Below are 288,358 nucleotides of genomic sequence, written 5' to 3'. Positions count from 1 at the left end.
TGAGCAACATTTGGACCCCTCTTAAAGGGAAATAGCACGTGGATCCCTATTGTTGGGTTAAGTTGTTTCTATAGTAATGTTCCGTTCCAGTATAAAACGCCATTGTAACTCCATGGCTCCTAGACATTGATTCATAGAAACAAATGTACAAATCAAAAATAAACCACGAAACCAACAAAATTGAAATTTTAGTTAACACAGCTGTAGATAATTGCCTGCAAAAGCAAAATGGCTGCTCTCCTTGGGAATGTAGCACCGATGGCCATGGCAGTGGCTTGTTTCCTCGTTCAGCTTTCATTATGACACACCATCTTCCTGGGGGGCCACAGAATCACTCACTGATTGCCTCCCCTTTTCTCTGTTCAACTACTATAAAGTCTTTGTGGACAGTCTCACAGGTTAAAGTCCCTGGTGATGTCACCAGGTGGTGTCACTGGGCTTCACCTGGTGAGGACCCTCCTTACAGATCCTACTGGTATATCAATAGCCCACATCACTTGGAATAAGAAGATTCCGTCAGACTCAAGAGCTGAACTTGCTCATTTGGGCCTTTGGACATTCTGATATGCAGCATTTTGAATTTTTTCATCCTTTACTAGTTGTTTTTTTCACTTTTAAATGACCAGATTTTACTTTTCAAATTTTTAAGAAATTTATTTGTTTTGAGAGCTAGAGAGCAAACAGGGGAGGGGCAGAGAGAGAGGGGGAGAGAGGATCCCAAGCAGGCTCCAAGCTGTTAGCGCAGAGCCCAACACGGGGCTTGGATCCCTCGAACTGTGAGATTGTGACCTGAGCCGAAACCAAGAGTCAGACGCTTAACCGACTGAGCCGCCCAGGCGCCCCAACCACATTTTACTTTTCAAGTACGGAACTTCCGAAAGACTCTGAATTGAAATCTACAAAGCGGATTGAACATAAAAGAACACTGAAGAAGCAGCCGTGACTTCCAGCTTAAACATTGCACAACCCGGTTGTATGGTCTTGGGTAACCCACCCCCCTCTGAACCTTAGTTTCCTCTTTTATCAGATGAGAGAATAGATTCCATGAAATCCAGGGTCCTAAGCTGCCATCATTCTAAAAGTGACAGGCAAAATCAAATCCCAAGGATAAAAGAATTCAAATGTTGATAGGGCTCCACAGTTTTCAAAGCACCATCTCAATTGGTTCCTATAACAACTAAAGGTGCTATGAGGTATTACTCTTATTCCCATTTTATGCATAAGTCTTGTGCAGTATTGAGAGATGAAGTGACAACTAAAGTTACTGAACTAAGGAGAGATCTGGGAACTCTCTGTGTGGGATGTTGGATTTCTAAATTTTCTCTAAACTTGTTGCCATTTGATTAGAGGAGAAATTTCTTTACACTTGACATTCAGAAAATGTTCTTTATCCTCACGGGTCATGGCCTGTTCACATGGCTGTGGATTGTACGGGTTAGATCATTCATTCCTTCATTCATTCACTCACTCGTGTGACCAGGATTTATTTACTGGTCATGTCAGCACAGCATTATTCAAAGTGCTATGTGTGGATATAAGAGAACCCATGAGCATGTTCATGGGCAGCTGGGGAAAACAGCATGCAGCATCTAGGTCTCCCTTTTTTTTTTTTTAATGTTTTTAATGTTTGTTTATTTTAGAGAGAGACAGAGTGTGAGCAGGGCAGGGGCAGAGAGAGAGACAGAGAGACAGAGAGACAGAGAGACAGAATCCAAAGCAGGCTCCAGGCTCTGAGCTGTCAGCACAGAGCCCAATGTAGGGCTCAAACTCATGAACTGTGAGATCAGGACCTGAGGCGAAGTCAAAGTTGGATGCTTAACCGATTGAGCCACCCAGGTGCCCCCCACCTCTCTCTTTTAATGTTCACTTATTTTTGAGAGAGAGAGTGCAAGCCAGGGAGGGGCAGACAGAGGGGGACAGAGGATCCAAAGCAGGCTTTGCGCTGACAGCAGCGAGCCCCACGTGGGGCTTGAACTCACGAAACATGAGGTCATGACCTGAACCAAAGTCAGACCCTCAACCGACAGAGGCACCCAAGTGCGCCACATCTCGGTCTCTTATTCACTGATACAGACGCAGAGAACAGTGCCTGGAGAACAGTGGATCAATGAGTGAATGAAACAGGCATTCAGTTCTGGGATCACATAATTGTGCCCAACTTCTAGGAAAGTTTTCCCGCCGACGCACCCCTCAAGGCTCTGCAGTTCCTCTCCACTCTGCCTCGTAGCACTTACCACCCTGTGCTTGTTCTCCTTTAGTTTAAAATTTGTGATCAAAGTTCATACATACGTAGAGTTAAAAATGAAAACTTCCCAAAGGCTGGTAATAAATCACGGCAATCCTTAACCCCTTCTTGCACACTCGAGTTCTGACACCTGGAGGCAGCCACTTTGAACTCTTGGAGCTGTTGCCTCTGGCAACTGATTCACAATGCTGTGTAATATGCACACACGGCTTGTTCTTGATGTATGCATCTTAGATGATATCTGGTATCTGTTATGATGGATCACTGTGTTAAATTAAGTCACAGGATTATGACCATGTGGGTACTACTCATTTTGGTTCAAACACTCCATCAATCCGGTCACCCGTCTGCCTTTTATCTTGCCCTAGTGACCGACCGCCTCGGGTACCCTGGGGAGCCCCCTTTCTCAGTCTTCTCTCCCCACATTCTCTATCCTCCTGTTCCAGGTTGGCCATGCTGCTCTTCTGTCTGTTAGAAATTCCTCCGCACCCGTCTCCGGGGTTATATCCACTCCTTCCTGGATCCCCTTCTTTGTCTTTCTTGGTTTACTCCTTCATCTTTCCAGAGCATAAAGCCCACTCACTTCCTAAGACAGAAGAAATGCGGGGGGAGAGATGCTGAGTCCTGTCACATGTCTGGAAACCTGTTTTGTCTCACATCTGAGTGAGGTTAGTGGAGAACTAACTTCTAGATCGAATCCATTTCTCTCAGGATTTAGAAGGCATGACTCACCCCCACCCCTCATCCCCATCTTCTGCACCCAATGTTGAGAAGCCTGATCCCAAGCTATTTTTTTTTTCTCCTTGGAGAATTTTTGGGAACATTCCTTTATCTCTGTTGTCAATAGCAACATGCCTTTGGTGTGGATCTTTTCCCTTTGTTGTGCTGGTTGCTCGATCAGCTGTTTCAATCTGTGTCCCAGTTCTAGAAAATGCTCAATAATTATTTTCCTGTCCGTTTTCTCTGTTCTCTCATTCTGAAACTCCTCTTAGTCTGTTGTTAGACCTTCTGGAATAACCTTCTGTGCTTCTTATCTTTTCTCTCATATTTTCCATCTGTTTAGCATTTGTATTAATTTATTCAACATTACCTACCAAGACCTGTGTTAAACATTTTCATTTTGGCTGTGGTCTGTGTTTTAAATCTCCAAGGGCTTATTCTTTAAAGATTTTTTTTTAATTTTTATTTATTTTTGGGAGAGAGAGGATCCAAAGCAGGCTCTGTACTGTCAGCACAGAGCCTGACGCAGGGCTTGAACTCACAAACTGTGAGATCGTGATCTGAGCCGGAGTCAGACACTTAACTGACTGAGCCACTCAAGCACCCCTCCAAGAGCTTATTCTTAACCCCTAACTGTTACCATTGTATAGTGCTTTACCCTTGCTTCAAAGCTGTAGTGTTTTCTTCTAAAAATATTATTTGGGGCTATTTGTCAATGTTCCCTCTTCCCTGATTAGTTCCATTTCCTCTGGTTTCATTTTTGCAGTTGTTTACTTCAGCCTTCTTCACATTAGAGGTTCTCCTCATGTGTTTGAGGATCCTTGGTTGTTCAGTATTCAAAGCCCTAAAAGGCTGATTGGAAGCACTAGGATTTGGTGATAGTTCCTCACAAGAAACTAACCCTGCAGACACCTTGATCCTGAACTTCTAGCCACAAGGACTGTGAGAGAGTAAATTTCTGTTGTTTAAGCCCCCTGGTTTGTGGTACTTTGTTGTGTCATCCCTAGGAAACAGATAAAACGGCCGTGAATTACAATGCCTGTGTTACGTTAAATGCATGCACTACAATATGTTTTTTCACACGAAAAGGGGAAGATTTCACATGTAGGCATTCTACCACCTTAACCAGAAGTCTGTTGCATGACCTGGCTTACTTGTCTGTGTGCCTATTATGTAGTCTTTGGGCCCAGGGCTTTTGTTAAATTCCCCTTCATAACTGAAACGCCTGGTCTCTAGAAATTGTTCAATAAATGGGGTTTTTTTTTTTGTTGTTTTTTTCTTAATGTTTATTTTTGAGAGAGAGAGAGAGTGAGAACGCAAGTGGGGGAGGGGCAGAGAGAGAGGGAGAAAGAGAATTCCAAGCAGGTTCTGTGCTGTCAGCACAGAGCCTGACTTGGGACTTGAACCCACAAACCATGAGATCACGACCTGAGCCAAAGTCGGCTGCTTAATTGACTGAGCCATCCAGGTGCCCCGCAAATGTTTTGTGAATAAATAACTGAGAGATAGATAGGGTGAGAATAAATAATTAAATAGGCAAGGAAAGTGAGGGACTGACCAATAACATGTATGGTTATTCAGGGAAGGCTTCTAGAAAGAGGTAAAAAAATACTGAACAATTGGCTCCGATACATAGTTTCGTAGTTTTGTTTTCTAATTTAATACACTGGTAAACAATCTCTTACCCAAAAACTTACCAACCATATTAACTAGGCTATCCCTTTTCTCCCACAGTGGGCGGTCCTAGACTAGGCTTATGTCATAATTCAGATCTTTTGGATGACCTCAGAGGGGACCTTTCTGTTCTTCCACAAACTCTTGTTTATTCACACAATAATGATTTCTTTCAACAGGTGGTTGTGAAACAATGAATCAATCACAGTTATTTGCTTAGCACAAACTATGTGCCAGTAACTGTCTGGTCACAGGATTTGGCTGTGAAGGAGAGAGATGGGTTCTCCCCTCTCAGGTACCTTGAAAAGAGTTACAAATGATTATGTTTAAAAGGCTTCAGTGTGGGAATGCAAGCTGGTGCAGCCACTCTGGAAAACAGTATGGAGGCTCCTCAAAAAACTAAACATAGAACTACCTTATGACCCAGCAGTTCACTACTAGGCATTTATCCACGGGATACAGGTGTGCTGTTTCGAAGGGGCGCATGCACCCCCATGTTTATAGCGGCACTATCAACGATAGCCAAAGTATGGAAAGAGCCCAAACGTCCATCGATGGAATGAATGGATAAAGAAGATGTGGTGTGTATATATATATCATATATATATTATATATCCATATATATATAATATATATATGATATATATGGATATATATATCCATACAAACAAGGGAGTATTACTCAGCAATCAAAAAGAATGAAATCTTGCCATTTGCAACTACGTGGATGGAACTGGAGGGTATTATGCTAAGTGAAATTAGTCAGAGAAAGAGAAAAATCATATGACTTCACACATAGGATGACTTTAAGAGACAAAACAGATGAACATAAGGGAAGGGAAACAAAAAGAATATAAAAACAGGGAAGGGGACAAAACAGAAGAGACTCATAAATATGGAGAACAAACTGAGGGTTACCAGAGGGGTTGCAGGAGGGGGGATGGGCTACATGGGGAAGGGGCACTAAGGAATCTACTCCTGAAATCATTGTTGCACTATATGCTAACTAATTAGGATGTAAATTTTAAAAAATAAAAAATAAAAATAAAATAAAAGGCTTTAGTGACTAGATTATTTAACACATAAAGACCGTACCTCTGGGGAAGAACAGATTTATTCCCTAGGTGTGATGAGAAAGTGTGATTTTGTGACTTTCATCCAGTTTCCTGGCACTTGTAAGGGACAGATCCATCTCTGAGTTGCGGTGTTACATACTGCAAGATGGGCAACATAGTGCAGCAGACAGTTCATGAGTTCTGGAATCTGAAAAACTCGGGATGAATGGAAGGGCTGACCCAATCCCGGGTCTGGGTGTCAAGGTGCTCACCTGTACAAGGGTGGGAGCAATCCTACCTCATGGATAGTTAGGAGAATCTCACGAGGGAAGACCTTTGCATGACCATTTTTCTAGGTTACCATTCTTTTTTTTTTTTTAAGTGTTTATTTATTTTGAGAGAGCAGGGGAGGGGCAGAAATAGAAGGAGAGAGAATCCCAAGCAGTCTCCCCACTGTCAGTGCAGAGCCCAACACGGGGCTCAAACTCATAAACCATGAGATCACGACCTGAGCTGAAATCAAGAGTTGGATGCTTAACTGAGCCACCCAAGCACCCTTGGGTTACAATTCTTAAACCTGACATGTAAAAAGTCTCTGTTACTAGACATTAGATTAACTTCCTTGGGAAAGCTTATTGAGAAGCCTAAAAACTGTACTAGGTTTTTGAAAACACAGCCTTGAGAAATGTTTTGTCTGTTTACACGGAAGGCAGTTCCCCACTTACCTTGTATCCAACCAGGCCTTCATCACAAATGTCTCTGCTAGGGTTCCATGACCAAGGAGGAGGTCACCACAAAATTGTACTCTCAGTGGCTAGGGGCTTTGTGGACTAGGCCCTGGGTCTTTCACTCAGATTATCTAGTTTTGGTGTCTTAGAATCATGTATAACTTATTTACCCTGGGTGCTTGAAATTTGTAAATGGCCTACTTGGGTCTAGAGCGAGTTTTGTTTTGAGGCGCAGCTAATTAGAACAGGGCCGAAGATGGCATGAATACTGGACCCTCCTGCAAGCCTGTTACTTGTTAACACTCCAGAGATAGTCCTGACCTCTATCAAATATCTTCTCCCACCCATTCAGCCCTGGCCTATGGCTGCAATGAGGACATTGTGGAAAGTACCAGCAGCAGCAAGAACAGGGTCACCCAGGGTGAGGGTCACACGAGTGACAAAGGCATGCTTTATTAAAAAGCTTATACATTTTCGGGGATAGCCAGAGCAACCTGTTTTGTTTTTCTGCTTGGTTCCAGATATTTGGGAACAGATGAGTAATATTTGCCAGGTTGCACGTACATGTGCATAAATATCTTTTCCCCTCCAGCCTTGAACTTAAATATTAAAGATGACAACCCTTATTATTGTTAGAAACTGCAAGTAAAAGAAAATTCTTATTGTGTGTACTCAAGCAAAATGACTTCATCCATTTCTCCTTGACTTACACAAAGGGAATCTCAAGTTAAAGTTCATGCTTTAGAAAGCATTATGTAGGAGACTTTTTTTTTCCTCCCACACTGCACATCAAACTGACTTTATTCAACTGCGAATGATATTGGGATAATTAAGATAAGCCTCTGAAACATTGTACGAAGACAAACAGAAATTCCACTTACATAATTAAAAGAGAATTTTTCACAGGGTTTATTGCCAACGAATGCATTATACAGACCTGAGTCATTACAAGTAAATTATTGGCGCGCATTATGGCTGCATAGCACTTTTGATTCATCCATTTCCCATAATACAGAGTAAATTGGTTCATCTAAACAGAACAAAACAAAAAAACAAAAGAAAAAAGAGGGCTTAATTGCAGGTGTCCTCTTTTAGGAATGCTGTCCTTTTAGTTGCAACTTGTAGTAAAATTAGAGGGTATGGGCTTGCTTTATGGGTTTTTTTTTTTTTCCTGCTTCTCTAAGGTTATTTAAGGTTTCAGCTGATGAATCTTAGCCTTACTATATCTGGGTGGCATGGGAAGGCTTTGGGAGTTTGGGAGTGAGTGTTGAAAAACGGCAGCACAGAATGCAGGATAGAATTTGTCAAAAAAGACCGTAAGACCAGGGTACAGGGTGATAATGCCTTAAGGCCTCCCTACTCAAATATGGACCAGCACATCTACATCACTTAGGGAGTTTACTAGAAATGCAGATTCTCAGACCTATTGAATCAGAATCTGCATTTTAACAAAATTCCTATTAACTTGTGAGAAGCACTGCTTTACAGAATATTTGACATCAGCTAATTCAGACATTTTGTTTAGAAAGGAATGGACTGGGGTGCTTGGCTGGCTCATTCAGTGGAGCACGTGACTCTTCATCTCGGGGTTGTGAGTTCAAGCTCCACCTTGGGTGTGGAGATTACTTAAAAATTGATCTTAAAAAAAAAATCACAGAAAATCTCCTTGAAAAAAAGAGGAATAGGGGCGCCTGGGTGGCGCAGTCGGTTAAGCGTCCGACTTCAGCCAGGTCACGATCTCGCCGTCCGGGAGTTCGAGCCCCACGTCGGGCTCTGGGCTGATGGCTTGGAGCCTGGAGCCTGTTTCCGATTCTGTGTCTCCCTCTCTCTCTGCCCCTCCCCCGTTCATGCTCTGTCTCTCTCTGTCCCAAAAATAAATAAACGTTGAATAAAAAAATTTAAAAAAAAAAAGAAAGAAAAAAAGAGGAATGGACTTTACCAAGGTGACTAATTGGCCACATGACCACTCATTATCATTTGTAATATCCTCCAGGTATCTGATTAATGTCTGCAGCACCTTTGAAATTCCTATTATTGTTATAATCCTTTTAAAATTTCTATTACTATTTGTGCTTTTCCCCCCTTGGTTAATATTGCTGTATTTTTCCCCCAGAAAACAACTTTTGGTTTTGTTGATCCTCTCTAAAATATATTTTCTGTTTCACTAACTTCCGTTTTTCCCTGTATTATCGTTCTTCTTTCTTTGGGCTTATGCTTTTTTTTTTTTTTCCTCATTCTTAAGTTGGCTGGCTCTTTGCTTTATTAAGTTTTAGATCTTGTTCTTTTCTAATATAAACATCAAAGGCTATAAACTCTTCTCTAAGTACCACTTTAGCTTCATTGGACACATTTTGATACATTATTTTAAGTTGCTGTGTAGTTCTGAGTATTTTCTAATTTCAATTATAATTTCGTTTTCAGTACATGAACAGATTTTAAACGTTTTATGCATGCTTCCAAACCCATGGGGCTTTTTTAGTTATATTTTTTATTTCTAATTTGTATTTAAGATTATCGCCTATATGTCAGCGCTTTGAAATACTTACCAAATAGGTGTTAAAATTTCTAAGTGAGATGGTGAGTTTGGTAATGTCTCTCATGGAGCTATCAATTTTGTTTTATACATATTTGAGGTTTTGTTATTAGTTGCATTCAAATTTGTAAATGTTAAATTGGACTTTTTGTCATTCGTTATGTTATGACCTTTTTCTCCAGTAATGCTTTTCATATTAAAGTTTACTTAGTCTGATGTTAATATTACTACTTGATTTCTCTTTTGGTCAGTTATTTTTCTTGGTTTGTGATTTTTTCACCCTTTGACTTTTTAGTCTACTCTAACATTTAAGAAGTATCTCTGTTTTTAAAGTTTATTTATTTTTGAGAGAGAGACAGAATGAGCAGAGGAAGGGCAGAGAGAGAGAAGGGGACAGATCCAAAGCCAGCTCTGTGCTACCCAGGCACCTCTATTTTTTTTTTTTAATGTTTATTTATTTTTGAGAGAGAAAGACAAAGCATGAGTTGGGAAAGGGCAGAGAGAGAAACAGAATCTGAAGCAGGCTCTAGACTTGAGAGTTGTCAGCACAGAGCCTGACTCCGGGCTCCAACTCACCAACAGTGAGATCATGACCTGAGCCGAAGTCGGAAACTTAACCAACTGAGCCCCGACACCCCCCCCCCCCGTGCCCCAAGAAAGTAGCCCTTTTAAACAGCCTATATCTGGATTTTGTTTTTTGTCCAGTCTGACAGTCTTTGTCTTTTCATTGGAGTGTTTAGTCCTTTTACATGTATAGTGATTACTGATATATTTGGATCTCGGTCTTATTTGTTCTACTATTTTATTGGTTTTGGTCTTTTTAAGAATTTATTTGGAAATGGTGTGCAATAGGTCTTTCTTTGGTGGTTACTGTAGTGTTAGCATGCATACTTAAAAAAAACTTAGTAACTCCGAGGTACTATTGAGAAATGTAGAAAGCTTAAACTCCAGTCGTGCTCCTCCCCATTTGCACGCTATTATTGCCTATTATTTAATCCTAGCCTTTCCCCCACAAATCAGAGGTTAATGTTGTTATCAATCAACTGGAGTCATTTGTCTGTGGATGGACAGAATGTGGAGAAGGATACAGAAACAATGAAGAAACGGTAAATATTAGGAATGGGGACCAGTTGAGATTTATTAAGGGCTTTGAACTCTATCTTAAAACTAGGAAAGCCCTGAAGGGTCGTCATCGTCCACATGGTCACATTTGAATTTGAGAAAGCTTACTCCAGCTGGAATATGAATGGAAAATGAAGACCCGAAGAAGGAAACCAATAGGTGCTGTAATCCCTGGGACGAATTGGCAAGGTGACGTCAGGATGGAGAGTGTGACGACGTGCAGAAACCCCTGGCTGCCCAATGGACTGGATCTGATGAGTGGCTGGATCCGGTGGGCGAACGGGAAGCGGAAGCCAAGGATTTCACGAGATTTCGCATTCGGGTGGAAATCATGAAATATGGTGAGAAGCTGAAGAGTTGACTAGATACGTATCTCCTTAGGCTTGTGATGAAAGCTAGAAGATGTATGGGTCTCTGTAGAGACTCATACGAAGCCCTTTCAAAAATGGTAGCTCCGTGTAGAGGGCCTGTATCTTCAGAACCCTAGGCGTCAAAGCAAAACCCTCTGCTCACAGACCGGCTTGGCCGCAGGGCAGAGGTCGGGCAAGGGCGGGAGAGCGGTTTCCGCGCCCGCTCCGCGCCTCAGCTTCGGCGCACCCGGGCCTTTGCCCCTTCTTCTGGGACCACCCGCTTTCGGGGGCGGGGCCGGCCTCACGGGGGCGGGCGCTGGCGTGCGCCGCGTCTGCGCAGAGCGCGGGCGGGGGCTCCAGGCGGCGGCGGCGCGGGCCGAGCGCCGTGGACGCGCCCCCTGCGCGCCCCCGTGCGCGCGCGCGGGCGCCTGCGCCCTGCCCACCCCCCACGTAGCCCCGGCTGCCGCCGCGCCTTCCCCAAGCGCAGGCTTTGTGGGTCTTTGCGAAAATGCGCGTCCAGGAAGGCGGGGAGAGGCGGCAGAAATGAGTTCTGTTAGACGCAGTCATCGGAGGGTTTGCAGTGCACTGAGAGCTGTGAGTACCCGGGTATTCACTCCAGTGGCACCGGCGTCCTGGAAAGGCTCAGTTCTCGGTGTCGGAGAGGGGAATGTGGGCCTGCGGGAAACTACCCCTGATGACGTACCTGAGTGGGTTTCAACTTTGTCAGGCCCGACACCACTTTCAAAAATAAGCCTTTGTCGGCTTCATTGAGGTATAATTGACAAAAAAAAAAAAAAAATGTGTATTTAAGGAGTACCATGTGATGGCTTAATATGCTACGCATTGCGAAATGATTCCCACCTGAAGCTAAGTTACCAGGCTTTGGGTGGGGTGAGAACACCGGAAACCACTGTCTCAGCGAATTTAAAATACACCATACGGTGTCACTAGTTAGAGTCGCCAGCTCTACATTAGAGTCCCTGGAACTCATTCATCTCATATCCCAACAGGCGGTGACCCGGGGACCCACTTCTCCCCGCTCCCCAACCCCCCCCCCCCCCCGCTCCCTGGCTCCCCCCATTCCTCCCTCAGCATCTCTGAATTCTAATTTTTAGGGCTGAATAATACTCCATTATGGGTAGAGAGATCATGTTTTCTTTATTCATTCATCTCCTGGTGGACATAAGCATTACTGTTTCTTGACTACTCGGTGTAAGGCTGCAGCGAACCCAGAGTGCCACGATCTCTTGGATACTGACTTCATTTCCTTTAGAGAAATAGCCGGAAGTAGGATGGCTGAAGCGTAGAGTAGATCGGTTTTTAATTTTGCGGGGGACTTCATGCTGTTTTTCCTAAAGGCTGTACCCATTTACACTTCCACCCACAAAAGCTCACCAGCAAACGTGTCCGTATTCTCGCCAACACTCTCAACACCGCTTTATTATAGTAATCAATATTTCGCAACACCCCCCTTTGTTAACCCCAAATTAAATTCATAGGTAATATACTTATCCAAGTGCGTATTTTTTTAAATTGAAGGATAATTGACATATTAGTTTTAGGTGTACCCCAAAATGATTCAGTACCTGTGTCCGTTGCAAAATGGTGACCATGATGACTACTGACATTCATTGCCTTGCCTACTTTCAAAACAAATTTTTTCCCTTGTGATGAGAACTTTACAGATCTACTTTCTCAGCAACCTTCACCTTCCAATATGTAATAGAGTATTATTAACTACAGTCATGGTGCACACCTCCCCGTGACTGACTTCCTCTCTCTCTCTCTCTTTCTTTCTTTCTTTCTTTCTCTTTCTTTCTTTCCTTCCTTCCTTCCTTCCTTCCTTCCTTCCTTCTCTTTATTATGACTTATTTTATAGCTGGAAGTTTGTGCCCTTTCACCCTGCAAGTGCGTAATTTTTTAAAGAAAAAGGATATGATGGCCTAATATAAACAAGTTAAATAGAGTAAAATCCTAAGTGTCTTTTATCCTTTCTGTGTCCAGTCAGAAAACAGACCACTCTAAGTATTTCAAAAGAAGCAAGTTAATCTAGGGAACGGGTTATAAAGGTTTGGGCAGGGCTGGATGAGCATATGGGGGAAGGTAGGGTTATCCAGGATTAGTAACTACAGGAACTCACTACCCCCTGGAGCTGGAGAAGCAAAGGGGAAAATGATGTCCCCCAGAGCCTCCGAATGCAAGGCCACCGTGTCTGCCCCCCTGCACACCACACCGGGCACACCACACGACCCAAAAGACAGGGGGAAAAGGGATCTTCCTGATCTCTTCCATTCCCCAGTGCCTCCCATTGGCAGACCCTCAGAGAAGCCAGATGGGAAGGAATCTGGAAGCTGTAACTTGGAGGTTTCTGGCCCTAGAGGTGGAGAGCAGGGCTCACAAGGGATGTACAGAGCCAACAGATAATAGTTTCAATTTGCAAATTTTTAGGCACAACTACATTTGAAGATATAATGAAGATTCCAGATGCTTGAATCTGCATTTAAATAAGTTAGGATTTAATAGAAGTAAAACAAAGTTCCACGAAATGTTACAGACACTGTCTGTATCTGACTTTCGGAAAGAAAAGGTGGAATAGTGGATTCCCATATATGTATAATCACTATGAATGCAATGACTACAACAGAGATCCAGGTGGCTGTAGTGGTGACTCAAAGGTTATGGGCGGCTTTGCCATTCCTGATGAGATTTCGAAACAGTTGAGTTGACAATTTATAGTAAAAAGTGTAAATAAAACAGAACTCATTAGTTGCATTGTTACAAAATTCAGTGTATACTTAAATCATGCCAAAAAGCCTTGTGTTTATATGTCAAGTGGAGTTAGGTCTGGAGCTGAAATCATTAGGAATAGGTTTTTTTCCCACCTTCATGAATATCCATCAGGACATTCAAAATTTGAGCAGGACTAAGGATTATAGAACATCCAGTTTCCTGGTCTCTTCCCTTCTAAGTGCCCTTTGCATATCCACCCCCCATCCCCCCCGCTTCACCCCCGTTGTTGTAACAACTAAAAATGCCTCCACAGATTTTTGGTCCTCTCTTGAGCAGCAGTACAGCTGTTAAGAGCACAGATGTAGTCGTGCCGTCTTGATACAGAAGTATTATGAGATATCAAATAGAAATTAGGTTATAGAATGTTGCCTTTCATTATTTTAGGAAGTATTTGTCCATGCATATGAGAAAAGGCTTGGCATTTATAAACCGAAATGTTAACAGTGGTTATTCCTTTTGTTGGAATTTGAGGAATAGTTTTTTTGTTTTTTTCTGTTTTTAAATTTTTTTTTCTACTTGAGAAATTTTAGAACGCATTCAAGGGAGGGGAGAAAAAGGTTAGGTCAGGCAGGCGTATCAGTGAGGATCCTTCTGGGCTCATAGGAACAGTCAGACCCTAAATCTGTCCATGGGGACTGACCCAAGTACCTGATACGAGCACTTGCTCAGACAAACTTTGGTTCTACCAGAAATGCCACCTCCTTCCTGCACACAAACCACTCTCTGCTGCTCACTGTTCCTTCGGGATGGTGAACAGAGCGTGTCCTTCCTGATGTGGGTCCAAATGGGGTCATACTAGTTTTTTGGCTTCATAGCACAGCAGTTTCTTTAAGAATAAGAGCCCGCTGAACTCACCCTCATGCCCGCCCCGTGAATCTCAGGTATGAATCACCAAACTGGGAGACTGAGTCCCAAGCTTGGACATTTTCCATCCTTGGGCCAAAATGGGGGGCATCAGCAAGATGTAGCACGTTCAGTGGGTTGCGTGCTGGAAGCTTGTGGCGGGCCTGATACTGTGGGCCCTACCAAGAAGACCGAAGAAGGATGATAGGATGGGGCGCCCATGTGTTGGCAGGTCCCAGCATTTTCCAACTGACTTCTCATTGGGATTTAACCCAACACACTGTCTCCAGTCCAAGCTGCCAGCCTCCAAAACCTCTGTCCTGCACAGGACCTTGTGCGGGGATCTCCAGGCAGGGCGTGGGCGTGCCCGACACTCACACATCTCCCAGACCTGAACGCCTGGGCCGAGACAAGGGATAGTTTCCAGATGTGGGCTTCACATCTGGGCCAGCCATCAGAAGGCTGCTTATTTGAACAAAGACTGGAAGTACTCAAAGAGCCCCGAGGTCCAGAGAAGGCTGCCAAGAGCTGGCGAGCAGATGAGTGGAGAACAGACCTCAATTTCTGGTTCCAGGAGAGGAAGAAAGCCGTGCTTTGTGGTCCCGCACGGATACGTGTGAAGCAAGGCATCCTGCTCCTTCAGGATGGGCAGTGGCTCTGTTCGTAGGATTAAAATCGGGCTTCGATTCTAGGATGAGCAGAATTCTGAACTGAGGGTGCACTCCCATGTCCAGCGTGGCACCTCGACCTTCCCCCCCTTTCCACACCACCTCATAACTGGTGTTCTGTGGAAATACTGTGGAAATAGAAAATCTTACAATTTTATGGCTTGGTGGGCCCTTTCAATCCATCATCCCCACCAGACACACACTTCCTTTTTGAAAATTTTTTCTAAATGTTTATTTTTGAGAGAGAGAGCGACAGAGAGTGAGTGGGGGAGGGGCAGAGAGAGAGAGGGAGACACAGAATCTGAAGCAGGCCCCAGGCTCTGAGCTGTCAGCACAGAGCCTGACACGGGGCTCGAACTCACGAGCTGTGAGATCATGACCTGAGCTAAAAGCCGGGTACTTAACTGACTGAGTCACCCAGGCACCCCATTTCCTTTTATAGGTAACCCTGTGACTTGGGCAAATTCCCCACTTGACTGGAGGAGCTGAGAAGAATAGATCTGTTAGTAGTCCTCTTTGGAGGACGTCAGTGAGATCGGCACAACTTGGAGCGGATTCTTAGGTTCCTACAAAGTGCAGAAGCGTACTCTTTGGGCTGAGTCCTGTTGGGCTGAATTGTCTGCCCCCTCCCCCCGCCCCCGTACCTGTGTTGAAGTCCTAACCCCTCGGTACCTCGGAATGTGACCGTATATGGAAATAGGGGCTTTAAAGAGATCATTAAGTTAAAGTGAGGTCAGTTGGACGGGTTCTCGTCCAATCTGAGTGCTGTCCTCGTGAAGAGATTGTGCACAGACACACGCAGAGGGAAGGCTATGTGAGGACACAGGGAGAAGGTGGCCATCTGCGAGCCCCGGAGAAAGTCCTCAGATGAAACCAACCCTGATGCTACCTTGATCTCAGACTTTCAGCCTCCAGGAATGTGAGAGAATCAATTTCTGTTAAGCTGCCACCCAGTCTGCAGTGCTTTCTTATGGCGGCCAGAACGAACTAACATGGAGGTTGGGGGACACCCGGACCACAGTGGTGGCCCCGGCTGCCTGGCTCTGTGGGGAACCAGGGACTAGGCCGGTAGCGAGAATGGGCAGGACGATGACGAGCCCTGGGTGCAGGTGTGAGCCTGAGGGTGTTGCCAATTTATTTTCCGGTTGGTGCTTTCATTATCCTCACACCGTCAGGAAAGTTCTATGACCTGTCACTGCCTGGCTTCTGCTTTGTGTGGGGCATTAAGAAGGTCCTCGCTGAGGGGTCGGAAGACAGTCATGCCGCAGGTCTTCAAGTCCAGACTCAGGAAGGGGCAGGAGCATGCCCACTGGCAGGGGCGGCATCCTTAGGGCCTCAAGAATAGCTTGTGGGTCGTTTGAAGAGAACTGGTTTCCTTCAGTGACGCTGGCACACGCTTGTGCGGTTATCACTTGGATTACAGGTAGAATGTAAATTTTACTAGCCATGTAACCTTAGGGAAGTTATTCAAACTCTCCCGTCCTGTTTTTTGGCCCTAGGGATAAGTGGGGTTCGCAGAGTGTTATAAGGGTTCAATGAGACCACGAATAGAAAGGCTATGGAAGCACACGGCACTTTGTCTTCGGTGCCAAGTATTTCCTGAGTTCCTCCTATGTTCCAGGTTCCATCTTAGGCTTTGAGGATATAACAGAAGGTAAGAGGAAAAAAATGTCCCTGCTCCACAGAGCTTACACGGTATACAGGGAGCAACTATAAAGGAAACAGACGTGCAGAAGGAAGTGGGGTCCGCTGGGTCAGAGGCTGGTGCAGAGTCAAGGTGAGGAGAGGAAAGGACCCACAAACAGGTGCTTGCACTCCATTCACTGGGCCCCTGGGGGCGGAAGGTAGAGCTGAGCCCTGAGCTAACGAGACATTGGAAGGGCTGCTGCTTCCTGGAGAAGGGGCTGGAAAACTCTGCTTGTTGGCCCCGGGAAATAATTAGGAAGCCTATTTATGTCCAGGATCCTAAATGGGGGTGGGGGTGGGGGGAATCTCCTGTTTAAAAATAAAATGAGTTTGGCGGCTCCTCAAAAACGTTAAACATAGACTTGCCATGTGACCCAGCAATTCCACTGTGAGGTGTAGATGCCGAAACATCGAAAGCAGGGTCTCAGGCTGATCCGTGTAGAATGACGTTCGTGGCGGCTCTGTTCCCAACAGCCGAGAGGTGGAAACAACCCACCCACAGATGGCTGAATAAGCGAAGCGTGGTATATGCACACAGTGTTCCTGAACTTGAATAAGGAGTGAAATCCTGATCCGTGCTCAGCGTGGAGGAGCCCTGAAAACATTATGCTCAACAAGATAAGCGAGACCCAAAAGGGCAAATGACCGCGTGATTCCACTTACATGAGGTGCGTAGGGTAGTCCGCAGGTAGCCATAGGTAGCCGTAGGTAGCCATAGAAAGTGGAACAGGTGTTCCCAAGGGCCAGGGGGGTGGGGTGGGGAGTCACTGTTTACCGGGTACAGAGTTTCTATTTGGGGTGATGAAAAGTTCTGGAAATGGACCATGGCTATGGTTACACAACATTGTGAATGCTCTTACCACTGCTAAATTGTGCACTTTGTTTATTTTTTTAATTTTTTTTAACATTTATTTATTTTTGAGACAGAGAGAGAGAGCATGAACAGGGGAGGGTCAGAGAAAGAGGGAGACACAGAATCTGAAACAGGCTCCAGGCTCTGAGCTGTCAGCACAGAGCCCAACGCGGGGCTCGAACCCACAGACCGTGAGATCATGACCTGAGCCGAAGTCAGACGCTTAACCAACTGAGCCACCCAGGTGCCCCTAAATTGTGCACTTTAAAACAAACAAACAGGGGCGCCTGGGTGGCGCAGTCGGTTAAGCGTCCGACTTCAGCCAGGTCACGATCTCGCGGTCCGTGAGTTCGAGCCCCGCGTCGGGCTCTGGGCTGATGGCTCAGAGCCTGGACCCTGTTTCCGATTCTGTGTCTCCCTCTCTCTGCCCCTCCCCCGTTCATGCTCTGTCTCTCTCTGTCCCAAAAATAAATAAACATTGAAAAAAAAATTTAAAAACAAACAAACAAAAATAGTAAATGTTGTGTTAGGTATATTTTACCACTATAAGAAAAAAAAAAAAAAAAAAGGAAGAAAAAGAAAGTTATTTGCCCCAGGTCGCTGAGCTAGGGGAGCCAAATGCTGAGCCTGGCATCCGGGGGTCCCTTTTTCGCAGCCCCGCTTGCTCCCCAGCACAAAGCGGGGTGCTCACAGTGGCCGGGGATTTACAGCAGCAGCAGTACCCCCCGGATGGGAAGGCAGCGGCCTTCCTCGCCTGTTTCTTGCACCTGTGTTTCTTTGTGACTGTCTTTCCCGTCTTCCCTTGAAGTCATATTTTCTCTGGTTTTGTGTTGTAATTAATGGAGGCCGCTCTGCGTGCTGACATGTACCCGGGAGCAGGCTGCACCGGCTTCAGATCTCAGCTCTGCCGCTCACTAGGGGGGATTCTGGGGCAAGTTTCTTAAACTCTCTGTCCCTCGTTTTCCCACCTGTGGGAGGCGGTAATAGCAGGGGGTGGTTGTGGAAATAAAGTGAAGTCACCTGCGTGAGGTGCTTGGAGCAGTGGCTGGCACCCCAAGTGCTTTCATTGTTGGGTGTTCTCATTGGTAGCACACGACCGGGCTGAGGGAGCTGAGCGTCTATGGCCAGCGTGCAAGCTTCTTGGACTTAGAATCCGTTTGCAGGATTCTTAAACCCCCCAGGACTCTCCTAGAACGCTGCATCAGAGCCGGGAAGAAAGGCAAAGATACACAGGAAATGTTGCCCATGCACATCCTTACTTACTCGGCGATGTGGAATGATCTCTGCATTTCTGTAGGACGTGGTTTATAAATCCATGGGTTGGGATCAGGGCAGTCTAAAATCCCTTGAAGTGTGCTCACACGCTTCCACACAATCTGAGCGTGTCGTGTCTGCTTTCATTCAGCAGTGCTGCCCCCTGTGGGCGGTCCGCGCACTGCAGCCCAAGTCACTCCAGCCAGCTGGGGGCGGGGAGGACTGCAGAGGCCTGATGGTGTTATGTTTCCTCTGACCTAAGCCCACTCCTGATTCTGTTCCCTCTGTTCTCTCTAAATGGATTTGTGAGATACTTACAGCGTTCCTGTTCCCATGAAATGAGGCTTAACAAAAAGAAAAGAAAAAGGCAGCCAGCCTCTGATAACCCAAGGAGATACAGCCCCCGTGTGTGATTTGGGGCAGGTTGTGGGTCTCAGCCAGCAAATGGGCTCCTAGACGCCTACGATGTACTCTCTCCTGAAGAACATCCCACTTTCACATTTCAAGACTCAAAATCCAGGGACACAGTGAGACTAATATGTTGTATATTAAAAAAAATTTTTTTTAATGTTTGTTTACTTTTGAGAGAGAGAGAGAGACAGGGCATGAGCAGGGGAGGGGCAGAGAGAGAGGGAGACACAGAATCTGAAACAGGCTCCAGGCTCTGAGCTGTCAGCACAGAGCCGATGCAGGGCTCGAACTCACCAACCGTGAGATCATGACCTGAACCGAAGTTGGACACTTAACCCACTGAGCCACCCAGGTGCCCTGAGACTAATATGTTCTATATTTTTAAAACTTTTGCACAGAAAGGAAAAAAACGACCATACGCTAAATTTTAGAAAATGAAAAATGGAAAGAACAGTTTTGTAATTCATGACAAAAAAAGGCCTACTCTTCTTCCTAATACATAAAGAACTCCTAGAAATCGAAGGGAGGGAGGGACGAAGGGAGGAAGGAAAGTAGGAAGGAAGGAAAGGGAGAGGAGGATGAGCAAATGTGGGCCACATTCACAGAAAGCAACCCCGAAATACCATCTTCACCCACTGAATTGGCCAAAATCCTCATGTTTAATACCACACCCTGTGGGCCAGTCTGTGCAAGGGCAGGCACCTTGGAACATTGCTAGTGGGGATGGGACTCGACATATCCATTATGAAGGGGGATGTGGCCTGTCAGCAATTGCAAATACATGATTCCACTTCTATAGCTGCACGTGTGCACAGAGAACATACAATGCATTGAGATTGTTCATTGCAACATTGTTTGTGATAGAAAACAATGGAAGCGACAGGTGGCTCTTACCACATTTACTGCCTCCCTGGGATGAACTCTATGCAGGGAGAAAAGAGGAGATGTGCTATCACTATTGACATGGAAAGAACTCTACAGTATTCCATTAATAAAAATAAGCAAGGTTCAGGGCAGTGTATTTAATCTACGTTTTTATCTAAAGGGTTGGAAGATACGAATTTATGTTTGTATTTCCTTGGTTTTGCCTTCACAGGATTACCCGTGGAGCACCTAGACTGATGGGGATAAGGCTTGGAGTTATCCACTCTCCTTGGGGATAAGGCTTGGAGTTATCCACTCTCCTTTCCGCTCCTTCTAGACTTTCCAAACTTCTCTTTCTGTATATTGATTGTTGAAAGCATGAAGGTGTTACCAGTTTACACTTAAATAAATATATTCTTATTCTCGGGGGGTAGTGAGGATTCTCCTATGCTACAATAAGAGAATAATTAGTCCAACCTTTCTGAGATGCAATTTGGCAATATGGATGGGCACAGAGATTTCACTGTTAGGGTCTTGATTACATACTGTTTAAAGCGAAACATTCCCAACTTTTGGAAGACGCACCTGTTAAATGTCCCAACATCAGGGGATGATGACATACCCGTAAGACAGTGGTATATCCATAGGACAGAATACTCAAAGCTAATTCAAATACCACAAAGTATATGTACTGACATGGAAAGTTGGCCATTTGTTATAGAATGGAAAAGCAAGTAACATAGTTGCATATATGGTTTGGTACATTTGTAAAATATAGAAATATAAAAGTAAGTAAACTCTGTAAGGGTAATATGCCAACATATCATCAGTGACCATAGCTAGATAGTAGGTCGGGATCAGTTTTTGTCTTTTATTCATCTGACTTTTCTGATATTATGTATTAGCATTACAAGTAAAGATAATTAAAAATAACCTTACAGGGGCACCTGGGTGGCTCAGTTGGTCAAGCGTCCAACTTCAGCTCAGGTCATGATCTCACACTCCATGAGTTTGAGCCCCGCGTTGGGCTCTGGGCTGATAGCTCAGAGCCTAGAGCCTGCTTGGGATTCTGTGTTTCCCTCTCTCTCTACCCCTCCCCTGCTCATGCTCTCTCTCTGTCTCAAAAATAAATAAAAACATTAAAAAATAAAAAAATAACCTTCCAGCTATATGTATATATACAAAAATATAGTCTTTAATAACAGGACCAGTAGCATATATCCTGTTACAGCACCTGGTTTTTCATCTTGAACACTTATCGTCCATATCTTTCCCAGTCAACAAACACATCTCAGGGAAATCGAGTGGTCAGACTACAATGGTTTTATGATTGTTTGTTTTAGTTTTTTTCCTCAGATCTCCTGATCTTTCTACTGTCAACCCTTATTATTTATGTAATTCAGAAATAATAAGCACTTTTAAAAAGAAATACTTTTGTTCTAATAGTTGGCGGTTTTGAAAGCCCTTTTTACAGACTGCGCACAATATGTGCAAAACCCAGCAGAGCCATGATAACTCAATATGGAGAAACAGAGACTGGGGAAGTTAGGAGGTTTTCTGGCAGTTGCCAAGCCAATAAAGTGAAGCTGGGCCACGTTGATTAACACATGGCCCAAAAGTGCTCATTCTACCTGCCGTGCACATTCCCAGAGCCCTCCTAGACATCTGGAAGGCTTGGACTCAATTCCTACTCCACCAGAGAAGTGAACAGGGTCATCTACGATATCCAATAAAAGTCCTCAAAAGGAGGGGCTAACCAACAAGAGAAAGCATTCCTGGAAAGACAGTTGCTTGAGGGCCCCATACTGAACTGCAGTGAAAGCCTCAAGAATTCTCTTTCCACTTTCCTGTGAACATGCTTACCACTGAATGTGGGAAGATTCACGAATATTTCTAGATAAAAGGATTTCCGTTAAAATAAAAAGAAGAAAAATAGATTATCCCCATTTATAGCTTGTTTGAAAGTGTTATTAAAGGATAAACTTACTGAGGGTAAGATTATTTTTTATCTCCATATTTCAGTGCTTAGTTATCCCAGAGATACTCAGTAGGTATTAGATGGTTGTGATAAATGGATGGATGGATAGATGGGTGGGTGATTGTTTGAGATGCATTAAATGAAAGATGGAAGGAAGGAAGGAACAAAGGAAGGAAGGAAGGAAGGAAGGAAGGAAGGAAGGAAGGAAGGAAGGAAGGAAGGAAGGAAAAGGGAGGGAGGGAGGAATGGAATCTAGAAAGAAGGAAGGGAGGCTGCTGGGGTTGGTTGGATAGATGAATGGAAGGTTGGTTAGGGTGGAAGAAAAGATGGCTGACTGGCTGGCTGGTGTGATGGAATAATGGGTGGGTGGGTGGATGAAAAGATGGACTGATGAATGGAATGGATGGATAAAGCTGCAGTTGATGTTAAAGTCTAACAAACACTCAAGTACTGTGGGCTGTTTCAGCTCAGGTACAGAGATATTGCTACATAATTTTCTTCTCTTTTAGGAAGGATGGAACTATCTCCGCTTTTTATGCCAGTCTCATTAACAGCCGCCAAGACAGATGTGGGGCCCTCAACAACAGTCCTTCCTCTTCACATCCAAAGAATGGCAGAGAAAGTTAAGAGGCCGAAATGAGGAGGCACAAAAGTTAGCATCTTTATTTTATAGGTGAGGTAACCAACCTGCAAATAATGAATGTCCAAGCTGTTAGAGACCTTATAAAATGCCAGGCATTTAAAAATAAAATTGTAAACCATAGAAACGAACAAAAGAAGAGGAAGGGCAGGGTCATTAAAGTCATTCAGTGGGACGGGACAGGTCTTCCCACTGTGGTTACTGCCAGGGCTAAATTGCAGTGGGTAAGGCCATCTGCCCTGGTATTCTTCCTGTCACTCCCGAGAGCTTTTTATTCCACTTTATTTTAGGAGTGCCAAAAGGTGGGTTTCTAATTCTATTCCTCTCTAGTTCTTTTTATAGTACTCAGATCTGGGCAAATACCAGTAATATGAAATGTGTCCTCTTTTTTTTGTACTTTAAATCAGCCAGAAGTTTAATATCTTGAATTTCCTGCTTCTTTGGCATTCCTCACCTGCTGTGTGCATGCCAGCTGCACCTGCATGGTTTTCTGAGCACGTGTCTACCTGCCGGACTGCCTGCCAGGCCATTAGCGAGGCCAGTGGACGAATCACACACTTGGGTGTTTTTAGATTCTGTCACTTTAATGATAGTGAAAAGCTCCAGACTGCCTGCAGCCCCTCCCAGTGTTTGCCAGACAACTCAGAGCTGGAGGCAGGCGTTCATTTAGAAACTGCCAGCAAGCAACGGAAAGTTCTCAGACACCTTTTATCTCTGAGGACTATAGCGAGTCATGGCCCTGAGTTTGTTGGGGTCTTTTATTTCTGCCTGTAAAAAAAAAAAGTGCATTCTCCTGAAGGCATTGACTTAAAGTGCTATAGCAGGTGCTGCCTGAACCCCACCCACACACTTGTCTTTCCCCTTCAGTGCTAACAGGCTGGAATTCCAACTGCTGACACCTCATTTTGTGTCCTGAGGACTTTCTCTTGACCTGGAGCCCCCTTTTCCACCTGTGCAGCAGGCCAGAGTGCTGGGAAATTGATGCCCCCGGGAACAGACTCCCAACAATGGTGAATAGGAGTTGGTGTATAAATGCCCCAGCTCCCTTGCCCCTCAGGTGGGATTGCTCTGAGGTGTATGTTTCTCACTGACTTCCAGAGTTTTCTGAGCAGATTTAAGCTTCAGTCACCCCCAGAGGTAGCTGGTTAGATACCACATGCTTTCTTGGCTGCCTCTTCTCTGTCTTATGTCCCTCTGCCCCTGCCAGCATCTCCTGGGATTGTCTTCCAGATAAACTACTCCATCTGGAATTTCTGTCTTAGAGTCAGATTCAGAGACCCCCCAAAAAGGCCCACCTCGACCAATGGGATGCTGTTGCAGGAGTTGGAGGAACACATACTGGACATCTAGGAGATTCCCTCACAAAATCAGAAAGTGCAGCCCCTTCTATAAGCCTCAGCTGTAGTATACAATTTGGGGGCCCTCTGATGCACTGTGGGGCTCCTCTGGCTGTCACCTCCTGTCCCAGGAGTGGTGAGCTGGTAGAGAACCCCAGCCGGAGGCACTCAGAATGCATGTGTAGGTGGACAGAGGTGATGTAATCTGTGGGCATCCTCTCCAGTCTCCCACCTGGGAGGAAGGAGGCCTAAGAGGCAATAGAGGAAGTGGGATTCAGGGAGAAGAATGAGAGGGAAAAACAGATGGCCTTTCTGCATCCTTCCCATTTCGCTTAGATTCAGCTTATTTTTTTTTCTCCGAAGTATATTCTTTAGTGTTTCATTCAGGGAGGATCTGTTAGGGGCGAACCTTCCATTTTTATTGGGTAAAGAGGTCTCTGTTTTGTCCTTGCTCTTGAACAGCAGCTTGGCTAGACTTTGAAGTCTACATTTTCTGTCCGCACGTGCGTTGTCTTCTGGCTTCCATAGCTGATACTGAGAAGGCTGTTTTCAATTGGACTGTTGTTGTTTTGCAGGTAAGCCTGTTTCTTTGTGATTTGATTTCTGGTTTCTTAATCCAGAGAGATTAAATCCTTTATTCCCTTGCTAACTTCTGCAGTTTCATTCTCATCTGTCTGGGCATGCCTTTATTTTTATTTATATTGCTCAGGATTCCCTATTCTGAAAAACCTTAAAAAAGAATCTCAGCCAGTTTCTCCTTGACTTTTGCCGCTCTCTCAATCTTTCTAGCCTCGCCTGAAATTTCTATTAAGGGTAAGATAGCTCTGGTTATTTTATCCTCCATGTTTCTTAAGCTTTCTTTAGTATTTTCTATCTCCTGTTGGCTCCTTCTTCCAATTTACAGACTCTTTCTTTAGCTGTGTCCCAAGCTGCTGCTTAGCCCCATCCACCAAGTGCTTCATTGAAACGATCCCATTTTTCATTTCTAGAAGTTCTGTTTGGCTCTTCTTCAAACCCATTGGTCATACTTATCCTCATTAGTTAGTCTCTCGTCTGCGGTTTTAATTTTAAACATTACTTCATGCACTCTATCTGAACATTGTATTATCTGAAAGCTATTTTTAGTGTGGACATTCACTTTTACTCATGGTGACTGTGTCCTCTAGTGCTTTGTAATTTTTTATTTTTATTGTAAGCTTGCCTTCCACAGGGAAAATGTTGTTTTGTTCTGTCTTGTTCTCTGTGGGAATCCTGTGCAATTTGGAACACAGAAGTGTCCCTCCATGGTCGTTTTATTTTTGCTATTGCCAGTTGTCTTGGGGATAGTCAAATCAGCTAAGAACATCACCACCTCTACATAGCCTCCTTGGGCCCCTTTCTCTCAGCTGAGCCTTGGAACCTCTCCTCTCTGCTCACGTAGCTCCTTGTACATATCTCTATGGCATCTCAAATAGCACTCTGTTTGGAGACTGTGTGTCTGTGTCCTCAGTTACTCTAGAAGCCCCTCAGGCACTCATCAGGTCTAGCACAGAGCTCATAAATGTTTGCTGAATGAATGAACTTGGAGAAATAAGTCTTCAGTGCCTCGCCTTCTTTGAATGGGATGTTATCTTTTGCCCTGACCTCATGGGATTTGGAGACATCATAGGCCCTCTATGATAGATCATGGATCTATCCCATAGACCTCATGGGATTTGGGGAGATGCTTTAATTCACCCTTAAGATCACTGCATCAAATCCTTAATTCCCTGCCTAAGATAATTAACTAAGGGGCTCTCACAAGCTGTGAAACACTAACACAGGTACCTCCCGGTGCTATTCCACTGTGCCTGGTGACTGGTTTCCCACTCATTATTATCTGCTTCCTTTGTGCTTTGTGAGACAGGAATGGTTGCAGTGGAGAAGATGTGTCATGTACTAACAACTTCAAACTTTTCTGAGACTAAAACAAGGCTGTACCTGAGGCTGATATACTTGGACATATGCTGGACTTAGAATCCCTCAAAATCAAATGGCAGCAGCCAAGCAAACAGCCGTATCAACCCTAAATGGCAACTGTGTGTGTTCCTCCTTTTCCCAGCTTGACTGAGCGCTCTTTGAGAGCATGGACCATGACATACATCTGCTGGGGTGTCCTCATGGCAAGGTCAGAAGCACGGCGCTGAATCGTAGGTATGGTTGAATTTTGACCGGTTGAGTTGTAGTTAAAAGGAGAGTCAGCATTCTATATACGAAGTAGAAGCCACCTCAGAATACTGGCAGTTCTTAATAATAGCAAAGCCATTTTTGGTTTGTACTATACTTTTTCTTTTCTGCTCAAGCATTTTGTGGTGGGGAAAAAAGGATTGGGATTGCAGTGTTTTTTAGTGGCTCCAAATAGCTATCTTCCTCTGCCCCCTAGTGGCCTCATGACAAATTGTAAGAACCTTCATGGTTCTCAATTTCTCTGGTTGCTTCTATTCTTACTGTTTTTGTTATTGGTTATGAAAAAAAGATTTCCTTAAACTTGCCACAACCTCAAAGTGCCCTGTGTTAAAAATTAAATGAATGAAATATAATTTTACTAGAAAATATACGTGCAGTGAGGGGCATCGAGAATCTAGAATTTAGGAAGTGATTCTCTCTCATTCTCCAACAGGCTCCATCCGTGGCCGTCCATCTTTGGTGTTAATGCTTTCTGGGACAGTTGTTTGCCACTCTGGGGCCCCTTATGTGACAGCTCCATTTGAACCAGCATGAAATGTCCCTCCCCGGCTGCATTCTAGAACCTGGAACCTCCCAAGTAAGACCTAAGCCTGCCTTCACCTGGTGGGGTTATCTGCTTCCCTGCCTGGACTCCTGTCCAGACCAAGAACGGCACCTTCCTCATATGCCTTGGCTCCTGGCACCGAGTTCCTCCTGCCTGTGCTCTCAACATAACACTAGTGTGGGGGAGCCCCAAGAGAATCGGGTTCTCAACACCAAGCATGGTTATTTCTGGTGAGGTACAGACCACGCAAACCATGTCTTTATTTATGCCCCTGAGCCTGCATTAGCTCCCTTACCAAACCCGGAATCCGACTGGCTCCTCTTGAGCAACTTGCCTCCCAACAGCCCCCGGTCACCTTCACATGGATAGTGGCCAAGGAAGGCTTTTCTCATTCTGCCGTCATAATGGTGGCTTCTTTGTTCAGTGTAGCTGTGGGAAATTTATTTTCGTCTCTGTTTTTTTGCCAGGAGACTGGATCATCATCTGACAATAAAGAGAAATTCCAACCTGAAGGATTTTGACCACAGAGGAAAGAACTTCCTGAAAGTTCTCTTTCAGGAAGAATGATGGGATGTCCCTGGGGCCAAGAATCAAAAGTTGTGTTCTTGGCCTCAACCCTGTCTGGCTGCCATGCTCCTTGTCAGTAGCATGGAATTTACCTCAGCGCAATCTTGTAAGGATTATAGGAGGGGGAAAGGCTTTCTAGAGGAGAGAAAGCCTCCTCTCCTTATAATCTTGAATGGACAGCTGAAAGATACTGTACAGTTTTAGGAACTTTTCCCATAAAACCACACTGACTTTCAGAAAATTAGCACTCCTGTCACTAGCTAGTGGGAACCTCAGTTCACAAACTCACTGGGGTGTAAGAAATGCTATGTTTTTAATTTCTCCTAAATCCAATTCTGAATCTCTGTTAGTTTCCTAGGCCTGACGTAATGAAGTACCTCAAGCTAAGTGGCTTATACAAGAGGAATGTCTCACAGTTCTGGAGTTTGTGGTGTTCTCCCTGTGCCCCTGTTTCTGTGTCCACATTTCCATTCTTTTAAGGATACAGTCATATTGGCTTAGGGCCCACCCTAGTGATCTCATTTTAACTTGTAACTTAATTTTTTCTTCTAAGAGAACCGATGAGCTGGGGGGAGGCACAGAGGGAGGGAGAGAGATAAGCAGGCTCCATGCTCAGTGCAGAGCCTGATGGGGGGCTTGATCCCACGACCTTGGGATCATGACCTGAGTTGAAATCAAGAGTTGGATACTCAACCAACTTAGCCACCCAGGTACCTCTGTAACTTAACTTAAAAAAAAATTAATGTTTTATTTTTGAGAGATAGAGAGAGAGAGGGAGAGAGACTGCAGTGGGGGGGGGGGGCAGAGAGAGGGAGGGAGACAGAGAATCTGAAGCAGGCTGCACGCTGCCAGCAAAAAGCCTGACCTGGGGCTTGAACCCAGGAATCGTGAGATCATGACCTGATCAGAAGTCAGACGCTGAACCAACTGAACCCCCCAGGTGTTCCACCTCACTTTGTAACTTAACTTTGTAAAGGCCCTATTTCCAAATAGGGTCACATTCTGAAGTACTAGAGGTTAGGACTTCAAAATATCTTTTTTGAAGGGACACAATTCAACCCATAACAGTCTCCATCCCGCCAAGCTAGTGGGAAACCGTTAGCTCCCTCTTCACCACACCCACATATCCTCCAGCCTGGGACTGAGCTGCTGATGTTTTTGGCCAAACCCGAGGACCTGGGAGAGCCCTTTGTCTTAAGTCTTATTTGCTGCATGGTGCCCAAGCTTGCATGGTGTCTCCAAGTCAGCAGCCAGCCAGCCATGCTTTGCCTGAAAGCCCCAAACCCCTTGCCTCACCGGCAACTCCAGTGTCCAGAGAGTTGGCTGGGTAATATGGCACCCTACATAAGTATCCTTTCTGAATATTGCCACTTCACCAGGGACCTGAGGGCTTGCTAGTCTTGACCCTATTCGCCTTTTTCCTTTCCCTTCTCGAAGCCCGTAAAGGGATCCCCTCAAGCAGTTCCAAAAGAAACAGAGCCACTGACATTAAATAGATTGATCACCAAACCTTCCCTGAGGAGAGGCCACTCAGAGCCTGCTTACTTCCATAAAATGGAGGGAGAGAAAAAGATGAATAACAAAGCTCGTATATCAGTGCCTTGTCCTGCCATGCTTCTAACAGTGTGCCCAACAGATAAGCCACAGGCCAGTTCACCAAGAGAGGCCACGCTGGCTGGAACCTCAGACCTGAACATGGCCTCCTTCTCCTCCACACTCAGTTCCAAGGCACTTGCCCACCTGAGCAGGTGTTGCTGGGACCTGCGGGTGACTCGGTGTGAATGAGTTTTGCTGGGATTGAGAGGACATTGGGAATGAGATCACAAAGTCAGAGTCATCTACTGGGAATTGGACACAGAGCCCAGAGCAAGAACCAGAAGGGCACAGTTTGAGAAGAAATTGAGGGGTCCATAGTCTCTCCTGAAGGAGAAAAGAAGTGACCACATGCTTGGGCAGAGGCTCTGTGGTGTAAGAAATGTATTTGGCCTTTGTCTTCATTCCTGACACAGAACTCCTAAAATCCTGGAATTTCCTGAGTGGTAGGGATGTCTTTTGTTATCCCTGAAGAGCTCTTTCTGACCACACCTTGGTTTATGCTACTAGGGTGACTTGGAATGCAGTTCCTAGATTGCCAAGGGATGTTTTGGGTCCTAGAAAGGCCCAGGATGGGGCTGGTCACTAGAAAACCAAGTGGTTAGAGAGTCGGAACTCCCAGCCCCACCTAGCAGCCACCATGAAGAGTAGTAGGGGCTGGAGATTAAGCTCTGTAAAAACTCTTGATGTGAGAGATTTGGTGAACTTCTGGATTGGGGCGCGTGTGCGCACACACACACACACACACACACACAAAGTGCTGGGGTAGTGTCATGCACAGAGGAGCCACGGAAGCCCCACACCCCAGCCCCCGCACTTTGCTCTGTGTGTCTCCTCCACCTGGCTGTTCCTGGCTGTTCCTTTATAATAAACCTGGTAAACAGAAGTGTTAACCTGAGATCTGTGAGCAGTTCTAGCAAACCATCCAACCTGAGGAGGGGGGCTGTAGGAACCCCTGATTCATAGCCGGTTGGCCAGAAGTATGGGTAGTCTAGGACTTTTGACTGGTGTCTGAAGTGGGGCAGTCTTGGGACTGAGCCCTTAAATGTGTAGAATCTGCCACGGACTTCAGGTAGTCAGTGTCAGACTTGAATTCAACATTAGGGCACTCACTTGATGTCCAGAGATTTGGGGACATCGTTGGTATGGAAAAAAAACTCCACAGGTGTTGTCATAGTTCTGAGTAAAAACAGTCCAGAGTCATCCTGACCCCAGAAGGCCAAGAGGAGCAGACTGGTGGATTGAGGTGTCCCTGTGCTTGAGATAGAGAACAGAGGACAGAGAAGGTCCCCCTGGGGCTCCCAGGGCCCTGAGGGGCCTTGTCACTTAGGTCCACAGGGCCAGAGACTCCTTTGTCTTTCACCACCTGTGAGATTTCCTGTCACTAAGGAGACTCGCCAGTGACACCCACAGAGAATGGTAGGTCCACATGAGGCCACCCGGCGGGGACAGAATGGAAAGCAGAACCATGGGGACACTTGTGCAGAGTCACACAATGGCTGCAGGAGACCAAAGAGTGCCTGATAAGAGTAAGTGGGACATGCACATACAGCACGGTTGTGCACACGCACACATACGTACACGCACACTGATGGAGCTTAGCTAACATGCATCTCAAAATTTTAAAACGCAGTAGATGAATTAAAAGAAATTGTAGTCATTGTGAGATTTGAGTTAGTGCCCTGGGAGATCAGGCACGAGACCTATGTCATTAACTAAGCTGCTGGATTCCAAATGCCCAAAACCTATTGTCTTTCTCTGTACCGGCAGAAGTAACTAGAAAAAATATATTTTTTAATGGCGGCTTTTAAAACCAGGTCAAGAAAACATTGGATACCTGGGAAGAAGTCTAAGGACGTTCAAACCCTCCACACTGAAAACTATAAAACATCACTGGAAAAAAATAAGTCAAAGGAGACCTAAGCAAATGGACAGATATACAAAGTTCATGAAGAGGAAACCTAAATATTGTTAAAATGTCATTTATTCAAAACTGGTTTATAGATTTAAAGTAATCTCAATTAAGATGCCAGTATTTTTTGGGGCGCCTGGGTGGCGCAGTCGGTTAAGCGTCCGACTTCAGCCAGGTCACGATCTCGCGGTCCGTGGGTTCGAGCCCCGCGTCGGGCTCTGGGCTGATGGCTCAGAGCCTGGAGCCTGTTTCCGATTCTGTGTCTCCCTCTCTCTCTGCCCCTCGCCCGTTCATGCTCTGTCTCTCTCTGTCCCAAAAATAAATTAAAAAACGTTGAAAAAAAAATTAAAAAAAAAAAGATGCCAGTATTTTTTTTTTTAACTGGCACGCTGATTCTAAAAATTCATTGGGAAATGCTCCCATTACCAATACTTGAGAATTTTAATTGTTCCAAAATCTCATCAAATGTTGGTATTGTCTTTTTATTTTATTTTGCTTTATTTAAAAAAAATTTAATATTTATTTGAGAGAGAGAGAGAGAGAGAGAGAGAATGAGTGGGGGAGGGGCAGAGAGAGAGGGAGACCCATGTCCTTCATTTCCAGGGGGCTCTTCTGCTGAGAGACGCCACCATGCACTCAAAGATCTCAAACCCAGAAAATACGACAGACGTTTCCTTCAGTGATTCTCAGCTGGGTGAGCGCTGGAGTGCCAAGGGTTGAAGCATGTCTTTCTTCCCCCCGACTCTCAAGATGCCTGGGCAGCCCCTTGGGATCATCACCCTTTCTTAGAGCTCCCTGGTGCCTGGTGGGAGAGCCATGCCTCTCAGGCGTGTTGGGACGGCACAATGATTGAGAACCGAGGCACAAGTGGATGATCTCAGCGACTTCCAAAATGGACGGGTGGATGGCTTTCCCAAGGCTCCAGGAGAATTAGAATCCCAGGAAACCTACCTGTGGGGGTACAAGTATTCGGAGCCAAGGTCTCTGTTTGGTGTGAGTCTTCTGAAACAACCTGAGACTATTGCATGTTCCAAGATACTAAGTTTAAGGCCACTTAAAAAAAACCTGTAGGTTGCCAGAGTTTTCATTGTCCTGCATGTGTTTTACAGAATATTTTCTCTCTTCTTAATGACACCTTTTTGTACTAACGTCTGGGAAGATAACTCCGAGGTGCTATAAGCAGCGCTGCTCAGATTTCCACGTGCGTGGGAATCACCCGAGGATCCTGTTAAAATGCAGATTCTGATTCAGAAGGTGCAGGCAAGATTTTGCATTTTTAAGACGTTCCTGGGCAGGACTGGTTACAGAATTTGCAGGGCCCTGTGCAAAATAAAGAGGCAAGAGCCCTTGTTTAAAAATTACGAAAAAAAATTCAAGGTCGGGGTGCCTGGGTGGCTCAGTTGGTTAAGCGTCCACCTCTTGATTTCGGCTCAGGTCAAGATCTCACAGCGTGTGGGTTCGAGCCCCGCATCAGGCTCTGGGCTAAGAATGCAGAACCTATTTGGGATTCTCCGTTTCCCTCTCTCTGCCCCTCCTGTTCTCTCTCTCTCTCAAAAGTAAATAATAAATATTTTAAAAATCTTTTCAAGGTGAAGGGAGAACATTCAACCAGTGCGTGATCCTTCTAACCTCAGAGTCCTCCTGAACGTGGGGCCCCATAGCACCGTCCGGTCACACACCCACGAGGCCGGCACTTTTCCCAGGTGATGCCAAAATGAGCCAGTCTGTAACACCGGACTCTTCCTTAGACTCCGAGTTCTCAATATGGCAGCTCTGACCTGAATTCCATCAAGAGAAGTTAGTTCCTCCCACACCCAAAATCTCTCACTGTAAGGTGGTCTGGAGATGAGCGGCCTCAGGTATCCAACAGTACGCGGACGGTACAAGGTCCACATCTACTTACACCTGTCTTCAGAATTTACTGATTTGGCGAGACGATAAACAAGTGATTCATAAACCACAGGGCGCTGTATAAATATTGGCCCCTCTATTGTAAGACGCCCTCAACTTGCAACTCGGGGAAAGAAACTGACGCGAGGCCCTCTGGTGCCTTCCTATGTGTCAGTCCCCAAGTTCAAGCCAGCTCGGCTATTGTAGATCCCTGAAATTCCGTTTAAGTGAAAACCAGAGAGAGAGGATCCAGGGCGGGCGAAGAAACCGTGATGAGGATCTTCAGTGCTTCCGGGAGGCACTGAAATGTGAAATAATTAACCTTTGGAAAGCCTGCGTGGTGACTTGGTATTTTTCCACCCCACTGAGGCTAAAAGGTTAATTAATTTTCCCTGTGTGTAAGAACCAGCCCTACAATTTAGTAGTGATGGCCGGATGGCCCTACCTCCTGAGCAGCAGTGGGATGGGGGTATTCTCTTTGTGGGGGTCACCCACCCACAGGGCCGGAGCTCCGGGAGAGGCTCCCATTCCCTCTCACCCTTTACCTTTGGCCCCCACGGGTGCCTCTGTGGTGTTCTGCCAGAGGTGCCTTCGGGGACCTGCTCCGGGCCCCATCTGTCTTCCTGCTGGTGACCTCTGTGGGTGCCCCTCCGGGGCTGGTGTTGTTTTCCGGTTTGGCCTCGTCAGCGTCACCACCCACCCTCACAGACGTGGAATTTCGGAGAAGTGCCCATTTACCAGGGATGTGGCCTCGCCCTCCGGGCCAGCTGGCTCAGTGCCAGGACAGCCCTGCCAGGATGGTCCTCTCTGTTCCGAAAGGAGGCCCCAGAGGTGGATGCATCTGTCAGAACTTGTTCTTTTACGAATAATTAGTGCTCTGGTTTTCAGTTTACTGTGAAATGTGGTGCTGGAGTCCGTTCCTCACCCGGAGTTGATAAAAGAACTCTCCATCTTCTTCTCTTGTCCCTCGATAACTGTGATTGTCCGCCCGACTGCACAACAGAATCACCCAGGGTGCTTTAGAAGATACTCATGTGTGGGGCGCCTGGGGGGCTCACTCAGCGAAGCATCTGACTTCAGCTTAGGTCCTGATCGCATGGTTTTGTGGGTTCGAGCCCTGCATCGGGCTCTGCGTTGACAGTGTGGACCCTGCTTGGGATTCTCTCTCTTCCCTCTCTCTGCTCTTCCCCTGCTCACGCTTTCTCTCTCTCTCAAAATAAATAAATAAATAAACTTTAACAATACATAAATAATAAACAACAAAATACTCATGTGAGTCCTACCCCGAGGCCAATTAAATCAGCATCTCTGAAGGTGGGATTCTGGCATATGGCTATTTTTTAATACTCCGCGAGCAGCTCTCACATGGAGCCAGTGCTGAGGGCCGCTGCCCGGGAAATACACCGACGGTTCTGGTAGCACAGAGCCCCCCCGGAAATGCTGTTCCAGTCTCAGCTGTCTCCAAAGTGCTGTTGGGGATGTGTTACAGTCACCCTTCATTCCCCAGAGCAGCTATTCTCAGCCCCTGTCACTTCGTCGTGGCCCCTAATCCGCCCTGACTTCTGACCTTCCCAGCTCATGATCCAGCCCCCCCCCCTCCCCGTGCAGAGTCCAACTCCACGTGCCCACGCTGGTCCCAGCCCCTGCCTCTTGTCCCAACGCCGTACTTGGGTCTGTGGAGCCTCAGTAGACGCACTGAGGGCTGGCGACAGAGCCAACCCTACGTATCCCCCATCATGCCCTTCGCCTCACCCTTCTGGGAGGGGGTCTCGGGCCTCAATACACCTTTCCCCTCACTCCCTGCCAGTGTGGACATACCCAGCCCAGGGTTCTCATCCGCCCCCCCTACCCCCCGCCCCCGCTGTCTGCAGGAATGCTGAAGCTGTGTTGGCTTGAAGGGCACGGAGGACTTCCAGGCTTTGGCCATGTCCTCCTTTCCTGTCGCCTGCTGGAACGCTTTCGCAGACGTGGGCATGTGCACATCCTAGTTGTCTCGGGGTGGCAGCTGTCATTAGGGCACTTTGTTTCCAACCTCTGCCGACAGCCCCTGGCCCCGGGGCGTCTCCTGGTAGTCTAGCTCGCCCCCGAGCTCCGCAGCTCGTGCATCACTGCAGGTGACACTGGCATGAATCAGAGCAGGTTCTAGTCTCGGTAGTTCATGGTACAGTCTCATTAAAGATGGGACTAACTAACATGTAACTCATCAACTCAGAAATCACCGATCCAAGTACGCAAGGAGGGCACCACCACGGCTCGACCTCTCGACTGCCCGCGGAGTTTGCCCAGGTTGTTTCTGAGAGCAAGCAGGGTGTCGTTACAGGAGTTCCTGGGAAAGACCCTGTTGTGAGTGGAATTGTGCCCCTCCCCAAATTCATACGTTCAAGTCCTAACCCTCAGTACTTCAGAATGTGACGTTGCTTGGAAATAGGGACTTTGCAGATGTCATTAGTTAGGATGAAATTGTTACTGGATTAGAATGGACTTCAATCCAGTCTAGCTAGTGTCCTTAAAAGGAGGGAAATTTGGACACAGAGACACGGACACACAGGGAGAAGGCCATGTGACAAAGGCAGAGACCAGAGCGCTGTGGCCATAAACCAAGGAACACCGAGGATCGCGAATAACCACCGGGAACCAGAAGAGGCAAGGAAAGGTCTTCCCCTACGTGTTTCGGAGGTAGCATGGGCCGTGCTGACTCCTGATTTCAGCTTTCTAGACTCCAGAGCCACGAGAGGATAAGTGTTTGCTGCTTTAAGCCACCTGGGTTGTGGCACTTTGTCACGGCAGCCCCGGGAAACCAAGACAAGGGGTAACCCCCACCCCAGCTGTCAGTCTGAGTGAATTTCTGTGGGTTTAACATGCTTCACATCTCAACAACCAAAATCCCATCTAATTGGCTTGAGCGATGAGGGGATTGTTTTCTGTGTCTCAAATTACTTGCTAGGAAGAGACACCCCTGGAGATAGTTCCCATCAGATGAGTGTGTGAGCATGGGGAATCATACACGGGGCACATGTGTTGCTGGGGCAGGTGGGGGTTGGCCTTATACTCCTAGAGGGAAGGCTCTGTTTTTCATCTAAACGTGTGCATTCAGTGCATTTCCTAGTTTTCCTAGAACAAAATGGTTCTTTACATTTATGTACTGGAAGTAGATTTCATATCAGAGTCAGCCTCAACAGTGACGTACCAGGTTTAGCTTCTTGAGGCAAAAAGCCTCCCAGCAGTTTTTAAAATCTAGTATATTCTATCGAGATTTCAAAATTCTTAGTGCTGAGTTGTAGCCAGGGCATCCTGTGTGTGGGGCTGTGGGGTGTGTGGGGGGGGAGGGTAGCTGTGGGTATATGACAGTTTAATGGAGCCTTCATAAAATAGTCTGGAATCTTGTTCTCAGCGATTTTCCAATTCCTTTTCCAATGTACTTCTTGAGCATTGTCACTGAGATCTATCCAGGTGGAAAAGCAGCTGGAACCAGAGCATTCCTCAGCATTGGCTCGTCACAGAGCCATAAAAATGACAAATTCCTGTGAGTCCAAGTTCCAGATACCCCAGCCTGGCACACACCGGTGCTGTTGGGGAGAGAACCACAGACTCTTGCTTGGGTTTCTCCCTCTAGGGAAAAAAGCCACAAAGAGTCTTGGATGCTCAGCTCAGTCCATTTCAGCGGGCATGTGTTCCCTACTAATCGATACTGAATTTTGCCACCCGGGAGGGTGCTGTTTTGAGCAGCTGTGTGTCTATAGGAAATAATAAAGTGATTTATTTTTATGTTGAAAACTTCAATATTTGGTATACATTCTAGCAATGTTGCCTCCCGCCCACCACGCTTCTGCCTCTAATGTTTAATCGTAATGGGTTGTAGTTGCAACAGATTAAATCAATTGAGATTGAAAATGAGATGTAAAAAAAAAAAAAAGGTAGGAAAGCACATCCTTTGTGATCAAGGTTAATCTTGCAAAGGATTTTTTTTCTGTAAGGAAGTCTGCCAAGAGCAAAGAAGACAATGAAGATAGAAAGTGACTCACTGAATCAGCAGCTTCAGAGAGGTAGGAAAGAGCTGGAATTAGCTTGTGTTTTGGCAAAGAGAAGAGAATCAAGAGGCTGGTTGGGGCCCCCCAGAAATGCATCCTGTGAGATGTGAAGGAGGAGTGTGTGTGACCGAGGGGGTCAGGAGGATGGGGGACCATGCTGCTTCAGAGGGAGGGTCATCCGGGCCTCCAACAATGTGGCCTCCACCCTCTCACACCTTAGCTCCCGGCAGGGCTCCTTCCTTTTTCCTGGATTAGCTTCCTATTCCGGACTCAACATTCAATGCTCCCTTTAAGTCAATAAACTCTCCAAGATGTGACTGTTCTCTCTACCCACTTCACTTCTGCTTGGGTTGTCACAGATATGGACTGTCAGAGCCTGGAAGACCACGTGGAACCTGCTTGATAAGAAAATTGGATTGGTGGGGGTCACTCCCTTGGGACCCCAGCACTTAGTTCACCAGACTAAGAAAGCTGAGGCTATAGGATGCTGTCAAAACAAAGTCTCCCTAGGGGTGCCCGGGTGGCTCAGTAGGTTGAGCGTCCTACTTTGGCTCAGGTCATGATCTCGCGGTCTGTGGGTTCGAGCCCCACGTCGGGCTCTGTGCTGAGAGCTCGGAGCCTGGAGCCTGCTTCCAGTTCTGTGTCTCCCTCTCTCTCTGCCTCTCCCCCGCTCATGCTCTGTCTCTCTCTCTCTCTCTCTCTCTCTCTCTCTCTGTCAAAAATAAATAAACATTTTTAAAAAATTAAAAAACAAAACAAAACAAAGTCTCCCCAGACTTTCTCAAATAATCATGGCCTGGAATTATCCCAAGCATTTTGCAACCCCCTTCTGCCATCACTCTTTGACTGTCAAAAAAGCTCCCAGTAATGAAGAAGGAAGTCATTTGTGTGTCCATTTGATAATTGTCACATACCTGCGATATGTCTGGTACTGGTGGTCATATTCAGGATTCTTCATGAAGATGGACGAGTGTCTACTCTCATGAAACTATAGCCCAATGAGACAATGGTGAACAAATAAGCTGGATCATTTCATGTGTTAATAAAGGATATGGAGAAATTCAAATGCAGTGATGTAGTACAGGGTGACTTTGGAGGGCCCACCTCAGTCTGATTGGTCAAGAAGACCCTTCTGCAGAGATGACATCTAAACTGAGGTCAGAACAGAGAAGGAGGCAGACATGACAATGCCTAAGCAAGAGTGAGGTGGTGGGGGGGGAGCCTTAATAAGGGGCCTAAATGGGGAGATGTATGGCTTGTTCAGTGGGATGTGACTAGTGATTCCCAACAGGACTGATTCCCACCCTGGGTGATTGGCAGTGTCTGGAGACATTTTTGTTGCCACAGTGTGGGAGGGTGCTGCTAGCAGCTCATGGAGAGGGCCAGAGATGGCTCTAAACGTCCCACAACATCCTCCACAAACAAAGATATATTGGGACCAAAACGTCACTGGTGCTGAAATTGAGAAACCCTGAACTAGAGGCTGTGCATGAAGGCGCGGGTGGACAAGCTATGGTGGGGAGGTCGCAGGGTCATATCAGACCCTTGGGCACTCATGACGAGTTTGGGCTTCATTCCAGGGTGATGGAAGGCCCCTGGATACTCCTCCTTAGGAGCCCCGTGTGGTCTCCACATCTTTTTTTTCTTTTAGTTAGGCAAATACTACCTTTGGAAAGTGATAGTTGAGGTGGGAAGGAAGTGGTACATAATTTACAGTTGTGGTAGTTGAGAGTATTTACTGTGATCGCGCTCATAAACTTACGCTTGTTAAAATCAGAGACATCATCAAGGAGTTGACTGCTTTCAGATGAAGTGTGTCTGTTGCTCACATAGGGATGTTGGAAGGATCATTTAAGCTTTGCATGGGAACTGTACCCTGTGTATGAGACGTTAAAGTCTAGTATAATAAATGCATTGCATGATTTAAGAGAAAATATTATGCATATCTTTTTAAATAGACCGTGATTGATGCCTAAGTTGTTCTCTGCAGACTGTGTGTGTTGGGGGCTCCTTTATTTCTGCAGGCTCGAAACAGGCATTCGTGTACATTCTCATTCAAAACGCAAAGTCGAAGGCACAGATTTTTTGAGGAAAGCTCTCAGCTCGATGCCAAAAAAAAGGGGGGGGCATAGTTGAAAAAATTGAGGGCCATCGAGTTAACAGCTACAGCAAAGGAAGACAGACATGCTGAGCAGTGACTGAAAGACAGCGGTGAAGCAGCACATGGCAGAGACCCTCGGTAGAAAGCGCTGCCTACAGGGCTCCCTAGTTTCCCTCCATACTTGATTCCTTTCTCTTTTTTTCCCCTTGGCATGCTGGTGTCACAGTTACCTTCTCCTCTGTGGCATCCTGTCTGACCCCTACATCTCTCTTCCCCAAAGTGCCTGTCATGTTTCCCATTTCCTCATGATCTCTAGTGTAAATTGCAAGCCACTTGAATAAACAATAAAGTGACGACAAGCTAATGTAATCAGTTGTTGTTAATTCATAACGATTGCCATTATCTTCCACGATCACACTTCCATTCATTAAAACGCGCCCAGTGCCTGAGCTGCAGGCCACACCCAGTAGGCGTGGACTTCCGGGAAAGGCTGCGGCGGGCGCCATTTTGACTTCCGGTTTCTGGTCGCCGCGTGCTCACTAGGTCACGGACGCGCCTGCAGGGGTCAGGCAGAGGATGCAAGTTAGTGGCGCAGACCGCGTGTAAGACAGCCGTGAAAGAAATGGTGCTGAACTGGAGAATCAAGGGCCATATAAACGCAGCACCTGCCGCTCAGTGTCTACTGTGGGCCTCTTCCAGTGCGGCCAGAGCCTCCAGTTGATCTACAGCAGTTTCCAATAGAAACTTCCTTGTGTAAAATCCCCTCCGCTTTAAAATTCAATGCAGGCCACCTGTAGGACTCCCGAGATTCCCTGGAGATCTGGCTTCTTCCAAGTGAAGACTGGCGGCAGCTCTGGAGGCGGTGATGTTCAGGAAATCCCACCTGTCCTCTCCCTGCTCATCCGTCGGGACCCCCACTTACTGCCCCCCACGCCCCAGCCACGTGTGTGCACCCCACAGGCTGTATCTGCACTGTTTGCCTTCTGAGGAGCCCAGCACCAGGACCCAGCCCGTGGGCATCCCCCCCATGGTGTTCAAAAGAGGGAGTATTTCCTGCTGGTGGGGCTCAGCTGGAGGGGCCGGGTCCCCTACAGCAGGGCGCTGGGCGTCGGGCTGGATCAGGGGAGAGAGCTACGTGCTGAGGCTGCTCTTCAGGGGAAGCCCGGAGAAACCAGCAGTGTGGGTCTCCTGGGACTCAACTCGCAGCTGTCGGGGAAAGACTGGCCTGGAGGAAGCAAGTAAGTGCCTGCATTTTGTTCTATGTGTGAACACGTGTGTGCGGTCGGTGGGTTGTGTTGCCTTGTTGCTTACCCGCTCTGGGCGCCTATTGTGCCAAGCACGCTAAAGTCTAGATCTTTCTGGGGGAGTGGAGTCCAGGATGGGAAACCCAGGAGGCTGAGAGGACTAGCTAGAGCCTAGGTGCCGTTAGTCCCCCTGGGCTTCCAGGGGTCGGAGCGGGATTGTCCCGTGGGCCCAAGTTGGGCCGGGAAGGCACTTCTTTCGGTGGGAGAGCTGCTAGATCTAGTGTGAGACTGTCTCCTGTGCTGTGGCGGGGGGGTGGTGACAGCGTGCTGTCTGGGAAGTCGGTGTGTGCCTGCGAGCTGTGGACTGGTCTCCTGCCAACACCCCATGAGTCTAGATCTGGGTGTGGCTGGATGACCGTAGAGCCCTCGCCGAGGTGCCCTCACCTTTAACTATAGGGCCGGTGGGGGTGCGATGGGGGGAGCTGCTCAGGCGAGGTTGACCCGGTCTGTGCTTTCAACGGCTATAGGGACGACTAGTGCTGGGTGAGCTCTGAACTCAGGTCTGGAGGAGGAGGAGAACGGAGGATGGCTGCAGTAGGGGGTTGAGGGTGGCCAGAGCTGACAGCAAAAAGGCATATCAGGTGGGCACCCCAACTGGTCCCTTGCTCACCTGATGCACCTGATTTTCTGATTAAAAAAAAAAATACAGGGGCGCCTGGGTGGCTCAGTCGGTTGGGCGTCCTGCTTCGGCTGAGGTCATGATCTCGCGGTGCATGAGTTCGAGCCCCGCGTGGGGCTCTGTGCTGACAGCTCTGAGCCTGGAGCCTGCTTAAAATTCTGCATCTCCCTGTCTCTGCCCTTCCCCTGCTTGTGCTCTGTCTCTCTCTCAAAAATAAAGAAACATTACAAATTAAAAAAAAATACAGTCCAAAAGAAATTGCATGTGGGTGGCAGCGTCTTCTACATTTTTAAATGATGGTTCTGCGGGAAGATGGATGGGGGGGGGGGCGGGATGTCGATTCACAACCCTCTCAGGAGCTTCCCAGGTATAACCTGACATCAGCCCCCATCGGCAGAGGGCAGGGAGGGACAGAGGAAAGAAGCAGGCCTCTCCATGTTGGTAGGCGGTGATCTTAACAATAGCAAAGGACGGGGGCGCCTGGGGGGCTCAGTAGGTTAAACGTCTGACTTCGGCTCAGATCATGACCTTGCGGTTCGTGAGTTCAAGCCCGGAGTCTGGTTCTGTGCTGACCGTTCAGAGCCTGGAGCCTGCTTCGGATTCTGTATGTGTGTGTCTCTCTCTCTCTCTAACCCTCCCCCGCTTGCACTCTGTGTGTCTCTCTCTGTCAAAAATATTATTAAAAAGAACAATAGCAAAGGAAACTTGCATCTGAGTCTTGTCTTGGGCAACAGCAAGATGAGCAGATCCCACACCGCCCTGCAAACCTTGTTTATAAAAGGCCCTAACTGGGCTCAGTCACATGTACTGTGCAGGTGTTTCCATCATCACCATTTCAAGGCTATGTCCTTGGAGCAGCCTGTGGGAGCGGAAAGGCAAGTGGAACCCACACTCCCAAGGGGAGGGGAGGAGCCTCCACGTGGCCGGGTCCAGCTCAGGGGTCAGTCAGTGGCCAGGTGTTTTTGATCACTTTCCCCAACAGGGTGGGAGTATGATGGAGCCTCTTTGGAAGCTCAGATGAGTCCGGAGGAGCAGAGGCGAGGGACAGGATGGTTTGGGATGTGTTTTCTAGATGAAGCAGAACGGTTGAATGGGCTGGGTGGAGTGGTGAGGGAAAGAGAATTCCAGACGATCCCTGGGTGTTTGGCTAGAGCAACCGCATGGATGCTTTTGACATTTTCGTGATAAAAACTAAGAAAAGACTCCTTTGGAGTAGAAGACCAGAAGTTCTGTATTGCCAGGATGGGTTTCTGATACTTATTAAATACCCACATGCAGAGATACAAGGAAGATGCTTAAAACACAATGAAAAAAGGGCTATGGAATATAGCATGATTACAGTCGCATTGAAAGATAGTGCTTAGGAAAAAACCTGGAAGGGAATAAAACAATGTTAATGTGTTAATGAGATCAGGGCCATCTCCTCATTAACGTTCCTATCTTTTCCAACTTTTGTGTGCGTTATTTTATAGTCAGGGGGAAAAATCATTATCGGTTACATTTTAAAATGTGTCCATGGCTTCTGGGACAAGAGGAAGCTTTATTCCACTTCCAGGACCTTTGTAAAGATGTGCTAAATAAGAACATCAGTTAAAAAGCCAACAAGGTTATGGTGTTTGCAAGGTTGGCTCATCCTTTTATACATAAAGGTAATTTGGAAGCTTATAACGTGCCAGGTGCCCGGCAAGCCCCTGAGATACAAATACTGGGAAGTCAAGGTCTCTTCAAGGAACTTACAAGATGAGAGGTGCCCATTTGAAATCTTGGAATTAGGGGCGCCTGGGTGGCTCAGTCAGTTAAGCCTCTGACTTCGGCTTAGGTCATGATCTGATGGTTTCAGGAGTTCGAGCCCTGCATCAGGCTCTGTGCACTGACTGTGCGGAGGCTGCTTGGGATTCTCTCTCTCTCTCTCTCTCTCTCTCTCTTTCTCTTTCTCTCTGCCCTTCCCCCTGCTCATACGCTGCCTGTAAAGATGTGCTAAATAAGAATGAATGAATAAATAAATAAATAAAATCTTGGAATTAGAAAAGAATGTTGTAAACAAGAGTGGACCCCACATCCCTAAAGGTGAATACTTTGCTCTTATCACCACTTTAAACCTTTTTCAGGATTAAACAATCCACCAAATGGAAAAGCTGTTCCTAAGTGGGGTCCCAAATATTTTTTTTTGCAAACCTGTCCTATACCTAAAAATTTTTTTTAAATTTTTATTCAAGTATAATTAACATAATATTAGTTTCAGGTGTATACTATTCAACACTTCTATACATTACTCAGTGCTTATTATGTGTATGTACTTTTAATGCTCTTCACCTATTTCACACCCCACCCCCCACCTGCCACCACTCTGGTAACCATCGGTTTGTTCTTTATATTTGAGAGTCTTTTTTGTTCTCTTTTTATTTTTTTTTTGCTTTTTTTCCTTAAATTCCACATATGAGGGAAATCATATGGTGTTGGTCTTTCTCCGATTTATTTCACGTGCATTATGCCCTCCAGATCCATCCGCGTTGTTGCAAATGGCAGGCTTTCATTCTGTCCCCTACCTTCTGAAGGTCTGGCTGCATCCCTTTCTGTCTCCAGTATGCTCTACAAGATGGTAATGGAAGGCACCAGAACTTACCTGGAAATGGTTTGTGCTAAAGCCTTACCTCAGTTCTGTTTCTCCCTTCTGTATAAGAGCTGCTCTCAATCCATAGATTGCATGGTACTTGACAGACCTTTTCTTCCAGAGAGGAGACCTCTTCAATGCTCTGTAATCTGTTTTGTGATCTCCTGAATCTTCCCCTAGTACACCCCACCCCCACCCCATACTCCACTTGTTCTCCTGAGGAGGGAGCCTCCCTTCCCCTGGGTTTCACTAGGGCAGTGAGGCCACGATTGTGTCACTAAGGAGAGACCCCCACCCCCCAACACTCCAAACCTTCTTCCTGTTCTTTTAAGCTTAATTTTGCAAATCGTATCCCTCTAATATGAAAAGGTCCCAAATTATGGATTTAATCCCCGAAGCACTTCCAGTGAGGCCGCTAAGCTCGATGGAAAACTGCTACTTACCCTCACTGAAGCTCTTTTTTCTTTTTTTCTTTTTTTTTTTAAGTTTTGTTTATTTTGAGAGAGAGCATGAGCAGGGAAGGGACAGAGAGAGAGAATCTCAGGCAGGCTCTGCACCATCAACACAGAGCCCAATGTGGGGCTCGAACCCATGAACCATGAGATCATGGTTTGAAACCAAGAGTCAGATGCTTAACTGACTGAGCCACCTACGCTGCCCCTCACTGAAGCTCTTGTTTGACCAGTGATTCATCACGGGGATTAATCCACTGCCACAGTGCTGTCCTGGGAATGGTGACAGCTAGAGATGACCCAAGATCACTGTGTCCACAGCCTTCTGTGACAAACTGAAGTCCAGGGGTACCTGGGTGGTTAAACTCTTGGTTTCAGCTCAGGTCATGATCTCATGGTTCGTGAGATTGAGCCCCAAAGTTGGGCTCCGTACTGACGGTGCAGAGCCTGCTTGTGATTCTTTCTCTCTCTCTGCCCCTCTCTCTCTCTCTCTCTCTCTCTCTCTCTCTCTCACACACATACACACACACACACACACACACACACACAAAGTAAATAAAATAAATATTTAAAAAATTAAAAAAAAAACAACTGAGGTCCACAGGGCCCATGGGACTTGCCCAGATTCCCACTGTGGGTCAGAACTCACGGGGGACCCCGGCCTCCTGTTCACATGGAAGGTTCTAAGCCAAGCATTACAAACCTTTACCTCCTAGTAAAAAAACCAAAACAACCAAGCTGGAGCCGGTTGTGGTGCGTGCGTGCGTGCGTGTGTGTGTGTGTGTGTGTGTGCGTGGACCACATGGTGAAGATTGCCTCCTCTGTGAAATGGTTAAGACCATTGGATCCCCCTGAGCCTCAGCTGCTTCTTGCATGTATGACAGTCCTCACCTCCGAGTGCCATCGTCAAGATGATGTGAATTGCTGTACGTTAAACATTTGGGGCCGTGTCTGACGCTTATTTAAAACCGTGTATGAGTGTGAACCCTTACGGCTTCCACACGATGCAAACAAACAATGGGAAGTTCTGATTGTTCCACACCCAGTCGTTCCTCCGGTGTGTCCCGTGGACTGAACACACGTGCTGGGGAGACCACAGCCGTCTCCAGATGTCCTCCTCAGCCAGCAGAGGCCAGAAAGGGACCCCTTCACGAGGCTGTGTGTTGGTGGCACAGGGAGCCCCTCTGGTGCCAGCTGTCTCCACTCGCCTCCCCCTGGGCCCTGCCATAGGTCCTGGTGGAGCCTGTTACGATCAGGCCACATCAGTTTCATCTGCCCAGAAGATGCCTGCTCATCGGGCGAACTCCTGAAGGGTGCTGTTCCGGTTTGTCTTTGGCTCTGTGAGAAACGAGATGGCAGCGGTGAGCTCCTGGGTGCCTGCCCACCGTGGGGACAGTGACATAGGTTCATTAAAGGCATAAATCAGCTAATCATCCAGATTGCAGTTTCCACTCGTTTTTCGATGATTTACTTGATATTTATTGATCTTGGAGTATGGGAAATGGCCTGTGCTGGACACAATAAGCAAATCAAAAAATACAGGGAAACGCCTAACCAGAGTCACTCATAGGCGCTTCATAAACATACCCTGGAGCACAGGGTGAAGCCAGAAGCGTGGGGGCGGTGAGCTAGCCCCGCAGGACATTGTCCACAGCTCTGAAGGACTATATGTACTAAGTTGAACCATTGGAAATGGTGAATATGCAACCAATTTTTACTCTACCAAAACAACAACTGAAAATGGTTCAACCTGATACCTGTACCAGTGCTGTCTGAGGTCCCAAAGGCAGGAGAAAACTTTAAGCACCTGCCTCATGCCCATCTCTCTGCCAGCCACCTGGAAAAGAGCTGACCTTCTCTGACACCCCCTGACCTTGCCTACATCTGTGGGCTCACGTCACACCCTCTTGCCCTGGGTCCCTGAGCTCTAACCATTGAACTCTATCTCCCTGGCTTGAAGCCAGTAGGAACCTTCTTCCAGCTGTGGCACTCTGTCCCCTTGTACTGAGCTCTCCCCTTCCCCTGGGGAGCCCCAGTTCTCAGCTGCGTCCACCAGGGGGCACCCTCTACGTCAGAGCAAGGAGAAGGTCTAGTTCAGCTGTGCCCACCAGGGGGCGCCCTCTGCCCCAGAGCAAGGAGAAGGTCTAGTTCAGCTGTCCCCACCAGGGGGCGCCCTCTGCGCTAGAGTAAGGAGGAGATCTACCTCAGCTGTGCCCTGCAGAGGGCGCTCTCTGCACCAGAGGAGGTCTACCTCCATCAAGCGCTACTGGGGGGCAGTCATCTGGCTGATGATGGGGCTCAATCATCAGAAGCCACAGTGAAATAAACCACATTCTCCTTTACCTGTTTCAGTAAAAATGATCCTTTTTCCTTTTCTGCGTCTTTTTTCTTATTTCACCATTGGTTCAGACAGAACAGGGAGGGAGGCAAAGAAGAGGGATGCTATTGATGCCCACGCCCCCTGAATATCCCACCTGTGCCCCTCCCTTCAGGTCTTCGCTTGTGCAGTTTCCTGTCCTTGAAATTCTCTTCCTCTGGAGAAGAGAAGACTAACTTGTCTTCATTTTTATTTTTCATTGAAGTGTAGTTGAAACACAGTGTTACATTTGTTTCAGGAGTACAGCAGTGATTCAAACACTAGCTATGCTGTGCTCACCCCAAGTATCGCTTTACAATGCTAAAACGATACCATTAACTATATTTGCTATGCTGTACCTTTCATCCCTACAATGGATTCCACACTGGAAGCCTGTGTCTCTAACTCCCCTTCCCTCATTTTGCCCAACGCTCTCCCCTCTGGCAACCACCAGTTCTCCGTAGTTGTAGGTCTGTTGTTACTTTTTCTTGTGTCTGTTTAATTTTTAGATTCCACGTATAAGTGAGATCATATGGAAGTTGTCTTTCTCGGAGTTATTTCACTTAACATTATACTCTTTGGATCCATCCACGTTGTCACATGGCAAGATCTCATTCTTTATTATGGCTGAGTAATATTCTATCGTGTGTACCACATCTTCTGTATCCATGCATCTATCACCAACACTTAGGTAGCTTCCATATCTTGGTTATATAAATAATGCTGCAGTAAACCTAGAGATGCATATATCTTTTCAAATTAGTGTTTTCATTTTCTAAGGGTAAATAGTAGTGGAATTACTGGACTTGTAGTATTGCTACTTTAATCTGGGCGGGAACCTCCATAGTGTTTTCCATAGTGGCTGCGCTGTTTTACGTTTCCACCAGCAGTGCAGGAGGGTTCCCTTTTCTCCGCAGCCTCGCCAAAATATATTTCTTGTCTTTTTGATACTAGCCATCTTGACAAGTGTTAGGTGGTATCTCATTGTAGTTTAGATTTGCATTTCCCTGATAATTAATGGTGTTGAGCATCTTTTCATGTGCCTGTGGGTCATTTGTATATTGTCTTTGGGAAAAGTCTGCTCAGGTCCTTTGCCCATGTTTAATTGGATTATTTAGGGTTTGGGGTGTTCGGTTATAAAAGGTTTTTTTATATATATATTTGGATATTAATCCCTTATCAAATATGTCATTTGAAAATCTTCCATTCTGTAGGTTGCCTTTTTGTTTTGTTGATGGTTTCCTTTGATGTGAAAAAGCTTTATATTTTGTTAGTCCAATTAGTTTATTTTTGCTTTTGTTTTTTTGTTTTGTTTAACCCTAACCCTAACGTATCTAGAAAAATGTCACTAAGGCTGATGTCAAAGAGATTATTGCCTCTGTTTTCTTCACAAGTTTTATGGTTTCATGCCAAGATTTAGGTCTTTAATCCATTTCGAGTTTATTTCTGTGCATGGTAAGAGAAAGTGGTCTGGTTTCATTCTTTTGCATGTAGCTGTCCAGTTTTCCCAGCAGCATCTATTGAAGAGACTTGTCTTTTCCTCCTTGTATATCCTTACCTCCTTTGTCATAGATGAATTAGCCACAGAAGCGTGGGTTTATTTCTGGACTCTACTCTGTTCCATTGTTTCTTTTTTTTTTTTTTAATTTTTTTTTCAACGTTTATTTACTTTTGGGACAGAGAGACAGAGCATGAACAGGGGAGGGGCAGAGAGAGAGGGAGACACAGAATCGGAGACAGGCTCCAGGCTCCGAGCCATCAGCCCAGAGCCCGACGTGGGGCTCGAACTCACGGACCGCGAGATCGTGACCTGGCTGAAGTCGGACGCTTAACCGACTGCGCCACCCAGGTGCCCCTGTTCCATTGTTTCTTATGTCTGTTTTTGTGCCAGTACCATTCTGGTTTGGTTATTATCGCTTTGTAGTACATCTTGAAATCTGGAATGGTGATATCTCCAGCTTTATTCTTTCTCAAGATTTCTTTGGCTTTTTGAAGTCTTCCATTGTTCTAAACAAATTTCAGAATTATTTGTTCTAGTTCTGTGGAAAATGTTATTGGTATATTACAGGGATTGCATTGAATCCATAGATAGCTTTGGGTAGTATGGACATTTCAACAATATGCTTCCAGCCTACGAACATGGAATATCTTTCCATTTGTTTGTGCTGTCATCAGTTTTTCTCGTCAATGTTTATAGTTTTCCAAGTACAGGTCTTTCACCTCCTTGGTTAAGTTGATACTGAGGTGTTTTATTCTTTTTGGTGCAATTGTAAATGGACTTGTAAATTGTAAATGGAATTGTTTTCTTCATTTTTACTCCTGCTACTTTGTTATTAGCTTATAGGAATGCAACAGATTTTTGCATATTAATTTTACATCCTACAACTTTACTGAATTCATTTTTTACCTCTAATATTTTTTTTGGTAAAGCTTTTAGAATTAAGAATTTTTTTTTAATGTTTATTTATTCATGCAGAGCATGAACAAGGGAGGGTCAGAGAGAAGGGGAGACACAGAATCTGAAGCAGGCTCCAGGTTTTGAGCTGTCAGCACAGAGACTGATGCAGGGCTCGAACTCACAGACCATGAGATCATGACCTGAGCTGAAGTCGGACACTCTCCCTGTCCTCGCCGCCCTCCTCTCCGTCCTCCTCCTCGTCCTCCTCCCCGTCCTCCTCACTGTCCTCCTCCTCGTCCTCCCCCCATCCTCGTCTGCCTCCTTGTCCTCCTCCTCATCCTCTCCGTCCTCCTCCCTATCCTCCTCCTTGTCCTCCTCATCGTCCGTCCATCTCCTCGTCATCCTCCTCGTCGTCCATCCATCTCCTTCTCATCCGTCCTCTCCCTCCTCCTCCTCCTCCTCCTCGTCCTCCTCATTCTCCTCCTCCTCGTCCTCATCCTCCTCGTCCTCATCCTCATCCTCATCCTCCTCCTCATCCTCATCCTCCTCCTCGTCCTCCTCATCATTCGTCTGTCTCCTCCTCATTGTCCATCCGTCTCTTCCTCATCTGTCGTCTTCTCCTCCTCCTCCTCTTCCTCCTCCTCCTCCATGTCTTTGCCTGATTTTGGTATTAGGGTAATGCTTGTCTCGTAGAATATATGTGGAAGCTTTCCTTCCTCTTCTAATTTTTGGAACAGTCTGATGAGACTAGCAATTAACTCTTCTTTAAATTCACTTGTGAATCTATCTGGTCCTGGACTTTAGTTTGTTGGGAGTTTTTCAGTTACCAATTCATTTTTGTGACTAGTTATTGTTCTGTTCAGATTTCCTGCTTCAGATTTTTTTCTTGCTTCAGTTTTGTAAGATTGTATGTTTCTAGGAATGTATCCATTTCTTCTAGGTTGTCCAGTTTGTTGGCATATCATTTTTCATAGGAGTCTCTCATATTTCCTTGCACTTCTGTGGTCTTGTTATTTCCTCTCTCTTTTCTATTGTTATTGTTTGTTTTTAATCTCTCTGCTCTGATATTCATTATAGCCTTCCTTACACTAAACTTAGGCTTTTGCTCTTCTTTTTCTAGTCCTTTAGGTGTAAGGTGAGATTCTTTGAGACTTTTCTTATTTCTTAAGGTAGCCTGTATTGCTATAAATTTTCCTCTTAGGACTGCTTTTGCTGTTTCCCAAACATTTTGGGTTTTTGTGTTTTCATTTGTTTCCATGGTTTTCCTTTTTTAAAATTTCCTCTTAGATTTCTTCTTTGACCCACTGTGGGTTTTTTTTAAATGTTTGTTTGTTTGTTTGCTTTGAGAGAAGGGAGGGGACAGAGGATCTGAAGTGGGCTCTGCACGAACAGAAGAGAGCCCAACATGGGGCTTGAACCCACAAACTGCAAGATCATGACCTGAGCTGAAGCTGGACATGTAACTGATGGAGCCCCCCAGGCGCTCCTGACCCTCTGGTTTTTAGTATCATTGTTGTTTAGCTTCCGTGTGTTTGTGCTTTTTCCAGTTTTTTTCTTGTAATTGGTTTCCAGTTTTATACTAGTTGTGGTTAGAAAACATGCTTGATATGGTTTTAATCTTCCTAAATTTATTAGAATTTGTTTTGTGGCCTAACATGTGGTACATCCTGGAAAATGTTCCTTGTGCACTTGAAAGGAATGTGTATTCTGTTCTCGGGTAGAATGTTTTATATATCTGTTAGTCCATCTGGTCTAATATATCCTTCAAGGACACTGTTTCCTCATTGGTTTTCTGCCTGAATGATCTAGCCACAGATATAGGTGTGGTATTAAAGTCCCCTAATCATTGTATTACTGTCAATTTCTCCCTTTATGTCTGTTAATGTTTGTTTTACGTTTAGGTGCTCCAGTGTTGTGTGCATAGATATTTACAGTTATTAAATCCTCAGTCCCCTTGTTGGATTGACTCCTTTATCATTATGTAATGCCCTTCTTTGTCTCTTGTTACAGTTTTGTTTTGCTTTTTTAAGCCTGTCATTTTCTCTGATCTAAGTATTGCTCGCCTGGTCATCTTTGATTCCAAATACATGGAGTATCTTTTTCATCTCTTCACTTACAGTCTGTATGTGTCTTTAGGTTTGAAGTGAGTCTTTTCTAGACAGTCTATAGATGGGTCTTCCTTTTTTATCCATTCAGATTCCTCATGTCTTTTATTGGAGCTTTTAGACCTTCTAAATCTAACCTAATCATAATTTTAAAACTTTTTTTTTTAATTTGAGAGGGAGGGGGGGAGAGAGAGAGAGAGAGAGAGAGAGAGAGAGAGAGAGAACTTGCATACGAATAGGGGAGAGGAGCAGGTAGGGGGAGAGAGAGAGAGAACTTGCATATGAGTAGGGCAGAGGGGGGAGAGAGAGAGAGAGAGAGAACTTGCATATGAGTAGGGCAGAGGGACAGGGGGAGAGAGAGAGAGAGAACTTGCATATGAGTAAGGGAGGGGGAAGAGAGGGGAGAGAGAATCTTAAGCAGGCTCCATGCTCACTGTCTGGCTCAATCACATGACCCGAGGATCATAACGTGAGCCGACATCAAAAGTCAAACACTCGGGGCGCTGAGGTGGCTCAGTCGGTTGAGCGTCTGACTTTGGCTCAGGTCATGAACTTGTGGTTTGTGAGTTTGAGTCCTGAGTCAGGACTGCTGACAGCTTAGAGCCTGGAGCCTGCTTCGGATTCTGTGTCTCCCTCTGTTCCTCCCCTGCTCGCACTCTGTCTCTCAAAAATAAATAAAAGTTAAAAAAAAATTTAAAAAAAAAAAGAGTCAAACAATCAGCTGAGCCACCTAGGTGTCCCTAACCTCGTTATTAAGAGGTATGTACTTTTTTTTTTTTTTTTTGCCATTTTGTTCATTGTTTTTTGGTTGTTTCTGTAGTTCTCTGTTTTGTTTTTCTCTTGCCCTCCTTATGATTGATGACTTCCTGTAGTGGTATACTGGGCTTTTTTTCCTTTATTTTTCTTGAAGTTATTATGTTTTTTGGTTTGTGGTTGCCTTGAGGTTTATGTGTAATATTCTAAATATATAGCAGTCTATATCAAGCTGATAGTCGCTTAAGTTTGGAGACTTTAATTTTTGCTCCCACCCTCCATGTTTTAAGTATGTTTTAATATTTTCCATACTTTTAGTGATTTTCCTTAATTTTTTTTAGATAGTGGCTTTTACCACTTTTGTCTTTTAATCTTCATAAGTGATTGCACTACTCCTTAATGTTGGTCTGAGTTCACTCATGAAATGTTTTCTTCTTATAATGTTCTAATTATGGCCTTTTCTTTTCCACTTAAAGAACTGTCTTGAACATTCCTTGTAAAGCTGGTTTAGTGGTGATGAATTCTTCTAACATGTGTTTGTCTGGGAAACTCTCTCTCCTTCAAGTCTAATGATAACCTTGCCGAGTAGAGCATTTTTGGTCGTAGGTTTTTTTCCTCTCAGCACTTTACAGGCCAGAAAGGACAAGCATGATCTAGTCAAAGTTTCTGCTGAAAAAATCAGCTGATCACCTCATGGGATTTTCCTTGTGTGTACCAGTTATTTCTCTCTTGCTGCTTTAAAAATTCTCTTTATCTTTAATCTTTAACGTTTTTATTTTTATGTGTTGGGGGTTGTACCCCCTCTGGTTCATCTTGTTTGAAAGTCTGTTTCCTGAACCTGATGTCTATTTCTTTCCCCAGGTTAGCGAAATTTTCAGGCTCTTATGTCTGCAAATAATTTTCCTGTCCCTTTCTCCACATCTCTTCTTCTGGGGCCCCTATAATGCAAATGTCTGTTTGCTTGATGTTGTTCAAGGGATCTCTTAACCTAGTCTCCTTTTTGAAATTCTTTTTTTGTTGTTGTTATTCAGCTTGGATGCTTTCCATCACCGTGTCTTCCAGATCACTGATCCGTTCTTCTGTATCCTCTAATAATGTTGATTCCCTGTAGCATATTTTTCACTTTAGTTATTTTGTTCTTTAATTCTGGCTATTTTTTTTAATAGTTTCCATCTTTTTGTTGAAGTTCGTACTGAGTTCCTGCACTCTTCTCTCCATCCTGTGAGCATCCACACACACATTAATTTGAATTCTTTGCCAAGTACATTGCTGATCCCCATTTCAGTTAGCTTTTTTTTTTTTCCTTTCCCTGAGGTTTGTCTCGGTGTCTCAATTGGAGCACATTCCTCTGTCTCCTCATTTTGTTTAACTATGTATTTTTCTATGAATTAGGCAGAATAGCTATCTCTAAGCTTGAAGGAATGACTTGTATATCAATGTCCCCTGTGTAGACGGTGTGCTTGGCGACTTTGGCCGGCTAGAGCTGTGGCTGTCATGGGCTACGTGTCCTCGGGCACTCCATGCAGGGGCTGCCAGAGTGGGATGGGCAGGAGCTGGTGTGGACACGGGCCGGGGTGTTCCTGTGGCTCTCCTCTCAAAGGGCGCCCTGGTCAGACAGCTGAGGCTGAAGTGGGTGCAAGCCAAGGGCTGCCTTGGCGTGGCACCTGGAGTCAAAGCGATGCAGGCCTGGAATGTTCTGGGGTTCTCTGAACCTGTGTCACTTCGGTAAGATCACTGGTGCCGTAGCGCTTGCTGACCGGTGGTGTTCCTATGTGAGCCATGCTGGGGTTGCCGGGGCTGAACCGCTGTGGCTGGTGTGGGCTAGGATCTCAGGGTTTACTGACGTGCTAGACCGGCTGGGGTGCACAACCCTCGCTCCTGTCTGCCCTATCAAGGTAGAGGGGGGAGCGTAAACCGTGTCACTTGCCAGCCCCTGGGACCCGGGGAGAGTCCCAGCGGCTCCCCTGCCATTTGGCGGAGTTGTAGTACTGCGTTCTTTTACCTTTTAGTTGCTCTTTTGAACCACACGTGCTTTTCTGTGCCCCGGGATGCGGGGCGTGGGTTAGGGGCTGGGGGCTCCCAGGGGCATGCGCTACATGTGGCACCCGGACCCGCTCTTGTCTGTGCTGTCAGGGCGGTCGCCATGCTGCTTGCCAGCTTCTCTGACCGGGAGAGGGGTCCAGTAACCCCCCCAGTGTTTTGGCGGGGTTATGGGCACGTGCTTTTAAAATGCGCCTCTTTTTCTGTGCCCCACAGCAGGCGAATGTGCCCTCAGACCCTCAGTGGTGTCCCCTCCCGCTGCAGCTCACAGAATAGGAGGCGGAGGTTCCCTCCATTAGGGTGTCTTGGTCCCACCCCCGTACTGTACACGTCTGTTTGTCGCTCGCGGAACCTGCTGGCCTCCCACTCTCCAGGGGGAGTCGCTCTGCAAATAGCGGCGGCGGGTATGCTGTGTCTGCAGGGGAGGGCAGGTCGGGGCCTTCCCGGGTCGCCGCCGTTGGATCAGAACTCCTTGTCTCCCTTTAATCCAGTCTTAGGTCAAATATTCTTTACCCTTTTACCCTCTTCTATTTCCTTTGCGTTCCTTTTGTTAGTATGAAGTAATTGTCTTCATTAAAAAAAAAATGTATCTAGTATCTGTCTGCTCAGGAGGGTTTAGGAGAAAGGATCGACAGGACTTGGTGACCTGTGACAGGTTCCACTCCGGTCGGGCTTACAGGAGGTGCAGCTCTGGGGCAGCTTGGGCTCGTGGTGCCTGAGTCCTGGGAGCAGGCGTCCCCGAGGCAGAGAGGAGAGGCAGACACGGGGACGCGAGGCGAGTGCTCAGGGCCAGGTCGCAGTGCGAGCAAGAGGGGAAGGGACCAGCGAGCGCCGAATGTTTGGGTCACGCAGGGCGTGCTGCGTAACGTGGAGCGGCAACCGTCCGAAGCCCGTCCAAAGGCAAAGCGCGAGCGGTGGGGGACGGGACAGTTGGATCCGAGGAATGGTCAGCTGGGGGCTGTAACACGCCACTGTCCCTGGAAGCCAGACCCAAGGCCACCGGCGACCCTGCTGAGCAGCCTCCAGGCTCGGGGGAGGGACGGCAGGCAGGACGTAGGGGAAGGAGAGAGGAGAGCGGACCACGGAAGCAGGACCGGGGACGGTCGTCCATTTTCACGTTGCTCAATGCGAGAGGCTGCGCGCGCTTCCGGGGGAGGGAGCAGTGCCAGGGCAGAGCCCGAGAAGAGGACCTTGAACTTGCAGCAGCGGCAGGGTGGGGGCGGCAGGGGGGCCCGGAGGCTGGGAGCAGAGAAGGAAGAGGCCGGAGATGGCCGACCGTGGGTGGGTGACGTGCCGGGAACTGAGGCACTTAGGGTCGTGAGGAAGGTCTAAGATCAGTGCTGCCAGGGACGCAGCAAGGCCTAGGGGGTCTGGAGCTGCGCACCAGGTGGGGCCGTCGGCCTGAACCTGTACCGGTGCCTTTCTTGCTCCACAGCCCAGGAGGGTGCAAAACGGCGGAGGGCTCGGGGCGCGTGAGCGGCTGGCTTCGGCTCAGGCCATGATCTCACAGTCTGTGAGTTCGAGCCCCGCCTCGGGCTCTCTGCTCTCGGTGCGGAGCCCGCTTTGGATCCTCTGTCTCCTTCTCGCTCTGCCCCTCCCCTGCTCTCTCTGTCAAAAAATAAGCATTAAAAAAATATGTGCCCACATAGAGAAGAAATCTTAAATGAAAATAGACTCAAATTTTAACAATGCTGTTTCTAAGTTGTGGGATTCTACTGCGTGTCTAAAATGTTCTGTAAATGAGCACGTATTACCTTTTTCTTAAAAAACCATGAACGCCAGTTTTTAACCGGCAAGGTTTAGTCGTCTTTTATTGGTGTCGTGGTAATGATATTTCCGATGAAAGAATGCAGTATCCTTGCATTCTTGAAGCCTAGCTGAGGCACCGTATTATGTCGGTTTCAGGTGTGCAACATGGCGATTTGATGGCTCCGTGTTATGCTGTGCCCCCCACGAGTGCAGCTGCCATCTGTCACCACACAGCGCTATTAGAATACCCTGTAGTCCCCACGCTGGGCCTTTCATCCCTGTCACCTTCATTTGACAACCGGAAGGAAGCCTATGCTTCTCACTCCCTTTCCCCGTTTTCCAACGCCCACTCCAGTTGCCTCTGGAAACTGCCAGTTCTCTGCATTTGTGGCTGTGTTCCTGCTTTTTGTTTGTTTCTTCATTTGTTTTGTTTGTTAAGTTCCACACAGAAGTGAAATCATATGGTATTTATCTTTCTCTGACTTCTTTCTCTTAGCATCATGCCCTCTGTGTCCACCCATGTTGTCAGCAATGGTGAGATCTCATTCTTTTTTTATGCCTGAGTAATATTCCTCTGTGTGTGTGTGTGTGTGTGTGTGTGTGCGCGCACATCTTTAGCCATTCATCTATTAATCAACACTTAAGTTTTCATAACTTGGGCTGTTATAAATAATGCTGCAATAAAAATGGGGGTGCATATATCTTTTTGAATTCGTGGTTTCATTTTCTTTGGGTAAATAGCCAGTGCTAGAATTTTACTGGATCGTGTATTATTGCTATTTTAGGTTTTTGAGGAACCTCCGTACTATTTTCCGCAGTTGCTGCATCAGGTTACATTCCCAGCAGAACGACACGAGGGCTTGCTCTTCCTCCACATCCTCACCAACGCCTATTTCTTGTCTTTTTGATACCAGCCATTTTGACTGTGGGAAGGTGATACCTAATTGTGCTTTCGATCTGCATATCCTGATGGTTAGTGAGGTTGAGAGTCTTTTCCTGTGCCTCTGGGGCATCTGCATGTCTTCTCTGGAGAAATGTCTATTCAGGTCCTCTGCCCATTTTCTAGTTAGATTTTATTTTTTTTTTTAGTGTTGTATACGTTTTTATATTTTTTGGATATTAATCCCTTATCAGATATTTCATTTGCAAATATTTTCTTACATTCAGTAGGTTGCCTTTTTGTTTTTTGATGGTTTCCCTCACTGTGCACGGCTTTTTATTGGTGGTGTAGTCTCAACAGGTTATTTTTGCTTTTGCTTCCCTTGTCTGAGGACACCGATCTAGAACGTTGCTAAGGCTGAAGTCCGTGAGATTACTGTTTATGTTTTCTGCCACGAGTTTTCTGGTTTCAGGCCTCACATTAAGTCTTTAATCCATTTTTTTGTGTGTGTATGGTGGAAGAAAGTGATACACTTTGCATGTCGCTGTCCTGTTTTCCCAGCACTGTTTGTTGAAGAGATGGTCTTTTCCCCACCCGCTATTTTTGCCTCCTTGGTCATACCTGAATTGACCATAGAACCGTGGGTTTATTTCTGGGCTCTCACTGTATTCCATTGAGATGTTCATTTATGTGCCAGCACCATACTGTTTTGACTATTGTAGTAGATCTTGCAACTGGGACTGTGATACCTCCAGCTTTGTTTTTAAGATTACTTTGGCTATTCAAGGTCTTCTGTGGTTCCACACAAAATTTTGAATTATTTGTTCTAGTTCTGTGAAAAATGCTATTAGTGTTTTGATAGGGATTGCAATGAGCTTTGGGTAGTGTGGACATTTTAATAATAGTCTTCCAATCCAGGGCACCTGGGTGGCTCATTTGGTTGTGTGTCTGACTCTTGATTTCAGCTCAGATCATGATCTCACAGTTTGTGAGTTCGAGCCCCACATTGGGGTTCACACTGACGTTGTGGAGCCTGTTTGGGATTCTCTCTCATTCCCTCTTTCTGCTTCTCTCCTGTGTCCGCCCCCCACCCCCGCCTCACTCACTCAAAATAAATAAACTTAAAAAAATAATACTCTCCCAATCCATGAACATGGAATATCTTTCCATTTGTGTTGTCTTTAGTTTATCTCATCAGTGTTTATAGTTCTCAAAGTAAAGGTCTTTCACCTCCTTGGTTAAGTGTATTCCTAGGTAATTTATTCTTTTTGGTGTAGCTAGAAAGGGAATTGGTCTCTCTTTCTGCTACTTTGTTGTTTTTATATAAAAACACAGCAGATTTTTGTATGTTAATTCTGTATACTGCAAATTTACTCAATTCACATATTCTATTAGTTTCTTGGTGGAGTCTTTAGGGTTTTCTGCGTATAGAATCATGTGATAGTTTTACTTCTTCCTTACCAGCTTGGATACCTTTTGTTTCTTCTCATTGTCAGATGGCTGTGGCTAGGACTTCCAGTGCTATTTGAATAAAAGTGGCAAGAGTGGACATTGTTGTCTTGTTCCTGATCTTAGAGGGAAAGCTCTGTTTTTCTTCATAGAGTTACCTAGGGGTTTGTCACGTTTTTTGCCTTTATTATATTAAGGTATGTTCCCACTAAATCTACTTTTTGAGAGTTTTTATCATGAATGGATATTGAATTTTGTCAAATGCTTTTTCTGCATCTAATGAGACGGTCACATAATTTTTATCTTTCAGTTGTTAACGTGTATCACGTTGATTTTGTGGACATTGAATCATCCTTGCATCCTCAAAATAAATTGCACTGATTGTGGCGAATGATCTTTTTAATGTATTGGTGAATTGCTGTATTTTCTTAAGGATTTTTGAGTTGATGTTTGTCAGGGATATTGGCCTGTCATTTCCTTTTTTTTTTTTTTTGTAGTCTGGTTTTGGTATGAGGATAATGCTGGCCTTATAGAATGTATTTGGAAGCTTTCTTTCCTCTTCTAATTTTTGGAATAGTTTGACAGGAATAGGTATTAACTCTTCTTTAAATTCTTGGTAGAATTCACCTGTGAATGCTTTCATTTGTTGGGATTTGTTTTACTGATTCCATTTCATAACTGGTAATCATTCTGTTCAGATTTTCTATTTTTCCTCATTCTGTTTCGGAACATTCTATGTTTCTAGGAATGTGTCCATTTCTTCTGGGTTGTCCAGTTGTTGATAGGTAATTTTTCATAGTAGGTCTTTCATAGTTCTTTGTGTTTCTGCGGTGTTGGTTGGTTGTTACTTCTTTCCAGATTTTGTGTCATCCTTTTTTTTTCCTTGATGAGTCTGGCTATCAACTTTATGTATCTTTCCAAACAACCAGCTCTTGGGTCTGTTGAATGTTTCTATTGGTTTTTGTTTGTTTGTTTGTTTTTGTTTTGTTGTTTTTTTAGTCTCTTTAATTTTTGCTCTGATCTTTATTATTTTCTTCCTTCTAACTTTGGGCTTTATTCTTTTTCTAGTTTCTGTACGTGTAAGTTTAGATTGAGATTTTTCTTTTTTCTTCAGGCAGGCCTGTATTGGTATATATTTCCCTCTTAGAACCTTTTGCTGTGTCCCAAAGATTTTGGGTTGTGTTTTCATTTTCATTTATGTCTCCATGTACTTTTAAGTTTTCTGTTTGGTTTCTTCATTTTTCCTCTGGTTGTTTAGCAGCATGTTGTTAAGCTCCACATGTTTTCAAGTTTTTTCTTGTAATTGATTTCTAGTTTCATCCAGTGTGTTCAGAAAAGATGTTTAATAGGATTTAAAGCTTAAATTTATTGAAACTTGTTTTGTGGCCAACATGAGATATCCTAGAGAAGTTTCCATGTGCACTTGAATAGAAGATGTATTCTGTTGTTTTTGGATGGGGCGTGTTATATATATCTGTTCAGTATACCTGGTTTAATGTGCCATTTAAGGACACTGTTTTCTTATTGACTTTCTGCCTGGATGATCTGTGCATTGATGTCAGAGGGATGTTAAAGTCCTAAGTTATTATTGTATTATTGTCAGTGTCACCCTTTTTGTCTGTTAATATTTTTGTTTGTTTGAAGTGCTCCAGTGTTAGGTGCATGGATATTGTTATATCCTCTAGTTGGATTTATCCTTTTATTTATTTATTTTTTTCAACGTTTATTTTTGGGACAGAGAGAGACAGAGCATGAACGGGGGAGGGGCAGAGAGAGAGGGAGACACAGAATCGGAAACAGGCTCCAGGCTCTGAGCCATCAGCCCAGAGCCCGACGCGGGGCTCGAACTCACGGACCGCGAGATTGTGACCTGGCTGAAGTCGGACGCTTAACTGACTACGCCACCCAGGCGCCCCAAGGATTTATCCTTTTATTTTTAATGCCCTACTTTCTTGTTACATTCTTTGTTTTGAACTCTTTTTTTTGCCAAATGTGTATTGCTACCCCACCTTCCCCCCCCCCCCATTTGTGTGGAATATCTTTTTCCCTCTGTACTTCCAGTCTGTATGGTCTGAAGTGAGTCTCTTCTAAGTAGCCTATAGGTGGGCCTTCCTTTTTTATCCATTTAGACACCTCATGTCTTTTATTGGAGCATTTAGACCATTTACATCCTACCTAAGTATCGGTAGGGATGCATGTCTTACGGCTTTGTTAGTTGTTTTCTGGTTGTTTTTGTAGTTCTTCTCCGTTCCTCCTTCTTTTGCTCTTTCCTCGTGATTGATGAGTTTCTTTAGGTTTTGCTTGGCTATCTTTCCTATAATATTTGGGCATCTATTATAGGTTTTTGGTTTGTGGTTGCCATGAAATTCACATATAAAATATACATATAGGGGCGCCTGGGTGGCTCAGTTGGTTAAGCGTCCGACTTCGGCTCAGGTCATGATCTCACGGCTCGTGGGTTCAAGCCCCGCGTTGGGCTCTGTGCTGACAGCTTAGAGCCTGGAGCCTGCTTTAGATTGTGTGTGTGTGTGTCTCTCTCTCTGCCCCTCCGCTGCTCGTGCTCTGTCTCTCTCTCTCTCTCTCAAAAATAAACATTAAAAAATTTTTAAATGTACATATATAAATATATAGCGGTCTGTATTCATATATAAAAAAAATATATAAATATATAGCAGTCTGTATTAAGCTGATGGTCACTTAAGTTTGAACATATTCTAAAAGAACTTCACTTTTATTCCCCCGTCCATGTTTTATGTATATATGGTCACATTTTACATCTTTTTAGGTAGTGGGTCCTCTTATCTAATTTTTTAGATAGAGTTGATTTTTACTACTTTTGTCTTTTAACCTTCATACTAGCTTCATAAATGATTGCTACCTTTACTATTTATTTGATTTTGCTCATGAAATTTTTTCCTTTCATAATTTTCTTATAATTATGGCCTTTTCTTTTCCATTTAAGAAGTGCTTTAACATTTCTTGTAAGGCCAGTTCAGTGGTGATGAACTTTATTTTTTTTCCTCCCTCCCTGCCTTCCTTGGTATGGGCAACTCTTTACCTCTCCTCCAATTCTGAGGAGAGTTGCAGGTATTCTTGGTTGGGTTTTTTTTGTTTTTTTGTTTTTTTTTCTTTCAGCACTTTGAATTTATCATGCTGCTGCCTTCTGGCTGCAAACTTTCTGCTGAAAAATCAGCCGATAGCTTTGTGAGGTTTTACTTTGTATATAACTAGTTGCTTCTCTCATGCTGCTTTTGTTTATTTCGTTTTACCAGTTTTAAAATCCTTATTCACAAATCAGTATAGTATGGTGAGTTTGAATACCATATGTATGATAAAACATTATGAAAAGCTTCCTATTTACAACGAAGGTATTCTTTTATATAACTGAATCATCTGATATGCTACCTCCTACAATCACTTAATGGACCCAACTGTACCCTTTGAATGGGCCAACTTTATGATTTTCCTAGGAAGTTTTGAGTTGAGGATAGTTTCTTGCTGCTGCTTTCCATGATCCAAGGCTTAGGACGAAATTCATGGAAGCAAGCAATTAGAACCTGATCTCTCCAGGATCGAGAGACAGTAATGAATAAAAAGACATCTTGTCACTTTTTAAAGGCTCCCAATTGCTATGCTTTGCAGGATATAGAGGAGAGAGGTACACAGTCGAGGAGGAAAGAATCAGTCCCCAGAAGTATACTGAACATTTCTAAATTGTCAATATCAAGAATTAATTTCTAAAACACAAGTTTATAAAGAGAAGCCATCCAACTAGCTGTTAACTGAAACGCATATGCAATATAGTCAAGGAAATACTGTGCTTACAAAACCACATCTTATTTATCTCTGATTTTAAAATCATCCTTCCCCTTATGGGTGTGCAAGTGAGCAGTGGAGAAAGTGTGTATCGTCTGAAGGGCCAGTTGGTGCCAGGATCTCACCACTTCCAGAAGCCGCGGGCTGGAGAACTTTATTAGGCAACGGAGCGGTTCTTTTCTCTCAGCCAAGATGTCTCCAGTTCTTTTTTATTTTTAAATTTTTTAAAAGTTTATTTGTTTTGAAAGAGAGAGAGAGGTAACATGAGCAGGGGAGGGGCAGAGATGGAGAGAGAGAATCCCAAGCAAGCTCTGTGCTCCTCACTGACCCCAACACAGAGCCTCATCTCAAGACTGTGAGATCGTGACCTGAGCCGAAATCGGGAGTCGGAGTCTTAACCGACTGAGCCACCCGGGTGCTGCCAGATGTCTCCGTTTACGTCACTTTGGACTTTGTTTCAAGCTTATGTTGTGCAAATTCTGGTCTTGGTCTAGGATAGTCTCCCAAAGTGTCTCTTTTTCTAGTCTGTTGTCATGAATGATCCTTGAATCCATGTGTATCTCCAGCTCAAGGATTCTTGCTTGTAGGGGTGTAGTTGACTTGTGAGTTTCAAAGGTCTGATTACACTGTTTAAAAACAGTAGTAGCCTTCAGAGAACCCGGATACCGGCCTCTGAGGTCCATTTTCAGAGCCGTATGGTGATCGCCAGCACCTGTCCGTGCCTGGCCCAGAAGGGTTATGTTGTTCTTCAGCTGGAAGGAGGAGGGGAAGGCGCAGGGGGTCTGGGAATAGTTTACCACATAGGCAGGTATGAACTTTTCCTGGTTCCCCAGGCATTTCGGATCCATACCGCATTCTCCACAGCCTCTCTGAAGCGGACCGTCACATTTTCTAGCGCTGTCTGAAGAATCGTCCCATGTTGGTTCCGAACCAAAAAGGTCAGTGCCTTCACCCGGTCCTTTCCTCATCCGAAAAACATCTCAAACTTTCTGGTGCTCACAGGAGAGTATACGCGGCGTCTAACGGGGCCGCGTCGTGGGCACTTGCACGCTTCTCCTCACGGAGCAGAAGCAAGGGCCGAACAAGAGATTCCTTTCTCTGCTGGAAGTCTACGGTCTGTTGAGTTTCAGACAAAAAGATTCCCAGGTTGGAAGAGCGTCATCATTTCGGTCATTGGGATCATCGAGTCGGTCCTCACGATAAACTCGGCAACAGTTCCATCCGTCTCTGTGGCGCGGCTGTCCTCGCCGGCAGTCATCTCTCGTCTTGCTGCTCTTCAAATTCTCTTTTTCTGTTATCTTTGGCATTTTAACGATCATGTGTCGTAGTGTGGACTTCCTTGGGTTCATCTTGTTTGAAACTCTCTGTTTCTTGAACCCACGCGTCTGTTTGCTTCCCTTGGTAAGGGAAGTTTCCAGCTGGTATGTCTTCAGATGATGTTTCTGCCCCTTTGCCTCTCTCTCCTCCTTCTGGGTTTCCTATAATGTGAATGTTTGCTTGCTTTACATTGTCCAAGAGATCCCTTAACCTGTCGTCATTTACATTTTTCTTCTTTTTGTTCAGCTTTGCTGTTCTTCTTGCTGTTCCGTGGCCCCGTCTTCCAGATCGTTGGTCTGTTCTGCATTGTCTAATCTGTTGATTCTCTCTAATGTATTTTTCATTTCAGTTACCAACTTCTTCAATCCCAACTGGTGTTTCTTATGTTTTCTGTCACTTCGTTGAAGTTCTCACTGGGCACGTCCACTCCTCTCTCCATCCCGGCGAGCATTTTTGTGAACGTTACTTTGAATTCTTTGGAAGATTGTTTCTATCTGCATTTCATTCATTTCCTTTTTTCTGAGGTTTTGTCTTATTCTTTGGAGCATGTTTTTCGGTCCATTTTGCTTTTCTTTCTGTGTTCGTTTCTATGCGTTAGGTGGAACAGCTACTTTTCCTCAATTTTGAAAAAATTTTTTTAGAGAGAGAGCGTGTGCACAAGCAGGGGAGGGGCAGAGAGAGGGAGAGAGAGAATCCCAAGCGGGCTCCGCGCTCTCCGTGCACGGCCGGACCCGTGGGGCTCGAACTCACACGTCACGAGAGCGTGACCTGAGCCAAGATCAGGAGTCTGACCCTTCACTGACTGAGCCTCCCAGGCGCCCCTGCTTCTCCTAACCTTGGAGGAATGGTCTTGCGTATGGCGGTCCCCTGGGTGGACTGTGCCTGGTGACCTTGGCTGGCTGGCGGGAGCTGTCGCTGTCGTAGGCTGGGGGTCCTGGAGCACTCCGTTCTGGGGCTAACCCGGCGATGCGGCTCGAGCTGAGGCGGGCATCGGCCGGGGCTTCCGGTAGGTTCCGCAGACAGGACTCCAGGTGAGTCCTCTGTCGTCCAAGTGGCCCGGGACTGGAGCGTCGCAGTGTGCTCTGCACCCGTGTCGCCTTGGTGAGCCGCTCGGAGCTGTAGTGAGTGCTGCGCAGGGCTGTTCGGGGTGCGCCTCGGGTGGCCTCTTGCTGGGACAGCTGGGGCTGGTGGGGGCCAGGAGGAGCCTGCGACTCCCTGAGGCGACGGGTCAGCCAGGGCACCCAGCCCCTGCGCCCATCGGCACTAACGCAGGGGATGTGGACCGTCAGTCGCGGCCCTCGACAGCCTCTCTGCCCCGGCCGCCACTGCGTGGGGTTCCAGGCCTGCTTCCTTTATATTTTCATTGCCCTTTTCAACTGTGGCTTTTTTTTTTTTCTGTGCTTCACAGCAGACGAATCTGCTCATGGTCCCTCGGTAGTGTCCCCACTGCAGTTCCTGGTGTCGGGCTGGGGTTCCCTTCCCTACCGTGCCTCTCTCTCTCTCCTGCTGTTCTCTGCCTTTCGTGAAGCTGCTCAGTCGGCCCTCGGTTCGGCTCCAGGAGGAATTGCTCTATAAATAGCTGTAGATGTGATGCGTCAGCGCCAGAGGTGCGTTCAGGTTCTTCCTGCGTCGCTGTGTTGGACTGGAGATCTTAAAGAGCTATTTTTAACCTCCCGAAACGTTCTAGGGAGAGGAATATTCAAGCAGTTCTTAAAATGTGTCATAGACGATAAAACAAATAGAAGAGTGAACTTTGCGCGCAGGTTGTATCGCTGGCTTACGGCACGATTTCTAAATGGAAAGCTGCTGTTAATTATGGAGTTTTCTTTTTTCTTTTTTAAAAGACTTTTTTAATGTTTATTTATTTATTTATTTATTTTTAAATTTTTTTTTCAACGTTTTTATTTATTTTTGGGACAGAGAGAGACAGAGCATGAACGGGGGAGGGGCAGAGAGAGAGGGAGACACAGAATCGGAAACAGGCTCCAGGCTCCCAGCCATCAGCCCAGAGCCCGACGCGGGGCTCGAACTCACGGACCGCGAGATCGTGACCTGGCTGAAGTCGGACGCTCAACCGACTGCGCCACCCAGGCGCCCCTAATGTTTATTTTTGAGAGAGAGAGAGAGAGAGTATGAGCAGGGGAGGGACAGAGAGAGGGAGGGAGACACAGAATCCGAAGTGGGCTCCAGGCTCCAAGCTGTCAGCACAGAGCCCGACACGGGGCTCAAACTCACGAACTGTGAGATCGTGACCTGAGCCGAAGTCAGACACTCAACCTTCCGAGCCATCCAGGTGCCCCTATGGAGTTTTCTTAAAGACCCAGAAAAGCCAATGACCTATTAAATGAGCTCACAGAGTCAACATCAAGGCACAACATTTGGGAAAATGATCTTTGTTGACATTTCAACGTTTTTCAATAGAGAAGACTAGTAATTAGGGCAAAGTACAGTCTTTGGAATAAGACCCAAATAATGGTAATGACTAGAGCTTCCTTATAATTTCGGGTGAAAGCCAGTTTTAATTCCACCTCTTTCAGAAGAGGAATGACCATGACCGTAGTCTGGTTGGTCATAAGCAGATAACAGAAAATTGCCTGCTACTCCCCTTTTGAACAGGATAGAACACGCTTTCTGATTTGGATAATTTTTGCTTTAAGTTTATTTATTCTGAGAAAGAGCACGAGCGGGGGAAGAGCAGAGACAGACAGAATCCCAAGCAGGCTCCACGCGAACAGCATGGAACCCGACGCGGGGCTCGAGCCCACAAACCACAAGATCACGACCCAAGCTGATCGAGGGTCAGACACTTAACTGACTGAGCCACCCGGGCACCCCCATGTTTCTGATTTGGAATAAAATGAAGCGACTCATGAATCAGAGCCCAACAAGCAGGCAAGGGACAGCACGGCTTTCTACTCTAACCCACAGCCTAGAAAATGGAAGGTGGCCTCGGGGACCCCTTTGCCCATTTCCTCCTGTCAGATGTTCAACCTTAGTCTTCTACAAGGGAGGGGACAATATGCAGGGTCTTCGGTCCATCTTCCCTCTGGCTCAGACACTCAGGACCCCACGTGGTTGGCCCGGCCATCGCCACCCCCAAGCCCCACTGCGTCTGAGGTCCTGTGAGCGTATCCTGCGTCTGGACTGTTGAGTGAATGGGGGGTTGCGGTGACCGGGGACTTGCTTCCTGTTACCGGTCCAGAGCTCTGCCTGCCTCGCGTCGTTCGTGCTTTCACTCACTGATCAGGACAGCAGGTGTGCCCGAGTCAGCCTGAATTTGGTTGCAGTTGTGTTTTGGCGTGGGATGGGGACAGACTTTTACTGTCCTCTTTCACATATGCGGCGGTGAGAACCAGTTCACAAGAGACTAAAGTGACGAAAGTGACACTGAAAAGCTTGCACAGGTTAGTCTGCGGGAAATTTCTGTGGGAGGAACTAAAAGCAAAATGAGATTTAGTGGCAAGAAATGAGAAAAGCCGATTTTCTTTACTGTTCCCTCATCTCTGCCACCTGCGACCCCTCCAACAGACGTTTCTCTGAGAGCTTTTAATTTCAAAAGGTACTTCTGCTGTGCTCCCAGTTCTTACCGGTGACCGTCATTGGTTCATTCACAACCGCGACAATACTTCTGCTTGTATAAGGCTTTCCTCTCCACAAATTACTTTAAACACATTATCTGGTTCGATCCCTGAGAGGCGGGTGGGGCAGACGCCCCAACCCCACACTGAACGGAATTCTCTTTGTAGCGGGTGAACTCACGGTGCCGTCTGACCAGTGCTCACGTGGGAGTCCTCACAAACGAGAATGTTCCGTCGTTCCGTGCTGGGCCGTGCCAGCAGGGAGCGGAGTCTCGGATGTGGGCCCTGAAGACCTAACACACATCATGGATTTGTGTTTCTCTCATCCTGGGGAACGGGGAGCTCAGTGGGTGTTGGAGCCTGACTTCCTCTCTCCCAGGTTCATGCTGGGATTCTGGTTACACCTTTTGATCCGTCTGCGTCTCCTTTTCCCACCTTGCAAGGCCGACCTGCCCTGGTGCCATAGTAAGGTTTAATGCAGCTTCTCTGCCTATTGGGTGCTTGGGATTGCTTTCTGGCACGCTCCTAAGAAAATGATAAGTCACTTTGTTTCTTCTGGAAGAGCGGAGGAAGGATAAAGAACCGAGTTAAGTAAGCCCATTTCTACCCAGAGTCTGATCTCACCAGCAGGTGGCGCTGTGACAAAAGCAATCAAGAGAAACCAGGTCAGATCAGGTGGGTGTCCAGGCTCCAGAGACAGGCCCCGGCGGCGCCCCCTCTTCTGTAGCGAATAAGGCGCTCATGTGAAATCCCAGAGCTTTCCAAGTGTGCTCGGATCCCCCTGGGGCGGGGCAAAGCCTGAGGAAGGCAAGGCGTTGGTAGAAGGGTCTGGATTGGTAGATCCTGAGCTGGTTTTGCTTCCTGTCTAGAACGGAGAGCTCTGCCTGGGCTTGGGCAGTCTAGTCCCTTGATGCCTGGGTCCCTTATTGGGCTAAGATGGGCGCATCCTTCCACGGCCTTGGTGGTTTTCAAAGAGCATGTGTACATGCAGCCGGACGCAGAATGAAGCATGGACATCACCAAGACCAGCCTGGTTCAGTGATTTGGACCCCAGTGAAAGAACAGACTGCCCATCACCGAGTCTACAGGTTGAAAAATACTATCCTGTCCTGTCACGGAACCAGCCAGGTCCCACACAAGGGCAGACCTGAAAAGGAAGACAGGTGTGCCTGGGAAGCTGGTCCACGTGAGACCGAATGACCACCAGCACCTTCCACACACGGTGCACAAGACGCAGGGTGGGGGTGAAGGGAGGCGCTATAGTCTCTAAATGGGGCCAGTAAGTCAGCTGGCAATACTGGGTTTCTTAGTGGATCCCACGGTGCCAACGTTGTTTCTGCTAGCGATGGAGAGTGAGGCAACCACTTCCTGACTTTCCCCGTTCACACGAAGGTCTATTAACCTGTTCCTGTGGGTCAAGGGGCCCCTGGGAGAATTGGAAACGAACTCAGCTTTGGGGGAGGAGTTTTCCAGGGATCTCTGCATAGCCTCTGTCCACCCCCCTCTCTTAATGTCCACCCTAGGTGATAATAACAGGAAGTAGAAAGGCTTGAAGACCAGCTCTTTATATCATTAACCATAGGGCTGACTCCGGTAGCTCATTCAATGTAGGTTAACCTGCTGGGTGTTTTCCCTTCAAAAACAGCACCAGAAGTATCTGATAGCCCTGAAGTCACATCCATTCATTCCAAACCCAAGCTGGCCGTGATCTTCTAGACCCACCTGGCTCCTGGGACAAAAGCAGATGGGTCCAATACTTGTAAATTTCATATTTATTATAACAAAAATTATGACATGTTCATTTGTGCATTCTGCTTTAATAGAACTCTCGGTATGTAAATGATCTAGTTGAAGGCTCTACAGTCATGCTGATTGTGGCAGCAGTAAGGGACACACCAAGTGTCTGCGGAGGGCAAGGGGGTGGGGACGGGAGAGGAAGAAAAACGGCTCAGAGGCCCCTGTGTGCAGGTTAGTTTCCAGTGGCCTGAGATCCACCTGGTTGGAACAGAAGCCCCTTAGCTGCTCTCAGCCTCCACACCGAATGAGCCGGAGGCAGGTTAGGAGGGGGGCGAGGAAGAGAAAAGTCAGTCGTTCAGGCTTGTCCTTTCGCCAAAACTACAAAACGTCTGAAGCGTCACTATACAGCACTGAGCTATTTACAATAGAAATTTCTCAATCAACTGTTCTCTCAGAGAAAATTAGTGAATCCCAGTGACTTAAGTCACCTGACAGAGTAAAGCAACTCCTAGGAGTTAGTCTCCATATTCTACAAATGTCTATCATTTTCAAGACAAAAAAAAAAAAGCCTTTTTCCCCCAAAGAAATACAGAATTACAATATTATTAAATCATTTAGCACTGGCAACGCACCCTGCCCTCCAAACAAAACAAGAAAAAGCCATTTTAAAAAATATTACATTATCATTAACCGTTTCTCTGTAATATATTAAACCTTTTCTTTGTCTTTACACATCTGATACGTTAGGGGAAGAAGTTAAACGTAAAGCATCGCTAGAAGAAAAGTGGTGATTATTTAAAAAAAATGACCAACAGAGGGAGAGCCCAGGACTAGGTGTGGAGACAGGGTGGGAAAGCGGGAGAGGGCGTGGAGTGAACCCCTGGTTTAACGTGAGCCTGGGAGACTCTTGCAACTCAGTCTTTCTGGGTTAGTTTATTTGTTCAAGAGCGCCCGGGGGGGGGGGGGGGGGGGGGGGGGGGGGGGGGGTGTCATAGCGGCGTGTCACAGCAGTCTGGCAGCTGGTCCCCCGGGCCCGGCGGCTGCAGGGGTGGCGGCGGCGGCTGCTGCTGCTGCTTCATCATCTCCTTGACCTCCTCCTCCAGCTCCGGGGGGATGATGAACTGATCCTCGGGGTCCGGCTGGGCCGGCGCCGCGAAGTAGCCCCCGGGCTTGCGGAGAGGCGCGTCCGCGGCCACCTCGATCACATTGTGGCTCCTCTCCTGGGGCGCCACGGAGCCGTTGGCCCGGCGGCGCCCCACGGTCCCCGCGGCGGCGGAGTCCGCCCTCCTGGGCGGCCCCGGCTCCTCCTCGTTGGCGCTGATGACGATGCCCTCGTCGCTGGCCTCGGCCGGCCCCGGCGGCGGGCGCCGCCTCTCCTTCTCCCGCGCCCGGCCGCAGTGGATGTCCACCTCCACCTCCACGCGGCTGCCGTTGGTGAACACGCCCTCGATGGGCTCCTCGTCGTCGCTGTCCAGGCCGTTGTCGGAGAAGGCGCTGGAGAAGGTGGCGCTGGACAGCTGGCGCTGGAACGCGTGGGCCAGGCCCACCGGGTGCAGCGCGCAGCGCGGCTCGCTGGCGTAGGCGGGGCTGCTCTCGGCCGGGGCGCCGGGCGGCGGCTCGTCCGAGGCCGTGGAGCCCACCTCGCTGCTCATCTCGGAGGTGGACAGCTCGCTGCTCATCTCGGAGGCCATGCCGCTGCTGGACGACGGCACGCCCAGCGCGTCGGCCGGCCGGTCCCTGGTCGCCATGCTCGCGGCCGGCGGGAAGATGCCGGGGCTGGGCGGGGGCCCGGCCCCGCCGGCGCCCAGCTCGCAGCAGCAGAAGCCGTCCTCGGCGACGCTCAGCTGCACCACCACGGCGCTGAGGCTGTCGCGGCAGCCGTAGCTCTGCGCCAGGGTGCACAGCTTCTTGGCGGCCGCCAGGGCGTCGGGCACGTTGCGCACGGCCGCCACCGCCTCCTCTGCGGACAGGCTGTCCCACAGGCCCTTACTGCCCAGGATGAAGAACTCGTCCTGGGGGGTCAGGGGCACGGACTGCACGTGCGGGCGCGGCACCACGCTGGGGTGCAGGAAGGTGTACCCCAGGATGCGCGTGGACTCCGTCACTCCGTTCACCTTGCCGTCCTGGAAGAGGTGGGGGGGGGGTGCGAATCGACGTTAAGGAGACGGGGAGTATCCGCCGGCCCTACTCAAGGCCTCTCTGGGATGCGTCTCTTCCTCCGGAACGGCAAGCTTTCCCCACTGTCTACCGGGTTCTGGGGGTTTCAGCAATAACGGGGGAATGGACACGTCCTGTGGGCAGGCTGGCTTCTGCAGCCCCCGCACCGTTTTCCACACACGCAGTGTGCGCTCACCATCCTGGGGTGAGGGGGTGGGGGGAGCAGGACTCCCGGGGCCCAGATCCAGTGCCTCCCAGGGTGGAGACTCACGCCAGGGTGTCCTCTGTTACCACCGAGGCCGAATCATTCTGCGTTATGGGGCCGTCCCGGGCACTGGAGGCCGCGGGGCCCCCTGCCGGTACCTACTGCCTGCCAAAGGCATGAAAAGAACTCTCTTGGGACGCGACTAAATGTCCGGGGTGGGGGAGGTGCAGAGGAGCCCCTGGTTAGAAACCACTCAGAGGGAACAGGAGGTGTGAACCGAAATCACAATTAGCTACTTTTACGTTGGCACTCACATTGGCCTTGGAAGACGCACAGGTGCATTACTATTCCTCCTTTACTGATGAGAGGCTCAGGAGGCCTAGCCCACGAGCAGCAGAGCCGGGGACTGACTTCAGGGGCAGCGCCCTCACGCTCCCCTGCACAGGGGCACTTGCAGGAATCAGCGGAGGGAGGCAAGGGCCCCAAGCACTGTGCACAGCCTCTGATGCAGGCCGTGGAGAACTGCTCTGCCACCCTGTACCTTAGGCCTTCAGACCTACCCCACAAGAGAGTTGCTCTGTGACACCGTGGATTCGGAATGTTGCTGGTTTCTGCCCTGACCCTGGCCCCCTCCTCCCCGACATCCCGAGGAAAGCGGTGCCCTCCTCACCTCAGTGATAATGGCCTTGTGCCGCTTAATTCTCTTCAGTTCTTCTTCGCAACTCATGACATATGATCTGGACAGAGGCAACGGCTTCCCATTCCGACAGAGAACCGTTTGGCACTTCCCCACATTAGCAGAGGTCAAGGTGAAGGACCCTCCTGGGTCCATAGGGTCGTGCTTGATGTGACAGAGGACAGCGGCACCTCCAAGTTTCTGCCCAGCAGTTCCAAGCTTCCTGGAATGCAGAGAGAGGGAGTCAAACCCACGTACGACGTATCACACAGCAGTTCTGCTCCTTCAGCAGGGGCCGTGCGCCCCCGGCGGGGCCGGGAGGAAACCTAGAACCTGGGGGTTCCACTTAGCCTCTGCCCCCAAAGCAAGCACTGCTCCGCTTCTCCCACGAAAAGGGCTGTGGATTCGGACAACCCCTACCCCGAGGTGTCTGCTCACACCTGGGGGCGTGGGGAGGGGCTATCACTTTGCCACCAGAGGAACCCTTGTCCTGCCTGCTGCTCCCTTACTTACCACACCCCGAGGGACAGCAGGAAAAGGGCCTCTTTGTTCTCCGTCCACCTCTTTACATCCTCTCTGCTCCCAGCAGAGGAAACTGAAGAGACCACTAGACAGGTGTAACCATACGCCGACGCGTGTGCCCCAAAAGTCCTTGGACTTTACAAGGACGTCTCCGGGACAAGCCTTTAATTACTGGGCCGTTCACGTTCTTGTCTTACGTGGGCCAGTATTATCTATTCCAGAATATTCATAGGAAGGCCTTTCTAGTAATTAAGCTCCAAAGTGCTCGTGATAAACCCTTTTATTCACGCCCCCCCCCCCCTTTCACTCCACAGAGTGAGTCCACAAAGCACCTACAAGCTCCAACGAAGAGAGCCAAGAAATCCTACCACAAGCCCCGCAGAGGGCAAGGCCTCCTGGGCTCCTGACTTCTTGCTTCTGCACCAGCAAGAAGGTCCGGACAGACTCCTCTGTTTACGAGGGCAGACCCGCCTTCAGCCCACATGGAGCGGCCGTACCAGCGACGGAAACCAAACCGGGGCTGCCCACTCGAAGGCGTCAGGATGTCATGCGCAAAAACCCAGTTCCCCGAGGGTGGAAAAGATGACTGTGTGTGCCGTGTCCTATTAACAGGGAAAGGAAGCGGCATACAACTGACCCCGGAGATGGGCTGACAGTTTAGGTCTTTGAACTCCGGCCTGTGGACCCCCAGGACCAGCTGGGCTGCTTTCTCCCTTTCACAGGCACAGTGATCCCTCTTGGTAAAGCCAGAAACCCGATGGTACTTGTGAAAGGCACAGCTAGGAACCAGAGTTTAAGGTCCTTAGGTTCTTACTTCCTATTCAGCGCTTGCCTGGCTATAAAATTATAAGCAGGCCTCTTCTGGGTGGGGGTGCGAAGGGCGTTCGTTCACATGTGCATCTGTGTTTCTGATACACGCCTGCTTTTTTTTCCTGGGACACGATGGTAAAAACAGAGAAGGAGATAGATGTGCCTTGCGGTTGGAAACTTCTGTGGAGTCTTGCCGCCCCAGGTCAAATTCTGGCTGCCCCTCTAATAGCCCTTATGAGAAGCTGGCTTCACTTCTCTGTACCTCAGTTTCCCATCAGTCAATTAAGAACAGTCACACTAAGTGTCTCACTGGGTAAAGTGTATGTGATGCGAGGACTGGTACATATTAAGGGCTCGCTAGTTGTTAGCCACTACCAGTATTTAGCTGCTAATGCTACATGCCCACTAGAATCTGCAAGTGAGCCTAGGAGCAAAGACCCCTCGCTGGAGCTGCCTCTACCAAGCTCTTCGGGAGGCGCTGTTTATGATTTAGGGTGGCTTTAAAGGCTGCTCCACAGGGGCGCCTGGGTGGCTCCGTCGGTTAAGCGTCCGACTTCGGCTCAGGTCATGATCTCGCGGTTCGTGAGTTCAAGCCCCGCGTCGGGCTCTGTGCTGACCGCTCAGAGCCTGGAGCCCGCTTCGGATTCTGTGCCTCTCTCTCTCTCTCCTTCAAAAATAAGTAAACATTAAAAAGAATTTTTTTAAAGGTTGCTCCAAACCAGCGAGAGAAAAAGGAGAGGAAGAGAAAAGCTCATCCTTGGTTCTCCTGACCTTCACACACTGGTTCCCGGTCCCGCACGAGTGTTTGCAGGACAGAATTAATAGGCAATTCCTTCACAACCTACAAAGCCATTAAAGTGACCTAAGAAGGCACAGTTCTTTGAAGGAGGGGACGCCTGTAACATTCATCCCTACGAGTTATGAAAAACATTCCAGTTTCTACGGTGACCAAAAGCTCTAAACTACATTCCTGTCATTGACTCGGCCTCCTACAAAGTTGTCTGAACATCAGTATGTCTCAGACGGAACACGGTGTGTCCCCGATGCTTACGCAAAAGCAAATCACCTGAATGCATCTTGAATACCCACATGTGACAACAGTGCTTTGAGACTGTCGGGCAAACGCTCATGAGAAGGGCAAGAAAACACATGGCAGGAACTGTGTTTCACCTTTGCATAACAATGAACGTATTGACCATGTATTCTTCTTCATTTTTGGTTTTCTGCAGCTCTTCGGCCAAAATGTCACTCATCGTACACTGGAGAAGGTAGGGCACCTCCACGTTCCGGTCCCCGTCAAACACCCCGTACAGGGCCTCCCGGTTGTCACAGAAGTTGTTCACCGACAGGGCTGCGACACACAACCTGCAAAGCAAGAGTGATCGGTCCTAAGGCTAAGACGTCTTAAGTCATCTTTCCTTGCCCAGCCCCACGCTGTTAACAGCCTTGTCTCCTCCTCCAGGACCTCAGACAGGTTAAGAATAAGTTAAGGTAAAGTCACCCCAGCTGATTCATATCAACTAATTTTCTGTAAAGCAAAGAAGAATGATAAACATTGATACTTCACACCTGGCCCCCCCACCCCCTATCTTCTGATTTTAGCTTTAAGTTTATTTTGAGAGAGAGACTCGGGGAGGGTCAGAGGGGGAGACAGAAAGAGAAGCCCCGCACTGTTAGTGCAGAGCCCAACACGGGGTTCGATCTCATGGTTGGTGAGATCATGACCTGGGCTGAAATCAAGGGTCAGATGCTTAGTCGACTGAGCCACCCAGGTGCCCCTGATTTTATTTTTAAATGGCAGTGAAAGACCCAAGAAGAGGAAGTATGGGGGATAATACAAGATTCTGAATCCATGGGTTCACATTCATTCCTAAAACATTTATTAAAGAGAACTTTCACACTGGGCAAAATGGAGTAACAACTAAGATTCTGAATCCATGGGTTCACATCCATTCCTAAAACATTTATTAAAGAGAACTTTCACCCTGGGCAAAATGGAGTAACAACTAAAACAATGGGACCTTTTCTTACGCTTTTAATCTTTTTCCAAACAACTTAAAAAGACGGGGAAAAGAAAAACCTCTGAAACAACAGTATTGAGACACTGGATGATAAGAAGTGCAGGTCAGAGAGCGAGCTTGAAGCCTGCCCAGCTGATCGCCTGGAGGAAGATTTTGGAGGGGGGGGGGGTGGTTAGGGCCTCGGGCGGAGCCTGCTCTGGAGGCCTGCAGAGTCTCGCACCCAAATCCCATTGTTTCCAGGTAACTTAACTGTGGCCCACAGACTCTTCAAGATGAAACCCAGAGGGAAAAAGACTGGCGGACAAATAAAAATTCAGGGCATTAGTGAGTGCGGGGTAACCTCAAGCACAGGGAACCGAAGTCTTCAACAGAGCAGAGACAGGAAAAACTTTTGAAGAAGTTAATGGTTGAAAAGATTTCAAATCTGATGAAAACTGTAAACCTGTAGATACAAGAAACTCAACAAATAGCAAACAAAAGAAAATGAAAGGAAAGTGTAACAATTGCTGAAAATCAGGAATAAAGGCGGGCAAGCAGGGTGGAGGAACAAAGACCTTGATGACAGCAGACTTACAGAAACAACGCAAAGGCAGCAGAACAACATTTTTAAAGTACTGCTTGAAAAAAGCTGTCAACCCGGATTTCTAAACCAGTGAAAATTGCTTTCAAAAGTTAAGGTGCAAGAAAGACCTTTTCAGATGCACAATTTCCCACAAAAAAGACTGGCAGTATAAGAAATACAAAAGGAATACATGAAGCAGAAGGAAATACCAGATGGAAATCTGAATCTACATAAAAGAATGAAGTGTACAAGAAATGACAAATAGATGAGTAAATATAAAACTCATTTAAAGATCGTTTTAGAAGAGTGGTTCTCAATGGGGCAATTGCCCCCGGGGAGACATCTTTGATGGTCGCAGCTGGGAGCGACGGTGCTGTTGGCACTTAGTGGGTAGAGGCCAGGGGCGCTGCCAAACACCCTGTAATGTGCACAGAAACACCTCCCTCCCCTGCCCACCAACTATCAAGAATTATCTGGCTCAAAACGTCAACAGTACTGAAGTTGAGAAACACTGCTTTAAAAATGACTATTTACAAATTATAACCATGTATTTTGGGGTTTATAACAGAAGTAAAACATGACAACAGCACAAAGACCAGGAGAAGGGAAATGGAAGCACACACTGAAAGGTTCTTATATGTGAAGTATTACAGTTTACCTTCAAATAAGAAGTTAAAGGTTTTACTACAAACACTAAACAAAATGGAATCATAAATAGTCCAAAAGAATGAAGAGAGATAAAGAAGAACAGAAGAGACAAATAGAAAACAATGAACAAATTATAAAGATCATTTAAAATGATCTGTAAAACTGATATGATTTAACCGTATCAATTTCATTAAATATAAAAGTGGTCTAAACACTATCCCAAAAGAAAGTCAGACTGGATTTAAAAAAAAGCAAGACCTAACTGAATTTTATAAAAAGACAAATAGGTTGAAAAGGTAAAAGACCTACTATGCTAACACCAATCAAAAGAAAGCTGGAGTAGTTACATTAATATCAAAGTATAATTCAGAACAAAGATTACAGAAATAGTCATTTCATAATGAAAAGGATCAGTGCATTCATCACAAAGCTATGACATTTCAAATGTTTATGCACTTAATACAACTTTGAAATGCATGAAGCAAAACTGATAAAACTAGGAGACACAGACAAGCCCATAATTAGGGTCTCTCAGCCATTGACAGAACAAGTAGATAATCAGTATGGAGATTCAGGACCTCAACAACAGTGTCAACCAACTTGACCTAACGGACACCCTACCCCAACAACAGCAGAATACTCATTTTTTCAAATGCAGAGAATATTTACCAGTGTAGACCATATTCTAGGCCACTAACATGTCCCAGTAAATTTAAAGGATTCAAGTCATTCAAAGTGCATTCTCGGGGCACCTGGGTGGCTCAGTAGGTTAAGCATCTGACTTTGGCTCAGGTCATGATCTCACAGTCCGCGAGTTCAAGCCCTGCGTGGGGCTCTGTTCTGATAGCTTGGAGCCTGCCTCAGATTCTGTGTCTCCCTCTCTCTGTGCTCCTCCCCCGCTCATGCTCTGTCTCTCTCACTCTCAAAAATGAATAAATATTAAAACAACAACAAAACAAAGTGCATTCTTCAATCACATTGGACAATTGCTTAGAAGCAAATTTACAGCTCTAAATGTTTATATTAGATGTTCTAAGCTCAAATCAATGACCTAAGCTTCCACGTTAAGAAATTAGAAAAGTGAGAGCAAAACAAAAAGAAGAAGATAAAAACAAGAAGTCAATGAACTAGAACACAAAAGCAATAGAGACAAATCAATGAGGCCAAAATCTGTTTTTTTTTGAGAATATCAATAAAATTAATAAATCTTAAATCAAACTGATATATAAAAGGACAAATTACCAATATCAGGAGGAGAGAGCGAGCGCCATTACTACAGATCCTACAGATTTTAAAGGATAATATTAACAAGTTTATGACAATAAATTTGAAACCTAGATGAAAGAGATAAATTCCTCAAGAGACACAAATTACCAAAGTGCATTCGTGAAGAAATAGATAATCCCATAGCAAAGAAACAGAATGTGTAGTTAAAAACCAAAGAAAATTCCAAGCACAGATGGCTTTTATTGGTAAATTCTACCAAACATTTAAGGAAGAAATACTAATTCCGTACAAACTGTTCAAGAAAACTAAAGAAGAAGAAACACTCCTCAATTCATTCTATGAGGCCAGCATTACCCTGACACCAAAGTCAAAGACATCACAAGAAAACTACATGCTAATTAATATCCGTCATGAATATAGACATGAGCAACAAATTACCAGAAAATTGAATCCAGCACCATATAAAAAGGGTAATATGTCATGACCAAGTAGAATTTATCCTGGGAATGCAACGCTGATTCCACATTCAAAAATCAATGTAACTTACCGTATCAACAGATGAAGGAACAAAAATATGATAATCTCAACTGAATGCAGGAAAAGCCCATGACAAAATTTGATACCCATTATAAAAACTCTTAGCAAACTATGATTAGAAGAGAATTATCTTAACTTGATAAAGGGTGTCTACAGGAATACACTCAGCTCTATTTAATGTGAAAGAATACATTCTCACCAAAATGGATGGATGATAGACACATGGAAAGATGATTAATATCATTAGTCATCATGAAAGGCAAAATTAAACCACAACGAGATATCACTGTTAGAATGGCCAACACTGGCACCACCACCTGATACCAGGAAGCACCGGCGAGGATGTGCAACTAGAATTCTCACACATCGCAGCTGGGAATACAAAAGGGTACAGCCATTACCAAAAGGAATTGGGCAGTCTTACAAAATTAAATATATAATCCTACTTGTAGGTATTTACACAAGAGAAAACATAACGTTCACACGAAAACCTATATGGAACTCTTTCTAGCGTTTATACTTGTATTTGCTAAAAACCTGAGATATCCTAAATCTGTTTCGAATGGTGAATAAACTATGAATAAAAGGAGCATGGGGCATCACAGATGAATGAATATAAAATGCATTATGCTAGGTGAAAGAAACGAGACCGAGGGGGCTGTATTCTCTGTAATTCCATCTATACAACATTCTAGGAAAGACAAAACCAAGGCAACAAAAACAGGTCAAGAGGTGCCAAGGGCTGGGGTGAGCAGAAGGATGGCAACGCAGGGGCACAGGAGAATTCTGGGCGTGATGGACCGGCCCCGTACCCTGACTGTGGTGGTTACATAACGACGTTCATCAGCACCTGCAGAGCTATGCTCCTACCAGGGGGAAGTTCATTGAATATAGGTAACTTCTTACTCTCCAGATAACAAACATTTAAGCACCTGATACGAATGATGGCTAGACAGAGATCTGAACCTGAAAAGAGAATCCCAGCTCTCAAGGAGTTAGGAGATGAATAGCAGTAATAACCATTATCCTTAAGCATAGCTCACACTTAAATAGGGTTTACCATATGGCAGACATTGTTTCAAGTACTTCACACATGTGTGACCCGGGATCCTTACAATAACCCTATGAGTACAGGTAGGATTAAAAAAAAATTTTTTTTTTAAATGTTTGTTTATTTTTGGGGCGCCTGGGTGGCGCAGTCGGTTAAGCCTCCGACTTCAGCCAGGTCACGATCTCGCGGTCCGGGAGTTCGAGCCCCGCGTCGGGCTCTGGGCTGATGGCTCGGAGCCTGGAGCCTGTTTCCGATTCTGTGTCTCCCTCTCTCTCTGCCCCTCCCCCGTTCATGCTCTGTCTCTCTCTGTCCCAAAAATAAATAAACGTTGAAAAAACAAATTAAAAAAAAAAAGTTTGTTTATTTTTGAGAGAGACAGAGACAGAATGTGAGTGGGTTAGGGGCAGAGAGAGAGGGAGACACAGGATCCAAAGCAGGCTCCAGGCTCTGAGCTGTCAGCACAGAGCCTGACGCAGGGCTTGAATTCACAAGCTGTGAGATCATGACCTGAGCTGAAGTCGGACACTCAACTGACTGAGCCACCCAGGTGCCCTGGACAGGTAGGATTTCTAGTGCCACTTGATAGTTGAGGAAATTTAGCCGAAGAGGGTTGCATAACTGGCCAAGGTCACACAGCAGAAAAGTAGGAAGCCCAGGTTCAAAGCCAGGTAGCCTGGCTCTTAGCACTTTGTAATCCTTGCCTCCATTTGTTAATAAGTCATCCTAAGTTATATGGCTATTTGAAGCAAAGTAAAATTTAATACTCATTAATTCCATCTTCCTTCTGTAAGCCCCCCTTGCTACTCAGAATGGGGGTGCATAAAAAATCTTTCAAAAATAGGGTAGTGATTCTTTTCTACTGAGGTTTCCTGTTCTTTAGTCTGAGAAAGAATCTAAATTACCCAGTTGTAGCTCCTGCTTGGGTTTCCCCAAAGGATCTGAAATGACCTGATAGGGAGGCAACACTGCACCCCTTGGGGAGGGAGAAAAGAGAACAGACATCTGAGATTGGGAGGCAGGGACAGCTCCTCTCCTTCCTTCAAGACGGCAAGCAGCAAGCTCCTTGTTTACACGACCACTTTATCTTTTTTTTTTTTAAGTTTGAGAGACAGTGTGCGCATGTATGCACACACATGTGGAGGAGGGGCAGAGAGGGAGAGTGTTAGAGAGAGAATCCAAGCAGGCTCCCCAAGGCCAGTGCAGAGCCTGACACAGGGCTCAAACACAGGAAACCGTGAAATCATGACCTGAGCTGAAATCAAGAGTTGGACATTTAACCGACTGAGCCACCCTGGTGCCCCTACATGACCTCTTTACAATTAGAAAACAAAAACAAAAACAAAAACAAAAGGCTTGAGAGACTTCTGGCAAAACCAAAGGGTAAAAGAGCAAGGGCAAATGAAGGGAGGACCAGGGGTGACAAGGACTTCTGAGGTGCCGGTAACATTGTATTTTTTAATCTAGATGGTGGTCTGCAGATGTATTCACTTGAGGACCATTCCCAGAGTTGTATGCTTATTCACTTTTCTGCACCTATGTTATACTTCAATATAACAACATATTTAAAAGTAACATGGAAGGGGGAGTTATGCGGGAAAAAAAACCCTAGTTGGTTCCTTTCTTCATTATAACATATGAGTAGATAGTTTTAATATCCAGAGATGTTTCAAAACCAATCTTTGGTTTCACACAGCGGTCTAGAATTAGAACACTTGATTATAACCAAGACATAAGGTCTTCTAAGTTAAAAAGATCTCCAGAAAGGAACTCTGGGTGCTTTAAAAGAATATACTAATTTCTCCCCCCAATACAACGATAATACAGTGCAAAATACACAGAACGAATACGACAACCAAAGCTCGGGCACAACCTTTATCGGGCAAATGGAACAGAGGCGTCCAGATGGGGACTACCTATTCTCTGGACCGCACAAAGCCAGGGCACACCCTTAGGGAGAGAAGAAAGGATCAATGTGTCAGATCCAGAACTTGAATTGATTCTACTTTCTATCTCAAAAAAGAAGAAAGCAGTCCGCATGGCAACCACAATTGTACCTTTTTTTTTTTTTTAATTTTTTTTTTTTTTTCCAACGTTTTTATTTATTTTTGGTACAGAGAGAGACAGAGCATGAACGGGGAGGGGCAGAGAGAGAGGGAGACACAGAATCGGAAACAGGCTCCAGGCTCCGAGCCATCAGCCCAGAGCCTGATGCGGGGCTCGAACTCCCGGACCGCGAGATCGTGACCTGGCTGAAGTCGGACGCTTAACCGACTGCGCCACCCAGGCGCCCCTGTACCTTTTATTTTCCATGAAAGGTATTCAGCTAGTCAGTGGTTCCCATTCCTGGATGCACATTAAAATCACCTGGGGGAGATTTTAAAACATTCTGAAATACTGGGCTTCATTGAAGATTATTTTTTTAAAGTTCCTTACCTGATTCTGATGTGAACCCAGGGTTGAATACTAATTTAGGTAGTACTGAATCGTGTTCCACTTGGTTCTTTCCCTGTTCCCAATATTTTGTGTTCTGATACCTTAGCTAATTATGACTATTCTAATTTATAGGATTGTTTCCTTTTCTGGTACTAATTATTAATACCTCTTCATAAAAAGCGAGCAAGCCTGAAGGGCTTGATTACAATTCTCAGGAAAATCGATATTTGCATGTAGGACAAGGAAGGAAAAGAAGCTGAGACGGTGAGTCCCGGTGGCCAGACCAGCAGGTGATGTCACAGGGAATGAACATGAAACTCCTTCCAGGATAATTTAGATTGTAAAAACTAGCTTCTTAGAACCCTGACTAATCAATACCGGAAGTGACTGAATACGGACAATCAAGGCTACTTCTCCTTTAATACTAGCCCCTGTTTTGCTTGGCAAACAGGCTTCAGAGAAAGATAGAGAGGCTTTTCAAAAGGGCAGGGATGCATTTCAATACTCACGTCTTCTGCAAACACTGGAGTCTCACACAGACATGATGTGTCAGTTACGCCGTATCCTAGCAACATCTCACAAAGAGAAGAGTATGTGATGCCAAGCAAGGCTTAACCTAGTGTTCAAATGTAAGTCAGGAGGTGGCCTCGCTTTGGAGAATCCTGTTCAAGTAAACGTTACCCGAGGAAAGCGTGTGCTAGCACCGGGCATCTCCCCCCCTCTAAAGGAAGGAGGTGGGGGGAGGTGGTTCTCACTCCAGAGTTTCACCCACTTGTTTTTCACTCCTGAAGCTTCGGTGTAGCCGTGGCTCCATACAGCTGGGGCTCCAGATCCATCTCCTGCTGAAGGCTGATCAATCTTGAAACAGCGGATGTTACTAAGGAGAAAAGGAAGAGACGGAATCGTTAGAATCAAATAATGTGTGAATTGCTCCCTTTGTCTGCTAAGTGCCAGGTGCTTACCACTCCTGTGTTTAATGTGTCTGAAATCTCTTACCAGCCAGAAGAACTAGCTACTCAACAAAGCGAAAGCAAAGGAGCGTTATATAGACAGAGCCTGAAAACTCGTTTTCGTCAGCGTCCTGGGGTGGTTATTAGAGACCTTCACACATCGCCCTAGATGGCGGCTGTCTCCCAGGAGCGAGAAGGACCCCTCTCAACCTCGGCATGAGAAAAGAAAACATTACGTTGGGTGTATTCTTACAACATGAACACCAGATTTGAAAAGTATGGAATCTAAGCCACAGTTATACTGTTTTTGAATGCTGTGAGCAAATTCTGCAACATTCATCCTCAAATCCAGTTTCTGCCCATCTCGCCCCTTCAGAGGTTTCACAAATACTGAGGACTTGCCATCCCCGAAGCTTCCGGTTCTTTCCTCATCGCACGGCCATTCATGCTAAGACTAATAACCATAAAATGATGAAAGGGGTATTTCAACAAATCACACATGAACTATGTGAACTTAAACTGGGAGAGAAGTCATCTCACTTGCCACAACTGGCCCAACAGGACCCAAGACTGAAATACTAAAAGCGTAAACTCTTGAATGGGGTTTTTAAAATCCACCCTACTAGAAAGCATTCTGTGCCCCCCAAACAGGAAATTCTGCAGATGTGAAATAGGTTTTTAAAAAGGCTGGCTACCACATGGTGAACTTAATCCCACTTGTAAGTTGCTACTAGTTTTCTCCCTCTATTACTTAAGAGAAAAATCATGTGTGTCGTCTCTTAACACAAACACTTTTGTCATGACCCCAAGAATTTATCTGTTGGCATTCATTAACTCCAAAATACAACCCTTCAACTTTAAGAAGGAAATCTATATCTAATTGCATTCACTTTGATTTTAGAAATAGCTGGTGGCGGTTTCTTTGAAATTTAAAAATATTTCATGAAAGAAAAGTTTCTACTCTCAATTGGCAGCAAACATTCGCTCTTCCCTTTATCCTCAAAAGCCAAAAAAGCACCAGCAGAAAATCCTGAAATGAGATTAATACCTTATTTTACAGCAGGGCTATTTATCCTCTTTTCAGAAGTTGTCATTCCTACCAAGAAAAGAGGGGCATTGAGTGAGTCTGCCGTTATCTGCTCTTCATGGGACCCTGCTAGCAGATTTCATCCATGCACAACGGTAAGCACATGCAAAGGGTTTCTTAATAAGGCATAACTAAGGGTTTCACTGCATCTCTGCTGCCTTTCTGAACCCCAGAGAAAAAGTGAAGGCTCATTTCTAAAGACAGTTATGCTTTTTATTATAGAACACAGAGCCTTCAAAGAAATAATGCCACTTCCCGGCCTGAGTATGCTATTTTTTTCCCCTAGCCTGAGTATGAACGGAAAAAAAAAACAATCCTTGAACTACCCCCCGCCCCCCAAACGCTTCCCAGTGAAGCAGGGGTTTCTCGTTCTCTGCCCAGCTGATACAGTGTGGCTGAGCAGCTGTCCGAAACGACCTGAACGCTGACTCTTGCACAGCTTCCGAGGAGTCTGAGAGAACATGCGAGCCGGAGCTCAGTCACAGTCACGCAGAAGCGTCAGCCTGTGCCCTTACCCTGTCTCGCACAGAATAAACAGGCCATCCCTCCAACAGCACAAGAAATACAGTAGATACGGAAGCTCTTCCAAGTTATTAAGAAGCCACAGCCTCCCAGCTGTGAAACAGAAGGCATCATTTTTACATAAAAGTGTTATGTGGGCCCCTGGGTGGCTCAGGCGATTAAGTGTCCCACTCTTGATTTCGGCTCACGTCATGATCTCACAGTTCCTGGGGTGGAGCCCGTGTTAGGCTCTGCGCTGACAGCAGGGAGCCTGCTTGGGGTTTTCTCTCTCTCTGCCTCCCCCCCCCCCCCATGAGAACTCTCTCTCAAAATAATTCTTTAAAAGAAAAACTGTGATTTCATTGTCTGTTACTTTTTAAAATTTTTAAATTTTTTTAAATTTATTTTTTGTAGCTTATTTGAGAGTGAGCGAGCACGAGTGAGGAAGGGGCAGAGGGAGAGAGAGAGAATCCCAAGCAGACTCTGAGCTCTCAGCGCAAGGCCTGATGCGGGGCTTGATCCCACGAACTGCGAGGTCATGACCTAAGAAGCCGAAATTAAGAGTCTGACAACCGAGTCACCCAGGAGCCCATGTCTTTTTTTTTTTTTTTTTTTAAATCTTAGAACACACATCTGATGCTTTGTAGTAGCTCAGGCCAGTCTAGTAACATGTCCATTGCAGAGACTTTAACAAATAGATTTTTCTTACGGATAACAGTGGGGTAATCATAAATATGTGGTTTTGCATCTTTTTTCTAATTACGTCATGAACATTTTCCCATGTCACGTTATATTCATCTTAAATATAATTATATTGATGATCACCTCTGTGCCTAAAATGAATACCACATTTCTGATTATTTTTTAGAATGAATTTTGCCATAGAAAACCTTGATCTAAGTATATGAAGATTTTTAAAGGCTTGATACACAGAGTCCATAGCTTTTAAGAAAAGTTATGTTCAATTTACAGTACTCCAGCAGCACCAATTTGAGGGGGGGAGTATTAATATTTCCTTGATATACTAGTAAGTTTGAACGTGACATTTTCATGCAACTATCTGTACTTCTTTCGTGAAATTTTAACCTCCTTCACTTATTTGCTGTTCGAGTACTTTTCTTATAAGAACATTTTTAACAAGAATATTAATGCTTGTATTTTTCCTGTTTTTTTTTTTTTGCCACTGTTTCTTCTTAGTTTGTCATTTGCCTTTTAGATTTACTCTTGGTTTTTTTTTCTGGAAAGAGATTTCAAACTTTTGTGTATACAAAGTATTTTTAAATACTTAGAAATATCAACACCAGGGGCGCCTGGGTGGCGCAGTCGGTTAAGCGGCCGACTTCAGCCAGGTCACGATCTCGCGGCCCGTGAGTTCGAGCCCCGCGTCAGGCTCTGGGCTGATGGCTCAGAGCCTGGAGCCTGTTTCCGATTCTGTGTCTCCCTCTCTCTCTGCCCCTCCCCCGTTCATGCTCTGTCTCTCTCTGTCCCAAAAATAAATAAATGTTGAAAAAAAATTTAAAAAAAAAAAGAAATATCAACACCAATTATATATATTGATTTCTACTTTTGCGATCCCACCCTCCCACCCCCACCTCCCACTCTTGGACAGAAAAAGATGTTTTCTGGCTTGTGAATATATTCATGTGATTTTTTTCTTACTTTTAGAAATTATTTCATTTTATAGAGTTCTTTAATTTAGCTTTAATTTATTTTGGTGTGTAATACAAATTCAACTTAATTTTGATATAATTGTTTTATACAAAATTTCATATATTTATAAAAATACGCAAAAGCTAGCTGCGTTAAGATGAAAATATATTTTGATAATCCAGGTACTCTTAGTTCTAGAAGTCTCTTAGGACTTCCTCCTCATCATATGGAGGAGAAAGCTGAGGTCTGGACAGACTCAAGGATTTGGGCCAAGGCTCCACTAACTGAGAAAAAGTACAGAGCGCCTAGACCCCCTGCAGCTCTCCTAGGACACTCTGCTTAGGCAGTACTCCTCAATTATAGATTGAAATCAATTAAGTACCTGAAACAAACAGGCACTAACTAGGCCAATTCCATCCAGGAATCGCCTCGAGCGATATTCAGATTTTAGCTGGCAGTAAACACCTAGGATAATATTAATGACTGCTCTTTTAAAATTCTCCTCCTTTTCAGTTTTGTTCTAAGACAACGGAAGAGGACTTTTAGCAGGAGACAGCACAACAGGGCTTAAGCATAGAAGGCAAACACAATGACTAACGTGTGTCAGTGTCCAAGACTTAAGCTGGCTGCAAGAAAATTCAGAAAAGTTTAAAGGTAATGATGACCATCCATAATCCTATCATCCAGAGAATAACACTATTTTAACATTTTTATGTCCTTGCAGGCATTTTCTAGGTGTACACATGCACACAAATTTATTTTGGAAAAAGTGGGAACATACCATACAAATGTTTTGTAAATATTCTTCTCATTGAACTTCATACGTAGGGATCTTTAACTCTACATCATTTTAAGTGTATTATTTTGAGAGAAGAGAGGGTGTACATGCATGCATGGATGGGGGAGGGGCAGAGAGGGGAGACACAGAATCTGAAGGGAGCTCCAGGCTCTGAGGTGTCAGCAGAGTCTGACGTGGGGCTCGAACCCATGAAGCGTGAGATCATGACCTGAGCCAAAATCAAGAGTCAGACGCTCAACTGACTGAGCCACCCAGGGACCCCTACAGCATTGTTTTTAATGGCTATATAATATTCAATTATGAAGCACAATTCTCTTGACAGACATTGAGAGTTGTGTGAGAAGAAATTTTTAAAGACGGTTTTTTTCTAATGAGGTTTCCTCCTTCAATGTTTTACCCAGTGAACTTCAACCTGCAATTCTTTATCGACATCAAGAGTGACACCATATCAATGAATTCTTTCCCCAAACACGGTAACTTAGCAGGATCTAACTATCCCACACTCCCAGTTTTGTTTAAACCATCTGGATTTTACCAGATTGTTAGTTTTTCCCACATCATGCATCTCTTTCAATCCTTTCCTAACATTTGCATTAAGCATCACACCATATCCTCAGTAACTGAGGTGTAAGTTTATGTCTTAGTTATTCATGGCTCTCCTCCACGTTTTTCTTTATATCCACCTCCCCCCCCCCTTTGTATTCATTATTCTCATTCTCTTTTTGCCTGGATACTTCCTCAAAGACTTTCTGAAAGGACACTTGAGTATCCAACTATTTGAAATTGTTTTTGGCCCTCCATTCTGGTGAACTATGGACTCACAAATCGCTCCAAATGTGTGTAGATACAGCTAAGAAGCCACCGGGCACTTCATACTGTTTAATGTTTTCACTAAGTTACAAATCGCGTTGTCCGTGAACGTGGACAGGGCTGCAGGGCATCACGAAATACTTACTTCAGCAATTCCAGGGTTTTGTGATCAAGGGCAAGTCGGGGGTTCCCAGTCAGGTCTAGTTCTTGTAGTTTTGGAGGCAGGTTTTCTGGCAAAGTGACTTCGCTTAGCTCATTACAGCTCAGGTCCACGCACTGAAACAAGAAGGGGAAACAGGAAGTGATGGCCTGGACAAGTGGTTCAGGTGGCTCTACGTTCCCACCTGTTGCTTGAGAATCAGTCTGCCATTCACTAGACTATGCTGGCCAAGTGCAGAAAAATAAGATTGTCTGCTACCCTCCCATAAACATTTAAAACAGATTCTGCTATCTGCAGTTAAAATGTTCACTTTCTTTGGTTAACACAGAAAACCCGTGTTCTTTATTCTCCCTCTCGTTATCTTTTTAAGTTTCTCTCTACACGTAAAACAAGCATTAGCTGAAAATCCCAAGGATAGTTTTTCCGATGGCTCACAAAATCTCCACACCTGTTATGGCCATAAGGGGTACAGTCAACATCGAAATGGAACTTTGAAGGGGCTTCCTTAAATCAAAATACCTGCAAGATGAGGAAGGCAGGTACACCTTCAAAATGAGAAGATAATTCAAAAGAAGCTCAGTAAGAAACTGGTAAAAGACTAGCTGTTGGGCCTGCCTGCCGCCTGCAAGGAAAAAGGCAGGAGTCAAATAAGGATCCCACCCTCCAGGCATGCAGTACCTAGATCCTCCCCCAGCTCCTGCCTAAAATCACTCGAAAACAACGACAAAAAGGGTCAGCATGTTGATTAGGACAAAACTTGTGTTATCTGCGAACGGGGATAGTACCTCCTTTCTCACAAAACTGAGGTAAGCCCTAAAAGAGGTGCTGCGTTTGTGTTCTGAGAGCAGGGAACCGGAGGAGAAGGTGGCTCACCATCTACAAGAGGGAAAAGGAGTAGTTGGCAATTTTTCCGGGTAAAAGAACACGTAATCCACTATTTGGCAGAAAGGGGTAGGAAGAATTCAATTATCCGGCTTGAGGCTGCACCTTCTTATGATTTCAGAAAATGCCTCAAGAGCCTGTTAAAAATCTTAAGATGGTTTGAAAGGCAAATTGTATCCAAGAATTTCAGAATCTTTAAAGCAGACAAAATCATCTTTTTTGGAAAACATTTTAACTTAAATCTGTTGGATTGGGGAGGGACAGAGACCGAATGAACACCTATATTTTTGGAGAAAAATATTCTCAACTGACTTCAAATAATGCAATGTTTCCACACAAATTGTTTTATATCCTTGCTCTCAAGCAGTAGCAATGATATAAAATTATATTGTAATTTTAATTACTTTGTATCATGAGAGTGTTGTAACCACTTTATAAAAAGTTGGACAAGTGGAAAAGCTTAGAAAACTTGCCTTTATATGTAGCGCCCTAACATAACCAGTGTTAGTATCTAATTTTTCTTATTAATATAAACAAAAATTTTTAAAAAACACAAATGTAGATACAATTTCATCACTTATTCCATATCTGGACTCCTAGCACCTTTAATGGCAGAAGACATATATTCATTGAGCCTAAACATCAATAGGGAGGTGGTCATCTTTTTGTTTTGTTTTTCCGTTTATAAATAATGGTTGCATCAATAGTCAACTGGACTGTAATGAAAAACCGCTAATACTGAGAATACTAAAGACGGGCTGTTCCATCAGGATAGTCCGTGTACATCAGCACAGAGAAGGCAAATGCCGCCAGTGCGATGTGCTGGGCTGTGATGAAACACAAGCTTGAGGACTGGCCGGTGTGCGTAACTTAGAACGGGTGGTCGACAGAAACAAAAACAAGGTCAGAGCATGAACTATGGGGAAAGACTGTAGACATCTCAGAACATTATGGAATTTTATGAAATTGATAGGCATCGTTTTCTAATTTCACCTAATGATTTAAACACTCCTAGCTCTGCTGGTGTAAAATTGCTCATTCTTTAAATTACCAAATTATACAATGAGTTCAGTAGGGTGTTTATTTATGAAGACAATGCTGGCGTTGTCTTTATAAATAATCCTCTTAGAAGTGGTGCTTACCCCCATCACGTCCCTCTGTCTCTCCCCCTTCCCTCTCCCCCCAAGGCCCTTAATTCACTGCAGCCAGTTCCTGTGCCCTGTCCCACAGAGTTGTCGCCTCTACAGGGAGGTCTGGGGCCGCGGGGGTCCTGACTTTGCTCTTGTCTCATCCCCCTCCGGCCCACTCCCCACAGGGCTGTCAGGGGGACTGTGATGTGCTTAATCCCATCTGATCCCACTCGGGCTTGTCTTTCAGTCGCTCCCTACTGCCTTCCAATCTGCCACCAGACTCCTCCGCATGTCAAATAAGGCCCTTCATCTCCACCTTTCAGCACCTGCTTCCCTGCACTCTATATTCAGCGGTGTCACAGTTAATTCCAGCTCCCGCGTGTGTCATGTTCTCACTTGGGCTCTGCACATACTGCTCTCTGTGACCGGGGCTCTTCAGGCTTTCCTCGCCCCTCACCTGGCACAATCTGCCCCATTCTTGTCAGTCTCAACTCAACGCCAATTCCACTAGGACCCCTCGTTCAAAGTTTCCGCTTATTTATTCCTCCCATTAGACTACGAGCTCCTAGAGAACAGGGCCGGTGGCTTCTCCCCCATGTCCTTAGTGCAGCACAAAGAACAGATGCCAAATGCCTGGGAATTAGTAGACAATTATTTGTTGAACAAAGAAATGAACGAATCTTCCGAGAAGATCCTCCAGTAATTCAATCCGCTAGGATGGAAACGGAGATACGCGTGCTGAGATTAAGTTCAGTCGAGTAAATAGCATAATGGCAGGTAAGGAGAGAAATACCCTTTCATAGTTCTATACATTGGAGGAGGTTTGATCATGAAAATTACAGGGTGTTGGTTCCCAGCGCTGACCTACTGGCATTAACATAAACAGTCAGTGCTCTACTTACAAGCTCTATTCCTTATTCTTTTAATAGTCTTCAACAAACACTTGTTGACTGAGTGGTTGTAATGGCTACCACTAGGAAAACAGAAAATTTGGGGGTGAGACTGGAGAAAAAAAATAGTACTTGTGTATTCCATGACATTTAATGTATGTTTCTCTATTGTTTAATGCATTAAAATTTTCTTGAAAATACATTATTAAATAGAATGTTAAATCAGTCTACAAAGTTACCTTTCCCTCTTTCAGGCCTATTTTAGGACATAGCTTACAAAAACTACTTGGCTATAATACAAAATTCTGGTAAGAATACTCAAAACAGAATTATCCAACCCTTGGAAAAAGTGAGATAACTCATAGTTGGAGGAACTCAAGATTTAGAGGGGAAGGACCGCTAATACGTTTAGCTAAGAGCACAGGAAAATAATCAGTGCATCTTAAAGAGAACTGATCTGACACTTAAGTATAATTATCACCAAAGCTCTGATATCTTTATTATGTTTTCCTCACAAAACCTTACCAAAGACATGGGCGTATCACTTTTCACAGCAGCGTATTACCTATTACCCCCCCCCCGTAATCACCTGGACTGCCCGGAAACAGCAGAGTCACCTGCTAACCCTGAGCCATTCTGCAACCGCTTGCTTCAGTCTTCAGACCACAGCCAGGCCACCAGCGCAGCCACGCGGCCCTCCAGTGCGCAAAGGGGCACTCCCAATCACCTTTGCACCCCGTGCCCTCACGGCGGGAAAAGCTGCTGATGTAATTATTTCTGTAATTGTTCAGAAGTGTATATTGTTTAAACCGCCCCACCTTTTAGGGAGTTGCAGAAGAAGACCTTTCGTCTTTCATAAAGCCTTCCCTCTCTGTATTTACATACACTGTGATTTTCCTCCGAACAGGTTCACTGATTTTCATTACGAATTCCTAAGAAGCAAATAAATGCAAGTGTTCATCCAAAAGTGCCTTGATTTAGCACCTACCTGGTGGCAGACAATAAGCCAGACGTCAGGGATCTACAGAGCCGGCATCACAGTCCCCACCCTGGGGAATTCCCAGGCCAGAGTGGGAAGTGATTCTCCCTCGGGCTGCAAATCAGTAATAGGTACAAGTGTGCACGGGTGTGACAGGTTAAGGCTTCCGAGAGGGCCTTCCAGGAGGGGATTTTTGTGAAGAATCGAAGATAACGAGGCAGAGAAAACAGGAGGGCATCCAGGGAGAGAGAATAGCACACGGCTTACCAGGACACGAACCACGAGTGACTGGCGTGGCCGGGGATGGCGGAGAGGCAGGCAGGGACCAGATGGTAAGCTACAGACTGTGTTTCAGGTAGAAGTGGTCTGTACTACCTCCCTCTCTTACAGTGAGGAGACAGCCTTTTAGCTTAATAGTAAAATAAATATACACATGTATTGTTTCCCACTATGTAACTTGTAGCCAGATTCTCTTGCAACACTTAAACTATATTTATTCCTGATGTTGTATAGACTAAGTGGTCATTACTGTAGGATGTTCATATATCTAAGTAAACTTGTTAACTAAATGAGCCAGTCAGAACCTGTCAAAGATACTCAGACTCCAAACCCAAAGCTGGAGTTCTGTTTTTCTATATAGGGGCGCCTGGGTGGCTCAGTCGGTTGAGCGTCTGACTTTGGCTCAGGTCATGATCTTGCGGTTTGTGAGTCTGAGCCCCACACTGGGCTCGCTGCTGTCAGTGCAGCGCCCGCTTCAGATCCTCTGTCTCCCTTTCTCTGCCCTTCTTCGACTTGCGCTCTCCCCCAAAAATAAATAAAAAAAAAAAAAAAAAAAAAGAAAGAAAATGCATTCTTTATATAAACTGAGCAATTCCTTTCTATCACTACTTCTTAAAATTGGTTGTGTGTGCCTTTGGAAGAATTCAGTGGTAGGTATATCACAAAGTTACAGGGCACCTGGCCCATGCTTCTGTAGGCTTCAGTTTTACTCAAAGATTATGGACAGAAAGGGCTTTTATGTTTACACGAAAACTAACAGAAATGGTAAAAAGTAGAATGCAAAATGAGGGTGTGATTTTAGATTGCAGAGGTGAGACTTTAGAGAAATTTGCTTGTGATTTCAGGCCACACCCCAGACTTCTGGGCCTATCAGCTCACTTCTCTTCAGCCTTAGGGGCAGAAGACTTTGAAGAGCATGACGGTGACCACGTCACTGCCTACTTCCTGAGGACTCAGCCACGCGTGCTCCTTTCGTTCATCTGCATGTATCCATGCCCCACCGCATACGATGCACGCGGTGTTTTGTTGGAAAGGACATGGCTCTGAAGTTAAAAGGATCTGCCGAAATAATTGTTTCAACTAGAGTTTAAAAACCATCAAACAGGGGCGCCTGGGTGTCTCAGTCGGTTGAGCGTCTGACTGACATTCTCGGCTCAGGTCACAATCTCGCGGTCCGTGAGTTCGAGCCCCGCGTCAGGCTCTGGGCTGATGGCTCGGAGCCTGGAGCCTGCTTCCGATTCTGTGTCTCCCTCTCTCTCTGCCCCTCCCCCATCCATGCTCTGTCTCTCTCTGTCTCAAAAATAAATAAACATTAAAAAAAAAATTAAAAAAAAATAAAAATAAAAAATAAAAACCATCAAACAAACTAGTCTGACTTAATTCGTTACTCCAGTTTTGAAAGAGCATATGCAGTCCTGGCTTCCTGCTGTTCTGTCACGAGTGAGGCAGGGAGAAGAGTGGCATGAACAGCCACCCGTGGTCTATAGACGCTGCATCATTTCTTTCCTCTGCCCTTGTCAGGAGCCCTGCCCCACACAGAAATGGACACAAGATTCCTGGCACGTGAGAAGATCCCCTACATAATTATTACTGACCCAGATTCTAGAACCCTAGTGACGACTGCTCCCAGTTTCTGGTTTTTAGAGACACGGGACAAATGCCTCCATGACCTTTAAAGTCTGTGAGGTCAGCTACTCTACCCGGCTGACACCGAACTGGTCCCTGATCTGTCTTCATTTGCATTATCCTACTTTCCGAAGAATTAATCCCTTTTCTTTCCTCCATTTGACCCAACAGTTCCCCATGTTCTTTGTGTCTTTATCACAGAACCGGTTCTCTCTCTCTCACCTCACCTTACAAACAACAGCAAACAGAGTTTGATTCCCAGGGATATTCAGCTTCCTGTAATCAGTGTTCTCAAGAGTGTGGCATATTAAAGACACTTCATGCTGCATTTCCCCGTGAAAAGAACACAGATCCTAGAGATGAGTTCACTCAACTTATCGAAGTAGTTTATTACTGCAGAGTATAGCATGGAAATAATCTGCAGAAAATTTCAAACACTTTAAAAGACACTGTTCACCCAGTAATTAAAATCAAGCTGCCACAGGAACATGTCAAATTTAAAAAAGAAATCGCTGACGTCGTGGTTACACTACAAATTTCACTCACCATATGCATCACCTGTTTGTTTTATCTACTCAAACCACACTGCAAAAAGGGTTAGAATAAATCAACAACTGGAGGTTACTCCACTAAGAGCTTGGGGAACTGAGCGCTGTATTCATGGTCACTTTGGGTTTTTGGATTCATCAGCCACTAGTAGCCCAAGTGCAGACTTCGGCCTAGGACTAAGCAAGCAGAGTCTGGCTTACATGGTGACTCTGGGATCATGTTTTCCTGTCTAGCCCACGGAGAGCTGATCTACATCCAGACAAAGCCTGTCTATTTTAGAACCAGAATAGAACACAACCTGCTCCAAGAATACAGGACTGGAGGTAGGGAAGACTAATTTGAAAGAGATAAACAAAGGGGAAGACAATAAAACCAAGGAACAAAAGTGCTCTGGCACTGGGTCCACATGGGCTCACTGGAAAATTCTGAAAGGATACTTTTTCCTACTACCAACTTATATGACCTTCCTGCCCAAGTACAGAAGTTGATGCTGGAGGATGAGCAGATGTCACTGAATGTACCAGCATGAGAAGAGGCCAGACCTAAATTTTATCCAAGATAAAATAGAGGAGGGTGCATACAGCCTGTTTTAGGGGTACAAGAATAGTGGCTTAGTTCCTCAAGTTAAAAAAAATATATTTTAGCGTATATATTTTAGTAGGGGAACTTATTTACCCTTTTAAGTAGTAATTGGCTTTGAAGCTTCGGTAACAAAGCTGTGAATAAGCACTTTCCTTTAACGTCTTACAAGATGAGACTGTATGGAGAGAACAAGCTAGTTAAATATACCAGGGCCTGTCCCTCTTTAAATCATGTTACCTGCTCAGGTTTTATAACTGCAAGGATCTTCATTTATGATAAACTTTATAATTATGGCACTTTACTTTCAAGAAGCAATAGGAATATAATCTAGGGTTATTAACTCAACAATGAAATTTTAGTATAGGCCGAGTGTTTCAACTGAGGATAAAAATTATCTCTTTTACATTAAAAACATGCTAATTTAGAGCTCAGTTCGCGGTGAAGAGGCGCACAGGTGTTTTTTCACTTGAGATGCAGCAACCCTTTTTACCAAGAATTTTCTTGGTTTAAATGTGTGTACCTGCTTACACAGCAACTTAAAATATTCTCATGTGAGACAATGACATTTCAGCTCAGAGTTCTAAAACAACAGATCTACTACTTTTTCGACACTAGCTGCCCAGGGCTGCAAAACGGATACTTCTGTACATAAAGGATGCGAGATGGTGCCCACCGCCACTCCCATCCCAGAGCAAACCCCGACAACAAAACCGCTATCTGCTGGTAATGGAAGCGCTGCGCGGTAAAGACCGGATGTTGTTAACATACGGAGAACGCTAAGATATAGTAGCCGGGATAAAAAGAAAAATCAAGGAACAAAAGAAAGAAAACCATTAAAAAAGCAATACCAGAAGTAAAACCTTTAAAGGAGCGATAAAGTCAAACAGAGCGAAGGCAACAGGGGAAGGCGTTAAGCAGATTTACAAGGCGCCGACCGACTTTAGAATCCAGGAAGGCAAGCACGGGTCTTGGAGAGGATTCGGTTTCACAGAAGAAGAGTCAGATTTTGCAAAATCTAGCTAAAGCCTGAAAAGTTTAAATGTCTATCTGTATCTGTACTTTAAACCAGATACTTGGGGGAAAAAAAAAAACCCAATCTACAATTTCGAGTAAGAAAACACTACAAGACAGGTGCAGAAAGTGAGACCAGCAAACGGGAGGTTGTTCTTGCGACTCTTCCCTTCTCGAGCTGGTGCCCCACCGGGCACGGTGCACAGAGACCAGTTTAATAGGTCCCTGTCATAGCACAGCCCCCGTGTCCAGTAATGGGCAGGACAGGAGCCCCGGGAAGCTTAGCTGTCAACCTCGTGCCAGTGCTGGAGGCAAAGAAGTATTTGTTTACGTAACAAATTTCCAGATTTTGATGGTCATCAGGCAGAATAGCTGCTGCATATAATCACAGCTGAACCACATCAGGAGTGTATTAATTATAGCTAACATTACAGAGTTCTTCCTGCGTGCCACTCCTATTCCAAATGTTCACACGGAGTATTTCACTCATCCTCACAGCAATACTGTAAAGGAAGGACTAGTTTTCCCTCAGTTTACATATGAGGAAATGAAGCAGTTAAGGAACTTTTAGCTGGAATAAAATTCCAGGTCTGTTTCCTTTCAGAGCCCTGCCTCTTCACCCTTGTGAAAGGTACTATATGGAAAGCAGAAGTAAACTATGTCTATGAGCTTATAACCAATGTTCTAAAATGCCAGTGATGTATGAAGTGATAGTGTGCTCTAGGTAAAATACATCACGGCCCAAAGCATGCACATACTTAGAAAATGACTTGTATATACCTCAACCATGTAAATGGATAAAAACCACTGTAGTGAAAGATTACGCATGCTACTTAAAGTGTCTTCAGTGGGGGCGCCTGGGTGGCTCAGTCGGTTGAGCGTCTGACTTCAGCTCGGGTCATGGTCTCACGGTTCATGAGTTTGAGCTCCACGTCAGGCTCTGTGCTGAGAGCTCAGAGCCCAGAGCCTGCTTCGGATTCTGTGTCTCCCTCTCTCTCTCTGCCTCTCCCCTGCTTTCTGTCTCTCTCTCTCAAAAATAAACAAACGTTAAAGAAAATAAAGTGTCTTCAAACGTCTACATAATGTCTTAAATCTGATACATAAAGATCATAACAGAAAGTGCCTGGAGGGTGGCCAAGAAAGATGACTTTGGTTCCTTTTTAGGAGATTAAAATGTGCTCCAAGTCTATAACCACGGAGTTATTTCTTACTAAGCACAAAACTGACGACCAGAAATGCTAAGATACAAATGAAAAAATACATTATATGTAAATAACTTCTTACTTTTGCACCAAAAATCATGAATAAGAAGTTGTTACGTGGCTTTCATTCTGGCAGGCTGGTTTCATCCTATGATCTACCCTGAGGCAGAAGTCACGAATTGCAGACTGTTTCTGCCGCCAATTTACGGTCTTCATGGACACAAATCCCTTTGTTTTTCAGCACCTCACATCAGATGGGAATAACAGCTCTTCTGCTAGTTTCATTAAATTGAAATGAATGTTTGGGGATGGGAACGATGCTGGATCTATCAAGGGAATTAGTACTAACTGGGTGCTGTGCTGGTGGATACGATTTAATCGCGTGAGTCTGGGGGAGGAGCATGCAGTTTGTTAACTTTTTCAAACTGCTGTCAGGCATTTGAGTGACCTACTCTTTGAGCCTCATAACCACCCTGGAAATGAGGACAAGTATCGTTAGATGGGAAAGAGTTAGGTGACTATATGGTTAGCCTCAATTCACACAGCTAGTTATGGACAGAGCCCAGAGTATCACTTTCCCAACTCCTGATTCTGTGTTTTTTATTTATCGCTGTTGGTTTTTCCCTCTGCTGACAAGGCAGCGTAGCCCAGTGGTTGGAAAAGATGGGACAACGTCAACTGAGAGTCTTCAATCCAACAAAGGTGCAGACATCCTGAACTGATGAATTAGAGAAAGCAATTCTCTCCTGTGACCTGCATCTTGGAGGCTACGGAGTCGGACCACGTACCTTGATTTCTGGGAGCTGCATCACTTCAGGAAAGACTTCAATGCAATTAGAATGTGCAATCACGGTGTGCATACGCCTGCAATTCATGACAGTGGTCGGGATGGCTTTCAGTTTATTCCCACTGACATCAATTTCTTCAAGTTCCTCCAGTTTTGCCATTTTACTAAAGAAAGGAAAATCCAAGGGGGAGCAGGTCGTAAAATAATCACAAGGCAGTTAAAAAATAATAATACATAACAAGAATAAAAAGGGAATTTACTATGAACCTAAAGATTCTTTAAAGATTCACTGTATAATATAACTGTGTGTTAACTATACTGGAATTAAAAAATAAAAGATTCACTTGTAATCATCATTTTAACAAACAAGACCCGGGTGCCTGGGTGGCTCGGTCAGTTAAATGTCTCCATCTTGATTTTGGCTCAAGTCACAATCTCATGGTTGTGAGATCAGGCCCCGTGTCAGGCTCTGCACTGACAGCACGGAGCCTGCTTGGGATTCTCTCTCCCTGTCTCACTGCCCCTCCCCTGCTTGTTCTCTCTTTCTCCCTAAAAAAATAAAAAATAAAAAAATCTTAAGACCATTTTCACTACTGGTTTTGAGTATCAAAGTAGTTTAACACCTCCTTTCCTAGTATAAAACACAAACCATTAACTTCAACTGTTCAAATTAGCAAAAAAAGAAAAATGGATGTCTCTTTCCTCTTAAAACTCTGTGTGTGAATTAAGTTATCCTGGCAACCATCACTTTGCTATGTAGCTTAGTCTCAACGCCAATAAAAATCCTACTCAAGTGGGTAAGTTAGCATTAATTCACTGGAAGTGCTTTAAAAAAGCTCAGTTTGAGGGGCACATGGGTGGCTCAGTGGGTTAAGCATCTGACTTCAGCTCAGGTCATGGTCTCACAGTTCATGAGTTCAAGCCCCACATCGGGCTCTGTGCTGACAGCCCAGAGCCTGGAACTTGCTTCAGATTCTGTGTCTCCCTCTCTCTCTGCACCTTCCCTGCTCACAGTCTGTGTCTCCCTGTCTCTCAACAATAAATGTTAAAAAAAAAAAAAAGAAAAAAAAAAAAAAAGCTCAGTTTGAGAGAAAGACTTGTCTTTGTATTGGCTCTGAAAGGTCAGGGGAGGCAGCGTAGCCCAGGGCATTTGCTCATATGAAGACATGCTTTCCCCAAAACCCCACTCCCCAGATTCCTGTGACATCATTTGTGATGACAAGATGGTGGGAGTACCATCTGGACCATCTCTGGACCTGGCAGGGCCCAAATTCAAACCGTGCCCAAAAGAAATTCCTTTCACCTCCTGTTAAATATCTGCCAAGGAGGACTCTTGCTAACCTTACTTTAATAACACGTCCTAATACATTGAACACTTTTGTTTAAGAATGTCTTTTATTGTGGTGGCATCCAAGTCCTGATTTCAGCTCAGGTCACGATCTCGCAGTTTGTGAGCTCAAGCCCCATGCTGGGCTCTGTGCTGACAGAGCAGAGCCCATTGGGATTCTCTCTCTCCTATCTCTCTGCCCTTCCCTCTATCTCTCTCGAAATAAATGAACATTAAAAAAAAAAAAAAAAAAAACAACGGTTAAAAGAATGTCTTTTATTGTTCAGTCTTAATCTATAGTTGATCTTAGTAATATTAACCAATAATTATAGTAACCAAATAAAGAAAATTTGTTAGGGTTTCTTGCCTTTTCTGCAAATGTGGAGGGAAAAAAACCGTGCACCTCTATAATCCTGTAATAGCATCTACCACTCCTCTGACCCTTTCTCTACTACTGGTGATGCTGGGCTCCAAAAACTGCAGGATTTCCAGTAAGTATAACTCAAACTTTGAATCATGTAGTTTACAATTGTTGGTATCTCCTCTGTTTGTTATGGTTTCATTTGTCATAATAAGCCTTCAAAAAAAAATTTAGCAAGAAATCCTTTTATTTACTTTTCCTTCTGTCATCTCTCAAATATAAAATTTATCTTGTTTATCTTGAAAATTAATATATTCTGAAGATACAATAAGAAGTAAGTTTTCATTTTATGACATCAGGTCTTTTAATATCCTGAACAGGAATCAGGATATGCTACAAACAACACTGTGTACACAGACTGTGAAGGGATTGAGCTCCGACTGCCTGAATTTGTGAGACTATTACTTGAATATGCTGTTATCATATGTGGAAAGAAATATGGAGAAATCCATGAGTAATGGGGCATGGAAAATGACCAAAAGTATAGAAATCGGGCCCAAGAAAAAACTTAAGCAAGTTTCCATTCCTCCACATACAAAGAAGGCGACCAATGGACTAGACCGCTGGAGCATGTTCTTTAATTTGGGAAACATTTGTGGAGTGTCTGCCCCAGACCAGACCTCATATATACACGGGACTGAAGGTGACAAATCACAGTCCTGACTCTTGAGGAACTTGGGGTCTTTAGGGGGCACCTGTGCTACATCACAGTCCATAGGGAGACAGAAATTGTAGCAAAATGCATTTTTATGAGGTACATAAAAAATTCTCTGTATGTAGGGTGATTACAACTGGCATGGGTCACTGGAGGCTACTATCGAAATCTGAGTTGGTGGTAGTTTCTCCTTCAGGGCTTCTCTGCCTCTCAAATAGGATGAGGAGTCCTTTCAGAGATATTATTGTTAGGTGATTGCCATGTTTTCTTCCAAAAATATCATCTCCTCATTCCACAGTAAAATACTATGTACACAGTAAAAGTACATGGAAGTAAAAAAAAAAAAAGTATACAGAAGTAAAGTACATAGAAAAAAAAAGAAGGTTTAATCATTAATATCAAACGAGAGGAAACAATACAGAAATAAATATGTACAACAACAACAAAAAAAACCCCAGAGCAATGCTTTAAGTCCATGCATATTTGGCCTTCCTCACTTCGTGAGGTTTCGATAGGCTCGTAGCCTTGAGGGTGGCAGAGGGAAGCCGTGCCACTATTTCTTGCTCTGCCCGGTGCTCAGCTGGAGCTAGCAGCAGAATGCCAGAAGGGGCTAGCGGTTGCCTCTGTGCTGGGCGTGTGTGTGTTCCAGGTCCTAACTTGTGAGATGGACAAACGGCAGTGACACGCACGTGGAGTATTTCCTTCGTGGCAGGCTGGGTGTGTAGATTCACCCCAAGTTAGACACCGTGCCACTGCCCCCCCAAATTACAAGTTCAGATTACAACAGAATTAAAAATGGAATATTCTGAGAGCCAGAAGTTGTTTGTAATATGACATGGTGTCTCTGGTCACATAGACAGGCCACTGTGGCTTTTTATACCACAGCACAAATACAAAGACTGGTAGTTAAGAACCGTCAGGTTCCTGGTTTACGTTCTAATTCCCACACACCGTATTAGGCTAATTAAACAGAATAATAATTTGGTTAAAAAGAACCAAAAGAAAAAACATGCCCACGAAATAACAATACCTTATTTCAAAATCATAAGAATGCCATAGTGATTGGGTCCGTGGATACATTCACAGGAGAAAAGCGAACACATTTCTCTTTAGGAAAATGTTAATCACAGCTGATATGAAAGACAACTGTGAACTCAGGAGGGACAAGCTTTACTTTATCTGGGAAATAAACATTTTAGCTTTTGCCTTTCCACCTGTGAACCCACTTTCAGAAATGCACCGGAGAACACTTTGTGACCTTCCGTTACCTTGCTGGAAAACTCTGAAGTCGGTTATAGGCCATGTGAAGGATCTTTAGGTGGGGGTGTCCTGTTAACAAGGGCACACATTTATCTGTGAGGCTGTTATTTGTCAAATACAACTCCTGCAGGATGCTGCTCGTCTCTTCCGACAGAGTGGCTGGCGGAAGGTTTTCCAGTTTGTTGGCAGACGCATTCAGGAATCTCAGGCTACAATGACAAAATGCAACAAAATCCCACTGATAAGCCAGAGCTCTGCTCCAGAATCCGCAACACATCTGGAATTTTTCTGACTGATACCTGGCGTGTTCTAAACTGGGTTTAGAAACAGGCATTTAAAAATAAACCCTGGCTTTCCTCGCCTGCATATGGATACGTGACCCCACGCTCTGTGATGAACACAGTAACTATCTATACGTGCTAGACACAAAAAGGTAAAAATCAATGTTTACGGAAGCACCAAGGTGAGAGGAGGGCATTCATTCTACAGCTGGTAGGGAGTGGAAGGGAAGGTGGCATGGGAAAGTTAATATTCTGTCTTCAGGAAGAGAAAAACAATTGCCTATTTTTAAATAAAAGAGCCCTTAGGGTAACAGGACAATCAGACATGAGGTCACAATACAACTAAATCACACGGTGAGTGTGATGCCCAAACTGCGTTTTGCAGACGCGTGTTCGCGACTGTGGTGTGTGCTCCATCCACTGTCAAGCTGTAGCCCGCGCAACATGGCGAGTGTTCAGCCCGTCGCACTCTCCCCTGTGGTTACCAAGGTCAAAGCTGCCTTGCCTCCCCACCTGGAAAAGCCTGTTAATGAACCACCTTTCTCTTGTTTCAAAACCACCTAGGTTTGAAACTTTCGGCATCCAATTCAGGACTATTCTGCCATATGTTAAGAAAAAAGAAGAAAATCTTCCTTAAAAAAAAAGAATATGCAATATGAGGTATAGCAGTTTTTAATCCTGGATAAAAAGAAGGCTTTGTATTCAGGAGTCATCCCCAGGACTGTCATGCCAAGCTGTCAATCCACTAATACTCCCCAATCTTGCAACCCCCCCCCCCACATCCTTATACACACTGGCCAACTCCACTACTTGTCTAAGGAAAAGCAGTATCCCCAAAATAGAACATTTTCCATTAAAGAAACACGTATTCAGTTGACATTTAAAAAAAAAAAAAAAAGGGAAGCTAGAAAGGGCTGTACAGACCATAAATAGTCATGGGAAATTATAGTCGTGTGTGCCACACGGAAGAAAATAAAGGCCATTCATGCAGTTTCTGAAACTAGTTTTGAACTAGGAAGGAAACCAATTTCAGCACCATAGTTCTTTAAAGTATTTTTACGAGTCTGTTTCGTTAGGTCCCATTTATATCACCTGACTTAAATACCCTGTTAAGAATTTCTTCAGGATAGAAGTAGAAAAAATAAAAATGCATTGTCCTAAAATATCATGGACTGGGGTCGGGGGGGGGGGTAAATTACATGACAATCTCATTAAAATATAACTCTCTAGGGAATATATCAGTTATGGACACAAGGGAAGAGAGAATTCATGAATGTTCACCTGTCTTCAGGCCAGAAAAAAGAGGGAACACTGCTGGGAAAGGAAAAAAGACAGACTAGTGAATCTCACCTAGAAAGCTGTCAGAGGGACTTTAAAACCCCTCCCACCATGTGAATGAGGAGGAGACCGCGATTTCCAAAAAGATTTGTCCTCTCATCTTGTTGAAATTTGCTGCAGTGAAGGAGCCAAATACTCTTTTATGGGAAAGTAAGGGGGGAAAAACCCCTTACATCCTACCCCTCCAGGAAATGAAACTAAGTTAAAACTACAAGGGCTGGTTCCAAAGGATTTGATTTGAACTGAAAGGGCCTGGTTGAATCACCTTGTTAGCTGACGGCCAGAGAGCAGACAATCGGGCTAAAAAGTTTTTGATTAAATGGTCTTGGGAAAACTCAATTCAATACCCATCCTTTTACAAAAATTCCTAAAGCACTGAGTTTCGCCTCAAGTCAAGATGATGTGATAACCTCAAGCTCCTTCCCTTATAGATTTTGTGATAACTGTAGAAAACACGGTCTCGTGTGCCGAGAAAGGTTTCATCCCTATGATCCTCTTTACCAGGCAACCTTCTTCTGCTAAAGAGAGAAAAGGCAGGAACATAGGACTGCTTTCCATTCATTTGTAAGGTGCTATGCTGAGGCCACAGCTCTTTCCTATTTTCTATTTCATTTGATGCTCCCATCAGCCCAGAGATGGCTCTCATATTTCACAGAAGACAGAAACTCAAGCTGAGAAAAAGTCAAATTACTTGGCAATTGTTAAAAAGTAATTAATGGCAGAGCCAGAAATAAAACCCAGACCTCATTAATCTTCAGAGTCCGCAATTCCCTGACACGTCTCTCCAAAATTCAAATGTTAAAAAACAGTACTAATAACACATTTTCTGAGGACATTTTCATAGGCCCTCCTCGTGAAAAATGCTGGAGGTCGAGCAGGACACCTGCGGGCAGTGTGGCGACCAAATGCACACAGCACTTCAAGATAACTCAGATTCAAAAACCATTCTTAGCAGAAAGTACAGAAGTTGTGGAGAAAAAAGTCATGTACGGCTTCTGCCCTAAAGCATCTGGAAGGCTGCCCACAACAGCAGGGAGAGACACATCCACTTCCTGCTTCTTGAGCAGTCGCTCTGTTCCTCCCTGACACGTTCTGTCCATCTGCTCTGGCTCATCTAGGTTCTATATTCTGTTTTGTTTTTGTTTGTTTTTCAGTAATTTCCAGCACACCCTTACATTTTACAGCCAAGTTCTGCCACTGAAGCCAAGCATGGGATTTGGTGGTGAAACCGATTCACCTATTTGTAGGTGCACCAGGCTGCCTGCACTTTAACAATGTTTTTTGGAGATCCGGCCCAGGACTTGTACTCTATTAAAAATCCAAAAGGTTGAGTCTGAGCCCAGCAACTTTCCTACTTTTAGACAAAGACTTGATTTCTGGCCCCCAAATGTCCCAGGAAGTGCGTAACCCTCTAAATTCCTTATCATCTGTCTGCACAACATAACACTTTTACCAACTTCATCGTCTTCATAAGGTTGGTAGCTCGTACAGGGCTTCCAAACTTTCATGATAGTAACCGACAGTACAAAGGACATTTTACGTGACCACCCAACACAGATGCAGCACACACACGTGTAATTAAAAGTTTCATGAAACAATCACTACTTAGTCTCACTTTACCCTGCAGTGACATTTTCCATCCTACTTAATTTCTTAAAGTGCTGGGAGGAGCCCACTAAATCAATGCCATACTCCACTCTTCAATTCGAAAAACAAACCACAATTATTGTCTGGCGATACCACCTAACAGTGCTGATTCCAAGTGGGGAAAAAGAGCATGCAGTCTAACAGAACTATTGTTTCAAAACGTAGGGAAGTCTGCCTGGCTTGGGCGCTAAAGGCCACGAGGCTACGAGGTAAAGGAACAAACGGTATACAGATGAAAGAACTGTTGGACAAGAACATGAAAAGAATTAGTTTTAAAAATAAGTACAATTATAATTAACAGTGATGCAATGCTACCGGTTCATCTACAGACCTTCGCCCACCTTCGTCCATTATCCCACTGACGTCCTCCACCTGGTCCAGGACCCAATCCGGGATCCCACCTTGCATTTCGTCATCGTGCTTCCTTAGCCTCCTGTAGTCAGTTTTATTTGTCTTCAACAACTTTAACATTTTTGGAAAGTACTAGACAATTATTTTGTAGAAGGTCTCTCAATTTACATTTGTTTGATATTTTATCATTGCAACACGGTGGTACGTTTTTGGCAAAAACACAGAGTAGTGATGTTGCACCCTCCTATCGGAAGGTACACGATTCTCGAATTCAATGCCCAGATACACTGATTAAGTCAGTCAGGTTAAGCCTTCAAAAATCTGTGGAATTAAGGATTCTGATGATCAGCCACACTGAGACAGCAGAACTGAGGTAAGGGCCAGGAATCTGCATGTTTAGTAAGTTACCCAGGGCATTCTGAAGACACACTTTGAGAAACACTTTAATTTTATTCTCAAAACACCAGTACTTCACCAGTTAGCTCCCTTCACTTAAACAAAATAGTGTAGGCAACTTAGCTCTCAAAAATGCCAGAAATATCTGTCTTTGCCAAAAGGCACCAGTTGTCATGGTCAATTGATCACGCTCTCCAAATTCTCTGTTCCCGTTTAGTCCCGTTGATATTTACACATGTTCTGAGTCACTAAAACTTATGGTCTGTAATGTGACTAATACTCTCAGGGTATTTAATAATTACCATGTACTTCATCCGCACATACACTCTCCCCACTGCCCCCCTGAAAGTACCTTGTACTGCTCCAACCACAGATAAAAACAGATCCTAATGTCCACCCACAGCAGGAATCTACAACTGTCCTTTAAAGGGTCAGCTGCGACTTTGTTAACTAGACCAGCCGAATTCAGGAGCAGCTCTCCTGTGATCAAAAGAGTATTCAGGTGTGAGATGGATGGGGAGGTGGCCATCACCAAGATTTCAGGAACAGAAGGGTGGTGGTCCCTCCTCCACTCGTTCCGGTGACCCAGGGGGACTGTCTACCCCACCCTGCCCTGTTGTTGATGAAAAACTGATTATCTGAAACTCTCCTGGGGGCTTCCATCAAGGGGATCTCCAACTCTAAGCAAAAAGAGGTAAGCTGGGAGATATCAGCCAGTGAGATCTGGATTAGAATACTGCCAGTTCACCCCACAGAACAAAATCCCACCCTCATCATAAGACACAAAATCACAGCTTCTCAGCAACACAAGGTCCATAGCATCTCACATCTGTCTACAGTTTTCGACACAGCTGCCAGTGAAGAGCAAGTCAAAATAAACAAAACTCAAAGAGGCATACAGAGAGTAAACTCATAAGCTAACATTGCCGGTTCAAGCTATAAGAACTTTAATAAAATTGCTCTAAAGTTTTCAGAGGAAGAGAGAGATATTACTAAAAGTCACCTAATTTAGGGGCGCCTGGGTGGCTCAGTGGGCTAAGCAGCCAACTTCAAGTCATGATCTCACAGTTCGTGAGTTCCAGTCCCACATCAGGCTCTGTGCTGACCGCTCAGTGCCGGGAGCTGGTTTCCGATTCTGTGTCTCCCTCTCTCTCTGCCCCTCCCCAGCTCTCGCTCTCTCTCTCTCTCTCTCTCTCAAAAATAAACATTAAAAAAAAGTCACCTAATTTAAAGCACATTCCCTTCTCTCATTTGGTTACCAGACACCCTCCTGCCACCAGGTGAAGAAGATGAATATACACCACTCTAAAGCTGTAACACTCAACAGACAATACCATGTAATTAAAACCATGACATTGGTTTTAGCAGATAAGATTCAGAGCTAAAGAAAAACTCACAAGAAAGAGAGTCAAAGTTCAGTCTTTGGCTCTGTGTCCAGTGACGCAGGCTTCCCTGACAGTTCTCTTACAGCTTCCAGGCACAGGTTCTACGTAGAGCACTAGCGAAACCACTTACAACTAACAATGACCTGTATCCAGGCCCTCTCCTCAGTTATATAACCAAACACAGAGCTGGCAACAGTAATTTATTATCACAAAACGAAGAAAGAAACAAGGAGCATCTCATACTTGTAAGATTTGTATCACGGAGCAAACTGAAGAGGATCGGAGCAAAGTCTCATTGCTAGCAAACAGCTCTGCATCGCACGGCAGCCACAGGCTGTTTGTTCTTCCACTCCAGGAGCTTCCATTGAAACTACCCGTATCAGTTCCCTCCCTCTTACCCTCTAAAACCCGCCTTTCATTATGGTTTATCCTGCCGTGGTTTTAGAGTCTGCACTTGACTGTTAGCCCCTTGAGGGCAACACCGACGTCAGGCACTTTCAATGCCCCGCGGCACCGAGCAGGTACCAGGACCGCAGGATGTTGGCCTGGACCGTGCAAACTAGAACCAAGCACAACTGAAGTCACCTGCAAGAAGCCAGTCACAGAGATTCTTTTCTCAAAAACCCACTTTCATATTTTGAAGTTCGTGTTTTCTGGGCTGACCTCCTGCAACGGTCAGTTCTGGTTTATTCCTTCCCCCCAAACTCATCAAACCAAATATACAGTATCTCCACACTTTCCTGCATGTAAATTACGCCCCGGTCAATTAAAAAAAAATTTAGACAGACAAAACCTCCATTATTTAGACATTGGAAAGGGCAAGAAGTATTAACTCTTTAAGAAGTGGCAAATAGTTCAGTGTGAATCATTATAAAATGTTGTGTTTCTTGTCTTCCAACAAGTAACACAAGAACACTGTTCAAAACCAGCAGTCAGCAGCTTCACACTGTCCCTTTCATAAGCCGATCTGCCTGTGAGGACCAAAACTCTTAACTTTTCTTTCTGACTCAGAGTCATGACTAATAACACACTATGCTGGAGAGGTGGCTATTATGGTGGTTGGAAAACAAAGGCACTAAAATATGTCTTCTTGAAAAAATTCACTTCAGCCTTTTTTGGTCATTTGCTTTTCTCTCATAAAATAAAGGAGGATGCTTGCTCCTAGTAATTCTCCCAGCCTTTTACTCCAGGACGTTCCTGTGCCAGAAATACATTTCACGTGGCCTGCCCTCCTCCCAGGATGCACAGAGGCTGGTTAATCCCCTGACAGCAGCTCCTATTTTCCAAAATGCAGCTGGCTCTGGAGAGACCCATCTATTCCGTCTATGGGAATTTCTGCCTAAATGCCTTTAGCTTACGCTGTTAGCCTACACTCTCCATGACAGCAATGTCCTCTTCCAGTGGCTCCTAATTTTCCATGTTGCTTTACTAGAAATATTCCAGTTCACACAATCCTTCCTCTTCCAAACTACAGATTCTGTTTGGGAACTGTCCAGAATATGCAACGTGCAGAAACCTAGATTCAGAGCGAGTCGCACAGGATCACAAAGTCACCAGTAAGCAGAATCACTGATGGAAGAATCTACATTACAGATGTCCCACTCAAATCCTTTTCTGAACACAAAAACATAGTCTCCTTGACTACACTTGGGAGCTTCCGCTCAGGGACATGTTTGCAGGTCTGCCCCAGCACCAAGGAGACTGAAGGACTGCTCACTGATTGCTTCTAGGGAATTAAAAATATCCAGAACTGTCGTTTTAAAATCAAATCCTCAAAAATGAATAAAGACTCGCTATTATCTGTTGGAGAGTTCCAGCACTATTTACCTACTCTGTTAGCCATGAACTTATCAGACTTGCCAGATCCAGAAATGATTTTATCTCACTCAAAGACTCCTAAATCTGAATCCATCTATCTGTTTCTGTAGATTCGGTATAGACGCCCAGGAGAACAAGTAGATTCTCGTTATAAAACCGCACCCAAGTTTTGCCTTGTTAGCCTTATGAAAGAGGACACAAGGTTATAACATAACTTAGAATTCTCCACAGGGAAAGAGATCAAATCCCACCGTATTCATGACAACAAAAACCATGTGTCTACGGTTGCCCAAAGGCTGTGCGTTGCAAAGTTGACCCCTGAACAGCACAGGTTTGAACTGCATGGGTCCACTTATACATGGATTTTTAAAAATGTAATACAGTACTATACATGTATTTTCTTTCTTATGATTTTCTTAATACCTCTTTTCTCCAGCTTACTTTATCATAAGAATACAGCATATAATACATACATAACATACAAAATGTTTGCTAACTGATTATTTACATTATCGGTCGGGCTCCTGGTCAACAGGTTTTTAGCAGTTAAGTTTTTAGGGGGTCAAACGTTACACACAGATTAAAAAAACATTTTTTTAATGTTTATTTTTGAAAGAGAGTGCAAGTGGGGGAAGGGCAGAGAGAGAGAGGGAGAAACAGAATCTGAAGCAGACTCCAGGCTCCAAGCTGTTAGCACAGAGCCCGATGAGAGGCTCGAGCCCACGAACCGCGAGATCATGACCTGAACCGAAGTCAGATGGTCAACCGGCTGAGCCACCAGGCATCCCCCACACAAAGATTTTTGACTGTGCCGGGGTGGGGGTGGGGGTGCCCCCTGTTGTTCAAGGGTTAACTGTACTTTGATATGAACGCAAAAGTAAGAATAATTCTTTAAATGATCTTGAAACATTGCTCTTTTGTCAGGGGAATGATAGAGCACTGGTCAATTACAATTTAACAATCCCATTTTCTCACAATTCCATTATTTCTCTATAACTATTCCAGTAGGAATTCATTATAACTTATATTAGGTACAAAGAACAAATGTTTTTTAAAATGAGGATAAAAGAACAAAAGGAAAAGGAAAGGAGAACTAGAAATGTTCTCTATCCTGATCTGGGCGATGATTACAGGGGCATATACACATATGAAAATTCACTGAGCAGTATGCCGAAGGGTTGTACTTTTTTTTTTTTCACTATAAGCGATCTCTTGATTAAGAAGGGTTTTTTTTAGGGGCGCCAGGGTGGCTCAGTTGGTTAAGCATCCGACTTCGGCTCACGTTATAATCTCATGGTTCATGAGTTTGAGCCCTGCATCGGGCTCTGTGCTGATGGCTCAGAGCCTAGAGCCTGCTTCCGATTCTGTGTCTCCCCTCCCCCAATCACTCTCTCTCCCTGTTGTTCAAAAAAATAAACATTAAAAAAAAAGTTTTTTTTTTAAAGGACATAGAAGAAAAATGAAAATCCAGAGGTGAAGGTAGTATTTAAAATTCCTTAAATTTTCTTTTGTTCATTAAATAAGTATTTGTTCAGCACCCTGTTTTATTCCCGACACACTGCAAGATGCTGAGGCTAACACTGTAATTAAGACACAGTCATTGGACCCAGCGTTCGTGATCTAAGAGTGGGGACAGGCAAGTAAACAAGAAATTATAATACAGTGTGTGGTGAGTATTATGACAAGAATAAGCACAGGGAGTTGGTACACATGGTCAGGTATCTAAGTCACTTTCGGAGAACCAGAGTTCTTTTTGCCCATGAAAAATCTCACAGGTTGAGACACATCTCAAGTTTTTATTTTAAGGCTGAAAGACCCATCATTATTTTCTTTTTTAAAAGCACCACAAAATTAACTTTTTTGTTTTTCTCATGAGGTATACTAGAAGTTCAATCCTTTATGTCATCTCTAAGGTCACAGTCACTCACTAAAAATACACATTAGCAGCGGTCACAATGATGCAGGCCATCAGGCTAGGAGCTTTTTAGGACGGTGCACAAGGACTCTGAAGCAAACAAGATGTTCCCAAATAAGTTACCACTCAGTTGACTTAAAGCTTTCTTTAAGGAAAGTGCTGCATGTGGCCACTCTTAATGTTTAACCCCCTCCTCACATCAAAACAATTTCTTTACTTAGTGTAACACAACAAGCTACCTGGAAAAAGTCTGTTCAAAAGGAAATAATTTAAATGCAAGGGGAAAACCGTGTAAAGGTAAGAACAACTGGTTAGAAAACGAGAACTGAGCAAACCCTAGGAAAACGACGGCCATTGCCCAGGTCACAAGTACGTGAAAGCAAGACCAGAGAGGCCTGAGAGAATGTGGCTAAGACTGCGGCAGCCGCACAGGTCGGAGCAGCGGCAGACTTATCCCCGTTTACGGCTACACCCCCACGACACGTGCTTGTGAACGACTCCAGGCTCTTCTCTCCGGAAAGCAGTCAAATTAATGAAGAACCTACAGGTTCTCGAGTCCAGGTTCTTGCCCCGACTCCACACGCTACCCAACAGAGACGTGGCTGGCAAAACCGTGCTCTTTGTAAATCTCGGGCAGATGAGCAGAAAACCCACACAAACGGTGTCCTGCCACGTAAGACGGGCCTGCTGGCGAGGGGACGGTCGCTCGGCGACTCAGATCAGCAACCGAAACACACCAGCTGCGTTACCTGTCGGCCTTCATCAGAAGGTTCGGCGGCAGCTCCAGGAGCTGGTTGTGCTGTACATCCAAGACCTCCACCGAGGTCCTTTCCAGCCTCTCAGGGAGCCTCGTCAGCTCGTTGTGTCCCGCCAGTAGCTTCCGGAGAGCGCCGTTACAAAATAAGCTGCGCAAAAGGGGACAAGACAGAAGGAAACTTACTGAGAGCTAATTCGGGACAAAGAATAAAAAATGAACAGGAGTCGAACACTTAAAACAAGCTCTCCGAAGAAACAAATTCATTCAGAGCAACTGCAAATTCATATTACCATAAGTTCAAACTTGGAGCTCTTACATTTCAGTGTTTTCCATACTGCATGAATAAATAAGTAAATAAGAAAACCTATGAGCAGGAATATTTAACAAAGAAGCTCTACTTAGTGAAAGCGAAAAAACAAGTTTCATAGGAGATACCGAAGAGAACAGTCTACCCTTGTTAGACTCACTGGGCGAGCTTTAAAAGGTTGTAGGCTTCCCACGGTAGGCCTTGTTTCTCGTATTGCCCTGGAACACGGGTGTTTTACCCACAACAGATTCTGAATAAATACAGTCGATCAATTTTTAACCGTAGGATCCACATTAAATAAGGATTCTTCTATCCAATTAAACTTTTACAAATGCCAACAGAGAAAATGCTACATTTTTCCTCATCTGCATTTCACAATCACAATTATTTCTCCGTTTCCTCACTCCCTGCTCTTTGGTTTAATCCTAGGCCGAACAGAGACCCTCTCCTAAAGAGAAGAAAACACACTTAATCCACTATTTTCTCTCGAGACTCAGAGAGCTGTTTGGAACCTTGGCTGTGTTTCTTCCACGGGTTATCAAAAACGGAAACAAACGTTGAATACTTTTTAATCAAGTACAAATCCGTTTCATGACCAATTCAGACTTCTCCAACAGTGGTAGAGAACAAAACGGGCCCCAGGGTCAAACACAGAAGTGTGGGGCCTGTGGGAAAGAGAAGTTATCATTTGCATCCAGGATCATCTGGAGTGAGAATTCATTTACACTGCTGTCAAAGAGTGAGGCTGCCTCACCCCACCTCCTGTCTTCTAGCACTCTGACCTCACTCACGGATGGCCAGAGCTGTTACAATCACTCCACGTTATGGTATGACTTTATTCACTTAGAATCAAGCTAGATCCTTCGCTCACAAAGATGCAACCAACCTGTCTCAACGCCGTGACAGCACAGGCCGCCACGAAAGGTGTGTGGCCTGCCCGACTTTGAAGATTTAGCTACCAGTGCAGCAAGACAGGTTATCCAGGACTGCCGTTCAGTCACAGCTACTACAGGGGGCAGTCTCTGTCATTCACCTGACACCAGTAATTCAGGACTTGGTTCACCATTTTTACTGTCTCACTGGGCCTGGGCTACAATTCAGGATTCTTAGAGGGTAGAATGTATAATTTATTACTACACACACACACACACACACACACACACACACACACACACACACACACTTACTTTACCCTTAGACAAATGAATATCTGAAGGACCGGTGAGAAAATCTTTATTTTGATTTTTCCAAATAAAGGAGATTTTATAACTACAGTATGAGTCTTAACTGCTAATTACTGGACTTAGCTAAATTCTTTTGGATACTAGCTAAGCATTGTTTTCCTTTTAGTACATTTCCACTTTTTAAATATTAATTTGTCTGGTGAAGTTCTTCACATACATGGCTTAGATAAACAAAGCTTGAATATCAAAGCAACTTCGAATGAATTGCTGTCTTGCCTGAATATTAGATCAATGATAGGGCTGACAGAAAGTGTGCAAGTAAACACCACAAATAGGAAAACAATACATATTCTTTTTGTCCCACATATTACACACACTACACACACACACACACACACACACACACACACACACACACACACACAGGCTGTTTAATTCCTTGACAATAGGGCATTTAGAATTTATTTTGAATAAACATCCATTTAGATCCCCCAAAAGCATGACTAATGCAGACCCAATCAAGGATGAATTAACTTCGGAGAAAACTGGATAAAATATCAGTTATCTTGTTTGTTTAATTGTTGGGTTTGTGTACAGAATGTTTTTTTGGAGCCTACCGTGAAACAGAGGCCTTAAATGCCAATGTGCTATCTGTTGGATTGGGCGGGTCGAAGTGGGGAAGAGAACAGAGAAAACAGAAGAAAGGTAACATTGCAACATTTTTCCAACAAAATTTCCCCCCATTAGTAATAGCCTATTATGATTTTTGCTGTTTGTCTTCTGAAAGGGTCTGTCTCTCACACGTATGCACACTGCTGTCCACAGGGCACACCATCAAAATCATCTTGATAATGGTGATGGGCTACACAGGGTCACCTACATGCTCAGTCAACACAAAACTCTAAAGCAGAAAGCATTTTCAAATAGAACTGAAATTCCAGGTATAACATATGGCCAAGGAACAAAGTAAAATTAACTGAGCTTTCCAGGGATTGAAAGGTAACCCGGATTTCTTTTATGAGATCTATATTCTAACAGCATTAACCAACGGAAATCTAATGCAAGCCACAAATGTCATTTAAAATGTTCTAGTAGCGACAGTGAAAAAAGGTGAAAAGAAACAAATTCAGTCTTACATTTTATTTGTCCCACTATCTCCAAACTATTATTTTAACATGTAACTAATATACAGTATTGAGATATTTTGCATCTGGTGTATATTTTACACGCAAGGATGAGGAACATTCTAAATCTCAATGGTCACATATGACTAGTGCATACCATACTGGACAGAAGAGATATACACTCATATAAAAGATAAATAGCATTTTCATCATCACAGAAAATTCTATAGGATAACACTGGAATAGCCTTCCTTTTGTTATTAATCCATGGCTAGTCACTAACAGTCAATACTATTTTGTACTAGAATTAGTTCACCTGAAGGTACCTGTATCAATGGCTTTAGACATCATTACATGGCTGTTTTACAAATCTTGCCATTTAAATGAAAATTTACGAAATTTACATTAAGAGAAAAGAGAAGGAAAGAAAAGTCCTTGGACCTTTCTTCCATACCAAGAAAAAGAGAATCTAGTTTGCTCTTTCTAGGTTTAATGATCTAATAATCTTTTTTTCCAAGGTTATGTTTGAGGAAAACCAAAAATTATTTGTGGGGAAGGCAGGCATGTTAAGTCAACAGACAGAAGTGGAAGATTCTGAAAGAACTGAGATTACAGAAGTGAAGCAATCGTATTGTTGGCTGCGTTTTCAAACACAGCTTATTTAAAAACATCCCTAAGCACGGCCCCGCATGGCTCTGGAAAGCCTGGTTGACGAAGTCTCACTCTATCGTCCACTGCATGAAGAAAGTTTGTAATTCAAAGACATCATAGGAGATAAAAGATATTAAAAATAAAGCTTTAAAACAAATTCTTGTAGGAGTTCACAATAATAAGCTAAATTACTTAAAAACTGCTGATCTAATTTGAGACCCTCTCACTTGATCTGTAATACTCACCGTGCAGGAAGTTCGCATATTTGATTATGACTAATATCCAAAACTTCCAGCTTTCGGCTTTCGCATACCCACTCAGGCACGTTTTCTAAGCAGTTCCTAAATATAAGAATACACAATTTTGTTGTTGTTGTTGATTGGAATTTGGCCTAAAATATGGTTTGAAACTGTAAATAATTATGTAGAATAAAACTTTAAATGAAATACCAAAGTATAGTGAGTATTAACCAAAAGGATATGTCTATTCACTTTATATTCACAAGATGAAGTGTGACAAGGAATAGGAAAAAAAGAAAAAGTAGAAAAGGACACAGCTACAGCATTTCTAAAGTCTTCAAAAAAAAAAAAAAAAGAGGTATGTTTTTCAGAATTGCTATCCTAAAAAGTTTATAAGCCCATGCAAGTTTAGCAAGAAGATGTCTTATATTGGAAAAAACAAATGAACAAGTAAACATACACATTCTTTCAATTAAGCCAAATGGCATAAAATAGTTTTATTTTCCAATTTACTTTTTTTTACACTTAACATTTTTTAAATTTTTTTTTTCAACGTTTATTTATTTTTTTGGGACAGAGAGAGACAGAGCATGAACGGGGGAGGGGCAGAGAGAGAGGGAGCCACAGAATCGGAAACAGGCTCCAGGCTCCGAGCCATCAGCCCAGAGCCCGACGCGGGGCTCGAACTCACGGACCGCGAGATCGTGACCTGGCTGAAGTCGGACGCTTAACCGACTGCGCCACCCAGGCGCCCCCACTTAACATTTTTTAAATGCTTCTCTACTCTCATCGGTATCATGGGATCACAGATAAAAGGAAAGAAATGACAGCAGAGAAAAGGCACGCTGACTCTTAAGAGTGAGAATTTTTATTTGAAAATATTAACTGAGGCATTACACGGTAATCATAATTACCAGTAACGAGTGAACTAAACTAATGCTGACTTTATTGTTAAATGAACCGATTACTTCTTAGACAAATCTACTACCATGAGTACCTCCCTAGTCATGGATTATTAGTAGCCTTTTCTCTTCTTTTTTAAATATGTGAAGTGACCAGGCACAAAGAATGTAAAGTGCTATGTACATTATGAGCAGGTGAACAATTCCATGAAAAGATGATGCTTGGGATGGGACTGTATTAGAGCAAAAGTGAAAACAGTTGGGATATTACAGGTGGTGGCCTTGTGTGTGACTTAAAAATAATGCTCTTTAATTTTTCAAGAATACTACCTTTTCAACTAAAATACAGAAAAGGTGGCATTGTTTTCTGCTCAGTGTTTGTATAGGTACACATGGTTCTGGCTTTGAAGGCCAGAAGACACAATTTGTTTATTTTACTATAGTTAACCCCTACGACATCTTCCCAGGATAAGAGAGTGAAAGTCCCTCTTGCTGTAAAGAACCTCATTATACAGCAATAAGACTCACAGAAGTGACAAACATAACCAGGGACTTTGCTCTGGAGGACCTACTAAACACCATGAGGGGGGACAGCTCAGTTCCTGTACCTGACATGAATACAGAAGAGGAGGAAGTGAAAGACTCAGAGTTATGTCAGGGGAATCAGGTTCTCCAAGAGCAAGTCCGATAGTTGGGGAGGCGAATGAGGCAGAGCGTGTTATAGTGAAGGTCTGGACATGAGAGTTATAAAGCAAGACGAGCAGCATTTAAGGGGCAGAATTCAGGGAAAAGCAAGACAGGGTTTCCAATTCAGTCTCACTCAGGGGTTTTAATGGGAACCATTTGCTAATTACGTCCTGCAAACAAAGGGTAAATAGATTTACTCTGACTCTCTTACAATACATCTGTTCAAGATATTTATATACACTCATGCATGCAAACCCCACTCTAGTACCATTCTCATTTAAAAGTTAATGCAGCAGTCAAGATTGGTAGGAAAAAATAACAATTTAATCATGCAATAATCTGACTAAAAGTTTTATTAAACAAACCTGACATGAATTTAGTAGAAAAAATGCACATAGCACTACTCATAAAGTAGTTTATAATTACAAATTTATGATAAAATTGTAATTGTAATAAATCTGACACTTTCTTACCTAATTCTGATTGAGAACCTTATTAAACTAACTAGGTTTGTGTATTTTCATGACGAAAGGCAAATTCTGCACCTGAGCAATTACATGGCAGCTGTATCGGATTTTATACACTAAAAATGAATTAGCACTTGGCGAGCGGGTCATGTACTGTGGCTATTCAGAAAGTTTTCCTTTTTTCTTTTTTTTTTTAATGTTTATTTTTGAGAGAGAGAGAGAGAGAGAGAGAGACAGAGAGAAGGAGGGAGGGAGGCAAGGAGGATGAGTGGGGGAGGGGCAGAGAGAGGAGAGACAGAATACAAAGCAGGCTCTAGGCTCTGAGCTATCAGCACAGAGCCTGACGTGGGGCTTGAACTCACAGACGAGATCATGACCTGAGCTGAAGTCGAACACTTAACTGACTGGGCCACACAGGCTCCTCTATTCAGAAAATTTTGGATATTTCCTTTGGAATTATGTTAAAAGTAAATTTCAATTCTTGTGTGTTAAGATTATTAAAGTCTAATTTGTATACATACATGTTTTATGCCTTCTGGAAAAAGTCTACTATAATATTTGTGGGAACTGGGGTCAATATGACACATTGCAGTAGTGAATTTGTATAAAAGGTGAGATGGTCTGCCATTTGCAAATGAGCTAAGTAAGCAGGCTGTATGGAAATCCTACCTTGGGAGGCTTAGTTGCTAAGATGTAGGTACACAGTAACAGAGGGAAGGAAAAAAAAATCAAAGAAACACAGCACAATATTTAAAAAAAAAAAAAAGAAATTAACATCATTTCAGCGAAAGACAGAAGATATGGTTAATATAGTTAAAGAACTTCTAGACCTTCCAGCCATAGAGCTTCAACTCACTAATCTTTCAGGCTCAAACGTGGTGGTCAAATTGGGTCCATGGGGACCTAATACCTTGATTCTTCTATTTTGTAGGTATACTTCACAAATATTATTTTAACTGACAGATATTTAGTAAAACTATTGAATTTAATTTGTAATACTTACAGTCAAAATATGTAAAAAGTTTTTAGGCATAAGCTCAGACAGGATCATCTAAATAGTTTTCAAGCAGCTTCTAGAGTGCTCTAGGACTTGGCTTCTTACCTTGAAACGTCCATGTAGGACAGATAATTTGGAACTGGGTAAACATCCAGTTGTACAAGTTCTAGGAGGCAGGAAAAAAAAACCATAAAGACATTACCATTCAAGTCACACAGAGACTCTTTTTGTATACAGAACATCATTACTGCGCTTTATTCTCCATTGTTTACATTAGGAAGTACAATACATCCATTTGTTAAACTTGGAAACTACAGGAAAGTACAGAGAACTTCCAATTTAATCACAAGATCTTATTCAGAGAATGAAATAAACCACTCGTTCTATTTTCCTACCTTTTCCCCAGCCACTTACTGAGGTTGTCCTCTTGTTATGCATGCTGAATGTTTACCTAGAAGATTAACTTTTAACATTTAGATTTCCTTTCGGAAAACCAAATGCATCTGGCTTCTGCCTTCTGCATTCTACTGAAACAGCTCTCTTAAGGGTCACCAATGACTTCCTCTACTCAATTCTGAAAACCCTTCCTCCAAACCGTATGAAATGCGATACCACCATCTACCTAGGGCTTTGTTTCCCAGAGTAGTTTCTAGATGTCCTTCTGCTTCTCCAAACACTTACCGTGTCGTTCACAAGTTCAGCACCTGTCTGACACCAGCTGTGAGGGCTTTGTAAGTCTGCTGTTGGTGCCAGCTCCCTTCTCTTTCCCAGTTACCTTACTTCCACAGTTCCAGGTACCACCTCTAAACAGATGAGTTTCAAATCAACATCTGTAGTCTTGGCTGCAAGTTCCCATTTGCTCCCAGGAAAACCACTCCACTGACGGGGATTGGCAGGGTGGCGAGGACTCCACTCTTCTCCCATAAATACACTCTGTACTCTACTCTCATGGGAACAGTCTTACGGCATCCATCATGTGTCCTCCTCTTAAGAATCTCCACGGGTTCTTACAGCTTACTGAACAAGCTTCAAAGCCACGCGTCCCATAATTACTTCTTACCATTTTCTAGCAGGCACCTAGGAGTTCAGAATTCCCTGTCTTCTCCCATCTGCCGAACAGACCACATTCAGATTCCTTCCTCTTCCACACCCACTTTGTGCCTTCTGGCTATCCAAATCCTATAACCATTCAGTGATGGAGACCTATCGCTATTTGAGGTCTAGCTGGTTTTTCCAGTGAGATGACAATATTTAACTCATTTAGAAAATAAAATCCCCTATCCTTTAGGACTCCTGCACAGCACGATGCATAGAACAGGTGCTTGATAAACGCTGTTCAACTTGGAGTACAAAATACTAGTTTTCACTCAGTTTTCTGATTGCAGGGAATCAAAATCCTCCTGTTAGCAAATATATGTCCATATGATCTTTTCTTTTTTAGAAATGTCATGATTTCTAGATTCTGAAGAAGAGTGCTCATTAAATGAGTAAGACTCTTGACTTGTGGTGTCCCTGTGGGTATATAATTCAGGTCTCTCTTAAGATTAGCTCCTTTGTTAGTGGAACATGAAATCTGAGACCCTGAATAGAGTCCAGAATGGACCTTCCTTTCATTTTTACTCTCCAATATTAAATCACGGTTCCAGATTTACTATCCTAACAAGGTAGTCCAAGAAATAGTTTATTAAGGCCCGTTAAGCAGAGGAGCCAAATCAAAAGTGGGAGTAAGTTACCTAAGTACTACAATATGACAAAAACAAATTCGAAACTATAAAATCTCCTGTTTTGATTCCTTTAAATACCATGCCAGCATTCTGCTTTTATTATTTTTATCGCAGCAAAATTTGACACTTATTTTAGTAAATGGGCAAAGTAAAATCAAAGCGAGGCGTCATCACATCAAAGCAATGATGTTGCTGAGTAAATTCTTGGAACCAAAAGAGAAACTTTGATGTGGTGTATGTTACATACCATTAGAAGAGGCATAGAGTGCTTTTAGGAAGTAGCCACAGATGTTTAATGTCACCAGCTGATTCCTTTCACAGTGCAAAACTTCAATGTTGTTGAAAATCATAGCATCGAGGTCACCAAGCTTATTGTCGCGCAGATCAAGCTGAGTGACGTGCTGGAGAAAGTCCACTTCGTCTGCTATTAGCTTCCTAATTATGTTCAGTCTTGAAGAGAAAGGCCACAAACAGAGACTCTAATTAACTGCCATGCTAGAAACAAATGGCCACACCCTGATACGGTGAGCTAAGGAGAAGGGATGCACGCCTCACTATGTTACAGTCTTCCATCATTTCTTACATCTCTGCATCTGGACTTCCTTAACTGGCTAGATTCTTTGGCTATTTTTAGCGACAACTCCAGGAAGGTCTTAATCTTGGCAATATATTCTGAAACACACTTTGGACCACTTAGGCTGGAAGAGAATCACACACATTGATTTTACCTTAATTCATTGCAAGAGGGAAAAAAAAATCCACTTAATCATTTATTTCCACAGAATTTGATTGAAAGAACACAAGAAACACAACCCAGACCAACCCATTAGGCACATTACAACTAGAGTGAATGTTTAAGGAAGGAGAAAGGATTCGTGAGCAGGGAGGTGCAGAATTTAAGGGAGAAGGTGGGAGGGGCGGGTGTGTGTGTGTGTGTGTGTGTGTGTGGAAATGAATGGGAGCCACATATGCACCAGAGATGAAAATGCAAACATCTGGATTTCTGGCTGGCTTAGACCGAGGACTGATTACCAAAACTATCTCCATCATTAAAATATTGCTTGAAACAGCGAAGCACAGAAAATACTGACATTTGGCATCTAGGATTCGCTGAGAAATTAGAAAACAAAGGACGACAAATCTAGGACAGAGCAAGGCACAGGGGAAAACTGGCAGAACCTCCGCCAGGAGAACCAGCTAGCTGACGGACTGAGGTGGCCACAGATGAGATGCTCCCAAGAAGATACGGAAGTAGTAACGGGGACTAGGAATCAGTAGAATGAAGACACACTTAACTTCAAAAGGGAGAAAAAGAGACGGAAATCTCAATTCCTAGTCTGCTAGGCTACCCCCAACTCCTTTACCAACCAACAAACAAGAACCCTGCACTTCTCATAACAAAGTGCTGAAATAATGCACGTGGGCTACAACAGCATTAACAGGAGGGCTGGAGCTTAGGAAAAAGCTAAAGGCTCCTGGCTGTGAATTTCTGCCCTTTGAAAAAATAAAATAAAATGATGAAAACGGAATTATTACTAGCAATATCATAAAGTCACTGGAACACAAGGATGAGTGACAGACAGCAAAGAGCTGGGATTTGTCAATCTGTAAGCATAGCATATGGCCTGTTTAAATGTCCCCAACAGGATTTGTTTTTTGCTTCTCTTTTTTTATTCCAGGTTGTAAGATTTAAAAACTGGCCTCAACCCAGCAATTTGCCTATTTCCAAATGCTCAGGAGATTACTAGACTATGTACACAGAATTTTTAAAAAAGTCTCATTTTGGATACAACAGACTGTAGGAGTTGAAAAAAAAGGTCCCACGTTCTTCCTAATTTACACCGTAAGTACTTTCCTAATGTGGCATCATCATCTTCATTTGAAAGAGCTCCCTCCTGTAATTTCATGTATTAACACTAAAATAATTAAAGGGTTTATTTAATGAGGAGGCAAAAGAAAATCTATAACGAGAGGGAAATGTTCAGTTAAAATTGCCAACTCTTACCAGGATTCAAATATCAAAAGTTTCCAGGCTCACACAATAATATAATTATTTAGGATGAACTTTCAAAGAGGCAAAACGTGATTAAAATTTCCTTTCAATAATCCCCTCAGCTCACACAGCCATTTTATTTATTTCATCAACATTCACTGAGATTTACTTTGTGTAGATAGGTGGTGTGAAACAGCATCATATTCTAGTTCCTGTTTGCTGCTCACTACATAGGACCTTGAACAAGTCACTTCATAATTCTGGTTAAGCCTAATTCTAATCTGTAAAACAGGGATTGCGCCTTGCTTGTCCTACGAGGCAGCTGAGAAAGTCAGATGAATGGATGTGCCCATAGTTTGCAAACAGTGAAAGGGATGGTGGTGATTAGCATGGTGACCTGTGGCTTGGGTCACTACGAGATGAATAAAACAAGGTGTCTGTCAAGAGATTTAGTACTTGAGCGAGGAAAATCATATGCTTTAAAATACAAAGACTATAAGTACGTGACGAGTGCCATAACCGACGCATGAAACACACAGAATGGTCAGAAAAGACGCAACCCAGGATGAAGCACCTCATCCGAATGGCAAGGGGAGGCAGAATTTTACAGATGCAAGTGGGCAAAGAAAGCAGTGCATGAGTTAGGGCAGAATGGCCTCTGGACTGAAGAGAAGAGCGAGACAGGGAGAACTCCACACACGAGTGCGGGAGAGCAGGGCATTCGAGAGGCTGCAAGGATGGGTTAGTCAATTAAAGTACCAACCAAGTGCTAACACTGGCTAACAAGGATAAAGCACAGCAGTGCTGCTTGGTTGTCTGTGGTGAAGGAGCTCTGTTCTAGACACTTTTTTTCAAGTTCATTTATTTTGAGGGAGAGAATGCGGGCAAGAGTGAGCAGGGGAGGGGCAGAGAGAGGCCTGGAGGAAAGCAGGTACCTAGGCACAACCGTTCAACGTTTAGAGGGTCCCGTGTCTGCTTCCGGTATTTAAACATCCTGTAACCGATCTCATCTAAAAAGATCCAATTAGAACTAGAAATCTAGGTGGCTCAATTTAAAAGGGCTTAAATTCTTTAAGACCGAAAGTTTTCTAAGTCTAAGTGACTCAGAGACAAATAATGTTGACAATTTAGAAAGAAAGTTAACGAGACAAAGTGTTCAGTGTCTCCTCCTGTCACATTCGAGAAAGTTCTCAACTTCAGATCCAGGATTACCATTTGTCCTCCTTCAATGAAGAACCGGTTCGCACACTGCTAACCAACACTTCCCCAGGTGCAACAGGCTTGATTTCTTTAGTCTGAGGAAAGGGAAAAGGAAGCCATTCTTTGAGGGACTGGAAGAAACGGTTTCCAAGGTCAGACCGTATGAAGGAAGAAAAGGACCAAAGATGATGCTTCTTTACACTGACAAAAATCGACAGGTCTGAGTGAGGGCCTAGGGTTATCAACACAGAGGAAAGTGGGGAGTAAGGTGAGGAAAGAAACACCCTTGACAAATGAGGAGTCGGGAAGACGCCAAGAATGATAGCTGAGTTCCACGAGGAGGAAGGCGTCCTCAATCAGGTAAGATAACAACACATAAGACATTGGGAGTAGGAGGCATTTAACTCAATTCCTTCCCAAACCCTGCGATTTAGCTTCTGTTACTAACTATAATTTAGAGATGAGAACACAGCTGCCCAGAGACATTAAGTATCTTGCCCAAGATCTATCACGATGACTATGTGGTCATCGACCTCTGGACAATGGGGGGATTAATTTGGCTGAAAAAAGTATCAAATTGGGCAAATTAGTATGAGACCTCTAAGCCTGATATGCTGCTTTACGGGAACTCAGTCCCATGACAGGCTTTTGTTTTTCCTTAAGAAAGAGAAATTTAGAATAGATCCCTCCTTGTATACCGGTTCTTTGTATACTAGACACTAAAACTGATCCTCACGTACTAAAGGACGATTGAATCTTTAATGTGGCAAGGACCATGCTGGTGGGTTTTGGTTGGAGTTGTGCATGATCAGGATTCAAAATGCAGGTTCCTTGCTCTTGCAAGGGGTGAGAGTGGAGGTTCTAGTCAAACTTGGGCCTAACGAGGGATTATAAGTTTTATATTTTTGTAAAGAACAATAAACTAAGGGCAGAGCCACCTGGACAGAAAAATGGGAAATTAAAATAAATAAGTTAAACAAATTAATTTAATGAATACAGGGGCGCCTGGGTGGCGCAGTCGGCTAAGCGTCCGACTTCAGCCAGGTCACGATCTCGCGGTCCGTGAGTTCGAGCCCCGCGTCGGGCTCTGGGCTGATGGCTCGGAGCCTGGAGCCTGTTTCCGATTCTGTGTCTCCCTCTCTCTCTGCCCCTCCCCCGTTCATGCTCTGTCTCTCTCTGTCCCAAAAATAAATAACGTTGAAAAAAAAAATTTAATTTAATGAATACATTATATTACATTAGGGAAATCAAGGAAGGAAAAAAAAAATAAGGAGATGCTCAATGGTATTAGCTGTCTCTCGCCACAGAAAAGGAGGACAAAGAGAAAAAACATCCACTTTGCTCTCCGTGACAGGGTCTTCATTCACCAGAAACTGCAACCAACCAACCAACCAGCTTGCTTGAGAATGTCACCCCCAGAGCTCTGACCCGCTCCCAGATCTAAGCCAACTACTTATAAATAGGATAGATTTCTCAAAATTAGTTACCTCAGATCCACATGTTTAATGTGAGGCATTCTTCTTAAAGCCTGTAGCCGCAGGGTTTCCATACAGTTTCCAGACATACAAAGTTTATCCACAGCAGTCAATTTCTCCAAAACCTCTGGAATGTCAGTGAATTCATTAAAAGAAAGACCAAGATAACTGAGCTGGTGCATGTTCTCCAACTCAGGAGGAAGGGCCTGGAGAAAGTTTCCATCCAACAAAAATGTCTGTAGGCTGTTAAAGAAAACAGAATAAGGAAGAGAACGTGTAAATTTTACATGTTTATTATCAACATACCAGTTCCACAGGTATAGATCATATTATTAGAAAAAGAAAATGAACTAGATCTTTTGCAAAATGCATAAGGGCAGCGCCTGAGGCAGTAATATACCAGACAGAAAAGATCAGAGAGAAGTATCTTAATCTTTTATTGAAAACCAAAATATGACCAATCTCCCTAACTTGGACAGGCACAAATAGGAACAACGTGAGCTACATGCAGTGCGAATCAGCCCAAATACCCATCTTTCGTTGTTATTTTAAATTCTTAGAACTCAACAGAAGTCAGAAAAAGAGAAAGTAAGCCCTTGTCCCATGAGTAGGCACACTCATCTGTGGGGCTCTTCAGTTCTAAACAAGGATATTTTAATATTTTACGACTCTAAAGAGTGTAAAAGCTAAGACATGAACTCTGCCCAACACCCTGCTCTCTGGATTTGGGGTCAAGACCTACACGCCCAACATAACTGGTTGGCTAATCTCACGTGCTGCAGCTCGAGGCAGCTTCCCGGGGGTTTCTGAGGGATACAGTGTGGTGGGGCTTAAAGGACGCACTTGTGTAGGGGTGCCTGGGTGGCTCGGTCAATTGAGCGTCCGACTTCAGCTCAGGTCATGATCTCGTGGTTCATGAGTTCAAGCCCCACAACAGGCTCTGTGCTGACAGCTCAGAGCTGGAGCCTGCTTCGGATTGTGTCTCCCTCTCTCTCTGCCCCTCCCCTGCTCTTGCTCTGTCTCTCTCTCAAAAATAAAGATTAAAAAAGAAAAAAGAAGTACACACTTGTGCATAACTCGGACGGCTGCTGGGACTGCTCGAAGGGCGTTGCAGGACACATTCAACTCAGTCAGGGTTGGAATACTGCAGACAGCTAATGGGAATTCCCCTAAGTGATTATTGGAAAGGTTAAGACTCTTCAACTTGGTGAACCTATCACAACGAAACAAAAGGAAAGAAAAGACAAATGTCACAGATGTATAACGTCACATAATTTTAGCACAGGTCATCTAATCCAATTCAACGGAGGAGGAAACATGCCCTCAGAGGTCAAGTGCACAGCAGAGCTGAGTGTACCTCTTCAGACTCTAAGGCCAGTGTTCCACCTGAAATATATACATTATATTTAAAAACAAATTTGGGGCGCCTGGGTGGCTCAGGTGGTTAAGTGTCTGACTTTGGCTCAGGTCATGATCTCGCGGTTGGTGGGTTCGAGCCCCACGTCGGGCTCTGTGCTGACAGCTAGGAGCCTGCAGCCTGCTTCCGATTCTGTGTCTCCCTCTCTCTCTGCCCCTCCCCTGCTTGTGCTCTGTCTCTCTGAAAAATAAATAAACATTAAAACAAAACCCAAAATAAAAACAAACTCGTCAGTCTAGAATGACACTGAATGCGCGAAGAGGTGAGTTCTGCTGGAGTAAGTTTTCTAGCTCTTCCTGGGCCAGCTCCATTAACACACCAGTAAGTGATGATGGAGAGAGGGAAGGGACTTGCAGTCTTGCCTTTCTTAAGTTGTGTCATCCCACACAAGCAAAAAACCTTTCCATTTCACTTCTCCCCAAATACACACCTGCAATAAAAAATTAATTTATCGAAACTACACACTCTCTCGGGAAACCTAGCTCCATAGTTCCCAATTTAAGGACCAATTACCATTCTTCAATCTCAGGCCAACACTGGATACCGCTAACCACACACCCCTTCCTGAAAAGCCCTTCTCATTTCACTTGCAGGACATTTTCCTCACCCGGTCTCTTCCAACACTCTCCAAATCCTTCCTCCTGGGTTGCCTTCTTTCTTCTTCTTCATCTCCTCTTCCCCACCCCAAGGGTAAATAGTGCTCACAGAGCTGTTGTCAGTTTCTTCCCTCTCTCTACCTTGCCCTCCTCAGAAATCATTTCACTGCTCTGGGAGGAGCTCTCTCTAACCCACCAGAGCCACCTCCTGTCTCCTGAGCTACCCTGCCACATTTCCAGTGGAAACTCAACTGCCTGTCTGTCTCCCAGACCAGCACTTCTCCTATTCCATTTTTGTGAGTGGCTCTTTCATTTTCTCAATTGTCCAAGCAATTAAAGAACTCATCTTTAAGTTTTAACTTGTCCGTGTTTGAAACCTGTTGGCCCACTGCCAACCTCTCCATTTTTTTATTTGAGATGAGAATCAGATTAGTTATTGCAATCAGGCCGATTACTCATAAAACCACCCAAGACTAAAATACGGGGCAGCACGTACAATGCCTAGAACAGACACACACATCTTAAAAATAAATCCAGTTCAATCCAATCAGCATTTTAAGGAAATTGTCATGTGACCTATCTGCTGAATTCTATGATAAAAAATACTAAGCTTTGTCTTAGGTAGCAACATAAAGTTTATTCTAAACAGAAAAGTGACACAGGGCCTCTTTGACAGGTTAAAAGTGTTACGTTGATTTTTCTTTTATAATAGCTGTTTCCTTAAACGGCAGAGTATAGACCTAATAGTATGCCAATTAAAAAAAAAAAAAACTTATCCTCTATTCTGATTAAATTATCCATGATCTATACTCTACAAGCTAGAATCACAGGTTCTATTGTTCTTAGTTCAGAGGTTCTCAATGGCTGGAGGACCCTGGAAGAGGGCCCTGAGATTCCCAAGGTCAGAAGTACCTTATAACAATACTAAGACGCTACTTGTCTTTTGCCATTCTCCTTTTCCAGTGGAGATTTCCAGATGGTCTACCAGGTCTTTGTGATAGCGCACCTGACTGGATGCAGAAACAGGAGAATCCAACGATCTTCTATTAAGCTAGACATTAAAATATTTACAAAAATATAACACAATGACACTCTTCTACCTTTTTTCCCCTAAAATAGTTACTTTTCATAAAAAACACGTATGTTAACAAGAATGGGTTTATTATTTTTCTAAAGAATACATATTATTTCTCAGTTTAAGTTTGTAATGTTGTAAATATCAATAGATTTAATCCACATAAATAAAAACGCTTCAATTTTTGAGAGGGTAAAGGAGTCTTAGAATATGGTTGCCAGATAAAATACAGAACGCCCAGTGAAATAAGAACTTCAGATCAATAAGTGTTTAGTGTCACGTATGCCCCAAATATTTCACAGGGCATACTTATACTATAAAAAAAAAAAAAAAGTGTTGTTGTTGTTTTTCTGAAATTCAAATTTAACTGGGGTGCCTTTTTTTTTTTCCCTTCTAAATCTGCCAACTCTATCCTGAAATAGATGAAAGTGCTGTTCTAGTCCAAACAAAAACAGTATCCTACTTTCTAGATATGATTCCTCATTTGGTAGAACTGGCCACAGTTTAAAAATACACATGCAATTAAACTGAACCTAAAAAAAAAAAAAAAAAAAAAAAAAAAAGTCCCTCTAGGAAGGAAAAAGACCCACTAGCCATTATCCAACACAATGGAGTACAAAGGCTTTTCAGAAAGTAGGCATGAAGTGATTACAGTTCCAGTACTTATGACTTGGAAAAGTGTTAGTCAATAACATGGGGGGAAGGGTGGGAGGTATATTCATCTTTACAAACAAATTTACTAGAACCACAGCACTTCTGACAACAAAGGAAAGCAGCAGTGAGTTGAATGAGTACAAGGCAGTTGACAAGCTTAAATGGAAAAAGAGAGAAACAAAAATAAACTCCTAACAAGTACCCTCCATAGTCTTAGGTATATCTATTTGCATTTCAAAATTGGTGCCAGCTCTAACTACAAAGTGCAATTATTCTTTGCATCAATTCAATGATAAAAACTACCAGACCTCATGATAAAGAGAACCGCCCTCAGTCCTGGGGACCAAGCGCGCACCCCCCACCCCACCCTGCCCCAGAACAAGGAGTCTCCACATCCAATAAAACAGCAATAGTAATAGGTGACCACTGAGCACCTGAAATGGCTGGTCCCAGTGGAGATGTTCTCCAAGTATAAATACACTGAAAAGAACATAAACTAGTTAATAATTTTTAGAACAGATAGTAATTTTGAAATACTAGATTAGATAACATTATTAAAATTAATTTCAGGGAGCCTAGGTGGCTCAGACAGTTAAGCTTCCGACTTCAGCTCAGGTCATGATCTCATGATTCACGAGTTCGAGCCCCGCGTCAGCCTCTGTGCCGACAGCTCAGAATGTGTGGAATCCCAAGGGGTCTGAGGATTCTAAACTTGAATCTACGCTTGCAAGTCTGTTAAGGTAAGAGGAGAGAGCATATTTTATTTAACAGTTTATTAGCTTGATTATAATAAATACTTACATATATGGGATGGGCCTCCATTTATACTCTCGCCCTAGACCTGTATGTTTTAAGCACCGATTCTGATTTCCAAATATCTTAAATTTCTCTCCTTCCTTCTTATCACATTCCCCACATCCCTCAGACTACTCTTGCTGCAGCCCATCCCCCAAATTCTTCCCAGAAAAGAACACAGTGGCCAGCAGACTTGTTTAGCAAACAAAGTGTGTATTGTTTCTGAGAACTCAAGTTCTTGATCCGAACACATTAAAATTCATTTGTTTTGGAAACTCTAACCCTTACTCTCCTTAGAGTTCCACTTTTTCTTTATAGATGTGGAAGGCAGGCAGATTACAGGCATCTGCCAACTCAAGAACCCCTTCAGAGAAAGATAAGAAGGCCCACCTAGAATTTACTTCTCTTAGGTCCTAAAACCGGGAAGAGACACCTAGAGGCAATGTTTAAGTTAAAAGAGAGGGAAATCAAAATGGGGAGTGGATGACCTTTCCTCCCTTCACCTTCATCCAAAGAGAATGTACAAGAGGGATCAAGGTGACAACACAGTGTTAGGGAAGAAAAGACTAGAAAATCTCTATGTCTCCTACAGAATAAGATTTTTAGCTCTGTTATCAATTATCAAATGTGCACAGACCCAGATTAAAAAAAAAAACAGGCTAGTTTTGGAAAGATACATACTTGGCAAAATACTTTAAACAATTTCATTTTAAAACTGTTATCATTCTTCGACCTTAAAATTAAATCCTTAAAATGAAATTACATTATATCCATGCAGGTAGACAGACATTTTCTCAAAGCTGTTCAATATAGGGATGCAGAGGAGAATCAGAACATCACAAATTTAAGATTAATAAAAATTGGGACGCCTGGGTGGCTCAGTTGGTTGAGCATCCATCCGACTCTTGGTTTCCGCTCAGGTCATGATCTCCTGATTCGTGAGTCTGAGCCCTGCATTGGGCTCTGTGTTGACAGCATGGAGCCTGCTCCGGATTTTCTCTCTCTCTCTCTCTCTCTCTCTCTCTGCCCCTCCCCTGCTTGCACTCTCTCTCACTCTCTCAAAATAAATAAAGATTTTTAAAAGATTAATAAAAATTACTTTAATAATGATTGTAAAAACTATAGTGTGGTTGGTTTAGCAGTTAATGAGGAATGATTTTTCTTGATATTTTAGAAACTAAAGGACAAGAAACTCTGTAGTTTGTTTTTTAAACACATCTGTTATATATATGTAACACACACACACACACACACACACACACACAGAGTATATACACATACACAGTGCTGAGGCTACACAAAGTTACTTAGAGTGGATGTATCTTCTTCATGTCTCAGTTATCTAAAGTGAGACTAGAGGGGCCTCTGAGGTCATTTTCCTTCGTTTCCACACTGACAAAGAAAGTAGGCTCAGAGAAATCAGGTAAGTATCACATACAACCTGAATACACTGCCTTTCAACATCAGCGCTACTACTTTTCATCTCTCTTGTTCTCCTTTTATCACATCTTATTAGAGACTTTAATACAAATAGATGTCAATTACTAATAATTCTAAGTCACAGGTCAAAGAGTGGTCTCAGACCAGAGTATGGAACACACTCCTTTTTCGGCCTCGCATCTCCCACTGAGGGTAGCATTGTCGGTAATGGAGGACATGGTTATTTTGAACACCATGTGCCGTTCCATTTAAACCAGTTCGGACACAGCCCAGGGCTCACAACTACCCAACAACCGCAAAGACGGACTTCACTCTGGAGAGCGAGCAATCTGCTTTATGGAAAGAGCTATAACTCATGTCCATCTGTTCTATAATAGAGCTCAAAGTAGGGGGAAAAATCAAGTTACCATTTATCCTGAGTCTAGTAAAGAGTAATTTTAGTTAATTCTTAAAGTTAGAGGTACAGGATTATAATACTACATTTAGCTAATGGCAATGGGCATTGTGGGCTTTTAGAACTCAGGTCTTACTTCACCCAGAGTTCCAAGGTACACTTTTGTTTTTTAGTACTGAGTGTCACAGAAAAGTATAATCAACAGAATACACTTGATAATCTACACACACGGAAAGCTTTAATTCTGTTAGCAGAGAAAAACTGAAGTCCCTTTCAAACACGTATCCTAAAGGCCATATAACAAAGTGCAAGAGGCACTTTGGCTCAGTTGGAAGAGCGTGGGACTCTTGATCCCAGGGTGTTGCGTTCAAGCCCCACAGTGGGTGTAGAGATTACCAAAAATAAATAAATAAAACAAAGTTAAAAAAAGGGTGGGGGCCTTGAAATGATGGAAGGTCACGCGTGGAAAGATGGCAGAATGCAGCTGACACTATCACTGCTCTGCCAAACTGATGATATTTTTTTAAAACAAAATTTCTTTTTGCCATTTATTCATCTTTGAGAGAGAGAGAGAGAGAGACAGAGCATGAGCAGGGGAGGAGGGGGCAGAGGGAGAAAGGGAGACACGGGATCCAAAGCAGGCTCCAGGCTCTGAGCTGTCAGCAAAGAGCCCAACGCGGGGCTCGAACTCACGAACTGCAAGATCACGACCCGAGCCTTCGAAGTCAGACGCTGAACGCACTGAGCCGCCCAGGTGCCCCGTGGTGATACTTCTTTCGTTTGCATCTCCTTGTGCGTTTACATTATAAAACCAAAAGTACAATAACCAATGATCCTGTATCTAGACACAAAACGCGCTTTGCCATCAAGGGGTTTAATATATTAATGTTCCTGATTTTTCCTTGCTGTCTTCCATTTCACACCGTAACTAACCAACAGCACAACGGGACAGCACCTGTCGTGACACTGCTCCCGAGGGAACTGGGGTGACTGCCCGCCTCGCCTCCATCTTCATCCAGACAGCAGCATGATGCGTTAGTCTACACTCAGCCTGAAGTGATTTTTTTCCTCAGTCCCCAACATTTCCAGATCCATAATCTTCCAAGCTCCTCCCTCAAACAAATGATTTCTCTCCACCAAAGGGAAGGGTGCTTAGTTTCAACTGAAAGGTTAAAAAGTACCACAACCACTTCCCTTCCCTTTGTTAGATAGATTCGTAGGCCTTGAAAACAGATTGGCCACAGCTCTGTAAGCTTATTTCATTTTGGCTTCTGAAAAGCTACCAGGGAGCAAGCGCTCCTGACAAAATTAAGTGGAGCCACGTTTTCCAAGGGCAGGAAGGAAAAAGCAAGTGTTGCACGATATCTAAATTGAGAACAATAAACAAATACAAACGCTGCCAATTTTTACATCCCTCCCCCTCCTGAAACAGCATGATGCCTATTTGGAGGCATAATAATTAGCTTTAGATCCATCTAAATCTTAGTGAGAACTAAGGATATATTGGGAAATTTTGACCATAAGATAGAATCACAGTACAGAGGAAGTACTCCTGTTTTAAAACCTATTCCAACTGTGCTTAACTAGGAGGCACACACTGCACTCATGAAGAGGAAACCATACTTGTTTCGCTCAATGATTCTAACAGAGAAAAATCAATATTATTTTCTGGAGTTATTATTCACTACAAGTGGGTCAATTAGAAAAAAGGTTCCCTGGTGACTGGATTTCCGTTTCATGGTAACAGTCCATGTTTAGCTTGTTTTTTTCCCTGTGGGGGAACATGCTAATACACTTTGGAAATGATTAGGCTCCGATATTAAGTAATGAAGGACGCGCTTGAGAGCCGGAGTCGTGAGCCTCGCCCTGGGCTTGTCTCCTGCTTTCCATTAATTATGAAAAGTAGGCTCCCTAATGGCTCGGAGTACGGGACCTGGGGGTGGGGGTTGGGGGGGTGGGGGTTGCCAGTCCCTCAGCGCTCTGGAATACTCACTAGATGAGCTTGTAAGATGGTTGCTTTTATTTGATTACCAAAATAACACATGATTATTTTAACAAGTCGAACTAGAGAAGCATACAAAAGAACACACTGGCAGTCTCTCCTATTTCCTTCCAAATCCCATGCCCCGGAGATAACCAGGGTCAAGTTTGGTACACACGCTTCCAAAGCTTTTCCTCCTCATAAAACACATACATGAATAGGAAGTAACCTCCCTCCCTATTTTTTGAATGGGATAACACCACACGCATTTTTTCCGGGACTTGTTCTCTCATCTATACAAATCATCTTTTTGAGACAGTCAAGTCTCACTCTTTTGACAGAGTAGGGGTGCTCCAGTTTTTGTTTCTTTGTTTTTGTTTTGCTGTTAGGAAAAATTCAGCATTTCCATTTGTGCTTCAGTGCCTTCATTTTGCAGTATTTATGGGTGCCCAATGACTCATCCAAAATTCTGAAATCTAACAGGCTCTGAAAATTCAAAAATCGTTCTTGGATTCACGTGGTGACAAAAGCCAACCTGCGTGAATATTCGGGCAGGAATGCGTTCTCTTTAGAAACATCAAGGTGTCCGTTCTCTGGAGTCCCAACCCGACTGGAGGTTTCGTATGATAGGTAATATATGTGCCACATTACCTTCAATGATCTGAAACTCCCTGAAATCTGAAACACAAATGGCCTCAAGAGTTTGGGGTAAGGGGTTGTAAACCTGTATTTCTAAAAGTGTAACCGATGGGTCCGGGAGTAGGTAACATCTAGATTGTGATAGGTACTGGAAAATGACCAGACGGCTGAAGAAACGCGTACCCCCAACCCACCGCGTGGGAGAGGGCTTCCCTCCATGCTGCCTCCGCTAGCGTTTAACGTTAGCACCCTCTCCTGTTGCTAACCTGAGGGGCAAACAGGGGTGTCAGGCCCCTCCAACTTGTATTTCTCAGAGGAGTTTATCTTTCTGTGAGGTTCATCTGCTTTGAAATACGCTTTCACATCCTTTGCCCGTTTTTCCGTTGGGTCACTAGTCTTTAACTTGTCAGTTTGCAGGGGGTCCCTGAGTACTAACTGCCACGCGGAGTGTCATGTTCGTCACACGACACTCCCAGCCTCCTGTTTCATTTCCCCCCACTCCGTTGATGATGACGTGAGCCATTCACTGATTTTCAGTTTTTATTTGCTCAAACTTGGCCAACTTTTCCTTGATGGAGTCCTTGCTTGAGAAGGTCCTCTTACCCCACCCCAGAGTGGTATAAAAGTTCTCCGATATTTCCCAATTTTATGTTGTACATTTAGATCTTTACCTCACCTTACATTTATTTTTACATGTAATGTTTGGTAGGGGCTCTAACATGTTTTTGTCCAGTAGCTAAGTATGCCAATATCATTTACTAAATAAATCACCCTCTTCAATATTCATTCAACTTAAATAAATTTCAAAGTGAACAAAAAGAGAAAGCCTATTCCTGTTCAAACAAAATAGCCAAAGAGAAAAGCTTAGGTAAAAACAAGTTACATTTACTTTTTGTATCTCCTTCTTTTCTCCCAAGAGAATTTATAAAATCAAATGCCTGCTTTGTTGTTCTTCTTAAGAGCCCACCTTGTAGTTTGGAATGCATAAAATGCTTCAATTAAACAGTTCATTTGACAGAGTAACTTTTCTCTTTTCTCTATAGAAGGACAAATCTTGGAAAGAATATCAAAGTACTTTTAACAAAAATGTGTACTGAATGCACTTGCTCTCAAGAAGCATTAGTTAAGGCAGCGAGTGCGAGAGACGCCAGTCAGCAACTTCTTAATAAATTCCGACTCCTTTAGAGCAGAACTTTACTGTTGATGAACTTCGTCCTACAGCCATGTTTTAATATTTTTGCCCTAATCCAGGTACGACATAGGGCAACCAGTGCTGTCCTATTTATGTAAGAAAGCAAAACAATTTGCAAAAGACTTCAAAGACTCCCTTTCCTGGATACAGAAGGAAAGAAAGAATATCTTTTGCCCCATGTTCCTCTCGGATTTGTCTGTGGCTGCAGTAGCATGAGAAACATTTGAGTCACTGGGCCTGCTTCAGAAGTGCTGGGAACGCCTCCTCTTCAGAAAGCATGACTCAGCTCGTTTGAGCCCTCACACCCTCAAACTCTTCTGCCCTGGAATTGAACTCTCACTGGTGACTTCTCCGCTTCTTAGTGCAGTGACTTTTCCTGTTGTCCCTATCGAGTCACTGGACTCAGACCCAGTGAGTACCTGCCAGGCTCTCCTGGGAGGTTCAGCACACTTACAAATGTACAAATGCTAATGTGCACACAACCAGCTTCTTAACACTTGAGCCAAAATAAACAGAAACCATCCCATCTTAATCCTAATCACCATAAATGACTCTCAGTTCAAGCTAAACAGGCTTGTCACCTTTTCATATGATCAGAAAACAAACACATGCATATCCTGGATAAAAATGAAAATTTACAGCCACAAAAGTATTTGGGCAAAATTTTCTTAAGAACTGCCACAGAATAAGTATACTAAAGCTACAACTCACAGACATAGTTTTTCCAAAACAATAATCGAGGAAATAGAGAGCACTCTGTGTTGGCAACAATTACATTGAACATATTGCTATCATGGCAAATTAAAGCATTCCCTAAAGAGAGACATTGCTATTTTAATCCTCCTTTAAAATACTTTGGGGTGCCTGAGTGGCTCAGTCAGTTAAGCGTCCTACTTCAGCTCGGGTCATGATCTCATGGTTCGCGGGTTCGAACCCTGTGTTGGGCTCTGTGCTGACAGCTCAGAGCCTGGAGCCCGCTTCGGATTCTGCGTCTCCCTCTCGTTCTCTCTGTCCTTACCCAGCTTCCCCCCCAAAATCAACAGACATTAAAATAATTATAAAATAATTCAAACAGGAGGCACTTATTGGTTACTTACTTCGTGCCAGACCTAGGCCAAGTTAACCTACGTAGTCAACAAGACAGAGCTCCTACCCACAGGCAGGGTGGGGGAGACGTGCAAGTGAAGGTTCCCATGAGTCAAGTACATTATCTAGGAAACCACTCCAAATCACAGGACAGTAATCATGCGGAAATAGCAGTCACTAGATCTACAGTAATCTATAGTAACCCTACACTAACTAAATTCTTGAAAACTGAGTCACAAGCAGCATAAGTCTGTCACTTTGTTTCTCTCATAAACTGGCGATATAATCACCGAAAACACAAACAAGAGGTAAGTTATTATGTTACAGTTAAACACACCTTTCCTATGAAATAATTTCTTTATTCAATTTATCCATGACAACATTTTGTTCATTTTCTTACTAACAGATCTGCCCACAGCCAATTCAACTGCAACATTATTCAAGAGATGTTTAATATGAAGCACTATCAAGTGGGACAAAGAACAAAAAACGTAAAACTATTTCTGCAAAAAGCAGAAAACATCTCTATTTCCACTTCTCAGAAGAAAGACAAAGATCTACACAGTATACTTGGATAAAATCCCAGCTGAGTCATACAAGATACATAAAAATGAAAACCAGATAGCATCTCTATCAAAGATATCAGATTATCAAAGGAGAAAGTAAACATAAGCTAAGGTCATGAGTAGCTTAAGCTCACATCACAAGTAAACCAAGCATATCTGGTAGGTAACAGAAAAAAATCCATCACCCAAAAGTTTACAGGTACAGGAAAAGTCTGAACCATCCATTGACTAAACGTTGTCTGCGTTCTTATTATGCACAAAGGTGTGTGAAGCATACAAATGTGAATCACACATGGTTTTCACCCTCCAGGAACTTATGAATAGTTTGGGAGCAAAGCTGCTATAATACAAAGTATAAGATGAAAACTTACTGGGGCGAAAAATCCCGAGTATCTACAGAAAAGAAAACTCACTTTTATCAAAGGGACACAAGAGTTCAATGGGGAGATGGGGACTGGAAGAGAAGACATTCAAAGAGAACAGGGTAGCAGGACAGTATCTCAAATGTCGCATGCATTGTTAAAAATGCAGTTCTCCTGGCTCTTATCACCAGAGGTCCTGACCCTGCAGGGATGGCATGAAAACCAGGCATCTCTGTTTCCTGTAAATACCCCATGTGATTCTGATGTAAGCATTTCGTAAATCATATTTTGAGAAACACTGATTTGGAGGGCAAAAACTAAAGGGTAGGCTTGGGAAACATGAAGCCAATGACAGTGTTAAACAGAAAGAACGGCTTGTAGAGGGTGCTTAAAGACTAAGCACAGAGCACCCCTCAAGTTCCAGATGAAGACACTGCTATTTACCTATGAAAAAAATTTGAATACAGGAGTGAAACAGTCTATGCTAGGATGCATGGATTTGTCTATCATGTAAATCAGATATCCTCTGCTTCCCTTGTGCTTCCCCCGTGTGCGCGCACACACACACACACACACACACACACACACACACACACACACAAACACACACACACACCCTGCATACCATCCTACCTCTCTACGTGGGGTGAAAAAAAGGCTGCATTCTGACAGACATCTTACAATCGGAAAAAAGAAAACTATTTGGAAAGTCAGACTTTCCCTGGGGTTCTCTTGTTAATTATACGTCCCAAAGACATCGGCAGAGAGGGATGGGCGTGCCCTCCTTTAGAGAAGCCACTGTGAAATATCCTGCCAGCTCCGGCACCAGCATCCTAACCCACCCGTGGGAAATGACAGCAGGCGTGCGACTCCTCCCATCCACGGCTCTGTTACCATGGAGAGCACGGTGAGTGACATCAAAATTACAGGCACTCTTAGGAATAACAGCAACTCTCATGGGTCTTTCCTTTTCAAAAGTGACACAAGTGCGTGGTCAGAAGGGGCTCCAGAGTGAGCTGGAGAGAGTCGTGTGTGACCTGAGGCAGAGAAGGGAGGGAGAACGAGGGGCACGATTGGTTTCCTTCGGTGTTCTCACACTGGCAACCGAAGGTTTTTTTGTTTTTTGCTTTTCCAGAAGTCATCAGTAAGGACAGTAATCATGTTCCCAAGGCGGGCACTTCATCATTAAAAACCACAAAATAAGCATCGGTTGGCTTCTCCCTGCACGCTTATCATCATCCTAAGAGCTCTGCAGAGTGAAAAGTTGGTTTCCACTCGGAATAGCAAATACTACAAATATCGTGTTTAATATTAACCGCTTGCCTTGAGTTACAGCTTGCAGAGCAGAGCAAGGAGCTGACTAGAACAGAAGAATGGAATTGGCCAGAACACAACAGCCTCACTGGAATCAAGCCAAGGCTTCTGAAGATCCCTTCTTTCTTTTTATTTAAGTGGGGGGGAAAAAAAAGTTAAACATCTTAAAGGATCCCAAGAAGTCAATAGGGGCAACTGTAATTTAATACAGTCTGGCTGATAAAGAAAGCTTTTGTTTCTTTCTGAGATCCCTCTTCTACGTGCGCCACGCGAGGGAAGAAGAAAATCGGCTATTATTTTCAGAAATGAGGTTGGGAGCCCACACCGAGGGGAAGACCAAAGGCTACGCGGTATCAGTGCCCCAACCACCAAGTACAGGCTTCCCTTTGACGGGGAAGGAAAACGGGAGTCGTGTGAGATGGAAAGCTTCCCAAGAGGATCAAAATTCCATCTGTAAAGCAAAGCTGTGTACTCAAGGCACTTCCAGTGCTGGGAAGGGCATTCCACACAGTCTAGGACATTCCTCACACCTCTGGCAAACCTCGCCACACCCCTGTAGTGGAAATCCTTCCCGAGGGTCCTCATCCCAGAGCCGCATAGGTGCTAAGAGTTCTCTAATACACATCAGCCACCCCCTTTCTCCAGCACTGAGCTCTTGTTTGCTTGTGGTATATTTTGTATGACGGCACATCTTCAAAGAAGCTGCAACCGGGCTAAGCACTGCAGCTCCGGGTCTGGCAAATGGGCTACCAAAGGATTTTAGCACACCACTCCTGGTTCTGCTGTGAGTGAGTGAGTCATCACTACTCCCACAGAAAGTGAGTTTTCAGAAATTACTGATAAAAACAACGTATTAAAATCTCTCTTTCTTTAAACACCTGGAAATGTGAACTTCTGGTGTGGGTAAGTAATTAAGAATGAGTAACTCTGTAGCTCTGGAATGCCAAGATCCCCAAAAGAACAGAGTAGGAAGTAAGGTCATTTGTTTTCCCCTCCGTGGGGATTGAAAATGTAGAAAATTGAGCTTTCCAAGAAGAAAGGTGCTTGATAAATTCCAGGCATAATTATGAGTTTTTCAACGCTCATTTCTTCATAACTTTCATGCTACTCCGCCCACACACTTGTATACCCAACTCAACTTCATTCCTTCTCCCCACGGTTCTCCCAGTTGAGAAGCCGCTGCTCGTTCTTGTCCCTCTTATTACACTTTTCAGCTAAAACACCGTTCACATCTAAACGGAGATTAAATCACTTCTTTCCTCCAAGTCTTTAACTCACTCTCTCCTTGACCCAAAGGTAATTATAATCTTTACCTTAAGTTGCATTATACGGATTTTATAACACAGCCTATGGGACACAATTACACGCTTACTCCTAAATTCCTTGAAATTGATCTCTAGGTGCTGTATGGTGTAACGTGATAGATCTACAACCATTCTAAATGATTACCCTCCCCTTCAAATAGTCACCCAAGCACTAAATACACCAAAAGGTGCCACTGTTCAAAGCACTTTTTTCAATGCTCTTTTCTGAAAGTTTTAAGATCATACTTCTCTGATTATCTTTGGTGGTTTGGTGGTGAGAGAACCAACAAATTCAACACATATTTATTAAGAGGCTTGTCATATGACATCATATATATATATATGATTTTATACATTATATCTCTGGCTAAATATGGGGGGGACAGCAGAGGGGGAAGACAAAGATAAGGAAACTACCTCCATTCTCAAGGACTTTACATAGATGGCAATTTTTGAAGCTTTCAAATGTTTGTTAGAAAAGGTATACTTGGTGAGTGCATTAAGTACAGAGAAAGCTAACAGTTCAGAAGAGGCAAAGGTCACGTGGAAAGGGGAAATAAAAGCTTCAAGAAACAAAAGTCACTACAAATGTGCTTTGAAGGGAAGGAGGATTCACTGGGTTGAGCCTGGGTTTGGCAGCTGAAAAGCAGAGGGAGCGGCACATTCCTTGCAAGGTGAATGTGAAGTATGTTTAGACAATGGTGAATAGACCCATAGATTTTTTTTCTTTTCTTTTTTTTTTTTTTCTTTTTTTAGGAAGTCCAATATCATACTGTCCATCTAAAATCTTATGTTTCCTGGGGCATCTGGGTGGCTCAGTCAGTTAAGTGTCCAACTTTGGCTCAGGTCATGATCACATGGTTTGTGGGTTCAAGTCCCGCGTCGGGCTCTGCGCTGACAGCTCAGAGCCTGGAGCCTGCTTCGGATTCTGTGTCTCCCTCTCTCTCTGTCCCATCCCCACTCATGCTCTGTCTCTGTCTCTCAAAAATGAATAAACGTCAAAAAAAAGTTTTTAAATAAAATCTTATGTTTCCTTTTCCAACTTCAAATCCCTTCTAAAGAATCTCTTTCTCTTCCTTTCTTTCTTTCGAGACAGGAAGTGAGCACAGGAGAAGGGCAGGGGGAGGAGAGAGAATCTCAAGCAGGCGCCGTGCCCAGCATGGAGCCCAATGTGGGGCTCGACCTCACAACCTTGAGATCATGACCTGAGCTGAAATCAAGAGTCAGATGTTTAAAATGAGTCATCCAGGCACCCCAAGAATCTCTTTCTTCGAATCTTTCCTGAATCACCTCGCCAAGCAGGCTGTCCTCTCATCTTACCTTCAACCGAAGAGAAACACTTCGCTTCTACAAGCTGCTACAAATACTTTTGCAAAGAAGTGGTGTATTCTTTTTTTTTTTAATGTTTATTTTGGGGGGGGGTTAGGAGGGGGAGAGAGAGAGAGAGAGAGAGAGAGAGAACGCACACAAATAGAGGAGGGCAGAGAGAGAGGGAGACACAGAATCTGAAGCAGGCTCCAGGCTCTGAGGGGTCAGCACAGAGCCCAACACAGGGCTCGAACTCATGAACGGTGAGATCATGACCTGAGCTAAGGTCGGATGCTTAACCCTGGAAGTGGTGTATTCTTAACACAGAGTTCAGTGAATACAGATAAGTCCTACCACCATTCGCTCACATATTCATTTGTTTACCAAGTATGTATTTAATGGCCCACCTGGCAAAGGTCCTCCCTCTGAGGAAGAACAGATCCCTATTCTCTAGGAATTTGAAGCAAACAAGATAAATACAGAAAGCAGTTAAAAAGGTGACAGGCTGAAGTCAGCTCTTACAAAAGTCTCAGTAAAGTCACTCAGGCAAAACTTAAATGCAACAACAAATGTCTAGAAGCCGAAGCAAACTGATATTCCTACGCATTGCCTCTTCATGAGAGCAGGCTGTCTATTAACTATTGCATAAAATATTGTGAAACCGAGCACAGTAACAAAACAGCAACAAAGTTCACTATCCAAAGAAGAATGTTTGGGGGTGGGGGGGACGTCAGTGGTAAATTTGAGAGGTTTTGTTTGTTTGTTTGCCTATTTCAGGATCACATATGGTAAAAAGTATATTAATAAATTTGCAGACATGGGCACCTGGCTGGCTCAGTTGGTAGAGTACACACTGGGTGTAGAGATTTCTTAAAAATAAGATCTTAAAAAAATCTTTTGCAGACATACGTGGTTTACCAAGTATTTTGAAACCCCAACTTCCACTGAAATTAAAGTTAGTAATCCTCCTATAAAAAACACCAACTCCATTCCTAGAACTTGCTGGCCCTCTAGCTGTGTTAACTTTGTTTTTCTATACCAACTCACCTACAAACAGCAAGAGCTGGAAATCAGATTTACTTCCCTTATTTATGAATGGAAGTGACAGATAACCACGAGCTATTAACACAATTGAAACATTAGAATCAATTTGTACTTATATGAGTAATTCTTTTATAATTTGTCTAATTTCCAACATGTAGAATGAAGCAGTTGAAGTGTATGTTTCAATTACCAACAATACGTCAAATACTTACTAAAACACAGGCTTATCCAAAAAAGTGGTAGGCAGAAGAAATTAGTAAATTAAAATGATCTAAGATGAAGACATTTAAGTCAACTGAAATGGCAAACTTTCCAAACACCATGGACAAAGCTACAGAAACATGCATACACAAGTTATTACTATCAAACTTTGCTTCTGAGTTTGCTCTCTACACGGCTCTTTGTAAACACTGCACTGGATATCAGCATAAAAGAACTCTCTATCATCCTTTACAAACTCTAGACTCTTCAGTGCAATATTACTACCCATTAAACTTTAACAAATGACCATTTTAAAAGAACTAAATTTGGGGCACCTCAGTGGCTCAGTTGGTTAAGCGTCTGACTCTTCAGCCTCAGGTCATGATCTCCTGGTTCGTAAGTTCAAGCCCTGCATCGGGTTCTGTGCTGACAATAGGGAGCCTGCTTGGGATTCTCTGTCTCCTTTCTCTGCCCCTCCCCCACTCGTTTGTGTTTTTTCTCTCTCTGTTTCTCAAAAATAAATAAATAAATAAATAAATAAATAAATAAATAAATAAATAAATAAATAAATAACCAGCAAAAAAGTTGTCCTCTCCACTGACTTCACAAAGAAACTTATTGTATTTTAAAAAATTATCCATTGAGAGTAATAATAATGTTGGTAGTAATACCATCTGGGTCATCTAAATGGGGTTCTAGCTGATGTATGTGAAGTACTCTCTATTAACAAAGTAGAGGTCAATAATGCATTATAATTAACAGTAACATACATAATCAGGAAATAAACCATTAAACTACCAAAAATTACTCTGGTTTTGCCTCTCCTCTGTATTTTGAAAACTAACTTGAAGAGTTCCAATGCCAATAAAGGAAAAACAAACAGTGGGAGCTCCAAGAACAATGTTTTCCCTCTGAAACCGCGGGCCTATGTGTGTACATCAGCAAGCCATCTTTCCAGATTTAGAATACTGCTGCAAATACCAACGTAAATGTTCTGTGAAAACAGCTCATTTGTTTCAGGCAAGAATTTCCAATAGGAAGAAAAATTAAGGGAGCATGCGGTTGAGAGAAAAAGTCTCAGAACTCTGACCTGTTATAAATGCATTGTACTTAAAGTAACTCCCTGGATATCTGCCCTAACTAACTCTGAGAATCTAAAAATTCATTCCTTGAGACTTAGACAGAAATGTAATAAGTTCCCCTCTGGTACCTCTCTCACATATCCACTGTGAAATATGAAATATCCACATATCTATAGCACAAATTTCCTAAACACACAAATAAAAATAAGCAACTACATATACGGCATATCTCAAATCTGCCATAGTAACTGTATCAACATGGAACAGCTATATTAAAGCTTTCTGGAGAATAGATAGAAGTTTTAAAAATACATGATTTCAATTCCTAGCACAAAGTATGTGTGTGTTGGTGCGTGCCTGTATATACCATACTTACAAATTTATTACTTTGAGAACTCTGCAGTAAAATATTTCTTGGACAATGGGGGTAGGGGACAAACGGTTCAGAGTAGTATGTGGTGGGGAAAAAATTGGTTTAAAGCCCATTTGTTTTCCAAAGGGCAACACAACAGCCGCTCACCAACTGCTCAGACCCCCTCTCCCTCTATCTCCCCCAGGGCATAAAGCAACGGGAGGAAAACGGAAACCTTTGTTGCAGTGTAAAACTGAAAAACCTTCCGCTTTAACCAAAGTCAAGGCTTTATACTGCTCACTATAAAGTACGAGCTGATAATATGTAACTTCGTATGTATTATTATTTTTTTAAATGCAAAGGAAAGAAGCTGGACACCACTACACACTACCCATTTGTATCAAGTACAAAAACAGGCAAAATTCATTTAGGCTGTTGAAAGCTTAGGGGCGCCTGGGTGGCTCAGTTGGTTGAATGTCCGACATCAGCCTAGGTCATGATCTCGCCATTCCTAAGCTCAAGCCCCGCGTCAGGCTCTGTGCTGATAGCTCAGAGCCTGGAGCCTGTTTCAGATTCTTTCTCTCCCTGTCTCTGCCCCTCTCCCACTCATGGTCTGTCTGTCTGTCTGTCTGTCTCTCTCTCGCCCCCCCCCCCCTAAACATTAAAAAAATTTTTTTTTTGGTACAAATACAGACACTCAGATCAATGGAACAGAATAGAGAACCCAGAAATGGACCCACAAACGTATGGCCAACTAATCTTTGACAAAGCAGGAAAGAATATCCAATGGAATCAAGACAGTCTCTTCAGCAAGTGGTGCTAGGAAAACTGGACAGCGACACGCAGAAAAATGAACCTGGACCACTTTCTTACACCATACACAAAAATAAACTCAAAATGGATGAAAGACCTCAATGTAAGACAGGAAGCCATCAAAATCCTTGAGGAGAAAGCAGGCAAAAACCTCTTTGACCTTGGTCGCAGTAGCTTCTTACTCAACACGTCTCCGGAGGCAAGGAAAACAAAAGCAAAAATGAACCACTGGGACCTCACCAAAATAAAAAACTTCTGCACAGCAAAGGAAACAATCAGCAAAACTAAAAGGCAACCGACAGAATGGGAGAAGATATTTGCAAATGACATTTCAGATAAAGGGTTAGTATCCAAAGTCTGTAAAGAACTTATCAAACTCAACACCCAAAAAACAAATAATCCGGTGAAGAAATGGGCAAAAGACATGAACAGACATTTCTCCAGAGAAGACATCCTGGGGGCGCCTGGGTGGCTCAGTCGGTTAAGCGTCTGACTTCGGCTCAGGTCATGATCTCACGGTCCGTGAGTTTGAGCACCGTGTCGGGCTCTGTGCTGACAGCTCAGAGCCTGGAGCCCGTTTCAGATTCTGTGTCTCCCTCTCTCTCTGCCCCTCCCCTGTTCATGCTCTGTCTCTCTCTGTCTCAAAAATAAATAAACGTTAAAAAAAAAAAAATTAAAAAAAAAAAAAGACGACATCCTGATGGCCAACAGACACATGAAAAAATCACTCATCATCAGGGAAATACAAATCAAAATCACAATGAGATACCACCTCACACCAGAATGGCTAAAATGAACAACTCAGGCAACAACAGATGTTGGCGAGGATGCAGAGAAAGAGGATCTCTTTCGTATTGCTGATGGGACTGCAAACTGGTACAGCCAGTCTAGAAAATAGTATGGAGGCTCCTCAAAAAATTAAAAATAGAACTACCCTAGGACCCAGCAATTGCACTACTAGGTATTTATCCAAGGGATACAGGTATGCTGTTTCGAAGGGGCACATGCGCCCCAATGTTTATAGCTGCCATATCAACAACAGCCAAAGTATGGAAAGAGCCCAAATGTCCATCGATGGATGAATGGATAAAGAAGATGTAGTGTGTGTGTATTAATATATGCATTAATATATATACACACACATTAATATATATACACATACACACAATGGAGTATTACTCGGCCATCAAAAAGAATGAAATTTTGCCATTTGCAACTATGTGGATGGAATAGAGGGTATTATGCTAAGTAAAATTAGTCAGAGAAAGACAAATATATGACTTCCCTCATATGAGGACTTTAAGAGACAAAACAGATGAACACAAGGGAAGGGAAGCAAAAATAACATAAAAACAGGGAGGGGGGCAAAACCTGAGAGACTCTTAAATATGGAGAACAAACACAGGGTTACTGGAGGGGTTGTGGGAGGGGGGATGGGCTAAGTAGGCAAAGGGCATTAAGGAATCTACTCCTGAAATCATTGTTGCACTAGATGCTAAACTTACTTGGATGTAAATTTAAAAAAAATAAATGAATACTTCAAAAAAATAAAAATAAAAATAAAATTTTTTAAAAGTCTAGATAGTGATTATCTTTAGGGTAATTAGAGGAGGGGCACAGGAGGGTTTCCCGGGTGCCAGGAATATTCTATTTCTGAATCTGTGTACTGGTTACATGGATGTGCTCGCTTCGTGAAAACGCACCAAAGCATACACTCATACTTGTGCCTTTTCCGTGTTTTTGTTCTACTTCTGCACAAAGACTTCGTAAGCTTCTATAAGGAGGAGTCAGACCCCACACCCCCTCCCTGTTTCCAGCAGAAGATAATTTATTCCCTGGAAGAAACTGGAGAGTCCCCAGCTCAGAGACCTCGGGCCTAATAGAAAACACTGTTCTGAAAACGGGGATCGATTAAAAATCCATACACTAAACCCTGTGATTCCAGCTCTCTTCCCCACTCTTCTTCGTGAATCTTGGCACACATTACGCACAGAGAAGACCAAAGGATTCCTCAGGAGTAAAACTGACGTGCCCGAGGGAAAACAGCTGCAGGTGCCGTCTTTGGAAGTTCCCCAAACTACAGCCTAACCCCTGAGAGCCATGGCAGGGAAGCCGTATGGCAGTGAAACCCTGCCCATATGTCATGGCACCCGATTCACATTTCGGTGACTCACCATTAAATAGGAACAGAGAGCAAAGGATCACCAGATAGTTACACTTGTGGCGCAAAAGTCAGACACCTACACAAACAGGAAAAAAAGAAATCAAGGCAGTGTAAGAAGGAAATAAATACGTAAATAAATAAATTTCACGTCCTCAGAAACCGAAGAAATGCACCCAGGAAAAAAGGGACAGAATGCTATTAAAATGCACACAAATGAAAAAAAGAACAAGAAAGAGCTCTTGAAAAATAAAGACAGCAGAAATTCCAAAGAGTTAAGATGAAGCAGAGAACACCCATCAAGAAATTGGGCTTTAAGACAAAGGGAAAGGAAAATCAGAAGACCAACAAGGAAGTCCTCCCCCCACCCCCCCAAACTAACAGGAATTCAGAGAAAGAAAAGAGAAACACAAGGCAGTGGAGAAAATTATCAAAACACCATAACGAGAATATTTTCCAGAACTGAAAAACACACCTTTTTTCAGATCAAGCATTCGTCAGAATGGCTGAAATTAATAGAGATATTAGGATAATAATTCCATAAAAGGAATATCCTAAAATCTTTTGGAGGTTGTCTAAAACCAACAAAACAAGCAAACAAAAAGGAAAGACAAAAGATCACGTACCAAGAGAAGAATCAGAATAGTGTAACACTGTTTAACAGCAACGGTAGAAGCTAGAAAGTAATGGTGCACTGGCTTCAAAATTCTAGGGACACTTGTTTTCCTACCTACAAGCCAGCCAACTCAAGAGGGAGAAAATAGCATTTTCAGACATGGTCTAATACCATGTCCCCTTTCTCAGGAAGATACCCCATTAAAAAGAGGGAGTAGACCAAACCTTTCTTCAAGTTACTAGATGTCAGAAAACTACAGGTCCAACACAGGGGAGACAAAAAGGGAACTACCAGGAAAATGCCAGAAGGTCACCCCAGGACAACAGCTGTGCATCAGGCCTACAAGGCAAGTCCCCACCCTGACTCCAGGAGAGGTGTCCAAGAAAAAGGTGTCAAGGAGAATGTTAGGGTTCTGTCAGAAAACTTAGAAAGGCTAGAGAAAAAGGAAAGCACACGAGCAAGAGGCTACCCTCCAGGCAGCACAAGAAAGAAAGCGGAACCGTTGGGTTTGAGTCCTCAGCTGTGGGCCACAGCTCCATGCTCACGATAAGGACAACCAAAGCTGACGCCTCGTCATGGGTGAAGCAGCAGTTTGTGCACATGGCGTGACAATGAGAAAGGGTGAAATCTTCCCCTTCCATGTAATAAGTCAGCGGATAATGCCCAATAACAAAAAATGCTAAAATAGCGGTATATGCAGAGTATTTCAGAAGATGGAGGAAAACAGCAAAAAGAGCCAAAGACTCAGAGGCGGCTGCCTGGGGAGCAGGACTGGGGCATAAGGACAGGCTGTGGGTCCAAACACCTATTTCTTATTACATAAGTCTTATCGTAAGAACTCTATGTAAGTCTTATTATAAGTTTCTTACGACGATCTTTGAAAATATCTGCCTAGAACGTTCCTTTGATGGAAACAAAGTTTAAATTTTTAAAGTATGAAACAAAACCAAGGAATGTACGAAACAGCAGGCAAGAAAACTGGAGAGCGTGGGCTGCAGCAGGAAAATGACAGGAAGGCCACCGTTCTGCAAAGCCCCCGCCGTGTCCAGGTGAGAGGGAAGTCCTTCCTCTGACAGCCGGTGGAGAGGCTGTGTGCTGAGAGATGGGGAGCACAGGAGAAGTAAGGGTAGAAGAGAAATGTATCGATGTAGCATCAACAGATAGAGAGGGCCAATCAGGAGACTCGGAAAGAGCTAATTAACAGGCAGGACAACGGCCCAAATATCTGTTCACCTGCGTATTTATGTGTTTAGTCCACAAATGCTGGCTCCTTGGAAGTGTCGCAGCCCCCCGTGGAATTAGAAGCACTTTGATTTTGTGTTTAGGTTTTAATTTTGAAATTATGAAACACGCAAATAGAAAAATACAGAAAATAATAATGATCATTCAAGTATCTACTATTCAGCTTTTCCAAATATTAACATTTTTTGTCATAATTGCCCCTAATTTTTATTTTATTATTTTTTTAGATATAATTTATTGTCAAATTGGCTAATGTACAGTGTGCAAAGTGTGCTCTTGGTTTTTGGGGTAGATTCCCATGGCTCTTCGCTTACATACAACACCCAGTGCTCATCCCAACAAGTGCCCTCCTCAATGCCTGTCACCCATTTTCCCCTCTCCCCCACCCCCATCTAATTTTCTTTAAAGAAATAAATACTATGGGGACGCCTGGGTGGCTCAGTCGGTTAAGCATCTGAATTCAGCTCAGGTCATGAGTTTGAGCCCCGCATCGGGCTCTGTGCAGACAGCTCGGAGCCTGGAGCCTGCTTCAGATTCTGTGTCTCCCTCTCTCTCTCTGCTCCTCCCCCACTCTCACTCTGTCTCTTTCTCTCAAAAATAAACAAACATTACAAAAAATTGTTAAAAACAAAAAAAAAAGAAAGAAAGAAATACTATGAATATCGTTGAAACCGTCTTCAGACCATTTCCTAACCCTACCCCCTAACTGCCTCACAGGATGTAACCATTAATCGGAATTTGACAGTTAACGTCTCCCTCCAACTCATCTCTAAAACGAAACAATGGTTTGAATGAATTCTAACGCCTCTTTGTTGGTGTCTTAGGAGTTCTTGATGTTCTGTAATGAAAGTGCAGAAGGCTGCAGTGCTATGAAATACACAAAAATATTTCAAAATAATTTCAAACCTCAAAAACAGACTGAATCACGACGCAGTCGACGCTTTGGCAAAAATAAAAACCATAGTAACTTTATTATGATAATGTCAGTAAAAACGTTATTATCAATACTTAGGGCATATAAAAACCTAAGTTCAAGGATTTCACTGTGGTTTCCTCTCATTGTATCCGTTGGCTCCAGGGAACAATAAGGAGGTAGTTGAGCGAAACATCCTGGTGGGAGTCCTCACTGCCTAAATAACCAGGTCAGTACCGCACCTGCCTGCCACGTGTCACTGTATTCGGCTCTACCAGGCAATCACAGCAAAAATACTCTTTGAAATATTTGTAGACGGCACAGGGAATAGAGTCAATAATCCTGTAATAGTGCGCAGTTCGAAGAGTGACAGAGGGTAACTTGTGGTGACGTATATATTAGCGTATATAGTTTTGTAAGGTATATAATTGTCGGACCACTACGTGGTACACCTGAAACAAAGAGACGTCAACTGTACTTCAGTTCAAGGCAAAGAATAGTCGGTAATGTTCTTTTTCCTTAAAAATGTCCTTCATGATGTCACAAAAAGTTATTTGCGCTGCATCTCGACCCTTGAGTGCACATCTCCTTTATCTTCTGGGTGGTAAAACAGGAAGCATGTAAAAGGCATCTCTGCTGTGTACCACAGTAGGATGTTTATCTCAAAGAAAACACGTGCATGATTATCTGAGCTGTGAGCCAAACGAGTTAATAACTCCTGGAATACCTTTGTTACATGGAAGGACAACTGACCAGCCCGCTACCCGGACCCGGGTGTTTGGCAGACAGTTTCTCTACAACACTCAAGTGAGAAGGTCATTTCAGGAGAAACAACTGACAGTATTTGTTGCCAAGGATAGCCGTCAAGCTTCCAAAACAAAAATCAAAATTTTGGAAGACTTGTTCCTACCGTGAACTTCATAGCTTCCTAATACTTAAAGATTTTTCTGATAAGATCAGTGGTGATATTAACACCTGGGAGGTCTTGAAATTGCACAGTAAAATGTGTTAACGTTTGTAATATCTTCATTATCTAATGATCCAGAATTTTCCAAATGACCAACAATTAATACAGTAAAATGATACGTGGGCAGGGATTCAAAGTGCAAGAAAGACCAAAAGAACCTAATGCAAAAGAATTTTTTAAAGTTCAACGACAGGGTTTTGGATTCCATACCGGAACCAACATTTAAGAGATGACCACTTGTCAAGTTTTGGTATAGGATCAAAGAAGACTATTCACAATAATCTGAAAAGACAATTAGAATGCTCTTCTCTTTTCCAACTACATACCAGCACACACTTTATAATAAATATTTACTAGATTATTCTTTCTGGATGTTAAAAACCACAAACACGTAATCACAGTGGTAAGTTAGCATAGTTTAATCTGGGATCATTAGCAGTCATTTAGAAAAAATGAAAAATTCATTATTTATTTAAAAGTTACATTCTTCTGCAGTTATAGTCTCATTAATCTGCAATAAATATGTAAGTATCAGAGGCTTAATTTACCACAGAATAAAGAATGATCATTGCCCTAAAAAAGAAATGAATATAGTAAATTCTTAAACCTGCTTTAGGTATAGGTATACTCAAATAAAGTCCCTTCTCCCCAGTTATAAAGGAGCAGATGCTTTTCATTTAACATTTTACTTTTTTTTAATTAAAATTTTTTAAAACTTATTTTTGAGAGAGAGAGAAAGAGAGAGTGAGTGAGCGAGCAGGGGAGAGGCAGAGAGTGATGGAGACACAGAATCCAAAGGAGGTTCCAGGCTCTGAGCTGTCAGCACAGAGCCCGATGCAGGGCTGGAACTCAAGAACCACGAGATCATGACCTGAGTCGAAGTCAGACGCTTAACTGACTGAGCCACCCAGGCACCTCTAACATTTGACTCTTGAAAGCCAACACTAATCACCCAGAGGACATGGTGTTAGTGGATTTAAACCTTAATTCTTAAACTGCTAGGGAAATGTCTTTTCACAGAAAAAAAAAAAAAAAACCCTCAACTTTTATAAATTTCAAAAGAAATAATTTAATCTGACTGAACCTCTGCAGTTTGGAAGACACCAAATAACAAACTTGCCACAGATAGGTTAAGAAGCAGAAGGGTTTTTAAGAGAAATATTCTTCTTACACAGATCCATCCAGTTAATGAATATCATAAATCACTTGTTTCAAAGGCAGGGACCTTGAAAAAATTTTCAGAGTAAAACTGATAATGTCCTTGCTTTAATAAAGTCCTATTACCCCGCCCTCTGAAAGAGAAAAGTTATACACTGTGGGCTTTTAGGTCAGAATATTCCAGAAACAACCAGAGACTGACATCCTCTCCCCTTTCTAATCATCTACCCATTTCGGTATGCTTACCTTTGCAGTTCATTGAGCCCCCTGGCAGTTGGCAGGCAGGGATTTTGCCTTAGGAAGTTCTGTTTTAAGTTGAGGTGCGTGAGGTCCTGGCTGTAGAAGAGGTTGGCAGGCAGGTGCTCCAGGCTACAGCACGAGAGGTCCACTGAGCTAATGCGCTGTGAAGCCACCTGGAGGGGATAAAACCCAGCCCGATTTTAATAGCATCCATTTATCCCACAGATGCCCTCTCTGGACAGAAACACGATACCCCCCTGGGAACACAGACCTACTGCGCACGGGGCATGTGTAGCCCAACTATAAACCAGTATTTACTTAATATAGAATTGAGCCAAGTACTGTAAAGGCAGAAAACAGCATCCCTGCCTGGAAGGTACTCGCAGTAACCGAGTATAGGAGACAGGTTGCAAAGAGCACAGATTATCCTATCGGGTTCAGGGGTATCAGTCATCTTCTCCCACTGTAGGGGTTAAGTTCCTGAAAACATTCATGGTAAGAGAATTCAGAGCTAAATAATACAAGACTTTAGAGGAAATACAAGGTTAGGAGATAGACACTAAGATCCAGATGGAACCTATCAAAGCCCTTGTATACACTGAATTAAAACAGCACAAATAAAGCGTCGATGGCCTCGTACACGTCTTTAATAACAACGGTAGCATATGATCAGACTCCACTGCGTACTTGCTCTCAACTTCTCTGGCTGTGTCTCCCACAGAGCTTCGTACATTCACTGTGCTTTGCTCCATGTAAGTCTTCCCGGTTAAATGACTCTTACTGTGGCCAGAGTCCCAGGTCTGCAGACCAACTAGCATGCAGGAGACGGAAAAGGTGCTGGATGCCCTGTATTTCTCAAACGCTTTCTCCAAAATTCCAGGTCACGTGGTGCCACTTTATGACTGGGCATATTAGTGACGGTCCTGGCAGTCACCGTTGGCTGAATGCTGTTTCTGCGCCGGCACGTAGATGAAGGTGTCGTCCTGATGTCTGTTACACAGGTGAGAAAACTGGAGCTTGGAGGGCTCAGTGATCTGTTCAAGTCCTCTCAGCTCCTAAGTGGGGGAGCTGGGAGTCCCAGTCTGCGTCCTTCTGTAATTGGGAAACAGAAGGTTGGAGTTTGGTAACAGAAAAGGACATCAGCCCCACTTACACACACCTTGGCTGCTTCTCTCCTCGCAGAGGTCATGGGAGTATTATTCTAAGCTCTGGGTTCATTCTCCCGCATGCTCTTTATGTTCACCACCGCTTTATGGCAGAAACTGCACTCCTCATCTGTGATCAGTCTGATGTCCTTTTCTGTTACCAAATCCAGCCTTCTGTTTCCCAATTACAGAAGGACGCAGAGCGTGGTCCTCAGGACTGTGACTCCCAGCTCCCCCACTTAGGAGCTGAGAGGACTTGAACAGATCACTGAGCCCTCCAAGCTCCAGTTTTCTCACCTGTGTAACAGACATCGGGACGACACCTTCATCTACGTGCCGGCGCAGAAACAGCATTCAGCCAACGGTGACTGCCAGGACCGTCACTAATATTATCCCTACTACCGGTTCCAAATAGAACGATTTGCAGCTTAGAATTAGAATGATTCTTAGAATCATTAGAATGATTCGCAGCTCCTATCTACTGAAATCCAAGTTCTCCCGATGCTCAGAAGGTATTCAGAAGTAAGCCTGCATAAAACCTATTCTGCTGATGGCACATTTGAGGTTAGAAACAAATTATGGAGCACACAGGAGAGCTGAGGGGAGACAGGGATGGGAAAGGCCTGGCAGGGCCCAACTCAAAGACTTGACAGAGGAGGTATGAGTTTGCATCTTAGCAATTACATCTTTCCTTGAGTTTTCACTATGAAATAAGAAAGAGAAGAAACTGTTTTCCACACACGCAAAAAAAAAGAAAATCCCAGTCAGGGCCAAATCACCCATATATACCAAAAGATGTCAAAAGAGCCACGGGGCATGTAATGGTCCGAAAAGGCAGGGGCAAACGCACCACACAACCTGCTCGAAGGAAGTAAGGTACACACACGGTGAGCACGTAAGGGCCCGCCACACCTCATCACACCTCCTGCGGTACAACAGCAAGGCAGACACAGTTTCTGCCCTGCACGAGCACACCTCCAGAGGAGGAGGGGGAAACGAAGGCACCACATGATAAGAGCTACAAGAGCTGTTAAGTGCAAGGGACAGGGCATGATCTAAGAAGTCAGGGAAGGCTTCCGAGAGGACCTAATGTCCCAGCTCAAACTTGAAACTCGAGTGGAAATCTGTGTTTTTGTCTGCCCCAAATCCTTTCCCCACCTGCTCCTATGGCAATCCTTCCAACACGGGAGACTCTGACAGGAGCTGCAAACGAAGCATGCCGACCCCCAGGCCGCAGGGGGAGTAGGCATGAGCAATCAGGGTACCCCATCGACCGAGCCCACGGACTGATCCAACAGGTACTGTACTGACTGGCATGTGAGCCGAGGTAGGCTAACCAGAGGCCCTCTCTGGGATTTACATATTCTGCAGCTGGAAGAGAGAGAACACACACACACACACACACACCACTCCATATATTATGTACAAATAGTTATAGAGAGGTAACTTTTAACCACATAAACCATGCACTGATCACGTGCCAAATTACCGATAGTGATTGCTTCTATGTGGGTAGAGAGGAAAAAGGACATAAGAATGGGAAGATAGGAGATTTGGAGTTTATCTGAAATGATTATTTCCTTATAAGAGGGACAACGGACGATATGAAGGAAATAGGGAAATATGTTAACAACTGGGGAAGACAAGTACACGGAAATTGTAATATTATCCTGTGTGCTCGGGGCGCGTGGGTGGCTCACTTGGTTAAGTGACCAGCTTCGGCTCAGGTCATGATCTCACAGTTCATGGGTTCGAGCCCCACGTCGGGCTCTGTGCTGAATGCTTGCTCAGAGCCTGGAGCCTGCTTCGGATTCTGTGTCTCCTTCTATCTCTGCCCCTCCCCCGCTGGTGCTGTCTCACTCTCTCAAAAACAAATAAGTGTAAATAAATATATATATATATATATACATATATATATATATATATATACATACACATATATATATACATATATATACATATATATATATATATCATCCTGTGTGCTCTTCTCTGTGCATGCGTATGTGTGTTTAATGTGAAATGTGAAAACAAAATGTAACTTCAATTAACATTTCAGTAAGAAGAAAACGGGTAAGAGCAGTCTTCTGGTTTTCCTGGCATTCAGTGTTCCACTAGGTGGTATCCCGGGGTCAGCAATTCCTCCTGTAACCAAAGGATCCCCTGAACCCCAAAGGGCTGAATGGTGGCCCCAAGAAGGATTGGGGGCAGAACGAAACACAGATTTCCCCATCCTAATCCCTGAAATCTGTAAATATTATCTCATATGGCAGGGGTGAATATTACCCTGTATGACGAAAGATGTGATAAGAATCTTGACAGGAGGTGCCTCTCCTGGATTATGCAGATGGGCCCTAAGTGTGATTATATGTGTCCTTGTAAGAGAGAGAGGCGGAGGGAGTTTTCAGAGAGAAGGCCATGTGACTCCGGGGGCAGAGACGGAGTAACAGGAGCCACAAGTTAAAGAATGCTTAGAGCCACCAGAAGCTGGAAGGGGCAAGGAATGGATTCTCCCCTAGCGCCTTCAAAATGAGTACAGTCCTGCCAACATCTTGATTGTGGACTTCTTGCTTCCAGAACTGCATAAATTTCTGTTGCTTTAAAGCCACCAAGGTTTGGTTAACTTGGAAACTAATACACCTTTCATAATTTTTTCCACGATACTTTTCATTTTCATTCATTCACCATGTTTACTGGATATCTACTATGTGCCAATTAACTGACCTAGGTAAGCACATGGCATGCCTTCAGTAAACAAAATGAAGATCCCTGCCTTCTTTAAACTTAGATCCTGTAAATAGGTAAATTGTATGTTAAAAACTGGCAAATACTATGGAAAATAGAGCAAGGAAAAGGGGGTCAGGATTGTTGGAAAGGTGGTAGGTTATATTTAAATAGGTTGGTCAGGGGGCGCCTGGGTGGCTCAGTCGGTTAAGCGTCCGACTTCAGCTCAGGTCATGATCTCACGATTCGTGAGTTCGAGCCCCGCGTCGGGCTCTGTGCTGACAGCTCAGAGCCTGGAGCCTCTTTCAGATTCTGTGTCTCCCTCTCTCTGACCCTCCCCCATTCATGCTCTGTCTCTCTGTCTCTCTCTCAAAAGTAAAATAAACGTTAAAAGAAAGAAAAAAACTTAAATAGGTTGGTCAGGGCAGGCCTCACTGGAAAGGTAATATTTAGACATGATGGACATGAAGAAGGTACCTGAAAGGATTTGTCTAGAGGAACACTCCAGGCAGAGGAAGCAGCAAGCAAAAAGGCCCTAGAAACTAGAAAGGGATGTGCCTGGCATGTTCGAGGAACAGCATGGAGACCAGTAAGGTAAGGGGAGAATGGCCTGCAATGAGATCAGAAAGGTAAGGCGGCGGGGGGGGGGGGGGGGGGGGGGGGGGGGGGCAGTGGGCAGCAAATCCTTCAGGGACTTTTAGGGCACTGTAAACACTCGGGCTTTTAACGTGAGCAAACTGGGAGGTGTGGAAAAGTTCTGAAAAGTCCCTGTCTCTAGACTGGAAGCTCCCCAAGGGCAGGGACTCTTGCCTATTTTGTTCACTGATACACCGATGCTCAGCACTTGGTGAGACCTCAGAGAAGTATGTGCCAGAAGAATGGCCACTAGACTTTATAGCCCTTCCTTCATCACCAGCTCACATCTAACCCACCTCATGGATTCTTTCACACGGAGACAGACTACTTTGAAGAGGACCAATTCTGTTTCGACTGAAGCATCACACTAAATACTCTTTGGGCAACTAAAGATAATGATTAAATGTCAAGTGGGATTTGATTCCTTTCCTCATTCTGGACCACAAGCTGTTGCTGCTGGAAACAAGGGGGAAGAAACCGCACTAACAAGGCTGCCACAAACACGAGCAGTCTGTGGGAGCCGTGGCAGGGCTGGGAACAGCTGTATCAAGAACAGAAATGATGCAGCCGGGCAGGGAGCTGCCGGGGTGACCACAAAAGCTATCATGAGTTGCACCTTTGCCTGGTCCCTGCAACAAAGGGGAAACATAAGTGTTTCCACCCAGACCAGCCTGGGCACATAAAGACCATGCCACCAAGAGGTTCTGCTTGAACCCCAAATGAAAGAACTACCAGCTGAACTACCCACACACATAGCACCTATTAAAACTAAGATCCTTCACAAGAAAGACCTAAATAAGTAACAAATCAAAAAGCCACCTGGATACACCTTGGAGCAAGGAGCCTTTTATTACTTTTTTTTTGTTTATTTTTGAGAGAGACAGAGAGAGAGACAGAGACAGAGACAGAGAGTGAGCAGGGGAGGGGCAGAGAGAGAGGGAGACACAGAATCCGAAGAGGCTCCCGGTTCCCAGCTGTCAGCACAGAGCCTGATGTGGGGCTCAAACTCACAAGCCATGAGATCATGACCTGAGCTGAAGTCGGACGCTTAACTGACTGAGCCACCCGGGTGCCCCTACTCTTTTTCTAAAGTAGTGAAAACAATAATAACATCGATCATTTGGGGGTGCTTCAGCTGTGAGAGGTACTCTTTTAGCTGCTGCAGACATCATATGTAATCTTTACAACAACTCAGTACAGTAATGGTTTATCCTCATTTCAAAGATTAAGGTAAAACTGAGGCACAGAGTGTGCCCGTGGTCACATGGGTAAAGCGGCGGCAGAACCTGAGTCTGAATGGGGGCCTGTACTTAGGACGCTCCTCATAAAACAACAGCATAATTCCTTTGACCAAAGAGGATCAGATGTCATCCCTAGGATAATCTTAAGCCTCAGGAATGGCAGTGACAGGAGACAGTCCTTCAGAAGAGAAGCAGAGACCATCTGTGGACCACAAGCAGCCTTTAGGGAAGGAAGGGGTGAAGCGCACCTATCTACACAGTGTGTCCACCTGGGCAGCAGTGAGGCCACCTGGTGAGCACCTAACTGTATTTTAAAAGGCGACAGGAAACGTTTAAAGGGTTACAGAAATTTGGAAAGAAAGTGAAAGAAACAGGCAGAAGCAGAAATCGCCTCAAAGCTTTGTTATGGAAAGGGTCCTCAAAGGAACTCACAATTAGAGTATAAAATCCTTTTGGCAAAAGCCACTGTACTTCTATTGCACCTCCTGACATCAAGACAGTGGAAGACACAAAGAGGAGACACAAGCAACGTGACACGACACCGGGCACAGTCTTCAAAGTACTCAGGGCATAACAATTCTACCACTTCCTAGCCATGTGGCTCTGGGGTAAGTCACTTCACCCGTCTGTCCTTTGGTTCCCTCATCACCGAAGTGGAATAAATACCTGCCCTGACAAATTTAACGAGCTGCCGTAAATAACACCCCTTTTCTCATTTTAAAAAAATCAGGAGAGGCTCTGCAGACCTAGCATCCCCCGACCAACGTCCACAGCTACACGTGGCACAAACCTCGACGACGAAGAAAGGGCTACGGCACGGTCAACGCTTCTTGCCGCGGCGAGCGGTCACACAGATGTGGCTCGATTAGACCAAGGCAGAAAATTACAGAAGGTGTGCGGCTCACGGACCGTCCACGAACTACACGTGAAGGGATCCAAGTTGTCAGGTTTTCGAAGATTACTTCAATGTAACCGTGGATAGGGAAAACGGTGCTAGTCTGTATTAACAGCAAGACAATTTTCTAAGGATGATAGAGTCAGAGGGGCGCCTGGGAGGCTCAGCTGGTTAAGCAACTGGCTCTTGGTTTCGGCTCAGGTCACGATCTCATGGTCTGTGAGTCTGAGCCGCACACGAGGCTCCACGCTGACAGTGAGAGGTCCGCTTGGGATTCTCTCTCCCTCTCTCTGCCCCTCCTTCGCTTGTGTGCGCGTGCACACGCGTTCTCTCTCTCACTCAAAATAAATAAACTTAAAATAAAACAAAATAAAATGTTTTTTTTTAAAGATGAATTAAATGGGATTTGCCCCCACGACCTTACACACTCGAGAAGACACATTAAAAGTAAACTTGAAATCAACCACCTTCTCGGGTTGTCTTCTTTTCCACGTTACTTGTAAACATGTGTGGTGAAGAAAAAAAGTTAATTTGGCCCTCAAAACATTTCCCCCAAAGAACACTGCAGGGCAAACATAAAAACGGTAATATGCACAGCAAACTTTTCAGGCTGCCTACTGGGCTTCCAGATATTTCTAACATGCTACTCAGCTCAACACCTTCCTCGGCTGTTTCTTGGCAAGTCTTTAGGACGCTTCTGTCAAAATTTGTCCCTGCTCTGAGCTGAGTTGTATTTCTAAACTAACATCTCTCTCCTATCCTAACCTGTCCTCGCTAAGCTTTTGCAATAATCATCCTCCCTTGCAATAGGACTGTCCTCTGCATTATTCCCATTATTCTTGATGCTCATGGAGTGGGCGAACACCTTTTATTAGCAAGGGAAAGTTCAGAAAAACAGTCATGGGAGTTTTTTCTGTTGTCGTTACCACTATACTTTAGTGGAGTACTATTTATCCTCATTATGTGCCCAACACGCTCAAAGTGAAGCAAAATGACCCTGAAAGGGTTGGTCAAAGCAGCTGAAATAGCAGAAGTAATTCTGCTGCTGTAAAGTAAAAGGCTGCTACAAACTGGCATAATAAGTCACGAATTGCTCTGGCCTGGCCGTCAGTGGCTGCAAAACCACGCCCTGGCTACAGGGATGGTCTCTGGGGAGTTTATTACACTTCTATAAAAAATTCTTAACCTCTTAACTGACCTAGTTTTATTTAATCTTCACCCCCTTAAAAATGCTTTGGGAAGGCATGAGGTAGGAGAACATAAACTCAGACAGGCATTTACTGGTCTTTGTTAGCTAAGCATTCTAGCAACTTATTTTCACTTTCATCCTCATCAATAATTTTGTAACACTTTACATCGAACCAAAGTTTCCAATATTAATAAAATTCAAACTATCACGGCTCTACAACATGCGATTGATCATTTCTTTTAAAAACATTTTCTACAAATATATAAGAAATGCCTTAAATTGACCCGACCTTTTCCCAGTGACATCTCTTTACTTGATCCTGTACTAACACTACCAGTTTACAAAATGCGTTTAACAGATGGAGAAAACTTTGGTACATTAATAAAATCTAACAGTTAATAATAAATAACGAGCCATTAACACTCACTAATAGGAGCGTGCCACCGTGCCCATTTTGTTAAAGCGCTACTAAAGCGCCAGGCTATCACAATATAGAGAAAAGGACACCAAGACATGTGGAACAAGAGCTCTGCCTCAGCTCCCGCCCGCTCTCTGCCAGGGGAGTGGAGGAGACGGGGGCCGGGGAATCCTTCCCCATACGGTTATCATTTGCCGTTATGAACCAGGCACCACACCCGGTCCTGGAGGGACGTACTCTGTGTCTTCAAAAGCTTGGTCTCTTGAGACGCAGACACCTACACAACTGTCATTAGAGGAGGTGTGCACGGTAGTGTGATGAGAGCACACAGAGCCGAAAATGCAAACCTCAGAGCTCCCGCCACAACCCCAACCCCCACATTCCCCTCCCCTGACCAAATGGACAGGTCTCCCAGGCGCGTGGGCAGAGACTCGCCCATCACCACCAAGAGCGGACAGAACCACGGCATCCGTCCGGGGAGCTCACGGCACGGCCTGCGCTACCTTTCTGGGAGCCAGAAGCAGCAGCCAAAGACTCTGAGGTTCTGAGGAGGCGCACGGCCAGCCTCCCAGGACGCCCCCGTGTCACTCAGGCAGTTATCTCCCCTCCGCACACACAAACCCCATTGTGTTTCTGAGTAACAACAGAAAAACAGGGCTTGGCTTGGGTGGGAGCAAATCTGAACTCAGAGTTCCTTCCTCATTTCCTTATTGGCAAACTAGGTGTAAACAGTCCCTTTAGAAAGAGGCCACCTGAGAAAGTGGCATCTCCCCGGCCACGGGGAAAAGACAGCCAACCACAAAAATACTTAAATTCTAACTTTCTGGAAAAAGTAGTAACATAAATGCATACTTAAATGATTCTACTATCAGAAATTAGCTACCTGTTTTGTATTTTAAGTTCCAAGTCTAACATACAAGGCTCGGTATATTTAACATGGAGAGGTCAATGACATTTTTCTAATTACTCCACTATTCCCTACTTTATGAAATTATAAACCAGACCAATGGGTAGACGAATTTAACTCTTCAGAGTAGTTACAGGAAATTCAATACAAATATTGGGATATTCCGATCTAGGCAAATATGTAATGGAAACTAAACTCTTGAGTATTTTCTAAATACTCAGATTCAAATGACTTAACTTCATAACATGACCAGGGGCGCCTGGGTCGCTCAGTCGGTTGGGTGTCCTACTTTAGCTCAGGTCACGATCTCACCGTTCCCGAGTTCAAGCCCCACGCCGGGCTCTGTGCTGACAGCTCCGAGCCTGGAGCCTGCTTCAGATTCTGTGTCTCCCTCTCTGCCCTACCCCTGCTTGCGCTCTGTTTCTCTCTGTCTCTTAAAAACAAAAAAAAATTAACAAGTGACGAAAAAAAGGTTAAAAAATAATATAACATGACCAGTGAGAGAGATGTGGTTGATCATATATGGTAAATTCCTAATACAGCAATACTTGACAGGTTTTTGAAGAATCAGACAAGTAGCCTCCTCAATACCGTATCAATTTAATCTGCCTTGGGTGATCCAGAAAGCATCTGAATCAAGACTTCTTAAATATCTCTTGATCATCACTTAAGAAGATCAACGATCAGTGCACAGAGCCTATGCTTGTGTCCCCAGCAGCACAAGCCATTCAACACACTGCCTGACAAACCACCTTTTATTCGACCACTGAGCTGTCTGGATTCTGCTGACAACTGTGTACGTGAAGTACTTCCCTTTGATATTTTCAACAAATTCCAGTTGTCATTTGAGTCTTGATTTGTTTTGTCCCCTCGGGCCACTGTAAAACATTGGGAGTACATTTAAAGAAAAAAGAGCAAGGGAGCAGAACTTCCTGCACAAAGCAGTGCTGATACGTTACAGCTCAGTTCCCTCATCTGCAAAATGGGGATGTGACAGTAGATCAAGAGTTACTAGCTTTCACTGTAAAGCCCAACGACATCCTAGAGATGTAATGAGTAAAAGAGACCTCATAAGGCTACTATAAAGCATCTAGAAGAGTACTTGGCACATAGAAACAGTTATCAAAATGTTAGTTGTTACTATTTGCATTATTGTGGTCACCACTAGATCAATTCAGTAGGCTAAATGATTTTTTTTTAATATTTTTTAAAGTTTATTTTCGAGTGAGAGAGAGCAAGCACAAGCATGCGAGCATGAGTGGGGGAGCGGCAGAGAGAGAGGGAGACACAGAATCCGAAGCAGGCTCCAGGCTCCGAGCTGTCAGCACAGAGCCCGACGCGGGGCTCGAACCCACGAACCACAAGATCATGATCTGAGCCGAAGTCGGACACTTAACCGACTGAGCCACCCAGGCGGCCCTAAATGATCTTATTAACAAAATAAATCAACCAGTTGGGTGGAGGGGAAACAAAAATTCTTTTTATTTTGGTGTTGACCTCATAAATGAATAGCTAATTCACATTGTATGTAATGTCTAAAGCAAGGAAAATATCACATACTCCGTGCTCATCAGCTGGTATCTGTAAGTATGTATATCAACAGATAATACCCACAAGGAAGCTAAAGAAGGGACCGGAGAACCAAGTGAGAGGGGACTTTTCTCATTTACCAGAGAGGTTCGTCCTAAAAACAGACTGCTAAGGGGTAGGGGAGGGCACAGAAATCACGATAACTTTAATATTCAGAGGTTATCAAACAGGTGAGAGAGCAGATCTGGTGTTGTACCCAACAGCAAAACTGGATTACTGTGTTGCAGCCACAGGAATAAAGACTTCAGCTCACTTTTAAGGAAGAACTGTCTGGTCAGACACTACAGGTCTCTGAAACACTATAGACGGTTTTTAGGAGGGAAGGAAGTCTGGGAATCCATAAGGTCCTTTTCTAATCTTAAATTCTAAGTCTCTGAACTAAGAGCACTTCACGATGACTACAATTTAAGGTAAAACTAAAGAACGCTTTCAAAGAAAATACCAAATAATGGTTAAGGTAATTATTCCAGAAAATGACAACAAGTAATATTGCCTTTTTTGGTGACTACCTTGCAAGTGCCCTTCCCAGTCTTAAAATAATACGTTGTAACTTAAAAACACACCTGTTAGCTCCTCACTTGAAACCTAGAGTGTCTTTTATTGAAGGTAAGAACAATATACAGATAAAATCCACATGAGGAACATACCTCTTCTGTTTGCAGAGGTCCTGACCTAGAAGTAGAGCCTAGAAAAAAAGTGGGTGCCCAGCATAAAGAAAGGGTGGCATTCTCTCGTCCCTCCCTCCCAGTATCTCCCAGAGCAGGTGACAACTCCAACAGAGCTAGGAAAGAAAGCGGAAGGGGGTGAGAAGACATGAGCAGGCAAGATGGGAACACAGGATCAGTTTAAACTGCTCAATGCATAAGCCAGCAGCAAAAGTATGCCTCTTTTGTTGTTATGATATGGTCAGCAAACTAGGTATTTTTTGACTCGTACAAAACTGGATTATAAAACTTTGGAGAAAATAAAATTAAATGGCTTTGAACTGAAATGACTCAGAACTCAAGGGAAAAAACCCTTCTTTAGGAATATAGTAACTGGGATTCAGAACCCATAGTTGCCACAGGAGAAAAAAGAATAGACAGGATCAGCAATGTGGAAATAAGACGAAGCATATTTATAACCACAAAGAGATAAGTTTAATATTTTTATTCACTTCATCACAGTATTACGTATTGCAAAATCAAAATTTAATGTAACCCAAAATATTTCATCCTCAGCTTAAATTCAAAGCAGAATTTCTAAGTTCCCCAATGTCATAAACTGCTGCTCATATCTATAATAAAGAAAGATTGAATAATGTGAACTTTTATGTAACAAATCCATTACTATGCTGGAAAGTTAGTTATAATATTTAGTGACTCATAATCAATTTCCCCAGGAAACAACATGGAACTAGCAGGAAACAAGGCAGACTGACCGGCACTTTTTTTTTTGCTTTATCTAGCTTCTGTTTCTTTCCCTTTTTCACACTGCTCAGACACCTGAGATATGGCTACATTTTCACATTTTACACAGGTGTGCCTTTGTACATACTTGACACCTCTCCTTGTTTTTGTTTTTTAATTTGAGAGAGAGAGAGAGAGAGCACGCGAGCACGTTCAAGTGGGGGAGAGGGGCAGAGGGAGACAGAGAGACAGAATCCTAAGCTGGTTCTACATTCTGCAAGGAGCCTGACACCAGGCTCGATCCCACGACCCTGGGATCATGACCTGAGCCAAAATCAAGAGTTGGATGCTCAACCAACCGAGCCATGCAGATGACCCATTTATACCTCTCCTTTATATGCCCTTCCCTTGGGTGGCTCAGTCGGTTAAGCGTCCAACTTCAGCTCAGGTTGTGATCTCACGGTTTGTGGGTTCAAGCCCCGCATGAGGCTCTGTGCTGCCAACTCAGAGCCCGGAGCCAGCTTCAGATTCTGTGTCTCCCTCTCTCTCTGCCCCTCCCCCACTCACACTCTGTGTCTCTCTCTCTCTCTCAACGATAAATAAACGTTAAAAAAAAAATTTAATGCCCTTCGCTGTTGTCTTTGTGGTGAACTCCTATTCGTCCTTCAAAACTCAATTTGCCCATTACCTCCTTGAAGCCTTCCTGTACCCAAATAGCTCATATATTGGATTTCCAAACTTTTCTCATCTCTTCACTACAGAGCTTGTATGAGAGCAATCTCCGTGGGATGCAGGGACATATTAGAAGCTAAAATCCATGTCACTTGGTTTCACTTAAGATTCTACCACACATCTACTAAATTATTCTTGGTCAAATGGCCCTAAATGCTCTCTCTAAAAAATGGGCATAAAATGTGAAGTGAGAGTTTCCAAAAACATGCCGTTAAGCCCTGGACTCCTTAGCAGAACCGTACTGAGAACAAAGCTTCTTACCATTATGATCCCAATGGAAGCAACTACAGTTACATCCCTAAAAGAAAGGTGGCAAATCATGAGGACAAAAAAAGCAGCACATCCCCTAACCTACACTTCAGATGGTGTGTACAAGGTGACTAATCTTATAGGGCTCCTTGCAGCTAGGTCTCATGACACAAATCTCCATACTGGAAACCTTAATCCCATTACACTAGAGTAATCTGACTCAAGTAGTTAGTGAAGTATTCTTTGAGTGAAACCGGACAATAAAACACTCCCTTTAAGCACGTGAAAGAAAAAGTTCATTTGTGATTCACCATATACGTTATTTTTATTTAAAGGGTGATATTTACTCATCACTTCTTGTGATATTTAATTCAGCATGACGCGTGGCCCCGACTTGCCTACACCATGCATATTAAGAGTGAACGCAACATATCAAGGAACCAAAGGTTCACCACAGTGACTTAAAGAAAAGAAAAACAAGAGGCCTAGAATTAAAATACTACGGTTCATGGTGGAAGAAGGATAGGAGAGAGAGGCACTGTGAGAGCCATAGTCACTGGCAACTGCTAGCCACTGACAAGGAGAGACACTTGGGGCCTTATGGGGCATGAATTTATAGCGATGGACCATATAACATACACATGCAACACAAGTGGTCACGATTGATAATTGTGGAATCTGGGTCATAGGTATGTGGGTGTTACTCTACTATTGTCTCTACTTCTAAATATTTGACATTTTCCATAATAAAAAGTAAAAACACACATTCATGAACACCACCAAATCAGTGATCTGAATCCCCCTTTTCAAAATCTTCCTTGAAATGGAGAAACAGACTTTAAGGTGGAGCAGTGTTGCAGAAGTGACTAAGGCATAATTAAAAAGTTAGTATGCTTAGGCTGTAGATGTGTATAGAAACTAACTTTGAAAAGAAGTCACAGGATTAATCAACATGTCTAAAACTAACGTGCTCCAAAAAGCGGGCCACAGAGATGGACATCAAGGTCAGCATTTCTGCAATGTCACTCGCACATTTCACAGGAGCTCTTCCAAATTCCTATTCTTCCCTCAGCTACCTTCAGCCTTCTTCCCCACTCAGAAAACGTGCTGGCTACGTGTACCCATGCTGAGCAAACAGAGCCCTTTTTTTACACTGCATACAACAGGATGTTACAACAGGATGTTTACTGAATTTTTAAAGCATGTTGTGCATTAATATTTTAGGGATGATTTACAATCAATATTGTCATCCTCCCAAAGGAGTCGTTTTCTTCATGGTATCTGCTGCTAACACCCACCCCAAATAAAAACTCTACTGGGACTGTCTTGGGTGTTATTTTTGCAAGCAATACAAAATGCTAAGTTTTAAAAATATTAAGTATATAAGAGCCTATCTTGGTAGAACATTTCTAATTAATAATCTTTTACAAATGTTCCCCAAATCAAACAAATTAGAACAAAGATGAATATGTCTATTTTAGCTAAGATCCAGAAGCATAAAGTGAAAATAAAGAATTTTCCTTTTAAATTAATTATCTAATTCATTTTAATTTAAAAATCATTGGAATTGGTTCTCTTTGTCCTCCTACTCAGACTGAGGTGAGGATGGTCATTAAAACTCAGAAACTTGGGGGTATGTGGGTGGCTCAGTCGGTTAAGCATCTGACTCTTGATGTTGGCTCAGGTCATAATGGGTACAGTTTCAATATCGCAAGATGAGAAAAATTCTGGAAACGGATGGTGGGGATGGTTGCACAACAATGTGAATGTACTTACTACCACTGAGCTGTATACTTAGAAATGGTTAAGATGGGGGGCGCCTGGGGGGCTCGGTTAATTTTGGCTGAGGTCATGATCTCACGGTTGGTGGGATCGAGCCCCACATCAGGGTCTGTGCTGACTGCATGGACACTGCTTGGGATTCTCTCTCTTCCTCTCTCTGTCCCTCCTCTGCTGTCTCTCACTCTCTCTCAAAACAAATCAATAAACATTTAAAAAAAAAATCAGAAACGTAGATATTTCTTTCTGTTCTCGGTTTGTTTTTCTTTCATATCCTTATCAAAATGAATCTCATTTAAACATCAGGATGTAAAGACAATCCATTCTGTGAAGGCTTTGTTTCTCAATAAGAAAGAAGAAAAGAAAAGAAAAGAAAAGAAAAGAAAAGAAAAGAAAAGAAAAGAAAAGAAAAGAAAAGAAAAGAAAAGAAGAGAAGAGAAGAGAAGAGAAGAGAAGAGAAGAGAAGAGAAAAGAAAAGAAAAGAAAAGAAAAAAGAAGAAAATCTCCATAGTAACCCTGAACATGACTAAGCTGTAGAACTTCCTAATACCTCCAGACATGAGCAAGAGCAGAGGACAGTGGAAGGGGAAGCTACAAGTAGAAGTGGCTTATGAGAGTCACCCTTGACCATGACAAATTCCCCACAAGCACATATGCCCCAACGGATCGAGCTTCTCATCATCCTTCTTCCAGCAGCCCCAACCTACTCTCCCAGGATGCTGAATTAAAGCAGAAGATATGATCACAGGACTCTCCTCCACATTCAAAGCTTAAAGAAGAGCATGGCCCTGTCTTACATGCAATTCATATCCGAATAGGGGGTTCTTGCACTGATTTCTTCTATAATATCTAACCTCTTCAACCAGCCCCTTACAACTGACTTCTCCTTCCATTCACTAACCCTAACAACTTCTAAAAATGTGTATCTGGTTTGTAAGACTAGAGAAAGGAAAGACATTGTATCTAAAATCTGCATTTACTAAGATGTTCTGCCCTTTGTCCCTGACCCCTGACTTTTCAGGAAGAAATCTTTCTTTCCGATGTCTGCCATCCTCAATTGTGTTAACCCCAAAAGGCTCCTGTGGTTGTCAAGAACAGCAGAAGGTCCTTTGTTCAGATAAATCAAGCATATGTGTGTCTTTATCTCCTTAAAATATACATAAAAACAAATAATACTTTAAAAAGATTGTCTGGGGGCGCCTGGGTGGTTCAGTTAGTTAAGCGTTCAACTTCAGCTCAGGTCATGATCTCGCAGTTTGTGAATTTGAGCCCCACGTTGGGCTCTGTGCTGACAGCTCGGAGCCTAGAGCCTGCTTCGGATTCTGTGTGTCCCGTTCTCTCTGCACCTGCTCCACTCACACTCTGTCTCTCTCTCTCTCTCAAAAATAAACATTAAAAAAAATTTTTTTTTAAATAAAAAGATTGTCTGGGGGCACCTGGGTGGCTCAGTGAGTTAAGCACCCAACTCTTGGTCTCAGCTTGTGTCATCATCTCGCAGTTTGTGGGTTCAAGACCCATGTTGTGCTCAGTGCTGACAGCATGGGGCCTGCTTGCGATTCTCTCTCTCTGCCCCTCCCCTGCTTGCTCACTCACCCTCTCACAAAAATCAATACATAAACTTAAAAAAAAAAAAAGATTGGCCAATCAATGGTAACAGCAGGAATGATGGCCATAAAATTATTTTATTTCTGTATTTAGTCAGTCACTCTCATACACACACACACACACACAGTTAGAATTACTATGTGTCGGTAGAAGTCTATCATGTCCACCTCTGACGTAAGCCCTAGGAGGTACTATTGCTAATCCCTTTATCAAATGAGAAAGCCTAAAATTTAGATACTTACAGTGACAGATTCCGTGAATGGTGGAACCCGTGTCTACCTTAGTTTGAAACCTAAATTCCTTACTCCCACACCATTTGACTTCTCCAAACATTGAGAGCCTTTCTGCAAGGAAAGGAGGTTAAGGTTCTAATTCAAATTCATTCTAGCTAATACCAGTTAACTACTAGTTAACTACTTGTTAACACTAGTAACTTAGGGTAATTAAATTCCAACCCCCCCCCCCCCCTCCTGGAAGCACTCACAGACACCTGTGTGAGATATAAGCTGGGTCTTGTTGTGGATGGATATGCTTGTGAATTATCTTCTCTTGTAGCTACATTACATATCAAACACTTTCTAATGGCAATGTAGTAATCAGTGGAAGAGGAAAACTCACGCCAACACCTCACCCTGCCACCATCATGTTTCCTGGGCCACAATTCTCCCCCAACCCCCACCTCTCCTGTGAGAGTCCTGATGGGTGCATCTATTCATGGTTTGGATAATCAGAGACAGTACCTTATTACAAATACACCATCCTATGAAGATGGCATGTCAGCCACCCAGCAACAGCAAAGAGTCAAACATATGACATTTACAATTGCCAGTTAGATATCAACAATTTCCACACCTCTTTTAAGAGGCATTTCATAATCTACCCTCTTTCATTTCACTTCTTTGCTGTCTCTCTAGAAACAAACTCTCTGAGGTTAAAAACTGTATTTTGCCATTGCTTTAAAGGTGCATATATAGTCTAATTAGTGTTGTGGTTTCTGAATGAGTCTACAATTTACCTAGCAATTCAAATCAAGAACCTAGAAGGCATTTTTTATTCCAAAATTTTCCTCATGCTTTGTATGTAATTATCAGTAATCCTGTCTCTCAATCTTCAAAACACATCCCAAAATGCATCTATCCACTTCTCTCCATCTCTCCTTTCACCTCTTACCTGGAAAATACCACAAGAGCCTCCTGCCAGTCAGACCCCACCCCTTGCTTCTCTTCTTGTCCTCCATAATCCATTCACTACACAGCAGCCAGTGTCAGATTATGTAACCTTCTGAAAGAGAAGTCTTTCAAATGGCTTGCCATTATGCCAATCATATAATCCAGAGTCTTTACCCTGTTTTGTAACCTAAAATCCCTGCCTTCCCTGACTTCATGTCTTAGGACTTTCACACCATCTTTTCCAACTACCTGGAAAGCTCCTCCCACCAGGTCTTCAAATAATTGGACGCTTCTTTTCATTGAAGTTCCAGTTTAGGGGCGCCTTGGAGGCTTAGTAAGTAAGAGTCCGACTCTTGATTTCGGCTCAGGTCATGATCTCACAGTTCATGGGATCAAGTCCCGCGTGGGGCTCTGAGTTAACAGCATGGAGCCTGCTCGGGATTCTCTCTCTCCCTCTCTCTCTGCCCCTCTCCTGCTCATGTGCACACACTCTCAAAATAAATAAATAAACATTAAAAAAAAAGTTATTCTTCCTCCATCATTCTTTGTCATTATAACTTGTATTATAGCTCTGTGATTATTTGATGTTTTCTTTCTCGTCTGTTTGCTTATTTATCATCTGTTTCCCCAATGTAAGTGCTACCGAGAGAGAGGAATTAGACTTGTTCTTTGCTATATATCCCAGTGCATAAAACACATACTTGACATACAGAAGGTGCTTCATAAACGCTGGCTATCTTTAGAACAGTGACTTATCAGTTGGGTGGATGTTAATTAAACTCAATACCTATTAATCTTTTTGTTATTATTGTTTTAATCAAAACAATTGTCATTGGTAACCTTGATAATTTACCTGTTTACTCACATCCTTATCCATGTTTAAGAATTTATGCCTCTGACTTGTTCCAAAAAGAATGTAAAGCAGCTGACTATGACACTGCATTTGGTTTAAAAGGTCAAAGCATCTCCACATAGGACATTACAGGAAATACCTGACCAACACTCTTCAAAAGTGTCAAGGTCGTATGAACCACAGAAAGACTGAAAAACTGCCACAGAGCAGAGGAGAAAAAGGAGACATGACAATCAAATGAAATGTGGTACTCTGGACTAAATCCTGGGACAGGAGAATGAAAAATGCTAGTAAAAAACACTAATGAAAGAGCCAGTAAAATCCAAACAAATTTTGAAGTTTAGATCAGAGTAACGTGTTAATGTTGGTTTCTTAGTTTTGACAACTCTGTCATGGTAACGTAAGATCTCTGGGAAACTGGGTGGGGCTACATGGAAACTCCCTGTACTATCTGTATAACTTTTCGCTAAATAGAAAATTATTCCAAAATAAAAAGTTTATTTAAAAAAATCAACATCTCAGGGTGCCTGGGTGGCTCAGGTCACAATCTCACAGTTCACGAGTTCAAGCCCCACATCTCGCTCACTGCTGCCAGCACAGAGCCTGCTCTCGACCCCCTGTCTCCACGCTGCCCCTCTCTCTCAAAATATAACGAGTGCACATGGGCTCTCTCTCAAAAATAAACATTTAAAATAAACACGTCAATCAATCAACATCTCCATACAGAAAAAAAATTCAATGTACTTTGACCACAGCTTGGCATTTTATTCCGAATAAAACAGAGTATAGGCCGTTGACTTACTGCTTTGAACCCATGTAACCATTTAAATATAAAAGCACAGTATTATTTTAATATTTGTCTCCTCACATTTGCAACCACAAAAGTAATTTTAAAACGACCATGCAGATGTATTCATTGCCTCTAATAGCACATTAATTCTACAGGCATGCCGAAAGAAGCGTCATCCCTCCCATTTTCTCTAGCAGGATGCTGCCCTATGCAATTAGAACCTCCACTGGCCAACCAGGTTGGGAGAATCTTCTGAGTCCCTATCAATCTGCATTCTGCCCATTGCTTCTTCTCTAAAAGGAGGAAGCACTAATGTTCTTAAGTGCATTGCGTCATCAGAGAACATAGCTTTTACTTGACAATTCACATGTAGCCAGTATTTCAAGAAGTCTTTCTAGATATTATTCTCGAATTTTCTGTTAACCGTTGACAAAGTTATTCCCTATTCATTCACTTGATAAACAATTACATCATACAGCAGTTGGGATCACACTGAACTTGGATAGCAAACTGGATTATAAATTAAAAAATATGAAAGCAAATTCCAGTGTAATGTTTCTACACCCAAGAGAGGTTTCATCATTTCATAAACACACCCAAAACCAAGGCACAAAGTACTGCAACCCACCCATTTTACACATAATTCTATAAATGTGATGTAAAATCATCTTCACACGGAGTACCTGAAATACCAGCATTTATTCTGGCTTCCATCACACACACACACACACACACACACACACACACACACGTATACTGTTTCATAGGTCATGGTGATCTCATTTAAGTAGGAGACTATTAAACAGTCAAGAAAATGACGCTGTGAAAAGAAATTAAGCCATTTGAAAGGCAGAAGTTGGACAGGTGAAAGGGAGTGGCACAGATTAAACCACTTAAATGAAAACATAGAGGAAGAGGGGAAATTTGTAACACTTCTCTGGGTATTTTGTGGTTTTGCAGTTGTCCGACCCTGGGCCAGTCCCTTAAATATTCTTAGTCTATGTTCTTTATCTATAACATTAAGATAGTAATGCCGGTCTACCCACTGAGTTCTTTTTTTTTTTTTTTTTTTTTTTTTTTAGGGATAAACAGAACCCAGCAAATGAAGCACAATTTAAAAATTTTTCAGCTGGCTACTTTTCAGCCAAAATGAGCTTTCAGAAAACTAAAAAAATTATTAAGTATAATACCATATTCTGGAACTGGGTAAAACAGAAAGCAACTCTAGCCAGCTAGAAGCTGAAAAATATTCTTGGGTAAGCACTTACCTTGGAGACTTGTCGAAGCCACCTTAAATACTCTGTGAATGTATCAAAACAAATGTAGTAAGTCTGGCTTTGGGGTCCAGAGGAGCTAAATGCTAAACAGTGCTGGTGCTTTTTCACTTCTTCTACCTATAAAAACAGAGACAAAAACACATCAGGAAAGCAGACCATTTACATAGTTCATTAACCATACCTTAGGTCAGTGAGCCTACACAGATTTGCATCTTTCCCTATATATGTTCCTCTTAATACTTAAAACACGTAAGTTCCTGAGTCTGACTAACCAACTTGAATTACAAGGAAATCGAAAATGGGGAGTTTTATCTTCTTTAGATTTCCCCACAGTAGTGAAATTCTCTTCTTCCTGTTTAGATTGGAACAGACGCCCTTTCTTATCTTTCTATATCCTCACAATAGGCTGCTGGGGTTCTTCCTTCCTTTGGGAGGAGTTTTACTTAAGACTTAAGGATTTTTACTGCAGAAGGATTTTTACTTTGAGCGACTTTTGTATTAGTCTGCATTACAACCTTTTTTAAAAAGAGGTCTTCAAGCGTGTTAAATAAGTTTTTAAAAATTTAACGTGAAATTGAGTTTAACGTGAAAGAAAACTCTACCATAAGAACTTTCAAGTCCTAATAAGGCAGCGATACAGTCAAATCAAATTTCCACTCCCAGTAAATGCTTCCTAAGCAGGAAAAGTCCAGACAATAAAGTAACATGGTATTCCACAAGCTCCTATGCTGCAGTTACAAAACTGATCACAAGTCATAAAGAGTAAAGAATTTTCAAAAAGATCAGTATCACAGACTATGTTCTGGGACCAAAAGGCAATTAAAAGTTAGATGTCAATAATAAAAATTCCATTTAAAATCCAAGTGTACTGGGGTGCCTGGGTGGCTCAGTCGGTTCAGGTCCGACTTCAGCTCAGGTCATGATCTCACAGTCTGTGAGTTCGAGCCCCGCGTCGGGCTCTGTGCTGACAGCTCAGAGCCTGGAGCCTGCTTTGGATTCTGTGTCTCCCTCTCTCTCTGCCCCTCCCCTCCTCGTGCTCTTTCTCTGTCTCAAAAATAAATAAAGACATTAAAAAAAAAATTAAAAAAAAAAAAATCCAAGTGTACTTAGAAAACTAGTAACACACTTCCAAACAACTAAGTAAACAAAAACAAAAACAAAAACAAAAACAAACATAATAGAAATTTAGATAGTCTTAGAACTGAACCATTAAAAAAATACATATCAAAATTTATGGAATGCAACAAAAGCAGTACATAGGGGAACATTTATAATTTTAAATACTCACATTAGAAAAGAAGGCAGAAAATTATTTTGATTGATACATGTCTCAAGAACTTAGGGGGAAAAATACCAAACCAAAAACTGAATAAATTCAAGCCAGAATAAAGGTGACATCAAAAAGCAGAAATTAAAATGTCATGAAAACCAAATATACAACAGAGAACATGAACATTAACAAAATACTGGTTCTTTGAAAAGGCTAATAACAAAGTAAATGTCAACAGATATTAGTTCATGATATCAGCTGAAGACAGACATAAATAACATTAATAATGAAAAGAGAGATAGGCCTACAGATTAAGCAGAGATTAAAAAGAACATTATAAACAATTCTGTGGCAAAATCTCAGAAAAATATATTTTACTAACACTAAATCAAGAAAGAAAAAAAAACCGAAGGCCTACATAGTCCTATAATCATTTAACAAACTGAATAAAACTTTTTCTCAAGAAATCTCAGGCCCATATCATTTTATAGATGAATTCTATCAAAGTTCCAAGAAAGAGAACATTCCAAATTTGTGCAAACTCATCCACCCAACAAAAAATGAAGAAAAATACTACAAATTATTCTATAACCAAAACCAGATCAGAGTAGTAACAGAAAAAAAAAATTATAGGCGAGTCTCAGTTATGAACACTTATCTTGAACAAAATGTTGCACCACAATCCAGAAATACAGAAGGAAAAAAACTGTATCAAAAACAAATTGGATTTACCTCAGGAAAGGCAAGATGATTTAACATTATTGGAACTATAAAATCATTAATCACATTAACAAATTAAAGAAGAAAACCAGGGGCGCCTGGGTGGCTCAGGTGGTTAAGTGTCCGACTTTGGCTCAGATCATGATCTCACAGCTCGTGGGTTCGAGCCCCGTGTTGGGCTCTGTGCTGACAGCTTGGAGCCTAGAGCCAGCTTTGGACTCTGTGTCTCCCTCTCTCTCTGCCCCTAACCCACTAGCATCCTGTCTCTGTCTCTCTCAAAAATAAAATAAACAAACATTAAAAAAAGGAGGAGGAGGAGGAGAAGAAGACCATATGATCATCCCCACAGCTGCAGAAAAAGCATTTGGTAACATTCACCACCCATTCATCATTCATGACAAAAACTCCCAGCAAACTAAGAACACAAATAACAACTCAAGCTGACAAAGTGTATTTATCAAACATCTAAGGGAAACTTCAGTGTTAATGATGATATACCACTCTCTTTAACATCACTGAGAAGACAAGTATCTACTGTTTCCACTCAATACTATACTAGAGTCCTGGCCATTACAGTAAGACACAAATATGTATTAAAGAAGAAAAAAATTGTCATCTTTTTAATATTACATGATTAGCTACATAGTACACTCCAAAGATTCTATAGACAGTATATTAGAATAAATAAGAAAATTTAGCCAAGTGGCTAAATATAAAATCAATACTCAAAAGTCAGCTGTATTTCTATACACTAAAGACAAAATATTTTTTAATGCGATTTAAGCTAATCAATATAGACAGAAACTAGACCAGTGATTTCTGGAGGATGAGGAAAAGAGTGGAAGGAAGGGGGATAAAAGGAGCACAAGGAAACTTTCAGGGGTGATATGATCATTCTTATTCACTGTGGTGACGGTTGAATGGGTGTGTTTAGCTAGCTATACTGTTACCAAATTATCATCAAAATGTGCAGTTTAATGTCTGTCGATTATACCTCCATAAAGTTTGGTGAAGATGCAGAGAAACAGGAACACTTGTACACGGATGTGAGTGTAAAATGGTACAACAACTTTGGAAAGCAATTTGACATCATCTTGTAGCATGTGCATATGCCCTATAGTCCAGTAACTGCACCCCTAAATGTGTATCTAAGAGCAGTATTTCTCAAGGAAGTAATTTATTTTAAGGATTTTGAATTAAACAGTTCATTGTACATTGTGCAGGACTGTCTAATACTTCGTGTGACTTTTTTTTCACTGAGCCCCTGCCCTGTAAAGGCCGATAGTGTCCCCTTGCACCAAATATATTGGTATTAACCAAACACTCTACTTTCCACGTTTCCCAGAGTTTCCGCAATCAAGGTGAAGTCATGTGACTAGTTCTGGCCAATGAGCCACGAGCAGAAGTGGCACGTGTCACTTCTGCATCCAAATATACAAAAGCCAGCTTATGACTCTCCAGTTACCTCTTCCCTTGCTTAAGCACCAAAGGAAGGTTGCATGTTCCAAATGTTATAAGGGAGCAGAGCAGGCTGGGTCCCTGTACAGTTATGGGAAAAAAGAAATCTCTACCAATCTACAGTGGACGTTTAGTGGAATGAGAAAATTTAAGTCACTGACATCTGGGGGGGATTTGTCACCATAGCATAATTTAGCTTACATCAACTGATACGTTGACTGTTCAATCACTTCACAATCAAAACACTTGCACATATTATCCAATGTCCCCTTTGGGCACAGTACCTCTGAGAACTACTGTCCTAGAAAAACTACTTGTGTACCAGGAGGCATATCAACATAAGCCCATTTTGGCAGAATCATTTATAATGACAAAAAACTAGAAGCAACCCAATGTCCAACAGGAAAATTACTTAAGAAATTATGAGAATTTAGAACACTTACAGAGGGAAACGTTATACAGAAATGAAAACCACGTACAGAAAGCAACATAGAATCTTATTATGAAGCATAATACTGAGTGAAAAAATTCAATCACAGAAGCCCACACATGGTATGATACCAATTTTATTCAGATCAAAAACAAGCAAAACATAGTTACATCATAAAACTTATTTTAAAAAAGAAAATGGTGAATACATATTCTAGGACAATGGGTGGAAACCTTTGGGGTTGGGGGATACCAGTGGGACAGATGTAAAGAGAACACAGGTAGAAAACATTGGTGTTTATATGGCTGTGATTCCTAAACTGAATAGCAGTAGGTAAATAGTTATTCAATTTATTATGCATCATAATTTAACAAATATTAAGTAAAATATTAAAATGTTACATCTAAAAACCGATGTTAAATTCTACAGGATAAATTAAATATAATGTAATACTTGCACAATGAATAGAAGCTTATCTATTAAATAATTTTCCCCAACAATGAAATTTTAAGAGCGCTTCATTTAGCTTTATATTTGGAATTCGACATTTGAAAATGGGAATTAATGATCATGCTCAAGTAGTGTTGTGTTTGATTTATCAGCAATTATTGCTAGGTTATGGCCAATCTATCTCACACTTCATTTCTAGCTCTGCTTCATAAATATTTAAAAAACAAAACCAAAAACCTTCCATTTACTCTTAGCTTTTCCTTCAACAGAATGAGCAGAATGAAAAAAGGAACAGATACACATTAATGAAAACTCAGACGGCAAAGAGTGAGTTATTTTTCCCTAACTCGGTCAACAGGTTTTAAAAGACTGTTTTTCGACATACTCAATTATTTTTAAAGGCATAGTACAAAACAGGTTTTACAAGGTTTGTCTGTGAGAAAAGGAAGCCATTTCAATTCATTCAATGGTAGAAGTCCATCCAATAATAGGCCTGGGAAACAAGACAAGTCTCTAGCCCTGAATGAAAATGCTAATTATAACTTGATCTTCTGAACCTTATCTGAACATTCCACTACTTTCCTGCCTCAGCTTCTCTGAGCACAATAATCTTTCTGGCCATCTCCTTCATATGTCAAAAGATTTTTCACCCTTCAAGTTCCACCATAATTGCTACCTCCTTCATCACAGAATTCCCCGATTCCCCCAGAACAAAATGTAATCTCTCTGCACTACTTTTTTGCATCTTAGAGCAGATTTTATTGTGTCCATCCTTCATCTCCGGATAGTAAATTATAAGCAATTCAAAGGCAGGGATGATGACTTATCCATCTTGGTATTTCTGGGGCACCAAGCAAAGTGGCTTCCCCACAGAGGTTATTTAATAAATAGTTATATTAAATTTGCCTAAGCAAACACCTAACATCATAGAGAAGAAATAGACTGTTGACCTAACGGGGCATCAAACATCTAATATGCATTTTTAATGATGACCTATTGGAGTAGTAATGATGACCAATTTTTCAGAATTCAATCCAAAGGACAAAATCTTCAGTAATAAGACACCAGTAATTCTTCAACGCTCAGACAAAAGTTAAGTAATGGCTTCAAAATAGATGACTGAAATAGATCTAAATGTACCTTGCAGCCTGGCCAGAATCTTTTTTTAAATGATCAAGTATTAGTCTTCTTAGGATTAGACTGTCTAATAGCAGAGGGGCGGGTAGGGAACTGACATGGGCTATTTACATAAGGAGAGACTACTTTAAATTATGAATGAAGAATGAATTTGCTACATAGCAAGTGAATAATAACGGCATTTACTACTGCACACATCTGATTTTACCTAATTCATTCCTAATCCCTGGAATAAACAGATCAAATATTTGCCAATTTTAAAAAGTTCACTTCAACAAAAGTGGTGTTTTATTTTCCCCTCTATTTATATCCTCCACGTTCTGCCGTCTTTCCCATGCCCATTCAGGGAAGAAAACAGTAAAGAAAATATTTGCTTAATATGCCCCCAATTTTCACACACCCTTTTCTTCATCCAAATTTGCCTTCCCATTTATTAAAAGATTATCCTATCATTTAAAAATCAGGAAATACTAACATGTAATTATGGTAATGACACATCTACCAACACTTGGGAATTAATAAATTGACATGGCAAAAAAAAGAATGTATCATTTTCCCAAGCAATTTGGTTCTATTTCATAAATGATAGGAATAAAATAATTGACATGCCCAAAGAAAAGCAGCTAGCAATGTTGGGAATAACTAACAGCCATATCTCAGCTCTTCTCTGAAACAAGGTAACATTTCAATTTCAAAAATTATGAATGGCTAAACTGATAAACTAAAAAATGCTAACTTCACTGGTCACTAAACAAAAATAAACAGAGAAGTAGGGCAAAGTCGGATCAAAGATTCATGCAAGAGAGAAAGAGTCTAACCTTTGGTAAGAATGCTTGAATGATCCTTAAGCCCTGGACTTAAGGATCATTATTCTATCCTACACAAGATACACTCAAGATATCAAGAGATGTCTGCTAATAAATAATAACTTATCATCTGTAGCCTAAAATATAACACTGACTTTTAGTTGCTGTTTCAGGTCTATAAATAAGATGCATGTACCAATAAAGTGATCGTCACCAGGGCCTCGCGTGAGCCGATGCGTGGCCATTTTCCACAACTCCACCATCCAACAATGCCCACTGGTGGAGCAAAACAGGAACTGAGTAAGACCTCAGATGAGTGAAAACCATGGACCCCATATTACAGAAATGGCCCAAAGTGAGCTTAATAACACTGGGGAACCCGTTAGCATTTTGTTCATTTTGAACTTACTTTTCCACCAATGAGAGGCAGAACATGCATCTTTCCGGCCCAGCTGTCTTTCACAGATGACACCATCAGGCAGGTCCCACACAGGATGACTTGGCGTCTGGCCCATCGGTTCACCGGCAACTGCATTTTGCCTTTACGGACGTTATACATTCCTGAGAGCTGAATCCGTTCAGAGCCACCAGTGCTGTGGGGTTTTCCTGAAACAAACACGCAAACATCTGAGTCCAAAGAAGTGAGTTTTCAACTCGTTGGCATACCAGATAAACCACCTGGACCACAGAGAATAATTATAGGCAACGACCTAATTTATAATCGAGAGACTCTGAAATGTGCAGTAATACAATTATGGTAAGAACTACCACATCTACTCCACACGTGCATTTTAATTTTGGGCGAAGAAGAGCTTTTTCCTTAAAACCCAAGGAAACGACCATTTTAACTCCTCTGTTACAACCCAAGTGTTATTTTCTTCTATATCCTCCACCATTTTTGTTTACATTTAAAAAAGGGATGACTTCAAGATTTTTATAAATGGCTCGAGTTAATTTCAGTACACTTGGAAGAAAACATTACAGACCAAGATAGGAAAATAACCTTCAAGATTTGGCATTTAATGAAACTAATCTGTTGTAATGAAATTAACTGATGACATTCTTCCTTCTACACTGACTCAATGTACACGTACTATTAAGGAGATGGAAAATAAGTAACTTTTCTAATAAGAAAATACTACTTGGTGGCAATGGTTAAGTCCTCAAAGACAGACTTAATGCCAATTCTATGAAGGTTGGTGAGTGGTGCTTCTTGTGCCTCAGGAAGACAGAGACACAGGGAGATGCACTGAGCCTCAGAGACAAAGAGGGCACTGGGAAAGATCTTAAGAGTCTTTGTTTCCAAGCTGAAAATGAATCTGGCAGAATGACTTGCAGACAAGTCCCATCAACTAGATGGGAGAACTCCTGTGACTCACGTGTCACAGCGTTATAAACAAGGAGAAAACCATTGCCAGTTGTAGACATTGAATGTATAGTATCAAAGAGGACCGAAACCCACTCTCAGAAATAAATTAATGAGAGACACGTGTCCTCGCATAGGACCCAAGCCAGAAGTGTTCTTTTACTTGGAAATTTGCCTAGCTGCCAAAGGCTAGCAGAAGAAACATATTCAAGAGACATTATATTCTTATGAATATTAAGAACTAACATAAATACCAAGTAGTTTTGGTAGATGTCTAATACCTACTGGAGAAGGAAACGAAAAGAGCACCAGCACCAAAAATAGATCTCAAGAGATCCAGCGTGTTGGAACCATCCCAATACATACCTTTGGGCAGAAATAACAAAACCAGCAGGTTTGAATTTCACTTCCTCTTTCTCCCGGTACATCAGAATGTTTTATAAAATAGATACTGCACACTACATAATTTTGCTGGGGCCGGGCCAGCATGGAGTGTAACAGTGGTTCAGCTATTTAAACTTGGTGCCCAGCAAACAACTACACAGCTGCCACCCGCAAGGGAGCTGAGGGCCCCGCTGAATTGTTCAGTCACCAGATGCTAATGTCCCACAAAGAGATAGGAAGCCCAGGAGACTTCACATCAGACACGACTTGCCAAAGGCTGCCAATGATGGATCAGACCACAGTCAGTCGCTTGTCCCCTTCTGTACTAGTTCATTTACACCCAGAAAGAAAACGCTCAGACTCCCAGGCTAAGAGCTCCTTTCTACATGACAGACATTTCCTGTCGGAAAGAAGCGCAAGATTACTAGATTTCGAAACTCCAATCTCCACAAAATGTAATAAAGTAACACAGGCTAACGAGAGATCTGATCTAAATATGCATACGTGTGTGTGCATGGGCACACACACACACACACACACACACACACACACACAAGCCTACATACAGACTAATGAATGCAAAGGAGACATTTTATTTAGCCCATCTGAGAATGGCTTCGAGGACACATGTTAACCTGTCACATTTATGTAGATCTGTGAGTAGAGATTAATGAAAAAGACAACAGGGGTACATAAAGACAGCCCTTCAATTCTCCCAACTCCACAAAAATCCTACAGAAAGTCCCAGAACAAATCACCAGATAGAGTGGACTATATATCCCAGAGAGAGAGAGAGAGAGAGAGAGAGAGAGAGATAAAGAGAGAGAGAGAGAGAGAGAGAGATAAAGAGAGAGAGAGAGAGAGAGAGAGAGAGAGAGTGAGTGAGTATGGACACATCAACAGAGATAGGCTTTTTATTCTCTAGTTAGAAAAATTCCCAAAGTGCCTGAATAGTCTTGGAGCCTAATGGTAAGATCAGTCTGTCCTTGGAAAGCCCTAAACATCCCAGCCTGAATCAAACCCCTCCTTGTCTTGTTCTGAGTGAATTTCAATATCCTTGTTGTCTGCTCCCTCCCTGGGTGTTCCAGATCACACACGCCCTCGGGACTTGCTGTGTACCAAACAGGGTTCCGGGGAATATGGAGATGAATAAGACTCTACACCTAGGCAATCAGCCACGTGCACCCTCCTTTGCGTCAGACTTCTTTATTCTATGACATAGGAATTATTTTCTCTCTCCCTGCCAACTCTCAAACTTCTCATTTCGGAGGAATTCCAACTGTCCCATGCTCCAATAAATATTGACAACACCAAGTGACCAATGCCTGCCAATTCAAAGTTGGATCGGTCGTGAAAACTTTTACTTTAGAAATGTTACTCTAATTCCCTGCAGGTTTAAGGCATTTCTTACATGACGCAGGAGGAAAGATAGACAGCAAAAGCAAGTATTTCAAGCTGAGATAGAGACCTGACCACAGCAATGTTTGCTGCAGTCTACTTCAGTTTCGTCTATCGGCAGAGAATTTTACTAAATAAATGATTCAAAGTATTTATTCCTTTAAGGGAAACTACGGTCTGTTCTGCTACAGTATGTGATTCATTAATACCAATGAGCTCATATGATTGTAAATAGAGGACTGGTGTCATTTTAACATGCTGTATTATGTTGGTTCATAAAGATTTACTCTAGGCAAAAGGAGCCAGATTGGTAGAATTCTAACTTTCAACAGCAAAGGGAAAAACCCACAGTAAATACACCGTCTCTGCACCCACAAGACAGCATTACTACTGTTCTGTCACTGTGCATTTTTAATATTCCTTAAGGCAACTCAATGTCCAGCCTGCCTGGGCTGCCTGGGTTAGCTCCTGCGGCCCATCGTTACTTTTGTTAGTATTTTGGTTATAAAGATGCATGAACTTAGAGTCCTACCCCCTTCCAACTGCATTTTCCCGTAAACTTTTATTTCTCACTTACAATTTTGGAGAACAGGGAAATTTTCAGGAACATCTACAGAGTAACAGAAACACCTGTTTTAACTCTAAGACTGTTGAAACAACAGAGAAATAAGTACAAATTTGGCTGTTGCCAATTACATGCCTTTGCGAAATATATAACCACGTCTATCATTGCAGTGGCTTAAAAAGACTCCATAAAACTCTTTTAAACTCTTCCCCTCAAGAGATGAGGCCTAACTCCACTCCTCTTGCATGTGGACAGTACTTAGTGACTGGCTTCTAACAAAGAGAATGTGGCAAAAGTGAAGCGACTTCTGAAACCAGGTCGTAAAGGGCATATAATCTCCTCCTTGCTCTCTCTCTAGGATCACCCCCTCTGGAGAAACCAGCTGCCCTGTCACAAGGACACTCTGGAGACCCTACGAAAAGGCCAACAAGGTGAGGCACTGAAATTTCCGGCCAACAGCCAGCAAGGAAGTGAGGCCCCTTTTCACCAGCCGCATGACTGAGCCATATTGGAAGCAGATCCCCCAGCTCCAGGCAAGCCCACGGAACTGCTGCCCCCAAATCATCTCGACGGCGGACCTCAGGATACTTGAGCCACAACCACCCAGCTAAGCTGCTCCTGAATTCCTGATTCCGAGAAACTAGAATAAATGTGTGGTATTTGAAGCCATGAAATTTGGGGGCAATAACTAATACAACTTTACTAAGTCGGTGTCAGTTCTATTTACCCAAACATAGCATTACTTTAATAACCCACTTTCCCCTAAAATAATCCACAGAACTTTGTACAAATAGTAAAGGTCTACTGTAATCAGAAATATTAACAAACAAGAAGAATAGTATATAAAGCAATCACGACGTCCACAACTTAAGAGAACGGAAGTATTCATGATGATACGGCACCAAAACCTAAGACAGCCTGATCACTGCATAAAAATCAATGGAAGAATTTACCATGCCCCTAGAGCTGGAAATGGTCAGGAATAAGTGAAAACATTCAACCCTCACCTGACCTTCTCTACCTCTAGAGCTTAGACTGACGAAACTCTAAAGCATGTTTCTTATTGCATATAAATCCTTAAATCCTTCTTGACTACCTTCAGTGACAGAAAGACTGAATTAAATTACTTGCCTAGGGTCATTTCAAGAGCTGGCAGAAGGATTTCAACAACCCATAACAAGGTCTAGAGACCTGAGCACTGAACTGGCACCTGGGAATTTGGTCTCACAGCTGAAAGGCTAAACAGGCTCAGCGAGACGTGCTGGCAGGAGCTTTGAAACAGATTTAAGACTAGCTGCTTTTAGCTAATGGAAATGACAACCAGCTGCTAAATAGATTTGGGGAGGGTTAATTTGTGTATCAGATCAAAATATATAAAGTCAACTGCCCAATAAATCTTGCTTCTTACTGACAGCTACTCAATTCGATTAGGTTTATTTGTAGCCCCCAAATTACCATAGACCCTTCTCCCTGAGCAATCTCATGCCTTGAACCTTTCTCTAATCTCTAAATTCTTGAATACCACTGGAGCTTACAATTTCCCTTATAATATTAATTACAACAGCACTGGAAAATGTGAGCTACCTCTTCATATTCTTATAGATGCTGTAAACACAGAGCCAATATAATTTTTGAAAAAATCCACCAAAGCAAAATCAAAATAAAACTATAGTAAAATTAGCCATGAACTTAAAAAAATCCAAAAAGTCGAAGTAATGAAGATGATTACTACAACATACATTCTACGTAATACATAACAAGCGATACTAAATTCAAATGCCACAAGAAAATGCTGAACGAAGGAAGACAAGTTACAGCGGAGGGCCTCAAACTTCAGCATGCACCAAAATCACCTGGAAGGCTTGCTAAAAACAGATTGCAGGGCTCCATTACCCAGAGTTTCTGATTCAGTAATCCTAGGTGGGGGTGGGATATTCTGCTGATGCTGTGGGTCTAGGACCACCATGAGACCCGCTGGGTTACAGCATTAGGTTAACAATGTTTTTTCAACCAGGTGATCGTCAGCATTTGCTTGATAAACCTTGACCAAGGAAGTAAGTGCATCAATTTGGGGAAAGGATGACAAAGGCAACCAAGAATGAATGAGAGAGCAGGTGCTGCCTTTATACCCGCTCGCCCCTCTTTCTTCCCTCACTTCCTGTCCTCACAAGGAACTTGATTCATCTCTCAGGCATCTTCAAAGTTCCCTCCATTCCATCATCAAAATTACTCCTTTGTGGTCAGAATACCTGATGCTCACGTCTCTTCTTGGGATGTATATTTAGAGAAGGTATTTTCTTCAAAGGTGGGTTTCATTACAATCTTGAATTCACAGAGTACATAACCCTCCCCTGCTTTATGTGTGTCTTCAGCTCCGTTCCAGGAGCCATACGTGGTTAGCTGGTGTAGCCTCCCCTTATTAACTTCACATTTGGCAAAGAAAACGCATTTGAGAAATGTCATCAAATCAACCTTCACCTGTCAGGTCAGTGTCTTTGCCATCTGTTCCCGTCCTGAAATGGCAGTCTCATCTCTCTGTGCAGAATCAGACCATACCTTGAGAGCCTTTTCAACATTCTCCTGAGTTTTCTTTCTCATTGGGTGAGCGATTTTTTTCCTTGGCTAGAAAAATCACTGTAACGGTTTCACAAACTTTTTGTTGTCCTTTCCATTATGGTGGATAGTAGACTTGTTCAGGTCCACAGGTTTGTTAAGCCTCAGCCACATCCAACATTCTCAAATTACCTACAACTTCTATTTTCTGGCTAAAAACCATCATTTTGGTAGACGAAAGAATTGTCATCACCTGCTTTCCCAGCTGGCTTTATTTTTGTCATCCTTCTCCACAAAGGATAATGTCATAAGGCAACAAGCATTCAAGCATGAAACACCACGAGTGAGGAGAAACAGCTGAACTTCTCAGAAACAACGGGCAACAGGCCTCATGGTATGCTTGATTCAAATTTAGGCCTCAGAATCATTACAAATTACTATTTATCATGAGGCTTTGGAAGCCTTGGGAGGATTAAATATTAAGTCTGAGAATGCCCAAGGTCTAGTATACCCATAACAGCTCGCAAAAGAAAAACCATACTCACTCCTTCCTTTAGATAAAATTGTGACTTGTGTCAGAGGTGATGCGTACTGCTGTGGGTGTGGAAATCAGGGTGATGAGGCTAGACAGCTCCATCACTCCAGCTAAGTTTTCCCAGTGAGAGGCTTTTCTTAGGAGGGTTGTGAAGTTCCAAAGAGGCGTGCATGCGTTCATAAGTAAATGCTAAAATAAGAATTCTAAACTCAAGCATGAATGATTTGGGGATAACCCACACCACTACCCCACTTTCCTAGTTAAAAAAAAAAAAAAAAGACCCGACACGTTTGTTCCCTTTGCTGGTAGGAACAGACTTTGGCCGAGATGACTTGAGAAGGTTACAAAGAGCAATGTCCACACCATCACATTCAGACCCAATGTGATTCAGAACGCTTATCCCCAGCAGTTCTCTCTGGGAGGTGGGGTTAGGGTTGATGTTCCACTTTATAACACATGTCCGTAACGTTTAAGTTTTATAACAAAAACAAAGATTCCAAGAGGAAAGCAATTTCCTAATTCCTCTCTACTGCATTATGTAATAGTTAGCTACCTACCTACAAGGTTGTTCACACTAAAGACACTGAGTCCGGATTCAGATGTTCTAAAATGGACCTTAAAACTTATCTTGTACAAACGTCGCCTCAGAAATGTCTGAAACTCACCCATTTCAAATAATGACCATCCTTCCAACTTATTAGGAATCTCAAGAAAAAAAATTGCAAAACCTCCCATAATTGGCCCCTTCCTATAATTTACCTATAAGTAACTATGGGAAACCTGATGAGCTTTATTTTAAGCCTTCTCAGAGTAACACACAAAATCCACAAAGTCCTCACTTATTTTCTGTTACTATTTCAAATGCAGCCCAATCATCCAAAGTTTAGAAGAAAGGGTAGTAAAAAACAACAAAATAAACATAATTCTACTTTCTTTGTAGTATTACAAACAATTTTGGTGAATTTTTTCAATTTTTTATCTGCATATCATTTATATACTTATACACACCATCTTATATCCTGCCTCTTCCAACTACACACTTTCCCAAGTTGTCAGTCGTTATATCTTAAAGATTTGATAGAGTCTTTAAGACTCCTAAGACTCTTAAGAGTCTTAAGACTCTTAAGGCAAGATATGCTATAAATTATCTTTTGTTTCCTCATTTCATTACTCAGGACTGTTTCCAAATTTTCATTGTACGAATTGCTGAATCAAAGAGCCTGATTTTACCAGTTCTTCCTAGGCAGCAACTCTAAATCAGCTATAAATCAGCAAAATAAGCAAAATGAGCAAGAATAAGTATGCTTCCACTACTGCATATTTTCCCCCAAAGGAATGAGTGACCTTTACAGACATCCTAAGAACATATGAAAGAAACAAAAGCACAGTAAACCATACTATTAATAAAAATGAACCCACACCCACTCTCTATATGGAAATAGGTTTCAGATTGCTGATACCAGTAGATATATTTGAATATGACATGGGAAGTCTCTGCTTTTTAAAGAATGATTAAAAGAAAATAGACTACACAACCAAAAGAAAGAGGAAAAGAAACATCTAATTTTTCTGATGAAAACATTTGTTAACATTTGTACACAGGCAAATAGCATTCTGACTTTATCCAGCACTCTATATTGTTTTCCCAATCCCAAATAACTTTTTACCAAAGGGGTAAAGTAGAGGGAGAGGTTACTCTGCACTGAGTCACTAACTGGCTGTGACTACGAGGAACAGCAAAACACTTAGCAATGGATTAAAAAATAATAATAATAATAAAATTCCCAGGCAACCACAGTGAAAATAGTTGTAAATGACTGTCATGGATTTTATACTGTTTGTTATCATGAAAGCATATTTAATAAATCTTTCAGATCTAGGGTACTGATTTAATTCCTTGGTGACCAAATCACTTATTCACAAGTAAGTCCTTTAATCTTCAGAGGGTTCTAGAACCCTAGAACTCCAGTCTTCCTGGGCTTTACACTTCCTTCAACTCACCCCTTCCCGTGGCTTGTAAATTCCAGAGTAGGCCAAACACACAGTCTACGGTGGCTCTTTCCTAAGCGCAGGTCCAAAGCCTAGCACAGTATCTGGAACAGACTAAGCACTCAACAAGTAACTCTTGCATCAATGAATATACACCTATGTTCGGGCCAAAGGAAAAACCACTTCTTAACATACACGGCTCAAATTACGAAAACTATGTAATCTATAGCTATGTGTTTGGGGGAAAGACAGGATGGAAGAAAAAACAGGTGGCTCAAAACAAACTTTCTAGCTTCTAACAATTCTTAATTTATATTACAAAGGAAAACATTTGCCTGGAATTCTCAGCCAAATATCTCAAACTTTTTTTCTAGAAATATCAAGGGAATCATTTTTTAAGTAAAGGAAGGGAGGCATTAACAATGGCGTTTACAAGCCATCATTCCACAGCAGGAATGATGTCCATTGATCGCTTTTAGTGTCCCTGGAAACTAGAGAGCAAAATCTGTCTCCAAAACTTGCTGACAATAAGAAAAGAGTATTTGCTAGCTCATTCTTCAGACTATAGATAAAGTTACTAGAAGAACAAAAACTTTTGAGGAACATGAACGTCCAGGTACTGTGGAACCTTATATCAGAAATTCAAGGGGCACCTGGCTGGCTCAGTCACAAGAAAGAGCATGCTGCACTTGAGTGCTGGGTTATGAGTCCAAACCCCACGGTATAGAGATTACTAAAAAATAATAATAGTAATAAACTTAAAAGAAAATTTAAAACCAGTTATTCATTTGCATTGTGATTTATAGAAGTAACATTATATTGTAATGGAACATGATTCCAGGTCATACCTGTCAAATCTAAATTATCAAAGAGAAGTTTTCATTTTAGTAAGGCAACAAGATATAAAATGTCATTGTTCAAAACACGGGGGAGTTTGAGTGACTTAGAACACACACTGGGAAAACTAAATCCCACATCCAAAACAATAAGATAAAAGCTTCATGGTTACCAAATATACTAAAATGATTTTTAAAATATGAGTGCACCAAAACACTATTTTGTATACATTCATGGCACAATTACATATGCTATTTTGGTAGAAACTGGTTGGGTGTTTCAACAATCCCATTTCATCATCCTAGAGCACACATAATAACTGCATTTGCCAGCCTCTCTTGGAATTCTGCTGGATTCTTGCAACTAGTCTGGCCAAGAAAATGTGGGCATAACTATATAAGCCACTTCAGGGTCTGCCTATGCCATACATCCTCTTGCACAGGCTCCTCGCACACTGACCAGCTGAAGATGGTCCAGCAGAATGCTCAGGAGGCTCAAGGGGGTGGTGAGCCACAAGATGGAAGGAGCCCAGGTTCCTGAGTCACTGGGAATGCAGCTGCCTGACCAGAATCATCAGCAATGGACTTGGTCATGAGAACAAAAGAAACTTGTACTGTGTTAAAGAGTAAGATTGGTATGGTTGGTTGTTGCAGTAGCTAAAATGTCTCTAACACAGTTATAGTCAAGTCAAAGTTTCACCCTAACTAGAACTGAAATAAATTGCTATCATATTGCATAAGCAAACTCCTAAAACTGGGAACACCAATATGCGTTAGCAGGTTGCTAAGCCTCCCATCCTTCTTACGACCTACAAGGGGAAAAGGGCTCTGATCATTGTGCTACCTGTCACAAGGGAGAGGGGCAAGGGTAAGTGATGCTGGCACGCTTCTTGCAGATAACATAATGGCAGCCAATTCTCCAGAAGAGGGGCTCTGAGCAGCAGCCTGCAAAGCAAGTAGAGTGGCTCTGAAAGTAGCAATGATCCATCTTTTGGTGAAAATTACTCTTGGAATCCTAAACTATTTGTATTAGTTATGGACCCACATGCCTAGGTCTGCCATAAGTTGGGTAGCTTCAAACAACAGAAACAGCTGTAGACTCCAGAAGTCTGAAATCAAGGTGTCAGTGGGGATGATTCCTTCCAAAGGCTTGGAGGGAGAAGCTGTCCTATGCCTCTCTCCTCGATGCTGGTTACAGGTAATCCTTCACATTCCCTGCCTTGTGGCAGCATGATCTCAATCTTTGCCTCTGTCTTCCTATCACATTATTTGTGTGTCTCTGTGTGCATCTCTTCTTGGAAGGGCACCAGTCTTTGGACTTAGGGCCAACTTTAATCCAATATGACCTCAACTTAACTTATTACATCTGCAAAGATGCTGAAGTCACATTCTGAGGTTCTGCAGGGACATGAAGTTTGGGAGGACACCTACTACACTATTGATCCCTCATCTGAACAAGTCTAATTTTCTTTGGTTTTACAGTTCTTTTTCAAAACTTGATAATTAAATAGTTACAGTACTACGCTTGTTCGGTATGCCATCGTGCATTCTCCACACAATGCGGTGAGTATATTATTAAGTTTACGATAAAACTTAACCATGAAGTGCCCCCTAAGATCAAGCAATTAGTGTTAGCTGAGCTCTAAACAGATTGCTAGGTACAACACGGCATTTTGACCTTTAAATGTTTAAGGCAAATGCCCCAGCTGACGAAAGTATCATGTCTCTACGCACCGTATCTGGAAATTCAAACTACTAAAGATACATGAAGCATTCCATGGTTTTTGCCTGTAGTAGGGCAATAGTTTGGCTACAGACCAATAATTGGTCCATTAGTAGACTGTGCCAGTGTTAGCAGATCACTTCCCTCTAAGTCAAAAAAACTTCTTTCAAAGTTAAACAAACCTCATTGTTTATTTAACTGTCTTCAGGAGAAGCTCTTAGTACTCGAAGAAGACTTAAAAAACCGTGAAGATTAACCTGCAGACTATCACAGTCTTACATATTTTTTCAACAATTTTACATATTTTTGGTACCTATTTAAAACTCTAAATGAAGCTAGCATCCATCAATTAAACAAACCAACGAGATGGTGAGCTAAAATGCCAACACATGTACAAACAATGTGCCCATTAGTTATAAAACACTGAACAGAGCAAACTTACTGAGCATAAACACTCACTTAACCAACATTCAGGGTAAAAATTACCATCAAAAATAGTATACCTAACATTCAATTAGTTGTACGACATGCTAAGAAATGCCAATACAATTTTTAATCACTTACATGTATTCAAGGTCATCACTATAAATCATTCTAACTACCTGGGACTAGCAACTATATATATGTCAAAGTAGAAAAGCCATTCATTCTCAATTTCCCTCTCCCCCTCATTATCTTCAATTCTTATCAGTTCTATCTCCCAAATATATCCCAATCCAATAGCTGTCATCTTTTGCTGAGTGAACATCAAACTCTCTTAGTTCCTTTGTTTCCATTCTCTAGGTCACTGTGGCAGCCATCCACAACCCCTGTTGTGGGTTGAAATGCATTTCTCAAAAAGATATATTCAAGTCCTAACCCCCAGCACCTGTGAATACAACCTTATATGGAAATAGGGTCTTTGCAAATGCAGTCAAGTGAAGATAAGATCATACTGGATTAAGGTAGCTCGAACCCAGTGACCAGTGTCCTTATAAGAGGAAAATCTGGGGCGCCTGGGTGGCTCAGTCAGGTAAGCATCAGACTCTTGATCTCAGCTCAGATCATGATCTCATGGTTCGTGACATTGAGCTCTGAGTTGGGTTCTGTGCTGACAGCACAGAGCCTGTTTGGGGTTCTCTCTCTTCCATTCTCTCTCTCGTTCTCTCTCAAAATAAATAAATAAATAAATAAATAAATAAATAAACTTAAAAATTAAAATAAGGGATGCTGCAGCCTCATCTTAAAATAAAAAAAGGAGGAAAGTTTGGACAGGCACACACAGGGAAAATGGGCATGTGACAACAGACATAGAGACTGGAGTGACCCAGTTGCAAAGCCAAAGAACACCAAGGATTGCCAGCAAAACCAGGAGCCAGGAAAGACCAGGAAGAATCCTCCCCTAGAGGCTTCAGAGGGAGCACCTCTAGCCTCTAGACCTGCAAAATAAATTTGTCAGTTTTTTAAAGATTAAAAAAAAATTTTTTAACGTTTTATTATTTTTGAGAGACAGAGACAGAATGCGAGTGGGGTAGAGGCACAGAGAGAGGGAGACACAGAATATGAAACAGGCTCCAGGCTCTGAGCTGTCAGCACAGAGTCCGACGCGGGGACCGAACTCACGAACCGTAAGATCATGACCTGAGCCGAAGCTGGATCTTAACCGACTGAGCCACCCACGCACCCCTAAATTTCTGTCATTTTAAATCACCCAGCATGTGATAATATGTTACAGTGGCCCCCAGAAAACAGGTGTCAGCAGGGCTGTGCTCCCTCCAGATGTTCTGGGGGAGAATTTGTTCCTTGCCTTTTCCGGCTCAGGAGCTGTCAGTATCCCTTTGCTTCTAGCCACATCACTACAATCTCTGTCTGCAACTTCACCTTTTTCTCTATGTGTCTCAGATCTCCCTCTGCTCACTCTTGTAAGAAAACCTGTGATTGGATTTAGGGCTCTCCTAGATAATCCAGGATAATCATCCCATCACAAGATCTTTAGCTTAATCACAGCCGCAAAGACCCTTTGTCCAAATAAGGTAACACTCACAAGTGCTGGGGATTAGGACATGGTGGACATGTTCCGGGGGCCATTACCACCTACCATACTAGGCATCAGAAACTCACAAATGTGTCTGGCCAGTGAATATACCTTTGTTAGAGAGGAGGAGGGGGGAAACCGAGGAAAGAAAACTGAAGAAATGAGGAAGGTCAGAGGGAGAGGGAATTGTATGTTACAAAGCACTTCTCCCAGTGGCACTCTACCCAGTCATCTCTACCAGGTAAGCTCCTATCTTTCAAGGCCCAATTCAAACGATGACTTCTCTGCAAAGCCCTCCCCCGGTCCCACTTCCCAAGGGCGGAGGGTCCCACACCACTATTTTCATATCTTTATCCCAACCTTTCCCCCACCTTACCCTCAATTTCTAGGACTGCCAACTCCCCGAAGGCAGCAGCCATGACTTACTCATCTTTCAAACTTCTATAATTGTCACAGTATATGACGAGTAGGAAGAGGAAATAAAGCTAACAGTTATTTCACATAAGCTATCTCATTTAATAAAAAAGAAAGCACTTTAAAAAACTGTATTGAAAATGGTGGCGACGTCTGTCAACTTTATCGTTACAGTTAAGAAAAGGCAAAAAGGGGGATTCTAGTTGGTGTCTGTAAAATGTGGAAGTCCCTGGAGTGGCCGTCAATACCATCTGGTACCATATGCCTTCGTAAGATAAATCGGTGAAGTCAGCACAGCAAGCAGCTCTTTGAGAGAGCATGCCAAGGTCATGCTTCTGCCAGGACCTGGCCCAACAGCATGAGAACAGGCCCGATAACCTAGACACTCCAACCAGCACATCCCAGGGCTTTGTCCTATGTTTGGGCTGGTTTTGTCCAGTTTTTCACCTACAAAAAAATATACAGCCTCTGACACCACAGTCAAAGAGATAAGTAAAACTCAACCCAGACCAAAAGTGCATGCTTTCATTCATGGCATGGTATTGATTTTTGGTGTCTCTCATGAATTTAGAAAGGAAAAAACAAAACAAAACAAAAAACAAAAAAAACCTAATTTAGTATACAGAATAGAGTCCCCATAGTTTTAAATAAAGCCTAATGATAAATACATTGATATTATTTTAAAGAAAATATTAACATTGAAGTCTAAAATGAGAATTAAGGCAGGATTAAACTGAAAGTCAGATCCTGAATCCTAGACCTGGCTTTGCCACTAACTAGCTCTTATGACCTAAGAGAGGTCATTTTACTTCGCTAGGCCTTTATCTCTCAAATGGGGACAGAAAATGGGAAAATCAGATTAGATCACTGGTTAACAAACTGTGTCCTCAATGGTCTTAAATCCCATCTTTCCCCCAATCCAACTCCTAATAAAGAGGGGAACGAATGAACACACACACACACACACACACACACACACACACACACACACTGATTACCTGATTATTAAGGGTCTTTCTTGGTACAAGGTCCTAGAGCTTTCTGTGATTTACACATTAACTATTCCTCAGATACTTTTTCCCGGCTGTATACAGGGTAGCTCCTTAATGCTCCCTATTTTTGTAAATAATGGTGATAGTGCCTCCAGTGTTATTATACCTGTTACTGGTGCTATTTTCTTCCATAAGAGGTCAGAGGACTGCACGAGCTGTGTCTTTTGAATGTATTAATCATTCCCATGTGCAATCTTCTAAAATCAAGCAAATTTTTAAAGATCAGAAGAATGTTCCTTCCTACTCATCAAACTGTGGCATGATAATTAAGGATCATGGTTAGGAGTCAAAGTTAATGTTAGAAAGAAAAACATGACATTTTCACTTTTATAACCTTTCCGATGTTTACCCCTGTGTATGTCTTCAGAAATACCCAACTTTGGACAGAAAAAGACAGTCATAGTAGAGCTATTTTGAGCTTCTCTCAAATTAATGACTTTAAGTCCTTTGAAAATTTACATGGTGATGGGCTGGCTCAGTTGGTAGAGCACATGACTCTTGATCTCAGGGTTGTGAGTTCAAGCCCCACGTTGAGTGTGGAGCCTACTTAAAAAAAAAAAAAAAAGTTACATGGTTATAACTTAATTTCCACTGACATCACTTAGGCCTTGTCTCCCTAAAGGTAATCCCCTCAGGGAGAAAATAAAGAAAAGGAAGGAAAATTTAGTTATTTTTTTTGTTTGCGGCAACAAAGTTTTGTGTAAAAATGGAAAGGTGGTGGTTTCTAGCTTTCATGTAACATATATATTCTTAAAAATGCAAATTTAGTTACACTTATAATCCAGCCCTACTAAATTTCAATTCATATTAAATGGAGTTTTGTATGATCTACATAAGCATCTCTATACACTGTAGTGGGCATACAAGACATCAGGTTCCAGCCCTCAAAAACCTTACAGTCTAGTAAGATAACCAGGAAAGTACAACATACTTTGATAGAAACCATGACAGAAAAAGTACAATGTACTGGGGAATCACATGAGATACTGATTCCAAACAAACATGATTAATTTAGAAAAGTACTTAGCATTAGAGAACTATTAACAAGTTTGCATATAATTAGTGTGACTATTACATGATTACATGCATGGATGGAATCCAAAGAATGGGCTCATCACATCAGACTTGTAACTTCCCAAATGTGTATATCCAGCCCAGTCTTCCCGCCTCTAACTCTCATTTCCTTTGTCCAGCTGTCTACTCCATATATCCACCTGAATGTCTTCTCCCACTTCTCCAAGATTAATCTATCTTTGGGAAAGGTGATTCCATCCAGTAAGTATCCCGGGTAAAAACCCGTGGTGTATTCCTGGACTCTTCTCTCTTACACACCCCAGATCCAATCCAAGCTCCACCTCTGCCCTATCTTTAAGATACATCCAGAACTCAAACCACGTATCAACCTCACTTCCATCTACACCAGATGTATTACGCTCATGTCTTTCAAGGATTTCTGCCATAGCCTGCGAGCTGGTCTTCCTGCTTCTGTCCTTGCCTCACACTAGTCTGCTATCAGCACAGCACCTGGAATAATATTCCTCTGCTCAAAAGCCTTCAATGACTAAGGCTGCAAAAGCGCAAGTCTGTGATAGCCTAGCAATTTCTATTGACCTGGCCCTCTCCTGACTCTCTAAGACACACCAGCCTCTCACTTGCCCTGGCCATGCCCCCAGTCACACAGGCTTCCTTGTCTTAAGGCATCTGAACCCCCAAATATTATCTCTGGTTCTTTCTGTTCAGCCTTCCTCCCTCTACTCTAAAATCACTAACTTCTCAGACTAACCACGTAAAAACTTCTATATTAATTCTGGGTTTCACATTTGGAATTTGGAGCCTTTCATATTAACAATTATAAGCAGTTTTAAATGGAATTTATTCTTAGCTTGGCTCTTAACACTAACAAAATTAATTCACTAATTACCAATGAGTAAAAATTAAAAATCATATCACATAGAATGACTCTGTAGATTACATTACACGTGCTAGATAAAGCCTGGCAGCTATTAAATAGGAAAAAAAAAGTTTCAAGCCAATAGAATCAATCGTAAGAGAACCCACATACACATACCTTACACGCAAGGTAAACAGAAATCTGAAAATGAATTAATAACTTATTTTCAGAGAAAGCATGAATTTTTTAAAAAATCTTTATTTTTGAGAGAGAGAAAGAGCACACAATGGGGGTAGGTGCAGAGAGAGAGGGAGACAGAGGATCTGAAGCAGGCTCTGTGCTGATAGCAGAGACCCATGTGGGGCTTGAAACTGAACCACAAGGTCATGACCTAAGGCAAAGTTGATGCTTAACCAACTGAGCCACCCAGGCACCCCATGGATTTCTTAAAATCACACCAAAATTTCTTTAAAATTTCTTAAAATGGATCACTACTAGAACCAGATATTTTCAAAGCTGTCTCAAGCCCAGTCAATTCTTTTTATGAAAACCTTACTAAGAATTATTTCAACTTCTTTATTTAACAGAATAGTTTTTAATCTAAGAAGACTACAGACAAGAATTTGGAAATTTGAGGGGAGAGGAGTTTTTCAGATTTGTTTTATTTGTTGTAATGGAATTCAGCCTACATAATTCTAATAAAACACATATTGTCTTAACATCTGTATTTAAATCAGAAAACCGATTCTTATCCATCCTTCAGGCCCTGCTTAAATATCTCACATTTCTGCCTTTTTTGTCTATCAAATTAATTTCTCTCTCATCTGTCTTCCCGTTACACTCTACATACACTTCATACTTAAAACATACTTCATACAATGTTAAAATTATTAACTTTCTTATCTTCTGTTAGTTCAGGAGCAAGAATCATGCCATTCACCTATATTATATTCTCAGAGGGCCTAGGTCAATGACAAACACACAGTAGACATTGTCTACACAAATTGACTGGAAATAAGAAAATAAGAAATCACTTCCAATGATGAGAAAAATTCAATTTACATATTGTATTTTCTAATAAAAAACTGGATAGAAAAGAAAGAGGAAGAGCATTTAGCTGATGGACTGTACATAACTTGTCCTTCATACACAAAATGGCAAATTTAAACCTTTTGTATTTTTAGGAGCAAAGAAAAACTAATTACTAGTTATGGATACAAAATTATAGACTGCAGTGATCAACGACAACCAAGTATAAACTAAGAGACTACAAATATGACCAAAAACCATGCATTTCTTATGCCAAAACCACCCTTCAATTTCCGTATTTATCATTGTTAATGGTGACAAACTCCTTTAGGGAGTGAAAAGCATTATTAACTTTTTAGCCGTAGGACTACCTTTTTTACCCCAAGTTTAGAAGAAATAAATTTCTCATTCATCCAGCTCTTGTCTATCGGCCTCTGCTTATTTACATCTTCAGTTTTATTTGAGGCCTTCAGTTTGTAGGTGCAAGTGGAAGGGGAGATGAATGTCTCCAGTCCCAACAGGAGGACAAAACACTTCTCACCTCTCCAAGTGAATGCAGGCCGGAGCCAAGCTAGCGTGTCATCATCGCACAACTGGACCCTCTTCACCACTCTGGACTCCCCCACTCCCTTCCTCGCACACCGCGGAGGAGGACTCGGGAAGACACCACTGAATCAATTATTTCTGAATTCTCACCTCAGAGTTATCCAAAGATACAAATGCCTTGGCTCTAGGTTTGTTTGCAAACTATGTGTACAAAATGGTATCTTCTTGTTTATGCTTCTGCCCCAGAAATCATAAGCCTTAGAAGAACTAACTGCTCAATACACACAATTGAAATAGACTTACAATTTTAGCCTAGTCCCTTTATTTGGTGTCCTTGAGTTTCAGGGTAAATACAATTCATGGAAAATATAACTTCCAAGACAAACTAAGATGGATTATGATTAATAAGGACTCATCGCCACCTCATATTTTGCCAATAATGTTATATTAGCATATATTTGTTGGCCAAAGATGTGAGAGTTTCCTTTAAATGATAAAAAAGAAAATTATTTCATGGTTGCATACAATAATCCCTAAAGATTATTAACTTGAAAATGGAAAACCTAATTAATACATTCATCTTATAATAAACCAGATTTCATTATGAAAAGGAACAAGGGCAGCTTTTTGTGTGAAAAGGATTTGAAACTACAAGCTGACTACTTTTGGATAAACAACATACTGATTTGAATTAATTCCTGATGAACTGAGCATTTCTTGGCATTTCCCCAAACAGGTTCTGATTCTCTTTATCTTATCTCTTTTAGACAACACTTCAGTTCAGATAATCCCTAACAAATTTATAGGGAAAATAAAACTGTACTTAAGAGCTTTAGAGTTAAAGAATATAATCTCACACTAAGATCTGAGGGCAAAGTTCTGTTTAGATAAATAGGAAATTATGGATTTCAAAACAAATGTTAAACTAATCTGCAAAGATATAATTTCAACATTGTAAACAACATTTAGATAGTCTAACTACAGACAGAATTAGTGTATACATAATACAGGACAGAATTACTATTTATCATCTTTTTATTTCCCTACAGTATGTTTGCCTCAGAAGTATTATCATCTTTCAGAAGAAAGGGGTTCTCTCAAAATCTTGGAACCAATACAAATAACAACTACAAAAAAGAGTCAACTAACTAAATAATAAGCTATTTTGAAAGTATAATATATTTGCTCACCAGTCCCACTGCTATGATCATTTTATGTGTTATGCCTAAAAATGGGGAAAGCAGGGGAAAGGAAAAAGTATAAATAATACATAATGGGAAGGAATAACATACAAGATTTCCTTTCCTTCTGAGTCTATCAATAAATTCACTTCGGAATTACTAAAAAAAAAAAAAAAAAATCAGTCTAGAAAGAAATAGAAAGGAGTCACGTAATAGAAATTACTGGTTTTCTTGATTGACTTACCTAAATTTTATCTACCAATCCTCCATTAATCTCTATAGGCACAGACACACCTAATGACTACCTCAAAAAGTGTAAGAGATACTTCTTGTGTTCAACAAAACGACATGTCCTTCTGAGGGCAAAGATGTATATAAAACTCTTGAGCTTGAGTTTTTGTTTTGTTTTCTCTATGGATAGATGAAGAAAAGCAGATGGGCAGGCGAAAAAAGCCATTTTGTTCGAAATTTAGGATATTATAGACTATCAGAAACAGGACAAACAGAACAATCACTATTTGTATTAAGAGAACATTTTTAACCCACTTAAAACTATTTTCAGAGGAGACTGAATTAGATAAAACATTTTGAAATACTTTATTTCCAATGATTTAAAACTTAAAAAAAAAAAAACAAAAACGCATGTCTAGCTATCCAAATGGATAAAAGGAAGGGGTGGGGGGGCGGGAATCTTGACCTCTATCTCACACCGTAAGTAGATATTAGCATAGGAGAATATCGACATTACCTTAACATAGACAAAGATTTCAGTAGGACACAAAAAGGGATCATTGTAAGGAAAAGGTAGACATGTTGGAATACATTAAAACTAAGAATGTCTGCCATCAAAAGACAACATTAAGAGTGAAAGAAGCAAGCCACAGAATGGGAAAAAAAGGTATCTGCAACACATATGAGTAGCTAAGTAAGGACTCATATTCAGAATATATAAAAAAAAAACTCTACAAATTAGTAAAAATAAGTGTTTTAAGGAGACAACCCAGTAAAAAACTGACCCTCCCCCCATCTTTCTCTCCCACATACACACACATATTTACAGAGCCAATAAACATATGCAAGGTGCTCAACCCAGTTATTGGGAAATGCAATTTAGAATTACAATGATACAGGGGTGTCTGGGTGGCTCAGTCGGTTGAGCGTCCCGACTTTGGCTCTGGTTCATGAGTTCGAGGCCCACGTCAGGCTCTGTGTTGACAGCTTGGAGCCTGGAGCCCAGTTCGGATTCTGTGTCTCCCTCTCTCTCTCTCTCTCTGCCCCTCCCCTGCTCACGCTCTGTCTCTCTCCCTCTCAAAAACAAATAAGCATAAAAAAAAAAAAAAAAAAAGAACTACAATGATACAATTCTATTCATACACGGTCCAAAACAGGCAAAATTAGCTGACATTGTTAGAAATCAGGAGAGTGGTTATTTTAAAGGCAGAGGGTAAAGGTAGTAACTAGTAACTTGGTGATTAAGATTTGTGCCGCTTTTTGAATGTGTATTTCAGTAAAAGATTTACTTTTTTAAAAAAGCAATTTGATTTCAAAAGCTAATGAGCAAATATTTAAATTAAAATTTCTATCTCGCCAAATTTGCAATGACGTGGATGGAGCTAGAGTGCATCATGCTAAACGAAGAAAGTCAGTCAGAAACAGGCAAATACCACATGATTTCACTCATATATGGAGTTTAAGAAACAAAACAGGTGAACATATGGAGGGTTGGGGCAAGGGAGGGAAAAAAAAAAAACCACGAGAGACTCTTAAAGACAGAGAACTGAGGGTTGATGGGATGAGGCAGGTGGGCGAGGGGCTAGATGGGTGACGGGTAGGTACGAAGGAGGGCACTTGTGATGAGCACTGGATGTTGTAATTGATGAATCACTGACTTCTACTCCTGAAACCGATGTTGCACTGTATGTTAACTAGCTGGAATTTAAATAAAAAATTGGAAGGGAAAACAAACAGGTTGCTCAGGCCCTTCACAAATTTTCCAACAAAAAAAATTAATTTCTAGCATGTACCAAGTGTTAACACCAATATGAACCCTTAATATATCCAGAGAGCATACTCTTCCAGCACTAAACGTTTTGAGATTATTTTTAAGTCTGGCTCATTTAAGAGAGACTATTTTAAGGCATAAAATACATAAAAACAAAAGTATAAGTGACTAAGGCATAGGCAGCATGCCTTCTTGATTTTCCAGGCTATTCTGCCAATTCATCTTCTGCCACTCACCATACACCCAGCCCTCACTAGGCTCCCCTCCACACTTATCTGTCCACACTGCCCTGCCTTCATTCCTGCTATTCTCCCTGCCTGAGAGGACAGTCCCAAACTCCTACCCCAATTCAGTTTTTCATTTGAACTTTATCAGTCTGAACTCTCCCATCCAAAAGGCATAATTAGTAGGTTTCTACCTAGTTTATCACTAAGTTCCAAGTGACTACAGAGGGCACAGTCTCATTCATTTCCACACTTGTAGTGCCTAGCAGCACAGTGGAAAGATGGAAGACAAGAGACATGTGTGCATTAAAAAAAAAAAAATTATAGAATAGACCAAATTCCTTTTATTTCAACCAGTATTTAAGTGTATTTTAGCTAAGATATTTAGCCCTAATTAGTAGATGAGAAGTCAAGTGATTTTGATTCAGCTGCATTTTGTAGTCTGTCTTGCTACCTCTCTCCACCGATTCCACATAGCGGTGAGATGTTCTAGAGCCACATCTACTGTAACCACAATGCCTAAACCAGCTTCGATCATCAAGATTCATAGTGTCATATTCTATTTGGGAGAGGGTTCATCCCCACTTGTTCAGGCTCCACTGTGCTCTTTCCCCTCCATGGCATTTAATCTACTCCCTTCCTCAATGCCGCCCCCAACCCCCCCTCCGCCCAGCCCCTTAAGGAGACTTGGGGTTTGTTCTCATTTGCCTCCTGGGTTGGCTCTGCAGTTGTGCTGATCTGATTCAGCTCTTCAATGTGCCACTCTCCCTCTCTCCCTGGGCACGTAGTCTGTCCCTTCCCCAACCAGTGCTGAGTTTACCCTTCTTTTCTCTGGCCTCTCTTCCAACCAACAATGGGAAGAAGGGGTAGTTCACCTCCCCTCTGCTCCCTCCCCCAAACTTCCTCTGCCCCTGGGTGCTAGTGAACACACTGGTCCATGAAGGAAGGTAGTCGGGGGAATGAACGAAACGGAAGGTGAAAAGGAAAAGACGTGAAAGAAGATGGGGAGAGGGGAAAGAGAGCAAGTAAACATATAAACGGTACAGACATTCAGCAAAACAACACAAAGGTAAGTGTTCCCGGAGACCAGGAACGACAGCTTCGTGGTACGTGAATGTGGACATGACATGAAAGGTAAATATAAATGATGGGATGTGGGGAAGATAAGAAGTAGGTGAGAAAATGTGTTGAGATGCTAAAGGCTGATGAGACAGAAGGTAAATGCCTACGACTTGGTAAGAAAAAGGGGAAACTATGGACATAAAAACAAGCGGGACACCCACACAGCTCAGTGATGAAGAGTATGGGCTGTGGGGTCAGGCTGTGGAAGTCCAAAACCCCAGCTCTGTCCTTTAGGAGCCGGACAAACAAGTTCCTTAACAACCCCCTAGCGGTAGATCTGTTGTTGTTGCCCGGCTTTGTTTCTAATGGTTTTGCCGGTGCCTTATCCACAGCACCTAGAACGATGCCTGGCACTCAAAACACAGTTCGTCAATCAATGAATGAATACCCTTAACCTCCCTGAGAATTTCCATAGATGTAAAAGGAAGATTATATGAAACCAGATTCTTGTGAGGGTAAGACTAATGTAAAGCGTTTAGAACAATGTCAGGCATCACAGAAAGCATTCAATAAAGTGAACTTTTTACTAGACATCAAGCTATCATAACTAGAGAGATCTGAGCACACCTGCAGAGAAGTATCCCTCCCCACAGTCAGCTGTGAGCAAAACGAGCAATAACATAATTTAGAAATAACTTATTTTACTAAGTATAGTGCTGACAATTTTTTAAATCTGGGTATAAAACTTACACAAATATTTTGAAATTTACTAAGCTCTTAAGTTTAGTAAATATGATCATCACTGATACAAGGCGTAATATGTTCTTTTACTAATTGTTCTAGAAACATGAGAACCAGAACACAGTCCTCCTGGCTCATTCGGCAGTTTTACAATAGACTGTACAGGCCATCCAACTCCAGGGACCTGGGATCCAATTTTTAACATAAACATTAAGATCACCCCAGGAGCTGATCCCAAACACTGAATTACCCAAGTCCTTTATAATTACTTTTTGACATGTTTGTCTCCACTGCAGCACTGACTAATTTTGGTAGTGCAGTTGTATGTTATATAAAAACAGTCCATGCTCGATGCAACTCGTTAGCTCCAAACCACACCTTCCACGTAAAACATGTCACCTTGGCGGGGAGCCTGGGTGGCTCAGTCGGTTAAGCATCTGACTTCGGCTCAGGTCATGATCTCACAGTTCGTGAGTTCGAGCCCCACGTCAGGCTCTGTGCTGACAGCTCAGAGCCCGGAGCCTGCTTCGGATTCTGTGTCTCCCTCTCTCTGCCGCTCCCCTGCTCACACTCTTTCTCTCTCTCTCAAAAATAAATAAACATTAAAAAAAAAAATGTCACCTTGGCAAACCCCCCATTAAGAATGAATTGCTCTGGATAATTACATTAGAAATTACCATTAATTCAACTCGCAACTTAATGTGCACAAATACCAAGAAGGGCTATTTCCAGTTAAGTGAAAGCAGACAGTAAAAAGAAACTTCATAAAAAAACTTCAGCTGAATTTCTCTCCGTTGGTACGTCTACCACCAGCAGTGACAAGAGAGCCTCACCCCTAAGGATTGAGGTTGTGAATGTTTACAAAAACTCACTAAGTCAGGCAAAGAATGTAGGGACCTTGAGAAGCCCGGTCAGCACCTAATACCTCCAAGGCACTCGAGAAAGTAAGTCCCTCACTCAATAAGTTATTATTAGGAGCACAAGCAGTTAAGACAAACTCTCAATGCAATAAAACAAACAATGAGAACCAAGGCAAGTATCACAACTGAGATGGTCATTCCCCTCTTTTCTATGACCCCCTGGAGGAGTGCCTCCATTCTTCAACCACCCTCACTTCACCTCCCTCGTGGGAGTCATCTTAACTGCATGTAATGGAAGACATTAAGGGTGAGAGTCTGTTTGCACTACGAGTAGATCAGCCGTAGAGGCAAAAAAAAAAAAAAAAACAGTTGAGACCACCATGTACCCTGTTATCTAATATAAATATCTTCAGAGCAAGTTTTAAAACATGAAGACTGCCCTTGCTACAAATAATCAAACCACAAAATATAGAGCTGACCCAAATAAATTAACATTTATGCAACACAAAATCTAAAGCCTTCATGTATTTGCTCTGATTATGGTGGCAAAGGGCAGAATAAGCTATGTCAAAATTCCACAATGTGCGCTAAATAAACCATCACAGATTGTAACTGGTGGAATAAAATAGGGACTCAAATTCATCATGGCCTGTCTACAGCAAGCTGAAGAGTGGTAATAAGATTAGAGGAAGTGACAAGCATTGCAGTTGATTAACCACTTGGCTTGTTCCCTCATTTCCTTCAAGTCTCCTCAAACTACAGTAAAGGCCTGCCCTAAGCACCCCACATGTATAATACCAGAGCCTGTCTCCTCCCAGTATGCTGGCACCCCCTTACCCTGTCCTATCACTTACTATATTACATAACTGACTTCTTTCTGCATTATGCCTCTTATTTTTCTCTCCACTAGAATATACACTTTACGAGACACAGATCTTTGTTTTATTCTTGGTTGTATCCTGAGAACCTGCAGCAGAGAAGTTGTTCAATGCTTCCACATAGTGGCCCCAATAAAAAGTTATAACAGTGAGGGTGTGCCTGGGTGGCTCAGTCGGTCAAGCAGCCAACTCTTGGTTTCGGCTCAGGTCATGATCTCACGGTTCGGGAGTTCGAGCCCTCAGCGCAGAGCCCGCTTGGGATTCTCTCTCTCCCTCTCTCTCTACTTCTCCCCTGCTCGCTCGCTCTCTCTCTCAAAAATAAATATCAAAAAAACAGTTGTAACAGTGAATCACTGGCTAATACTGAAGATCCGTTTTACTATGGGGCGCCTGGGTGGCTCAGTAGGTTAAGTGTCTGACTTTGGCCCAGGTCGTGATCTCGTGGCTCATGGGTTTAGGCCCCACACTGGGCTCTGTGCTGACAGCTCAGAGCCTGGAGCCTGCTTCAGATTCTGTCTCCATCTCTCTCTGCCCCTCCCCTGCTCACATACTATCTCTTTCTCTCTAATATAAAAAACATTTTTAAAAGTTTTAAAATAAAAAAGATGTTTCACTATGATAAAAGTGTCTTAATTACAAAAGAATATTCTTAAACAGACTAGAAAGAATTTTATTTATCAGTTCTCTTTAAGTATCTGAGGCTTTAACTGAAACAAATGAGTAAAGATCAAAGTTAACTACTGTTCAATAAGGTCAAATATCTGTATCTCACTTGGCCAACATTCATAGATCACTTGCCTACGTACAGAATTCTAAGAAAGGACAATTTAGGCGTGGATTGCAAAAGAAACAGAAAATAGAATTTCTCTTCCCGAGCAATTAACAATCCAGATGACAATATGCAATCCAAAAACAAAACAGTAATCAACAGTTTTCTGAGACAACTGCAAATTCTTAACAAGTTCATTTCTATCTTCCAGCAGATGGCTGACCAAAACTGTGCTTTGTTGATGTTTTTAACAAATTTTCACAATGAATAATCATGTTCAAATGCTTTCTCTTCTCTTTGCCTATGGAGAGAGTCCCTGGCATATTCTATGTAAAGGCACCTGACTGTGCTCCAGGAAAGGAGCTGTACTTTTTCTATTCTGATAACCTTCAACTCTTCCCTATTTCAAATGTTCAAATAATTCCATCTATAAAGTTCAGCCAAGTTCATAAACTATCTGGCAAAACAGCAAAATACAAAGAGACCTGGGACCTTGGCAGGGAAAGGGATGAAGGTTAAAGCTATGTTTGAACGATTCCTTCCTTTCCTCTACTAGGTTCAAAGTCTTTCTTTTAGCTATTAATTCATCGTGGAAGCAATATAGCACCACGGTTCAAAAACATAACTTCTGGTGCCAGACAGCCTAGGTTTGGGTCCTAACTCCGTCACTCTGTTGACCTCAGTCTCAGTGTCCTCCCTGTAAAATGGTAAAAACAACAGTTACCTTCCTCATTAGTTTGTTGCCAATATACCTATAAGATGTAGAGACTGACACTTCACATTTCTATTATCATTAAGAGCCTCTGAACACTACCTGTAAGTCTTACAGACTTGGAATTTACTTTTAACAGTGTATTTCAACAAAACCCATTCTGATCAACAATTTTAGGTCTGTCCAGAAAGTAATCACAAGATATAACCTGCTTTATAAATTGTAGGCTCACAGGGGCACCTGGGTGGCTCAGTCGGTTAAGTGTCTGACTTTGGCTCAGGTCATGATCTCGCGGTATGTGGGTTCGAGCCCCACGTCCGGCTCTGTGCTGACAGCTCAGAGCCTGGAGCCTGCTTCGGATTCTGTGTCTCCCTCTCTCTCTGTTCCTCCCCCACTCATGCTATATGTCTCTCTCTCTCTCAAAAATAAATAAAGCTTAAAAAAAATTTTTTTAATAAATAAATAAATAAATCGTGGGCTCACATAGGAAATAGGAAAAATGCTCCATGTATGAGAAGCTTGGTAACCTTTCAAAGAAGGACGAGTTTCAGCTCGTATAAGAAATTAACACACCTTCAGTGAAAGATGACACAGTATAACTGTATCTCCAGAACATTATTTTAACTGCTATGTATAGGACATCTGAGACCACTAACAGACTGGAAACAGAGAAACCTCCGGGCAGGCAATTACTACAATAATCTAGGCAACAGGGCAATACGGGGCAGTGAGGGGTTAGAGGGGGAACTTATAGCAAGGAAGAGGCAGACAGGCCACACTAAAAGTCTGAGTAGGGAGGAGAAACAAGACACTGGCAGGAGAAGGGGATTCTATACCTTCCAGAGGAAGGAACGGAAGACAAACTTACATTTATTTCAGGAGATCACAGGGCTCAACTAAAAAAGCTCCTTTGAAGCAGAGGTCAGCAACCTAGTGCCCAATGGCCAAGTCTAGCCTGTGGCCTGTTTTTGTATGGTCAGTGAGCTAAGAGTGGTCCTTAAATTTTTAAAGTGGAATTTTAAAGAGTTGTAAGAAACAAATAAAACAAGTAAGAATATGCAGTAGATCTGTATGACCTGCAATGCCTGAAATATTTCCTGTTCGGCCCTAAGCAGAAAAAATTTGCCAACCCCTGCCTGAAAGTAATATAATTTTTTTTTAAGGTTTATTTGTTTTTGAGAGAGAGAGAGAGAGAGAGAGAGCGAGCGAGAGAGCATGAGTGGGGTCGGGGCAGAGAGAGAGGGAGACACAGAACCCGAAGCAGGCTCCAGGCTCCAAGCTCTCAGCACAGAGCCTGACGCGGGGCCGAACCCATGAACCACGAGATCATGACCTGAGCTGAAGTCGGATGCTCAACCGACTGAGCCACCCAGGTGCCCCTATAAAGTCAGATTCCAAAATAAACTGGAACTGGTAGATAATGAAGAAGTTGGGGGGCTATGTAGCGTAAGGTCCCTGATTTCCATTTTCTCTACTCTGTTGTCAAGAGAAGCATTTTGTTTTCTACTCCACCCACTTAACCCCTAATGTGGTTTTATGTTAGTAAAATGAGGGATACCCATTAAGAAACTAATTCTCCCCAGCATCACGAACCCAGGCCTACAGACTCCCCTTTCAATATTATTTTTTAAAAAACAAACCCAAAAACAAAACAAGGGCCAGTTTTGAGTACTTCATCTTTTTGTCATCAACAATAAAGCTAAATAAATAAATAAAATCTAAGTGATTTGTGTAAAAAATTAGTACTTTAAATTGCTAATTGTAGATTAAAATGGTAATAATGAAACTATCCACAAAAACATGCTTGTGTATTTATGACCTTTCTCCCAAAGTTCCAAAAGGCTTAAAGACAGCCACTTTTATCCCCAGGATAAAAGTGCTGATTTAGAATTTCTTTAACAGGGGGTACCTGGGTGGCTCAGCTGGTTAAGCATCTCTCAATTTCAGCTCAGGTCATGATCTCACAGTCATGAGATCGAGCCCGTACTGGGCTCCTCACTGGGTATGGAATCCTGCATAAGATTCTCTCTCTCCCTCTCCCCCTCACTCACAAGCATGCAAGCATGCTCTCAAAAAAAAAAAAAAATTAAAATAGAATTTCTTTAACAAAACCTATCTTTCAGGAAAACAGATTAGTGCGTTATGGCAAAGGTCCCTATGCATGTGGATAGCAAAACAGAGACTCATCCATATCAGGAAACCAAACTTGTAAAACTTACGTTTGATACAGGATTGGACACAAGAGAAACTAAGACCCAACAGTAGGCCAACAGGCCCCAAATTAAACTCATCATCTCATCTCCTAAAAACTGTTCCTCCTCATATATTTTCTCTCTGGCTTCCCCCATTTGTTACTCAAACCTTAAGCCAGCTAGTTTGTCTGGACACACTGGTTTTTTTCTCCGTATCGAATCTATCACTAGCCAAGTCTCCACTCTTAATCTCTCTACTCCATCCTTCCCTCCCTCCACTACCCCTGCCAACTGCTTCAAGTTCAGGCCCTCATTCTGTTTTCCTAGATGAAAGACTGTGACCGTCTTACTTACTCCAGCATACCTCATCCCGCCACTCTGCTAACGTCATCAATTACTCTCCTGGCCGATGCCCTTTAATGATTCCCTTACAGCCTTTGGAGGACAGTAACAATAATTACATCACCACCACACCATCATCAACAACAGGAACTGGCATTTATTGAGCACGCACTCTCAACACTCTCAAGCACTGACCTAATTTAATCATCATAACACTCCTATGAGCTAGGTACAATTATTAACTCCAATTTGCTGATGGGGCAACGGAGATCAAGAGAGTTGTCCCAGGTCACAGCAGGTTAGGAGTAGATAAAGCCAGGATCCAACCCAGAGCCATGCTGGACATCCAACACTGGACAGTGGTGCCTCATCTAAACTAGCAATGACAGAGCAAGTTCTTCAGGACCCTGTCCCTACGGACTTTTGCAAGCTCGTCTTTCTGCACATTCTAGGCTAACTTTCCATTCCACTAGTCACATTAGAGCCACCTGCAGGACCCCAAACACACTAACATGCTTGCACGTGTCACTGATGTCCCTCTGCTTAGAAAGTTCTCCCTTACCTCCTTCACCAGATTAACTTTCCTTCTCATCTTACAAAGCTCGGCCGAGACATCGCCTCAGGAACGCTCTCCAGGGCTTGTCTTGCACATCTCCTCATCCACAGTACTTAATGAATGAAGGTGATTTGCCATCAACACTATGTAGCAAGCAGAGGTTAATATCTCTGTGTCATAGAGGAGAAATCTTAAAGCGCACCCACTTTCTTATATGTGCTCACTGGTGTTAGAAAGTCCCTTCAAAGTGTCTGAGAGCTGTATTTCTTAATACACAAAATCCCGTCTACGTTATTAAAAAACTTTTCACAACTGATTTTTCTATGTAAATATCTAGGTGACTTGAAGGTCATGACAAGTACCCCCCTGCAATCTACATTCACCGGATAAATCTTACACAGATTTTCTAATCAAACTATGCTCTCATTTCTATTCCACAAGTAAATTTTATTCTTAAATGCAAAAGTGTTTCTTTGTGTGGCACAAATGTCAAATACAGGGGGAAAGCTACACTTTGGAAAGAGAGGTAAGGGAATAAAGGGAAATTTAAGAAGAAAACCCTTATTGGGGTTGTTACTAAAAAACAAATTCGGGGCGCCTGGGTGGCGCAGTCGGTTAAGCGTCCGACTTCAGCCAGGTCACGATCTCGCGGTCCGGGAGTTCGAGCCCCGCATCAGGCTCTGGGCTGATGGCTCAGAGCCTGGAGCCTGCTTCCGATTCTGTGTCTCCCTCTCTCTCTGCCCCTCCCCCGTTCATGCTCTGTCTCTCTCTGTCCCAAAAATAAATAAACGTTGAAAAAAAAAATTTTTTTAAAAAAAAAACCAAAAACAAATTCAAGCTCAGAGCTTGATAGTAAAAGGAAGACTTTTTTTTTTCTTGTAACTTGTTCATCAATGGGTGCTCCTTTGCATTAGGTTTGGGAAGCCAATATTTATAGAGGGCATTAGAATACATCGATAAAAAGGCAAGAGGCAGAAGAAAGTGAGAATAGAACAAAAGCAGTCGGTCAGAAAAGGGCAACAAAATCAGAATTTATTTTGCCAAGTGAAAAAGTGATGCCACTTGAAAAAATTATGAAAAGTCATTTATACTCAAAGGACATCAGCAATAAAGGAAACTGTTTCACGTCGGTGTTGTGGACCATATATGCGCTAACAAATACAGCTCTACTCTGACAGTGAAAAATCATTAAATATTCAATAAATTATTCCTGAGAAAATACTTCTTTTCTAAACTGCCTTCAGGCTCCAGCACTTTTGAAAGTCAGGAAACTCTCCAAGTCTACCCCCCTTGAGTGTAGTGTCTTATTTCTGCAGCATTAATTTGAAGTAAGATTGCAGTCTGGAAAGACAGGTTTCATTTAATCACTCTGATTAGAAAAACGGGTGCTAAGTTTGTAATAACAAAATCTTCTCCCTCGATCTAGGAATCTAAGCTGATTATATTCAGACTGAAGGAAAAAAAAAGTTATTTTTATAATTCCTTTATTCAGAAAAAGAAAATGTCTCAATCCAAAAAAAGTAGTATACTCACTAATGTGCAGGGTAGTAACTTTTTTAAAAGATATTGATCCGGTGCCTGGGTGGCTCAGTCGGTTAACCATCCAACTTCGGCTCAGGTCATGATCTCACAGTTGGTGGGTTCGAGCCCCGTGTTGGTCTCTGTGCTGACAGCTCAGAGCCTGGAGCCTGCTTTGGATTCTTTGTGCATGCGTGCGTGCGTGTGTGTCTCTGCCCCCCCCCCCCCCACTTGTGCTCTGTCACCATCTCTCAAAAACAAATAAAAATGTTAAAAAAGATTTTTTTTAAAGATACTGATCCAAGTCCCCGAAGACTTGACTTCCCTTAAGGTCACCTACTTAACCACTTGGATTAATGACAATATCCGCAGTGATTAATTAGCCATTTCAATAAAAAGCATCATTTTCTAAAGAGACAAAAGTCTTAACTAGTCCCTTCAGGCATTCCCTATTATCCTATTACAAATCCAGCCACAAAAAAAGTTCCAATGATAGGAGCTATATTATCTTGCTTTCCTAACAGAATTTCATAATGCTCTACTAATTTAGGATAATTACGTGAAGATCATGGAAGTAACACAGCAAGAACATTCAGTGATGTATCAAAAGGACCGTCACACTGCTGGCAAGAAATTGTATTTCCCTTTAAAACTCAGTCAGGGGCAAAGCACAGCTATGTAGAAGCAAGAAGAGCCAAGCAAACGGCACCTGGCTGCTGGCTCGAGAGGTAGAACAGGTGACTCTTGATCTCAGGGCTGTAAGTTCAAACCCCATGTTGGGTGCAGAGCTCACTTCAAAAAAAAAAAAAAAAAAAAAAAAAAGAACCTCAAAGAGCCACACAAAACCACAAGAGAAACATGGTAGGAAACTCTTCAACTTGGATTGGATTGAGGCTCTGAGAGCTCCGGGCTCTCAAGGCCAAAGGCGGCCAGGTCTCCGACCAGCTCCTCACCTCAGCACCAGGAAGACAAAACCAGTCTCCCTCCCTGCAGAATCAGTTACCTGTCCCGTTTCTGTGGTCGTCAGACAACATGCTCCCAGACTTAAGAACTGCAAAACCTGGGGTCACTTTTAAATCCTCCCTCCTCTTGCTATCCTTATCCAGCTGGCCACTTCACCCTGCAGGCTCCACGGAATCTCTTGCACACCATCCCCTCCTCTCCGTTAGCCACATCTACACCCAGGCTACAGTTCTTGACCTTAACTCCCCACCAGCCCCTCAACTATGGCAACGGCCACCTACTTTTCCCGGCCCGAAGGTTCTTCGCACCGCAAACCACCAGGTACTGTGGGTAACTTCTCCTGCCCCACTTAAACCCGGGACTTTCTCTGGAACATTTTAAATACTGGTAGTTGGTAACAATATCTTGGCTGTCCTAAACGTGGAGAACATGTGCCACTCTATATTCTAGATTACTGAGCTTTATAGATGTCCAAGAATTTATTCTTTTGGCAATAAGTTTATGTCAATACTTTGGAATGTACCATAATTTGTCCTGCCTTGTCAAAAGTCAAATAAACAGTGAATACTTTTTCTTGATGGTCTTGAGTCATCATTATTAAAGGATATGTAAGAGTATAATAAATGATATTCATAAAAATGTCCTCAGGGACTACTGAGGGAGCAGGCTGGCTGGCTCCCACTTTATGACTGCTACTTCTGAATTACCCCAAGTGCTTTTACTTAAATTCTGCAGTGTCTATTTGGGATGCACAGAGGCCTTTTTTGCAGGCTACCTGGCTTATGGTTACGTTTACAACTGATAACAGTGCCTGAGACCAAACAGGTAAGGTGTACCTATATATAACTTTCTTATTTATAAAGTCCTGCCTTTCCAAATTCTTTGGAAAAAACTATGAAGGCAGTGACTCTGTATTATGCAGTATTTTTCCTCTTATTTCTAGCTACTAATATTATCATCTCATAGCTCATAAAATCACTAGCCTCATACAGAATTTACTAAAAAATTAGCTGGAAAATAAGTGCACTTACACATAAGATTACAACCACAATAAATGACATATGGAATACAATAAAGAGGAGAAAAAACCAGAGAATTTAGGTTGTTGCTAGGAAAAGCATTGGAGTTTGTACGTTATGTTTAGTATTCTTGTATTTGTATATATGTATGTGCACATGCATTATATATAAACATAATTGACCTCAAGTGCAGCCTGGGACTACTTACCTTCATCAGTCAGAATTCCCTCAACCACAGAAGAAACCTATGCTCCAAATGGGTATCAGGGATTTGAGGCATCAAAAGAACAGAAGCCAGACAGCAGGACCACAGTACCTAGAGACCAGACATCAGAGGCTCAGAAGGTCTGAGGCTGAGTAAAGAGACACTGATTTAGAGTGGAGGGTGTGGACCCCTCCTGGTGTTGGGCTTTCCTGCCGCACTTACACCTTTCACGGCAGGGAGCTGGATCCGATTTCACGCCTGCATAAAACCTTTTGTAAAACATCCTAAAAATTCTGGTAAAAAATCAGTATTTTATGAAATCCGAGATGTGCTTGTATGTACTTCAAAAACGAAGGCACTGTTTTGCTTTCACTCAAAAACAGCTTACTGTATTTGATGGATATATAACTACACGTGCACGCATGTGCGCGCGCACACACACACACACACACACAGCCAATTCAGACTTTTCAAGCAGTGATTCTCTCAGAATAGCAATACCACCTACTAATATGGAAATGTTCACTGCTAGGTTTGTTTCTATGAAAACAACGAACAAAAAGTCTTACATATATTCACTAACGAAAGAAATTGCACAGCATAGTTCGGACTCCTGAAGTATTTTTAGTTAATCTTCCTCTCCCACATGCCCACGTGTGTTCATCTGATGTGTTATCAGAGCAGCCCTCCCCGCCTGGTTTATTGCCTTGACACAAGTCTTGATGTGGCTTCGCTTAATTCAGCTTTATGGGCTTCCCTGCCACAACATCAACATCTCCAGTGATGGGAAATAAAGCCAGCCACCTCAATAGCTGGTTAAAGCTGCTTTTTCCTCTCCCCTTATTGGTTAACACCCAGATGGAAGGGTCTGGAAGAACTGGTTCCCTTTGCACAACACAGAAATAAACATAAAAATACAAATAGTAAAAAGGAATATAAAATATATGAAGTTTCTGCATACAAAGATGCTAACAGAAGGGGGGGGGAAGACATGTAAAATTTCAGATACTCCAGAAAAATCATTCTTTAGTGCACTGTGATTTTTCTGAAGGGCCAAATTCCCATTAGCTTGTACTTCACGAACACTTACAGTAACTACTGACTGCAAAAGGAAAGAGAGGGTGACAGTAGCCAAGATATTCTGGAAGTTTCTATATGACTATATCCCACATAAAGAATAATTGGGATTAACCATATTTCAAAAATTGAGAGCAACTTGCTAAGGAAGAAGAAAGAAAGAAAGAAAGAAAGAAAGAAAGAAAGAAAGAAAGAAAGAAAGAAAGAAAGAAAGAAAGAAAGAAAGAAAGAGGGAAAGGAAAGGAAAGGAAAGGAAAGGAAAGGAAAGGAAAGGAAAGGAAAGGAAAGGAAAGGAAAGGAAAGGAAAGGAAAGGAAAGGAAAGGAAAGGAAAGGAAAGAAAAGAAAAGAAAAGAAAAGAAAAGAGAGAAAGAAAGAAGAGCCACCCTGAGTAAATCATCTTTTCTCTGGAATCCAGAATATCTTTCACATAAATCTGTCTGTTTTAGGTTTATCCATCCAGGATCAAAAACAGAAGCTGTGCCTTATCATCGGCTTGGTACGGTTATTTTAAACTTAAGATTGGTGTTTTTAAACACATAAGATGTAACAAGCTTTAATTACAATTTACAGTGACACACCACAGTAGACTGAACGAGAACAGCCCCTAGGTTAAACAAAACAAACAAACTTACCTACCTCTCACTACCCATCTACTTTTGAAGGCTCACTTGAATCACATAAAATGATGCTCTGTTATAAATAGCACACAAAGGGGAAAAGCTTTTACCTTTTGCCAGAAGGCAGGATTCCAATATGAAGGGAGAAGGGGAGGGGCTGATTTCATGTTAGGCTCACCGAGGTGATTACGGGAGGATTACACATCCACTGTGGGCCCTGCCTCGTCCTGGCCCTCTCCGACAAAAGTCATCCCTCCCTCTTCCCACTGTTCCAGTCCTCGCTTTCCCACCTTGGCTTCCTGCGCTCCCAGTATCCGGCTCATACAGGAAAACACAAGTGTGCCAAACTACACAACACCAAGGCAATGAAAGCTGACCCCGCTCCCAGAGACACTGCCTCAGGTTCTCTGGAGCAACGGATTCAAGGGAAGGAATTTAAAGCAAAGGAACATAAAAGGACCTCTAGGCTGAGCCCAGGAGACCACAGCCTTAAACAGAGAGAAAATGCGAATGGCATAGCCTCTTCATTGGCAAGTTACTAGGATATCAAATAACATAAACTAGACATGTTCATGATGGGAGGGCAGTGAGTGAAGGCTGAGGGCTGGTATAACGAGAAACATTCTCCCAACAGCAGGAGACTTGAGAAAGACTCTGGACAGAGAAAATGCTCTCCTAACCAATCTCCTCTTAACCTACCCACCAGATTAACCACATTAAGCCTCCATTCCTTCAATAGAATGCACCAGTGAAGCCCATGGCACTGTGAGGTCCCCACAGGATCACAGAACTTTTCTACCCCGACCTGCTCAGTGGCGGGCTCGAACCAAGCCTGTGGTGCTCATTGTAATTATATTCACATTTACATAGTCAGGGAAACAGGAATGCAAAAGGAAAAGTTATGTCTATGGAAACTAAGTTGATGGCTTCGGAGAGACTCGATAAAGGGAATCAGTTAATAAAATACTAAAATAGGCTTGTGGAGAAGAAACTGTAAATAGTGGGGGGAGGTGGTACCTGATAAAAATCTAGTCACCGGGTTCTGTGGCAAGAAGTCAAATAACAGTTCTGTTCCCGATTTAGTTCCTGGAACTACCTGTCAGCCTAGGATTATAACACTAGAAATTGTTACTCTTTGCTCCTCTCAGAGCCCTTCTTCAAAATGATGCTTTTAGGGGTAGCCCACACCCCCCCCCACACACACACCCAAGTCTAGCAGGAGGAAAATATAAAAAACCTTCAAACATTTTATGTTCTGCTTTAACCAACTTTTTCAATTAAGTGACCAAATACTAGTTACAATCTTATTATTAAGAGGCTTTATACTAAATACACTTAACACAAACCATCCATGGGCACAAGGACAAAAAAAAAAAAATGCCACTACCTGTTCGTCACAACTGGCAATTATGCAACCTCTGGAAGAGGCCATTTAGTAGGGACAAGTCAGAATAGACTGTGACTCAAAAGGCCACCGGCACCATTTTCCGAAGTAATTCTAATAAAGGTGGCTGTGGGAAAAGTCAACATTTTATGCCTCTGCTTTGTGAATAGCATTCTTAAATGACAGATGACTGTTTTTCCCTTTAATATTGATGAAGAGAAATGTATGTTTAAATGAAAAGTTTGGCAAACAGAGAAGACAACAGTAAAGCTTATGGGAACAGTTAATTTTTTTTAATGACGGTAAAACGCACAACATAAAATGTGCCATCTTAACCATTTCTAAGGGCTCAGTTTTGTGACACTGAGTGCATTCACGTTGCTGTGCAATTATTACCGCCATCCATCTGCAGAATTTCTTCATCCCAAACTAAAGCTCTATACCCATTACACACATCTCCACATTCTTCCCTCCCCCTGACCCCTGGGGGCCACCACTGTACTTTCTATGAATTTGATGATTCTAAGCGCCTCATATAAATGGAACCATACAGTATTTGTCCTTTTGTAACTGGCTTATTTGACTAAAAACAATGTGCTCGAGGTTCAATATATGGACTATATGGAATATTACTCAGCCATAAGAAAAAAATGAAATTTTGCCATTTGCAACGTGGGTGGCGCTAAAGAGCATTATGCTAAGCGCTCAGTCAGAGAAAGACAGATGCCATATGATTTCACTCTTGTAGAATTTAAGAAACAGACAGATTGACATAGGTGAAGGGGGGGGGGCAAACCAGGAAACAGACTCTTAACTATAGAGAACTGAGGGTTGCTGAAGGGGAGGTGGGTCAAGGAAAATGGGTTAAATAGGTAATGGGTATTAAGGAGGGCACTTGTGTTGAGCACTGGGTATTATATGTAAGTGATGAATCACTACATTCTAATCTGAAACTAATATTACACTGTACATTAACTGGAACTTAAACAAAAACTTGAAGAGAAAACTAAAAACTAAAACCAAAAACAATGTTCTTAAGGTTCAACCATGTTATAGCATGTGTCAAAATTTCCTTCTTTAAAAAAATTTTTTTTAACGTTTATTTATTATTGAGAGACAGAGAGAGACAGAGCATGAGCAGGGGAGGGGCAGAGAGAGGGGAGACACAGAACCTGAAGCAGGCTCCAGGCTCCGAGCTGCCAGCACAGAGCCCGACGCGGGGCTCCAACTCACAAACTGCGAGATCATGACCTGAGCTGAAGTCGGATGCCCAACCGACTGGGCCACCCAGGCACCCCATAATTTCCTTTTTAAATGCTGAATAATATTCCAGTGTATGTTTATACTATATTTTGTTTATTCATCCATCGATAGACATCTTTGGCTATTGTGAACAACGTCATTATGAACGTGGCTGTACGAACATCTCTTTGAGATCCTGCTTTCCATTCTTTTGGGCATATACTCAGAAGTAGAATTGCTGGATCATATGGCAATTTTATTTTTAATTTTCTGAGTAACTGCCATATTGTTTTCCATAGCAACTGTACCATTCTACATGCCCATCAACAGCACACATGGGTTCCAATTTTTCCATATCCTTGTCAACGCGTTTTTTTAGAGTAGCCATCTTAATGAGTCTGAAGTGGTATCTCATTGTGTTTTGATTTTATTTCCCTAACGATTATTGATGTTGAGCATTTTTTTTCATGTGTTTATTGGCCATTTGTATATCTTCTTTGGAGAAATGTCTACTCAAGTCCTTTGCTCAGTGTTAATCAAGTTGCTTTGTTTTTGTTTTGTTTAGTAACTCTTATAAGCTTCCAGGTATTTCTTTCTCTTTCCTATGGCAGGCGCTTGCTCTTCCTTCACAGCTCACACCTAGATGTTCACCACGCAAGCCACTGTACTTCCCGCCCCCGACCACAGCACAAGTCTAGGAAGCCCCACCACAGACTGCATCAGAGTTTCGCAGTGCACAGCGGAAACATCTGTACGCAGTGGCCCTGCTTTCACCATCCACAGGCTAAATCTTAAATTGAAGTTTCCCTCCTACAGTGGCTCACCACTGCCAGGCACTCACTGTATTTACCCCAAATGCTACCTTCTCTCTCACGTATCTCTACGTCTGGCCCAAACTCTTCCCTTTTTTTTTTCATCTGTTCCTCCAAATAAAATTCAAGTTTTTATTGAAACAGATCCTTTAACAAACACTATTTTGGCATTTCTCTATAAGTAAACCCATTCAATTACAGAGATATGGAATACTGTTAAAAAGAGAAAGGGGGGGCGGAGAGACGGAGAGAGGCTTGCTTTGGAATCCTCCAGACCTTGGGATAAAATCCCAGCTCTATCATTTACTATAAATTGAGTAATATCTCTGAATCCGTTTTCTCATCCATAAAATGTGAATACTACTTTTTAAATCACAAGGTGGTTATGAGGATTAAGTGAACTAAAATGTACAAAGCCTGGCCCAGTGTACTTTAGTTTTCTTTCTGTTGTACTGGTATTTGTTTTCTTCTCTCTCTCATTTCTTGGTCTTTCTCTGTCTCTCTCAAATTGATGGCCTGATCTAAGACAGGAGGAAGGAGAAGGAGGAAGAGGAGGAGGAGGAGGTAGAGGAGAGGAGGAGGAGGAGGAGGAGGAGGGTGATAAAAGATAGAACATAGTAATCTCCCCATAAGTATTTACCTATGATTACCTATAAACTATTATAGTTACTGATTAAGCACTTTTTATGGGCCAGGGACTAAGCTATGGATTGAAACTCTTGAGATAATATTCAATTCAAAGACTAACTTACCTAGTCCTCTAGACTCCCTGCTTACCACTCTTCACCCTGCACTGCCTGCTTCTGCCATGCCAAATGATGGCACGGTTTCCTTGTCTCTAAAATATAAGTGTTAGACTGCAGACTCCTTTCTAACTTAGGCTCCGAATCCATCATGAAGGGTTAACAATCCAGGGAAAAGTCATGCCAAAATCTTGGCAAAACAGCGGCGTACAGGGGACAGCTGAAGGCCTTTGGCATTTGGAAAATTAGTTTTAAGTGAGGCTCCTCCTGACCAGAAACAAGTTCCCCCTCCCTCGCCCATATATCACTGAAGTCTACATTCGTGGCATTTTCTTTTCCCCAAGGGAATATTCCTTATCTGTAAACAGTATTAAAATTTACAATCTAGGTAGGTCAGTTTTGCCCAACGCCACCTCTACTAGCCACACTGCGAAGTCAGAAACCAGGATTATTTTCCCTATCTCACTCCCAAAGTACTGCTTCGAGTTTCTGCTTCTATTCTAGCAAACAGAGCAACTGATTCGCCCCCTATAAACAGTACTCTCTCTTTTCCTGGATGATACTAAATATAATTTGTAAATTACATAAGAAATTAAATGTTGAGAACATTATCATTTAAGGCAACGAAACAGAGGAACACAGTAGGAATCTTAACACAGCTTCCTATTTTGCACAAATTCTCTCCGTCCTAGTGATGGTTGCAAACAGTCTTACATGGCTCTTTATCTACTGACCGTGACATCACCGTTGGCAGCCACTGCATTATAATCGTTTGGGGGGAGAAGCAGTGCACGTCTTTGAGTGAGTACATGCTTCCTTGACTCCCTCCCTATCCTCTGAACACTGTATTTAGTGAACAATGTAAACAATACATCAATTAGAGTCCTTTAAAATTGAGAATCAAACAGAAAAACATACCAATTATCTGGTTTCCCATGTTTTATAACAACATAATTTTGGAACTCTGATTTATTTGCCTCGAGTTATAAATAATGAGTTTTCAAATTATTCTCTCCTCCTCTAGCACTTATGTCATATTAATCTTTTTTCCACAAATATCTATATATTTTCTGACTTCATGACTCATTTTGCCCTGAGCAGGCCATGCTTTAATTTCTTGATTATGGCAACTACGTCAAAAAAGAAACCACAATTACTAAATTCCAAAAAAAGATCCCTATAATCTTCCGTTGATTTAAGTGTCAGCGAAAGTAGGTTTGTGCTTCAGTATGTGGTACATCGTTGGATCTGCGCTTTCCTGTCATTTCATTCAGGCTACATACCGTTCTGCAAACTAAATAAGGTATTTGGGGTGATGATTCCCTCATTTCTTTAGCACACAGACAAATGGGTGGCTTTAGAAGTCTGAATTTGCACCACTCACTCAAACGGCCTGCACTGGAACTATCCGAGTCCACAACCTTCTCTCCCTTCTAAATACGAGAACTTGCAGATAAGGGCCACGACGCCTGGGAGGACTTACAATTTCTACTACCTCATTCTAAGGCAGGAACTAAAAATTAGAATTCTGTTCCTGCTTTCTTTCTTAGAACTACCCTTCGGGGTGAGAATATTACACTAGAAACTTCAGTTTCTCTCTTGGACATGATGCTTTAGCGGTAGGTTTCTCAACCATGGAACTACTGACATCCTGGGGTGCATAATTCTTTCTTGAGAGGCTATTTTGCATACCGTAGGATGTTTAGCTGTCCACCGATGATAGATGCCGGGAGCCACTTCCCTAGTGTGATAACCAAAAATGCCTCCAGAGGTTGCCAAACGTCCCCTACGAGACGAAACTACCCAAATGAGAAACACTTCTTTAGAGACATCGTGCTGTCCGTCTGCTTCTATATAGAGTCTAGGCTGAGGAGAGAGTAGTCAAAGAATAAGAGGAGCTTCAAGACTCTTCCCATCGTCTCACATTTTAAAGATTAAAAGCCTTGAAGACTGGGATCCTGGATCTGAAGTTGCTGGTGCAGCACGGGGCCCCTTCTCCCTGTGGCCCGGATTCCACTCGCTGTCGGGCCCCGGAATGCCAGAGCTAACCTAATCCGAGAAGTCTGCGTTTCCTAAAAAACAAGTATTCCCTTTTTCTTTCCGTTATGGGCACTGTCATGCCTATCGTCACTCATTTTACCCCGTATGAAAGACGATCCAATTAGACGAAGACACAGGTTGTTAGGCTATGTTCTAGAACATAAATCTGTCGCTGCTCTGAGGGGAAAAAAAAATACGTCAAGAATAAAGCGCATAAGAAAAGCTTTCTCCAAGCTTCAAGTGTCCCCTTGATAATGGTGGTATTCATGGATCAGAAAAGATACGCATTTCATGCGTGCGGTACAATAGCTTGTTGTTGCAATAACCATTACAACCCAGCATTTATCTAAAGGCTTGTGGGGCGTAGCATCACAATCTAGTAACTACAGGTGACTCACCTTACCTTTATTTATTTATTTTTTTAACTCTGAAAACAACTTGATTCTAACACATCAAGTTTTACCATAAGTACCATTGGTGGGTACCATTTCCATCTTCGGGCAAGAATGATATTTCACGGTTCCCCAACCTACTTAAGAGATTCTCATAAACTTTCACCAAAGCTATTTGCTTATAAGGGCTGAAATGAACCCAAACCACGGTAAGTGTTTGAAACATTTTAAAAACAAATAAATTCATTTTACTCCAGCACAGATGCCAAAAAGCAGACCACTGGAAGTACAAAAAGCAAACAGCACTTTGCTCCAAAAACATCTGATCTTAATCTGTCAAAAATTACCACGTTGCTCTCTGCTATACCACCTTCAACAACACTAAAAGTACTTACCCTGTTTCTTCTCCTACTCTTAGCTATATCTTACTCAGGGATACATGATAAACTTAGTGAAGAACAGGACAAAAATCACATTGAAATTACCTTTATAAATTTCTTCATGTGTAAATTCTTTGACATATACAACATGTATAGTTTTTACAAAAGATGGAGTGAATGTAGCTGAATTCTTTTAAATTAAATTTGTATATATCCCTGCACAATAATAAAAGAGCTTTAAGCAAGAATTTTTTTTTTTAATTTTTTTTTTCAACGTTGTTTATTTATTTTTTTTGGGACAGAGAGAGACAGAGCATGAACGGGGGAGGGGCAGAGAGAGAGGGAGACACAGAATCGGAAACAGGCTCCAGGCTCTGAGCCGTCAGCCCAGAGCCCAACGCGGGGCTCGAACCCACGGACCGCGAGATCGTGACCTGGCTGAAGTCGGACGCTTAACCGACTGCGCCACCCAGGCGCCCTAAGCAAGAATATTTAAATGGCAGGGAGAACTCCATTATGCATTATTCAATGCTTCATACTAAACCATATCTTTGTGGGTGATAATATTGTGTGCCAATCCTGGATTAGTCTACCAATATTCAAATATCCTAATTCAATCAGGTAAAACTACTAACTGCATATTGTTCCACACATCTAACATATATTTTTCATAATTCCATAAATGGTAGTCTGTAAATGATGCTTCCATTCTCTCTCCGTGATTTCTATTTGGTCCAGTATATTAGGCTTGTCACGTGCTCACAAATGCAAAAATCATGCTTAGAAGACAACTGTTCAGTCAGACTCATGTATTTGCTAAACTCCCACCCCCACCCCCACTGAGCCAGATGAATACTGATTCACCAAAAAGGAAGTAGGAAGCAAAGTGTTTGTGTAAATATGTAACAAAGACAAATCTCTTCTGTTTCTGAAAAGCATGAAATCATAAATATGGCTGAAAGCACATCATCACAACAGGCCTTGGAACAACAGAGAATTCATGGTCATGTCCCAAAAAAAGAATGTAGAACAACAACGGAGAGTCAGTGAACCCCCGACATTGCCACCAAGCATAATCTGTGACGGGACGAAGTGGCACTTTCTCACCAAACATTGTTAGAGGCCAAAACCATTTCTTAGGGGATCTCCACCCCAATCAACAGAACTCACAGTTGAAAATTTCCCCAATATATTCTAAGCTAACTAAAATCTGGTGACTATAGGTACTTTTTAAGAGAATATATAGTAAATCAGATTTTTTTTCATTGGGCTCTGTGTCTAATGGACACCCAGTTTGAAAACTGGCACTTAAAATGCACAAGAAAACTCTGTCCCTTAAATCTGATAAATTAAAATCACACACATTTTGGAAGACATATTTAAAGATTAGAGTGGGTACTTTCATGAACAACAACAAAATCATCTCATCCCAGGTAGGGGGTGGAGCTACATGCCTGTAAACACACTGGGATATGTATTTATATACAGCCAGAAAGAGGAGCATAAAATCACCCTGGAATACGGTTGAGGATCACAGTCAGAGAAACAGGCTGCAACAGGTCCTCAGAGCAGGAAGGGCTTGATGTGGGCACCACAAACCAGAATTAAGTGCCCAGGGATATAGAGCCAGGTTAGACAGGAACAAGACACAGCATTTCCAAACAAGTAAGAGAAGTGGGATCTGTGCAAACATAGTAGACAGCTAATGTCTACTGCCCGTGGCTGGGCTCCTTCAGGCAGGTTGGGCGAGCAACGCACCTAAAGGCAAGACATGCATGGTTACCTGAGAGAAACGCCATCCACAACTACATGGGAGTTGTGACCTTTTATGAAACCACCAAACTATTGAGTCATACCTTATGTAATTAAGTCCTTACGAAAATCGTATAAGACAGATACTATCAACCCTGTTTTATAAATAAGGAAACTAAGATTCAGAAACATTACATAATTTTCACAAACTTAAATAGCCAGTAAGTGCTAGAACAAATCTCTGGGCCAAAGTATTTGATTCTAAAGCCAGTGTTGTCAAACAGACAAGAGTAAATTGCCCATCACCTCTCAATGCATGTTTTCCCATTTCAACACACACTCCAAAATGTTAAGTTACCAGCAGCATGCCACTGTTAAGGGTTCCGGCTGCATTTAACGATTTATTAGGTATCACACTTACCAGGAGGCTGGAAAGGTTTTGAGCTACCATATAATAACAGGGAATCAAACAACCACAAGGCAAAGAGGGAAAGGGGTTTGGAACTGTTGAGATGCATCGCTCTACAATCAGAAGGAACCTAGACTCCTCTGGACCACGATGTCACCATTGAGTACAAATGATTTCACAAACTACAGCAAGGGTTTTCCAAGTGTGAGTCTTGGACCCACAGCATTGGCATCACTTGGGAACTTGTTAGAAATGCAAGTCGTCATCCCCATCAAAACGTGGGATGGGGCAGCAATCTCTGTTTTAACATATCCTAGATCTAGTCCATTTTGATGCCCATGTTAAAGTCTGAGGACCAGTGAGCTACAGAACATAGACTGGAACATACAGTATTCTTAGTATTTTTTTTTAAGTTTGTTTATTTACTTTGAGAGACAGAGAGACAAGAGAGCATGCATGGTGGAGGGCCAGAGAGACAGGGAGAGAGAATCCCAAGCAGGCTCCATACTGTCAGGGTGAAGCCCAACGCAGGGCTCAAACCCATGAACTGTGAGATCATGACCTGAGCCGAAACCAAGAGTCGGATACTCAACAGACTGAGTCACCCAGGCGCTCCTCAGTATTTCTCAAAACTGTTACGTATCTAACATCAATGAAGAAGTGTATGAACTTTAAGTAAAACTGGTATGTTAAAGTAGGACACATTATGCCAAATTATAAAATTCTTAAGTGATTTCCAAAGAAAAAGACTGACAGCCTTTAGTGATAAGGCCAAAACTAGTATCCTAAAAACAAACCTTTATTATACATGCAAATACTAAATATTGTCACTTTTAAAATCAATACTTCCAATAAAGCATGTATAGTATTTCTTACCGCAGCTGCTACCATAAAAAAAAAAAAAAAAAAAAAAAAAAAAAAAAGTAAGGGAAATAAACCAGAGCACTTACTTCTGAATCTTTCATACGTTTTCATGTTCTGCTAAATTAAACAAATTTGACTTTCCATTCTTGCAAAAGGTTACTGATATCTAGATAACTATCATATATATCACATACCCATACAACTTAAAAAATTCCCCAAAGTGAAAAAAATAACTGGTTCATGACTGGAATTACATAATTACACACTGTTAAAAGAGGACAGGCTTTTGTTGTTGTTGTTGTTAAGTAAGCTCTGCGCCCAATGTGGGGCTTGAACTCATGACCCCGAGATCAAGAGTCTCATGCTCTACTGAGCCAGCCAGGCGCCCCAAGAGAAGACAAACATTTAAGATCATTTCAGTCAACCCTATTATTTTATAAATTAGGGAACTTAGGGCCAAAAGACTCATGTGGAGAGCTGGCTACTGTCAGAACTAAAACCAGAGTCTGGGCCTCCTGACCTCCAGGCCAGAATCTTCTCAATCCACCACCCGGCCACATCCATAATTTAATTTAATAAAAAACCAGGGCACATGATTTAATGACATTTCAGCGATTTCCAGAAAGCCTCTAAAATATAAACTTCAAACTTTAAAAAAAGAAACTTATTATTCAGCTATCTCTTTTAAAGAGTTGAGAGAAATCATGACCTGGCAAACGGAATAAAAGATAGGATCTTGTATCTGCATACTGGCCCCAGCCACGAGAGACAGGATCTGCTTGTAACCATAATTGAATTCTGAACTGTGTAGTGAAAAGATGAATCAATGACTGAGTAATTTAAACAGACAATCTTATGAATTAGCCGCATATTGTTTTTACCTTAACACTTTATTTCAGGGAGGAGAATTAAAAAGGAACACTCATCCCTCTGAATGCTTACAAAGTCCCCACCATGTGTCTCCCTCCATGCACGGGGATACAGCAGTGAGTGAACCAAACAGCAAGGCGCAGACTCTCCTGACAATTACCGACCAGTGAGAGGGATGGTGATGAGTACTAAGGAGATAGTAAAAATAGTGTAATCGAATAGGGTGACTGGGGAGGAGGAAACACTGGCAAAGATCTCTCTGAGGGGATGACATTTGATCTGAGAACTGAAAAAGGCATCTGAAGGTCTGAAGGAAGGGGATTACAGGCAGAGGTGACTATAAGTACAAAGGCCGGAGGAGGGAACGAACTTGAAGGCTCAGAGGACAGTAGCTGAAGCCACGCTAATACGAGGAAGAGGGACAGGGGATAAGGCTGAGAGGCCAGCAGTAGCTTGTAGGGCTGAAAGGGTGTTTGCATTTCATTCTAAACGCAATGGGAAACCTTTGGAAGGTTTTTAATAGGAGCACAACAGGATCGGATTACTTAATGAATACAAGAGAATCATTACAAATTCTAAAGGCACCTTTGAATCTCTCACCACCACCCCCCCAACAACTCTCACTCCTGGAGGTAACGATACACAAGCCCACAGCTAACCTCATGGGACCACAGGAGGCAGAAGGTTTAATTTAAAATAGTTCCAAAGCATAGTTGGAGCAAACATTAAAGAATGACTTGAAATCTATACTGTATCATCAAGCTGTAAACACTAAATCAATATACTAACACACAGTTACTCGCCAGGTTAAATTACTCTATCTCCCGGATACTTAGTTGGTGTGTGATCTAGAGTAACAGTCATAAAATAGTTTTATGAGATGCCTATTAGAGCGTTAATGCTACCTACATTAAAATAGAAATCATAGGGGCGCCTGGGTGGCTCAGTCGGTTAAGCGTCCGACTTCGGCTCAGGTCACGATCTCGCGGTCCGTGGGTTCGAGCCCCGCGTTGGGCTCTGGGCTGATGGCTCAGAGCCTGGAGCCTGCTTCCGATTCTGTGTCTCCCTCTCTCTCTGCCCCTCCCCCATTCATGCTCTGTCTCTCTCTGTCTCAAAAATACATAAAAAATGTTAAAAAAATAAATTAAATAAAATAGAAATCATACAAAGAGCAAACTCAATTTGAACACATGCTTCTACATTCCTAAAAATATGTAATCTTGCTGCCTAGAAACCTGTCTCAAACCAAAACAGCAAGGTTCTGATTGAATAGCCATGGTATACAACATGTCAAAAAAATTCAATGATGTTCTTATCATTCTCTTCAACACATCTTCCACTGACAATTCAACAAGTTACTTCCTAATTAAATTGAAGGCTGTATTTAGTCTTCCAGAATATTCTCTTCAAATTAGGCCCCCTACATATAAAATGGAGTTTTAAAAAATAATATAGCATTAAAAAGTTCTTGGCTACCTACTCTTTTCTTCAAGTCAACGATTTCCACTACTGTTCTTTTAATTCCTAAAAGGTCCAAAACCAGACCAAACCAAAAAAACAGGTTTGGTTTATATACACAAATACTTCCTATGTCACAATGGTCTAGGTCAGGAGCCAGGAAGAATATGAAAAACAAGGCACTAAAAGGAGTACAGGCTAATAAAAGAAATAATGACAACAGAATGTTATCATGTCTAAGTCCTCCAAGTTCGGGATCATTCCTTTATATAGAAAACTGGCTGATTTGCTCTCTCTCTAAGCCCTATTCTATAATATGGACATTCCATCAGAAGATGTCACCTAGACATAGACGGTTTTTGGGAAATGGATAATAATTGAGGATTTTTCAGCAGGGAGTACCATGAATAGATTGAGGTTAAGAATAATAACTTGCAGAATTACAGAATTGGATTGGAGAAGGAAGACACCATACATAAAACATCAATGAGAAAAATATTTCAATATGAAGTTCAAAGACAACAAAGGCTTGAACACAGGAAAAAAAGTTTAAGAGAGTCTTTACTTTAGGAGGGAAAATAAAAGCCCTTTCTGAAGAAATTTATAACACATGATATCCAGTTATGGGGAGTTGAAGGCCATTAAGACCAAAAACTGAGGTTTCCCAGAGAAGAAGGAATTCTGCCTCATAACTGTAATATAGAAACCCTGCCTGAATCTCCAGCCTGCCTTACAGATTTTGGACTCAAGACTGTAATATCAACTCCTATCTGAATTTCCAGCCTGCTGGCCTGCCTCACAGACTTCACACTCAAGACTGTAACATCGACTCTTCCATTAGTTTTCACGGTGCTGGCCTGCCCTAAATATTTTGGACTTGTGAGCCCTTATAATCATGTGAACGAATTCCTTAAAATAAACCTTTTTCTATATCTATAGATATATATACAGCATCTCTCTACATATCCATCCTATTAGTTCTCTTTCTCAGTGAACCCTGATACAGCTATGAATCCATTTATACAAAATTATAGAAAATGCAAACTAATCTATAGTGACTGAAGCAGAGCACTGGTTCCCTAGGGCCAAGGGTAGAGGAAGGATGAAATGATTGCAAAGTGGCATGAGAAAACTTCTCAGGCTGATGGCAATATTTCCTATCTTGGTTATGGTGGTGGTTTTACAGGTATGTATATATCAGAATTGATCAAATTATATGATTTAAATGGATACAATTTACCGTACACAAATCGTACCTCAGTAAGTTACACCTCCCACGGGCAACTGGGTGAATGACAGTGCCCCTAACTGAGATCAAGAATATAAGAGGTACATGCTGAAGTGGATTTAGCTTTAATCATGTTAAGCTATGGTTCTGTAGGGACGTCCTGTGGTAATGCCAAGAGAAGCAATGAGTTTAGGCTTCCAAAGATATATCCGAGCTGAATGCAGCTTTTAGGAGTTCCTACCTACCGGAGGAAGGTATTTTGTTTGAATTTTGCTTTTGCAATTCATTTGACATATTGTTTTGTTTTGCTTATACATGGAAAAAAAACATGAATGCTTTCATAGCCTGAGAGAATTAGCCCATAACGTAGGTAGACTGGTGACAACAAATGAGAAGGGCAAGGTTTGTAAATAGTAGAACAACAACACAGGTGGACCTATACCTTAAATAGTCATCTCAGTGGGTACTACAAATTCTCAAGACAATCTTCAAATCTACTGTGCACACGTGTATGTGGGGTGGAGGGCCTCTTTTAAAGGACAGGGTAGGGATCATTATGATATTAGCTCAGTCAAGGGTAAGGGAAGAGGCGATTTACTAAGTGACCTCTATGTCAAATGCTTTCACATTTATCATGGCATTTAAATATCACAACTTTGCAACATTTGTGGATGAAGAATGGGAGTTCAGAGAAGTCAAGTGACTTTCCCAAGGTCAAAAATCTTAGGTAAGGGAGTGCCTGGGTGGCTCAGTCAGTTGAGCATTTAACTCTTGATTTCGGCTCAGGTCATGATCCCAGGGTCCATGGCGAGCCCACTGAAAGCGCCAAGTAAATAAATAAATAATTCATTGATGTACAATAGCTCCAAGCTACACTACAGGTCTTGAAAGGCTTTGAGAACGTCCCACCTTCTACCTAACTCTGAGACTTGGACTGGCTAACACAAATGTCCCATTATATTTCTTGAGGTTTTCCAGTCAACTAAAATCTATGAAACATTAAAAAAAAAAAGTAGTGTGCAACACCTGAGAGTAGATGCAACTGAGCACTACCACAGAAACTAAACTGAAAGGACACTCTCAAACCTAGCAGCCCAAAGTTGCCAGTGTGACCAAATCCAGACCTTTTTGCTCATGTTGTTTCTGGCCTCCATTGCTTCTCCTCTGATTCCGTGAAGTATCTGCTATTCCTACCATCCTGAGTGGCCCACGTCAAACCACCATGGTCCATTGGACCAAATTTTAGTTTTTGAGTTTCTTTTTCAAGAAGTTCTAACTATTTGTAAGGACTGTATTTCATGACTTGTTCTTTCTTAGAGGTCTTCCAAATAAGAAAGAAAAAATCTACCTATTCTTTTTTTTTTTTTACCATTTTTTTAATGTTTATTTATTTTAAAGAGAGAGAATGGGAGAGATGCAGAGGGTGGGAGGGAGGGAGACAGAGTGAGAGAGAATCCCAAGCAGGATTCGTGCTATCAGCGCAGAGCCCAACACAGGGTTCTAACTCACGAACCATGAGATCATGACCTGAGCCAAAATCAAGAGTCGCATGCTTAACCGACTAAGCCACCCAGGCGCCCCCTTTACCACTCTTTCCAAAAACAGAATAAAATTCATTTTATCTTGAAATTACCAGATGAGTTCAGCAGACTATTTTATAAATCGAAAATACATTATGGGATCTTAGTGATCTTATTTTTCCTGTATCTTGAAAGTTTGCTATTTGCAAGATGTTTTACCCTTACAAATTACCCTAAGATTATTTCATTATTACTAAACAATTATTCCCAACTTGGCATGAGAAGAAAAAAAGACTAAAATAAGAGAACAGAAGAATAGAGGGATCATCTAGAGAAGGATGATTTAATACTGAAATACATTGGGGGCTTCTGGGTGGCTCAGTCAGTTAAGTGTCCAACTCTTGGTTTCAGCTCAGGTCACAATCTCATTGTTTGTGGGTTCAAGCCCCACATCAGGCTCTGCGCTGATGGCACAGAACCTGCTTGGGATTCTCTCTTCCTCCCTCCCCCCACCCCTCCAACACTCTCCCTCTCAAATAAACAAAAAAATTTAAAAACACTGAAATACACTGTTACTACTGTGTCAACCTCCAGTTTTCTAAAGTACTGCTCAAAGCCTTACATGATCTTTCAAGGAACTTCTAGACTGAAGATACTAACTTGGTCATCTGCTTTTAGCTTTCATTAAACACAGCATAGAATTGAGAAATTATTATTGTCTGTCCATAATGGCAAAGAGAATAAAAATGACAAAGACATTTCACAATCAGACAAATCAGAGGAGGAATGCAGAGACAGATGACAGCAGTCTAGACTCCAATGACAACAATGAAATTAACCATGGAAGCAAAATTTCAGACTATAAGTCTTCAATGGAATATAGTGTAGATGGATTTTTCCCATATTCAAGAATTGATACACGAACAATAGATTATTAAGTACAAAAAGTATGGCATTCTCATCCGATAAGTCATTCAACAGGAAGGGGGCTACATCATGCAATATTTTCCAACAACGTGGACCACAGCATTTTGCTAAAAGGGCTTGTACCAGTATTCATTCATTTGTTGTGATGTTTATGTGATAAAATTTACTCCATATGGTTCATCAGTAGATTGCAATTTGACATGTTGATGATGGGGGACTGAAAGCAAATACATGACATGAAAATGAAAAATATTCATTAGACTGACCATGCCAACTGACATTTACAAACCTGGGAATAAAAATGTTTTGCAATCATGGAGCAAAGATGATGGTTTTCTCTTCAACAAACCTATGAGTTGTCCAAGATTTCAAAAATTCTTTAGGCATGGTATTTGATGATGCAAGTGCAAGAACAGGAAGGAATGATAAGCTATTAGAGAAATATTTGAAATCTGGAACCAACACTTACAGCATGGGTATTTCCAGATTCCTGCGTAACAGTTGAGGAGCAGTTGTTTTCAAAGAACGTTACCCATTTTGGACTTGGATTTGCTATGCTTAAATTGCTGTTAACGAGTCCTAATAAAGCCATTTCTTGCTATCCCTTCATCATTCTAAAAGTATTTGTAAATTGACTTAAAAACACAAAACAACTTTGGGGCGCCTGGGTGGCGCAGTCGGTTAAGCGTCCGACTTCAGCCAGGTCACGATCTCGCGGTCCGGGAGTTCGAGCCCCGCGTCAGGCTCTGGGCTGATGGCTCAGAGCCTGGAGCCTGTTTCCGATTCTGTGTCTCCCTCTCTCTCTGCCCCTCCCCCGTTCATGCTCTGTCTCTCTCTGTCCCAAAAATAAATAAACGTTGAAAAAAAAAAATTAAAAAAAAAACAAAACACAAAACAACTTTTAAGGAGACATTAAACCCAGATAATAAATGGGAATGGACTATTTTTCCTGGTACATGGAAGATAAAGCAGCTTTGACACATTTTTGTGAAAGTTTAAAAGATGATTTTTACAAAGACAGAATGTATACTTTTGAATCCTAGCATGATCAAACAAAAGTTTGTTTAAAATCATGGGTGTTTATCTTCCCTCCCTACAGCAATCACAGCTAATTATTCTATTTATTTCAAAACCAAAAATCACTTTTTTCAACTTGTCAATAATTTTTACTTCTAACATGATAGGCTTCAAAATTTTGTAAAACAGCCTGGCAGAAACCAGGGATTACATGAAATCTCTGTAAACCCTTCCTACATCTAGATTTCTGACGCCTTAACACTGCAAATTTTCGTCAAGATTTATATCCAATATTCCACTGAAACCCAACCTACAACTTCAAATCACATGACTATCATCTGTTTCTTTCAACTAGACAATCTCTAAAACTTTGTGTATAGAATGCTACGTGAATGACACGTTCTTAAGAGTTTTCTAGACATTGGAGTTATTCTTTTAAGACTCAATCTTTACCATCATCCTTATTATTATTAGCAACCATTTTACACAATGATGTATTAAACTTTCAAAAGGTTATCTTCTATTCAGCCATGATGATCAATGAAGGTCGTAGACATCACTAATAGACTGCCATATCCACATCCACAAACTCTTCCCAGAGAACAGCATATAAACCATTTTCTTAACCTCTATAAAATAACTTAACTGTAATTCTGATACCTAAAGGCTGACTAAGATATGTACTGTTTGCTGTTATCCTAATTAGGGCACAACTTTTAAATCCCTGTATTTGCTTTCGACAGTTTTGTATCCCCCTTTTCATAGCTAGATAATCATATAATTTTCACCCCCACCCACATACTGACTTGCTACCGTCACTGCAAATGCCTACAGCAGCCTCGTTCTCAACAGTGTATTTCTAATATAGCCACATAATCAAGCTTACTAGAATCATATTCAAACATAATGAAATCTGAGCTAGGTAAAGTTTACGATCATCAGTTTGGGATATTCAGAGAAATTTTCTGCCTATTTTCCTATTTTTGCCTATATTCCAGACAGGTAAGGTTATTACAGAGCCTTTTGTCATTGTGCTGTTTCTGTGGCTTACAGAGTAACGTAATTATTAAACTCGTATCTGAAAGAGTTCTAAAACACCCTTCTCCGTCCCTAGCCAATGGTATCATTGTTGTTTTCAACAGACGCTCAAGTTGTACTTCCTGCCTTATAGGTCATGTCTGGTTCTGTTCAGGGATCTTCTCCACTGTGTTCAGTCTCTTTGGTTCCCAAGGTGCCTACCCACTGATTTAGGGCTTAAGGAAGGGGGTGGACAATGTTGTTTTTGTCATTTTTGTTTTTGCTTTTCTTTATTCATAGTAGCTGAAATTTTTCATCCACGCTGTGGCTTCTTTGACTACTACACTGCAGTTCTCAGACTTTTAACTTCATACTTCACTGGATAGTTGTTGTTTTTTTTCCCCAAAATTGAAATCAAACAGATTTGCAAAACACGGCTTCTCAGCAATGCCCCTTTTCCCAGATACAGAGGTGCCAGTGGGTTCTCTTTCCCAGGAGCCCTAAGAGGACTCGGGCCACACACCAGCTCTCTTTGCTACATTCTATGTGGTTAACTAGCATCTTTCATTCCAAGCCACTTTGTGGATGAAGAGGGCCAGATTTAAATGGGCTGCTCCCTGAACTGATTAGGTCCTTGCTATTGTATTCTATTAAACCACAAGGAGAAAGGGAGGAGGAGCACAATTTCTCTAACATAACAGCGGTACACTCGATCTTCTCCCCAAACACATGTTACTACCAGATTCAAACAGCTGTTACCTACTTGCCTACTTAGAAATGCAATTAAATACATTTTCAGAGAGAGTCCAGTCCCCGGATTCTAAAACTCTATGGCAGCAGCAATTCTCATGAGTCATTACGTAGGGTTTCATGCCTATGCCACAGGTGAGTCATGCTACAAAGCATTAAATCACTGCATCTAAAACCCTCAGAAACTAAACTGGGTTTTGCCATGTACAGGCTGTATCATTTCATATATGGAAGAAAGGATCAAACCCAACAGAAAAACTGCAAATGGTTTTATTTCTAGTCTTATACAGTAACAAGTGTAGTCTCCAAAATTCTAAGACTTTCTCAAGTGAGAGTAGGAATAGTATAGTTTTTGCTCCCATATTCCAATGCAAGCACATTTCCCACTGCTCATTAGCTGAGAGATCGCCAAATAACACTGTGGTATTTTTGAAAAGCTGAGGCAATCTCCTTTGAAATTATCCAACTTTCCCCATTCCTGTTGGAAAATTAATTTTCTTGATCTGGTATTTCATCAGGCCCATATTCTGTGATACCATAATAGTATAATTTAGACCCTGATAACCCAGTTAACACTCAAAGTGAGATCTTTTTCACTTGCCATTTGCACTCACCCCCTCCCACCTCCCATAATCCAGGGACTTGGCAGGCGTGGCTGGCAGGAGCTAGGATTTAATCTGTGGACGGCAATTGTAAGAGCACAGGTCCCAGCTCGTTACTACTTTCCATTCTAATTAATATTTATAAATATCTATACATTTGTAGACAGTTTATTTATCAAAAACTTCATTTTTTATATCCTTTATCCTTATAAAACAATTTTCAGGGGGCACCTGAGTGGTTCAGTCTATTAAGCATCCAACACTTGATTTTGGTTCAGGTCATGATCTCCTGCTTCGAGACTGGGCCCCACATTGGGCTCTACACTGACATCGCAGAGTCAGCTGGGGATTCTCTCTCTCCCTCTCTCTACCCCTCCCCTGCTCATACTCTCTCTCTTAAAGTAAATAAACTTTTAAAGAAACTCTCAGAGTTAGTAATTAGTAACTTGATTTTAGAGATGGAGGCTTCCCCTTCTTTCCCAAGTTTAGAACCAGCGAGAAACAAAGTCAGACAGACGGGGTTAAGGTGTGTATGTAATTCAGCTTTATTACTAATAAAGCCCAGGATGGAAAAGGTAGCTTAGGCCGGCTAGCCAAGTGGTCTTACTAATATTTCAGCCCAGAATTAAGCCAGCTTACCTACCTGGTCACAGGTACAGCTCAATGCCATAAGCCTTCCTGGAGAGGCCTGTGCCTGTAAAACTTATGGCACGAATAGGCAGGGCAGAACGCGGGCTCTCTGCAGAAAATAATGAGCTGAACTAGACATACGCCCAGTTCCCTTTTCCACACTCCGGAAAGACAAGGCACTCCTCCTCCCCTGGGAAGAGTAGGTGAGGGTTCCTAGTGCGGCCAGGAATATAATAGGACCCTAACAATGCCCATCCCATACCAGCAAACACAAAGCCAGAAGAAAGGAGGTTCTCACCCAACATGCAGCACCAAAGGGATGTTAAGCTGCCCCAAATCCAGAATGACATTCCCAAGTTCCCATACACTGTTCTGACTGAAACACTCTACCTCCCCACCCCATCTAAAACTTATTCATCTTGCATTATTAACATTATCTTCAATCTCCTTTTTTGTAGGAACTTTTATAAGTCATTTATCCATTTTGAGAGTATTTGCTTATTAAACATGAATTCACTCCCTATACCCACTTAGGGAGGCACATGTAAACCGTAATCAGTTGCAATATGCTAAAATGAAATAAACAATGGATGGCTGTTAAATCACCTTTCATTCTTCCCTTAAGATGTTTCAAGGCACATAATAAAATAAATGCCTTATAGATCCAATGAAGGTTCCAATGTCAATGTCCACATCAACTATTACTAAAGCTCAATTTAAGCATAAATACAAGCTTTCATTATCTTCTTCCCACATCTAAATGAATCTATTTGTATATTCTCCATGATACAAGCACCACTTGAACAATGGGGCATGACATCAGACCTGAACCTTAAAGAAGCAACTCTGGTAGCAACGTGGGGAGGGAAAAATTAAAAGATCTGAAACCTAAAAGAGAATAGAGGCAATGAACGTGACTAGGCTATGCAAGAATGACAGAGGTACAATCAACAGGAACTGGGGGGAAAAAAGGGCTAGATCTGCAGAGAGGAAATGAAGGAGAAGACAGAATTTTAGATGACTTCAAGGTAACAATCCTGAATGGCTCAGAGAATGTAATAGCATTAATCAAAATGCACAAACAGCAATTTGAGGGAGGGACACTTAGATGGAGAGATCCTTGAGAAATATTTACATTTAAAGGACAAGTGAAACAGAAGTTAATGAAGAAGCTAAAAATGGTCAATGACACTAGAAAAGAACAAGAATAGTAAAGTGTCATAGCAGCCATGGGAAGGGAAAAGCACCTTTTTTAATGTTTATTTATTTTTGAGAGGGGGGGGCAGAGATAAAGGGAAACACAGAATCCAAGGCAGGCTCCAGGCTCTGAGCTGTCAGCACAGAGCCGGACACGAGGCTTGAACCCACGAACCCCGAGATCATGACCTGAGCCAAAGTTGGCCACTTAACTGACTGAGACACCAGGTACCCCAGGAAAAGCATTTTAAAAGGATGAGATGATCTTCTGTGTCAAATATAGTCAGTAATTAAAGAAGACATGGGACAACGACATTTGTGGACGTGGCAAATAATAACGAAAGCTAACATTACCACGTATCAAGCACATTGTTCCAAGAGTTTCACAAGTACTAATTCGTTTAATCCTCCCAACAACCCTACAAGTATTATTACCACGCCCATTTTGTTGATCTTCAAGAAAATTACTTCCATAACAAGACAGAGGCAGAACTCAGATTGGATGAGGCTGAGAACATAGGAGACTTGAGAAGAAGAGTTATAAAGGATGTGCTTATTTAAAAACAAGCAAAAAATAGAGGGATAGAGGATAGACCAGCAGCTGAAGGTGAATTTTGTTTTGTTTTGAAGCTATTTGAAAGCTTAAATGTTTATGCACTGAAAGGACAGAATCTAGATCTACTCAGTTGGAAAAGCATCTCAGTGCCACTCATATTTGGAGGAAACAGAGGCGTGCTATTGAGGGGGGGGTGGGCATGTAGGGAAGGACACACAGAAGAGAAAAGCACAGAGCCCCCAGACAACAGTGTCGCAGTGCCAAGGCCTGGGTGACTCTGCAGAGTGAGAAAGGGTCAGATCTGAGGGGGGTTGGGGCAGAAAAGGCAGTCAGGTAGCAGCCTCCACCTTCCTTCTGCCAAAGAGCTTGGGTGAGGTGGGGAGAGCCGGTTCGGTACAGGCAGGAAGAGGCTGAATGGGCCGTGCCCAGGACTTCCGGTGGGCAAGATGTGTGTACCACCCCGAAGGGCAGAAGCCACGGCTGATGTCCAGGGCCCCACTTACAATCTACATGGAAATAACTCGTGATCTTCCTCCTGAATTCCAGAGGAGGTGAGAGAGCACAGTTACAGGCCATTACACCGTAACAACTTGAGAAGCACACAGAGTTGTGGACAGAAAAGAATGCTCAGAGCAGTGGAGGAGGGTGGCAGGCAAGTTACTGCAACCACTTTGGTCCAACTGTGTCCACACAGGGTGGTGCCGCCCCAGGCAATGTGCGCGCACGTGCATATCCTGGAGGCAGAGCCAACTGTTAGAGAACAAAAAATGAGTAACTAAGTCACGGCGGGAAAATTTCTGGATAGAAATTTTAATTGGCTTAGTGGAATCTCGGGCCGGTAGGTTTTGTGGATTTAGCTGCAAAGTGGTATTAAAGGGCATGAAAAAGTAACAGCTGTTTTAGATCATCTTATTTTACAATGTATATTTCCAGGGTAAAAACACTAAGAACTCCTCCCCACAGACACCTCTCCCACAACCTTTATAGCAAAGTAAGAAACAGAGTTTCAGCATTTTCAAACACATTACAGATACACACCAGATACTTCCCTTGAGCAATGTATATCCTACTTGGATCAATTCTAAAGCCCAGTCACAAAATGGAAGCACTGCTCTAATGTTTAAATTTTGATTTCAAAGTGTGAATCTACATGAAAGTCTTGTAACATCAAGAGAACAGAAATGATGTCTAGAAAGACACTTTTTTTTTAAAGTTACTAAAGAGTTACAGAAAGAATGTAAACTGAATGGAGAAGACCCAAGTCTTAGCTCAGGGTGAGCCCATCATTCCTCGTGCAACCCTCAATACCCAGTCCAGTCTGTCTCTTCCACTGTCAAAGAGTATGCTGGGCTAGACTCAAAGTACATCAAAGCCACCGCTTTGCAAACACAGATAATTGATTTTCCAGAATAAAGACAGGTGTCTGTTTAGCTGGTCAGAATACTCTCATAGCATCTATAATTTATAAAGGGAAAATCAATATTAATTGCTATTAAAGATAATAAATGCTATCACTTAAGTGATCACACACTAAATGAAAACTATTAGATCTTTGTTAGAACTTAGATCATCTGATTATAAACAAAAACAGAGTCCAGGGCGCTTTTCTGTTTTCTCCATCTTTATTTTTTTTTTTTCAACGTTTTTTTTTTGTTTTTTGTTTTTTGTTTTTTTTTTTACTTTTGGGACAGAGAGAGACAGAGCATGAACGGGGGAGGGGCAGAGAGAGAGGGAGACACAGAATCGGAAGCAGGCTGCAGGCTCTGAGCCATCAGCCCAGAGCCCGACGCGGGGCTCGAACTCACGGACCGTTAGATCGTGACCTGGCTGAAGTCGGACGCTTAACCGACTGTGCCACCCAGGCGCCCCTGTTTTCTCCATCTTTAAAAACATGCTTACAGAAATATAGATTCAGTGTTTCTATTTCAAATTTGTAGAATGCCTGTATTTTTTATATGTTGTTGATAGCCTCATATTCTCAATTCTCATATTCTTTTAGCACCTTGGTTTGAAAATTGTACTATTTAACAATCACCATACTTAGAATATTAAAAGAAATGCTGTACTGCTTTTAAAGTTTTAACTTAAGATTTATTCATCTCCAGAGAATCCAGAGATATGCAGCCCATCCTCATGAAAAATGCCTTGGAATGGATGTCACTGTGCAAATTTCATCAACTTTTGCGAAGCAGATGACTAATAATAAAAAAAGACTACTTATCTTTTTTTATATTCAGCCTGCTTTTCCCATAATTCTGGATTTCTTACACGATTAAATGGTGTTACCTAGTTTACAATGTAAAAATTTTAAATAATACAAAACATATTACTGGAGGAGAATGGAAGTAGCAGAAGAAAAACAGAAGAGGGTAAGAGAACATTACACTGAGGGCCACAACCACCCCATGGGGTGGGAATTATACCCATTACATACACCAGGAATCTGAAGCTTAGGGGGATGCTGTAAAACTTGTCTAAAACTTGTAAAACTTGTTACTTATGTCCACGTAAGTAAATGGTAAAATTAGGATTCGGAACCAATTCTATCTGGCTCCAAAAATCATGGTTTTTTTCCCCCACCAGTTCACAAGCCACAGTAAGCACAGAATCAGCAGCAATAAAGGCAGAAAATCTACTGCCATAAAAATGGGGAAGCACCTGTAGCAAGAAATCTGCAGAACTGCAAGCTGAAAATGCCTATGGGGCCAGGCAATATAAACTGAAGGGGCCAGTGTAACTGGCCATCAGGAGATGATGTATATCCTCTAAAGAAAGCAGCTATGCTCCGCTACACGCAGGAATGTGGGCTTGGTTTTGCCAGACTCTCTGTTTCTTTTAGAGAGACACCAGCAATAATCTCATTTTTAAAATGAGGACAAATAATTTTTAAAAATTAAACACTATGGGCGCGTCTGGATGGCTCAGTTGAGCGTCCGACTTCGGCTCAGGTTATGATCTCACGGTTCGTGAGTTCGAGCCCTGTGTCAGGTTTTGTGCTGACAGCTCAGAGCCTGGAGCCTGCTTTGGATTCTGTGTCTTCCTTTCTCTCTGTTCCTCCCCCGCTCACACTCTGTCTCTCTCTCTCTTTCAAAAATAAAGATTAAAAAGAAAAATTTTTTTAATTAAACACTATGCTCCTCAAACACTGTAAATCCTGGGACCACTAGCATCCAGCCCCTGGAAATGCCAGACTGCAACTATCTGGAGATGCTACTATCATTTTTAATAGAAACAGACAAGTATGACACCCATGGCAAAAAGGTTCAGGTCTGGCAACAACTAGAAGACTATAAAGCTAGATGAATCACTGTATCTATTTAAGCTAAGCTGAACTTAGTTATTAACAATGTTTCATTCTCAGTTTGTACTGGTTTTATTTTCTTTGGTTTGGGTTTCAATTTCCCAAAGTTAAAGAGAGCTAAAGAGAAAGAGGGAAGAAGGACAAACTGTATAGTAACGATTTCAATGCCCAAGTAAAATCTACTCTCATATCAGTCAAGTCAGCAGTTATAGAAACTCTGTAACATCACCAATTCTGAACCAGTTAAGATCACTTTGGGTAGGATGGACAATCCCAGTCTCATCCCACCTTCTCAAGTTTCTAATATGTTTCAGAATTACACTGATGTTCCTAACACACATATAAGTATATACATAATAGGTTTGAAGCAACATCAAAAACATAATTAAACTGAAAGATAAAGCTGAAATTTCTAACACAGGAAAAATAACATCATTTTACTATTTAGATTTATATATTTGAGAGGCTAGACTGTTGACAACCTAAAATTCTAATGACCAGGCAGGGTAAAAGCATCAGAAAGGGTAGAGGAAATTTTTGAACAATTAATTGTATGGATTTCCCAATTATTTCACTATTTTGAAGGCTGTTCACTTTGAACACATGTACCTGAAATGGTTCGCTTTTTAAAACCAGATTGGGTTGGGGCGCCTGGGTGGCGCAGTCGGTTAAGCGTCCGACTTCAGCCAGGTCACGATCTTGCGGTCCGTGAGTTCGAGCCCCGCGTCAGGCTCTGGGCTGATGGCTCGGAGCCTGGAGCCTTTTCCCGATTCTGTGTCTCCCTCTCTCTCTGCCCCTCCCCCGTTCATGCTCTGTCTCTCTCTGTCCCAAAAATAAAATAAAAACGTTGAAAAAAAAAATTAAAAAAAAAAACCAGATTGGGAAAATTACTAGTTCGACCCATCCTTTTTTTATAGACTCCAAAAGGAAAGTAGTCGGGGGGGGGGGGGGGGGGGGCGGTAATAGACAAATACTTAAGCCATAAAAGATCCAAGTAACCAACAAGTATTAGTTGGGTCTGTACATAAGGGTAAAAGAAAGTGATCTCCAAAACCAGTGTACATTTGTGGGTTTGCAAGCAAAGTATAGAATTAGTCCTTTTTAATCAGTTCTTGATCCGAGCCAACAATGCATAGTCAAGGGAAAGTAAGCATATCAGAAGATTACATTTCAAGGAAGATCTTGACATTAAAAATATTTCATATGTCCAAGAGATTTTCACAAAATCTGTGTAAGCCAAAGATACAAATGAGAACATAACCCGTGGAGCTAACTCTAATTCTTCCCATCTCTCTCTTCTCCATGCACTCTCACTCTGTTGCATTTTCTTTTTTTTTTAATTTTTTTTTTTTTAACATTTATTTATTTTTGGGACAGAGAGAGACAGAGCATGAACGGGGGAGGGGCAGAGAGAGAGGGAGACACAGAATCGGAAACAGGCTCCAGGCTCTGAGCCATCAGCCCAGAGCCCGACGCGGGGCTCGAACTCACGGACAGCGAGATCGTGACCTGGCTGAAGTCGGACGCTCAACCGACTGAGCCACCCAGGCGCCCCTCACTCTGTTGCATTTTCAAAGAAATATGTTTGTAAATAAATTCAAAACATTTTAGTTGCAAACACAAGAGAATCTCAAAGAGCAGAAAGTGGCCTAAGAACCAACAGTGCTTTTACTTTTCCAGGTGAATGGCAATTTTTTTAAGCTTTCAAAGAAAACATCTTCCCAACTTTTTTATTATTTGAGGTCTCAAAACAATTCGTTTTAGCTTTGCCTTTTTCAACAGCAATCTTCTTATGAAATGACATGCCCATTTGATAGACTCCACACCATTACAAGCACTCACACCTTTGATGTGAATTTCACATCTACTGAATCACTTTTCCGTCTTTATGTGACTGGGGGAAAAAAAAAAGCAGTGATAAGTTATCTTGAGAACTGTTTGCTACAACTTCTATAATTCCCACAAAACAGACTGACAAATTCTACCAATAAACATTCCCAGATAAATCCTATTTTGACATACAAACATCACCGTTGCTTCTATAAATATATATATTTATGTGTGCATGTGTGTGTGTGTGTGCGTATGTATATATACATACACATACATCAGACACAAATTTTCCTTTTTTCTTGGTTTAGGAAGATTTGGATTCAACAAGAGCCTCCATTCTGTACAGGGACTTAACCTTACAACCCTCCCATCACTGAAATCACCATGTGAAAAGAAGCTAATTTGCATTTGGTTTTCATGTGAAAATAATAAGGTTTCATTCTTAAAACTGAAGAATTTTCAGAAATGAAGAGCTTTCTTTCTTTCTTTCTTTCCCTCTTTCCTTCCTTCCTTCCTTCCTTCCTTCTAAATCTCAGGGAAATAGTTCATGCTATTGGTAAGGGTTTTCCACATGCAAAGTCCAAGTATGGTCATTATCTCAAATTTTCTTTTCTGCAATGGGTTTACTGAGGAAAGTAATAAGCTTAACAAGATGCTTCATCTCTGCCTCAGACCAAGTCACCAAATAATACCTAGAAAGTTAAGATGCCGGAGGCTCTACTTCAGCAAAAAGAAACGAGATTTTCCCCCTTTGGTCAGTAATTATGGGCTTCTGTAACTACCCAAAAATGCACTGGGGAATAAAGATTTTGCTTTTATCTTTAAAAATAAGGAAAAAAGAAGTCTAATAGTCACTAGCCTAAAAGAAAAAACAAATGTATAGTTCTAACCTTCCCCTCACTTTTTTAAAATGAGAAATGCACACTATATTGAAGGGAAACGAAACGCTAAAGGAAAAGACTAAGGAGAAACTAATGTCATAACAGCAAGGTTGAGCACAAAAGGTTGCCCACTTACTTGCCACATAATCTTCATCAAGTTACTTGGCCTCCCTGTACCCATTTCCTCATCTTCAAAACGTCAGTTTCCTGGCCACGAATGAGGTATTCCACTCTTTTTTTCCCCCGTTTTTAAAAGCTATGTTATTAAAATATTGGATGCCAACGGTATGATTTACTTTGCTAAACATACCCTAAAAGTTAAAAAAAAAAAAAGAGTTTACCACTATAATCAAATAATTTTACCATCCAAAGTGTAATACATTTTCTTTGTATTTTTCAAATACTTAGAGAAAAAGGCATCTTACACATGCAGAAAACAGCTCAGTGGGTCAAAATGTGAGCTGTCCCCACCATTCCATAATCTGTAAGGATTTACTTAGAAGTGTCCACAATCTGGAACTTTCCATGGAGGAAAACTAGTTGAACATTTCTTTCAAACCCTAAACACAAAAACGAAACAGCCTTGCTCATAAAACAAATACCTTAAGGGTCCAGAGCCAAAAAGGCAAGATGAAAAGGCTTTTGCAGGAAATACTCAGAGGTGAGCTGTTCATACAGGTCTGTAAGCAGGTAAAGGAGCAAGCCCGGAAGGAGGGCTCAAAGCTAAAATGCAAAGCTGGGGAAAAGCACCAGGCAGCCCAGCGCACAGATGCAGTCAGGTATTCTCCGCCGACAGAGGAAGCGCGGGGCAGTCCTGCTACAGAATTAGAAGGAGAAACAGCAAACACAAAGCTATGAAGAGATGGAGCACACCTCTAGCAGCCCCTTGCACGTTTGAGGCAACAGCACCCTTTCCGAATGCCTCCGGTGCCACACAGAAGACTGAAGTTCAACTCTGTGGGAACAGAAGAGAAACAAAGGTTTCAGAAGTTAAATGCGGCCACCCCATACAAATGGGTCGCCCTATCACAAGTGTAGCCTGCACTAGAGAGATAAGAAATTGGAACACCACTTCTTCAAAACTTCAAAGAAACACCAAGCCTTATTTGAAACACGGCAGAACAAATCACTACAACATTACTAATACATCTTTAATAGAGAGCAGGAAATGAAATAAAAGCTAATTAAATTCACACTTGAGTTTTATCTCATCCAAGCCAAAACCGAACTGTTGGAGAGATAAGAGAAGCAATGGCCCATTTCTGGTGTGTTTTGTGTAGGTTTCCTTTTGTTTAGGTAGGCGTTCTATTAAGGGATGGCAGACGATGCATCCGAGTCTTGTATTTCCTGTAATGCATTATCTGGCACTCACTGCAGCTTTATGCATACAGTGTTGCCTTTTGTAAAGAACAAAACAAAAGGAAACAGTCGTAGGCTGCATCTGCTGAACTATCTGAGGAAGAGGTCTTAAAGTCAAGGTTACCCCTTGTCCACTCGAGTCTCCCATTTGTGTACCATCTTTCACCCAGATCTCTCGTCACCTCCAGGGACAAAAGACTCAACCGTATGTATACTAACTGCAAAGAATGTGGCACACGCTGTGGTAGCCCATTGCACATTCCCCTTCTTCGCTGAACCCCACTTTTGCTTAAGGATCCACTTCTGCTGACAGCCATGTGCTTCAGGGTAACGTTGACCCAGTCCTGGCTCCAACACGTAGACTGTGATTTCTAAACCAACCACGGTATCTGGTTTAGAATGGACATGTAGCAGTCTTCCCAATGAAACAAGAAATCCAGCTGGCAGATTCTGGGAAAGATCTCCTATGAAAAAGTACCAGTTTCTTCCTGGGCCTCTTCTTCTACAGACTATCGTTTCCGGAAGTCCTATCAGGAACTGCCTGAGAGCAAGCTCCAGGTTGAGGATGGCAGAAGTGAGAGACAGACAGGACTTAGTTCCTTGATGATAGCACTGAACTCTGATCACACTACCTGGGGTCTGAACCCCATCAACTTTTGGATTCTCAGTGTTGCGAAATCCTAAATTCCCTTATGATTTAAGCTTGCTTAATTCAGGCTGCCCATTGCTTGCAGCAAAAAGGCATTCTGAGTGGTGTGGGCCTCCTCTTCTGGGCACATAGTAGGATTAACTTCTTGGCCCCCGTGTGGTCGGATGGGTCATGTCACTGCAGCCATGGGAGCTGAATCCCTCTAGAGCTCTCTTCTCCCTGTTGCATGGCCACTGGTTCCAGACCATGTTTGTTCCATCAGCCTGGATCCCCGAGTAAGAATGATGTAGAGATCCCACCCCCAACCTTACACACTGCTAATCCACAACAAACACATATAATATGAGCAGGAATTAAACCTTTATTATTTTAAGCCACTAACTCATTTAAATTTTTTTTTTCAACGTTTATTTATTTGTGGGACAGAGAGAGACAGAGCATGAACGGGGGAGGGGCAGAGAGAGAGGGAGACACAGAATCGGAAACAGGCTCCAGGCTCTGAGCCATCAGCCCAGAGCCCGACGCGGGGCTCGAACTCACGGACCGCGAGATCGTGACCTGGCTGAAGTCGGACGCTTAACCGACTGCGCCACCCAGGCACCCCAGCCACTAACTCATTTAGGAGTTATTTGTTAGTATAACATAAGCTAGTCTAATACATTTCATTTTTAAAAATAAAAAAAAAATTAAAAAGGAAACACTAATCTGAGTTCCCAGTGACTACAAATAGAAGGAAAAAAAATATTCTCACAAATCATGTTTCCATTTTCCCTACCCAGATGTAAAGAAGTGGCAAAAAAGAATTTGTTAAGGGAAAATAGGAAGACCGACTTTCAGAGAATATACCTTCTAAGAAAACCCCAGCAGTAAACGCCCACTTCAAACAAATAAAAGTAGTTACAAACGGTCTTGCCAGCACACTGTAAAGCAATGTTCTATACAAACTTTTCCTTCTTCATGCCCCATGGGGTCTTTGAAGGGAAAGGAGTTACCTACACAGAAGGCTGGTATTAGTTAAGAACCTGAAGAAAGGAAAAGAATGAGCCAATGAGCTAACAAAGCATGACAGGTCAGATTTTGGACATTCTCACTAGTGCAGTAGTTTTCAGCTTTTCTAGATCTACACAGAATTAAAGGGTTTATAATGATCATGTATCCAGAAGACAACAAAGAAAGGAATATAAAACATCTAAACCTTAACAGCCTTCAGAAAAAAAAATACTTGTTAGCTTGTTTCACTACATCAGTTATTTCAAAATGCTATTATCTATCTAACACAAAAACAAAACTTTGTCAAGTGTTAATTTCAAGAATATTCTGGGCCTACTGACACATACGAGGGATCCAAGAAAGTCTATGTTTGGTGCTTTCTATCACACATTGTAAAAATTAAAATCTCAAGTTGCATTTTTCCTCTCTTGATTACTATTGGTGGAATTTGGTACACTGTGCGTGGCATTCAGTTACCCTTCAGCAAATTAGAAGGGAAACGACTTCCATCACCCTTTGCTACAATAGCTGAGCTTTCCTGTCTTCTGACATCTGTCAGAGCGGCACTACTTTTAGACACTGTGGATCCAGAGTAGGTGATTCCACCACACCCTCCCCCCCAGGCACTATGACCCTCTCTTAGCTTAAAGGCAAAACACAGCGTGCTCCTTCTCATCAGAAAGTCTTCTTTGACAGCCAAACACATTTTATTACACAAACACCTGGTAGGGAAAGAGTTCAGCACAGTTTAGAGGCAGCAGCCTGTGCACCTCTAGGAGCAGCCACATTTATAGACAGGATGCTGGCACAGGTTCCAGTGTGCACCCAATGTGCCCTACTGCTGCCCCAACGTTTCTATGCCTGACAACGGCCCCCTGGCCTCACGCACAGTCGGCGGGAGCGACAAGACAGGTGAGGGGGATGCCTGCTGCACGAGGATGAAAGGAATTCCACAGAACAGGGACAGCTGAGCAAGCAACTCGGCACAAGTGAGAGGCCAGTCTCTAGACAGAGTACGATGGGCATGCTCCCCCGGAGAAAGCCATTCGGAACAGCTGCAGTGGTTAGGACAGAACCGGGGGAGCCGGCTGGCTGAAGGGCTCGTTACAGGAAGGCAACAAAAAGCTTTTGCTTGGTTCCTTGGGAATCAAGAACAGGAGACAGCACCCAGCTCCAGAAGAGTGGACTTGAAGAGAAACCAAAAGCAGTCACTTTCTCCGAGCAAAGTTGCAGAGAGAAAAAAACAGCCAAACTTTAACTTGAAGAAACTACTCTTTTACTAATCTAATTGTTTCAGTACACAATGCCATATGCCCAGTAAGGTGAAGTTCATCCAGACAGCTGGCAATGTGGGTATGGCGTGCCCTGTTTCAATGTTTATACTGCAATCAGTAACTAATGACCTTTGAAAGCCCCAACCCTTAGCACAGCCCCTGAACACAGCTACACACATTTCCTGACAGCAACCTGATCAAATTCTTGGTAGCAGTGAAAAAGAGGATTCACATCTCCATCAGGGAACAGGACTAGATGCCAACAAAGTGTGCCAAGAGCCCAGGCAGCCTACAGAACACTGCATGGGTTCAATAAATATGGTTATTGTAATTACTATTCTTAAAACAAGCCCTCAGTTATTTTCCTCTAATCAAACTCTTCATACACACCACATTGTAGAAGACTTCTTATATGAATTAGATTCACTTGACTAATATTTGAAAAAGAGCCTATGAAAATGATAAAACATTTCAAATGAAAACATAAATACCTTAAGCAATTACACTTTAACATAAAACATAAATGTGTACTCATTTATCAATCTTTTGATGTAGAGCCAAGTATAAACTCATGGTTCTTACATAAACCACACTTAACAATGCACTCTCTAAAACATTCAGTTTCTGTTTCTTTAAAGTGGGAGCCATTCATTTGTTCAGCAAATGCTGAGAGCCTACTACAAGCCAAGCACTGTCCTGGAAATCAGTAAGGACTTTGGCTTTTCCTCTGAGACAGAAACCATTGGAGGGTTTTGAGAAGAGTGCCATGTAGTGACTTTCATTTTATCAGGATCGTTCTGGTTGGGAGAGTGCAAGCAGGGAGACAGGGGGCTAGAAAGCTCATCATAAATCCAGGACAGTGACGACCAGACTTCAACCAAGGAGCTCCAACTAAGGAGCGGTGGAGAGAAGTCAAACCCCGGACATATTTTGAAAATGGAGCCACTATAATATTCAACTCAACCGACACGGCAGAATTGCACAGGCAAACCAGAAAACAGCCTCCCAGCCTCAAACACTAGTGAGGAGCAGTCAATGCTGCAAAGTGTAGACAGTGACGTCAATTAAGAGAGCTTCCACCATAAAACAAACCTTGCTTCATCTAAGAATAAATTTGCTAAGCGGTTCCTCCTTAATTCCAAAACAATATCTATATGGGTCAGTTAAATTATAAGACATGCAGTCTCATCCCTAACAATGTCTTTTCTCTTCTTCAGTAAGAGATCAACTCCAAATACACTACTGTGGTCAACAAGCTCAACAAATCCAAAATGGAGCTCACGGACTTCCTAACATCTCACAGTTTCTTTACAGTAATTATACCCATCTAAACATGCTATTGTAAGGATTAAATAAAAGTGCATTTTACTGAAATTTTATTGAAAGCAGCCAGGCCCCTTGTGTTTTCAGCATAAGGAGGAAGTACTATGGCACGCCGAACTCTAGCACTTACAGCCTCATCTCTGTGACTGGGGCCCCTGAGGTTGTGCAGTACACAGCCCATACGGCCATGCTCGGCAGTGTATTGGGGGAAAAGCCCAGAGTTGCATGCTCACCTGACCACAAACCTACCTGTATGAACTCAAGAGGATTCTTGACCTTTCTGGGCTTCAGGTGTAAGTGGAAGCAGGTAGAATACCTTAACACCAGGCACCATCTCACAAACTTTCTTCTTTTATAGTCTTCATTTCCATAGGAGCTAGAATCCAGTCTCATTTTTTTTTTCTCTTAAATCCTCATCACCCTGAAGGTTCTTTTTCTAAGCAGCTCTGAACTTGGCCCCCTTTATCCCCCTTTCCCATTGCCTCATTCTTTCTCAAATGAACTTAAACAGCCAATCTTCTAATTGGCCTCCTTGCTTCTATCCCTCTCATACTGCCCTAAAGTAATCTCTCTTTAAAAAAAAAAAAGTATTTTGAGAGAGAGAGAATGAGCAGCGGAGGGGCAGAGAGGGAGAGAGAGAATGAGCAGGAGAGGGGCAGAGAGAGAGGGAGAGAGAGAGAATCCCAAGCAGCCCCATGCTCAGCATGGAGATGCCTGACAGGGAGCTCAATCTCATGACCGTGGGATCATGACCTGAGCCCAAATCAAGAGTCAGACGCTTAACCCACTGAGCCGCCCAGACGCCCTTGCCCTAAAGTAAGCCTTCCACAATGAATACTGTGGCACTCACCTACAAGGTTCCCTCATGCCTACAAACGCAAGCCCACACGCTACATAACATAGCAGACGGGGTCCTTCACATCCCACTCCCACTTTGCCGACTCCAACCTGTCTCCTTCCATCCCCTCCAACACGGTCTTCAACCTCAGTCCAGTCGCATAACACTAACCACTTTTCCCAAACTCTGCACAGTCGTTCAGTGCTTCAGGGCCTTCATAAGCTTCCCCTCCTCCAAAAATGACATCAGTATCCCTACTCTCTTCATCTGGCAAAATCCCACTATCTGCTTCACACATGAAACATAATTTCATCAGTCGAAGGTCATTGTCTTCTATGAAAATGGCGTATCTGCCAACGGAGATGTTCATTCCTTCTCGGCTGTTCCCACAGCATCTGGCACATACACCTATCAGAGCACGGCTACGATACCAACGTGAGGTTTTGGGCAGAAGGCGTCCAGTCTTTTACATGTTTATATCCTCTCCACAGTGCCTAACAACACCTGGAATAAACAGAAGGTACATACATGTGGGAGAAAAAATAAAAACAAGTTCCAACTCTGTAGGCGGTTTTAGTTTAACGGAAGTACCTCAAGGACAGATGGTGGCTGCACTTGTGAGCACAGAACACATGCATTTGTCGAATCGCTACGTTGTTCACCTGACACTAATAGAACATCGTGTGTCAACTCTCCTTCAGTAGAAAAAGAGCTGTTAAAAAATGTAAGTTACCTCACACGGCACTATTTTTCCAATTATTATTTTGTATTTTGGGGGGCATTTTTTTTAAGGTCTTAGGAATCTCAGTGTTCTCCCTGTAAGAGCCTTTTCCTTCAAAGTTCTTGGTAGACAGGCATATTTTGTGGGATTACATCAGAGTTCTTCATTTTCTCTTTGTAGGCATTTGCTAGATCAGGGCTTCTTCAACACTGTTGACATTTAGAGACAGATAACTCTTTGTTGTTGGGGGCTGTCCTGTGCATTATAGAATGGTTAGCAGCAACCTTGGCCTCTACTCACTAGATGCCACTAGTTTATTTTTTTTTTTAATTTTTTTTTCAACGTTTATTTATTTGTGGGACAGAGAGAGACAGAGCATGAACGGGGGAGGGGCAGAGAGAGAGGGAGACACAGAATCGGAAACAGGCTCCAGGCTCTGAGCCATCAGCCCAGAGCCTGACGCGGGGCTCGAACTCACGGACCGCGAGTCGTGACCTGGCTGAAGTCGGACGCTTAACCGACTGCGCCACCCAGGCGCCCCTAGATGCCACTAGTTTAAATCTCCTCCCACCCCCAAGTACTGGCAGCCAGTACTTCTCCAGAGATTGCCAAACATCCTCTGGGGGACACCTATATTCTGCTTGAGAACCACTGTTCTAGACAATTATTCCTGAAGGTGACAAAATCTTCCCACTTTACATTGGAAATTGAACAATTCACTGTGATAAAAACTATAACTTCAACGAAATGAAATAAAGAAAAATCTGGAAAAACCCCGGCATTAATATTAAAACATTCCACTCAAAATGGTAGAAACCATGCTCTCTTTCACTTCTATTTCCTAAGTGCCTGGCTCACGGGTGCTTACTAAGTTGAACTGATTTATAGACATCTTTAAAAGCAACTGAAAAAAATAACAATAAAGACAACTGTCCCATGAAAAAAATCTTTCAACAGGACCGCTTCAGGTTAAACAGAAAAAAAGTTTTAACTGTGTCTTCCCACTTATGTCTTACTTTAATTTCTCTAAATTTAAAACAAAGGATGAGTGAAAAATGAATATAAAAACAAAATCACCACTCCTACTGGGGTGTCTGCTCTGGGCAGTGGGGATACAACAATGGATAAAAGAGAGCTTTTGGTACCCCCCATCCCCATCATCAGACTGGAAAGCCAACAGAAAGCAGTAGTGGTAGGGTGCCCACTTAGTACCCCTAAAAGCCATACTTTATGAGGTTTAAGTCTAAGACTTAAGCACATATCCTAAAAGAAAACCATCACAGCATGAATAGCTATAAAGGATATACAAATTAGCGGAGATAAAATTTCTCACGAATTATAACATTTATTAGCAAATACAAATAATGATAAAGAAAAAGGTAATGCAGAAAAGGGTAATTTAAACATTATGAACTTATCTCAAAAATTATTTTCCTAAGGCATGGAAACAAAAATGCTTGGGAATATACCACATGAAAATGCAACCTGGTTCTCTTTCATAAATTATTTCAATACCTATACACTAGTATACTGGAAAATCTCTGGTGTAACACTTATTTCAAATTTAACCAGAAACCTGTTTGTTATCAGCTTCCCATAGAGGGAAAAGACAACTTCCTAATTACATACTTAAACGTCACAAAACATTACTACACATCATCATTCCCACCTTACCACAAAATACAAAAATGAAAACTCTTGAATTATTTCTATGGAAACTAATGAATGTACATTCAGTTCTCTGTCTTGATTCCATTCTATTACCTGGTTTCCTACACATCCAGTCAAGGACTCCACATGTCAGGACTTCTTCCTATCATATTAAATAGCTATTTTTCCTGTGTGTTCGATTTTTTTTTTTTTAAGAGAGAGAGAGAGAGCACACATGAGTGGGGAAGAGAGACAGAGGGAGAGAGAATTTTAAGTAGGCTCCATGCTCCATGAGGAGCCTAATTCGGAGCTTAATCCTATGATCCTGGGATCATGACTTGGGCTGAGATCAAGAGTCAGACGCTCAGCTGACTGAGCCAGCCACTAAGGCGCCCTGTGTTAACAATTTTTTAAAATGTACTTCACAATACAAAACACAGCACAACATGGAACTACATTCTTCAATTTCCTTTACTTTCTATCCACCCATTCACTCCTGTTTTCTACTGACGATCTGACAGAGATCACGGGTTGTCGAGGGGTTATTTGATTTTGTTTCGTTTTTTAATTGCATGGCCAGCTTCAGTAAGCGTCTATTGAGACAGTGAGAGATCAGAAACTTAAAATAATACCACATGCTCAAAAGGCCTGAAAGACACTAAATGTGTAACCAGAATAGAATCTAACCTTGACCACCCCATGAGAACTCCATTCCATTTACCAAGGTTTCTAGGCGAACAAAACTCAAGAAGATCGAACTTCCTTGGGCTACAGAACCATCATTAATCAAGGTAATATCCTGGCAATTCAAAACTGGTGCACTATTTACCCTCAAGAGTCCACCTACATTCATCGTTCCTCTATTTATTTCTCACCACCACCAGCATCCCAAAACAAAACAAACCAAAATTCAGGTCATTTCAGTTGCCTTCCTTGCGTGCATACTTATTTAGAAAATTGGAAACATAAGCAGCAATTCAGCATCTATTAGTAAAAGGTCACATTTTAGAAACCAGACCTAAAGTAATACTTATTTTTAAAAATGCTGCAGAAGGAGGGGATATAAAGCAGCCCCTGGCCTCTTTATATTCCTGTTTAGATTTTAAGATGTTCACTTGAACTCCTCTCCTGTGTCTCTGTGTCAACTCCCCACTTGAGTGCTAATACAACCTTAAGAACTATTCTTTACCTCCCCCCGCCCCCAAAAAAAGTCCTTTAAAACACATTCAGTAAATCCTTTGGAACAGACTGCCATCTATTATTCCAATGCCTCCTACCCTCATCTGACCCGAAATGTTTTTTTCTGGGTGTTTTAGTACTACTTGTAAATAGATGCCAGAGGCAGACACAACTTTTCTGTGATTTACCAGGAGTTATCAATCCATTGAGTCACTTGAGAATTTCCTTTATAGCTATCTTCTTGAGTTTGCTTTTTGTTTGGGGTTTGGTTTTGTTTTGTTTTGTTTTTAAGGAGCAGAGCAGGAAATGGAGGGGGAAAAAAGATCCACACAGTCCTTCGCCTCCCCCCATCTCTCCCCTCCCCCCCCCCTCCCCAGCCTTCATCCACCCTCAAATGAATGTGAGAACTTCCTGCAGTGAGAACACCATGAATAGGACCTGGCATCTAGACAGGAAAGATAGTACAGGACTATGAATGCTCTGAATAAAGCTTCTATGCAGCCACTAAATTAAAGGAATTCAGGAGCTACACAAAGGGCCTGGCTATTTAATGGATTCAGTCTTTTATTTTACAGTATAATTAGGCAGCACACAAATGAAAGCCTTTCCCAAGGAGCTGGACTGCACTAACAAGGCCAGATGACTGTCCCCTACTGCTCCCCCTTTCTCCCCTTGAGTTGATGTTGTTCTTGCTCTTAGACAAACATTTCAGGAGGAAGTTGGCTGGATATAATAATTTAATCCACCCTTTTAAGAAGTCCAAATTATCTCTTACCTAGAGGTCAGATTCTGAGGTAACTTCAAGCTTTACTACTTTATAGAGTCTCATACAAATACGTTATTATTTTTTTAATGTTTATTTATTTTTGAGAGAGACAGAGCACAAGCGGGGGAGAAGCAGAGAGAGAGGGAGACACAGAATCCGAAACAGACTCCAGGCTCTGAGCTGTCAGCACAGAGCCCGATGCGGGGCTCAAACTCACAAACCATGAGATCATGACCTGAGCTGAAGTCGGACGCTCAACCGACTGAGCCACCCAGGCACCCCAAAAACATTATTTTAGAAGCAGTGGTCAGACAAGGAAAGTGGACTACCTCCTTCCTCCCACAAACACACTCCATGCTTCATACTTATTTTTAAAACAATAATAATAAAAGCAAATGTTTCCAGAACAATGCTGCCTATTAGGCTTATGAAAAACTTGTTACACATCTCAGAGGTGCAGCTGTTCTAAGAATCAACCCAAGATTCACTCTGGATTATCTGCATCCGAGCTGCCATACTCAAAACTCAAATGGCAGTTAAGATGGTATTTAAAAGAAAAATGCAGCTCTCACCTCTCGCGTTGGGCACCTGAGGAATCGGGGGTACCCAAGAAATAGTATGTAAAGTAGACAGACACACAATCAACTCCACAGATTTGTCTCTTTTCCCCCCTCTACTGTACTTGAATCCTTTCATTTTCTCGTTCTTTATATTCTTCTGCCCGGGCCCTCCACCCAAAATGGGGTGATTTGACACCTCAACCTCTAAAAGGAGGGTGGGGGAGAGAGCGTTTTTGAGATGCAGCAAAAAGTAAACGCATTAATGAATTGCAAAAGAGAGAAGAATTCCCAGCAGCTTCTAACAACCTAAGACATTCATCGTCACGACCAATGAAACTATAGAATCCAGTCTTTACACAACAGTGACAAGTGGCCTAAGAAGCTGGAAATAAAGGAAAAAGGAGGAGGAGCATAAAGGACAAAACTTCAGTAGTTAGAAATCTAGAGACAATTTGAATCTCAGCAAAGCTCTTAAAAAACTATAAAAATATTAAGTGCTAGGTTTTCAAGACTGCAAAGGCTTTTTCCTCTATGCAAATGTAGTAGTTTTAGGAATGATCACAAAGCAAGTACAGTGCGTGCATGTGTATGTAAGGAGGAAAGGGGTAGGGAGACAGGTAGAAAATGGATGAGAGTGGGGAGGGAGAGAAATTATTCTAGATGTGCGTAAGACTATATAATAAGCTTCATGATGATATGAACTACTTCTGTCTCATTCACTACTACAGTCCCAGCGAACCCACATCTGCACAAGGGGCAATCGACAAATCATTTGCCAAAAGAAAGAAGCTGGAAGGTGGGTATTATGGGCTGAACTGTGTTCCCCCATAACTCACATGTTGACACTTTAAGCCCCCAGTACCTTAGAATGTGACTGTATTTGGAGATAGGACCTTTAAAATGGTGATTGAGTTAAAATGAGGCTTTGAAGCTGGGCCTTAATCCAATCTGACTGGTACCCTCATAAGAGGAAATTTGGGCAAAGGCACACTAGGGTTCCAAGTGCACAGAGGAGGGACCATGTGAGGACACAGCAAGAAGACAGCCATCTGCAAGCCAAGGAGAGGGGTCTCGGGAGAAACCAAACCTGCCGACCCCCTGATCTTGGACTTCTCCAAGAACTGTGAGGGAAAAAAACAAGATCACTGTAGGTTAAGGCATGCAGTCTATGGTATTTTGTCATGGCAGCCCTGGGAAGCTAATACAATGGGAAAGACAGAAACTGGGAAAGACGGAAACTGGAAGGAAAGAGTGAAGTTGAAAGGAAGAAGCTAAATAGTTAACCCAAATATTAAGTGTTACCTTGGAATTTCCAGAAACTTATTCTTTCTTCTTTCTCCTATATACTTTTCCAAATTGCAACAGATATTTTTTTGACAAGAACTATGTACCATTTTTTACAACGGGGGGGGGGAGGGGGGGAGGGGATAAGTCTGTCCTTTTTTTTGTAAACCCCAAACGTTTGGAGTTTGATCATATGAGGTTACAAAAACTTACGTATTTATAGAGAGTACCAGTATGCCTGTGGGTAAATCTAAGCATGTGCTAACTAAATAAAATAATGTCTAATTTCAGGAGTAAAAAATAAGAACAAAGATACCAGTCAAAAGTTAACACGAAGAACAAGAGAAAGGTTATCAGAGTTAAAGTAGTCTAAAGTCTTTGGGGCTTTTGTTTGTTGTAAAGAAATACTGCTTTGGGGCAGGGGGGGCACCTGGGTGGCTCTGTTAAGTGCCCAACTTTGGTTCAGGTCATGATCTCACAGTTCGTGAGCTCAAGCCCCCTGTCGGGCTCTGCTGTCAGCACAGAGCCTGCTTTGTATCCTCTGTCCTCCTCTTTCTCTGCCCCTCCCCCATACTCTCGCTCTCAAAAATAAACAAAAAAAGAAATACTGCTTTGGAATGGTGATTAACTACAGACTTTTTAGGTCACATATCCAAGTTAAATATTTTAAGGTAACCACTAAAATAATGAAACACATATAAAACTTCCAGATAAACAAAAAGTAAAATGAGAACTAAAGAAAACCCCACCACGGAAAAAGAGTATCAAATCTAAATAGGAGAGGGAGCATAAAATTAAAAGCAAATAAATGGACTAAAATGTAAATAAGCAGACTTAATTTAAGATTCTCAGGTTACATTTTAAGCCTGCTATATGATGTTTAGAAGAAGGACAAGAATAGCAATACAGAAAGAATGTTAAGGAAAGCTAGTGTGATCACATTAACATCAAATAAAATGTCCTTTAAGGCAAAAGTCCTTTTTAGAAATAAAAAGTTACTAGATAATGAGAGAAAGATTAAAATTCTGATTTTAACGGCAATTTATCAACAGTCTCAAAATATATAAAGGAAATATCAGCTGAATTAAAGGAGAAATTTAATGAATTCACAATCACTGAGAAAGATTTTAACGTACCGTCAATAGACTGCACGCTCAAAAACTAGTAAGGTTATGGAAGGTTTGAATGACGTAACTAACAAGCATGATCGAATGAACACAGAGTTCAGTGCAGCACCCAGAAATTAGAATACACCTGCTTCTCAAGCAGCCATGGAACAACTGTAAAAAGGCACCAGGCCAGGGCGCCTGGGCAGCTCAGTCGGTTGAGCATCTCTTGATTTCAGGTCAGGTCATGATTTCACAGGTTTGTGAAGGGTCCCTGAGATCGAGCCCCGTGTGAGCCCCTGTCCCGTGTGGGGCTCCAGTGCTGGGCTAGGCATGGAGTTTGCTTAACATTCTCTCTCCCTCTCCAGCTCTCCCTCTGCCCCTCCCCATCTGCCCCTCTTTGGCTTTGCAGCTGTCCCGCCTGTGCTCGCTCACTCTCTCAAAAAAAAAACCAAAAACAAAGAAACACAAAAAACACCAGGCCACAAAGTCAACCTCAGTAAATCCCAAGAAATCAGTATCATACGAGCACTGCCCATGGCATAATTGTCAATTATGCCATAAAGTTAACAACGAATAGCTCATGAAATTAAAAAAAAAAAAAATCACATTAAAAAATGTTTAGAAATGAGCTGCATATCAATGGAAACTAAAGCAGTTCATTAAAATTTATGGGATGCCAATAAAGTGGTATTAAGGAAATATTTATGGTCTCCTATAGACCATGTGTGTATCTCCCCACCCATTCATGTATTCAAACCTAATCCCCAGTGTAATGGAATTAAGAGATGGGGCCTTTGGAGGTGGTCATATTATGAGGGTGGAGCCCTCATGAATGGGATTAGTGCCCTAATAAAAGAGACCCAGAGAGCTCCCTCTCCCTTCTGATATATAAGGACACATGAATTCAAGTCTGTTACCGAGAAGAAAGTTCTCACCAGACCCTTGCCATGCTGGCACCCTTCTCTCAGATTTCTAGTTTCCAGAACTGTGAGAAATACACTTCTGTTCTTTAGACGCCCAGTCTATGGTACTTTGTTACAACAGCCCAAACTAAAAAAAAATGGTCCTAGAAAAGGGCTGAAAATTAATTAGCTAAGCATCTGACTTTAGTTAGGAATAAAATGAAACTTCTAAAAAACCAATTGACAGAATTTAAAATAAGGGCATACATTAATTAAATATGGGGGAAGGGAACAGAAGTTTCAGCAAAACCTAAAGCTGATTCTTTCAAAACACAAATAATAGTTACAAATCCATGGTTAGACCAACAATAAAGAGAAGGCACATACAAAGGAAACATTGCAAATCTGGCAGAGATTTCAGTAATGTTGGAAATACAGACATGGAAGATTTCCCACAAAACTATACAGTATCTTCCCAAAACTGAGCCAACAAGAATCAGAAAACCTGAATCTAGCTATAGCCATTAGATAAATTGAAACACCAGTCTAAAAGCTATCAGGTCCAGAGGTTTAAGCAAGTTCCACCAGCATTCAGGGGACAAACTGGTAACTCCTATCTTACACAAACCGTTCCAAAAAAAATTTTTTTTAAGGGATCACTCCCAATTCACCTTTTGAGGCCAGTATAACTTTGAAACCAAAGTAGAAAACAAAAACAAACAAACAAAAAAAACAGTTCAAAAAGAGAAGTTCAAGTTAATTTTACTTGTAAAACATAAATAAAACACTACTTAATAAAATATTAGCTAATAAAATTCAAGGTAACTTCTAAAATTTCAAGAATTCATGGACCATTTAACATTAGAAAAAGTTAAATATATAATGGATCACATTCCATAGATAAAAGGGGGGAGAAAAGAATATCATAAGATGTCTAGATACAGAAAATAATAAATTTTTCATGATTTAGAAAACAAACTTCTCATAACACTCTTAACCATAGAAAGGTTATCAACTAGTAACTTAATCAAATTAAATGGCAAAATGAATTCAATATTCAAATTAAGTTACCACTTTCTTTCAACACCATATTGGAAGTCTTAGCCAGTGTGACGAGAAAAAGAAATTACATGTATAAGACCTGAAAGAAATAATACCACCACTATTTGTAAGGTAAATGGTTGACCATACAAAATAATTCAAACAATATACAAACTATTTTTTTTTTATTTTTTTTTTCAACGTTTATTTATTTTTGGGACAGAGAGAGACAGAGCATGAACGGGGGAGGGGCAGAGAGAGAGGGGGACACAGAATCGGAAACAGGCTCCAGGCTCTGGGCCATCAGCCCAGAGCCCGACGCGGGGCTCGAACTCCCGGACCGCGAGATCATGACCTGGCTGAAGTCGGACGCTTAACCGACTGCGCCACCCAGGTGCCCCACAAACTATTAAAACCAACAACAAAAAAAGCTCAGCAAGTTTGCTGGATTTAAGATCAAAACACAAAAACAAATTGCATTGCTACACACCAGCAAATTTTTTTTTTTAATTTGAACCCACCACGCATAACATGAAAAGACATAATATGTGCAGGAATGAGTATCACAAAACAGGTGTCGGGTTGCTGAGATCGTAAGACATGCACAGGTAACAGCGTAAAAAAAGAAAAACCACATGTGAATCAAATACAGCAAAATGTTAGATTCAACAAAGCTGAGTGACAGTAATACAGGTATTCCTTATATTTATTACTCCCAACTTGTCTTCAGGCTTACAGTAGCTCACAACAATTTTATTTTAAACAAAACAGTGCCACAAAGCTAAAATTATTTGGGCAAAATCGAACGAAATTAATTGCTATTTAAAGCACATTGTTCAAGTAGTGTTCATCTTAACACTCTTCAAAGGCCATTACAGGCAATATGTAGAAGAGAAAATCAAATTGCATAAATAAAACGTAACTATTTAACAGCCGGGGAGTGAATACTAACATCCGGGAAAATCCCAGTTTTTCTTCCAACTATCTTCCTCTACTTACTAACATATAACAATCCATTAAGCATGCATTAGTCTTCCCCTCAGAGGCCCAGAATGGAAGCCAGCAGTCAGCTGTCCAGATTTAACCCCTCTGACCCAGTCTATCTCTGACCCAGTCTATCTCTGACCCACTCTATCTCTGACCCAGCTCACTTAAAATGAGCACAGTATTTCAGCTTCAAATCGTCAACATAGATCAGATCCTCTAAACTGTAAAGACTCATAATTTCCCTTTTATCTTTATGTAGAAAAGAAACCTTAGCTAACATTTACCAACTTTTTTTAATACAGTAACTAAAAAGGGCAACAGTAACATTAAGAAATTTTCTTTTAATCAGAATTCCTCACAGCTTTGGTCCAGTGATAATCATCATTTCAATGTTGAAGTTCCTTCTAAAAATGTAAATAAAGCCTTTTGTTAGTACAGAGTGCTAGCATTGCTGTTGTTGCTACTATTAAAATCATCCAGGGGCGCCTGGGTGGCGCAGTCGGTTAAGCGTCCGACTTCAGCCAGGTCACGATCTCGCAGTCCGGGAGTTCGAGCCCCGCGTCGGGCTCTGGGCTGATGGCTCAGAGCCTGGAGCCTGTTTCCGATTCTGTGTCTCCCTCTCTCTCTCTGCCCCTCCCCCGTTCATGCTCTGTCTCTCTCTGTCCCAAAAATAAATAAGCGTTGAAAAAAAATTTTTTTTAAATAAATAAAAATAAAAAAAATAAAATCATCCAAACAAAACCCTCTACTTCCCTGTAATGCTCCACGTGCAGATACCAGATGTTTTCAACAGGAGTTTATCATTTCTCCCACAAATGCCACTGAAGGTCTTTAAAACGGAAACTCCTTACTTTGAACAAGACCATTTGTTCTTTCCAGGTCACAATTAAAAATGTGCAAAATCAGCCAGATTTCTCAAAGACATCTCAGTTTATTGATAGTTTAGGGTCACCCAAACTACCTCCTCTAACGTTATCACTAAGAAATATGAATTTAGACTGTGCTAGAACATGCTACTAGTAACATGTATTTATTTTTTTGTTTTTGGGGTTTTGTTTGTTTTCTACTCATGATAATTAAATATTCTCTTGGGGTCAAAGCGTACAAAACCTGACTTCACCCACACTCTTTTAAAAGGGCTGTCTGTCAATAAACAAGGAAAATTTCAGACAGGCTTAACATACCCCCCCCCCAAAAAAAAAACCCTCTCAGTTCTAATTTTTTAAGTTTGCATTGTTATAACACAAATAAGATTAAACTCTAAAATATAAAAGCATTATTTTTTTTCTCTTTATTTTTTTAAGTTTATTTATTTATTTTGAGAGCAAGAGCTGGGAAGGCAGAGAGTGAGCGAGAACAAGAGAGAGAATCCCAAGCAGGGTCCATGATGTCAGTGCAGAACCCAACACAGGGCTCAAACCCACAAACCCTGAGATCATGACCTGAGCTGAAACCAAGAGTCAGAATCTTAACCGACTGAGCCACCCAGGCACCCCTCTTTCTTTCTTAAGTAAGCCTTATGCCCAATGGGGCTTGAACTCACAGCCCCAAGATCAAGAGTCACATGCTCTACTGACTGAGCCAGCCAAAAGTATTTTTCAACTTTTGTTTTTGGTAATATCCAAATGCCAGCTATAAAAACGTTGTCAAATTATACCAGATACATTTCCGAAACTACCTTCACGGACAAACTACAGCTCTGTCCGTGCTGTACTCCTTACCTTCTCCACACTTGCTCCCTGCCCATGTTAAGACTGGACAAAAACCAAAGGAGGAATTAAACTCCAAATTCTTAAGGCAAAATAGGAAAGCCGAACTAGTGTGTTCTCCGAACACAAAGAAATTGAAATCTCTTGCTAAGAAATCTATCACCGATTTCATGTTATTAATGAGATAAATATCTGTACATCTGTCGAAGTTATTTCTAATATTGTACAGTGTGGGACACTGCACACACCATAATTACAGTCACGCCTGATAATACATGCCCATGGAAGAAACAGAGGATACTAATAACATCAATGAAATGTGAAACACGGATGTGCATTGCTAGATCCTTTTCCCTTCCTGTGTTTTCTCTATGGGGTAGTTTTGGGTTTCTTTCCTCTGTCGCGCATTCAATAAGAATTTATTGAGCACCTACTATGTGCCAAGCATTCTGTTCGATTCTAAAACTGTAAACAGCAGTTTCCACAGGGGCATGAGAATAGATTCAGACAATGCACTGAACAAGTCTTATGATGGATACACAAAACACAATGGGAACATCAGCTGGCACTCTGACCATTATCTGAACAAACATCAATTGTTAGACAGTAAAATAGCCCAAACACCAGCTGAACAGTAAAACGTGTAGTAAAAAAATCAGAAGTAAACCACCATGTGTACAATTTAATACCACAGAGATGAAAGCAACGCCTGTTTCTCTAAGTTGGGGTTCACAAACCCACCAATCCACTGGGGCCAGGCAGGAAACCATGAGTGGAGCACGTGGGTTATGGTGGAAAGGACAGCACTCTCTGAAGTGAGCTGCCACCACTCATCTGCTATACCCGTGGACATTGCCATAGACGCCTAGTATGCCCGCATCTCCGGACCAAAAAAGAAGAAAAGAAAGAGAGGAGAGGAGGGGAGGGGAGGGGAAGGGGAGGGGAGGAGGAGGAGGAGGAGGAGGAGGAGGAGGAGGAGGAGGAGGAGGAGAGGAAGAAGAAATCTTGATATTTATGTGAAACTTTATAGTATTTAGCTGGTGGCAGTTAATTTAAAAATATTTCAAACAGCAGCCACCAAACAAAACAGCTCTGTGAGCCACATATGGCTCAACAGGCACTAGTTTAGCACCTTTTTTCTAAGTCCTCCAAAAGACCCCACTTCACTCTCTTGATCAAGCAAAACTCAAAAGGAGAAGAAAAAAATCAAAAGTATATACCCAAACTTTAAGTATACTCTTGTTAACACCACAGAGAGGTAGTCACAAAAATCTAGACTGCGGGAAACTCTAGAGGACAAATAACCTGGTTTTTTCCATAATTAAATTGCAAGAGGAAGCGAGTGAGAGGGGGAGGCTTAAGGGGGGGGAAGAAATTTAAAGAAATGTAAAAAACATAAAAACCAATCACAATGTATTGACCACATTTCAATCATAATTCAAGCTAAAAATTTAAGACAGTTGGAAATTTGAGCACTGGGTATTTGTTGAAAGATAGGAATATTAATTTTTTAACAAAATTAGTGCCATGGTTGTTTTTAAAAGAGTGCTTATACTTTAGAGATACTTACAGATGAAATGAGAAGATGCCTAGAATCTGCTTCAAAACAATCAAGGCAGAAGGAAGAGACTCCGGATGAAACAAGTGGGTAATTGCTAATGCTGGGCAAAAAGTACACAAAAGTTCATCACACTATCTTGCCTGCTTTTTAAAATGTTTTTGAAATTTCCCTAACAACAAAAACCCTCAATTAAAAACCTGTTTTTACCTGTTTTCTGCTTTACTATCACTTGATCTCATCAAGTGGGAAAATAATGCAAAAGATAAAGATGACCAAGAGAAAAAAAAAAATGGGAGAAAGTAATAGTTTCACTAACACCTATAAAGAAACTAATGAGCCTGCCCTTAATTGAAAATTTGACTTTGTGCACAAATGACCCCAGGACCTTTCTTCTCATTTATGGATAAAAAGTGTACCAAAAAACAAACAAACAAACAAACAAAATCCTAAACAGGTAAAATCTCACTGAATGTCTTCCCGAAAGGACATAAATTTCTCAGTGCAGAGTCAGTGTAGCAGGGCAAGGAAGTGGGTGGCCACAGGGAAAGCTAGAAAGAGAAAGAAAGCACATGTAGGGAGGGTACACAGGAAAGCTGACAAACTGGCCGTTCTTGGTGTATCCTGATAGAAGACTTAAGTATAGAAAAGACAGAGTCACTTTTATCCTCCCTTTATCCTTCCTACTGATAAGACAAAGAAAAGTTACAAAATGATAGTTATCATTTGACACCTATCCTAGAAAGAGAGCTAAATAACTTTTGAGAACCCAATGGAATGGTTTCCTATTATTCTTGAAATCAATTCCAAAACACTAACTATGGTCTAAAAGGCCTTTGCAGCCAGATATAACCTACAGTGCATATCTACATATTTTGTATTTAAGTGGGAAGAAAAAACTATGATGACCAAAGCACTCAACTTACCAAAAGCTGACCCCAGACCACATGCACCCATGATCCGGCCTATTCTCCAGCCTTGCCTATTGATACTCTCAATCCCACTCACTATACCACACTCACAGCGGTCCTTCCTCAAGGCCCTTAAATATGCTGGGCTCTCCACCTCATGGCCTTCACATACACTGTTTCCCCACCTGGAACACTCTTCACCGTACCCTATACCCCAAACCCTCAAACCACTATTCATCCTTCAGGTCTCAGCTTAAACCTGAGTGAACCAGGATTCACTGCAAACAACAACAACAACAGCAGCTATATTTTTCCTTAGTGGCAAATACCACATTTATATAGGTATGTGTTTGACAAGTCTCCTCCTTGCTGTGAAGTCACAAGAGCAAGGATCATGTCCATCTTGTTAAAGACAGGCATGTAGTGGGCACAAGTTTCAAGAATTATTTGCAAGGAGGAAAGGAGGGAGCCTTCTCCCTGTACTGTCTTACTATGCTCTGTTTTATGATCATCTGTGTCCTTGTGCAATCTGGCTTAAGTTTCTAAAAAGGCAGAGGATCTGTCCAATTCATTTTTCCCCGGCCTTCAAAGTACTTCATGCCTTGGGAAGCAAGCACTTTGCAACTGTTTGAATTGACTGAGAGAGAGAAAAAAAAAAAAGTATCCCATAAAAAGTTTCTATTACAATGATCAGTGAATTTTGAACATAAATATACAACTGCCAACCCCCAAAATAGAAAATTCCCAAGCAAATAAAAAACCAACAAAAAAAACCCCCATAAAAACAACTCTACTGCCATTTCCACCAGGTTCTCCAAATCAAAAGCAATGGTTCTTCTTTCTCCCAATATTACTGCTGTTTGGTAATTCACCATGTTTGATATGAAGAGCTAACAATTATGATTCTCTCTCAAGAGTTTCTATTCTATTCTCAGGACATTTTTATTTTTTTATTAATTTGTTTAATGTTTATGAATTTTTAAAGAGAGACAGAGCATGAGGGCAGGGGGGTGGGGGTGGGCAGAAAGAGGAGACACAGAATCCCAAACAGGGTCCAGGCTCTGAGCTGTCAGCACAGAGCCTGATGCGGGACTTGAACTCATGAACCACGAAATCATGACCTGAGCCAAAGTCGGACACTTAACCGACTGAGCCACCCAGGCACCCCAATATCTTCATTAAAAAATTATAGAAACCAACTTTGCAACTGGAATATAAAAATAACCAGATGACCTAGAGATTAAAGTAAATATCTGGGAATTATATTCTTAAGAACAACTGAACTGTCGGTTAACCACAATTTGAAATCTCAGCATCTAGCTCAAGACTGAACACAAAAAAGCAAGCAAAAATTATGCTTGCTACAATTAACAAGAAGAAAAATGATAGTTTTGATATGGTTTCTTAACAATATTTATTACTTAACAATAATTGTCCCCTATACAATCTGGTTTATACCTATCCAGTCTTATCATTTTTCATGTCTTCATGCTCACTTTATGTTCAGATTCAAGCCACAAGTCACTTTGACAATCTAGGAATGGAAAACGTGTCTTCAGAACCAGCTCTCATCTCTGCAAGTATAATCTTATAGGTGACGAGGAAGGAAAAAAAAAAAAACCTATCTCAGAAGTTTTATTACGCCACAAGTGATTTTATGAGCAGAATGGAAATGGGGACATAACAGAAGATACAATCCCCGCTTTGTCATTTAGTACTTCCGACTTTTCTGAAGGTTTCTGACCATTATATCTATACACTTACCCTCTCTCCCACAACACACACACACGCGCGCGCGCACACACACACAGACACACACTCTTACAGATTGGGAGCAGGGGGAACCAAAACTGTGCAAAACAAACAAACCTGCCCGATACAAGCACTATCAAACTTGCAAAGCCAAGTTTGGTGATCATTTCCTGCACCTCTGGCTCACTAACACCCTCCCAACCCAGCCCAGTGCAGTAAGGTGCATATTACAAGAAATACCAAGACTTGGCTTTTTCCCCTACCTGCCAATTCATTAAGAACACTAAGGCCCAGCTTCCTGAACTCTCACTTAAATGAATCTTCATTCTTTACCCAGACTCAAAGAAACAGATGGCCCTCTACCACCCACAGCTAACTCTTCCATCGGTGTTCATGATATCACCTCTTTTATTTCCTTCAGGACTTTATTTTTCCCTCTCCACTCATGCATCAATCCTTAGCCTTCCCCAGTCTCTTTCCCTTTAGGATAGAAACTATGTTCAAGCCTCTTCCTTTGGAACCACTTCCCTTCTTTCTGCTGAGGCTTAACTTACATCAAGTAAAGCACGCAAACCATAATGGTACATTCAACACCAGGAACTAAAACTCAGAAAACTACAAAGAACGTTACCAACGGCAGATAGCTCAAGCCCCTGCCCATCAATATCCCCCTGAAAGGAAACAACTATTTATTATCACTTAGCACCAAAAATTCGTTTTGCCTGTTAACTGACCCTCATATAAATACAGTCATACAGTAGGTGTCTTTTATATCTGAAGTCTTTGACTCACCATAGTCCACTCCCAGGTTTTAACAGAGGCACTCCTCAGAGTTGCTTCCTCAGCCCTCTCCTCACCCCATCCACTGCCTAGCACTATCACTCAATCCAAACACGTCAATGAATGCCTACAACAGATGCTCCCTGAGCTCTCTCCAGACATACCTGAATGTCCTCAGGCACCTTAAGTTTAACACATCCAGATCTAATCAATCCACCAACTCCCCCCTTCCCCCAAGCCAATTCCTGCTCCTGTGTTCTGCCTGTTGGGTGATGGGATTACAGTCAAACCAGAAACCTCCAAGTGATCCTGACACACAAACCCTGTCCGTCTTATGCACACTATATCCCTGACATGGGATACAGTGACCCACTTCCTGACATGGAAGACATACTCAAATTAGTTCTGGAATGAATAATAAATCCTGTACCACTCCTTCTCCCCCAAAATATGATCATCCAATAAGACCCAAGAATTCTACATTCTAAGCAATTCCCATTCCGCAGTTCTTCGTCTGCACTGACCTAGTCCAGATCTTTCTCATCTAGCTCCCAGGGAGCCCCTTGGTCGCCCTACCAGGAATGCCCTATCCCATCCACTCCTATTGCTAGTCTACTCTTCCCAATATTCAAAATCCTCTCCACCCACCCAACTGCAGCAGACCAGGTTAGTTTCCTATTTGGTAACCACGCCGTGCAAACCTCAAAAGTGACGTATTCTGTATTGCAATTATTTCTTTCTCCCCTCCTAGGCTGAACTCCTTGAGGCAACACCATTCTTCCTTTGGATCTCCAGCTGGTCACACAGTGCGTTAAAATGTTTAGGAAAGGCCCAGCTAAGGCAGGATCCACGTTTCTAGTTGCTCCCTCTCCAATCCATCCTCCAGCTAGCTGCCAGTTAACGACCTAGAATACAAACCTGTGTTACCCACACACACCCTTAAAGTGCTCAGTAGCTCCCACGGCTTATCAAGTCAAATCCTTAGCATGTGAGGCCGCTCATCATCTGGCCCCAACCTCCTTTTCAGTCTCACCTCCTACCACTTTAACCTCATCACCAAACACTTCACTACTGGACCTACGCACAGGGTGCCCTTTCATTCATGCTTTAGTTCCTGACACACCCTTGTCATGCAATGCTCATCCCCCATTCACAAAAGGAATCCTTCCCATGGAGCCTTTCCAAAGCATTCCACTTCCAGGGAGAGCTGTTTACAGGGTTTCTGTGTTCCCTTGGCTATATGTAAATGTCTTCATTAAGGCATTTCAAGTGTTATTAAAATTGTTAATGTAATTTACACACACACACCCCATATAGGAAAGTCTTACATTCAAAAGGCATTCATCCTGAGAGCTTCATAAATTTAATATAAACATTCTTTTTAGACCTGTTCACTTTTGCCCATAGCCACAGCCAGCACTAGCATTTATTTTGATTGAATGTGAAAAAAAAAAGAGTCATAAGAAAACCAAGTAAATAAATAATGTTTATATCACCTTCCTGAGAATTACTGCACATGCTGTAAGCAGCAGAAACCAAAGAAGTTCCACTGAACTCGGGGAGCTGGGTGGTGAGCCTGGTGCTTCAATCAGCTAAATGATGGCTTTAGTCACTTTCACATGTACTACCATTTCAAACTCATCCTCTGCAAAATCAGTCCTCATCTGGTAAATATTTGTAAATATTAACAGAAGACACACCTTCGTTCTTTCTCACATCACCAACCCCTAAGTCTAGCACGTGGTCCTTCAGCCTTACTGAACTAGTGATATGAACTGTCATGAATTGACACAATTCTCTCATCAAACTGCACACGCGACATCTTTGAGCTTCTTTCCCGAAACAGCCAATTAGCCACTGAGTCTGAGGATAACATCTTCGCATGACTCCTTTTCTCCCTCTGCTGCTCTCAGTATCTCTCTAAACCACACAAGCTCCCAATGATTTCCTTCCTGCAATACTAATCTCTCCCACTCCCAATTCATCCAATGCCAGCACTTTTTTTTTCTTTTTTTAGAAAGGGGAGTGGGGAAGAAGGGGGGGAAGGGGAGGGAGAGGGAGCAGTGAGAAACAGAGAATCCCAAGCAGAGGCTCCCCGCTCAGCAGAGAGCCCGACACCGGGCTCGAACCCACGACCCTGGGATCACGACCTGAGCTGAAATCAAGAGTCAGACACTCAACCAACCGAGCCACCCAGGTGCCCCCAATGCTAGCACTTCTTCGAGGTCTGAGGTGGGGCCTAAGATTCTGCATTTGTAACACACTCCTGGGAGATGCTGATGATGCTAGTCCATAGGTCACAGCTCGAGGAGCAAAGCTTCACTCAACATGATCCTGGAATAAAGTACCTAGTAGGCAGTCCACAAGCACAGGCCAGATGACCATCAATCAGGAAAGTACAGATTTCCAGACTAGGTAAGAAACTGGACTAGATGCCGGGGTCTCTTCCAGTGCTCCAATTCTATGCCCTCCCCCCTCAGATATCCATGCAGTTGTCACCCAGTTTAGACCCGTGAAGTCTGGCAAAGCTATAGGCTAGCAGGGATTTCTTCAATTATCACATTCACTAGATTCTGACTCGGTAACTATTCACAGACACCTCTGGTTAAGTCTACTCCAATATCACAAATGTTTCTACAAGTATAAAGATACTGTACAAAGGGGTACGCATAGTTGTGCTTATAAGAGTACCTTAAAGACAAATGAACAACACTACTTTCCTTTATCCACCAGCATTATTTGAAGGTTGAGGCGACTGGCGTTAATCTGTCAGTTTCTTAGAACCAGGAAGGCTAGCAATCATTTTTGTTTTGTTGCTCAGTTGTGGGGAAGGGGTGGAGGTGGGAGACCTTACACATATCTCCAGAAGCAGGAAGCAATGACAGGTTCCAATTCTCTATTAGAAGCTGCACACCAGTTCAGGGTAGAAAACAAGCATTCTGACTGTACTAACTACAAGACAACCCCTACTTCTGGAAATGGACTTTTACGTGGTATCTTCAGAATGACATTATCCTCTGAAGTTCCAACATAATCTGCTTACAGAACTTTTGTCACCATGTATTAATAAGACAATACCAGTCAGACTGTGGTTAAAAACACTAAGTCCCTCTTACTGCTTTGGTTACAGAGCAAGGGATTTTGAGCACCTGCTTTATAATCACAAGGACCAGTAACTATTCTTCTGATTACACTGATGGTAACGTAATGGTTCTGTTAATATCCCCCATAAAATCAGCTTGTCAGGTGTTGATATTACTCCAAAGAGGTAACTGAAGTCTCTGTAAACCTGTGTCACAGAGGGCAAAAAGGTGCTAATGACAGTGGAAAATACACATTGGCAGGTGATTAACCTCGATGTTGATGAGTATGAATTAGTATTTTCATTTGAATTAGAAACATGACTTATTTTAGACAGGATCTGAATAACTTTTTTTTTTTTTTTTTTAACCACGGTCTTCGTCATAATTTAAAAACAAAACAGGTGCGCCTGGGTGGCTCTGTCGGTTAAGCGTCCGACTTCAGCTCAGGTCATGATCTCGCAGTCTGTGAGCTGGAACCCCACGTCAGGCTCTGTGCTGACAGCTCAGAGGCTGGAGCCTGCTTCGGATTCTGTGTGTGTCTCTCCCTCTGCCTCCCCTGCTCACGCTCTGTCTCTGTCTCAAAAATAAATAAAATATTAAAAAAATTTTTTTTCAATAAAAATAAAAACAAAACCAAAAAGCAACTGAAGACCTTTTTTCCAGTGATGCCATTCACATTACTACACGAGACAATATTCCACAGAGACATTTATTTCCCTTCTATTTAAAACAAAATTTAGGGGCACCTGGGTGGCGCAGTCGGTTAAGCATCCGACTTCAGCCAGGTCACGATCTCGCGGTCCGGGAGTTCGAGCCCCGCGTCAGGCTCTGGGCTGATGGCTCAGAGCCTGGAGCCTGTTTCCGATTCTGTGTCTCCCTCTCTCTCTGCCCCTCCCCCATTCATGCTCTGTCTCTCTCTGTCCCAAAAATAAATAAATGTTGAAAAAAAAAATTAAAAAAATAAAACAAAATTCATAACGGGCCATTAGTAAAGACTTAACTTGCCATATGCATAGTACAAGCTTTCCAGCCATGGATTCCAGAGCTAATATGTTGCTTTTGCTTACATGAACACTTCAGAACTGTGTTTCCTCCTAGTCCACACAAGAAGTCTTTAAAAAAGTTCCTTCATCAGTGGAGACCGAGCACAGTGAAAAATAACATTCTCAGATTATGACCAACTCATCATCGTCCAAATTTTACATTAATGCAGTCTACTATGTGTCACTAAAGTAAAAGAAAGTAACTGCCTCCGGGGGCACCTGGCTGGCTCAGTTGGTAGAACATGCGATTCTTAATCTCAGGGTCGTGAGTTCAAGCCTCACGTTGGGTGTGGAACCTAGTTAAATAAATAAATAAATAAATAAATAAATAAATAAATAAATAAATAAATAAATGTTAAAGAATAAAAATTAAAAAGAAAAAACCGACTCCAAAAGATAATCACATTTCCCATAATTCCAATAAATCTGAGGAAAGCAAAACCCTCACAGGCCTTAAAATAAGAAATAAGAGAATGTCTTTCAAATGTACTGCAGGACCCCTGCACCAGGCTTCAGGGCAACATCAAGTATGTGCACATTTGCATTTCCTTTTCAGAAAAGCAAAATTCATATTTGCTTAACCCAGGATTTATATCCTCACAAACTCTGATACCAAATGGAGCCCAAATAATTCAAGTGGATAAAAAGGCCCAGATGACTGTCGTAGCAGTGAAAGAGGAAGGCTCCTGACTCCACTGTGTGAGGCCCCAGAGGGCCCTTGAGCCAAGTCTTGAAGGACCCGAAGGACTAGGCTGTTGTCTTAATTCTGGGATCCTGAATTGTTTGAGGAGCAGCCATAAATTACTAGTTCAAAGTCCAGTCAGACTGAGTTTATCCTCTAAGATTTACTAAGTACCTTTCCATCAAGGGATCCTAGAAAATTCAAATCAGTCATCTTTGATTCCAAAGCACCTCTGACCTGGTAGATAATTACTGGATGGGTGGATGGACGGACGGACGGGTGAAAAGTGTATGGTCTGCCACTGTCACTGAGCACCAGGGTCCCCCATCTTCCTTAATGGGCCCTAATTAAGTCTAATTAACATTTGTGGCAATTCACCGTTGCTAAAAATAATAGAACCACACTATATTTGTGTAGCATATCACAGTTTACAAAGCACCTCCACATGTATCACCAAATCTGAACCTCACAAAGTTCTCTGAGACTGAGTTATTTTATCACTTTTCTCCTCCTCTTTCTCTAATGAGGCTTGAAGAGGTTAAGGGGCTCATTACAGGTTTCCCATCAAGTAAAGAAGCCCACAGCCAAACCCAGGTGGCTAGTCCCCAGTCAGCACTCCTCCCACCCAAGACTAGGGCTTGGTTCATAACAGCCGGTACCGCTGTGCCAGGCACTTTCACAGATTTCAGTTGATCTGCTCAACAACCTCATGGGACATGAAGGTATTGCCTCTTTCAACAGAGAAGGAAAGAAGCCAATGGAGCCCTAGGGGCAGCAGCAGATGCAGAACTCAAGTCCAGTCTTAACTATTTCAAAATCCGTGCTTCCTAAACAATGATATGCTCAAGCTGGCCCCAGAAGGTTATCAGGGACAAGTTCTCCACATTCAGCAAAACAAGGTGGGTACTGAGGAGTTGATTCCGGGGTCAGATGCCTGGACTTGAATATTGCCTGTGCTATACTCACTGTACAAATCCAGACAAGTTACTAAACAGCTCTGTGACTCAGTTCCTCTATCTGTAATACTGAAGTAATAACACAGTCTACCTCGTAGGGCTGTTATAATTAAATTAGCTAATATATACAAAGGACTTAAAACACTGCCTAGTATGTAGTAAGGATATAAACGTTTCCTAAATAACAAAATATTATTCAATTTTGTGAACATTATATATAGTAGGATACAATTATGCTGAGGAAGTTTAATTCTTTGCACTTGTTTCTTCAAATTAAAAAAAAATGCCATCTGGTTTGTCATTGTGGAAGAAATGTTACTTGTAAACACCTAAATAAGTTTGGCAACGGCATCATTATTTCATTTAGTATTTTAGGGCAATGGGTCTGGAGATTTTCTCCTTAAATATTCATGGATTCAAGTCCGGAATCCACTCCAGCTAAGACAACTTTGAACTTGGGTAATACAGCTAAAAGCCTACAGAGAAGAATCTCAGCTCTCCAACAAAGAGGGTCTGATAAGGCCACGAAATGCAACGGTAGTACAATTTTTGTCTTGTGGTCCCATGACTAAGAACTGGTCACTAGAGCATGAGAGCCTGCTCAGGTGGTAGATGTTCCAACTTGACTTGTCTAGGTTTGACATTTAGGACCCACTAAAACTATTTCATCTTTCCAGGGACTTCATTTACCTATAGCACTAACGTGCCAGGACTGCCATTAGGACACTGGTCCCGTTACACCATTTTCAGCTCAGAGTTATTTGACATTATGTCCTTGTCATCTCAATTCATGGCCACCTACAGAAACCCCTTCTCAGTCCAACTCAGGAAAACCTCAAAGCACCACTAGCAGAGCTGTTACTGATTTTGATAAACATGCTAGTCTTCGTTTTTCTATATTCAAAAGATAAATCCTATGTGCTCCACAGTGACCTTCAGAGTAGTCCCCAGAAATTCTTCAGAAGGAAAAAAAAAAAAAAAAGGAATCTCTTCAGCATAAATAAGCAGCTGAATGCTCCCTAATGCAATGTGTATATTGCAATATATATATAATGTATATTATACAAATTCTTACACACACATTTGTAGACACACATATATACATGTGTATCTATACATGTGTCTATACATCAGCATTTTATATTCCAGCTGACCCCACTCCCATCCCAGCTACTTCAGGATGACAAAGTATCCACAGGAAAAGAGAATCCTGACAGATCCATATTCCAGAAGCACATGAGTCCTGGAAGTAATGGTCACAATCTGCTACTGGGAAATTAGGGAGTAAAAAAGAAATGTAGTGGAAATCAGATAAGCATCCTTCTCTTTCTCCCTATTTTCTTCAACAAATTCAAAATAGCTTCTAAACCTAAACTGTCCTATATCATAGATTCTAATCTCAGTTAAAAGACAAACTGAGGAAAAGTGGCATTTAAATCAGTGAAGAAATAACTCAACTATTCAATAAAAAGTATTGACACAATTTCTTCCCTACTTCCTATCTTTCTTAAACAGATTAAAATTTTCAGCAGAGAAAATAGAACTGTCAGATACTACAGGAAAATACAGGAAATTTCATTTTTTAATCCTAGGATAGGGAGTCTTTTTAAGCATGACACAGAACCCTGAAAATCTAGAGGAAAAGACTGACATAAAAGTGTAACGGATAAAGAAAATACTAGTGACTTACAAAATAAAGCTAGTTTCCCTAAACCAACCTATAGACCAGTAGGAAAAAGGCAAATATCAAACAAAAAGTGAGCAAAGGGATATAAATAAGCCATTCACAACATAAATACATTACAATTAAGATGTGAAAAAAATGATCCACATAATTAAGAATGGCAAATTTTTTCAAATCAAGATTTTTTTCTCCCAAGTGTATTTAGCCCACCCACCTACCCCTCCCTCCCGTCGGTAAATATGACTACCACCTCCCATGAACATCCTGCCTGAACATTCAATGCAGAACGCATGTGTGGGGCATGTATAAGAGAAAGAGTGTCCTCCAATTACAGTAGAATTTACTTCCTCCCATAAGGAGAGATCGTTATTGCATAAAACTGAATGTCAGCTGCCCCCGGCCATACCACCTCTCCAAGAGACCATCAAGAGAAATTTCTCCTCTGTTTCAGCATCTGGAGTACATATTCTACATGTCAGATGCAATGTATTTTTACCCTTTTGTACTTCTGCACCTTAAAAAGTTCCCTTCCTCATATTAAAAATGAACAGTCATCTTTGAGGAATTAATTGACTCAGTAGATTAACTTCCCTATAAGGAAAGCTAAAACTTTTGCTTAAGGTAAATGCTTAAATTAAAATAGAGCCTAATATAGAAGGAAATCTTTCTCATACCCCTAAAAATATTCACAAACTGTCTTTTTGCTGACAGGAGCAGGAATTTCTTTCTCTGTTCTTCTCCCTCTCCCCCTCTTTTAGGGAGAGAAAGGAGATATTCAAAACAGGAGATTTCATGATAAAGACTTCCAAAACCAACAAACGACAAAAGCCCAAAGATTACTGAAGTCAGTTGTTTTGGTTTTTTTTACATGAGACAAAAGTAGAACTGAGTATGTGTACCTGAATCAGCTATGCTCTTTTCATTGTGAGAAGACATCTTTAAAAATTTTGTTGAAATAAAGAATATAACAAACACTGAATCTTTCCAATGAACATATTTAAACGAGAATTTTTCTTCAAAATCTCTTTTTAAAATTTTTCCCAAATATTTTTAAAAAGTCAGTGATTTCTTTTTACAGTTCCATTCTAACAATTTCAATTTCAAAGTACTAGGCAAATCACCATTGGTTTTCTGATTTTCTAGTACTGGAAGTCCTCTCAGCCAACCATCTGTCAACTTTAAAGTTCTATCATTAAATCCCCCAAAGGGTAACATTCTAATTTCCCTCTATGCAATTAAGATATCCAACAGCTCCATTAAAAGCCCCCCACCCTTATGTCTGTCAAAGTGATGGGCAACCTCTCAAAAGCACTGATGACAATGAAATGAAACCAGAAACACCTTGAAGTCACAGAAAAACCACCAAATGTGGTAAGTACACTCCATTTTTCTTAACTTTCATTTTGAATACTAAATATAAGGAGGATCCAAAGATCATAAATTCGTAAGCAGGCAGTGCGGTGAGAAAAAGAACAATGGACAGATAATCCAAATCATGAGTGCTATTCCTAATTCTGAGAATGACTTACTTGATCAATGATCTTGGACCAGACACTTAACCTCTACGGACTTGTTTAGGATCTCTGTGGGATCCTAAAGTCTATCATCTAATCAAAATAACAACACAAAAATTCCATTTTCTTTAAGTGCTTTTTCTCCTGAGACTCTAGGCACAAGGAGACAGGCACACACCTCAGCAAAAATTAAAGCTAACAATCCAGTAAGTTTTGTACATCTGAATACCTCAAATACAGAGTTATCGTTACAGTAAACTTGATAAACTGAATTATGATTATTATTGCTTTATATGTCAACTTAAGAAAAAACTCTAGGGGTGCCTGAGTGGCTCAGTCACTGAAGCATCCAACTTCAGCTTAGGTCATGAGCTCTCCATCTGTGGGTGGTGGGCGCTGACAGCTCGGAGCCTGGATGGAGCCTGCTTCGGAGTCTGTGTCTGCCTCTGCCCCTTCCCCACTCGTGCTCTGTCTCTGTCTGTCTCTCTCTCTCAAAAATAAAACATTAAAACAACAACAACAACAACTCTAACTTTTAAAAGGATGCATTTCTTTAAATCATCTCCAGCATGCTGAGGTCTAGGTTGGGAGGTAAGGCTGGCGGGGAGAGAGAATGAACCAAACATTACCTATGCTGTCATTTGTCCAAATCTATACCAAAAAGGTGGTCTACTTTGGCTGTCAACCGCAGGCTATCTTGCGTATACGAGGTCCAAGTCGATTCCTTTCTCCCTGACAAAATGCAGGAGATTTGACTCTTTTAAGCCCACGGGCAGGTCTTGTAAAACAAAACAACTACAACTTTTAGCCTTCCTAATGGGAAGAAAAGGTTCTCGAATGGAGCCCCAGTATGATAAGAGTTGAAAAAGATCTTAGGCTTATTCCACTCCAACCTCATCATCAGGAAAGCAACGCCCAGGATAGGTTAATAAAATGAACACCCAAAGTCAGACCAACTTTCAGACTAATTTCCTTAAACTACACACCTTCTTTTCTCAGAGTGTGAGATAAAACCATATAATTTTTTCCCAAAAGTTATTTTTGAAAAACCAACAAACAAGGATACTTTCACCCGACCCCAGGACACATCAGCCAAACTCAAGAACCATAATGTAGCACCCATTCAGGACGAAGACACCACCATACAAGCTCTCAAGATAGATGAATGGGAAAAAGACAGAACTCCTAAGGAATATATTTCTCATCATTGACAAAATAAAAAACCAAACTGGTTCTGTGCATAAAATTTCATTCTTTGGACTACGTGTCAGGAGTGAACGGACTGTAAAAATCAAAGTAATTCTTGAATAGGCAATGAAAACAAGTACAGATCATACTATCACTATATTCAAAAACATGCCTCATATTTGAAAAGAAAGCCCAAATATTCTAACATGTTGTTAACGGAGGGTATATGAAAAGATTCATTCTCGAATTTTTTACCAAATGTATGAGTCGGTAGGAATAGCAAAAAATACAAAACTCTTCCTGCTTGAAAAGAATGCAGGGGGAAAAAAACAAAGCTAAAAAGAAAAATCAACCAATTCAAATCATCTCAAACCTCAAAGTTCTAAAAGACTTTTCACTCCTTATTTAAATGGCCTAAAGCAAAATTATTTCAAATTGTGCTCAGTCTTCAACTGAATGCTTTCATATAACTGGAAATGACACTAATTTCATTTGGGAAAGTATATGCCAAAAGTTCTGAATTTTGGGGGTTTTTTTGCCAAAATACTGATACTTACAAACTTACAAAATGTGTACAACCTACAGATAGACTTTTCCACTCCTTTTCTAATAGCACCTCGAGTCTCCAAACTCAGAAGCTCCCGGACTTGTACCCGAACAAGATACTTTATCTTTAAACACATTTTACAATGTATTAAGGCAATCTCAAATGTAAAAATACAACAGGGAAACAACTGTTTCAGCAAGAACCTGGCTTTCTTGGAAGGTTATGCTTTGTTTCATTAAACATACTAAAAGGTACACCAGGCGTATGTTACACACGAGGTATACAACAAAACCATTCTACCTCCAAATCAAAGTGTAATAACACTTCAGTAATCCCATAACTGTCATCATGTTGGATTCTAAAGTACGGTATCACTCAACCTAGAGGAGTTGCTATTTCATAGTTAGCCAAATATCCTAACGTTTTTTAATCCAAATATCACTAAAATCTATTCTTTCCAGATCTCTGAGCTTCAAATTTATCAAAATTTCCCAAAGCCTAGAGTTGAAGTCTCATACAAATCAAAACACAACCAGTCACCACAGACTTAGGTTGTAAATACCTAATATGTCTAAAGAATCCACATGGTCAAATTTTTTGTTTTAATTATACTATCTTTAGAAAACCAAAGGTAAGTATAAAAAAGGGTTTGCCCCAGAAGCACAGGGACAGGAGGCCAGATTCAAAGGCCCTCATTACCAGGGCTGCACCAGATGCCTGGGATTAAAGAGGTGGAGTGGGTTTTAGAAGGTGGGATTCTTTTTTTTTTTTTTTTTTTTTTTAAGGCTTCATTTTCCCAGACATTTTGGTAACTTCTCTTTTTCAAAATGTCAGGCATCTTTTTTAAAGGAAAAAGCTTTTCTCCTGAGCGGCTTCAAGATCTCCTGACTTTCACAGTACAACAATTAAACCCGTCTCCTGTCCAGATAAACTGAATTGTGTTCAACCCTGGCACGTAACAAAATCATTAAATCTAAGATGCCTCATTTGACAAATGTCTCATTAAGTTCATCTCAAAGTTGAGGTAAGAGATGCCTTTGAAAAGAAGGGGGGAAAAAAACACCTGTTAACTCTAAGAAAACTTGGGAGAGAGAACTGCTCTCTTAAAATCCACACAGAGCTTCACTCACGTGAAAGAGAAGATATTAATAGTATGTGGCACATCTAAAATCTGCTGCCATGGGAGAAATGCCTCCGAGTGTATGTGTGTTTAACGCATCCCTGGGGACCCAAACAGGATGGAAGGCTGAAGAATCAGGGCATGCACCACCAGCTGCTTAACAAAATTCCACAAATTCAATTCAACAAATGTTTAAACTAAAATGCCAAGTATTACACCAGGCTTGGATCATAAAGAATGTCAATGACTGTTACGTTACCAATAAATCAAATGCAGGACTCTTAAAAAAAAAAAAAAAAAAAAGAGCAAGAAACCAAAACACTTTACACTTTAAAAAATAATGACCTTGAGGTAACCAATCATTTAAGGTGGTTGATTTAACAATCTTCTAGCAACAAAAAGATACAACTCTTAACCCGGAAACCTTACAAACTAACTTACACACATCTCCTCTCCCTGCATTATTTCACCCAGCACAAAAGACACACATTTTAGAAGTTTCAGAAGCAACAATGAAATTCAGGGAGAAGAGCTTACTCTCTAGCTCTGTATAATGTACGAATGACAAAAATAATCATAACAATAGCATAGTAACACTAGAAAAGCACTATCACTAAAGTACCAGTAATTCTATTCTAAAAAGACTTAAGCAAACCTTTTATGATGTATATTTTCAATACTTTACAAGTAAGGCTATGTTTTAAAGGAACTGAATTGTCACACCTCCACCCTGAAAAGTTATCCACTTTTCAGATGAAGTGTTAATTTTCTAGACCCAATGAAGATTTACTGTTTAACAAATAAGGCATGGTCAGATAAAAAAAATAAAGTCATTAAGTAAACTTCATTTCCTAGCAACTTAAATGCAAGTATCATTGTTTGCAACCAGAATATTGACAACACTTTAGTATAGTACTCTTTCTGTAGTGCGTATTAATTTGCCAGTCTTGGTACTCTGCGTGTTCAAAGGCAGCATGATAAAAAAAATAAGACCATCAATATTTCATAAGGAATACCACTTTGGACTAGAGGATAATATCACCTCATTACCAACAAAAATAGCATATTTTCTGCATGCTTCTAACCAACTGAAAAATTCAAGTGTAAATGAAATTCAGCATCGATTCATGGAAAGTGATATGAATTGCAAAACAGAATAGCCCAGCTCTCTATATACTCAGCTCTGCCAAGGACTGAAAAACCACAAGCAAGAGGCAAACCTCTCTGTGCACGTTTCTCTCTCTGAAAAGAGGATTGACATCGACTCCTCCCTAATAATGTTTTTGAAAGGACAAATAAGATAATTTATGTGAAAGCCCTTTAAAATTTGTGAAGATGATAAAACCCAACATATTAATAGATGTTCTCAAACCACAGTTACGAAGGAAAAGATAGCATGCAGTTGGTACCAAAAACAACAAATATAAAATGTAAATCTAAAACAACAAAATTAAAGTTAAACCCTTTGTTCTTAAAATTGAAAGGACTGTTCAAGCACACATTGGTGTCACATGTTCATAGCACGTTACTCAATACTGCTGTAATTATAGTAATAAGAGCCTGCTGGTCAATATTACAGCTTAATGCTGAACCACCCCTTCTCAGTTTCCATGCAGGAAACCATGTAAGGTTTGATCATTCCCAAAAGAGAAAAAGAGAAGAAATATGAGGGGTTAGGAGATTGTTCTCCTGAGCAATCCCAAAAGTCCCATAAAAACATCTTGTCCAAGATTTCACTAGGCACAGTGGGTGTGCTCTCCATTCTGCCAACACCCTTTCCCACTATTACAATTGGAACTGAAATAGCTAAACCACTAAATCTAAAAGGTGGCAGAACAGAGTCAAAAAATATATAGTTTAACACTGCCCTTGGCCAATCACTCAGACTCCCTGGGGAGTCCAAAACACAAAGCTCATTAATGTTTTGAAGTCCATAACTTACATCAAGCCACATAAATTTTTAAACTTTTTAACCTAAAATTACTCTCTTCCAAGCAAAATTTAAGATAGTTAACTTTAAGAGGAAATTAAATGTTAACATACTTAAAATACTTAAGACCAGTAACTTCATATACAGCCACTTAAATTTTGTCATATTTTAAATCAGCAGCTTAAAGAATGCTTGAAAGATACAATTTTCAAACTAAGTTTTCATTAACAACTCTGTAATTAGATAGCACCTTTCGTCCAACACCTTATACCTCATTAAAGACTTCCATTTTACTTTACCCAAATAAGTATTAAATATTCAAAGCAACTGCGAGCGCCTTTCAAAGACTTTTAAGAATAACTTGAGTCAAGTTATAAATACTAAAATTCCATTGAAAGGTGACCTTCAAAAGAATGAAAGTTCTCTGTCGAACAAGAACTTCTCAAAAAAAAAAAAAATAGCTAACTAGATAACTAGATAGCAGATAATGAATTCAATTTAAATACAGGAAAGTATTCAAAATGCTTCAAAGGCAACTTCCTAATCTATCCTTAACTCCAACTACGCACCTAAACAAAAAGACACACAGCAAGAAATTTAAAAGTCATACCTAGAATTATAAAAACAAATGTGGCATGCGACACCTTTATCTAAAATAAACTTTAATTCTCTTTTTCCTAAGGATAAGAAATACTACCAAAATGTAACACGTTCTCGTTGGGTGTCCTACTACATTCATTCGACTGCCAGGGTTAATTGCTAGGAATCTCCTCCAGCGAGGCACAAACCCTCATTTGCCTGTGAAGTCCTGACGGTGTTCCCACAATAAGTAAGACCACCTTATTACAAGGCCCTTTTGTTCATCAATAACTAAGCTTCCTTGCAAAAGTTCAAGTACCATCAGCGCAATTTAGTTCTGTGGCAAATGCATGTCAACAGAGACATTTTATGTATTACTTTGGATTTAAAATAGGCTCAACTCTGTGTAAAAAACAAACAACCAGACACCTCTATAACAAGCATCTTGCTTCTGGGACACCTGTACACTGGCTTCACATTCAAGGACAGGTTGGATACCGCGTGTGACGCCCCCGTTTTATTAGCCATTTTGACAAGCACATACACAGAAGTATGTATGTACTTATGTTGTGCACACAGAAATGAAGTTAAGAAACAACTGCTGCTTTTCATAAACAAAAAAGATCAAAATGCCCACACCAGAAATTTGACCTAACCAGAAAGAAAATGTGTCACTTTTAGATTGATAAGCTTAAAAAAAAAAAAAAAAACAAAAACAAAAACAAAAACAACAACACTGTATATCAGTCACTTAGAATATTTTAGACACACTTGAAGAGGTAATTAAGGGAATCAAAGATTTAAATTTCATGACTAGGACACCCAAAACCTTTCCCATAGACATTTATCATGATCAACACAAGGACAAGAGACACAGAGCTTTTTATGTATAAAATGTTCAATACTGTTTATTCTACATATCCCCTCCTCTCTATATACTTCATTCCACGTAATTGGTTTGGTGATAAGGGCATTTATCATTCTCATGTTAGCATTCTCATTCCAAGTGTGATTACCATTTAATGCTTTTGTAAAAATAACAGTATTTTACAAAACACATGAGCTCCAGGAGATAAGGATGCACTTGCTGTTCCTACATTTAAAAAAAAAAAAAAAAAATCACTGATTTTCTAGGCCATAAACTTTTAAAGCCATGTCTTTCAGTTGAGATGTTATCTGCAGATGCCACAAATGCTATAATATCATGATATGGTTTTCTTTAGAAGACAAAAATCCATCAGAAATCCACTTGAGTTATAGTAAAACTTCAGTGAAACTTAAAAAGACACCTCACCCGGAATGCTCCTGGTCTTGCATATTTCAGTGTGGGAGTAAAGATTTATTCATTGACTCAACTGCCACTAAGACACCAGTTGGACCAAAAAAACATTAAATTAGAAAGAATGGCAACAGATTAATCAGGTTACAAATAGGATTACTTTTCCACCAGCACCTATACGCTAGAATTGCAAAGCTAGGGAAGAGTTAAGTCTTCTAATTCTATTATGCTAACTTTATTTTAAATAAAATTTCTCATCACTAAGAACATAATTGGAAAGGAAATAAAGGAAACATGCAAAGATGCAAACAAATATAAACCTCAAATATAACACCCAGGATGTATAGCTCCCTAATTTGGTATCTGCCAAGTCTTTAATCAAAAGAGAAACATTAGTCACCCCTAGTAAGAATTAGATCTAACACGTCAGTCGTATCTCCAAAAGCTGGAAAAAAATAAAGAGAAAAGTAAAAAAGTTTTAAGCTCGAACTGAAAAAAAAAAAAAAAAAAGGAAAGAAAAAGAATCAATGAATGAGGAAGATTTTAGATCACATCTCAAGATATGGTAACCACTTCAAATATTATTGTGATCCCTGCGGCCAGTCACACAGTCATGGTCAGATCTAGCTAGAAAGGCTATAAGTCAGAAATGAGAAAAAGAAATGACACATCACTTTTGATGGGAGAATCAAACTTGCAGGTGAAACCGAAATAAAGCAAAAAAAAGCTCTGGGGAAAAAGTCTCACGAAGAGGGGTCCTATCTGCCAGCGAGGACTAAGTGGGCAAATAAGCATGACAGCATGACAGCTGAACCGGATGACGAGAAAGGAGCTCCTGGGAGTCATGCGAGAATGGCAAACGGGGACAACTGCACAAAGAGTGACCTAGAGCATTTCTGTTGCTCAGGTCCCCCCCCCCCCCGTCGGTATTGTGTGCACGAGACCGTTTACCTGCAATCCCAAACCGCCTCCAACCCAACGTGCCCAGGAGGGGAGGCCTGAAGGAAGTGCCCTCCCTGTTAACATGAAGTCCTATCGCCGTTCTCAGAAGTACCTGCCACCTGTACTTCCTGGTGGCTGTGCCACCTTTTCCACATCGCTTCCCAACCTCTGAGCCCTCAAGACTGACGGCAAGTCTCGGGTATTAAAACTGCTCGATATACTACTACACAGATGGTCCGTGAAAGCTGTAAAGAAGCAACAAAGACTCCCGAGGACCCGCGTTTACTCCTGGTTGGCACTCAACTCCTCGGGATCTGGAAGTGTTTACAGCCCGCACGCCAAAACACAGGTGATTCCCTTACCTGCATAGAAGCGGATGAGGCAGCCAATCTCCGAGTCCATGCCTTCCTCCTGCACCCTCCACAACTCCCCAAATCCCAGCTGGAAGAGGTAGTCATTTTGGATCTGCAATGGCTTCTCGTCCGCCTCCAGGCGCCGGGTGGTCTCTCCGTGGAGCTGCACGTACAGGGTGGGCGGCGGAGGCGCTTTCTCCGAGGCCGCCCCGTTCCCACCCGGGGTCGACTGGGGGCGGCCGAGGGCGGAGGCTGCAGCCGCCTTTTCCTCCCTCGGCCGGTCCCGGGCGGCCCCTCCCGGGCCATCGGCCGCCCTCGGCGCTTTCGGCTGCAGCGGAGGCGGAGAGGCCGTCGGGGAAGGCGGCCGGCCGCCCGCTCCGGGCCGGGACGGCGCAGAGCGGCCGGGCAGGCGGGGCTGGCCCGGAGCCCCCGACGGGGCGGGATCAGCCTCGAGCTCCTCGGACGACGACGACGAGCCGCTGCCGCTGCTGTAGGGGTCCAGCCGGTCGGACACGCTCTCGGCGCTGGGGCTCAGGCTGAAGCTCTCCGTGTCGGAGGTCGGGCCCGCGGCTGCGCCGTCCAGGGACTGCGGGGCGCCCGGCTCCCCCGGGCTGGAGTCAGACGGCGCGGGGCTGGCGCGGGAGGAACGGCGTGCCCACCCGCCCGGGCCGCCCCGCAGCTGCAGGTCCGCGGGAGGCGCGCGCGGCGGGCCCCCGACGGCAGCCAGCCCGCTCCTCCCCGGCGGCGGCCCAAAGTCCCGGGGTTCGGCAGGCGCGAGCCGGGGGCCGACGTCGGGGAGCCGCTCCGCGCCGGCCGCGGGTCCGGGCCCCTTGCCTAGCACCTTCACCACGCCGCCGCCTTTGTGGCCCACCTGCAGCAGGCGGGCGGCCACCTCGCCGGCCGTGGTGTCCAGCGTGCAGAGCACCGGGCGCAGGTAGGTCGAGGCCAGGTGGCGGTCGAAGACATGCACGCAGCCCCGCTGGAGCTGGTGCCTCACCCAGTCCCGGTCCGACGGCTGCAGCTGCAGCATCTGCCGGTGCTTCAGGAGCAGCGTCTTCCTGTCCAGGCTCCGGGTGCACAGGGACGCCGAGGCCGAACAGGAGGCAGAGAGGCCGGCGGCGCCGGGGCAGTGCGAGGCGGCAGCGGCCGCCGACGACGACGACGAGGAGGACGACGAGGCGGCGGCGGCCGCGGACAGATTCCTCTTCAGCCGCCCTCTCCTCAGCAGGAGGGAGTTGGCGCCGCTGCCGGCCCCGGGCACCGGGGCAGCCCCGCCGGCGGTGGGCTGGGGCGCGCCGCGCCGCCGCCGGCGACCCGTGCCTCCCGCCCGGCCCGGCGGTGGCCCCGGCTGCGCCTCGCCGGGGGCCTCTTCCCGCGCCCCGCCGGTCGGGGCTGCCGAGGTCTGCGCGGGCTCCGGGCTCCGGCCGCCCCCGGCCGCTGCCGCCAGAGCCGCCAAAGCCGCCGCCGCCGCGGGAGCCGGAGCTCGGTCCTCCCTGCTGGTCTCTGGGAGTCGCTGCGCCGTAGCCGCGGCGGCGGGCTCCATTGCAGTGGGGCTTCGCGCTTCCCCCCCAGCTCCGGAGGCAGCGGGAGGAGAGGGAGGCGATGAGGCGAAGGTGGGAGACGGCGGCGCGGGGAGAAGGGAGAAGCCAATGGCGTTCCGCGCGGCCGTTCCAGGGGATTATGTGGCAATTCGGAGCATTCCGTCGGTGTCTCGGTGTTCCATTCCGCGCGCCCGCCCGCCTAGCCGCCACCGCCCCCCCACACACGCCCTCCCCGCCCGGGTCGCGGGCTCAGGAGCGCAGGCCCCGCCCGCTCCCCCCACTTTGCCGGGGCGAACCAGCCGCGTAGCTGGGCTCATTGAATATTAATCACGCGCCGGGAGCGGGAAGGCGGGCGGCGGGCAGGGCGGGAGCTCCACGAGGGCCTCATGAATATGCATCATTAGCATGACGGCATTCCTGGGAGAAGTGGAGAGAGCTGGAGGACGGCGGAGAGGCGGGGCTTCAGGGTAAACAAACGTGACGCGTGCGTACGAGGGCGGGGCGGGGGCGGGGGCAGTATCCCGGGAGGTGCCTGCGATGCCTGGGAGAGGGGCCGGCTGGGGAGAGAGAGAGAGGACACACACACAGACGCGCGCTGCACTTTGGGAGTTGTAGTTCTAGTGCTGGAACGAACATGCCGAAGGAAACAGGGCGAACCACAGGCCCCAGAGTTCCTTATTTTATGCCCCTCCTTCAGCCAGCCGCCGGCTATGGGCAGTGGGTATTGTGCCCTCTGCTGTTAAACTCTGTGCCCGGGAATGTTCTTGTTCATTAATTTGTGCCCAACCCGCCCATTCCCGCTCCCCAGAAGACTTTCGTTTTCCCTGCTAATTTAAAGTGAGGGCTTTGAGGGACGCTAACCGGTACGAAGGTCCCAGTTCCTTGGTTCTCACCTCCACCCATTGTATGAGATGCAAAAACACGCCCACAGCACCACAGGATAACCGTCCCTAAAAGTGGCCAACCTCACTTTCCCCACTTTTTCAAGTTCAGGGGAAGACAAAGTCCAATGGGCAATTGTTGAATACGCGTTTTCGAAATCGTGCAACCTGGAGCCTATCCTCTTCCACAGCCATATGCGGGAAGGAAAAGGCAAAGGGCTGCTGTCCTGTTTTTTCCCATTGACCTTAAAGTTTGAAGTAACTTAACGACAACGCAAAGCAGTGGAAAGTAGAAGAAATGGACTGGAGACGTGGGATATGAGATCGGTCCTGTGTGTTCCCTGTTACGTCTTACGTTGGTTTTTCTTAAAACATTAAGAAAAAAAAAAAAACGTTTTCTGCTCCTACAATGTTTAGTTGTGGTCTGAAAAGTTGCATTTTCTCATCGATTTAAACAATATTGTAGGCTAGACTAGAACAGGTTGCTATTCAAAAGAATTTAGTAAACATTTGTAATTGAATTACCATCCCCCCAGATTTAGTTTTATAAATTTTCACATGTGAGACTTGTCAACTGCCTCTATCCAGGGCGTCCCTTAACTTCAATAAGGTTAGTAAACCTGGAGGGACATTAGGGGGTGGGGGCAAACAAGCAAGGAGAGAAAAGAGAGAGATCAGGGGCACCTGTCTGGGTCAGTCAAGGGAGCATGAGACTCTTGATCTCCGGGCTGTGAGTTTGAGCCCCATCTTGGGTATAGAGATTATTTTAAAAATTAAAAAAAAAAAATCTTTTAAAAAAATCAGCTGGAACTTGTCGCTGAAATAATAGAAATTGGTAAGGGCAAGTAAAGCCATACTTAGGTTATCTACACTGTTTCACTGAAGAGGAATGGAGGAAGCTACCAGTATGAAAATAAATATTTCTCTTGATGCTGGAAAGTCTTGAGAATGATTTTTATATCTTTCTTTTGAAGTCTTACCCCTTGGCCTCATGAAACTAATTTTTATTGCATTTCATTTCAATCAACAGAACCAAGTTCCATGTTTTTAAAAATAGGGGGAATGCACATTCTCCCAAAAGAGATAAGATAGTCATGTCAATTAATTTAATAAAAACTATAAACATATTATATACTAGTCACTGTTAAGCAACCAAAAAAATCAGACACTGCCCTTGCCTTCACAGAGCATATAGATTACAAAGAAAGTCAACAAGTGAGAGCGATCTAGAAAAGGGAAAATTACAAGGTGCCATGGGAAAAGACAAAAAATACAACAAGGGGAACTGACCTTGTCCAGGAAGTCAGACAAAGAGACTACCATTGGATGAATTTTTTTGTAACGGAACTGGGTACTTGCTGAAGGATCTGTCTCTGAAAGAAAGCAAAGAGGCAGAAAAAAGGTAATGATACCGAAGATAAATTTCAACTACACTAATCCATATGTTGCCTTGAGTAGCTCCTAACACAAACTGTTCTAGAAACGAAAAGAATGGTATTTTAATTTATCTTTTATTTAATATGATTAAAAAACAAAAGGCATGTTAAACTTCAATGCTAAAACATAGACTGTTTACACAGTCTTCAGTCTTTATATTCATTAGTTCCTTAGTGGATTTCCTACAAACCTGTTTAATTTTTGCTATTGAAGAAATGTATATTAACTCCCATATAGCTAGCTGCTTTCTAGAGGTATTATTTGTTTAGCTAGTATAACAAACTCAGGAAACGTTTATTTTAATCATAAATACGATCACTATTGGCCTAACGTCCATTTGCACCCTAAGAAATTGTAGTACTGTACTTAATCTAGCTCTGGTTCCTGTCATTCAGCTTTATGCAATCACTGCCTTTTTATCCTCTAGGAATTTTGTTTAATCTTTGAAGGTATTTATAACCAAAACACCTCCTTTTCAAGGGGGAAAATTTTAAAGAAAAGGCATAGCTCGGAGAATTTAGTGTCCAAAGTACTGGAGGTGGGAGGGGTTGGGAGTCATCATACACTCCTGCCCTACAGCTGTGAGGAATTACCGATTTGGGAGAGGAGGGAAATAACGAATAAGGTTAATGTTAAAGTATCTCAGCATAAAGAAAAAAGGATATACATTCCAGCCTACAAAACAAAACAAAAAATCCTGTGTCGGGGGATAGGGCAGGGAAGAGAAAGAAGGTAGAATATAATTCTTACATAGATAAACGATTTCCTGCACGGTGTCTATAGTCTGAAAGATGCCATATTCCATTGTACCCAGCGTAATAAAAATCAGAGGTGAGGGAAGAACAGAAGGATAAGGGTTCACAGTGTGATCCATCCCTTGTTCCACCTCCAAACCTTCAATAAAGTTACCAAACTTGGGGGTGAGAGGAGAGGCAGAAAGAAAATGGGAGTTCATAATGAGTAGACAGTCCCCTTAACCACTAGATCAACTGGAACCTCGTAGTTGAAATAATAGACAAGGGCAATGAATAGATAAGGGCAATGAAACTTGTGCTTAGAACTTGGTAGTATCATGGAACATCAGCCAGACCATCTGAGCCAACCCACACTATATGATTTCTTCGAATAAGAAAAGGATTTCAGTAAAGGACAAATGTTTTCCAGACACCCATGAAATAGCAGCTTCTCCTAAAAGTTCAGTGGAGAATAGGCCAGTATCCTGAAACTGCATAACTCATGAATGCCCCCTACCCTTTTTAAGGTGTGCCAAATTTCAATCTAATACCACATTTCTGACAAGCCACACTTTGCAAAGAATCACATCTTAAAATGCTAAAAGATAATCCTGAAAAGAAACAACAGATGTAAAAGTTGCAAACCCTGATGCCAACTTGTTAAAATATTTTCACAGCTAAGTATAGAGAAAGAGAACATAATTTTCAATTTACAGCCACAGTTTATTTTATGCTGTGTGATTTATAACTGACTTGCTGTGTTTTGCATCTAGGTTAATCCTGTTTGCATCCTTAGATCCAAGATAAAAGAAACCATCTTTGGAATTTTTTTCTAATATAAGCAGTTGGAATTTTAATGGAAGCATGAATTGATAGCTGGGATGGTTTCAGTCTGAATTGTTAAGGGCTCAGCTGTGTCCAGAAATAAACTCAGAAAGATGCAATATACAATGTAATACATTTAGTTAGTACATTATGAACAAGGGATCTAATTATAGTTTCACATTCTTATATCCCTTGAGCTACTAGTGGTTTACCATGCCTAAATTGCTCACTATTTACTCATTCTATTTTACTATGAGGGACCCATTTAGCAAATTACTGCTCTAGTGCACTAAATGGGCCCCAGGTGGCTAAACTGAATTCGTATGTTCCCTGCTCACTGGCAGGAAGATACCTTCTGTTCTCTCTAAAGCCTTACCCCTCCCTCACAAAATTTACCATTTGAACTCTATCAAGAACTTAGATTGTCACTGTCATCTTAGGCAGTCCACTTTATAAATACACTTGATAGATTTTCAGATTTTAGTGCACCGTTTTAAGTCCCGTGATTCTTTGTCATTTTCTTATATCTCACATCCCGCCTCACAGAAATAAACAAATGTATTATATTACAGCACAACAATGAAGTGTTAGACCAAGAAATAGAGACCTTGTAAGCCCCCCCACTTCCAGGAACAATGTAAATCACCTGGACTATTCATTCAATGTAAATCACCTGGGACACTTCTGGAACAGATTTATTGAAATCGTATGTGTAGGTACCATTTACCCTGAGTAACTAGACAAAAATACCTGCCCTAAGGAAGCTTATATAAAAGCATTATCATTCTTTTTAAATCTTTAGCTAAAATTGACTTACTCTTTTTTTTTTTTTAATGTTTATTTATTTTTGAGAGAGTGCATGCCCACAAGCAGGGGAAGGTTGGGAAGTGGAGCGGGGACAGAAGATCTGAAGCAGGCTCCAGGTGTTGACAGCAGAGAGCCTCATGCAGGGCTGGAACTCAAGAACCATGAGTTCAGGTCAGGAACCATGACCTGAGCCAAAGTTGGACGCTTAAACAACTGAGCCACCCAGCTGCCTCGACCTACTCTTTTCTTTTATATAAACAGTTCTTGTTTCAGGCAAATGGGAAGTACGGAAATCTACATAGATTAGTTACATATTAGTGTATAAATATTTCTTCCCAAAGCATTCTTTGTTCTTTATCTTACATAGGAATTCATTATACAAGTGTTTAAATAGTGGGCCTTTATAATATTTACACATTTAAAATATATTAATTTTAAAAATCGATTTACACTCAGCTTTTTAGAAACTCATTTTGGATTCTAGGGTATCCCATATGCCTAAGATCTCTTTCCATCAAGATTCCTGTCTAACAAAAAAAAAAAAAAAAAAAAAAAAGAAAGAAAGAAAGAAAGAAAAGAAAAGAAAAAAAGTCTTTCCAAAATCATCCCAAAGCATTTCCCCTAAATCTTCCATGACTAAAAATAGAAAAGTAGTCTCCAGGGGTGCCTGGGTGGCGTAGTCGGTTAAGCGTCCGACTTCAGCCAGGTCACGATCTCGCAGTCCGTGAGTTCGAGCCCCACGTCAGGCTCTGGGCTGATGGCTCAGAGCCTGGAGCCTGTTTCCGATTCTGTGTCTCCCTCTCTCTCTGCCCCTCCCCCGTTCATGCTCTGCCTCTCTCTGTCCCAAAAATAAATAAAAACGTTGAAAAAAAAAATTAAAAAAAAAAAAAGTAGTCTCCAGATAATGATTTCCCTATATTTATAGTCATTAATTATACCCTAAAAAAGTAGCATGGGTATTCTCTTTTGTTGTCCCAAAACAGAGTGATTATGGAACACACAATCAATTCCTAGAAATCTTACCCTTTTCCCCTTACTTCCCATCACACCCACCAGTCTGGACTCCTAGATATAGTTGTTTCTTAGGGCTGTCATAACAAAGTACCTTGAACTAGATGGCATAAAACAACAAGTTTATTCTATCACAGTTCTGGAGTCTGGAAGTCCAAAGTCAAGGTGTCAGCAGGACCAAGCTTGCTCTGAAGGCTCGGGGGGGGCCTCCTTTCTCGCCTCCCGGTTCCAGCTTCTCCCGGTTACAGCCCTGCTTGGCTTGGAGGTGCATCCTCCAATTTCTGTTTTCTGGCACCTGCCATTGCATGGCCTTCTCCCTGTGTCTCTGCGTCCAAACTCCTCTTCTTATAAGGGTAACAGTCATTGGACCAGGGCCCATTATGGTCTCATCCTAACTTTGAGTGCATCTGCAAAGACCCTATTTCGAAATATGGTCACCCTCTCACGAAGCAAGTAGTTACCAATTTGGGGTGGGGACACTCTAGTTCACTAGGTGTTTTGTAGTGCTCCCTAGGAGCCACAGTCTGAAATTTATCAGACTTCTAAATTTCAGGGATTCGTAAAATCCCACCACCCCCAAAAATTGATGACCAAACTAGGGTTCAACCTTTTACTCATTCATTTAAATATTCACTGAGGCCAAAATGAACAAATCAGGAGACTATAGATGCTGGAGAGGATGTGGAGAAACGGGAACCCTCTTGCACTGTTGGTGGGAATGCAAATTGGTGCAGCCGCTCTGGAAAGCAGTGTGGAGGTTCCTCAGAAAATTAAAAATAGACCTCCCCTATGACCCAGCAATAGCACTGCTAGGAATTTATCCAAGGGATACAGGAGTACTGATGCATAGGGGCACTTGTACCCCAATGTTCATAGCAGCACTCTCAACAATAGCCAAATTATGGAAAGAGCCTAAATGTCCATCAACTGATGAATGGATAAAGAAATTGTGGTTTATATACACAATGGAATTCTACGTGGCAATGAGAAAGAATGAAATATGGCCTTTTGTAGCAACGTGGATGGAACTGGAGAGTGTGATGCTAAGTGAAATAAGCCATACAGAGAAAGACAGATACCATATGGTTTCACTCTTATGTGGATCCTGAGAA

The 288,358-nt window shown here is 42.5% G+C and overlaps 1 protein-coding gene, 2 long non-coding RNA genes and 1 pseudogene across 7 annotated transcripts; 2 read left to right on the top strand and 2 right to left on the bottom strand.

Annotated features, from left to right (window-relative positions):
• Positions 1 to 10,850: 10,850 nt before the first annotated feature.
• On the top strand, positions 10,851 to 27,482 carry LOC122470832. 5 transcript variants are annotated; one of them, XR_006294010.1, is made up of 7 exons: positions 10,851 to 11,021; positions 22,284 to 22,447; positions 23,291 to 23,424; positions 24,214 to 24,326; positions 25,832 to 25,923; positions 26,390 to 26,533; positions 26,968 to 27,482. It is a non-coding gene; the product is annotated as an uncharacterized LOC122470832 (long non-coding RNA). The 5 variants fall into 5 exon arrangements; XR_006294008.1 differs by having other exon boundaries at positions 26,390 to 27,482; XR_006294011.1 differs by lacking the exon at positions 23,291 to 23,424 and having other exon boundaries at positions 24,217 to 24,326; positions 26,390 to 27,482.
• Positions 27,483 to 27,924: 442 nt separating this feature from the next.
• On the top strand, positions 27,925 to 31,653 carry LOC122470831. Its single transcript, XR_006294007.1, has 2 exons — positions 27,925 to 30,189; positions 31,176 to 31,653. It is a non-coding gene; the product is annotated as an uncharacterized LOC122470831 (long non-coding RNA).
• A 28,771-nt stretch (positions 31,654 to 60,424) lies between these two features.
• LOC122470830 lies at positions 60,425 to 63,125 on the bottom strand (annotated as a pseudogene).
• A 4,647-nt stretch (positions 63,126 to 67,772) lies between these two features.
• PHLPP1 (PH domain and leucine rich repeat protein phosphatase 1) lies at positions 67,773 to 281,663 on the bottom strand. Its single transcript, XM_043559032.1, has 17 exons — positions 280,020 to 281,663; positions 177,159 to 177,355; positions 170,470 to 170,595; positions 149,898 to 150,064; positions 124,046 to 124,192; positions 122,992 to 123,222; positions 118,559 to 118,761; positions 116,693 to 116,753; positions 113,541 to 113,636; positions 110,022 to 110,177; positions 100,150 to 100,350; positions 96,480 to 96,642; positions 86,547 to 86,677; positions 81,377 to 81,481; positions 73,296 to 73,490; positions 70,788 to 71,016; positions 67,773 to 69,878 (listed from the first exon to the last, which is right to left on the bottom strand). Exons 1-17 carry the CDS (start codon positions 281,551 to 281,553, stop codon positions 68,745 to 68,747), a joined length of 5,076 nt encoding a protein of 1,691 aa, XP_043414967.1. The 5' UTR covers positions 281,554 to 281,663; the 3' UTR covers positions 67,773 to 68,744.
• Between the last annotated feature and the right edge of the window lie 6,695 nt (positions 281,664 to 288,358).

This window comes from Prionailurus bengalensis, chromosome D3 (genome assembly GCF_016509475.1).
Source record: "Prionailurus bengalensis isolate Pbe53 chromosome D3, Fcat_Pben_1.1_paternal_pri, whole genome shotgun sequence".
NCBI classification, from domain to species: Eukaryota; Metazoa; Chordata; class Mammalia; order Carnivora; family Felidae; genus Prionailurus; species Prionailurus bengalensis.
This window is presented reverse-complemented; position numbering and strand designations above follow the sequence as displayed.

Excerpts from the sequence above, each read along its gene's own strand:
- PHLPP1 (XM_043559032.1), bottom strand. The coding sequence starts at position 281,553 with ATGGAGCCCGCCGCCGCGGCTACGGCGCAGCGACTCCCAGAGACCAGC. Across the intron at positions 170,596-177,158 it reads TGCCTCTCATTGGTGGAAAA|GTAGAAGAAGTGAAAAAGCA; the intron begins GTAAGTTCAAAA and ends CTGTTTTTATAG. Across the intron at positions 118,762-122,991 it reads ATTAAACATGTGGATCTGAG|ACTGAACATAATTAGGAAGC; the intron begins GTAACTAATTTT and ends TTTCTCTTCAAG.